General features: G+C 34.3%; 37 protein-coding genes, 4 long non-coding RNA genes and 4 other non-coding genes across 60 annotated transcripts in view; 23 read left to right on the top strand and 22 right to left on the bottom strand.

Moving 5' to 3' along the window:
* Positions 1 to 453: 453 nt before the first annotated feature.
* LOC113494950 (antifungal protein-like) lies at positions 454 to 1,159 on the bottom strand. The gene is made up of 2 exons (XM_026873530.1): positions 1,088 to 1,159; positions 454 to 779 (listed from the first exon to the last, which is right to left on the bottom strand). The coding sequence occupies exons 1-2, from the start codon at positions 1,154 to 1,156 to the stop codon at positions 549 to 551; spliced, it is 300 nt and encodes a 99-aa protein (XP_026729331.1). The 5' UTR covers positions 1,157 to 1,159; the 3' UTR covers positions 454 to 548.
* Positions 1,160 to 14,912: 13,753 nt separating this feature from the next.
* LOC113495118 lies at positions 14,913 to 15,992 on the bottom strand. The gene is made up of 2 exons (XR_003400700.1): positions 15,741 to 15,992; positions 14,913 to 15,193 (listed from the first exon to the last, which is right to left on the bottom strand). It is a non-coding gene; the product is annotated as an uncharacterized LOC113495118 (long non-coding RNA).
* Positions 15,993 to 17,653: 1,661 nt separating this feature from the next.
* On the bottom strand, positions 17,654 to 18,377 carry LOC113500469 (glycine-rich cell wall structural protein-like). Its single transcript, XM_026881285.1, has 2 exons — positions 18,369 to 18,377; positions 17,654 to 17,965 (listed from the first exon to the last, which is right to left on the bottom strand). The coding sequence occupies exons 1-2, from the start codon at positions 18,375 to 18,377 to the stop codon at positions 17,654 to 17,656; spliced, it is 321 nt and encodes a 106-aa protein (XP_026737086.1).
* Positions 18,378 to 33,999: 15,622 nt separating this feature from the next.
* LOC113495165 (glycine-rich cell wall structural protein-like) lies at positions 34,000 to 34,832 on the bottom strand. Its single transcript, XM_026873808.1, has 2 exons — positions 34,819 to 34,832; positions 34,000 to 34,587 (listed from the first exon to the last, which is right to left on the bottom strand). Exons 1-2 carry the CDS (start codon positions 34,825 to 34,827, stop codon positions 34,207 to 34,209), a joined length of 390 nt encoding a protein of 129 aa, XP_026729609.1. The 5' UTR covers positions 34,828 to 34,832; the 3' UTR covers positions 34,000 to 34,206.
* Positions 34,833 to 42,067: 7,235 nt separating this feature from the next.
* On the bottom strand, positions 42,068 to 44,410 carry LOC113495254 (putative uncharacterized protein DDB_G0290521). The gene is made up of 2 exons (XM_026873935.1): positions 44,354 to 44,410; positions 42,068 to 43,655 (listed from the first exon to the last, which is right to left on the bottom strand). The coding sequence occupies exons 1-2, from the start codon at positions 44,369 to 44,371 to the stop codon at positions 42,165 to 42,167; spliced, it is 1,509 nt and encodes a 502-aa protein (XP_026729736.1). The 5' UTR covers positions 44,372 to 44,410; the 3' UTR covers positions 42,068 to 42,164.
* Positions 44,411 to 45,184: 774 nt separating this feature from the next.
* Positions 45,185 to 48,876, top strand: LOC113500476. Its single transcript, XM_026881298.1, has 4 exons — positions 45,185 to 45,486; positions 46,701 to 47,578; positions 47,989 to 47,993; positions 48,101 to 48,876. The coding sequence occupies exons 1-4, from the start codon at positions 45,439 to 45,441 to the stop codon at positions 48,817 to 48,819; spliced, it is 1,650 nt and encodes a 549-aa protein (XP_026737099.1). The 5' UTR covers positions 45,185 to 45,438; the 3' UTR covers positions 48,820 to 48,876.
* Positions 48,877 to 62,099: 13,223 nt separating this feature from the next.
* LOC113500486 (leucine-rich repeat extensin-like protein 3) lies at positions 62,100 to 63,036 on the top strand (the record flags this gene model as incomplete). Its single annotated transcript, XM_026881309.1, has 1 exon — positions 62,100 to 63,036. A coding segment is annotated over one exon (879 nt), but the record flags the coding sequence as incomplete, so codon positions are not given.
* Positions 63,037 to 63,087: 51 nt separating this feature from the next.
* LOC113495331 (keratin, type II cytoskeletal 1-like) lies at positions 63,088 to 64,268 on the bottom strand. The gene is made up of 2 exons (XM_026874051.1): positions 63,837 to 64,268; positions 63,088 to 63,391 (listed from the first exon to the last, which is right to left on the bottom strand). Exons 1-2 carry the CDS (start codon positions 63,849 to 63,851, stop codon positions 63,164 to 63,166), a joined length of 243 nt encoding a protein of 80 aa, XP_026729852.1. The 5' UTR covers positions 63,852 to 64,268; the 3' UTR covers positions 63,088 to 63,163.
* Positions 64,269 to 66,613: 2,345 nt separating this feature from the next.
* Positions 66,614 to 68,186, bottom strand: LOC113495159 (keratin, type II cytoskeletal 2 epidermal-like). Its single transcript, XM_026873770.1, has 2 exons — positions 68,153 to 68,186; positions 66,614 to 67,482 (listed from the first exon to the last, which is right to left on the bottom strand). Exons 1-2 carry the CDS (start codon positions 68,165 to 68,167, stop codon positions 67,132 to 67,134), a joined length of 366 nt encoding a protein of 121 aa, XP_026729571.1. The 5' UTR covers positions 68,168 to 68,186; the 3' UTR covers positions 66,614 to 67,131.
* An 11,962-nt stretch (positions 68,187 to 80,148) lies between these two features.
* On the top strand, positions 80,149 to 82,250 carry LOC113495169. 3 transcript variants are annotated; one of them, XR_003400701.1, is made up of 3 exons: positions 80,149 to 80,810; positions 80,905 to 81,024; positions 81,333 to 82,250. XR_003400701.1 is itself a non-coding variant. In XM_026873779.1 (3 exons), the coding sequence occupies exons 1-3, from the start codon at positions 80,758 to 80,760 to the stop codon at positions 81,621 to 81,623; spliced, it is 453 nt and encodes a 150-aa protein (XP_026729580.1). In that variant the 5' UTR covers positions 80,150 to 80,757; the 3' UTR covers positions 81,624 to 82,250. The 3 variants fall into 3 exon arrangements, 2 of the variants coding, with proteins under 2 accessions (XP_026729580.1, XP_026729587.1); XM_026873779.1 differs by having other exon boundaries at positions 80,150 to 80,790; positions 80,905 to 81,033; XM_026873786.1 differs by having other exon boundaries at positions 80,152 to 80,790; positions 81,333 to 82,248.
* Positions 82,251 to 83,026: 776 nt separating this feature from the next.
* On the top strand, positions 83,027 to 84,264 carry LOC113495417. 2 transcript variants are annotated; one of them, XM_026874163.1, is made up of 3 exons: positions 83,027 to 83,268; positions 83,382 to 83,498; positions 83,811 to 84,263. In XM_026874163.1, the coding sequence occupies exons 1-3, from the start codon at positions 83,236 to 83,238 to the stop codon at positions 84,060 to 84,062; spliced, it is 402 nt and encodes a 133-aa protein (XP_026729964.1). In that variant the 5' UTR covers positions 83,027 to 83,235; the 3' UTR covers positions 84,063 to 84,263. The 2 variants fall into 2 exon arrangements, 1 of the variants encoding a protein (XP_026729964.1); XR_003400721.1 differs by having other exon boundaries at positions 83,030 to 83,289; positions 83,811 to 84,264.
* A 585-nt stretch (positions 84,265 to 84,849) lies between these two features.
* LOC113495512 lies at positions 84,850 to 88,011 on the top strand. Its single transcript, XR_003400741.1, has 3 exons — positions 84,850 to 85,042; positions 86,199 to 86,312; positions 87,413 to 88,011. It is a non-coding gene; the product is annotated as an uncharacterized LOC113495512 (long non-coding RNA).
* A 6,163-nt stretch (positions 88,012 to 94,174) lies between these two features.
* LOC113495578 lies at positions 94,175 to 96,437 on the top strand. The gene is made up of 3 exons (XR_003400743.1): positions 94,175 to 94,343; positions 95,322 to 95,493; positions 96,082 to 96,437. It is a non-coding gene; the product is annotated as an uncharacterized LOC113495578 (long non-coding RNA).
* Positions 96,438 to 106,301: 9,864 nt separating this feature from the next.
* Positions 106,302 to 107,586, top strand: LOC113495615. The gene is made up of 2 exons (XM_026874474.1): positions 106,302 to 106,804; positions 107,140 to 107,586. The coding sequence occupies exons 1-2, from the start codon at positions 106,772 to 106,774 to the stop codon at positions 107,347 to 107,349; spliced, it is 243 nt and encodes an 80-aa protein (XP_026730275.1). The 5' UTR covers positions 106,302 to 106,771; the 3' UTR covers positions 107,350 to 107,586.
* A 47-nt stretch (positions 107,587 to 107,633) lies between these two features.
* LOC113495189 lies at positions 107,634 to 109,735 on the bottom strand. 2 transcript variants are annotated; one of them, XM_026873801.1, is made up of 3 exons: positions 109,272 to 109,735; positions 108,329 to 108,876; positions 107,634 to 108,132 (listed from the first exon to the last, which is right to left on the bottom strand). In XM_026873801.1, the coding sequence occupies exons 2-3, from the start codon at positions 108,368 to 108,370 to the stop codon at positions 107,764 to 107,766; spliced, it is 411 nt and encodes a 136-aa protein (XP_026729602.1). In that variant the 5' UTR covers positions 108,371 to 108,876; positions 109,272 to 109,735; the 3' UTR covers positions 107,634 to 107,763. The 2 variants fall into 2 exon arrangements, with proteins under 2 accessions (XP_026729602.1, XP_026729610.1); XM_026873809.1 differs by lacking the exon at positions 109,272 to 109,735 and having other exon boundaries at positions 108,329 to 109,091.
* A 2,511-nt stretch (positions 109,736 to 112,246) lies between these two features.
* LOC113495200 lies at positions 112,247 to 115,690 on the bottom strand. Its single transcript, XR_003400702.1, has 7 exons — positions 115,620 to 115,690; positions 114,991 to 115,045; positions 113,851 to 113,877; positions 113,613 to 113,639; positions 113,321 to 113,347; positions 112,669 to 112,695; positions 112,247 to 112,419 (listed from the first exon to the last, which is right to left on the bottom strand). It is a non-coding gene; the product is annotated as an uncharacterized LOC113495200 (long non-coding RNA).
* Positions 115,691 to 118,942: 3,252 nt separating this feature from the next.
* LOC113500494 lies at positions 118,943 to 125,084 on the top strand. Its single transcript, XM_026881319.1, has 5 exons — positions 118,943 to 119,006; positions 119,389 to 119,578; positions 119,824 to 120,008; positions 124,311 to 124,497; positions 124,885 to 125,084. Exons 2-5 carry the CDS (start codon positions 119,395 to 119,397, stop codon positions 125,067 to 125,069), a joined length of 741 nt encoding a protein of 246 aa, XP_026737120.1. The 5' UTR covers positions 118,943 to 119,006; positions 119,389 to 119,394; the 3' UTR covers positions 125,070 to 125,084.
* Positions 125,085 to 126,969: 1,885 nt separating this feature from the next.
* Positions 126,970 to 129,617, top strand: LOC113495304 (ejaculatory bulb-specific protein 3-like). The gene is made up of 3 exons (XM_026873976.1): positions 126,970 to 127,046; positions 127,889 to 128,091; positions 129,118 to 129,617. Exons 2-3 carry the CDS (start codon positions 127,905 to 127,907, stop codon positions 129,300 to 129,302), a joined length of 372 nt encoding a protein of 123 aa, XP_026729777.1. The 5' UTR covers positions 126,970 to 127,046; positions 127,889 to 127,904; the 3' UTR covers positions 129,303 to 129,617.
* A 969-nt stretch (positions 129,618 to 130,586) lies between these two features.
* LOC113495233 (ejaculatory bulb-specific protein 3-like) lies at positions 130,587 to 136,612 on the top strand. 5 transcript variants are annotated; one of them, XM_026873893.1, is made up of 3 exons: positions 130,587 to 131,185; positions 132,052 to 132,266; positions 135,438 to 135,516. In XM_026873893.1, exons 1-2 carry the CDS (start codon positions 130,975 to 130,977, stop codon positions 132,231 to 132,233), a joined length of 393 nt encoding a protein of 130 aa, XP_026729694.1. In that variant the 5' UTR covers positions 130,587 to 130,974; the 3' UTR covers positions 132,234 to 132,266; positions 135,438 to 135,516. The 5 variants fall into 5 exon arrangements, with proteins under 5 accessions (XP_026729694.1, XP_026729686.1, XP_026729669.1 ...); XM_026873885.1 differs by lacking the exon at positions 130,587 to 131,185 and adding an exon at positions 136,123 to 136,612 and having other exon boundaries at positions 132,183 to 132,262; positions 135,438 to 135,633; XM_026873868.1 differs by lacking the exon at positions 130,587 to 131,185 and adding an exon at positions 136,123 to 136,612 and having other exon boundaries at positions 132,186 to 132,266; positions 135,438 to 135,633.
* A 1,159-nt stretch (positions 136,613 to 137,771) lies between these two features.
* Positions 137,772 to 140,006, bottom strand: LOC113495270 (ejaculatory bulb-specific protein 3-like). The gene is made up of 4 exons (XM_026873936.1): positions 139,840 to 140,006; positions 139,382 to 139,454; positions 138,473 to 138,665; positions 137,772 to 138,090 (listed from the first exon to the last, which is right to left on the bottom strand). Exons 2-4 carry the CDS (start codon positions 139,433 to 139,435, stop codon positions 137,903 to 137,905), a joined length of 435 nt encoding a protein of 144 aa, XP_026729737.1. The 5' UTR covers positions 139,436 to 139,454; positions 139,840 to 140,006; the 3' UTR covers positions 137,772 to 137,902.
* Positions 140,007 to 140,448: 442 nt separating this feature from the next.
* Positions 140,449 to 142,945, top strand: LOC113495345. Its single transcript, XM_026874035.1, has 3 exons — positions 140,449 to 140,534; positions 141,482 to 141,679; positions 142,699 to 142,945. Exons 2-3 carry the CDS (start codon positions 141,499 to 141,501, stop codon positions 142,845 to 142,847), a joined length of 330 nt encoding a protein of 109 aa, XP_026729836.1. The 5' UTR covers positions 140,449 to 140,534; positions 141,482 to 141,498; the 3' UTR covers positions 142,848 to 142,945.
* A 5,157-nt stretch (positions 142,946 to 148,102) lies between these two features.
* LOC113495330 (ejaculatory bulb-specific protein 3-like) lies at positions 148,103 to 150,935 on the top strand. The gene is made up of 3 exons (XM_026874013.1): positions 148,103 to 148,158; positions 148,917 to 149,106; positions 150,648 to 150,935. The coding sequence occupies exons 2-3, from the start codon at positions 148,929 to 148,931 to the stop codon at positions 150,833 to 150,835; spliced, it is 366 nt and encodes a 121-aa protein (XP_026729814.1). The 5' UTR covers positions 148,103 to 148,158; positions 148,917 to 148,928; the 3' UTR covers positions 150,836 to 150,935.
* Positions 150,936 to 151,299: 364 nt separating this feature from the next.
* LOC113495338 (ejaculatory bulb-specific protein 3-like) lies at positions 151,300 to 154,011 on the top strand. The gene is made up of 2 exons (XM_026874023.1): positions 151,300 to 151,545; positions 153,761 to 154,011. The coding sequence occupies exons 1-2, from the start codon at positions 151,365 to 151,367 to the stop codon at positions 153,940 to 153,942; spliced, it is 363 nt and encodes a 120-aa protein (XP_026729824.1). The 5' UTR covers positions 151,300 to 151,364; the 3' UTR covers positions 153,943 to 154,011.
* LOC113495222 (EF-hand domain-containing family member B-like) lies at positions 151,562 to 153,713 on the bottom strand. Its single transcript, XM_026873848.1, has one exon. The coding sequence runs from the start codon at positions 153,257 to 153,259 to the stop codon at positions 151,700 to 151,702; it is 1,560 nt and encodes a 519-aa protein (XP_026729649.1). The 5' UTR covers positions 153,260 to 153,713; the 3' UTR covers positions 151,562 to 151,699.
* Positions 154,012 to 154,059: 48 nt separating the features above from the next.
* LOC113495206 (EF-hand domain-containing family member B) lies at positions 154,060 to 155,750 on the bottom strand. 2 transcript variants are annotated; one of them, XM_026873837.1, is made up of 2 exons: positions 155,135 to 155,748; positions 154,487 to 154,547 (listed from the first exon to the last, which is right to left on the bottom strand). In XM_026873837.1, exons 1-2 carry the CDS (start codon positions 155,660 to 155,662, stop codon positions 154,524 to 154,526), a joined length of 552 nt encoding a protein of 183 aa, XP_026729638.1. In that variant the 5' UTR covers positions 155,663 to 155,748; the 3' UTR covers positions 154,487 to 154,523. The 2 variants fall into 2 exon arrangements, with proteins under 2 accessions (XP_026729630.1, XP_026729638.1); XM_026873829.1 differs by having other exon boundaries at positions 154,060 to 155,750.
* Positions 155,751 to 155,948: 198 nt separating this feature from the next.
* Positions 155,949 to 157,683, top strand: LOC113495323 (ejaculatory bulb-specific protein 3-like). The gene is made up of 3 exons (XM_026873998.1): positions 155,949 to 156,305; positions 156,793 to 156,976; positions 157,256 to 157,683. Exons 2-3 carry the CDS (start codon positions 156,799 to 156,801, stop codon positions 157,441 to 157,443), a joined length of 366 nt encoding a protein of 121 aa, XP_026729799.1. The 5' UTR covers positions 155,949 to 156,305; positions 156,793 to 156,798; the 3' UTR covers positions 157,444 to 157,683.
* Positions 157,669 to 160,374, bottom strand: LOC113495286 (ejaculatory bulb-specific protein 3-like). 2 transcript variants are annotated; one of them, XM_026873958.1, is made up of 3 exons: positions 160,179 to 160,374; positions 159,652 to 159,695; positions 157,669 to 158,151 (listed from the first exon to the last, which is right to left on the bottom strand). In XM_026873958.1, the coding sequence occupies exon 3, from the start codon at positions 158,142 to 158,144 to the stop codon at positions 157,761 to 157,763; it is 384 nt and encodes a 127-aa protein (XP_026729759.1). In that variant the 5' UTR covers positions 158,145 to 158,151; positions 159,652 to 159,695; positions 160,179 to 160,374; the 3' UTR covers positions 157,669 to 157,760. The 2 variants fall into 2 exon arrangements, with proteins under 2 accessions (XP_026729759.1, XP_026729767.1); XM_026873966.1 differs by lacking the exon at positions 159,652 to 159,695.
* Positions 160,375 to 174,553: 14,179 nt separating this feature from the next.
* Positions 174,554 to 177,890, top strand: LOC113495277 (ejaculatory bulb-specific protein 3-like). Its single transcript, XM_026873946.1, has 3 exons — positions 174,554 to 174,640; positions 175,084 to 175,270; positions 177,652 to 177,890. Exons 2-3 carry the CDS (start codon positions 175,090 to 175,092, stop codon positions 177,852 to 177,854), a joined length of 384 nt encoding a protein of 127 aa, XP_026729747.1. The 5' UTR covers positions 174,554 to 174,640; positions 175,084 to 175,089; the 3' UTR covers positions 177,855 to 177,890.
* A 3,557-nt stretch (positions 177,891 to 181,447) lies between these two features.
* LOC113495262 (ejaculatory bulb-specific protein 3-like) lies at positions 181,448 to 183,470 on the top strand. The gene is made up of 3 exons (XM_026873906.1): positions 181,448 to 181,584; positions 182,001 to 182,185; positions 183,206 to 183,470. The coding sequence occupies exons 1-3, from the start codon at positions 181,463 to 181,465 to the stop codon at positions 183,391 to 183,393; spliced, it is 495 nt and encodes a 164-aa protein (XP_026729707.1). The 5' UTR covers positions 181,448 to 181,462; the 3' UTR covers positions 183,394 to 183,470.
* Positions 183,471 to 185,809: 2,339 nt separating this feature from the next.
* On the bottom strand, positions 185,810 to 186,818 carry LOC113495311 (ejaculatory bulb-specific protein 3-like). The gene is made up of 2 exons (XM_026873987.1): positions 186,620 to 186,818; positions 185,810 to 186,257 (listed from the first exon to the last, which is right to left on the bottom strand). Exons 1-2 carry the CDS (start codon positions 186,801 to 186,803, stop codon positions 186,073 to 186,075), a joined length of 369 nt encoding a protein of 122 aa, XP_026729788.1. The 5' UTR covers positions 186,804 to 186,818; the 3' UTR covers positions 185,810 to 186,072.
* Positions 186,819 to 189,893: 3,075 nt separating this feature from the next.
* On the bottom strand, positions 189,894 to 198,666 carry LOC113500503. The gene is made up of 6 exons (XM_026881332.1): positions 198,603 to 198,666; positions 196,856 to 197,052; positions 196,445 to 196,633; positions 191,278 to 191,350; positions 190,433 to 190,632; positions 189,894 to 190,084 (listed from the first exon to the last, which is right to left on the bottom strand). Exons 2-6 carry the CDS (start codon positions 197,049 to 197,051, stop codon positions 189,894 to 189,896), a joined length of 849 nt encoding a protein of 282 aa, XP_026737133.1. The 5' UTR covers position 197,052; positions 198,603 to 198,666.
* Positions 198,667 to 203,594: 4,928 nt separating this feature from the next.
* LOC113495266 (ejaculatory bulb-specific protein 3-like) lies at positions 203,595 to 205,086 on the top strand. Its single transcript, XM_026873921.1, has 4 exons — positions 203,595 to 203,869; positions 204,080 to 204,283; positions 204,508 to 204,634; positions 204,850 to 205,086. Exons 2-4 carry the CDS (start codon positions 204,085 to 204,087, stop codon positions 204,962 to 204,964), a joined length of 441 nt encoding a protein of 146 aa, XP_026729722.1. The 5' UTR covers positions 203,595 to 203,869; positions 204,080 to 204,084; the 3' UTR covers positions 204,965 to 205,086.
* Positions 205,087 to 205,280: 194 nt separating this feature from the next.
* LOC113495357 lies at positions 205,281 to 206,654 on the bottom strand. Its single transcript, XM_026874045.1, has 3 exons — positions 206,236 to 206,654; positions 205,823 to 205,949; positions 205,281 to 205,555 (listed from the first exon to the last, which is right to left on the bottom strand). The coding sequence occupies exons 1-3, from the start codon at positions 206,528 to 206,530 to the stop codon at positions 205,393 to 205,395; spliced, it is 585 nt and encodes a 194-aa protein (XP_026729846.1). The 5' UTR covers positions 206,531 to 206,654; the 3' UTR covers positions 205,281 to 205,392.
* Positions 206,655 to 208,559: 1,905 nt separating this feature from the next.
* On the bottom strand, positions 208,560 to 213,131 carry LOC113495363 (glutamyl-tRNA(Gln) amidotransferase subunit B, mitochondrial). The gene is made up of 5 exons (XM_026874059.1): positions 212,211 to 213,131; positions 211,883 to 212,059; positions 210,392 to 210,544; positions 209,580 to 209,752; positions 208,560 to 209,242 (listed from the first exon to the last, which is right to left on the bottom strand). Exons 1-5 carry the CDS (start codon positions 212,613 to 212,615, stop codon positions 208,582 to 208,584), a joined length of 1,569 nt encoding a protein of 522 aa, XP_026729860.1. The 5' UTR covers positions 212,616 to 213,131; the 3' UTR covers positions 208,560 to 208,581.
* Positions 213,132 to 231,043: 17,912 nt separating this feature from the next.
* Positions 231,044 to 231,207, top strand: LOC113500637. Its single transcript, XR_003401225.1, has one exon. It is a non-coding gene; the product is annotated as a U1 spliceosomal RNA (small nuclear RNA).
* Positions 231,208 to 233,928: 2,721 nt separating this feature from the next.
* Positions 233,929 to 234,092, top strand: LOC113500654. Its single transcript, XR_003401229.1, has one exon. It is a non-coding gene; the product is annotated as a U1 spliceosomal RNA (small nuclear RNA).
* Positions 234,093 to 236,797: 2,705 nt separating this feature from the next.
* On the top strand, positions 236,798 to 236,961 carry LOC113500642. The gene has a single exon (XR_003401227.1). It is a non-coding gene; the product is annotated as a U1 spliceosomal RNA (small nuclear RNA).
* Positions 236,962 to 239,553: 2,592 nt separating this feature from the next.
* On the top strand, positions 239,554 to 239,717 carry LOC113500647. The gene has a single exon (XR_003401228.1). It is a non-coding gene; the product is annotated as a U1 spliceosomal RNA (small nuclear RNA).
* Positions 239,718 to 245,071: 5,354 nt separating this feature from the next.
* On the bottom strand, positions 245,072 to 246,790 carry LOC113495380. The gene is made up of 2 exons (XM_026874077.1): positions 246,696 to 246,790; positions 245,072 to 246,627 (listed from the first exon to the last, which is right to left on the bottom strand). The coding sequence occupies exons 1-2, from the start codon at positions 246,735 to 246,737 to the stop codon at positions 245,155 to 245,157; spliced, it is 1,515 nt and encodes a 504-aa protein (XP_026729878.1). The 5' UTR covers positions 246,738 to 246,790; the 3' UTR covers positions 245,072 to 245,154.
* A 4,056-nt stretch (positions 246,791 to 250,846) lies between these two features.
* LOC113500511 lies at positions 250,847 to 254,326 on the top strand. Its single transcript, XM_026881344.1, has 4 exons — positions 250,847 to 253,005; positions 253,065 to 253,267; positions 253,491 to 253,649; positions 253,739 to 254,326. Exons 1-4 carry the CDS (start codon positions 251,696 to 251,698, stop codon positions 254,065 to 254,067), a joined length of 2,001 nt encoding a protein of 666 aa, XP_026737145.1. The 5' UTR covers positions 250,847 to 251,695; the 3' UTR covers positions 254,068 to 254,326.
* Positions 254,327 to 254,991: 665 nt separating this feature from the next.
* Positions 254,992 to 257,775, bottom strand: LOC113495688. Its single transcript, XM_026874601.1, has 2 exons — positions 255,876 to 257,775; positions 254,992 to 255,771 (listed from the first exon to the last, which is right to left on the bottom strand). Exon 1 carries the CDS (start codon positions 257,460 to 257,462, stop codon positions 256,152 to 256,154), a length of 1,311 nt encoding a protein of 436 aa, XP_026730402.1. The 5' UTR covers positions 257,463 to 257,775; the 3' UTR covers positions 254,992 to 255,771; positions 255,876 to 256,151.
* Positions 257,776 to 258,945: 1,170 nt separating this feature from the next.
* On the bottom strand, positions 258,946 to 260,584 carry LOC113495762. The gene is made up of 3 exons (XM_026874723.1): positions 260,392 to 260,584; positions 260,000 to 260,158; positions 258,946 to 259,693 (listed from the first exon to the last, which is right to left on the bottom strand). Exons 1-3 carry the CDS (start codon positions 260,411 to 260,413, stop codon positions 259,377 to 259,379), a joined length of 498 nt encoding a protein of 165 aa, XP_026730524.1. The 5' UTR covers positions 260,414 to 260,584; the 3' UTR covers positions 258,946 to 259,376.
* Positions 260,585 to 260,889: 305 nt separating this feature from the next.
* LOC113495831 lies at positions 260,890 to 262,695 on the bottom strand. The gene has a single exon (XM_026874844.1). It carries the CDS (start codon positions 262,413 to 262,415, stop codon positions 261,108 to 261,110), a length of 1,308 nt encoding a protein of 435 aa, XP_026730645.1. The 5' UTR covers positions 262,416 to 262,695; the 3' UTR covers positions 260,890 to 261,107.
* A 3,549-nt stretch (positions 262,696 to 266,244) lies between these two features.
* On the bottom strand, positions 266,245 to 281,309 carry LOC113495387 (putative glycerol kinase 5). Its single transcript, XM_026874089.1, has 11 exons — positions 281,043 to 281,309; positions 280,793 to 280,886; positions 279,084 to 279,253; positions 278,912 to 279,001; positions 275,784 to 275,898; positions 275,278 to 275,480; positions 273,277 to 273,508; positions 271,827 to 271,921; positions 267,885 to 268,048; positions 267,369 to 267,502; positions 266,245 to 266,990 (listed from the first exon to the last, which is right to left on the bottom strand). Exons 1-11 carry the CDS (start codon positions 281,142 to 281,144, stop codon positions 266,734 to 266,736), a joined length of 1,656 nt encoding a protein of 551 aa, XP_026729890.1. The 5' UTR covers positions 281,145 to 281,309; the 3' UTR covers positions 266,245 to 266,733.
* A 575-nt stretch (positions 281,310 to 281,884) lies between these two features.
* Positions 281,885 to 284,048, top strand: part of LOC113495410 (CREB-regulated transcription coactivator 2-like) — a 16,997-nt gene continuing 14,833 nt past the window's right edge. For 4 of the 6 annotated variants that reach the window (XM_026874119.1, XM_026874143.1, XM_026874126.1 and 1 more), the window contains exon 1: positions 281,885 to 282,103. In XM_026874119.1, coding sequence (XP_026729920.1) covers positions 281,990 to 282,103 — 114 coding nt within the window. In that variant the 5' untranslated portion in view covers positions 281,885 to 281,989. The remainder of the gene's footprint in view (positions 282,104 to 284,048) is intronic. The other 2 variants (XM_026874152.1, XM_026874159.1) reach the window with 1 other exon arrangement.

Here is a 284,048-nt window from a genome sequence, read left to right on the forward strand (position 1 = left end):
AAGCTGACTTTTTCTAGCGGGGACTTTATTTGGTTATCCAAACAATACTACAACGTTTTTGCGTAGTTTATCGGGATTCTTCTCAAAGAAATAATTGTGTATCTATTATTTAGTAAATCTATGAAGGCGAATTAAAATTATTTGACAAGTTTTAGGCAACTGTATCCATTTTGCATTTAGATTGCAAATTTAATAATAATTAATTAATTCCTATGATATTTAAGTTCATAATTTGAAAATGCCGGTTTAATCATAACGGGGTTTTCCTTTTTATAAATGATACACATTACACTAGCATATCCATCATGAATTCAAAGAAATCTAATGAAACTAATTCGTCAACTCCTTCAGGGGCTAAAGGCTTTTACTTATTAATCACCAGTATCATTTGCTTCTTAAATCTCATAGTGGATTTAGTACATAGGTACAATGTCGTACAAGAAAAAGATAAACTAAAATTTAAATCTTTTATTTACAGTTCTTATACATTAATCAATCACACAGCAAGTCGTAAACGCGATACAATTCCAAGTGTCATAACTTCAGACTTAACCATAGTATCCGTGTCCGTAGCCGTGTCCGTAACCATGCCCGTAGCCGTGATGTCCATATCCGTGGCCGTATCCGTGACCGTAGCCGTGGCCGTAGCCGTGGCCGTAACCGTGGCCGTAGCCGGCGACGGGGCTGCGGACTAACCTCACGACGGAGTCATGTGGCCGGAACTCTTCGGCACCGACTACAGCCAGGAAGGCGCACACCACCAAGGCGAAGATTGCGAACTGGAAATTAAAAATAGGGGTAAATTGGTTATAAGTCCAAAACAAAATATGAAAACTGGCACATATGTGAAACACTGGGTGTAACAATAAGTGTGAGAGCAAAATTTTTAACTTTTAAATGTTTTTTGTCACTAATTATTTATTTGAAGTATTGAAATCTGATTAATCTGCGATAAAAACCGAGTCCAAACTTTTCCTAAATAATTATGCTTATTGAATTCACTTCTTAAATCTACTATCGCTAATTTAAGATCGAATAAAAACTTTTTTAAGTTTACTTTTTTTTAAGAAACTATTTTCCTACTCACGTATTTCATTTTGTGAATCGTTGTTAGACAATGTTCTAAAATCTTTCCTGCCGACATTTTTATACCCATCTTTGAAGGTCGTTGACTTCCTTACCGAAGCCAAAATTTAACCGCGAATTAATGACAATTTTGTTTAAACAGGTTATAGAGGAAATAAGATCATTTTAATATGTATGAAGGACGCGCAGATTTCGATCAATATGGTTCGGTAGAACACAGGTAGACTATAATGAAATGTATATTTATTTTTTATTGTTTTCCTTTAATCCTTAGTGCTGAGAGCGATTTTAAAAGAAAGAAAGTGTGATGATGTCGAAATCGTGAAGGAAGGCTTGAAATGAGAACGCTATATAATTATTTCATAACTATTCAAGTTTTTATTACCTAATACGTCTTCCCACTCAGGCATTATACTTTGTTGAAGAAGTACGCAGTGGACCCCGAAACTGTTGAGTAAAGAAGTTGTTAGTAATTGACGAAAATGTGGGGGAAACTCTCAAGTCACTTTATGTTTAACTAGTTACTGAGTTTTTTTAATTTCGTTCCAAATTGATCTTAATAAGAGATTGATAGTATGAGTAATCAAAAATCTTCTCAGAGTAATCAAAAACTTCCCTTAAAATAATTAGATACTTAGTGGTTTCTTAGGTTTACGCGAATGTTAGACATTGAAATGAAACGAATTTTACGGATTTTATCGCGGTTTAATTTTTGGTTTTAAGACTGCAGCTCAGTCTGCCCGTGACCATGATACCTGCAAAGGCGTCGAAACGTCGGGAACTAAAACCAAAAATTAAACCGCGATAAAATCCGTAAAATTCGTTTCATTTCAATAATTAGATACTGTTTTTTCATAATCTCATTAAATCAGGACATGAATTTTAAGATTTCAAGATAATGTTTAGTGGTTTCTTAGGTTTACGCGAATGTTAGACATTGAAATGAAACTACATTTACGGTTTTTTTTTTTAATAAATAATCTAAAAGATGATTTCTCCAAAATATTGGATACTTATTTTTATTTTATTAAATCGCATCAAAAGTAGTGGACCGTACGAAATTTTTTTTTATCGCTCGTCTGCAAAAATTTACAGATTCGTGATGTTACACAAAGTTTCAACTTACTGAATCAGCTTTATTTTTTGTATAGGCTCTAGTAAAAAATACAGATTCGATATTTTTGTACATTTTTTTTAAGTTCTTATTGGGATTTTTTTCGTCGATACACAATTTCACATGGAAGGAAGGTAAAACACCATACATATATAAAGATGTTAAAAAAACTCTTTAAAGATAAGGTATACTTTCATAAGTACTGAAAGTTTAATCTTTGGGGCTATACTTACCAAAGAAGGTTCTATGGTAAGTTCGACCTAAAAACACTTAAACACCAAAAATTAAACAATCATAATTTTATGACAAAAGTGAACCAACTTCAAGAAAACAACTATTTACTAATGTGTATAAATAAAAGCGGGTTAAATCTTAAATAAAAAAAAGAAAAATGTTTATAGCGACGCCAGCCTGTTCATTGAAAAACTCTTTTATCATGCAGATTGTTTTTTGCTGGTTTTTTAGCTTTCTTTTAATTTTTTGTTCAAATATTTCCTGTTATTGCACTCGATTATATACGATTATTACCTTATAAGCTATCATACGGGTCCAGTACTGGCAAGTATGGGATTTGTTCAGAGTTTGCTGAAGTCCACAGAGTTTCAACGGTTTGTATTAACAATAGACATACAAAACGATAGTAACACGTTTTTATATCACAGATTTGTAGTTATAATTTGCTGCTGACCCTTGATATATTATATAACGCGATGAATCATTATAATTTTATATCGCCTTATGTCCGTGACTTCACTCGCGAGATAAATAAAATAGCATGAATACGATTTCTTTGATTTCAACCCTTGAAGTATTGATCGTTTAACGTGCTACTGAGTACTAAAACTTGTAACAGAATGTGACAAAAGTGTTCAGCTTTCGTTTCTATCCCTATAAGTATTCTATGTAAGTCTAATTGAAAATAGGCATCGAAAATTGGTATTTTTGTGGTTACTCCTAACTAACATAACAGACGACCAGACAATTTGTAATTTTACGATGTATATTAATGTTTTCCTTATAACAAGTTTAGTAGGTAAGTAAGAACACAACTTGAAACGCTAAGCTAAAGAAGTAAGTAAACCCGTGTATTGATCTTCCAAACACATATATAAGTGTCTTCGTTGTATTAAAACTTGATATTACAACGAATAGCACAATGAAATACGTAAGTAATTATCAAAGGCTAAAACAACTCAATCTCAACTCGCCTTTAATACAATTTCAGCTTGACGTTGCATATCTTTTGTTGTTGTTTTAAAAAGAAACATGTCAGAGTTTAATCCCTTTTTAAATTTATTCTTTTTTTTTTGTTGTATTTGAGTAACCTCTTTGTTATATTAGTAGCAGTAAATACCTTTTGCAGGTCAATCAGATATTCTTTTGTTTCTTTTTTGAAGCGTCGCGGCGGCGGCGGAAAAAATGTTTAAGGATAAATTACTAACCCAAAAATTGTATCCTTAGTGATAATAACCATTGAAACCTTTTCGACCAAACATTTCGGGGGAGAATGAGACATTGTTTCTACAATAATATAACTTGGGTTACTGTACAGGTTTAGAAATTCAGGGTACTGCCGTGCTGTATATTCATAACTAGCTTTTCGCCGGCGGCTTCGCCCGCGTCGAGGTCGATTATATCGCGTTTCCAAGAGAACTCTTCAAAAGTCCGGGATAAAAACTATCCTATGTTCTTTCTCAAGGTCAATTCTATCTTTGTACCAAAATTCATTAAAATAAATTTTCGTTTTATACGTGCTACCCTATAGAATATTATATTCATTTGATCCAATAGTCTTTAATGGTCCTTTGTTTTTCCAGTTTGCAATCTTCGCCTTGCTGTGTTACGTGATACTGGCTCTGGCTGGTGCCGATGAGGCAGCTCCCAGGGTCATCCGCAGAGCAGAAATTCATGTAGCACCAGCTAAGGTGGCCACAACCACCACAACGGCCATGGCTTCGGCCTTGGTTACGGCCAAGGCTAACCTTAAAAATTACTGAAATTAAAGTGTAACTTTAAAACTGTGATCGTGATTAATTTTATTTAATCAATTATATTTAATTATATTAATTTTATTTTATTCGCGCTAAATGACATCTTATTTTTTTAAATTAAGTTGGTACTCATAATAAAGATAATAATAAGTTCTTATTATTGTGAATTGATTGATTGGACCAGTTTTTGAGATGAATTCTTAATGATTGGGTGTGGTGTTAGAACTCGTGAATGAAAAACATAATGCTTTATTGAAAAACTAGCGACGCCTGTCGCCTTGCACGGTTATCTATGACGGGCCACGGGCTTGCGACGTTTGAGTTTAGAGTTAATTAGGAATGTCAGCTACCTGTAGAGGTAGCCGACATTCCTTATCTTTCATATAAGACCAGCCTTAAAATTTTCTAATGCTGGTCTCAAACCGTTTCGTATAGGGTAGAAAGTGCATGCACCACGCTAGCTTACTGCAGGTTGGCGATTTCAGATTCCAATATTTCGAATCTTGGTTTTCTTACGACGTTTAGCTTCGCCGATTCATAGTAATGGTAAAGAATACTTCAGAAACTGCATATAAAATCGTAAAATTGATATCTAAATTCATATTAATATTTCTACTGTGTCCAGAAAGCATCGTACATTTAGAACATCAATATAGCCAATTGTAGTGACTGCGATAATAAACCAGCAGAAAAAATATGACGTAAACTTATCAATATTGGTGTTTCCAGACCGAATATAAAATTCGGCAAATATTCGTAAAACGGTACCTTCATAGACAACTAATTCAAGGTCGCTTGGTAAATATTAAGGACTTGATGGCACCGATAAAAACAACCTACAAAACAGGTTTAATTGGTATAAACATGGTATTGGAATTACAGCAATCCTGTTGTTTTTCTTTAGTTTTTCTCATTAACATATGTTTTTCTTGAATTTATTTTGAAGGGCTTTTGAAAGTTGTATAAATCAAATGAAACGTTAATAATGTTTTCGCGCGCCTATCTGCATTTTTTCTTATTATCAAGTAGATGGCTTCTTCTTCTCCATTTTATGGTTATTGACCCTCTAAGTATATTAAAAAACCCTTGATAATTCTTAAATGTTCAGATTTTCTTTTCTGTTTTTGGCAAGTGATGTTACTGTGCAATAAGTTTATTTATTCAAAAATAAATTCGTACGTGCCTGGATTTAAACCCATAAATTATACTCAAAGTTCATACCACTAGATTATTTCTAATTTCCTTTACGTAAATATGGATTTTCGAGAGCATTCTAGTTCCAGAGATTACTACTAAACTTCTTTAAATTATCTAGAAGTATCTTCAATGGAAAACTAGTCGCCAGATTGATATCAGGTGACATATGTGGACCTAATACTTATGTTTACTTGTCTCCCGGCTCTCTTAGAGGAATTGAGTTGACATTTCTGAAGTGCTCTTTTACCCAGCTGATATTTACCATGTAATAAAATTGAAGTATCTCTGTGATGTCAGCTTTTGACGCTTTATAATATTATTTACGATGTATTTTTATTGAAAATATTTCCTCAACTTTTTCATAAGTGGCGTTTTGTTAATTGCCAAATCGCAATACTGGTGACCTTCAAAGTTTATATAAATATGGTCTGTAACACCATACTCATCACTGTTCTAAGGGAACTCACAAAGATTCAACATGAAATTCGTAAGTCAACTTTTTTGCTACATAGTTTTAGTATGTATACCTACTGGTGCATTTTTTTCAAACAACAGATTCTGCTAAGAACTGGAAAGTCTCTCAAAGTAATACTTATGCAGTAGTGGGAGAGAGCTGTACTGTGTACTGTGTACCGATCTGTCTATTCCATGTAGTGCGCTGTCACGCTCCGCCACCTCAGAAAGTAATATAAACTGCACTTGTGGAGCATACACAAAGCTCTGTAGTGAACCATGTAGTGCGCTGTCAAACTTGTGTAATTGAGAGAAGCGCAGAGGAAAGTATACCTTCATAAGGAAAGATAATAGAAAGAAACCTTTATCTAAACCTTTTATTTTTTCCAGTTCGCATTCTTCGCTATGCTGGTATGCTGCGTGCTGGCGCTGGCAGGTGCGAACCCCACCGCCCCGGCACTGGTGGAAGCCCCCGAACTCGTGAGGGAGGCCCGCAGCGCCCCCAGCTACCACCACCACAGCCACCACCACCACAAGAAGCACGGCGGACACGGATACGGACGCTAAAATAACAACACCACTGATGATATTTACTTTATTTGTAATGCTTGATAATGGATTGATTTTGCTGTATGAATAAATTAGTATTATTTACATTATTTTATTTTATTGATTGTATTTTTATACATTAACAATGCATCTGTTGTTTTAAGTGGGTTTTAGTCAGTAGAAGTCTGACAATCCCTTCCGCTGAACTCAAAAAATAGACATCATAATTAAATAATTAGTTTCGCAGAAGCAATAGGATGTCAAATTACACACATTACCTCATGTTTAGACGATCTGTGGCTGTAATGTACACTCTATCTACACTTGGTCAGGTACCTTTGCTAACAATGGAATAATGGGGTTGCATAAAATGAATACAAGTATAAAATCTTAAAAAGGAAGAGACATTTAGCGAACCCAAAAAAAGTCTCAGGGCGTCACCCATACTTAAAGTAATGAAAATAAAGTTATTTAAGCGTGATGGCATTTTTTAATACTAGTAGCAGCAAGATCTTGTGGTAAACTCATACGTAGCATTGGCACCCACAAATATTTAGTCGTATTATCGAATTATTTTTTTTGCGTTCGAAACGATTGTTTATGTTTTATTATCGCTTGTTTTTATTTATTACCGAATAATTATGGTTATATCATCGGATTCATCTCAATCACGAAGAGCCAGTTTTTTTTGTCATCCAATAAAGGTTCATAACAATTTGGACAAAAAAAACATAATAGTCACGTTCCATTGTAATTGCTATCGATTTTGAGAGCCTTGAGTTAAAGGAATGAATGTTTTTTGGCTGATAGGTGTGTCTCTTTCTTTTATACTTTGATCACGATATGCGTAGAAATAGGTCAGCGACCTTCTAGTTTCTTTTACTTCTTTCGCACTCATCATCTTATCCTTGTGTCGCAGACAAACATATGTGGATCGCTACAACAAATACTAGTCCTAAGTGGGGATCGAACCCACAACACGTGGCGCACAGTGAGTTTGGCATGATGATCACTCGGCTATCCGTGCACTTAAAATGACAGAGAGTGACTCATGAGGTCTAATTTCGACTGATTGTTGTATGAATTTACAGATATGTTTATATGGATAAAACGTGTATAGCTTCATTAACCATAGGCACATGTACGGGTCAAAATGATGCTTATTCTTAACACACAGCCTAAGTGCAGCTTTGTTATTAAGACCAACCTGCTGGTATTCAAAAACGTTTTTATACACATCCATATTATTCAAAACAACAAAATTTGTTTATGCGTAGAATAATTTTATTTCCATAGATAGGAAGACATTTAGGATAACAACGGCTATAGACCTTCAAAACTAACAGTATAAATAGCGTCTACGATGTCAACTCTGCACAGTTTTGCATTAGTCACAAACTAACAACAAGCAACATGAAATTCGTGAGTATTTTACTATGATATAATTTTTTTTTGTAGTTTTATTTAGTAATTATTAAACGTAAAATAAAATTGAAAAAACGGAACGTGTTTAGGGGTCCACATTTGTTTTCCAGAATAATTAACTTGCTACTCTTGCAGAATAATTTTTCGACACCTTTTAATTATTTTGTTACTACAAAATTATAAAGAAAGTCTTTATTATTAAATATACTACAGATAAATGGTGAAGAAAAACATCGCGGAAAAGCCTGGATTCCAAATATTGTAATCTGTTACCCGCAAATCCCGCAATTAGCAAACTTAATAATCTATGCTCGAACCTTCCCCAGAAGAAAAAGGCCTGTGCCCGACACTGGGACTTTTAATTATTATTTAACTTATTTTAATAATTATATGACACAAAATAGCTTTGCGATTCTCCTATTGCTTATTATTTATCTTTCTTTAATTCATTATGTCTCTTCCAGTTTGCACTATTCGCGATGCTGGTGTGCAGCGTGCTTTCGCTGGTGAGCGCGGGCCCCACCGTCCACATACTAGCGGTGCGGGAAACCCGCGGTGCCCCCCGCTTCCACCACAACCATCACCATCATCACCACCACAAGACGCACGGCAGATACGGACGTTAAGATCCATGCATCCGATGACACTCAATGGACCTTGAACTTAACAATATGCGAATATGAATGTGATATTTAGATTAAATTAAGATAGATTTAAAATTCATGATCTTTTTATTGTTTATTTTACATCTTAAGCAGAAGTCTAAGAAATTAGTCTGACTTTTTGAAATCTATTAAGGTGACACGTAGGCTGTCAGTGCGTTCTCTCCGAACGGAGGCACTTAATGAGTTAGAACATCGTTTCACATCAACACGGGTTGGTCCGGGGCCGGACGGGATGTACACAATCATGATTCTGGACTACGTGACCGTGTACGGTCGGCCCTCACGAGTCCCCGGACAGTTGCAAAACTACCCATATACAATTATAGACGTTGTATTAATGAAATGTCGTAAGGTACACAAGAATGCTTTCAGTTCATGGATATCATAGTGTTAACTTTAGAGGATGATTCTGTCTAGTTTTATTATGCCAACAGCCAAGTATGCCTAATGCCAAAAACCACTTATTTAATCCTATTGCCTTCTGGTATTATAAATATGATTTTCTGCGAATGCAGTATTTATCTGAGCTAAAATGCATTAAGATGCTCACGCTATTTGAATTTTAAACATACAAAATAGATTTGTGCTTTGAGTAATAGGTGAGAGAAAATAGAAAAAAAAAAGTTTTGGTTTTTCTTTTTTATAGTGTAAATGGAAGAAAAAGAACCTGCAGAATTAAAACAAATTTATTATGAAAAAAAAAAGATTTGGTCTAAAACAGTTGGTCAAAACCTATGAGAAATATTTCACAAGTAAAAGATTATAATAATCTATCACAATAGGTTTAGAAATGTGTGGTGCTATTAAATAGTTATGTATTTTGTTTATCCATGTTTGTGGTGCTTATGGTGGCTGTGGTGGCTAGGCGCGCTGCGAGCCTCTCGTAAGTTAGCCATTTTCGCCGGCGCGCTCATCGCAGCTTCGACGCAAGGTGGCAGCACCAGCGCCAGCACGGCGCACAAAAACAGCACGAATAAACCAAACTAAAAAGGATTACAAACATACACAAGTTAAACATATGCTTAATGCCTTGACTGGCAACCTGACTAATATGCATAGGGATGCCATCTCTAAAATTTAGAAACCAGTACAACACTCAAAAACTCCGTCTTTTAAACTCCTGATATTACAACGGGTTTATTAAACGTGGTCGATTGCTCGAAAACAGTGCGAGTGTCGCAGGTGGCCTACATTTTTTTTACATTTAGATAAGTCCAGACGCTGATCGCAAGCCATCTAAAATAAGGACAATGTAAATAATTTTGAGTATTCTATGCAGGCAAATAATAGTATTGTACGGGTAGGATTTTTGGAAAGACACATTAAGATGTCGGTAATACTGTGAGTAAATTATAATGACTTACGAATTTCATGGCAGGTACGTATGCCTTGCAACTTAGAACAATGTATGATTAGGTGATGCTAGTGTATTTATACGAAGCATTTTGAAGGTGAGGATAATTACTTAATGTGGTTACAACCTTTTTCTAATTTTATTGTTTCCAAAAATACTGTTGTCAGAGTACCGAACGCAGATAAATCCAAAACTATTTTTAAATCACAAAATAATGTTTTATTTTGTGATTTCAAAATAGTATTTCCTTGTTCAATATAATCAAAGGAAAATAAAAGAGCGACATACGAGACGCATTTTTAGTTCCCAAATTCCATCGCTTGCCTGTCTAGGGGATTTATCTAATACCTACCGTGTTATCTAGTCAGTTGAGAGCTAACGAGTGGGGCGGTCATAAATTTGACAAGTGTGTAAAAAAAATGGTTTCTCAGAAATGTATTTGTCTTCCAACCGATTGGTTTTCCTTTAGCCATCAAATGATGGAACAATCAGCCCCGCGATGTCGACGCGGACTTTTCTAGTTGTCCCTCTTAAATAGTCAACAGGTATAAAAAATATACTCTACAACCCTATTGTAGATGACGTTACTCACGATATTTAAATCTGATTTTAACAGTCGTTAAATATTATACAATTCATAATTTTACATTATTTCGAATGCAGAGGTTTAGGCAGCTCGTACTTACTCTTAATAACAGGGATTATCAATTTTTTGTCGTTTTCCTCCTAAGTAATGTATCCTCTTGATTAAGATCTGGAATAAATTAAGACAATAGTTTTAACCTTCAAATTGGTGTGCATAAATACAGGTCATCGTATGTATCTTCATTATTTTTCGGGCATTTACAAAGATTTTGTGCAAGCAATGAAATTCGTGAGTAAATTTAAAGTTAATAATGATAGTCATAGGAAAAGCGTATTGGTTTTTTTTAAAAGTGTGTAACAGGATCTTTAATTTTTTCAATTTAATATGAAAACGAGAAAAAAATATATGAGGTATATTTTAGAGAAATATTTATTCAAATGCGTTGCAAAAGATTTATTTAGAACATAGTACGTGGTGTGACGCACTGGTAAGTGTAATTGAAGAGCTGAGCTGAAATTGATGTATAACTAGCTGTTGCCCGTGACTTTGTCCGCGTGGTTAGCAGATATAAGTTAGGAATTTTTGAACGGAAGCCATCGAAGATGAATAATTTTCGCTGTTTTTTCCACATTTTCCATTGTATCTTCGCTCCTATTAGTCGCAGCGTGATGGTATATACCTAGCCTAAAACCTTCGTCGATGAATGGTCTATTCAACACAAAAATATTTTTTCAAATCGAACCAGTAGTTCCTGAGATTAGCGCGTTCAAACAAACAAACAAAGAAACAAAGTCTTCAGCTTTATATATGAGTATAGATTAGTATGGATTGAGCTTTGAGCTACTTTAAGCCACTTACTAGAACAATACGTATGAATGTGCACTAGCACCGTATTCTATATAGTGTATAAGTTACAGATAGTACTTTTTTCTTTGTTCAGTTTGTTCACGCTGTTGTTGTGCGCTGTGCTGGCACTGATGGGGTCAGCTGGCTTGGCACCGGTGGCAATGCCAGTTAAAGCTCGGGAGGCTCGCAGTTCGCCCGACCACCACCATCACCATAAGCACCACAAACACGGATACACAATATCCACAACTGTTATTACGGACCCGTGCCATATAATTTTTTACTCTTTCTCTTGTTTTAATTGACGGTGATTATTTATGTTTGGAGAGGTTTTTTTCAATTAATTTATTTGAATTGTAGTCTATTTTTACATCGAATGTTATATTTAAAGTAACATATTTTAATGAGATATTAAAATTCATGTTGTGATCGAGGGCATTTGGAATGTATAAACAGGTACGATTCGCAAGTTAAGTCATTAGATTACAGTAAAGTTTCTAACTCTACCCAATTCAATTTATTAAATTTGAGACGAGAATTAATGACTTACAAAGAAAAAAAACCTTTGTAATAGCAGCAGTGATAGTTAAAATGCATCTAGTTTACAACATATACAACAGAATTAACTAAAATATTAGGCTTTAATACTCGTAAAAGAAAGTAATAGCAACACAGTAAGTTTCAAATTATTTATTGACAACTTATATAAAAAATCATATTTGTATATATAAACAATAGTGCAACACGAATCATACATATTCTTTTCATTGCTCAAATATCTCTAAAGCAATATTATTATTGCTGTGGAAGTGTGATAGAGCACTACACATTGTAGAGCGGCATCTCTTACACACTCGCAGTAAAGGCGGGCTGAGATGAAATAGTTGGTTTTTATCGTATAAAAGTTTTTGATCATATTTCTATTAACCTTAGTAATGGTGATTATAAAAACTGTAATAACTGTACTGAGTTCTTTGTGTGTGCGAGTGTTTCCTTTTATGAGTATTTTTCTGCTTCTTTTTCTGTTTTCGCTCAGTTTTTAACAGCAATTGGTAAATGTTGTCGAATGATATTGTTGGTTGATGGTGTCTTGATTCCGCGGGGATTAAGTCCTCGACGTCACTCGGAAATTGTCGGATTTCAGTAAACGTTTCTAAGTTTGCGGCATTCGCTAAAACGGCGAAAGTGCTAATCGCTATAATGAAGACGTAAAACTGAAAATAAAATGAAAACAGAGAATCAATGTAGATAATAGATGTCGGTGTAGGAGTAAAAGGTAGTAGCAGCATAATTTTGCCAGACAATCTCAGGATCTTAAATCTAGAATAATCATAAAATCTGTTTAAAAAAGAAACGAATCTGCAGATTTGATTTAAAATGATTAATCGGCGTTTTTTGACGCAGTTAAATGAACCAGTATATATTAACTTTGGAAACGAATCACAAAAAACTTTTCACAAATTAGCCGTATTCTAAGACCTTTGCTTGGACCATGTTTTTACAAAAAAAAAAAAAAATTATCTACCGGATGGATCAAATGACCAGAAGATAAAAGCAAAAATAAACAAAAGATGACGCATCACTTTAATAGTCTACAACGTAATTGGGTTGCGTTCAAAAATAATTAGCAGTTTCTTTGATATAATCAAGCACATCGTTAAATGCGATAGGAGACGTTGCGAACTTCTAAACATATAGGTACATTTTTAGGTTAATTTTTGAAATCTGGTTTTTCAAGAAAATAATCTACTGTAGAAGTGTAGATACTGTATACCTACCCTTATTTAAACAGGTAATAAGATGTAATAAGAGGAATAAAGGCATGTACTCACTGTTCTCATGTTGCTATGTTCCAAAAACGATGCCACTTGTACACTAGCCAGCACATTAGTAAGATAATGTGCTGACGTTAGTCTGGTGTTAAGAATGTATTCCAATACAAAATACCTATCTGCATAATGTACTAAATCTTGAATACTGGCTAAACTGGTTAATGAAAACCCACATCAATATAATGTTGTTTAGACATGTTGTTTGGCCTGAACCGTATTATTTTATTTGGGATAACTTAAATGAAGGAGCATTTAAGTGATGTATGACTTGTGTTTTATCAATCCCAAGATACTTTAGATGGTTTCCAGGCTTGATAGATTTAGCTGAGTAACCTAATAGGTGCGATTCGAGATATGGTAATGATTACTATTAAAATGTATTACAGACTACGCCTGACTTCAGGTTGCTCGAGCGAGCTACCATGATTTGAAGTACAATACAGTTGTGACAATGCAAAGTTGCTCTGAATACTTTACGCTGTTTACTTTAAGAGGAAGTGGTAGAAGCTTATCTGGCAAGCGAGACGGATCTTTTGTAGGGATCCGAAAGCAAAGGGTAAAAACAAAACCCTACTGAGACACCTTAATGAAGCACTGCAAGCAAGGCTGTCTCCTCTTTCCGTCCGTCACCAGGCTATATCACAGAAACCGTGATAGACAGTTGAAATTTTACAAGTAATGTATTTGGGTTGCTTGTTGCTTTAATTTAGGCACTTGTACAAAAACATCAGTGTTGTTTAAAACGATACTCACAAGCTGGAGTTGAGTTCATCATCATTTGAGTTGCAATACATTGCGGAGCCACAAACTTCTAGTATCAAGAGCGATACATAATCGCAATGCAATGTATCGAAACTCGCCGGATTTGTAAATGACGCTTACCATACTGTACCACAGCTTAAAACCTTCATGGAATTAGACAGCCTTTTCACAATAATTAAAAGTATGTTTTCTAAATAAACAAAGAATGATTATTCGCATAATTTTGTGTTGTGGTACTTGAATATTAGTTTGATAATGAACAAAATCGGACAACCTTTATAAGGACATCCTCTGCCCGTATTGTGATTAGAAATAATTCATCATTTTTTATGTTACTCATGTGTTTGCATAAAGCTTCTTTTTGTATATAATCAAACAGGTTATAATGTTGCATTAACATTTAAATAAACAAAAAAATGTGTTATTTAGAATAAAACGTTCGTTGCTAAGCCGTAGTGTATATTTTTCTGGAATTAAATAGTATGAATCCAACTGAACTACATATATCGTATAAACCTTCTTTATGTAAATCTTAATCCCTTGTTACGGGGAAAACTGTCAACTGATTTGGAACAACTTTTCTATACATTTTTTTTGGCATAAACAGAGTACAATGATGGGTCTCCAAAACGTTTTAAATTGGAGCATGTTGCTGTGATTTCAAACATTAAGCCTGCTCTTCTTTAATTATAGGAAAACCTTCGTGATGTTGTTTTTATTGTTATTTATTATTTCTCATTAGAGCGCAGCGCAAAGGGTCCTTGAGAAACTGTTGCAGTTTTAGGAGTAAGAAGGTGCTCTACTTTGTGTGATGCGTTATCTCTCTTACACAATAGCTACTTGTCTTTGTTTTACTTTAAAGACGTGGTGGAAGGTTCATATAAAGCGTGCTGGCCTTATCTTGCGATGTTTGAAAGAGCGGGCCATTCCTTTTACGTGCTGATCTGTGACGTAATATTATGTTTATTCATGGCGAAGTATCTATGGAACCAATGCTTGTCCTTTTATTTGAGGATGAGGCTGGGGGAGTTGAGTGATACGAAAAACACAAAAAGTTATTAATGAAAGTATATATTCAACTTAAGCTATATTAAAATTGCACTTGTTTCATCGATCAGATCCATGGGGCAGTATTTAATTAACCGTAGTATCCGTAGCCGTAGCCGTGACCGTAGCCGTGGCCGTAGCCGTGGTGGTGATGGTGGTAGCCTGGGGCTTGGCGGACAGCCCTATATTGTGGAGAGTATAATCCCCCAGGAGGGAAAGCTTGTGGGGGGAATGCTTGTGCAGTTGCCATGGAGATGGCAGCCACCAACAAAGCGATGAATGCGAACTGCAAAAAAACATGATTTAGTTAAAGATTACATTAAAAAGATACTTTGGTAAGTGATGTTGTAGACTGTATATTTATGCAAATTATGTTTGGGATTGATCAAAATTAAAATCAAAAGTTTTTATTTCAAGTAGGCCGTTTTATAGGCACTTTCAAAACGTTAAGGTGATGGCTCTAGTTGCGCGATTCCAAAGTGTCACTCTTATGGAGAAGAACCGGCAAGAAACTCCATAATGAATAATTTATCCAATTAATAAATCCATATAAATATGTAATATGATAAAGAATGATGTAATGACATCTAAGGGTGACATTTGCGATGCGGTAGTTCTTGTACACATCAGTTACTTGCATGAATTCTTTGATAGCATTTTTTACTCTAAATTAAGTACAATTATTAACAGAGGTTTTTGTGGTTTGAGCCAAAAGTTGGAATAGAAAATGAGATCATTCTCTCTTTTCTTTTTAAAGTAACTCTTTTTGTACATACTTTTCATTGATAGGGAAAAAAATAAATTGAACATACATAAATAAAGTTAATACTCACGAATTTCATCTTGACTGGGGTTTGTGTGTTCCAGAGGATTACTATGGACTTTGTAGAAATGTTTGTTATTTTATATCAAATTTTGAAGGTCAATTAGACCGGTGACGTCTTTTTTTTCACAATTTGTTTTTTGTTTAATCTTATAAACGGGTTATGCATTAAACACGCGAATTTCCTTCTATCCTTAGAATTGCGTCAAACGTCGTTGTGTGTTTTGGAAAGAAACTTGTCAGTAAGGCGCTTAATAGAGTAGAATTTAATATTATTTAGTATTTACAAAGTATTAAAAAAATTAAAATTGTTTGTAACGTCGTGTAGTGTAATCGTGGCATTTAATATTTCTCGGATTAAAGTCGCACAGGATTAAGGGAAATTCTTAGAAATATATTGGTTTTTGGTATTAATTGTGTATTCAATTAACAAGGAATCGCTTTGATCTCTATATTTTTTATGATAGCGTAGAGTTACTCAAGCATAAGTCGTACCAGAAAACTGTGTCATTAGGTAATTTAAATTGTATGAATAAAATGGAATGACGTGTTACTTCAAGAAATTTTGACCTTTCGTATGGCGATTAATAACTTATTTGACGGCTTACTCACACGTATTTATCAGGATAGATTCGGTCGGGACAAAATATATTCGGGCTATCTGGATAATCACGCATTCGTCATATATTTAGAAAATGTTAAAATTACATCGAATCAACAGTAGTCGATTATAAGTGTTAGTGTGGATAATCTATAGTTTTATACTAATACATAAACTGAAGAGTTTGTTTGTTTGTTTGAACGCGCTAATCTCAGGAAAGACTGGTTCAAATTGAAAAAATCTTTTTGTGTTTAATAGACCATTCATCGAGGAAGGTTTTAGGCTATATACCATCACGCTGCGACTAATAGGAACGAAGATACAATTTAAAATGTGGAAAAAACAGGGAAAATTCTTCATCTTCGAGGGCTTTCAAAAAATCCTAATTTATATCTTCTAACCACGCGAACGAAGTCGCGGGCAACAGCTAGTAATATAATATAACATACGTAGCGTTTCAGTGCTGGGAACGGGTCTCTCTCATTAACAAATGGCTCAGTATTGATTGCAAGCATTTTAATTTTTTTCATTGTTTTAAAAAGTAGTTGACAGACAGTTCAATTTCTCACAGAAGTATTTCTATTGCCGGTATAACGATAAATAAACATCGAAGTTAAGCAACGTTTTTAATGAGCGACAAAGGAGAGTGTGTACCTACCCAAAAAATAATTGGTACCAAACGTTTTTACTTATCCTATTTTTACGGAACCCTCAGTACCACGAATCCAACTGGTATTTGACCGACTATGTGTACTATTAAATGAATAGTACACAAAGTCGGTTAAGTCGGTATTTGTGCTCAAGTTTTTATTTCCAATTTAGCGACAAGGCTTCCATCGTCACGAAAGTAGGCTATCGTTGTTAGGGCCTATGGATGTCTTCTATTATGATGCTTGGTCCCCAAAGTCAGGTAGAACAAATACATCAAACTCAAGGATTATCAAGCAATTCCGTTGGTTATAACATTGCAGACTATACAAAATAAAAAAATATTACCCAACTTTCAATGCCCTGCAAAAGTCAGGTTTTAAATTTAATTTACACCTCAATCATTCGTTTTTATCATTGCTATCTGCTATCAGTTCGTTGTATTTTCTTTTAGTGCTGCAAATAGTCTACTAGTTTATTTATTTATAATAAATTATCACAGTTTAAGTTAATAGTAAATTTTACTGCAGTCATAAAAATTTAGAACGGATGTGACGGCAAAGTAAGTAGAGAAACAATCAAAAACTAAGTAACATATAAATAATTTATTTGGTGACATTAATGGGAATAATGAAGATGATACAATAAATTGACTATTTAGATGTTGTTCGATTCTATCTTCCAAATCCGAAGTAAATCCCGCCGAGACCGGGGCCGATGCCGTAGCCGTGGCCGCCGTATCCGTAACCACCGTGGCCATAGTTTCCGTAGCCGTGGCCGTAACCGTGTCCGTATCCGCCGAGTCCGTATCCACCGTGCCCGTATCCGCCGTACCCATGGAAATGGTGGCCGCCGTACCCGTGGTAATGATCTTCGGCGGTTTCGAGGTCAGCAGGTGCAGCACTTTGCACTGGTGCAAGGACTCTCTCCAGAGATGCTCCTTTCGCCATCGCGAAGGCGGCGCACACCGTAATCAATAAGATGAACTGGAAAAATTAAATGAAAATCAGTTACGACGAAAACATAAGTAGTAATATAGAGCACAAGTTGTTTTGACGAAGTTTTGGCTGTCGGAAGAACCTGTTAGACGAAGAAGGTCTTGTTTTTGTTAAGTAAATTTTAGAAAAAAATAAATAATGAAAAAGCTGTTTAGTGTGAGGAAAGGTCATCATGATACCTTGCTCATGGCGCAGAAATTATACTACTTTATGCTATAAATTATTATTAATCGGAAATTAAACTTATTAAAGGAAAAAAATACATCTGAATTAAACAACGTGGGTAAAAAATAGTATGTATCCTTAAATACTGTTAAACCTATTTAAATTAAAGCTTAAAAAATAAACTTAATAAGTAACCAAGTAAGTTAAAACAGTTAACAAAACTCACGGTTTTCATTATGGCAGTTTGCTTTCAACAATATTACTACACGGTGTGTCGCCAATATTTATATCAACCCATTGGAGGTCAACATTCAAGTTTCCCCATAAAATCAAAAAACCAACGAAATTTGGGCAATTTAACTGATCGTCTGCCGAACAGGTTATACGGACATAACTGATTAAATTAACTGCCACTTCCTGATTATAATTAAAAGAGTAGAAATCTAAAGGCGGAGACATTGCAATTAATTTCAGCTGTCTTATTTTTATCGTAGTATTGGGTACATGGCCTATTTCCAGCTGTGGACGTCGATAGGCTGAATTTATTAATATTGGAACGATAAACTTTCAGCAATAACGTTTTTAGGAAGTCTTCTGACCTATTTTCCAGAAAATGAAATAATAGTAGAGGTCCCTTTTTATTTGGATTGGAAATCATCAAATTTATTAATCCTTTCTAGGTCAGTCTAAAACCCACCCATTTTCCCTTCTTTGGCCCTCGTGTAAGTCGTGAACCACGGTAGCCCTTTCGGACAATCCCAATGCCCCGGCAGTGTGTTCCCTGAAATGGATCATCGAACTATGTACTACACAACGACACATACAATTCTGGATCCAGCTTCTAGGTCTTTATTAAGGTGTAATGCAAAACAAAAACTTATTATTTTATTCATAAGCATCACAAGTTTAGTCATAACTACTAAAGATGGTAACTACCTACTTAAATTTAGTTTAATTATAAGTTTTAACAGTTTTCCGGTATTCTTATACACATTAATTTACAATTCAATGTGTCATTAAAATAATAGCTAAAAAACGTGTTTTTTTCATCAAATTAGACATCTAGGATTTGCATAACGATGCGTGTTGTGGCTTACGGGTATTTCCCAAGTTTGACCCAAAGGCGACACTGTATAAGATTTTACTGGCAATGGAGAAAATATAATATGAAGGGCAATAAATAAAGGACAATAATAAAAATTATAATTACGACTGCCGAAAGCAGTACGTCAAATCCGGTGGTTTAATTATCAGGTGCTCTTCGATATAAAATTGTACAAGAGTTGATTTTAAATGCTTTACTTTTTTTGGGTGGTTTTTATTTCATCTGCCTAGCATCGAACAAAAAGTATTTTCTTTGCAGTGTACAGTTATTAGAATGAACAATAGGTATTTGTACAGCTTGTTTTAAGGGTTTCTCTAAGGTGAAGACGGGCCGCTGATGGTTCATTTTTTGGATTCTTTTCCGTTGTCGTTCACAAACATTCAAGGTACCTGTACACCTAGACTCAGGACAAGCATTTCTGAATCACACTAGTGATAGTCCTACGCGGGGATCGAACCCGCGACACGTCGCACTCAGTGGTTTTGGCTTGGTGACCTCAACCACTCGGCTGTCGGTGCAGTCACTTATGTCGTCACACTGCATTCTCTATTGTGATGTGTAAGAAAAAGAAGCTGACTTTTGTGAGGATGAAGATATCAAAGGCTGGTTCAACTTTCATAGAAAAAAATATGCTTATCGGTCTCATTTGTGTTTTCCCAAATGTGGGAAAATAGAACACGAATCATACTATTTTTGTTCATCTTATCTTATGAATATATCTTAACGATTAATAGCCTCACCTTAAAATGTGCGTCAACATTCCGCGGGTTTTTGCAAGCGGCCTAAAAATCTGTTTTCTATAAGAAAGTTAGAACCAAATAAAACCTTATTCTGATAAATATTCTAACCGGCGAAAATTAAGAAAGCGAATTTTATTATAATTAATTGGGAATGGCGAAACTGTGGGTTATTAACTGTATTGTGTATAATAAATAGATTTGATACCTTTCTTGCGGAAAAAAAACATGTTTGGCTCGCTGTTGGTCGCCATAAATTGTAACGGTGTGCGGTGACGCGAATTCTCGTAAACAAACAGACGTAGTTTGAACTCTATAAGGAAACGGATTTTATTGATGATCAGTATCTATTATTTACAGGCTAACAGTTAAGTCCATTGAGGTGTGAGTTTGTAGAATGTTTCTGTCTATTGATATTGCAGATTTGGATAGACAAGCGATTTTTTTCTTGTTGACATATAATCATAATGGGGCCTGCTGCTACCTCTAAAGGAGATATTATTTAAGTATCACTATTATTTTGTACGTTTTTATAGTAACTTAAGGTAAATACTTAAGTAATGTATTTATTGTGTTAATATTTTATACGTATCTTTTTTAATTTTTCATATTTTTTTAAGGGCCTGAAATAAAATGAAATAAAGGCAACAAAATAAAAATAAATTAAATTAAATAAGTATCGGAAACATGACAGCGGACTACAAAACTAAACTGTAGAGGTAATAAGTCGCAGTTGTACAATAAGGTTAAATAATAAAACAAGAAAATAAATAAACTAATAATTATATTTTTATTACCAGTCTTCTACAAAAAAATATATTGGGACTCCAATATAAATTCAAAAGTAAATACTAAGAATATTTTAGTCTATCCGTGATGATGATTGTGGTGGCCGTATCCGTGTCCGTAGCCGTGGCCATACCCATGGCCATAGCCGTGGCCGGAGTGGTGACCGGAGTGGTGGCCGGAGTTGTGATGATGGCCGTAGCCGTAGTGCTGGCTGGCTGCGGATTCGAGGTCAGCAGGTGCTGCTTGTACCGACATCAAAGCTGCCAGGATAGCGCACAGGAACACGACAAATGCAAACTGGAAAGAGAAATGTGGTATTATGTTTTATGTTATTCCTATACCAAATATACCAAATGGGTATAGTCGGCGAAGACTTCATAGTGCCCCGACCAACCCACGACAAGGGCACTCTGATTTTGAGGAGGCAACCCAGCGCATATCGTAAAGAATATCAAATAGTGTAAAAAAACGGGCTGGTAAAATACACTTGAAAAAATAAATTGAAATTATTAATTAGTTTAAACAGTTATAATCATAAAGTATATTTTTTTATTTTAGATCAGGATTGCCATTATCATTTTTTCACTTTTTATAATTTAACTATACTTTTCTAACCCAAAATAATTTCGTATCAAATACTAAAAAAAAAATATACTTAAAAAATACAACAATACTCACGGCTTTCATTGTAACGGCTTCGTTGAATTATGCTTTTTGAGCTCCGTCGAGAACATTTTATACTAGTCTCCTAGTCAGAGAACAGTTAAATCCAAAAACGCGAGACTAAGGTCAATCTCCTTTTGTAAATCAATCAAAAATACTTTGGCCAAGCATTAAACTGAGTTTCCAAACTGGTTTTAGTTTTTTCTTGGTTTTCCTTATGTATTCGTCACTTTGTATTGCCTTAGAAGTGCGCAAGGATTTGTGCAAGGTTCAAATTGTGGGAAAACCCAAATCGATGCATAAATTGCATAATTCAACCATTCTAAATTCGGTTTTAGTTAATTTATGACATTAGGTGACACTTATGTTAAGATTTTACGACTTCCGTACAATGGAGTTTAGTTCCTGTGTCACCCAATGTTTACAATTAGAATTAGAATAGACATTTGTGGATGCTACAAACGTTTGTCTTAAAAACAGACGTGAAAAATATAATAGTGGTTATTCAAATGTTAGGATTTGAAGTTATTGCTATAGTTGTGTATACTCATGAGTCTTTAAAGAAAGTAAGTTTAGGTAACATATATAAATGGCACTACGTCTCAAAGAACTATTATTATGGTTGTGGAATCGTGATAGCGCACTACATAGGGTAGAGCATCTCTCTCTGTCATCCTACTACTATTATAAAGGCGAAAGTTTGTAAGTATGGATGTATGGATGTTTGTTACTCTTGCACGTAAAAACTACTGAATGGATTTGAATGAAACTTTACCACAATATAGCTTATACATCAGAATAACACATAGACTACAATTTTTGAGGTTTCTAATGTGAGGTCGTAAAAAACACATTTTTTGCGCTTACATTGCAAACGCTGAGTGAATCCTACAAGATAGATAGAAGGCAGATAGATAGATAGAAGGCAGGTATAAATTATAACTTATATCTTCTAACCACGCGGACGAAGTCGCGGGCAACAGCTAGTCAGCAATAATATTATCTTTGGGTGAGGCGGTAAGCCCTAAGGTCTGTTGGATGTTCTGTGTGACAAATAATTTTGGTGTGGTGTTTCTAATAGTTCTTATGGCCACGTTTAAAAGTGCCTGAAAAATAGCATACTTAAAATAGATATTTTGATACGAAAACCTAAAATCATTGAAATAAGTGATCGTTTTTTTTCGATGAGACCAATTAAAAATTTCACATTTTTATTATCTTGATTGCAGATACATAAAGTTTTTTTTACGAATCAATTAGAAACAACGGAATCTTTATTTGACTAATACAACTCCATCCACAATTATGCAAAGCTTCAATGACAGTTCACAACAATAATTTGTTTCAAAGGCTAATTTATAAGAGATATTTACAAATTGAAGGATTTTAAACATATGGGAATCCCCCTCGTGATGTTTTTATTTCATTATTTTACTACGCCTTAAGTTTTTAAAGAATATACTTATTACTAAAAAACATATTTTTATTTGATTCCAAAAACTCTAAGTTAATAGGCGGTATTTTTTATGTTTGTTCTTTCGGCCATGTATTACATAATATCATCTTATATTTTTCATTTTTTTACCCAAATTTCTATAATATTTTGGAATTAATCTTCATTCTATATAACTGAATCAACTAAAACCTGAATTATTCACACAGCTATCTGTTGTCTCCTGTAAAATTGTGATAAAGTCAAACCAAAAAGCTGATTTCTAAAAATATGATTTATTGAAAATCAAAACATACAATCGAATCATAACAAATATAAAATTTAGAATTCACAATCAATAACCACAAAAATTTCAACATAATTAAACTAAATATTGTATTCAAATTTCGACCAATTCAATCTATAGCCTTAACCACGTCCATAGCCGTGGCCGTGGCCATGGTGATCGTGGTGGTCGTGGTGGTCATGGTGGCCATAGTCCCGGCCGCGACCACGGTTGTAGCCACGAGACTCGGCGGCCTCGAACACTTCGGCCAGCTCAGGAGCCGCTGGAGCCGCTGGTGCCGCTGGTGAGCCGGCGACCAGCGCGAATATCGCGCAAACGAAGAAGGTGATCAAAGCAAACTGGAAAGAAGGTTATATATTTAGGTCTTGTTGATTTTATAAAGCAACAGTGGTAAATGGTAGTTGAAAGAAGTGGCGCCGGTAGCGCCGGTGATGTGGTTTTGATCAACGTTGGCTCCGTGACTGGGTACATCTACGGTTAGGCTCCCTGTCTTCCCCAGGACGGAGAACTTAAGTTAACGTTAAAGTTAAAGTTTAGTTAACTCGGTAAGACAACTTCTCATATCAGAAAGGCATCGTTGACTATTTTTTTCTTAATCGAAGAGAATTTGTTAAACGGTTGATATACTTTTGGTTATAAAAAAGCCTTTCTTGCTTAATTGCGTAATTCGTACAATAATGCAATCATTCTGCTACCCCATGTTTCTTCTTAAGTAAAATGTTAAACTGAATCAATATCTTATCAATTTAAATATCTACGACGTCTAAGATAGTAAGACAATAATACCAAAAGTTTTTTTCTATATAATTATATTATACACTATATATAGTATATAAATTAATAGTAATAGTTATATAAATTAGAAAGCTTACTTGTGAAAAAACGGCTTTACTAGCGTATCACGGTTATGTAAGTTCGGTACTCCGGTATGGGTTTATATTATGGGGTAATTCTACAGAAGTCAGTAGGGCATTCATATCTCAAAAAAAATGTATCCGGGCTATCTGTGGAGCTAGTCCAACAGAGTCGTGCAGACCACTATTTAGAAGATTAAATATATTAACCTTAAGTAGCCTTTATATTTATGAAATCGGAGTATTTGTTAAAAAGCACAGTGAGTTGTTTGAAAAAGTGAATGATAATAAAAGGTACCAATCACGCGACATAACAAAATTAGCTCTGCCGAGAATTCTAACTACTTTGTACAAAAAAAACTGTAGCTGCATGACGATCCATATTTTTAACAAAATTCCTAAATCAATTAGAGAACTCCCATTATCCAAATTCAAAATCAAACTTAAAAAGTGGTTACTAGACAAATGTTTTTATACGGTTTCTGAATTTATTAAACACAAAAACGCATGATACAATGTGTAAGTAGTGTCTAACACACTATGATGATTGTTTGTAAGTAATATTAAAAAGATTATAATTTAATAATGTTTAATTTAATATTTTGTGTTATTTGTAATTAAATAGATTTTAATTGTTATTATCTCGTTTGTTGTAATTTTATTGAATTGTCTGAGATAGCACTTTTGTATGTGTATGACACTGTAATATTTATATTTTATTTTATGTCAATGTAGTATGTACCAGTGTCTACTCGAAATTTGCATACCGATTGAGCGGTGAGATATGCATGTACGTTATGTAATTTACCAAAACACCTGTACCTTATACCGTGTCTCTGCAAATAAAGATTCTTATTCTTCTTATTCTTATTCTTATATAATTCTGTAGGAAATTCGTCAAAGTACTTACAGCGTTCATGGTGTCCGATATAGCAGTACTATGCTACGTACATGCCATGGGCCACTCTTATATACACTTGTCAGGTCAATAAGGTCGCCTATAGTATTACATTTTATACATAAATAGTTTTACACAATTACTTAGAGGGGCTACCAATATCTTTAAACTGTTTTAAGGTATTATCATGGCAGTTGTGGAAGAGAGACGTCGCTCTATATCGTGCAGTATTTTATCTCGCTTGCACACTGCTATGTTACTATTAGGTAGGCCCCAGGTACTTAAAACATTGTCGCTTGAAAGGATTATAGGGAAAATCATTATAAATATGCAAGTCCTATTAAGTGTGCTGTTTTATGTCATTATTGTTTATAAGATGTTAAGTGCTATTAAAGATGCACATTGGGTGTGTGGGATGGTAAAAACACTTGAAAGTTAAGGAAAACTTAAAGCGTATTTATTTAATACCGTTTGCTTGTCCTAAACTAGCCTTGGCTGTCAGTTATATGGCTAAGTAGCCCCTCGATTCATGAGATACATAGTGACACAGATAGAAATGGGGGCCTTATATTAGTAATTGTAATGGTGTCTCATTTTACCTTATAAGTACTGAACCACTCTAGGTAGCGTTTTCCTCAATAGTTTTTCATTGCACACAAAACCGCATTATACACTTCCTATATATAAAAAATCTGTTTACAATTTGAAAATAACAATAAAAATAAAATGTTATATTATAAACGACGTTGTAAATCATAATGCAGTAGGAAAACCGGTTATTCTTGTTAAGTCAAAAGGTATCCTTGATATTTAAAGATAAAAAATAAAATATCAATACAAAACACATTGGGTCATGTCAGTTTGGCAGTTGATTTTAGGGTCCCGGTTTTTTTCTTTTTCCGATATACCCAAATGTTAAAAAACTTCTGTAGTTATTGAACAGTGAAAATGATGTTTTGACGATTGTTAAAATTTCCAAAACCAAACAAAGAGGTCAATCAACCTTTGTTACGGTCATAAATTGGATGGTTGACCAATTTCGTTTTTCTTTGTCCTATTTGTACGAAACCCTTTGTGCCGCAAGTCTGGCTTGCACTTGACCGGTTTTTTTATGTCTGTTTATTCTGAGTGATTTCTTGTAAACATTGCATTGCTTCGTATGATACTTACGAAATGGCGAGACCGATTTTGATGAAATTTGAGTACAGAGTTAGCTAACACTCTTCATTAAAACATAGGCTACTTTTACCTGACGGACCTTTTTTGTAGCTATAACCGAGATCAAGGCGGGCGAAGCCGCGTGCAACAGCTAGTTTCGTTATAAGGGACTTTCTAACTCATATATAAACAGATGAACGTCACATGAATCAGTATTATGATTTGAATATATTATGATCCTGAGCTTGCTCAAAATTCATGTTCAAATAAAAACCAACCTATTTTTATTAAAGAAAGTCTGTTTACCTACATACGACGATGTGCCTGTAAACGTTTATACCGTACTAAGGTTATGGTTATGAGATACAAGTTTGTTGCAGTGCTGGCTTGCTGTTCACTTAGCAGTGTCTGGGATACCAGTTTATCATGTTATTTTTTCCGCGTTTCCAGGGTAATATTTTCAAAAGTTAGACTATGAAATTTATGCGAAATTTGTAGGTTCTTTTTCCGAAAGTAGTTTTGTCGCAGGTCGGGAGGTCGAGGTTTCTTGTGAAATCAGCAGCACTTTTGTACATATTATTGTTTTTTACTAATTTGTGTGTTCATATTAAATAAATAAAATAAAGTTCCTGTAAATCTTATCATTTTACGACAAATGTCCAGTGCTACCCAGATTTCAGAAGTTTTGCTTTACTCGTAAAAGTATGAAAAATATTGCATAGATTATGTCAGCTTTTCGTTGTGACAAATATATTATAGAAACTTGTAATTTTATAGTGTGGCGTCCGCGTCAGTCCAAAAAAATAAGAATTGAAACAATGACTGACAAATGTTCCATCAATCGACCTTACAAATGTATTATTGGACTAAAAAATATCAGTCTAAAAAAATTCAATGTTTTTTTAGGCTTAAGTCACTGCACGAATAAAAATACTAGTCAGCAAAAATGTTACAAATTAATGCGGGTTTAAAGCTTACACTGGCAACACAGTCTGAGATGCATCATAATAATATTACACAATGTCGGTTTATTAATGCGGGCATATGATCATGGCCTTCATTGAAAGCGGTCGCTCAACTTTGAGAAATCGTCTTAACAGCCGGCGTTATTAAGAGATTTCAATGTAATATGAAGGTGAAGTTCAAAGTTTTATAACATAAGCTCACAATGTTATAAACAATTTGATATAAATCGTGGTTAGTGACTGCTGTACAGCTTTACTATTATTATCATTTAATACGACTCTTGCACTCAATTTTAAATATCCTTTAGCGTCACAAATGAAAGAGTAAGTGAGTTCACATGGGCCGCATTTTGTGTTGTAGTTTCATGTTTATAATAATTTATCCGAGTCCTACACTCAACTACACCATTGTATTAGGTTAAGCCTGCGACGATAGCTGTACCCATGTGTGTCTAAATAATCACTATCACTACATATTATACAACAGAAGCGCTTTTTCCGTCCCTATTTCCCCTTGACCACTTAAATCTTTGAAACTATTTGACGGATTTTGATGCGGTTTTCTTTAATAGATAAAGTGATTTATGAGAAAGGTTTTTAAGTATAATCTATGCATATTTTCGTACAGGGACATGGTAATTTTTTGCGATTTCCAAAGTATTTACTATTTTTTTACGCTTTTATTGCAAACGCTGGCGTATCCGCAAGAGATATTTCAAATTAATTTTCTGCAATATTGTACACTATAAAGAAATCTTAAAAAAGTCCGCGAGAGCATATCTCTATCTTTTAAGGTAAACTCACCATAACCATTTTTTTGGCAAATAATTTTATTACAAAACAAAACTTCTTTGCGAAGCTGTTTTTGTTGAGATGGTAACCCTTATCAAAATAAATACGACAAGTATTCAATTTTTCAAATTTCAAACGTTAATTCCAAAGTTTTTTCATTACGATGCAGCGACGATGGTATGAATCCTTATTAAAATAAAGAAATACTGTGGCGTATATTAACACTGCTCCCGTGCGAAGCCGTAAAATAATCTATACTCTATACTAATATATAAACCTGAAGAGTTTGTTTGTTTGTTTGTTTGTTTGTTTGAACGCGCTAATCTCAGGAACTACTGGGCCAAATTGAAAAATTCTTTTTGTGTTGAGTAGACAATTAATCGAGGAAGGCTTTAGGCTATAAACCATCACGCTGCGACTAATAGGAGCGAAGATACAATGGAAAATGTGAAAAAAAAACAGGACGGGTATAAATCATAACTTATATCTTCTACCCACGGGAACGAAGTCGCGGGCAACAGCTAGTATATAAATAATCATTCAAATCGCATGCTCAAAGACACCCAGACTCAGACATACATATAATGTGATACCGATACGTATTTACAAATGATATTTTCTAAACGCTTTTACCATAGACGTCATTGCTTGTGATCCAATGGGACCGGATTCGTGTTGACAAAAAATGGCCGAATATGACGCACGCAGCAGGTATATGTTTTCGTATTTTTGACTAGTTTTGGTCTCAATCTCTCTTATTTATATGCTTACCACGTTGTGAGATCGTAACCTCGGTGACCATATTGCCGTTACTCAACTGGGAAAGGGAAAAAAAAAATCTATGTTTTTTGAGATTTTTGCAACTTTAATATAGTTTATTATAGTTAGCTTACCATCATTTAAATCCTAAATTATAATTCGAGCTCTCAGTCTAATATTTGAATGTAGTTGCGATTTGTATTGATTCGACAATGCTCATCATATAACCTCTAAATTTATGTAGCATAAAGACGTCAAGCAAAGTCTCTAATATTTTTTCTCAGTGATCTGTGACACACACAGCCTTCTAGCATACAATATTTACACAATAATTGATTAAGAAATCTGTGGAAAACCAGACAAAAATCTTTATTATGTATGTATATATCTATCGCTAATAGATTCGTGAATAAGATCCAACGGACTACGTGACGCACTTATTGTTTTTGTTAAAACTTGTTTACTTAAGAAGCTAACTTCGACGTTGCGAGAAATTTCCACAAGTTTGAATACATTGCTGGGTATGATGTGTTACTTGTGACAATAGAGCTGTGTAATCCCGCAATGTATTGCAACTTGAAGAATATTTCTCGTTTCGTCCTTATGAATATTTACTCTTGAACTTGATCTTAGTCATAGAATCAACGACATATTTCATAGCAGGTTTCTTAAGAATATTATGTTGATGTGTTTTGTTTTGAACTTGTGGGACAAACATCATGGTTTTTTTAGCTCTTTTATATTGTTAATTTAGATTGTTGTTTTGTTTCAGGATAGATTGTGTATCACTGTCTTGAAAATGTGATTAGAATGACATGTTTATCTTAAGAGAAGAGTAATTTATTTAAGCGATCCAAACACCGCAAGCGAACTGAAAAGGGATACTTGAAATAAATATTTTTAGAATTTAAACTTTTGATTGAAGCTTGTTTAAAAAACTTATTTTAACACCACTAAGCTTTGAATAAAGTAGTAAGCTCAGCTTAAAAAAAAACAAAAAAGATAGAAATTTTAAAACTCCTTATTTTTAGATATTATAGATACTAATACATTTAATTGTGAAAAATGATATAAACAGTGTGAAACTATGATTAATAACAAGATGAAAGATGTCTAATTTTGGAGGTTTGTTTTTCGTTTTTCATTGCATCATATATATATCATCAAATGTATACAGACATACATGTTTTGCAACGACACTATAATTGTTATTATAATATTTCAAAATATGATGCAACATATTACATAAGTTATGATATCATCTAATCTTTAACAATTGTATTTTTTGTTTAACATAATTTTAGTCATAGAGTGAGTATATATTTTAAATATTGATTCTCCAAATACTGCTTTGCTATATTGACAAAGTTTTGCAGTGAACCACCACCGACATCTTTATGCTCTTTTTAATTGGTTTGTAAAAGTAGTTCTTTTCGCGTCTTTATCCGTTGTCCTAAGGGTCTTGACTTCGAGCTTAAAAAGAAGCTCTATTATATGTTAATACAGAGTTCAATTTCATTAACGCGTATGAGTGTCTTTGCTTTTTTAAATTTAACTTTCGTTTTCAATTTTGTACAATACCTAGGTATAATTTTATTAGCAATTTCATTTTCATTATTCGAATATTTCACTATACTAATTAATATTCTTTCTAGTAACTAAGAGGAGAGCACTTACCTATGTAAACTACTAAGTAAATAAGCGAATAAGTCATTTATTTGCCACATTTTTGGATAAAGCAAGAAGTGTAGAAGAATCAAAGGTTTTTTTAGCAAATACCTATTTTAATTACGATAGTTACATACGTATAAATATTGCCAAAGAACCCAAAAGATTTCCTTAAACATGAACAGACGCGGTTAGGGACACGAAAAAAGTATCGATGCTTTATAGTATCGAGTAGGTTTCCATTTGATACCGATACTTTTGTACTCGATACTTTGTTTTCGATACTTTTACTTAGCAAGTACTTTTGACAAGTTGAGTAGCTGGAAGTACAATTACTAAAACCCGTAACCGCCTATCGCCAAAAAGGCTCGACAAACTTCTTTTCTTGAGCGATTGTACAGAGGAGGAATGGGATTTATAATATTTTAGACTAAAAAATTGTGGCTTTACTTACAGATAGTTTTTATTTATCTTATATTTATGTACCATTTGCTATTTTTTCATTTTAATGAAGGTACGGTACAGACGATACTTACTAACTAACATTGACAAACTAACGTATGGCGTAGGAAGGCCCTGCCTGAGCAAAGAACTCGATACTTTGAGGTATCGATACTTTTGTGTCGATTCTTTTACGAGTACGATACTTTTTTATCGATACTACTCATGAGTACAGTATCGATACTTTCTATTCGATACCGTGTCACTAGACGCGGTGGGATCGGGAGTCGAACTGTAAAGTTGTTTTGCTGAAGCTCCTAAAGCATTTGACTTAGCAATCTAACACTCGTAAGTAACGCAACCAGTAATATTATTTGATTAGTTTTTGGTTGGGGTAAAGACCCGACAGACAGGCGCTCAACGAAAAATATTGATACTCAGAACTGTTTAGCTGCAACAGGAGATAATCGTAACGTGCATCATCAGTACCTGCACCTACTGTTAGTAGATCTCTGTATTATCGTCCTTGCTTTTTCCAACTAAGTTGGCCTAACCGGATGCTGCTAAGTACCAGTGTTTTACAAGGACTATCTGACCTCCCCAACCCAGTTACCTGGGCTCCGCTTAGTTAGACTTGTTATTAAACTTTCTAGCCTCTTACTATGCATAACGACTGTCAAAATAGTAAGAATAACACATGGGACTCGTTAAGATAAAGGTGGACCCTTTCAAGTGTAGCTTATCCTGTGATCGATCAACTTCTGCTTGTTATAGCTTAGCCACGAGCACCTATTATGAGTAGATCTCTTACTCTCCTTTATGAGAACCTAACAATAAGAATATTGAGTTTTACCCATTACTATATTTAGCAGTAGGTAATGTTGCAAAATGTGAGATTTCATTTTTTTTGTCTCTACACACTACGGTCAATGACACTTTACATTAAGTAAGCAAATATAGAAGATGTCAATATGACTACGATTCTTTGGAATTTGGAACTCTTGAATATGATGTTTTGTGAACTTCCGCAGGTAATCTGTCAAATATTTATTAAATAAGCCTTCGTGTGGGAAGTTGGATCTTTCCCACTGCTTGACAATATTATAATGGTGTAGTTAAATTGAAATGAAACTTAGAGTGTGAAAAACTGAAATAAATCAATGATCACATATTACTTATGGAAATATTTTTGATGAATATTCGCAATTAGCATTATGTTTTAGGAGATAATCTGACTTTTTAAGATTTTAGTACGAAAAACAACTTAAGATTAGACGTTCGTAGATTGGTATTTAATATTTAATTACGTTATTTATTTCCGTAATATATATTTGACTTTGTTTTGAAAACATCCATATTTTCCCATACGATACCTATTTACCTACTTAATTATACATGCGTCATACATATCAATGTTCTTATGATTTTTGATGGAAATTTTACAAATTATGTTATTATTTTTATGTAAAAAACAGTTGAAACTTGCGATTAAATGACACTATTTTATAGTGAGTCACTGTTTGGGTTTTCCATTCATATCATGTAATTGCATGGAAAGTATGATGATATGTTCATAAAAAAATGGGCTCTGTTTCCCGCAGAGATCTGATCTGTAAAGCGAGGGATGGGTTTGTATAGAACATAATCGTGCCATTTTCCTGACCAAGGTCAGCACAGATCTAATGGAAACCGCTTAGCTGAGCTAGATTTAATCGAATATGAAATAAGCAGGGAAGGTTTGTGAGGGATGTATGCGATGAATATTTCGGAGAGATTTTTGGTGGGAAGGATGGGGGACTCTGTTGGAAACGCAGCCTATCGCGTTTGTATTGGTGAAAATTTATATTTCCAGTTCAAGTATTTGTATATCATTAACGTTCCTCTTCTTTTCAAAACCGCTGATCAATTTTTGCTTTGCTGTTCACGACTTTGATGGGTTTAAAGAAAGTTTAATGAATAATCATAGTCCTAGACATAAGGCGCGACACCAGCCTATAGATGACTATCTGCTGGGCATAGGCCTCCGCCTTTTTGTCTGCGTTGGAATCGAACCTGCACCTCTGCATAAAAAATCATAAAGATAAAACCGCTAGGTCACCGTGACATCCAGAGGTTAGACAAGTGATCAATTATTTTTTGTGGTATCAGTCTTTCAAACCCAATGTCAGTTTCTAATTCAGGAGTTAATTGAATAAATAAACTCCTGATATATATAAACTATATATAATAACTTAAAAAATATACGTGGGTGTTTGTGTGTAATTAAATATAATAATTGTAAAAATACATGTAGATGAAGAAGGAGGAAACACTCCTTTCGTTCTCCTGGCCATTCTTATACGAGGCAACTAGTCTAATCTCCGATATTTGTCAAATATATTTGTTGATTAGTTTATGTATACACAAATCAGTATAAAAACACGTAGTTACAAGGAGATCTCTACCGGCCGGTGATCGGAGAAATGGCATATATTAAGGGAACTAGTTGTTACTTAAATGCAGTTAACAGTTTAGCAGTTTAGTGTTGTAACATTAGCCTATAAAGTTCTATGAATTTGAATACTGGTAGTCTGGTTCATGGTCAAATACAAAGGGCTTTTTATAATAAGTCATCGATCTCACTTTTTATACAAATAACCTGGCTTATGGCCATTACCAACTGCGTAAATCTAACCGTAATGACTTTTTTGTTTCGGTTGGTATCGCTCGCATGCCAAGGGATTCCCATTCAACAGATCTATAAACTTGACGACTCAGTTATACTAAAAACAGGCAAGTCATCGTGATGATAATGGTCTTGTCTACACATTATTATTCATAACAAATGATCAAGATCAAAAGTAAAATATCTTTTATTATTTTTTGGTCAGGTCTTTTTATTTTTACTTAAATGTTATTGTCTTAATTCAGATTCAAATCTATTTGACCGGCTGGTAAGAAAAGATCAAAACATGCCTGTTTCAAATAAAGAATTGCTGATTAATTAATTTAAAACAATTTGGAATAAACTTCCTATAGTGATGGTTGTCCAAGAGAAATGCATCACAAGTCAATGTTACTGTGAACGTAAAGTCAACAACTACATATGTTTTTTCCCACGAAACGATCATTACCGCGTTTTGTTTTGTTCTAGTTCTTCTACATGTACTGATTACTGAAGAGTCTATATTATGTAAAGATATACTGTATGTATTGTTTTGTATAGTGCTGATATTTTAAATAGAGATTTAATCATTGAGATAAATGAAATTATTATTTTAATTAATGTTATCCAGTGACAAGTCTGATCTGATGAATGACAAAGTCTGTTTATTTCATAGTAATGTTGTTTACCGGTGAGTTAAAATAACGACGAAGCAAGCACTATAGCTAATGAGTGAAGTAAAATACACAAACTTTTGAATACTTAATTTATTATTTTTTCTAATTTGAATGTTATCATCACAGATGTCAATACCGACAAAATTTCATTATAACTTTACACTTCACTAGCGTATCAGCCTCCCCAGCCAAAACCACCGCCAAAACCGCCGCCGAAACCACCACCACCACCGCCGCCAAAGCCGCCGCCATAGCCGCCGCCATAGCCGCCGCCGTAGCCCCCACCGTGGCCGCCGCCGTAGCCACCCCCGTAGCCTCCGCCGTATCCGCCGCCATAGCCGCCGCCGTGCCCGCCGCCGTATCCACCGCCGAAGCCACGTCCTCTCCAGCCGCGGTGCCCACCGAACCGCCGCCAGTGTGTCTCGGCGGGTTCCAGGGTCTCAGCGTCGTCCTGCGGCACCACCGCCACGGCGTCGGCGCTGACCGCCTGCACCTCCACGGGCAGCGCCCAGGCGTACGCCACGCACGTGCATGCCAGGAATCCGATGCATACCAACTGTAGAAGAATACACCAATCAGTTTACACTATATTTCATATACCAAAGCGTGCACTTTTTCGTTGAACATATTAAATTACGCTCCAGATTTACGTAACGGTTAATGCACAACGAGAACACAAAAAGGATTAAATTGTTCATTCATGATTGCAGAAAATTAAATAAGGCAGGATTTTGAGTACTTAACATTTAAGATGGGATTTTAAAATGTATGTCTGGTCTCTACTTACAGTCTTCATTGTCGCGTATTCTGTGAAGCAGTGTAGTTGGTGCACGCCGAGGAGTAGTTTATATACGCGCGAGACGCGAGTCGCTGACTAAGCGCAGGTAAATAACCGCAGCTACGTCCGAGTAATTAGTATATTAAACTTAAAAAATAATAAGAAATTTTGGGTGACCTCTAAACTTTTTTCTTGTGGAGTTCATGTAGCACTCGTTGCCAAGCCATTAGAGAACTGCTCATTCCTTATTAGAATTTGATTGCGCAAATCCGGAACGAATTACATTTCTATTACAGGATGTTCGCGTTAGCCCATGGTTTTGTATGAAAGGTGTATTTGTTTAGTCAAATTGTGAGTCCAGAATGTTTACTCATAAACCTGATCGTAGCCTTGATGTGTAAGGACATTGAATAATGGTTGAATGTGGACATATATTGTCTGCCAACAAGATCGATGATTATAGATTTCACAAGATTGACATGTTATGAATGACGTGTTTTCCGGAATATTTACTTTACTACAATACTAATCAAAGTACGCTTATTATTCCAGTCACATCTATTTGTTAACACATAATAATCATGATTCTATTCCAAGAGTGCGTTATTTCTGGGGTTTCTTCGTTATTCTTGTAAATAGCAGTGATTATGCAGAAGCCACTAATATATTGATGAAGATCATAGGAGGGTTTATGGGAAATATGACTCCTTTGCTTAAATATTTTCATTTGATGGGTAATTTAGCTATTTCGGAACTTTAAGTAACATTTTTAAGAATGAAACAGAGTGTGTATTTGGAAGAAGATTTATTAATGACATTTTATTGTAGTAACGGACAGACCAGCACTTTCACAGATTTTTGAACATTAAGACAGTACGATATAATTATGTTTAGCCGAATTAGATCAGGATCTTCAGATTGAAAATTAAAAATAAGCAAGAGGTACCGCGTTAGTGGTAATCAGTCAAGAAAACCGTTCTTATTCCTTCTTTACATGAAGCATGGTTTTTTTTATGATTGTGCTAGTATACGTGTTTGACAGTCAGAGATTTGATTCCTGTGAAGCACTCAGTAAAATTCTTCAGGCTTTTATTCAGGCTGTCTGCATAAATCTGTTAAAAAAATACCAGCGATTTTGATGTATTTTAGCGAAATTTCCATAAGGGATTTTATTTTTTAGCAAAAAATTAATTGCAAGTTTAGGATGCACATTGTTTTTTTTTAATTAAATCTTCAAAATAATTAGCCAGTTATTAAAATCCAGTTAAACATGATTTGAGTACTAAATAATAATAGTTATTAATTTGGTGTTAAAACTGGTTTGAGGCAAAATTACATTTTGAGAAGATTGTTTTTGTGATTTAGGTTATATTTCTTTATATCGTAATAATTCACAGTGTCGGTCGAGTGATTGAAAACAGATCCTTGTATGAAGTTCAAGGATTCATTTTCATTAATCTAAAGTGTTTTCATAATGAAATACGGAACAGATTAAACTGTTTTAATACTTACTAATAGAGCAGGAATCAATATAAATGTTATATTTTCGAAGCGATTGTTTTTTCAACTGACTTCTGAAGGCGTTTCAATTCGTGTGTATTTTTCATCAAGTTTGGATGAGTACTTTTAATTTAAAGTCGGTTTTATACTTTTGGTGTTTTAGAAACTATAATAGGGGTTCAAAAAAGACATGAAGCTATGATGTGTGTGTGTGACCCTAAACCAGACTCTAGTCTCCTTCAACACTTTTACTATGTAACCAAAATTTCCGATGATTAGAAAAATAAAAAACCCCTGAATAAAAAAAGGTTGCTGTCTTTCCAATTGCCAAAAACAAAAAAATGGATATAACGAGACATTTTCGAACATCACTTCGAACAAATATGGCTTTTATTTCGTCTAACATTACACATTATACTTTTCGGCAATTCTTGATAAATTTATGTGAGATAGTGAGTGTCGTTGTGCACTTCCTTCGCCGTGTAAAAAATTACACACAGCGGCCGGCTCTTTGACCACTGCAGGCGTGGACAAATGAATGTGTAATTACATAAAAACTTAATAAGTACTCCGCATGCTTAATACATGATGACAACAGTTGGATTCACCACCAAGGTAAACTACGTAAAGACGGATATTGTGTAGGTTTACGCCATAAGTATATTTTGTGTATCTTTTCGATTCATTGTATTGTAAGATTTTATTCCTTTTTTATTTTATAGTAGTCATTATTATGTTGGCTTATTACGAAGAGTTTAATGTTCTGGAATGTGTTATAAATGAATATAACAATGCTTTAGAAGTCTGAATGAACATAAAACGAAAGAGAATAAAATTGTGAATACGCAAGAACTTGTATGAATGAAATATTTCAAAGAATCATTACGTTGTAAAGGGTTTTAAAACAAGTAGTTTACTTATGACTTTCAAAAGTAGTTTGATCATTCATTAAGTTACGAGTTGCGTTGTTTTGTGCGTTCACACATTTAATTACAGAAAAATAGTATAGGTATAGGTACATGCAGACAACATTTAACGACTTGTTAACTTTCGTTGAATTGAATTAGCTTTGACGAATAATGATTTAATGTGATGTAAATAAGTGTTGCGATGATGAATAACTAACGCGATCTATAAAAAAAAAATTGTGCCGACCCTAAGTGACTGGGCAGGAAGATGATGACTTTGTACAATTTGAGTTCCTACTATAACGCGGCGTATATGACCATCTGTCAAAAATATATGATTCTTGATTGATTTGTTAAACTGCACGCAGCAACGCAACATTAGGTACATGGCTAATCTGTTAATTTCATGAAACTGCTAGTTGAGGCGGCAAACTTAGTTAGGCTATTAATATATGTAGCTTATTGTTAGATAGAGCTTTATCGACAAGATCTTAAGGGTATAAAAAAGAAACTAGATTTTTCATCCACCAGATATGGATGTATATAAAATTAGTCAAACCGTTTTGGATGAGTTTGACAGCAAAACATTGCAGAACGATTTTTTTTATATCAGACATACGTGGTGCGAATAATAAAGAAAGAGAGAAGTCTGAGAGAAGGCAACTCAACGCTAAGTCCAGGTCTGTGATTGATGAATGATCAGGACTGATCTCCTACAATGCGATTAGAACGCGTTACTAAAATTGCGGACGCCTCTAAACGCTTCAAAAATCATACATTTTGATTTTCACCTACGGTCAGCCTAGAAAAAGGTCGAAATGACAAAAACCCGGGTTCAACAACCTCACATTATCCTCCGCTTTACATTTACGCATCTTGTAGTAGGTAATGGCCGCACCGGTCAACCATATTTACTAGGACCTGACACACGTGACCTTTTTGAAGATCGCTGGCGGATTATTTACATACAAAAGGATGAAAAATATGCTTACAACTTAAAAAGAAATTTACGACCGCGTCGATGTCTTTTACGTGCCTTCGTGGACGTGACATTTGTATGGCGAATTTGTCATTACTGTCGCTGTTCGTAGCAACGAGATAAATATATAGCAATGTGTGTATTACTTTGCCTTAATACATTTTTTAAAAGACTATTTCCGCGTGGCATAGGGATTTACAAACATTTAAGTCACATGCAGTCATAAGTCAAAAGAACACACAAATGCTTGTCTAACGGGGGGAACGGGGGCTTCGAATCCGAGGCTATTCTCGCATAGTGGGTTAGGCGTATTTCATTATTTAAAATTATTACTTGAGAGAAGGTTTTCCTGGACATAATGGTAAAATTTTGGCCTGTTAGTAAGTTTTTAGGTATTAGGACGCAAGTGGACGAGAATTATATCGCAAGTACGATTAGTTTCCTTTTGTATTTAATGTTTGAATTGGATGTGTGGTTGACTTGATTGAAGCACATGTTTACTTTACCGAAGGCAAAAAGTATTGTTACAAATGTACGAAATAAGTTTAGAGTTAGGGAAATACGCTGATGCTTATTTTTTGTGTTAGGTTTGTAACGTAAACCTGGGGTCTGTGCTTAGTACCTATGGCTTGTTCTAGTATTACTGAAAAATTGTGAAAGCAAGAGAGAGCGCGCTCTACACTCAACTGGACTGATGCTATATACATAGGATGGAATTAATACTCTTTTTGTTATTACAGTCACATTTTTTTCGCAGCAATATAATCTTTGTTTTTAAGGACGTAAAGGACATTGTAGAGATCCATTAAGATTTGAATTATATTCGAGGTGAAGCAGTACTAAGAGCTTTTAAACAGGACTTTGTTTATAATCGTAGAAGTGAGACGGCAACATACGCAGCACGTATAGGTGTCTCGCTTACACTTAAAAGTCTACTTTGAGAGAGTATTGCTATAGCACGGGACATGTAACGTTTTTGTTTCTTTTTAAAAACGCCCGCCGGACTAAGGTATTTAATCCTTTGGTTGCAGAGGGATTCACGAACATTTAAGCCACATGCATGATGGCAACCAGACCTAAGACCAGATTCATGGATCAAAAAACGTTTGTCCTACGCGAGGATCGAAGGTCCCACACGTCGCTCATAGTGGGGTTGGCGTTTTGACCTTAACCACTCGGCTATTGGTCAGTATCATGTAAGTGATACTCGCTACATACCTAGCTTTGTTCGTCATGTCATATTAGTTTTTGCTGCTATGCCTCATTTGCTTTGGCATGTCGTTAAATCCGTGAACATTAGGAACAAAAAACTTAGGTTTTTAAGAAACCCATCTTCAGATGTTGCGATAACTGCTGGCTGTTGGTAGAATCTAGAGCATATAGACCGTACTTAATTGTTATTATAACTTTTGACAACAACTTTTGACAGCTGTTAAATTGAAGTACGCGTAGTAATGTGACCATACAAGCTCGGAAATTATCGATTTTAAATCTTCCTTATCGATTAATGCGATCCGAATTCTTGACATCGTTATTAAGTATAGCATACCTGTAAACCTTTTTGGTTTTATTTAATAAATACTTTTTCTCATATAGCAAATAGTTTGAAGAAAAAAACCAAAGCCAGTAGAATTAACCGCTATAACATTGAATTACGTTTATATAATCAAAATTTGAATTACATTATTGTTTTTTATAAAATAAATCATTTTTATAAATAATCTATACTATAATAAAAATGTTAGGCCGCCTGTAAAGAAAAAAAACTATCATCTACGTCAAGTAATAATTTAGATTCGATATTTTTATTATTTAATTTAATTAATAAAAATACTGATTGAAAAAAAACGCTAGCATTACGAAATTGATTGTACGCACGACTTAATTCGATTACCTACTTTTGTAACGCAAATACACACAATTACACTTAGACCGATCGCGATGTAGCAAAAAATACCTTTTAGTTTTACAACTTATTTAAGTTTTACCATTTTGAACCTTTTCAGAATGATAAATCTCAATGGAGGTAGGCAAAGGGCATACCAATTTTTATTAATGATAAGTATTCGTTAATGCTTCTGCCAATATTTTATGCCGGAACACACAACCCTTTCAGAGAGTGTCGTAAAACGTAATGATGGCGATTATTTTTTAATTACAAACCGGGTATCGCAATTTTATTTACAAATTGAGTTATTTTGTAAGGAAACTTGATGTCCTAGTGCAGGGGCAAAGACCTCTTGTTAAATATCTATGGGAGATACTGTGATCGGCATGACAGCCGTTACTGGTTTCTTTTTTGAAAACATGTGTTATCATCCTTAAGTTGAAAAGCTGGAAGTCATTCTAGCATTAAGTTTTTGTTCTACATTTATGCACCTTTTTCCGTGACTACAAATATAGCGTCTCATACATAGTATCAGTTTTTCTCTACCACAATACTTAACAGGGATTGAACCCGCAACCTTGTTCACAAGAATCCGGTTTACAATCCACTTTACTCCCATGCCTCAACATTGTTTTTGTTGCCACCGTAATAGTGCATCTGATGAAAACATTTAATTTGTAATACTTATTTTAAGACTTTAAGATATTATCTTTAAAAGAATCTCCAAAAACTGGGAGTGGTTGAATGGGTAATCAATATTAATCAAGAAGTGTACTTGAGAACGCAGTTAAGAGAAGTGACGTCACACGTGGATGCGGCTGCCTGCATATTGGGTGTATCTAGGTTGTGTGTAGTGTGTTGCCATCTCTAAAATTAAGGAGCTAGGACGAGATGTGTAAAAATTGCGGCTTTTTGAGTCGGAACCTGGACATATCAACAGGTTATTTTTCAGTGTGTTGCTTGCGGCGAATTTTTTTATCGCAGAAGAGAATTATAGAAGAAGCACTTCGGAAGCTCTTTTAAAATAAGACAGGAAAAGGAGATGGATGGCAACCCTAAGCATATCGGTCGATTATTTGTTGGCTAGAGATCTGAGTAAAATTAACCAGCTCGAGTTGACGCATAGAATAAAATAATAAACAGTTTCTAGTTTTAATTTTTTTGCGCAGCATAGATCATAATTGTGTTGATGTTTTGAGTGGAGATTGATGTGCGAAAATGGGTTTTTCACAACTTAATTGAATTTTGAGCTTTTTTAATCAATTTTAAAATCTGCAATTCAATAGACTGGTTTATTCTATTAGTGTTTACAAGTACATTGAATAGTTTAAACACTTGTCGCCACTAACTTGAGCGTCATTGTAACTCGATTGGTAAGAACCATTTTTTATTTATGTTTTTGTGAATATCAATTAACATCGGTTTAGCTCAACCATTTATATTAATTATTTAGGTCGAATCGAGGTTTGTTGACCTAGCGAATATTTTGGCTGAGCGTCGATAAATTAATCAATCATTATTATTTTGCAAGCGCTTGCTCTCATGTTTTTATTGTTTCGTATAAATATTATTATTATATATATTATTATATTTATTTATTATAAATATTAGTATTTGTGTTGTATCCAAAAGTAAATAAGGAAGGAACTCAATTATTGTGCTACTCCGTAACCTCTGATACTCTCCATATATAGACTTCGTCAACGGGTCTCTTGACGAAAATGGTAAGAAGATGGCACCCGTGTAATTGACGACACTTGATCGAAATTAATTTTGACAGACAAGGCGAGAGGTTGCGAGTTAAGCAGTGCTTATTGGAATACAGGGAATAAATATGACACCTCGTGCAAGATGTTGACATCGTAGCTTGATGTTCTAAGATGGTCGCGTTACTCTCTTAATGAATAGTTTCATCAAAGACATTCTCGTCGTATTTGTATCTGATCAGACCTCTGCAACTAGGTTGACTACTCTAGTGAACTCTGCACTGCTGTTAGCTCATCCATCAAGTAAATACGACCTGTGTATAGATATGTATTTATTGTGTACATCTACAGTAACAATTAAAACATTTAAAGTATTACCGGTCTTCATCCAAAACTTCTGTCACATAATTGTAGCACACTACTCGGTCGTCTTGCTCAACACAAGCTGATGAAGTAGTCTCAACGGTGTTTTTGTTAATTCTAGAATCACCATCACTATCAGTTTTATCAGGAATCTCCTGAGGATGTTCATTATTCTTTTTATCATCATAATTTTGTTCACGAGTTTCTTGCGTTAACGATTCAACTGATTCCCCATTCCTCACATCTGGTGTTTCAATATTGTTCTTGTGTAATATTAGAATGTTGTCTTTGGGTTGTGTTTCAGACGATAAGTACTCGGAACTGCTGCTACTATATGTGAGTGATTCAATGTCACTGACTGATAGTGTTGGTGTATCAGTTTCAGATTTTGCAACTGTCGTTTGGTCAATGTTAAGCTTTTCTGCTAAAGGAGCGTCAGTTTCAGAAGCCGGCCGAGTTTGAGATATGTCGTTTCGGAGCTCTAACGGAATTGAATCAATTACCATTTTTGTTGTTGGAAGAGTTTGGTTTGCTTGACCATTTGGGATAGTAAGAGGTAGCTTAGGATCAACTTTGGACGCTGGCTGTAATGGCATTATGTCAGTTTTTGCCACTGCTGATGTTACCTGGGTGAAGATTTTATGCGTTGATGATTGAGGATGTGTGGTTGATTGAGATGGTGTTGGTGATTGAGATGGTGTTGGCGATTGAGAAGGTGTGGTTGATTGAGATTGTGCCGTCGATTGCGATTGTGTTGATGTTGGTAACAGAGTTACATTCAATTTGAATGCTGATGACAAGGTGAACTCCTGGTCATTACATATTTTTGACAGCAATATACTTGAAGCTGATCTAGATGATTCAGTTTTCAGAGTAGTCATCATAATTGTAGTTGATATTTTTCCTTTTCTTGAATGTTTTTTTGTCTTCTTTTTTAATTTATTCTGTTCCATTTCTACTTCACTTAGTGCTGATTTAAGTAAGTTGTTATTTAATAATAATGATCGTATTTCAAGACTAGGAGTCATTGTTGTTGTTGGAACTGTTCTTAGCGATGTTCTCGTTGGTATTTGTCTTCTTGTTGTTTCATGCTTCGCGTCCAACTTTTCATCACTGGCCTTGTCTTTGTGTATAGGTATTCTTAGGAGGTTGTTCAGCGGTTTGTTTCCATACCCACATTCAATTCTATCACCTCGCGAGTAACACCCGTTGCCCATATCAATGAAGCGCTCCTCATCTTCCATTTGACCGTGGTTCTTATCGTAGCCACAAAGTATTCTGCCATTGAGATATTTGCAGTGGTTTGCATCATACAAATAACCTTCATTTTGCCTTCTTGTGTCAGTGTGCAAAAGTTCACTTGGATTCCTTAAGATAGGTACTACTGTCTCTTCAGACGCAAAGCTTTCGGGTGAATCAAATGTTAAGGGATCATAATAGACTTCCCCAAGTTTTGGAGCCGATTCGACAAACACCATTATTTCAATAAATATGCAGTATATCTGAAATATAAGTAGATGGTTATATGTAAGCAAAAGGACGTCACGGATGGTGGGACTAGGGCTATTCCTTTTTTCTTGGCTCTATTAGCGGAAGGTGGACGTAGCCCACAGTTGAACATAAATGTCTCATAAAAGAAGTAAAAGGACATAAGTTTATGCCTAACTACAACTGCTATGTTTGAAGAAAAGAAAATTGAAATTAATTTTCAAAGACAAGATGATGAAACTTTCTGTAATATATGAGTAACTCTGCTACATGCGAGGTAGTGAACAAAACCTATTCGATTACTGATCATGATTTTTTACATGCTATAAAAAATCTCATTCATCGTTTTACACATTACTGCTGACGTTTCTGGGTTTCCTACTGCGATTATATTTTAAAAGTCATGGCGTATCATCAAATTATAGTGATAGTTTGAGGTTTTCCTCCCATTTATAAATTGTTAGTTACAATTATCAGCTTTCAACAATTAACTTTAACTACTTTTTAATAGGTATGCTTCACAAATTTTGGACTAAGTCTAGTACGTAGTGATTTTTTATGTTAAAAATAGTGTTACTAAAATTGTATCGAAAAGTCTTGAAGAATAGTTAGGCTGAAGTAGAGCTGAAGATTTCAAGTTCAATTGGTTAACATGGCTTTATAAAATCATTTTCATCTAATAATAAACAATGTGTACATAAAACATCCTTACCAGTAATGCAATTGACATTGTAAATTCATATATTCGAGAGTTCGTTGATTGATTGGATGTGTTTCATTTGATTTTACTTTCATAATTGTAAACCTTATTATTTTTCATCGCTTGGTACTGTCGGCAAACAAATCAATTTTGTGAAATAATTACGCGTGTGATATTATTTCATGTTTTACATTAGATACAATTGATTGTATTTATGAGGTTATTAAAGAAACAGTCGTGTAAAATGGAAACATTTTCTTATTTTTGTGGTAGCGTTGTCCAGTCTGCTTGTTGTCTTCAGATTCAGGGTTTCTGAAGGTTTATTATTTCCGCTCGTTAGTGGCGAAAAAAAGTGTTTTAAGTAAAGTAAGGTAAATACTTTGTTAAAGATTGATATGAATTTTGCAAATAATGAAATCATCGATAATAGATCGATTAGATCCTAAGTACAGGTAAGTCCACAGTCAGTAACCACAGCTCATTTAAAATTGTTTATGAAGTGTGGACTGCAGCAGATCTCTGTAATCATTGAATTCCATTTAACGCTACAAAGCGATGCAACAATGATCAAGCTTTGTGACGTCACACCTAGGTTTATTTAGTTTTACTTAGTTATTAAATCTCGGCTGGGAATCCCTCATATGCATACAAAAACGAATCAAGAGGCTTACATCATCCATAATGATAGATGGATTGAAGATGCTCTAATCGCCCTGATCGCGAGTTCAAAACTATTAAAATCGAGTTAAAGAGACTCATCGCAATAAGGCGCGTTTACAATCTCACTTTTTAAATAAAAACAATATAATCTGTTGGAATGTCATTGACGTGACAAGCTGACAGTGCTGAATAGCCAGAAGAGGCCAGAAGGGAGAAATACACATAAACCTAGAATAGAAGAAATAATGAATACGTAACACAATTTACAGAACGTCAATATGGATGTGCACAATAATTATACATATGTTACAACAAAATCAAAATGAATAAATATCTACATAAATTACTACTAATGAAAAGCCCCAGCCCTTAACAAAGAAATAGAAATATAAACTACACTCTCTACACATAACTGTAATGTATAAGAAGATTTTAACATGTCTGCAACCATAAAAGGCATAAAATGTGCATCCGCCGCAAAGACAGTAAGTTTTTACTTTTATTTAATGTTTTTAGTAACAGGTACATTTATTTAATTCTTTCCCGATACTGTTAATTACCTTCAGGAAATAAGGAGACTCAATATCCAACTCAAAAGAAAAAGATTTCTTGTAAACGCAGATGCAGGCGATGGTTCTATAGGAAAATGAAAAGGCGCTTCAAGAAAAAAATATTTGGAGACCCGGACCCTAAGTTAGAGGAATATGAATTTATTGGGATGAATCTAGGCAGCATACGAAACAAACTAACAGGACGCAAGAGCTCGGTCTTTGAAAATAAGATAAGACTATCGAAACTGAATAAGAATGATCTGGAGCAGATAAGAGGAATAAAGGCAAAGGACTTGAAGAAACAATACTCGATAACTGAATCTAAACTTAACACACTAGGAGGTATGCTTACAGACTATAAGCAAGACCAGTTATTATTATCGGACGTGCCACGGAAAGAAAAACAGAAGAAACTGGATAAAAAACGATTAAACGAATTGTTGCAGGATTATGAAAAAGCAAAGAAGAGAAGGGACTTGGAAGGTCTCCAACAGAACGTCAAAGAATTAAAAAAGGATGAAAGGAGTAAGTCCCAAAGAGTGGTATTGGATAAAATACTAGACGATTTGGAGAAAGGCAAGGTGTCCAAGCCGGAACTATTGAAAAGCAAACTGAATCCGAAGAATAAGACTGAAGTTGATAAGTTGTTAACACAGTACGGGCACGCACACTCAACACAGAACAGAGGGCTTTCATTCTTTAAATCAAACACTAAATTGGCATTTATTCCTTCAAAACTAAGATTTCAAGAGCTGTTAGAAGATTTTAAGGACTTTCGACTCTCAGATATGTTCAGCTCGATGAAAACTAAAATTAATAATAGAAACTTGTAATTTACGAAACACTGAAATTGATTTTATTTGTAGTGGTTGTTAGAAAAAAGGTTAATACTGCTTACATTTTCGCCACATTTATACACAAAACCTTTAAGAATTTTGAATCGTTCCAAAAATGGCACATATTTGTCCCAAGAACACAAAAACTAAAACATTTAAAGTAAATTAATACATAAATAAATTGAAAATAGTGGTGTTACAGATAGTATTTTATTCGCTGTTTCCATTTAGGCATAAGATGTGTTACAGAAAAATTGTGAAAATTCTCTTGTCTGTTGTGTCTTATTCTATGTCTTTTTTTTTTGTTGACAGATGCCCAACCAACATCGAGAGAAAACACCGCAACCAGAACGGAAAAGCCACCATAAACCCAAGATCATCACACCTGATTTATCAGACATCACACTGAACTCATCGGAATCAGAATTGGTTGCGAAACCAAACAAAATCAAAAGTGGACTAACATTGAAGAAAGTTTACAATGTCGAAGCCCTAGAAATTGACAGACCCAATAGTGCGAAGAAGCTGAAAAAAGACAAATCGAAAATCAATGACAGCAAGATCCAAAAAAAGAGTGAGTTGCTTAATCGAGATAGAGAAAAATTAAAAAATAAAAGCCAAGAAAAGGCTCTGCAAAAGAAAAATCAATACAAATTGACTAAAAAGAAAAGTAAAGAAAAAGTCATAAAATTGAAAAAAAATGATTCAGACAAATCTACTGTTAGTTTAAAACGCGGAAAAGATTCAACTAAAGCATTAACTTGTGACCATGAGGAATATGTTGAAAATCGTCTTAGCTATAAAATCTGGCATATAATGAATCGCGACAGTAAATTCGATAGAATGCATGCATCAGACTCTGAAACGAAAAAGCACATTATATCTGTAATAAAGAAGTATAACGCGAAGGAATTGAAACACTTTAATCGGCCAAGGGAGACTCAGACTAGCCAGGAAAGTTTCAGCAGCGGCAACAAAAGTAATGCAATCAAACGAAGAGTACGGAAACAGCTATGGTACTTGGCTAAAAACGCTATAAAAAATAATGCGCACTGGAGTACATTTTTAGCTGAAAACAATATAATTGTGGACAACATTAATATCGACAAGTTTGATCTTAGCCTCATTGATATCGATGCACTGGGCATTGAAAATAAACTGCTTAAACGTACAATTGTTTGGCTATTTAAGTGATTATAATATTATCAAGCGATTTTTCCAATCACAATGTTTTAATAAACCTTTCAGCCTGTTCACTTTGTTGTTTATTGGATAGTTTTGAACGTACTTTCAAAACTTTAAAACTTTGATTTATGTGTCAAAATGACATTTTGATTCAATTCTCAAACATGAAAAGGTGTTTCAAAATGAGCAATAATAGTAAATTCGTAATACAATATGGATAGAACATATATCTTTAATAACTTCATCAGATCAACATGAGTTGAGATAACAACAAACAACTGCAAACGAACCATCCATCCGTAATGACTTCAGCTACACAACAGCTTCCACAATCTTATTGAAACGCAATAGAACTGAACTCATCACAGTATTATGTTTTCTAATTCTCATATGATGAAATGTTCAAACGTCGCAGAAAAGGTAAATATGCAAAAATTTGTAATTCTTTTTGTAGTTATTCCCCTATTATTTTTGTTTGCCAAATGTGTAATCACGTAATATTTCTCGGCCACATTCGTTTGATCCAGGAACACAAAAGACAGAAATTGTTAAGGAAAAGAAAATTGGTTGGTTCAGAAAATTATTTAAAAAGAAGGTGGTTAGTCCTGAGAATAACGTGAAGCAAAAGAAAAAAGCGCATGGAACATCTGTTATAACTCTTTTTAGAAATAAAATACAGAAATCAAAATTAGTTGTTAAGGATATAGAATTAATTGAAGGAGTCGACACGAATGATTTAAAAAGGAAGTACTCCATACATGGTACTAGGGGTAAACTGCTTGAAGGAATGGTTGCAGATTATAAGCAAGGAAGAATTTCTTTACCAGGGCTATCACACAAATCCAAATTTCATGATAAACCTCTCAATAAAGCGCGATTAAACCAAATGCTCAATGAATACGAAAGAACAAAGAAGCAAAAAACCCTTGCAGAAGTTCAAAATAATGTTAAAGTATTGAAAAAGAAGTTTTCGATGTCTGCAGCTCAGGCAAAGAAGTTAGATAAAGTAGTTCAAGACTTAGGCAAACAAAAAGTTTCCAAACTGGAAATAGCCAACGAACTACTAGATCCTAATAAGCTTACAAAAGAACGTGTCAATAAATTTATAAAGCAATACGAAGAAGCTCAAAAGAAGAAAAGAGGAGTCTCTTACATGATAACGCAAAGTAAACTATTGTTAATGCTGTCAAAACAAAAAATCCACAATTTGATGGAAGACCAAGGGTTTCTGAAGAAATATATGTAACATTAAAATTTGCTGTGTTTCATGTTTGTAATAAATAATTCAATTGCAATTTGTTAATTTTGCTTCTATTTGTTTTCATGGAACAAATGTATTATTGGTTTCATATGAATCGATTTGTTCAGTATAATTACCATCTAAAATATTGTCACCTCATCTGTTTACATAGGACGTCGGAGGAGCATTCAAAATTAAATGGTTTAATTATGTTTTGTTGCTCAAATAATAATTTGATTTGAAGGAAAAAGATGGGTTTGGTAATTTTGACCGAATACTTTGAGTTTGAAATTAAAATAATGAAAACTATATTTTGTTAACAGGTCGTTAAGAATTTTGCACATCTGCAAAAGCCTTATATATCTTTAAGAATCAATAAACGCCATGACGATGAAGAGTTGCCAACAGGAGAAAATTTTTCGTTACCTACTCAGACAAAACGAAAAAAAACACCCGCCACAGTTTATAGCTTGGACAGGGTAGGACTTGAAAAACATAATTCCAATAAAACAAAAGGGCCCAAGTCTCCAATAGCACTTCGCAGAACATCAGAGGAAGATTTTGACGAGGATGTTCGAGAAAAACGTAGTTATGTGAAAAAACTGTTAAAAAAGAAGTGTGTAAAGATCAAACGACGAAAACATGATCTGCCTTCAAATATACAAGAAGAACGTGAAATTAAACCAGTTAGTATACTAAAATTTGGTTTAGAAAATTTAAACCTAAAAAGTACTGGAATACATGGAAAACTTGTGAGAAAAAAAGATCATGATGAAATCTTAGAAAAATACTCTGATAAAAAACCAGACTTGGAACTTAGACTTAGCAAAAAGATATGGCAGTTAATGTCTCGTGATATGTTCCCCAATTTAGATGACGAGAAGCAAGTCGGCAAAATAAAAGTGACCGACGCGGAAATGAGGAAGTATATAATTTCTGTAATTAAAAAGTATAACAAAAAGGATGTTAAACGTTACAACGCTCCGAGAGTAACACAGACTCGAAAAGGAAGTTTGAAAAGCAAATCGTATTACGATTATGGCAATCATAAAGATCAAAGTGATAAAAAGAGAGCTATCAAACGCAAAGTTAGGAGACAAATCTGGCAATGGACGAAAAATGCTATAAAAAATAATGAGCACTGGAGTCAAATCTTAGCCGAAAACCACGTTGCAATAGACAATATCAACATTGATGAAATGGATTTAAGTGTTATTGACGTCGACGCTTTAGGTATTGAAAACAAGTTACTAAAACGCACAATACTTTGGTTGCTGAAATGAAAATAATCAATCAACCGCCAAGCAATTGAGTAGAGTTGTTTTAGTCATGATAAAATTCGCACAATTGATTCCTTATAAAATAAATCTCTCTTATGTAATTCTGATATTTGTATCTAATTTACTTGTAAATTCAAAATGAAGGCCGATGTAACTTTTATGCTGTTAGTACCAGCATTATGTAGGTTTGCAATTTTGATTAAAATGCACATGCGTGCATTAAGATAAGGGTGATGTTTAGACTTTGTGGTAGTCCATACATTTTAATCACGGTTAGTAATTTATTATATTTTTTTCTCTATTTCAATATTTTTCTCCTTTTGCACATTACTTTTTTGTAACTGAACTTGTAGCATATTAATGTAAAGGGAACGTTCTGCAAGCTGTAGAGCTAAATCTAGCTACTATACACACTTGTACATACAGCTTGGGAAGTGATTTCCTTTTATTTCGTGAATTATGTACAAATATGATTATTGGGCATTGGGCGAAGGTTACAAATAGGTCACAACGTTTTTTATCAATACTTGCTACTTAGTGCTACTACTGAGATATGTACGAGAGAGTACATAGATTTAGAGAATGTGCCTCAAGACATAAAGCTACAAAAACATGGTGACGATGTTAAATAAATCCTGTTAACTGCAAATTGACGGCTAATCGCGGTTCCAGATACTAGCGGCTTCAGCAATAGTGGTGATTGAAGGAGGCTGCAATGGAGGCTATCAAGATGCACCTAAACCTAGAAATGAAAGACGGAGTAAATCATCAAATATTAGAGTAAAAACTGATCTAAAACATCCTAATAATACCCAATTCCTTAGGAAAGGTAGATTCCTTAGGAACGGCAACGCGTACGAGTTTAATGCAAATATTTGCAAAATTATAGATGATAGGATGTTATGTGGATATAACAAAAATGTTGGTGTTCCAAGGAGCAAAGATACAGTGGAACAGCAGCATGGTGACTGTAGAACGAAGAATGGAAGAATAGAGTGTGGGTATGAAGGTAGGCCGATAATGAACCCAAGAAGACCACCGGTCTGGGACAACCCACCACACGGTATGGAGACCGTTATACCAAGTAAAGAAAGAGGGATAAACGAACACCCCCATCAGCATACTAGTTCGAGGTCGTGGGTTGTGACCCGATGCCTTGAGATAGACCAACGAATCGTCTGTAACAGAGTCTAAGTTTGCTAGTATTTCTTGGCGCGGCTCAATTGAGGTCGATATTAAATTCTTCAAAGAAATTTCTTATTTAAACTCTCTTTGGTCCTATCATATTTTGCTTTCTCCTTATTCTGAAACTTGTATGTAGAAATATATCGTTACCATCTGTTGTTTGACTTGATTCCCTGAAGTGCTGATTCAATTCAGAATTACCAAATTTACGATAGAAAGAGAATTTGCTAACGCTTGACCTGTTGTCAGTTTAATTATTCCACTACTTACTTAAATTAATACATGTCACAATTTACTTATACTATTCTCGTTTATGGTATTTACTTCTTTTAAACTTTTAATAGGCAGAGGTATTCAGTAATATGACTGATTCATACCATCATAAATACATTTTTATATTTCGGCACTACATGAATGCCTGACAATAAACGAATAGCAAAAACCTACGAAGCGGTAGCTACTGCTTGAACTTTTTATTATACTATTAAAAACAATCTGATAAGGACTTTCCGTGACATATCCTTATACTATTATCAAGTCTTTGCGGTCATTGCATTGCAGTTTCAGCGGGTGCAGTTATAACCAGTTTTTCTGGCTTTTCTTCTCTTATAAATGTACTTATCATTTCATTTCATTGGCCTAGCCTTTTCCCAACTATGTTGGGGTCGGCTACCAGTCCAACCGGTTTCAGCTAAGTACCAGTTGTTTTACAAGGAGCGACTGCCTATCTGACCTCCTCAACCCAGTTACCTGGGCAACACGATACCCCTTGGTTTGACTGGCTGTCAGACTTTTTCAAGCTTCTGACTACCTGTAACGACTGCCAAAGATGTAGGAATAACAGCCGGGACCCACAATTTAACGTGCCTTCCGAAACACGGAGGAACTCGTTATGACAAAGATGGTCACCCATCTACGGACCAACCGCGTCAAGCATAGCTTAACCTGTGATCGAATCACTTACGCAGTTATAGCTTAGCCACGAGCTCCTTTATAAAACTTACTTACTTATATAGATATCTAAATAAACTGAAAGTGGAATCGCAAGTTCTTAAAATGTGTTTCCTCTGCGTTACGTATTATTACTAATCACAAACTTGGCATTATACAAGGATATTTTATTTTAATCTCGAATACATTTAGTTTATCTATTGTAACAGCTTCTGTCGTACAAGAGAGATACACCGGGGTATCCAGCGGAGTATCCAGATATATAGTTAAGGTTTCTATAAAACAAACTGAGATAAAATTCTATTCTCTTATTTTTTTCAAAAATCATATCAGCCTATATACATCCCATATATACATCCCCGGCACCGGGTTGTATAGGGAAGGTTTGAGAATTGGTCACCACGCTTGCTCACTGCGGGCGATTGTTGGCAATTTCAAATTCCTATGTGTGACACCCAGGTACTGTTTTGTCATTGTTGTCTTTTAATAATTAATAAAGTACATATCGCTTCGAAAAACATTAGTACTTTATCTACATCTGTTAGATGCATAGAAGCGTAACGCCACCACGACATTTTTTATATTCTCTTTCCTTATTTACTATTTCACCATCCCTATGCTAATTATCTAAACTTTCACGATCAATATGATTCACTTTCCAGTTTCCGATTGAGCTGGATTTTTGCCGATTTTCTTTATGTTTTATCTGCTAATGTTCTCAATTCATTTAGGTTCGTTTTTGATATTATCTGTATGAAGATTATTTTTTCAGTAACATTATTTCCTTAATAGCTTACTTCTTGAACTTTAGCGATAGGACGACAGATATCTAAATGGTGGTGTTGTCTTAATATTAAGAATTAAACTGTTCTTAATCCGTTTCTTAAAAAATATATAAGAACCTTAATGTTGTTACTTTTAAAACAGAAAAACTATAAGCTTAACAAAAGAACAAAAATAGTCCTAGTAATACCCTCATCCCCATTGAAGCATGTTCTGGATTACAGCTATTCGGGTCAGCAAGACGAGCTTTAAAGACCTATGCCGCCGCAAGACGAAACAATCAGAATGAAAATGAAATTAAGGATACGACGCAGCCTGATATTAGGTCCGAAACGGGATCTTACGTTCTGCCAGTTAATAAACGCAAAACAACGCGTGATAATAATCAGTATCAGACGACCCCACCACAGAATCAACGCACATTTGATCAAAATCCTAATTACAACACGCCTCGACACAAAAACGGGAAATCTAAACGATGTTGCCCATACGACTTCGATAGCAAAATGTGCAAAGTTGTAGACGATCGATTGTTATGCGGTTTTAACAAGAATGTTGGACAACCCAAAAGTAACAATACAGTAAAACATATGCATGGTGATTGTAAATTGAGAGGAGGAAGGATAGAGTGTGGGTATGATTACTGGCCGTATGGAAGGGACCCATCGATTGCGACTCATCCCCCACCCCACTACCACAGCACGGACCCTAACGTTCCAATTCACACCATTCCAACACACGTGCCTGAAACATACTATCCTAAAGAGCCTGAAGTACAAGTTACAACATCCTACCCAGAATTGGTTACTCAATGTGTAGAGGTAGACAACCGTATAGTCTGTCGAAAAATATCTAACTAAGTACAATGTTCTGAAGAAGGTAGAATCAACAACATTTGTTTAATTTATTTCTTGCTAATCTGTCAAGGATTTATAAAACAATACTAATAGTGAAATAAATTGTTTAAGAGTTATTGGACGGTGTGTTATTTTCGTGGTTTTAAGTATACATATCTAGTATAACGCCTTTTAAGATTAATTAGCATATAACATTTAATGATAATGTCACTATTCACAGTGGTCAGTTTGATCAGGTAGCTTAATAAATTAATACAATTATTTTTAGTAGAATTTTTCATCATTTTTCAACAAAAAATGCAGAAAATAAAATAGAAATTGTATCTAATTGGTCTTTTCTTTCTCGCTCTTGCAATTTTCAGATTATTACACAAAGTCCTCTATTAGAAGATATCCTAAAAAACATCTTCACCGATCTCCAATACCGGAGTAGTAAATAAACCATCCAACATGCTATAGTAACGAATGTTCGCGGTTACAGATACTCATGACAGCATTTGCGGTCGAGACAGCAGGATGTAACAACAAATGTAATGACAATAACATCGAAGAATCATCTCTTGATGCAGAGCTCCGGGAGAGGAGGTTACCGAAGTCTCGAACAACTACAAAAAACAGAAGCAGACCTGGGCAACCTAATGACAATGCCAAGGAACCTGACGAACCACTTCCCCCGGTACCCGAGCAAGTGCCACAGATCAATAGACGCCAATGCTGTCCTTACGACTTTGACAGTCGTATTTGTAAAGTTATCGATGATCGCCTGCTTTGTGGCTTTAATAAGAATTTGGGAAGCCCCAAAAGTAACTTTAAGGCGGAGACTTTGTATGGCGGTTGTCGTTTGCGTGGAGGGAGGTTGGAGTGTGGGTATGAACATGGGCCCTTCACAAATGCCAGAAGACCGCCGGTTTGGGAACAAGCTCCCTAAACCGGCCGATATTGTGGAACTAAGATTAGTTAAGGCAAATAACAATGGCCTTTGCTGTCCTGATAACTTTAAAAGGAAATTTAGATTCACACACGTTTCTTGTCGCCCATAGAAGACTAAATCTATATATAGCTTGTGCATTTAAATGTATTTTTTCCTTACAAATCAAACATTAATAATAAAACAACCACTTAATAAATAAAAATAATCTGTGATACATAATCTAAATAAAGTTAGCATCCTCCTCTCTCCTACATTGCCGGTCCCTACAGGGTCCATAGTATACTATACTTATATTATGTAACACCTGTTGAGCATATGGAGTGCAATAAAAATATTGAGTATTGAGTATTAATTGAATATATTAATGACATGGTAATTCATCAACAAGATATTAATGACACTGCATTCAGACTGAACGCCTGCAAAGTAACAATGAGCAATGTATCTTCCAACACTGAAAAAAAACTATTAATTAAATAAAATCCAGACTTAATGAAACTATCGACCTAAATGAAATAAATAATTTATTAATAAATTGAATATTTATGAATCCACACCATGAAAAGCATTATAGCAATGTTTGCTTGCTAGTATCTAAAATTTACAATATTTTTTTAATGTCACAAGTTTCACATCTATTCTTGCCAATAAAGTTTAAGTCCTGTTCATTTTTTCACTTTGGATAAGGTTCTAGATGATTATACTAACTGCATTTATAGGTCTATTGGGATAAAGTAGAAAAAATAAATTTGAATTTCATTTCAAGTCATTATCATAATTATCTTTATTTATTTACAATAAATAACTTAAGTAGTTCTAAATAAATTAAAATACTGAAATAATTGTTCATCACTATGCACACTGTTCGTATTCACTTATTCACTTAATGAACACTGTCTTCTTTCATTATCTGAATTCGAATCGTCAGATATGTGCATGTCATGGCAGACAGGAAACCATGTGGACAGAATCTAACTAAATTTGCAGGCAACATGAGGCAAGTCCCAGAGAAACACTGGCTTTAGAAGATAAAACGTCGTTTATATTGGATATCTACACGCAGCTCTGGACGTCCATCCTTACTTTCACTTCTTAAAGTTGGACTGCTTCAGTTGCGGACGCCACTCTGTTTTCGTGTAGCAATCCGTCATGCTTCCACAGGCTGCAACAGACTTATTTAGGGAGTTGGTAGGTCCTCTAGAATTTCTCTTCTATTCTCCAGACATGAGATCCCCAAAATCGCCCAAAACATCTTCATTATCCGAGAAACTCATAAAAAGCCACTTCAGCATTCTGGACTCCTGATCGTCTTTTGGGAACACGTAGTCTAAGAAGTCCATGACCGCAGACGCCATACTCCTTGACTGTACTGCGTGTGGCTTGTTTTGGAACCAAGAAAATGCTTCGCTTGGTACACATAGAAACGTGATGATGACTATAGCTATTATTCTGGTCTTCATTTTTCTGGAACAAAGAAACAGAGTATTATTTTCGTTTCGCAATAAATTCACATTAAAAATAGGCCTCTAAGATAGGTTTATTCAACAGCCAACTTTAGTCAGCAACCAGGTTCGTCTACACTTCACCACCTCCTAAGTGCTCTGGCTGAAGAAAAGGATAGGCACAACAAACGCTACAAGAGTTATCATGAGCCATCAGTCCGTTTGAGTCCAACAATTTAGGTGCAACAATTTTACACGACCAAAATTGGCATAGATAATTGTAAATGCGAAACATGCGACTCAGACACGCATTGTGTGTTAAATAACTTCCGAAAACACTTATATTATGTAAACGAAATAAAACAAATGAATAAAGTGTGTTTAAAGTTCCAGAAAAAAGACAGCTCGACGTGATTACTGCACTAAGTACTGGTTTTCTTGAGGTATTTAAGAGTTTTATGTGATCTCATATCTAATAGCCATCAGCCATACTAGCGGGGGCAGTCAAACGAGCGGAGAAAAGCAAGCTTACCGTAGTAACCACATCGGACGAGTTATTATGATAACTAACGTAATGTTATAAAGTCAAATGATGTAATATTTAAATTAAAGTATACTGTGACACTGATATTATAAGACCGTAACTGCCCCGAAGTAAGTTTCTGTCTATTGCACATCACAGTCGAACTCCGGATATGATTTTGGTCAAACTATTTAAGGGAAGTGCATGAAACCCTTAAAGGAGAACCGAAAAATCATTTTGCCAGTATAACAAACATCCAGCCACCAGTTTTATATGCTAATGTATATTAATGCTGCATTAATGCCTTAATGCGGAGTATTTTTTTTAACTCATGTTCCTTTATAAAGGCTTTATAATGAATCAAAGTAAGTACTCGTCAATACAAAATCGAATGGACCCCAGCTAGATAGGTTGGTGCCGATATATTGTAGTCTGTCTATGGCCAAGTTGCTGTTCGCGCATTTAATCATCTCAGTGTAAACATAATATTGTATTGTCAGGCACTATGCTTTTAATTTTAAAGTGGGTTCAATTTAACTTGTACTTATTGCTAGATTTGATTACAGTCAAAGGAACGAGAAAAATTAAATCGAAGTTTTTATTACGTGTGATTCAATCCAGTGAGAAGACAAAAGTTGTAAACGAATAGAAACTGTTTAATTAATTCGATACGTATATAATTGAGTCTGCTGTTGGTTACGACAGTAATTGCACTTGTTATATTATACCTTGATCATCGCATAATACTTGCCCATGTTAGCAGTTATGTAACAATATAGGCTAGTTCTAAGAATTTTAGTCCGCATTAAATGACTGGGATTAATATTCCGGTTTGTTATTATTAGCCTATTAGAAAGTTTTTGTTAAGAACTCTCATATGATTAGCATACTGGAATATTTCTTAAATGAAATTATTCCGCGATATCCACTTGAGTCATGAGAAATTTCTTAGGGAATTGGGAACAGAAATGTCTTTTGGACTAAATCTTTAAATTTTTACTTACCGTTTTGTGATAACGTGTTAATCTTTTTAGTTCATACTTTTTGCTAAAAGGTTTTGAAATTTTTGTGAAAGGATGCACAATGTTATGCAACTTCCGTATTACGTCAGTGGTAATGTTAGATAGTGTTTTCGGAAGTTTCTTTCGGCTATCATATAAAGTATCGTATAATAACATACAACTTAACTTGTGTAACATAGCGCTCTGGTATCAGAATATTACCTAAACCCTTAGTACCTAAAATCTATGTATATTCCATTTGCATATGTACATGAAAAAGAAACTACTTTTACGGATTTTATCGCGGTTTAATTTTAGATTTTAGTTCCCGACGTTTCGAAACCTTTGCAGGTATCATGGTCACGGGCAGACTGAGATGACTGATCCGTAAAAGTAGTTTCATTTCAATGTCTAATATTCGCGTAAACCTAAGAAACCACTACATGAAAAAGGTAAACAATCTCAATAACCTCAGTTTCAAAATAAGACTAAAAAAAGTAAAATAACAATAAAGGTTACAAAATCAATAAATTAGTGGGATTATTGTGCGTTTGTATAAAATACACACCAAGATTTTGATTCTCTAATGTAACATTGATTATTTTTTTTAAATACATAACAAATGGAGAACTTAGTTACAGATTTGCTGTTAAGCCGGTTAATACCTAATACAAAAATAGGTGTAGGTCAGTAGAAAGTTAATGATATGTAGAAAATAAAAATGTGCGTAGATTATGCGTAAAATATAAAAACACATTTGAATATTATAATAGATTTCGCATTTAGAAAACAAGTTTAAATTAGGAATTTCCGTTATCGTTATGATGATCTTGACCATCCTCTTTGACAGCGCTTTGCAAGTTATAAAGCGCCGAAGTACTCTATACCCTACGTATGGTAGGTTTCCTAAAGTTCGTCAACTGGGCCCCGATTCTGCTATTTACAATGGCGGGTGAATGAATTTCAATTGAATTAATTTTGGAATTATTCCTATTTTCTTAAGCATTTTGCTAACACAATAATTGGTAGTTAATTGTATTTACCTTGAGTGTACCGTCTCGAATACGAAATATTTTAAGCCAAATTTCATTGATTCATCGGCCATTGTAAATAGCAGAATTGGTGCCCTGATGGTATGATATAACCTATCATCATTAGAGTAACAACTTTCAGGAGACACGAGTGCATCAGCCTCTGTGGATGCAAATGACAGCTCCATTAGGTATCGTCAGCGACAAGAAGTTAGAAATAAATGGTAACTTGTGTATTGTTCTGGTGTTTTACGTAGTTGTCAACTTTTGTTGCCGACAGTACCGAGGTTAATGGATGCAAATAAAACAAATAAAAATGTGCGTTTCTCAGAAGCATGTGGTAATTAAGATATTTTTCCATTACTTTGAGTCAAGATAGATATAATATTTATCGTTTACCGACTTGTAATTAAAGATTGTAGTTTAACAATATTTATCGATATTTATGCGGAACGGAGCATAGGTAGAGAAAAACATAACTTGGATAGATTTTTTTTTCTTGCTCTTTAGAGAGTAGGTACAGCAACATTTTGCCATCATCGTCGGGATAACAATTAAAGGTTGTACTGATGCAAACTGCATAGATATCAACATACAATTTTCCTTCACTTTTTCCATTTCAATAATTGACCCATTATTCCAAGTAAACAAATTACAATCGCCGTTTACGTAAAAATGTCTAATTAACAGCTTTCTATAGGCAACGGGTTTTATTACCTCATAAGACAATGACTTTCATTGACAATAGATTTTGTTGCAAGTCTGGGTATTATACTTGACAGATTTATATCAAAAAATGTACCCACGCGTTGGCTAGTGAAATCAAAGTGTAAAAACTTGATTTAGAACTTGGCTGGTTTTAATTAAGTCTTACATAGGATGTTATCGAGACGGTACCTTTTTAAGGCTTGGGAAACTCCATTTTATCGTTTAGCGATAATTAACTTTCTGATTCAAAGTTTATTCATTTAAAATACGCTGTAGAATATGTTGATATGATTAGACAACAAATGAGATTATGTTTCAGATTTTATTTTTTTAATTTCGCGTGCATATTTTATTTTAAACAGTAATTTGATCAAGATGCTTTTTTCATATTTATTTTTGTAGTCTACATTTCTAGATGAAAGGCAAGTTAGTAATTTCAATTTGCAGCACTTTAAAATTCAAAGTTCTAAATAACTATGACTGACAGTAGCATTTTGTCACTTGTTCATTTTATTAATCGAATACATAATTTGTCTTAGGGTAGGTTACCACTCTTCCACACACAAGCTAAAATTAACAAAAAAATTAAAAATAAAATTTACCTTTCATTGAATCTTGACAATCAATCCTTATAAAACCAATCACTGTACCTTAACACTTTTAGTCCTTTCACATATTAGCATATACTACAGAAAACCCAAAACTCTGAGTGGGTTCTAATATATTGTGAATAGAATAAGTGGTGTGGGGTTACCGGTGAGCAGTCAACTGTCCCAACCGGTGGTCGAGTTGACAGAATCCCTACCACTCTTGAACACTTTCTTGCACACGCTAGCAAGGTTTCTTTATACCCACTGCACATACTAACTATAAAGAAAACTAATTATTATTGTTGTTTTGTTTATATTGTTATTCTGCAACTGTTTTGTAAGCGCTCTCCTGAATGTATTATTTTACTAGGTTAAATAAATGTTAAAAACTTTTTTAAGAATCTCGTTGTGCGTTTTTAGAGTTCCGTAACCAAAGGTACCATATAAGCGGAATTCTAATAATGGTCTTATGTTTTTCAGTTTATCCGTCCAGTTGTAACCTGGATATAAACCCAGATGACAGCTGCACGGATAGACTAATTAACTAACTAACTCATGAATAATTTTATCTAACGTCATCATTGGCCTAGCATTTTCCCAACTATTTTGGGGTTTGCTACCAGTCCAACCGGTTTCAGCTGAGTACCAGTGTTTTACAAGGAGTGACTGCCTATCTGACCTCCTTAACCCAGTTACCTGGGCAACACGATACCCCTTGGTTAGACTGGCTGTCAGACTTTTTCAAGCTTCTGACTACCTGTAACGACTGTCAAAGATGTAGGAATAACAGCCGGGACCCACAATTTAACGTGCCTTCCGAAACACGGAGGAACTCGTTATGACAAAGATGGTCACCCATCTACGGACCAACGGTGTCAAGCATAGCTTAACCTGTGATCGAATCACCTATGCGGTAATAGCTTAGCCACGAGCTCCTCTCTTAGCCACGAGCTCCTCTAATATAACATTTCACAAACAACAATAAAAAAATCGTCGATAGTAAGCCGCAGTACAGCCATAAAAATTATGATTTCTAAAAAAAAAAGTACTTTTTTAAATTTTTCTCTATCCTAATTGACACTGGGCCCTGCAGTGTCGCAAGTAAGACTTACACTTGCCCGCTTTTAAAATTGATTTCTGATTGTATGTGGAGATAAGGCGAGCAGTCTGTTTATTATTCCTTACGTATATACGCTTCGCGCATTTTCTTAAAGGAAGTATCATTGTCCATAAATCATTGCTGTCACAGCGGACACTAAAGTTGAAGTACAATTGAAATGTCCATGCGTGACGCACACACTAGAATAGTTGAACTAATTTATGTTGACTGTGGTTGTCATTACACCGATAAGTTTTGAGCAAATATTTGTTCAACAAATTGGGTTTTTGTAAGCATGTAACTCATGAATAAATTACTATTTATAGTTTGTCCTTGGCTTTTTTTATAAAATCTATACCGATTGAATATTTATTTTTGTATCATATTTTAACATACTTCTCAATATATTTCAGATGATCTTTCCTTTTTCTATTTTAATGAGTTTGCGACACATGTTTGGTATCCTTTGTTTTTGACGGAAACGCTACGATAGGATTTTATTAATATCCATTCCTCTTGGTGACTGATATTACTAATTAATATAATAATATATTTTTGCTCAAGCTACAAGCTACTAAATACAATAGTAATTCCCCGGTATGCGGAAAGTCGAAAACTTATTTTAAACAGTAATTAAACAATCTTAAGCATCATTGAATTATGAATACAATGCTAACCTTGCCAAGTGTAATGTAGTAGCGTGCTGTTGTTTTAAAGGCCGGATTAATTACTAACAATTATTATCAATGGACATTCAATTGTGTTTAAAAGTTATTTAAAACGATCGCTATGATTTTCTTTTGATTTCCATTGTGTTTTCCATCGCAAAACAACGATGTTTCGCCAGGTATAGTTTGAGTGTTGTGCAGTGATCGAAAATTAAAGTGTTCAAAATCTGAAGTTAAAATGTTTCGTTTGGTTCTCAGATTGTGTTGCTCTTCATTGCTGTCCAGTGCTTTGAAGCGGACGGAAAGCCGTTTTTAGAAGGGATTTCTATCCAAAAAGGCCTAGAAATAAAATTTAAACCTTTTCCGCTAAAACCTATAACGTTTATTAAGGAGAAATGGTCACCGTTTGGAGTGTTTGGAAAGAAACGTGCTATAGTGAAGAGGGATACAGAATTTTTGATCCCAGTCTCACCATCTACACTGGAGCCGCAGCCAGCGCCAGTATTTGAAAACTTGGAGGAAATTCAAAATACTCCGCCTTTAAGATTTCTGCCACCACAACCGCCTAGAGCTGTAACACTGGTTCCTGTGTCAGAAGCTCCTACTGTCATCATTACTTCGTCCCCTCTACCAAAAATTTCTCCAACACAACCTCCGGTAGTAACTGATATACCGCCTGTATTTATAAGTTCTACGCCTCTTGCATTTTCCTCTGTAGCTCCTCCACCCATCCCACTATCGATTCCTCCTTCACCACCACCTATGGAATTAGCTAACCCAGTTACCGAGCCGTCAATATCCTCGAATTTTATTGTACCACCGCCGAGAGAAGGGCCACCACCAGGCCTCTTCACAGATATATCACGATCTGAACCAGTTCGAGAATATATGGATGTTGTACCTTCGATTCCACCCACTCCACCTCTAGTAGATAATAATGTAAAACCAGACATCCCAAGAACTGATATTGTTATTAATGACAATGCATTGGTCAGAGGATCGAAGTTAGCACTTTACTTCGGTAGTATTTTCCTGTCACTCATGTCGCAGTTTATGACTAATGCTCGCGCAACTTTTGATCAAATGACGAATCCAACGCCAGTATTCAATAATTAGGCATATCTTGCTTTATGAGATAAATATATCTCACAAATGGATGCGTGACATAAACAATGGCATAACTCGTTGTTTCAGGGCATAGTTAGATGTGAGAAAAAAAAACATCTAATACAAAATATTTTATTATCTTACATTTATATCACAAAAGTTTTATCCGTTTCCATGTCGTCACTATTTATTGATCATCCTCTAGCAAATCCGCCGAAACCACCTCGACGTCCAAAGCCTTGATTTCCAAATCCTCCGAATCCCCGACGGTTGAATCCACCACCGCCGAAGCCGCCACCGCCGAAGCCACCACCGCCGTAACCTCGATTACCGCCGAAACCTCGATTACCGAAGCCACCACGGCCGAACTGGGCGGCGACTGTTGCCATCAACGCGATCAGAACCACGGCAAATAAGATAATCTGAGAGAAATATGACATTGTTATTGCTCTGTTTTACTATAGGAAAATTTTAGGCATGACGTCTTAATATTAAAAAATAATTGATTTTGTAAATAACACAAAAGTTGAAGTAATAAAGGGAGCTTTTTATGATGTTGTAAAATTATATAGAATCTATAAGATTGGAATTAGACATTTTTATAGGTTTTATGTAACAATCAGGCTATCATAAAAATATTTAGGTTTATTGTTTTCATTGACATACAATAAAACAAAACAAGGTTTTCTCTTCTATTATTAATTAGAGAAAAACACATAAATGCAAAATGATTTACGGCTTCTAAGACTTCGAAAGAAAAACCCCTCAATGAATGTAAATTAAGAGTTATTTATTTTAAGTTATTAATTATTTTCTAACATTATAGTTAAAAATAAAATTATGAATAACAATCTGGGTTTCACTCACTTTGGATACTGCCATTTTGCGATGTTCTATGTTGGTCTACTAAACAAACACTGGCCAGTACTTGAACAAAACGCCTTAATATATTGTTCTTATGGGTTTGGGAAAACACCGTAGATGTCATGACGCAGCAAGCCAGGCATTAACGCCGTGGATCTCAACATTGTATTACTATGATAATTAATTAATAGTATCGCACTCACGCTGGAATGGAATGCAAGATCTAGGTAGGCAAGACATTGACAAAATCAATGGTGTCTTTTTTGGTTGGATATCCAAGACATCTACGAATTAATTCATTAATTAAACTCTGGTGTAAAGTAGCTCAGGATAGCAGGCTTCAATCCTTTACAGACTTAAAAAACTTTGCTTCTGAAGTTTTATATTTTCTACTATAAATAGATTACATTACAAGAGATAGTTTAAGGCAAGAAGTGTATCCAATACCTTTGAACTACAAAAATAACTAAATCAATTCAACAGTTGCATTAAGTTGCAGACAAGAATTAACTGATCTATACAAGGCTATGTAAGGACCCTGGCTTTTCCAGCCAACTAATTAACACTGACCAGTGAAGAAAACCTAATGACATTTGATCCCATTGAAAAGCAAATCTAAGCAAGGATATAAACAATTAACATGAATAGATTAAAATCTTCCAACATTTATTAAAATCTTCAACAACAACACACAGGCAACGCTTTAATAGTTGTGCCTTTTAACACGGAAACTACCGTTTACCATGATCCGTAACAAATTCTTTGTTTTTAATTCATAAATTGATATTAAAAACAATTAAAGACTGTATTGATTGCTTAGTTTTACGTATTTTATATAATGCCACTTTGTTAACCACTGGCCAAGTTGAAAGTAAACAACAAAAGTCTTCCAATTTTACCATCAGTTTGTAATGACGTAATTGTAAATTGCTATGAATAGGAAAAAAATAGGTATAAGTAAGTATTGTAAGTGATTAACACTTTTCTATTATTATTGACTTTTTGTCCGAAAGTAAGAAAAGCAAGATTGAACGCAGATTGGTTTTTGTTAGGGTTTTTAGTTAAATACCAAAGACCATTTGAACTTGACCTCTCTCACACCTTCATAACATGATTCATTGTATTGCTTTGGTAGATACATATATAGTGTAAACTTCTCTTGAGAGAGAGTTATTTGAGGGCAGACGCTCGTTCAAGCCATACAGAGCAAGCGCAAATGATTCCATTAAGGACGGGAAAGGACAGGGCTAGCTCATATAGTTAAGTGACTATTTGACAATTGTTAGCATTGATTAAAATCACTCCAATGTATGGACGTGATAAAAATCATGTGTCTTATCAAAACAAAATGATAATTCCATACGTTTAAGCAGTTTTTAGTGACGCTTACGTTTGTCACTTGAAGAGAACTGCAGGTTGTTTTGAGACAGTGTAAGTTTGATAATTCGTTTCTACTCGTAATTCCCAAAGCCTCGTAATTTGCGCGTCCGGCGAAGAGCATTGTACCATTTCCACCATTAATTTTAAAAACAAGGTTACTGTGATTGGATTTTTTAGTGGTCATAATTAAAAAATACTACGTAATAAGGTCTAAACGCAAGTAGATAAACAACATTAGCATTCATAGAAGAGGAATAATTAGGAAAAACAAATGACTTACTATTCTGCGAAGCATTTAATTATTTAATATAGTTCTCGAGTTTCAATGAAACTGAACAAGATCAATGCTATTGTTAGAGCAAGACACTGCAAAAGCATGCGCGCCTCGGTCTCTCTCTTCCATAGAAACAACACAACATTAAGGGTATTTCATGCATTAACATATATTTTTTTATTTGTTTGTATACCAATAACCCGCCTTGCTGACGGAGGCTGGCAAATATAACAAAACCGCAACCGTGTTAATTTGTCATGTCTGTCATCATCTGTCTTTTTGTCAACCATCATAAACTTGGTATCGGTTAAGAGCCAGACCTTAGGGACACGCGAATTGGTGTCTTGTTGTCAGTTCTGTTTGCTCAAAGGAAAAAAACTGCATTGTCTGGACTTGAAAACAGGCTATCACCCATTTCGTTTAAGTATCTTCCCAGAGTAGCCAGATAGGAAAGGACGACTTCAGCTAGTTTAAGAACTCATTTGACATGGAAGAACACATTTTTTATATATTATTTGCAAAACAAACCGTTTCATTAAATTATAAGTATATTATTTTGCCAAAAAGCAACTCACTTTTATTTGATTAAGTGCAGATGCTAAGAAAATCTCATCGTTTTAAACGACTGCTGTAGTGGTCTGCTTGTTATAAAGCCAATATATTAAAAGGAATATCACCACTGCAACATTATTGATATTTTAGGACGTATAAATCCACTTTTATAGCAAAAGGAAATATAAACAATATAAATCTTTGAAAAGTAAAGTAATGGTTAACCATTCATTTGTGTTTACTTAACTCTTGACTAGCTACAGATAAGAAAAAATAGAAGTTTTGATGTGTAAAAATTTAATAATATTATTGACTTTTTGCCTTAAATAACAAAAAAAAACGTAATGGAACGCTTTCATGTTTTTATTGTGGTTTAAACTTTACTTAATAGCCAAAGCAATGACCCCTACACTCCGCAATGAAATGGGAGTTTTTCTTATACTTATATCAGTAAAAAACGAAGGAGTAGAAACATGTACAAGATGGATCATTAACGATGTTTTTTGTTTGCTTGGATGGTGCCATTCTTTTATACCAACATATATAAAATGTTAGGAAAGCGAATAAAAACATCTTAGTTTGATCTTTTTATACTTATTCTATAGCGGATGATGATTTTGGGCAACAAGAAAATATTCAAATTATTGGTGTCGTAAATCGTAGTATCAACATTTTTTTTAAATTTGATTTTAGTACTTACTTAGCTGCTAACCCTTAAATTTGAATGTAAAGTAATAAACACGCGATTGGGTACAAATTACAAGAATTTTCGTCTACAATATAGAGGGTCAGAATTTCAGCACCAAATATAAAACAACGTCATAAACATACAGGTAACATTTTATTTTCATCAGGTACGATATTGTATTGTTTTAATAAATTAGCCGAAACATTTATGTATAATCAAATTAAGAACATAAATGCTTATAACAAAAAATAACCACACTTATGGAGAATCACAAACACAGAGGATAGGAATGAAATCACAAGAACTTTGAACACATTGTTTTAAGGAAATATTCTGGTAGCCTGTTGCGTTCAAGTTGCACAGTACTTCGGTCATTTTAATTAGCATCCAATTCAGGTTTCTTCTTAGCGACCGAATCCTGGGCGGCCGAAACCACCCGGACCGCCGAAACCTCCCGGACCGCCGAATCCACCAGGACGGTTTCCACCGAATCCTCCTTGGCCAAAACCGTTGTTGCCACCGCCAAAACCGCCCGGACCGAAGCCGTTGTTGCCACCGCCGAAACCACCCTGGCCAAAGCCGCCCTGGCCAAAACCGTTGTTACCACCGCCAAATCCACCTCCAGGGCGATTGCCTCCCGGGCGGTTGCCTCCTGGTCCACCGAATCCTCCCGGACCTCCAAAGCCACCTCGGCCTCTATTCTGCGCGAAGGTTGTCGCGACGAGGGCCAACAAAACTCCAAGGATAAACAATGTCTGTGAACACAATTTTCACGTTATCATGTAATTAAGTTATAGTCTTATTCCTCAAGAAATTTCAACAAGCATTCTGCTATGCTTGTCTTTAAAACCCAGGGATTATTAAAATTAGTGACCACATAACAGATAGTAAGAATCGTTACTTAATTAGTTCGATATTATTGACAAGGATACTTGTTGTTTAGAGTAATAATTTGATTTGATTAGACGCTATCGATGTTGCTAATTGTAGTTTGCGGTGTTATACGAGTCCCACTATGTTTTATAAAAATACAAAAAATGGACAACAAATTTCCATGAACACTATCGATTCACAAGGCTCTTCATAATTACTGTGACTGGAAAAAACAAAGTAGCTAAAATACCAGAAATAAATTTTACTTAAAGATCAGTATTATAATTATATTTTTTTATTTATGCAAATGTTCGTAAATCCCCGATTGAACATTAAATTTCTTTGTTATTCTTTTTTAATTAAATACGTTTCAGATATTTCAGGATATTTCAATGCTAGACTTAGGTAGCTACAGTAAACCGAACATCAGCGGCAACACTCTCTTTTGAATTAGGTATATTTCAATGGAGTAAGGTTGATATTGGTATTTCGCTATTCTCACTGAAGTATGGTCCACAGCACGCTAACCCATATATTATAAAACCACTTTACCTTAGATGATGCCATGGTTGCGAATAATAACACTTGACTGAGGTAATCCTTGTGCCTCTTGCTATATATATCTTCTTTACAGATCGTACACTAATTCGTATATCAAATGAGTGTGTTTCCCAACATTTTTTTTAGGACATTTTATTTCTGTTTTTTTTCGCCTAAAGTAAAGACCTGACTTGATGAATGCGTGTTCAATTGTAATTAAAATCTATATTTTTCTAATTGTAAACTTCGTTGGTTTGTTTATAATGTAGGTTTCTAAATTTGTAGAAAATAAAGCGAGTATTAACGTCGTTAATGATCGGTTGTATAAAGAGAAAGGAACCTTAGGGCAATAAAGTAGGTGAAATTGATCCTTTCCCTAGATTAAGTAGTCACGTCAAAACTTTTCTCGTAGGTAAGGATAGACTTATGGCAAGTTTTGTATTGAGTCAGATCAAAACATCGATGAATTCTATCTCTACTAGACGAACTAGTAGCGATAGAATTCATCGATGTTTTTTGTTGGTCTAGGATCAGAATTACTGTCAATAAAAATAATAATAAATGAATGCGACCATAAAGGAATGAAAAATCTTCTCTAGAACTACAAGTAGGTATGTTTTAGAAAATATTTTTTTATTTGTAATTATATAATATACATTATACAATTATATAATAAGATTTTATTTTTGTCTTGTAATTGTATCTTTAAAGATTGTTAACTCTTAAGATTGACCAAAACTTTGGAAACCATTATGTCATAGATAGCATTGAAGTGCAAATTAATTCAGTGAGGACAATATTTGGTCACAGTAGATCCCCGGAATATTAGACTATGTTATTGTAAATGGAAATATTTGCCAGCGCAATTATTGACGGTTCTCTGAAACGGACAGGTGATGGGTTTTTGTTGTGTTTAGGGATTTTTAAGTTTCAACTATATTGATATAGTGATGGCAATTTTTGACAAAAAATTTACTATTCTTCCTACCCCTTTATTAGTTCAAAGTAAATTACGGGTCATTTTGTTGGACCGCGGCGGGTTTTCAAACTACTATACCGATTGGAATCAAATTTAAATGAAGTGTGCAGTTTTTAATGTAACTTGAAAAATATGATAGACTTAGGTACATCTCAGTTTATAGTCGTAATATTAATTCATTGCAAATAATTTGACGATCACAACTGATTTTCAAGGTTGTTTCAATTAAATGTTATTTTTAAAACTTCCTAATCAATATTACATTTATAAAAAATATTGTACAGGCGCAGGCATCAGGCTAGTTTAGTATATAATACTAATGTCATTGCAAAAATATTAGAAAAGAAAAGGTGTTTATGTTCTAATTTGTCACATCCTCATTGTCATATATTTTTTGCAAATTAGTCAAGGTTTCTGAGACGGGTAGCGAATCACAAGAGGAAAGCAAAACAAAACCTTCTCGGCATGGGTATTTCCATTCAAATAAAAACTATTTTTGCAATTACTTTTAGAAATAACATCTTATGATCATAACGTAATTTAATGCTGGCCGGAGTTGTATAATTACTAATACTAAAAAAAATAATTGTGTACTTGTATAGGTAGGTATGTAATTATAAAGGTGTTATTTGCTAGGAAGCGAGAATCTTTGTAGCAAGCTGATGTAGGCGTTGAATCTTCGGTGCGAATATAGTTACCGAAAGATGTTGTGTGTTTGATTAGTAAAACAGGGCAAAGTCCAGGCACTTGAAGGTTCGAATATGAACCATTTATTGTCATAGGCGAGCTGCGAATAGCGAAAGAAGGGAAGTTTCATTTCGTTAACATCGTATTATTATAGTCTGTATAGGCAAATAAAATAACTGAAAAGACTATATGAATAGTTTATTTTTGTTATATTTAAATATTAAAAATGGTCAAAAAAACTTATACCTTAGTAAATAAAAGGGGGGGGCCTATCTTCAGCGCCTGACGTCATCAATTTCAAGTTTTTTTCTTCATTAACAATTAATTAGAAACCTCAGCTTTACCCGACTCTTTTCTTATAAAATAATTCGCATTGTAATATGGATATGGGTTCATAATCAAGGTAGGATTATGTTCACTATTAGCATAAACTGGAAAAGTGTAGACACCAGGTACTATAGGGAGGTACGGAGATAAAACCGGCTTTTCCATATTTCCAAGAACACCGTTAATTAAAAACTTATCTTCAGTCTTCGAGTTCCCTTTTGTAGGCTTCGATCGTTCCATGAAATGGTCCAGCACTGGGCCGTCGACGTCTTTCTCAGGTTCAGAATGTTCTGCGTCATTATTACTGTGAACTAACTTATTTGTTAGAACTACAATAATCACGGCTACTACCTTAGAATGCATTGCTTCAAAGTGAACTGATATGGGTGGTATGAGAATACGAAGTATTTAAATATGTTTAGACTATAATTAAAGTTATCAGTTGACGATTATAAGTTGGGATTTTTTTTTAAGTCTTTTTTTATAAAAGGTAGTATACACAGTATGTAGTGCAGTAATAAATGTATAGCCAATGGTTTCCATCCATTTTTTCATCTCTTTACCCGATTCAAAATGGAGATGATTGAACAGCGTATTTTCACTTAAATCTCTGTTACACGTCACCAAAACCATCGACCCATGTTTCTAAAGTAGTATTGTTAATTATAAGAACTGCTTTAAATTTATAAGTTTATTAGCCTGTAACGGCGAACGTCTCCTGTAAGGCCTCTTTTATTCTGCTACAATGTCACATCTATGCTATTTCCTTCTAATTCGCAAGCAAAACATACAACGATTTGAGACCAAAATGTTTTAGGGGAAAAATGTGCAACATTTATGGTTACTCAATAATTAGATTAAAAAAAAGAAACATTAAAGTTGACTTTAAAATTAGAAATACTTCATGGATTAATTAAATATAAAATATTACCTACTCAACGAATCAATTATATCAGTTGCAGTTTTAAGTAAAATTCTACTAAAACAAAGATTTATATAACAACTTTAGTCGGTGTTTAAAATATTTGAATAAATCATCGGGGTGACATTTTCACAGAGAAAACCCCGCTAATAAAATAATTAAAAAAAAACATTACTTGAAAGAAATTTAGCAATAAGTATACCACGGCCTTAACGGATATTGGCCCTTTGGCAAACAATAAACTGTTACGTTCTCAGAGTTATTTAAAAGCCAATGTTTTTTTATTTATGTGATAAAGGTGCGGTTTTTACTTTCACCGGATTTCGACGATTACGGCACTTTACACGCCCTTTAGAATCTCTACTGATTTGCATAAACTGCGTGGTTTAACATAAACCGTGTGGTTTAGTAATACCAATGTAAAATAACCTTATGTTGAATAGTTATTGATAAGTTATAATTGCTTTTGCTCATGTCCGATTCATAGCGAAAATGTTTATTCTTCTTAATTGCTAGAAAACCCATATCAACGTATATGTATGACTGACGAGCCCGTTTTTTAATTAAGTACCTGTAATAATTATTTAAAATTATCCTATGCAATTATTCTTGCTTGTTAGAAAAAGTATAAACGCTATTATAATGGGCGTTTTAATTTATGGTGTTGTCTTCTTATCGCTTAAGTATTTTAATGAGCTTCACTTTTTTTGTTGTTCCTGATCAAACGAAATCCTTAAAGAAGCAGTTAGCGGGTTTTGGGGAACGCATTTGCCCAGCAGTGGTACAAAATATATATATATAGTCCTCCTTATCGTTTTCGATAACGGCGACCATTGGCAATTCACCTCCTAGCGTGAGCCCTGATGTGACTGGCTAGACCGAGTTTGGATCTAAACACTCGGTCGCAAGCGCTGCAGTAAAGTTGACCCGCAGAATTGAGAGTATAGGTGTACGACGGCTTAGGCTTCTCTTTTTGGGCTTGGCGCTTTTCGTCTAGCTTCTGGAGTCGTTTTACATCGAACGACTTGACGTTTTCAAAAACAGTTTTGCGCCAAGAGGATCTATTTAATGCAAGCCTCTCCCAGTCCTTAGGATCAATAGCGCAAGCCTTCAGATGTCTTTTGAACACGTCCTTGTAGCGCAGATATTGTCCTCCAAGCTTCCGTTTACCTTCAGCCATCTCGGAATAGAAGATCGCTTTGGGTAGACGGTGGTCGTCCATACGAAGGACGTGTCCACACCACCTGAGCTGTCGCTGCATAAGTAGTGCCTCCATTCCATACATATTCGAGCGTCGAAGAACCTCTGTATTGGGAATGTGATCCTGCCACTTAATCCCCAAGATGGACCTAAGACACCGCAGATGAAACGTGTCAAGCTTCCTTACGTCTGATTTATAGAGGCACCAAGTCTCTGCGCCGTACATAAGCACAGGCATGACTAGCGCTTTGTAGACATTAATTTTGGTCTGTAACTTTATGTCATGAGATCTCCAGACACGGTCGTTGAGCCGGCCAAAGGTTGCAGCAGCACTTGCAACGCGTAATGGTATCTCCGAAGCTAAGGTGTTATCAGATCTTATACAGCTACCTAGATATTTAAAATGAGATACTTCCTGTAGTGGCTTTCTATCAACTTTTACAGTTTCTTTGTTTGACTCTTGTCCACGTAGAGGTTGCTTGAGAATTTGTGTTTTAGAGATGCTAATGACTAAGCGAAACCTTTGACATGACTGATGAAGTGCATCCACATATAATTGCAGATGTGTCATGCTGTTAGACATAAGGCACACATCATCAGCATACAGAATCTCCAGAATGGAGATCTTCGTCAATTTTTTTTTTTTTTTTTTTTTTTGGTACAAAATAGGCTACATAAAAAGGGAAACTATTGAGAAGATACCTTTGGCTGTACAACGCCTACTGAAAAAGAAAAGAAATAAGTACCATAAACACGCAACATGCACTGTGTTGCATTTTATGTTATGGACTTACGATGGTAATGTTAGGTAAGGTAAAATAAGATCTATTACGGTCTATTTTTTTATTTGGCCATCATTTATATAAAATGAAAGAAACATATCATTTATTTTTCATGGAAAATCAGGCGCTCTTGCGAACCAGTCCGTTGCATTTTGCACCCAATTCCTACCATTGTTAAGATTGAATATTCGAACCATGTTGTTCAGGAAGGTTTCCACGTTTATGTCTGGGTCCTCAACTTGTGTTGGAGTTTCTGTAGAAGACGAGGCATCGGCTTGACGTTTTTCGCGGGCTTGGAATGCCGAATGAAGGGTCTCGAAGAGGCATAGGAATAAGAGGATGCTTAGTATCTTTACCTGTAACCAGAATAATATACATACTTTTAGAAGATCCGGCTAAATAGTGGTGTTGGGAAGTGGAAAAATACGAAAATGGTTTGGACGAAAGTTACACTATTATTTTTCCGCAAGATATTTTTTCAATTACGGTTATTGTAAAGCTAGTCTTTCCCAGAGCTTCCAAGTTTCATTGTTTATATGATCACGGCATACTCAAACTGTTGCAACAATAGAGAAACAAATAGTAGTTCCTCGGGTACAGAATATGACCTTTTTCTGGTTCCATCTGAGTGTGATAAATAAAAGACTTATTCCTTACATGTCTTACTTACGGAAAGAGGCCTGTGCAAAGCAGAGGGACATTTATAGGCTCGTATTATATTCATATTAAATAATACATTACTTACCTTCAAAGCCATGACAGAAATTTTGGAAAATTTAATTGTTTACGAAGTTTATATACAAGTCATATCTATATTCTTAAACATAACAATAACTTAAACTTAATTGGCAAGTTCGATAACAACATGACATAATTTTTAGAGATAAACTAAGGTTAATTGAGGTCCTTATTTTTTTTAGGAATTTGATTTTTCACTTTCAGGAATTTGATTTTCTTGTCGCTTTTGCTTTGTGAACATTCAAGGAACATGCACAAAGACCAACAGATTCAGGTCAAGAATGTTTATAACAATCGTGGGGTATAATACCTGCAAATGATTGTTCTATACCGGGATTGCACCCGCGACCGTTGTATTTAATGGTTATGGTCACATTTAACACTCGGCTATTCACGTAGTTATGCCATAAAATATATTCTTTATTATTTAGACATTTGGACATCAATTCAGAATCAGGGTCAGGTCAGGAAATCAAACAAGGTCTTGAAAAAATGTATTTAAAACAAAAATAATTACCTACGTTGAGAATGTTTAACATAAACTAAGATCATTGAATCTCTAACCTCTTTGGTTTACACCTCAAACCTTGTTTATATGTACAAAATATGCTTAGCATCAACTTACAGCAATCCGAGTCTTGTAATTTTTATGAAAGGCGTTTAAATAAGAATATTCAATCTTTAAATCTTAGATACAAAAGTCTACGTTAGTTAAGTAGCTTGTTCATAGTCTTCCTAGTCTTTCCACTAGGTAAACTAATCTACATAGACTTAAAACTATCCATTTAAACTGGTCTAAAAGAAGGGAAAATTAAATAGTGTTGATCAATCGTTTGACTTTGTAAATGTACATTCTATGTTATAAAAGTCAAGTTGTGAAACTTTATTTAACAAGTTTTATGCCCTCTTTCCCTTTATCTGTTTTTAACTACTGTGTTTACTTTATTTTTATATATTTAATTCATCGATAAGATTATCGCTTGTTGTGAATGTTACCAACTTGTCACTATTTGACCATATTTATTTTGCATTAAATAAACAATTGTTAATTAAAATGTAATTGTAGAATCTACCTATGTATGTTTGTATCATATCTCAAATATTTATGGCAGGATGCAACGGTTTTAATTACAGAATTCGGTTATCAATTATGTTAATATTGTGCGCAATAAAAGTTATGAACAGCGTATAAATTGACAGTCAACGAGGGTTACATACAAACATTTTAACCATGGCTTTCAAGGTAAAAATTATATTTCTTCTTCACCTAATTGTCAGAATTTCTTTTTAGACGTATATTTTTTGGCTGTAGTCAAATCAAGCATTTTGCAGGTTTAATTTGACCTTCTTCCCAGTCAGCGATTGGGCTGAATAGCACGTGTATGGATATTGCATGAGAATGCAATATAATAATGTAGACGCAGAGGTGATACTAGTTGAAAGATAGCCTCTTAGCTCCGCTATAAAACGAGTTTTATATCAATTGCTTTTTTTGTTACACCCCTTCTGTCGCTACAGAATCAGATATATATACAATTCACATACTTGTAGGCAATGCACAAAACGACCATTTACATAAATTCAGCATTTTGTATTTTTACAGGTGAACCTTTTCAGTGTTTTCCTCTTCATCTTTCTCTTCAGTTTCATTCACGCGGGGATTGTGAAGCGCCAGGCTACAACGGAGTCTCCTTCCGAAGCTCGCTCTGGTGATGATGAGGATCTTAATGTACAAAGCTCGCTCGACAATATAGCACAAATATTCAATCTAAACAATGCAGCGAATTGGCTGCAAAATGCCCGCGGTTGGTTCACGAATAGACCAGATTTTGACAATAATGAATAATTATTAATTATTATCATTGTAATATGTAGAACTTATTGTAATGTAATATGATAATAAATATATACTAAAGAAATTACTTTTCATTTATAGGAAGATGATAAATTTCAGAAAACAGCTTTAGATGGTTAGTGACAAATATTGGTCTTACTTGGCAAATCGGATGGGATTGCTTTTTTCCTAAGGGTCAACACAGATCTGACATACCTGCAAGCGTCGATTTTACTACAAATATGTATATGTCAAATCTTTCAACTTTTTACACTTTAGTAAGCTGCGTAACTGGTAATTGGCAACCTAGGTACGCAGGTGGGTTCAGTAGGGTAGGTCAGTAGGTTCTATGATAATTTTCGACCGAATATGTTTAGCCAAACAAGTTCAAAATATGGAAAATTTGTACTAAATATTTTTACTAAATTCTTATTCGCTGTGCGCATTAGGCGAATACAGTAAAATTTATAAAGCCAATTGCTGGAATTACTGGTCATAGGATTCGAAAAAGGTATGCAAGTATGATCACTTGGCCGCTGCATAAGCTCATAATTTAGAATTACGGTTGCAGCCGTTGAATCCGCATTCATTGGGATTGCGCATAAGAAAACCGTTATAAAATATTTACCTATGCTTCAAAGTACATCCATCGTTTTCATTAAATATGTGTTAAAACAAATTCCAGAATATCAATCAAGCATTGGAATTTATCAAGAACTGTGTGTATATTATTAAATACCAATACCATGAATCACGAATTTACACCACTTTTTACGTATTATTAAAGTAAAACCATACAAGTTAATACTAAACATAGCCCTTCAGTATTACAGTGGCATTCTTTTAATAATTCTACTGTGCGTATGACTGTCGAGAACTCCTTCTAAACGGCTGGACTGATTCGTTTCTTTTTCGATGCTTTTTGTGGCATCCAGGATGATTCCGATTGATATATCACCTAGTTATGTTAGAGATAGATACTGGGATGGGTTTATACCAATGATGCCTGGCTACTGGGCTTAGAAAGATATGTATGTATTTCTTCTTTTGTCTCCCACTTGCAATGGTGGGCAATATAAATTATTTTTTTTTGTTTTTTCTGTGGTTTTCGTTTATGTCATTGTTAATTTTGGCAATGAGGAAATGTGTAGCTTGCTAGACCCAATAATAGGGCTACATCGTCATAGTGACTATAAATCATCATAATTAAATTTATAGACACTATTTGTGCCAAAACAGAACAGATTCTTTGAGGTTAAGGTTTTTTACCTGCAGTTATGAAAACCAGACGCCGTGTAAGGCGCTGTGTCCCTTCTACCTACTACTGTAAAGATAATCTGAAGTACATCTGTTCTAAGGAGAATCTTTTTCACGAACTGGCTGGGATTTTGCTCCGTATTTCTCTTTAAATCGAGTTGGTATTCTTGGAGAAAAGACATTAAATTACATAAGTTTACGAGCAAAATTGGATCATGATGAATCTTTGAAAATTTCCACTGAACAAACAAGGAAACCATGAACAAAACAATTTAGTTCCATACGTAGATATTTATTATCATACTTCAACCGAAAACCTTCTCGATACAATATGATCATTTACCATCATCATCAAAATCTGGTGTGTTGGTGAACCAGCTGTCAGCAAATTGTTGCCATCCTGGGGCATTGTTAAGGTTGAATATTTGTGCCATGTTCCTGAGCATGCCTCGGATGTCTGGTTCGGGTTGAGAGAAACCTTCTTGAGGGGTCTCAGTGGTAGCCTGGCGCTTCACAATCCCCGCGTGGATGAAACTGAACAGGTAGATGAAGAGGAACACAGCAAAAGGGTTTACCTGTAATAAAAGAAGTATGAATAAGTCAATAAATTGTTGTAAATATTCGTGATCTGATATATTCCCGTATGACAACTTAGATCATCAAATATTGAGTTAGTCTTGTAATTAAATAAAATTGCCAGTCAGAAATCTCTAAAGGACAAGGGTTCCTTTTTTAGACATTAACAAAATTTAAGTTAGATTACAAAATCCTAATGAGTATTGAATTAGGTTTTAAATTGATTGATATAAACTTTTTTAACTTTAAATTTGTTTTGGACCGTTAAATTAAAAAATGGCGTACACTTTTTGTCTGTTCAAATTTAACTTTACCAATATTAAATATTAAAAATTAAGAGCCAGTTTATAGTTAACACTATATCCTTATATGTATAGTGATAAAAAAGCTTAGATTGAATTGCAGAACACAAACAACATAATTCTTACCTGGGATGCCATTGTTATAAATGTTTGTTTGTTAGACTCCCTGCCTTCCAATATATATGGTATCCATATCTCTTGTCGTGAACATATCACAGCATTTTTAACTTAATTGCCTTAATTGATTAAGGTAGACGACAATTAAAAGGATACATCCTGTCATAAATATTTGAAGCTCTGATAATAAAACGCAACGCCCTAAGAATTTTCATTTTCTTGTGAGATAACAAAAGGCATACCACTAGCAAAAATACTGTTGTAGTGCTACCACATTTTTTTTGTTAGTAGTTCAGTACCGTGTTACTTACGTATAGACATGATTTTTTCCTAAGCCCGATTCCCTCTGCAAGGAGTTGGAGAAAACAGGAATCTGTGTGTGTTGCGAGAGGTTTTACAATTATTCAAGGCATCCAGACTCAGACAAGTATTCGTGGATTGCAGAAATGAACCTGTGGCACGTCGCTCATATTGGGTTTGGTGTAGTGACCCTATACGAGATGCTAATCCTAATAAATATTTAAAGTCGAAAAGATTTACTCATCATCTAATAATAAATCATCACTATCAAAGTTAGGTACTAAGACAATCGATCAAAGTATTAAAAATAATACTAATACGTTCTAAGTCCATTTCAGCATCGTTTTTGCATCCATGTGTTCATAATTGCATAATACATCTTTAAGAAGATTACATTGAAATAGCCATAAATTATCAATATATCTTGTATCGGTTTACTTCATATTTCGTAATTACTAATACAAGATATGAATCTGTTGTGAACTGATTCATGCCGTATCAGTTTTTCGAGTAGTGAGACGTGATATTTATAATATTCAAATCACTTAAATGCGCTGTCATCAGTCATGTTTATTATTAAGTTATATAGTTTTATTCTGAACGAATGATGCAGCGGAAATTCGTGACCTTGCTGGCATTGGTATTTAAATATTATAATTTACACACTTCTTGATAAATTCCATTGTTTTTACGTGTATTAAGGCAAATGTAAATGTTTGATTTCAAGAGAATTGTTAAAAAAAACATTATTATGTCACGGTTTTATTTTATTATTGATATTATTTTTTTTACTTTAATTGAAATTTTATGCTGTGTCCTAAATTAATTTTAGGAGATTTCTTTTTCACTTCTCCTTTTTAAAAGGAGTTAAATAACGACTAAGCGATACTTCTGCGTCTTCGAATAGTATTATTGTCTGAGGACTGCACGAAAAAGGGGTGTACCTTTCTTCCACGATTGCTATACTTACAATTACTTCAAAACCTGATATCATACCCTTAGAACCAAAAATAATGATAATTACCCTTTTTTAAGGCGAACCAAGATTTCATTTTTGTTAACAAAAATAATTATGTCCATTTTCTTTTCAGACATTAATTCTCCAACTGCTAACTCCAGCGGAGTCAGCAAAAACTCATTGGAAGCGACAAACGTGGTCAGGCTTTATGGATACGATGAAAGACTTTGGTTACAAAGTGAAGTCCACCGCACAGGATGCCGGATACAGCTTAAAATCGTTTTGTAATAAGGCGGGAAAGTGGTTCCAGAATTTATCGTTTTAGACTCTACATAGAGAAACGCTGATCTTAAAACTCGCTCTATAAATATAACAGTCGTGTTTGGAAGTACAGCAAACGCACATAATAGTGTAGTTGTTATGTTTCATGCTGTCTTTGTAACGTCTTAGTGAGTTGTTGAGACTAATGGACATCTTGAAACGTCATTTAGCTAAGCGTCGTTCATGTATCTTCTTTTTGCCTTCATATGACAGAGACGGTGAAAGTTGAGTGTGTTTTCAGTATGTATCAAGATTAACATGTAAGATCAAAAGTGGGACTGATAATAATATGGTGTGTTTAATTAAATAAGTAGCGATGTTGGGTGCATTGAACTGCAAAGAGTGTTAGCACTTTAAAATATGAACTAGATACTCGTTGAAAGAGGGGGAAGAGAAGTGCATGCTTTAATTTATGCTATTCAATTTTTGCCACACAAAGGGCTGTGCTTTTTCTAATTATTTCGTACTGATGTAGATATTTATAAGCAACATTAAACCATGAAGTCACGTACAGCGTTTGGTGTGGCAGAGTGTTAACCGCCTTAAACAACGATATGATAATGGAAAATAAGTAGGAATTTGTGTTTTGTATTAAACTCTATGAAGTAAACTGTTTTTGTTGTTGTGTATACTCTTCTCTTATGCCTAGGCTTTCTGCCATCAAATCCGAGATCTGATCCTATTTGCAATTAATATTAACACGCTTTTTTTTGAAATTACGTTAGTTTATATCACTTTCCTGCTGAGTGTTATTTAACATAATAGCTTGATTGAAATTAATTAATTTGCCTACTACACAAATCACTTGAGAAAATTAAATAGACTACATGATTTGTAGTCTATTTAATTATTATTTTTTTGTATATGAGTGATATTAAATTGGTAATTTGAGACATTGCGTAACAAAAAAGAGATCTTGAGACCAGAATACAAAGCATTAGAACGTTCCTATAAGAACCTATTGCGTAGTATGGAGATAATCCTTACTTACTCTGTAATTAAATCGGATGTCATAAAATGAAATTGACGTGAAATCGAAATCGTTATCTAACTACTACTAAGCTCATTTCGAATCGTATTTATTTTCTTGAGGAAGGCAAAACTGAATTTATTGTGTTATTTTACAAAAATCTGAATTCACAAGTTAATGTATAGCAAAGAAAGACGAGATAAATATCAAGGTGTTTCAACACGCTTGCTTTGATATGGAGATGAAGTAAAATCGAAATGATAGCAAGTGATTACGACCTCAGCAGCTAAACACCAAAAAAATAAATAAGGTTATATCGAATATGAATGCCTGCATGCATGTAAATTATGAGTCGAATATTTGTGATCCAGTTAGCATTGGTAATGACCTATATTAATAGGTACATGTATGAACAGATACTTGTAATTCTTCTTCACCGCTGGCGAGGCATTTATTTTTACAAAAATCTTTTAATGTCATCAATTTAATTTCAGGTTTTAATTCTCCAAATAATCTCTACATATAATCTGCGATATACACCAATACCACCCTTTATCGATCCTAGCATCAAGCTTGGTGCAGATTACTCGGATGATATTTTATTTAAAAAATCGGTAAATAAAGTAAATATTGATTTTTTTTGTAAATATTTTGTAAATAAAGTAAATATTATATTACATAGTAGAAATTTCAGGCACAGTCAACCGGTTTGTTAAATAAATTTTCTGAATTTGAATGGTTGGTCTGTTGGTAAACTAAAGGCTGAAGAAAAATATATCTTTAGATACTTCTAAATAGATATTATGAACTAAAATAACTTTGGCTTTATAAAACTGTCATAACAATGGAATTCCAAAAAAACGAAAATCAAAGTAATCAAAGTTTGTAAGCACCTATTCTCATTAAGATTATCAAATTTCAGGTGTTTTTTATAAACCTTGGGAAAAATGTAACAATTTCACATCAAAAGTCAACCAAGCATCCTCCCAGGACAGTGGATGAAGTTGCGCATGACGTAGTTGACTCAGTTAAAGACTTCGGGCACAAAGTAGGGGATGGAGTACAAGATTTCGGGCACAGAGTAGGGGATGGAGTACAAGATTTTGGTCACAAAGTAGGGGATGAAATGTACGAGATTGGAAGCAAAGTAGGTGACGGGGTACAACATGCGTGGCACCAAACAGTCGATTGGTTTAAAGGCGTATTTGGTTAGGTCGTAGATGAGTCCCATTAATTTCCGGTTACCGTGACATGTTTCAATGAAGTTTAATGTTTGTGCCTATTTTTATATAGTGTTTTCTTTGTCTAATCCTAAAATGTCTATTATGGGCCAACCGCCACATTTTGAAGTATACAGTGTTGCAACAGTTGTGTGAGTGTACGACATAGAATGTGTACACTCTCTTCCATACGTCGATAATATTACGTTATATTATATAGGTACGTATTATGTGGTGGTTGCAAAATGCTTGTAATAAATACTGGGTCTGCATAAACAAGTCGGTTAACATCTTGAAAATGGAAAGGAAACGAACTAAACTAAACTGCGTTACACTTTATTTTATTTATGCTATTACACTCCTTGTTACTCCTACTAGGTATGATTTAAAATCCCTTTTGATTTTTAGATCAATTAAACTGTAAAATATATTTATACACATTGAATTCAGTAGTGTATTATTTATCTTAAAATTAGTTTAGATAGTCAGATAAATTAATAGCTAGGCCCGCTTCTTCGTTTGTATGGTTTAAATAGGCATAATTTCATTGGTTTTGGGTATGTGGTACTGTTAATAGCACAACACACTAATTTATATTTTACCTGCAATACCTAATGTTGTTGAAAAGCCTCAAGCCTCAATTATAAATCTCCACAATAAAATAAAATACTTTCAAAAGCTCAATTTGGGTTGAGACAAAAATAAATCAACTGAGGATGTGGTTTTTGCATTAGATTAGCAGAACGAAGAGCTTAGTTTTCTTTCTTGATCAAATAAAGCTTTTGACACTGTTACTTTCCTCATTCTTGGGAATAGTTTTGAAGATATATTTGAATAAAAGAAATTCCATAAAAATTATGATCAAACTATCTTAGGGATCTTAGAAAAAAGTAAGAGTAAGAAATTATTTCAGTGAGGAGCCAAACGCGACTTATGTTGTTCCTCAGGGTAGCGTTTTGGGTCCGACTCTATTTTCCATACAACAACGTGTCTTAACGGGTAATAGACCAAGTCCTGGGGGCTGAAATATCAGAAATATGTAAATAAGTAGTCTTTGATATTTCTTAAGACATAAAATCAATACGTTTTGTAAATCGTTATCGATGTCTCATGAAATTTTTAATCTACAAGGAAAAGTCGGATAAGTAGCAGACTAAGATTTTTTTTAATAGTTATAACCCTAGTACCTCTGCCAATACAAGTAAACAAACTTAAATGAAAATACTCGTTGGAATATGAAATTAATTCGTGTGCAGGTTTCATGAGAACTTAATATGCAACTAGCTAGAAAAGCGTAAGTATATGACCAGCTCATTAAGTTGTTATGTAATTAATTCGCATGTCATAAAATTGAAATTGATTTGAAATCGAAATCGTTATCTTGTCTATCTAACTAATCAAATCATTTTTTTTGATTAAGGCAAGACTGGATTTATTTCGGTTTTTACAAAGATCTGAACTGAAAAACTTAATGAAGAGGAAGGATACAAGATATTAATATCAAAGCCTGGCTAGAGAAAAAGATAAAGTAAAATGAAAATGTTAGCAAGTTTCTACATCCCTACCTTCAATTATAAAATATGCGGGCCTGCATGCATGTAGATTATGAATCGAATATTTGTGATCCAGTTGACTTTGGTAATGACGTTTTCTTAATAGGTACATATTTACAAAGATACTTATTAGCATATCAGATCCCATTTCATGTGTAAGCAACTGCGTATACTATAGAAATGCGTAAATTCTTTCAGATACCAATTCTTCAAATAACATCGACATATAATCTGCCATACACACCAGCACCACCCTTTATCGACTTCCCCGTCAGACCTGGTGCAGAGTACCCGCAAAACTATTATCAAAACAAAGTGAGTAAGGGTATAAGAGAGATAAAAATATTTAAATAAACAATCGGCCAAAATTTGGTCATCTTAAAGAACAATAAACTTAGGTCGTTTTGTGGCTAAATACATGCAATTGAATCATTAAAGCCTAGTTTAAAAATGTAAGTTTCCAACAAAGCTTATATAGCTTATTGGACAAAAAATTGGGTCGAAACTGAACTGTTGTAAACCCCGTTTGTGGATAATTACAAAATAATTGTGACTTTCATAAAGCTGTGGTAACAATAGAGTTAAACTTTTATTTTACTAGCTGAATTTAATTGATTTAATTTCCAGATATTTTTTATGCATCTTGGGAGAAATGCAACACGTCCGCCCCAAAAGAAGAAACCTTCGAAGACAGCGCAAGATGTAGCACATGACGTAATGGACTCAGTTAAAGGTTTTGGAATCAAAGTAGGTGATGGTGTACATAACCTTCGTACTAAAGTTGGGGATGGAGTCCATGAAATTGGAAGCAAAGTAGGTAGTAAAGTACAACATGCGTGGCATAACACAGTCGACTGGTTTAAACACGTTTTTGGTTAGGACTTCGTGAAGCCAGACTTCTTTACTGTTTTCGTATTATATTCCAATTGAATTGGAATTTGTCCCAGATTAGATATATGTACTGTTGACCTGGACTGGTGCCATTGTGAAAACGACACGTCACTAAACTGCTTGTTTTGATGCGTTTTACTGCAGATTTTTCTTTAATCATAAATGTCTTTTTTAAATTTCATTAAAACTCGTTTAATTTAACCTTTGGCACGTAATAAAGTGATTTTAAAATAGAATTCGTTTTTTTTATGATTGTATTTTATTTCACCCAAACCTTTGTCATAATAGTTAAATTGAATTATTAAAGTTACATTTTAGCCGCATTTTCGTGCTTATTTTGCAATGCAATATTGTGGTTGAACAGATCTGATGCTGGAGCTAGATAGTAGCTATAGCAGCTCCACAATTAAAAAAACGATCTCATTGAGTAAAGAGAGTTGGGTTTTTATCCTAGAAAGCTTGTTGTATTCTTATTACATTTTTAAATAAATAATGCGTGCTATTGAGCACTCTGCCAGTTTATTTCTTGATACATATAAGATGCCTTAAATCTCCAAATTTTAAAGTCCTTAGAAAGACAACATTTTATCTCTGATATAACAAACATCTTGATCGTTGCTAATAAAAAACGTATGAGACAGAGAGGGCAATATTTTGCAGCTCTGTAAGAAAGTGACAAGTCCAAAATAGTAGGTAGGTAGGTTCTAAATTAAAAACTAAAATTACTATTTGTAATGCCATCGTTCCAATTGATTTAAAATTAATTAGGCAGGATATTGGCAATGGCAACCAAATGACATTTATTAAATTAAACGACTATCTAAGCGTTAACGGAATAATTGATTCTGAGGATTCATGCATACGTGAACGCAGGTGTATAAGTTTCTGTTACATCGACATCTGAAATGTATTTCATATTAATTAATTTATTTGAAATTGCATAAGTTTCACAAACTAAAAAAGTGTAGGTATGTACTTTAAAATTATCCTGCCTAAGTAGATAGATAACTGGGCCCCAATTCTGCTATTTACAATGGCGGATAAATGAATGAAAATTTGCTTAAAATAACATTTTTTGTATTTTTTCCTGCAAAATAATTGGAAATTCAGTACGGAACGGTACACCCAATGTCAATAAAATTAACTCCCAATTATTGTATTAGCAAAAAGCTTAAGAGAATAGGAATAATTTCAAATTGAAACCAATTGAAATTTATTCATCGGCCATTGTAAAATAGCAGAATCGAGGCACTGGAGTGTCGTCTTATTTGATATGATTACAGTTTTGTTAATCATCAACTTTGGGATTTATTATTTTTATACTTATTCCAGATACTAAGTATTAAGCTTTTTCTTCTACAAATGATGTAACATTGCCACCGTGATAGAGGCCCATAGTGTTCAAGTGAGACAGACTCAATTAGAAATTTCAAACATTATTTGTCCAAAGTTATAACTACATTGATACTCAAGAATCCTGAGCTATGTTGACCAAGTGATAATAATCGTCCAAATATTATAGCATTTGGCTACAATGATGAGCGACGTGCTAGTCGTTTATACCTATATTTATGTACGGCTATGTCTAATACGGTCCAGTGTTTCAAAGATATTTTCAATATTTTAGTGTTCTCTTTTGGGACATAACATTCCCTTGTGTTACCCCTGAATGTACGTGGATCTCAGATCTGATTTGACTTGTGGCTACTGATCTGAACTGGAATGTATCTTTGTTAAAATATCTCAGTATCGAATACTTCTGCATGAAAAATTAAGACGTTCCTATTCCTAAACATAAGAAAAGACCTGTCGATTTGGTTGTCATTAGCTAGCTTTGAACATAATATCTTAAAGTTGCTAGCTGCCTGTTCTTTATTACCAGATTCAGTAATAAAATGGTTGAATCGATTCTGGAAATGTAGCCTATTTGTTTGTAATCTAATACGTGGTTTTACGACACAATAAAACTGGCCTGAAATGGAAATAGCTCGAGTTATATAATATAACGGCCAGAAACTTTATCCAAAGTTATTTTAATCCCTGAGGTAGATAGACATCGATACGCTTGGTTTACTGAGTATTTGGATAACTCACTATCATGTATATCTTCCATCAAAATTTCAGTTACAAAACAATAAAATATAGCTGACAAGACAACTGTGTGAGCGGCGTTCTAATAAATGTGGCGTGATCAGAATGCCAGCTAGCCGGCGAATAATTGTGGCATTACTGACATTGGTAAAGTATTTATTCCTTACTTTAACTACTTGCAAATCCTTCCATAGTCATTCCTTCTAGAGTCCTCTGTAGTAGTAAGTTTAGGTCGTTCACACAACAGTTCATGACCTTACGATGCTTAAGCACTTAAAACTCGATTCCCATACTTCACTGTTTTTACAGTTCTTTTCCGCGCTCTATAAAAACATACAAATAAAAATCGCAAAATAACAAGAAACGTTTCTCTTCTGGAACTACCTAAATACTTTTCTTAAAGTTCATACTTTCAAACTCAATACTAGATTAATTATACTTAAGTAAAAATGGAAAAAAATAATTGAGATGGCACCTATTGGTTGAGATGAAACAATTTCTGCAAATAGGACAGACATCATTATTTTGACATGCCATTTTTTAGCTAGCTACTGTCGACATTTCTTAACTGGCTACCATTATGTCAAAACAAACATAGGGGTTATCACCTCAATATAGTTTGCCATATAGTCTGGACTTCAAAAGAGACTGTGACCCCTTGAGTTTGTTTCAACATTTCTTCTCAGGGTAGTCAGATAGGAAATGTCGAATCCGGCGTTCTCAAAAAAATAAGACATGTAAAAGTGATGATATATCCTACTTACAAAATAAATGATTTCATTTCATAAAGAGTAAATAAATTCAGTGCACTTCCTGGACTGGCTTTTGGAAGAAAGAGTCAGACCAAACTAAACATCAAGCCTGTGCCATCAAGCGGCTTTGTACTCCGAATACCTCATGCTCAACCATTTTAAGGGAACCCCACAACTCGTTGGAGTTTTCGCTGGAGCTGATAAGTCAAGCATGAACTCTTCTTCAGTCTGAAATTTTTCGAGAGGAGGATACCAAGGTTCTGAAAATAATGTTGTCCTTGCACTTCCATGGCGAAACAACCTCATCCTGACAAGTTTGAGTTCGTTATAAGAGGCTATTTTTTGTTGTTATTCAATTCCGAAGAAGACAAAAGGAGAGTGGAAACTTACAAAATGATTGAAGTCCGATCGTGTTTGCGCTTTATTAAATTGTTTAAACTTTCTGGAGTAGTTAACTGCATCCTTTTTTAAAAGTGTATTTCATATTCGTTTTAGATACTAAGTCTTCAGGTCGTGTCTGCAAACGAGCTAACACCAACGCACTATGACAGAGGCCCGACGTGGGTTGAAGTGGCTGATTCAGTTGCGGAATTGGGACACCAAATCGGCGAAGGAATGCAAACTGTATGGAACGCTGCTTTGTCCTGGCTCCAAGGATAAAACTACATGGCTAAACATAAACTGTATATATATTTTTAACTGGAGTCCTCCTTAGATTAGAGATACTAAGCAATAGAAGCTTCTTACAATGCTATGGAACCGGGAAAACTCTCCTACCTTCCAGAATTATTTTTTTCGTTACTAAGCAACAAAAGCCTCGTTCAAATGAATGGTTATTAAATTAAACATTCCTTGTAAAATAATATCTAAGTATTCTTGTGATTACTATACGTAGTAATATGTTTTTGTTACGGAATAAAATGACTATAAACATCGCTGTTTTATTTATGTCGTCCACCATGAGTCCAGGTACTCAGATAAGCGTTATGTTTGGGGATGAAAGTGATTAATAGCATAATATGATGGCGCTGGCACCCATGTAAATGCAGGTTTGTATTTAACGTAAGATGTAAAAACTATGTTATAGAAATGCTTGCCACATCAAGAAAGAAATAATACATATACCTATGACAAAAATAATACGAAACAAGTCAAATATAGAATTTAGACAAATTCTGGTAAACATGTGAAGTCACGTCATTTGTCGAAATGGAATGTCACACACACTTCCACAGATTTGCTGTTATCTATCTAACGCTGTGTGAGATAGTCTAAAGCCCTCAGACAGTGACACAATAATACTCGGTTTCTTCAGGAATATACATATATACTTTATGTATTTTCTTCCTTTCCACAGCGCCATCTAGTCTCGAACTAAGTTCAGCTTGTATTATGAGTACTAGACAACTGATAATCATACTTAGAAATTTCTACATACATACATAATATAGATGAATTACGCCCATACACAGAAAAAATGATCGCGCTAATCACACAAACATTTGCCCCGTGTGGGAATTGAACCCACGACCTCCGGAATAACAATCAGGGCCACAATCCACTAGACTAACAGCGGCTATATGTCAGTCACAGTAATGTATATTCCTATGTTTTAGATAATAAGTCTTCACTTCGCGTCTGCATATGAAAAAACACACTATGACAGGGGACCATCGTGGAGTCAAGTGGCAGATACGGTCTACAACATTGGAGACAAAATCGGCGATGGATTAAATTCTATATGGAATACTGCACACAGTTGGTTGAGAAGAAGCTAAAGTTATGATACACGGGATATGACGAATACAGGATCGTGTAATTTAATGTTGACTGTAGAATCCTTTGGAAAAGCATAAAGTAAATAATATAGTACAAACAGAGCGTTATGTCTTGATCATATTTTTTTTAACCTTGAACCACAGTGACATTTGGTCATTTTCGATAAAAATATCTTTTTTTTGGAAACATACATAAAATACTTAAAAAATACGTAAAATACATAAAATTATATCGATGACAAAAATACGGGACCAACATATTTTTTTGTACATGTAATTTATATCGTAAATACGTAATTAATGTGTAAGTATTGTGATTGACTTTGACAAATCAGTTAATATGATCGAATAATTTTAAGAGTATTTAATTTAAAAAAGATCGTCACTGTAATTATCAATAATGCTTACAAACAAAATTACTCGGTATTTCTTATGGGACCCAATAGTACCTATTCTAGATAGAAAAAAAACAATTGGATCAGAAATCTAGGAGTATTCGTTGTAGATACCTCCTCTTTTGAGTCGTTAAAAACCGACTTGATACGAAACAAAAGTTTTATTGTGAGGCTATAATATGGGCTAATCTCTTCATCTACGAAAGAATCACAATGAATTAATCTCCTCTTTGCATGTACTCAGTACTAAGTAGTTATCGAAACCCACTCATAACTTCGTCAGAACTAAAAATATTTACTGTCTGATATCCGGTTTTGGAAAGTAAACATATTTAGTGCTGAAATCAACCTGTATAGCTGTATGTAATAAATAACAATTTGTTTGCTGCTTGCGGTTTCGCCCGCCTAGAGGTGAAGAGGTAAGAAGCATACACACATACACACACTATTAAAATTTAAAGAGAACAAACTATTCCCTCTCAAAGTTTTATGCAGAAGACCTTCTGACAGACATATTCTGGTTAGAATTTTGGCACGAAATGCACCGATGTAGCATTTTTACCTCTTTAGCATTTAACAATCATTGCAATCGAAAATCGGAGGTGAGAATCAATTTTTTAAACTTTCCTCGTATGAGAGAAGACCTGTATCCTGCAGTAGCACATAAAAAATACTATGATAAGTCACTTTTCCACGTGGACGCTATTGATCTGTCCTTTGAAATGTAGGCAAATATATTATCATGCATCAGAGAAATAAAGGAGTTTACAAAATGCTGCCTTGTTTATTCGTTTTGTCGTTCACTCTTTTTCCGGCAATAAACAAACGGTATGAAATCAATAAATTGGTAAATTATTCATGTTGATAAAATTTATTACTTTTAAATCAGGCAAATACCTGAGACTTGCATTACTGATGTGGTTCTGATAAAAACAATACTAGGTTTATTGAAGGGTATTTCTGCTGAACAGCTAATTATAAATTATTCTTCATTCACCAAAAATATTATCAAAGCCCCTCTGTGACTGAAGTTGGCAATTGCTCTACAAACACTTACGTTTAATTTATATGTTTGTGATAAACCAAATTCATATCTAAGGACTCTTCCTCCAAAGATATGTCCAGCTCCAGGAAACGGGGCGAAACCAAACATATGCCGACTATTTTACAAATAGTTGCGGCATTATATACCGTGGTAAAGTATTAAAATTGTACATTTTAGTCTTAAATAAACTATCGTAAATGAGGATTATATGTTCTTTCTCCTTTAAAAAGTTACAGTAGCTCATATTACGACCAGGTCGTAATATGAGCTACTTATTACGAACATATTACGACCAGGTCGTAATATGAGCTACTTCAAACAAACTTCGTTTTCTTAAATTCTGAATTGAATCGGTTTCTAGTTATTTAATACTTCCATGCTATGCTATCCTTCTAAACCGCCTTACGTCACCAGCTAATGCGTTATGATACTATTTTTAGATAATAAGTCTTCAGTTCGTGTCTGCAAACGATCCAATGTTACCACCAGATCGTGAGAAAGGGTTGACGTGGTCGCAGTTAGCAGAGAAAGCCAAATATTTTGGACGCCAAGTCAGCTCTGGACTGGACACGATGATGAAAGCTGCGTACCGCTGGAGCCAAAGGGGCTAATACAATAAAACTTCTCAATTCCCATTGAATAATAAAGAATGGGTCGATTTCGTCATAAATATAGCAACTAAGAGAAACCTTCTGGAATAAACTTGTACTACCGGATACTGTCGCACGTCTTTGAAATATATTGCGAGCCGTGGGACAAGCTGTGTGGCGAGGCGAGAGATCAACAAATACACACACATGACGTTGCTGTCAGATCTTGCCTCAGAACTACGTTCTCTTTGTAATGACCAATTAGGGCTTAGACCAGCTTGTTCTGTGGCAGTAAAACAGTGTCTTCATTTTAATTTTAGTTATTGTGTACTTTAATTAGAATTAAAAATAATAAATAAATTGATATTAGACAATGATATGTTACTTGTGTTTTGGCAATTTTGCTCCTTTTTAACATCGCGCTCCAACATAATACTTATCTTAGACAAATAAGGCGGTTTTTCTGCGCCACATTAGGTCACCAATAACTATGTCCGGTTGGATTTGGGAAAACTTACTTTATAAGTGTCAAAAATACAAAACATTGATTATTTCCATGATATTGATTTTGAGGGGGCGCGGTATTATTGCTATCGGCTGCCCAGGATAGTAATTGAGAGAATAGCTTGCAACTCTTTGGGGAAGACTCGCTACTTGTGGGCAGAGACGATGATGACTTCATACTTTTGTGGAATGTAGAGTTAACAAGAATAATTTTCAGAAATTATAACCTTAAACTCAAAATAGTTTACATTAAAGAATCTGGACATTGCAATATGGGAAACTCTCTCCAGGTTCACCACTGACCCTTGATGGAAAAATCGGAGGCGGACTGATTGAAACCTCTAACATTAGTACCGCCTCTGCTACCTTATGTGGCGATTACTTTGGCCAGTCATCCGGTGCACCGACGAGTCCACTTAAATCAAGTTTCCATAATTAGATCCGTAGGTGGCATGATTTTCCTGAAATTTTAATCATCTATCCCACTTAACACGTAAAAAAATATTTGAACAGAATAATTATTTTTCATCCGTAAAATGATGACATATTTTTGACTGTTTTTGCCCGATGTTGGACGCAGTGAGAGTGGATGGTTTTTATAATTCTCAATAGGACTTATGTGAGGAAGAACTATAAGTGTATGAGACATAAAGCGGTTTACATTCCAATTAAAAAATGTTCCGTTGACACGACGAAATGCTAGTAATGGTCTTCCTTATCAGAGTTAGAGAGAAACTTGGTATGTAATTTAATTTAGCCAATCAGTCACTTTACGACACAATTAATCTGCTGCGATAAAACGCTGCCCATTGCTCTATTATTTTGACATATGCTGAAGTAAATATTCCACCGACTCGTATTCCGAAGCTGGGTCAAATTTTATTAAATGTGGCGAGATCAGAAATATGCTCACTAGTCGGGAAGTGCTTGTGGGATTATTAACATTGGTAATGTTTATTTTATAACTTTAGACCCAACAAATCCGGCACATGCCTTCTCATCTGGTACCTATATTATGAAGCCTTTTAAACAAATAAGTGATCATTCATAATTCAATTTTACAAAACACTCCAAACTAGCTGTTTTTTCTATAAGATTATGTAATTACTATGCAAAAAAAAAGTTGTCACCAGTTCGACTCGAACTAGATCAGGTTTTTGTTTTATCATATATGTTAATACGAAGTGGTATTTTAGATAATAGGTCTGCACCTCGTATCGGGAAATGAAAAACCACTCACACACCATTACAAGGGACCGACGTGGGCTGAAGTGGCGGATAAAGTCAAAGATTTCGGAAACCAGTTCGGCGATGGATTTAATAAGATGATGGATGCTGCGTACCGCTGGAGCCAAAGGGGCTAAGACAGTAAGGAATATGGAAAAGATTGTCTAAATATTAGCCCCGTTAAAATCATCTTACACGCATCGTACAAGTTATGCTGTGATGTGTTTTCCTACGTTTTGAACATTTTGTGTGCTATAAATTTTCTTAAATAAACTCGTATTACCTATTCGATTTTTGTTTGATTAGATAGATGAACAGCCTAGCTCAGCTTAGTCTGGAAAAGAATGACAGAACCTAATCAGAACTATTTTTCTGCAATAATATCTGTGCGCGTGACTTTGACAACATGTAAATGTGTGTTTCACCTAAACAGTCTTCGTGCAAGGGAAGGTAGACTCGATCGAAACCTTAAATCAATTACCAAAACATAAAAATATTGATTTTGAGTCGACTACATATATCTGAAAAATTATGGATTATTGAGAATTTCGTTAAATTCCGATGGCACTGACAAAATAACCGCTGCCGTCGCCATCTTTACCTCTGACGTTTCGCGAAAATTATATATAGTTCAAATGTCATTTAGTTTCGCATAGTGATTTTTTTGTCTTAAATAATGCGGTTCATGTAGATTCTCTCTCTTTTTAAAGTTGCAGAGTGCCGTTGCTTTCATAACTGTAGTGGCACTTGAAGTTCTATTGACAGGTCTGCTGGAGGTCATGAGAACATTTCTGTTGTATTCATTGATAACATGGAGTAGGCATTAGGTATTCGTCAACCTCATTCATAAATAGAAATTTATTTCTCACGAACGATTGATGACCGGAAAGCGGTGTCGTGGGTACCTAGGAATGGTTACATGGCGCTACTTTGGGGAGGACTAATTCTTGCGGTTGATCGCGAAAGGTTTGTTGAGTTGTTTGATTGACTGAGGCATGTACCGATAAACTATGCAGATTGTATAAGCCTCTATAAACGCTACCTCCTCTTTCATACTACTTTTTTATCCTCTCCCTTACAACCTTCCTTCCTATCCATTTTCTCAGGCTCTTGACTATCCGTGTACCAGATTTCATTTCAGCGGGAAATGAAATGAAATGAAATTATTTATTCTGAAAATAGGATATTTTTTATCACTTTTGCATGTCTTTTTTGAGAACGATGGAGCCGACATTTCCTAGCTGACTACCCTAAGAAGAAATGTCGAAACAAACTCAGGGGTTGCAGTCTCTTTTAAAGTCCAGACAATTTTCAAATTCGAGTGTATAAACGAATGCAGAGTATTTCAATAAATTGATAATATACCTGCATAAGGTTTATACTAACAAAAACAAAAATGTATAAAAAAAGATTTAAAAAATAATAACGCAAATGAGTTGCATGTTATTAAATCAAATACGGGTTCACTATTTTAAGCGTGAAAGAGCGACACACAGAGTTACTTTCGCAATAACACATTAGTAAAGAGACATGATATGTAAACTGTTGTAGATGGCATTCAAAACAGTGCCTTTATTCTATTTCCTATCCTATTGTAAATTGTAAATTTACCTGGTCTTATAAAAATATAAATGTGTCATCATTTTTATTTTGAGAAACAAATGAGTGTTCTCAAGTTTGTTTCGATTGTTACTGTCCTTTTGTTCAACCCTTCCATCTAAACCTGTCATTTTCCCAACCAGTCCGTACTTAGGTTGACGCGTTATCGTGAGGATAAAATAGTGTTGTGACTAAGTGCTGGAGTTAAAGTAGTTCTAAGACCAGAAGCAGAGTAAGACTCATAAAATAGTAGAAAAAGAAAAAAGAAAATCGCTGTTACTTAAATCGGTAAGATATATACTAATTTTATACTTCAAGTACATTAATGAAAACAATGAGCAAAATTATAAATTCAATGAAGATTTATATTTCGATCGTGTAATCGTTAAATACGATGATTAAAGAGTTGTTGAATTAATAATTATTTTTCCCGTATTAGCCTTATACATACAGTATAAGGTTTTCCGGATAAAAAGAAGTTGTTTTTGCGCTGTTTGTAAAAATTTCAAGTGTCCAAAAAAATTTCGAAGCATCTAATAGCCTTTTAAACGGTGGAAACATATTCCAATATTTGTATTTTGTTAATTTTTGTGATGAACTAATGATTTAAACACCCCGTGGGTTACGGCGTAGAAATATGTCGACTCTCGCCAACTTAAAAACATCCCTACAAGTTTAGTAGCCAGAGCAGACAACCTTCAGTGTCTTTGGACTCCTTCTTGAGGTGTAAAGAACCCACCCTTCACTCCTCGTAAGAAAGACGCTTGACGCCTTGCGACCACCACAGGTCGAGCCTGCCGAAATATTGTAGTCGCAGGTCAATGATAGAACAGCCTAGCTTTCTGTCTACAACGTTTTGGTATCTACAAGATGGCAGCCAAACGCAATATATTAGCAGAACATGCTTAGTACTAAAACATTATTTAGGTCGCTGTTCATTACCTAGACTGAAAGAAAGACTATTAGGTTTTCAGTATATGTGTTTTTGATGCCAATTAGTCACTTTACGACGCAATAAAATTGCTTTTAACTTTGAATATTTAACACCAGCGTTTTTAGAATTACAACAAATTTTATCCAAAGTCACTTTTATATCTAAGAAGAATTTTGATATAAAGAATTGATAAACTGAGAAAAATCTTCGGTGAACTTTTAAAGATATTTTGGATACAACATTTTAGTAACACCTTCTTTTGCATACAGGCAAAAATATTGTCGACAAGACAACTCTGTCGCTGTCATTTTAGTTATTGCTCCATTTGACAGATGCTGAAGTTTGTGATCCAGCATCAAGCAAAATATCCACCAGCACCACAGAGTACATTCTGATATACTGTAAACCAGCACGTTCTCAACAGCTGAGCGAAGCCTGATTAAATGTGACGTCATCAGCAACATGCTGACCAGCCAGCGGATATTTGTGACATTACTTACCATGGTAAAGAATTTCAATTTTATTTCTGTCGTAGCATACATTAGTAGATGAAACGATCTGGTTCATATTGTAGAGCCGTAGTTAAAGGATCATTTTTTTTCTACAAAACCCTGTACCGATATTAGCAGACGTTTTGTCATAGTTATTCTTTGTAAATACCACGTAAGAAAAGATAAGTGACATTTATGAAGCACAAGACGACTTATTGCACAGAGCGCCTACCATCCCAAGCGGCAGGCAATACCACATTATTATTTCAGCTGTGGAGAGAAGACGCCCCTCTACGCCGTTTTGTGCGCTATCACGATTCCACAGCTGAAATTATTTTTCTCTAAGGAGGTGAAATAAATTTCCCTTCGAGCAGTTTTGAAGGCATAACGCATAATTTACTTTTGGATGATGCAATGGTTTACTCACGCGTATTTATCGGGATTGCTCGAATAGTTTCGGACGCAACCTTTAATTATGTATCATTCTCACAATAGTTAATATCGAAGTATAATTTCCTTGTTCTCGCTGGCTCATATTATGTTTTTAAATTTATTTGTTTATCGGAATATGCCTACTAATATGTAATTATACTATTTTTAGATGACATTTCTTCAGCTCCTATCAGCAAATGAACTTACACCAACACACCTTGACAGAGGTCCTTCGTGGCAAGATGTGGCTAATTCCTTCAAGGGTTTTGGTCAAGGTGTAAGTAATACATGGAATTCAATTTTCAATTGGTTTGAAAAACATTCAAACACACAAAAATACACATTTGGGGCACCATAAATTCAAAATATCTCGTTTCAAATAAGTATTGATCATCGATTTGGTCGATACCTCGGAGAATAATACTTATTAAATCTGTGAAAGTACTAAATAGCCTCTTTTTAATCTTATTGTAAATTGTACCTTATACACGAATTTTTTGTATTAAAGTATTATGTTTTAAGATATGTAAAGTGTTTTTTTTTTCATTTTCCTTTAATAAATATTTGTGACGTGTACCTTTTGTGTAAGGCTTTTGCCAAATCGAGCAGATGTATAGCCGTAGCTTAAAGCTTTCGAAGCTATTCAGGACATATGTGATACAATGTAACCTAGCTTACAGTGACATTAGGGTTAAAGAACGGTCTCTGCGTTGTTTTGTGCTATGTCGGCTTCCACTACAGCAAATATATTATTGAAAAACAGGGTACCTATATAGTGACCTAGCGCTCTGATATTGTTATTTCCATTAAATAGTTACTATGTTAACTTGGCTAAGGCCCTCAGTGCCTAATACCTACTATTTCAAAAGTGAACTTGATTTAGATTCGTAGTTTAAACATGTTGCAAAGTAGCATTTTGTAAATGTGTCCTGTATCACGTCGAACAGCACACGCATACGAACCAGTGAAAGGGAGACCTCTTTGAACTGGCTGTGAAACGTTAAGTGATTTAAATATAATAACTTTTAACTAGAGTAGAGGCATGAAACTAACTACTAAAAGATAAGTACACTAGACATTCTGATAATCCTCTCGTCTAGCAGCTAGCACACGCACATACGTCGGTGGAGGTGAGGATTGAGGGACCAGTTTTAATCATCGTTATTTTCAAAGTGCTTTGTTATTTTTGGCTCATTTCTTTTTTACAAATTGTTTTAAGACTTCTACTAAATCTTTATGCAGAAAAAGAACGGTTTTATTAAGTTATATTTTTCGTACTAATGTGGACTGAGGGACCACAGTTTGGTAGTTATGTTTTTTTTTTATCTTGAATCCCTTGTGGTCTACTATTTATAAAATATCTTTACAAATTCTTTACTAAAAATTTGAACACACAAAACCTTATTTTTAAAGACGCTTTCTGAAATCTGGCTGATCGTCTGTGAGAACTGAGGGACCACACTTTTTGGGTCGTAGTTTTTAATATATTTGTTTACAAATTCCCAGGTTCGTTCTACAATTATTTCAAATCTACTACTAAATCCTAGGATTCTTATTTCGCGAATTCCCAGTGTGGTCCCTCAGTTCACACGCACATCTTGAAAAAACGTATATTTTAAGCGTATACAGAACACATTTTTCTTATAAACCTGCCAATAGATTCAGTTAATGACAAGACCTTGCTGAACTAGAAATGTAATTATTGATATAAAAGTATTACCACGTTCTTCATTAGCTTGGAGTCGACAGACGAAAAAATACCTTTTTAAAATGTTATGCCCATTAGTAGCGTAATAACATAATAAAATTGGCGTGAAAAGGACAAATGATTGTGATAATATACTTCCAAAGGCACATTGAAATCAGAGGAAGTACATTATAAAATAATACTCGGTTCACTGGGGAAGCCCTTTGTTGCATACAACATACTTCATTTAATGTTTCAATTGTAAATACTTTCGCAGTGAAATATTGTTAAGAAAGTCTGCCAAGACGTACTCGGCAGCTGGTTCAAGTTGTACTTTAATGTGGCGTGATCATGAATATGCCGACTAATTGGCAAGTTCTTGTGGCATTATTTATATTAGTAAGTTTTCATATTTTTAAGCCCCGACACAAGAAAGGGAATAAGTTTGACATGTTAGTCTGTTTGTGTGTCTGTCTGTCTGTCCGTCTGTAGCTTCCTAGCTCGGGAACGGATTGAATAATTTCAATTTAGTTTGTGCTTCTTGCGAGTGTTCTGGGACATATTTGATAAAAATCGAATCGAAATTTGTGGGGGTGAAACGTTTTAATACACGGTTGTATTTCTAATTTTTAGTTTTTTTTTGTGTTTTTATATAGGTTCTGTTTTAATCATATAAAACCTAATAATTTCTTTTGGGCTCTCTGTTTTAGTTAGCACACTAAATGTGACATGTTTGTTTTCTTATTTATCTTTTAGTTATGTTTTTTTTTTATAAGAAGGAACCCTAAACTGTGACGGTACTATTTTTAGATATTAAGTCTACAGCTCGTGTCTGCCAAGGAATTAACACCAACACACTATGACAGAGGGCCGACTTGGCATCAAATCGCAGATACATTGAAGGGTTTTGGGCAAAACGTCAACAACGGATTAAATAATGTGTGGAACGCTGCCTTCAATTGGATGAGTAAAGGGAAGGAAGGTTAAAAGTAAAAGAGGTTCCCGCAACGGAGGTCTGATTAAAAAAATAACTTATACCCTCTTTGGAAATATACTATCAAATATTGAAGCAAAGTATCTTAGGGCCGATTTTTCAATCGCCAGATAACTTTTATCTGACGAATATGTTTGACGTTTTGACAGCTTTTGTATGGGAAATATGTCAAATGGCCATGCTGATGATTGAAAAATCGGCCCTTAGTTATTAATTCGGAAGACATCTTTTCACACAGGTTTAGATCTAAGTTACAATTTAAAGGACTTCAGCCAAAGCACAGTACGAACAAATATAATGTACATTGATTTTGTAAACTCATATTATGTAAATTAATCTATCTGACTCAGGAAACTTTTTTTAAGATGTTATTTATCTTCAAGCAATTTGGGGCAGAACAACAGACAAATTAAAAAAAAATGTGTTAGGGTTGGACCAGATTCTCTGACTTAGCTGTCCAGTAAGACAAAAAATATAAAATGTATTGGTCTACGATAGTGGTCTGTATGTTAAGTATATACTAAATCTTGGATCTGGTATAAAACAGGTACAAAAACAAATCTGTTTCTGCGTTTTAACTTATGCTAAAATTCTTATAATCAATGTTTTACACAAATTATGTAATGTCTTGATCAAGTTTATATTTAAAAGAATTAGTCGTATTAGAGCATTTAATAAAGGGTATTTTTTTCATAGTCTTTTTATATTTTGTTTTTATTTGTTAAGATAATACACATTGTAAAGAAATTAAAAACATTGAACGTCACAGCCTTAATAGAATCATCTCATTAATAAAATAAATAAAATTTGTAATGATTCCTCTTCCTCTAAATCCTTATTATAGCATATACAACGTTGCGGTACATTGGCGACATTAATTTGACACACGTTTAGGGTTAGTCACCGTTAATCATAGGAGTCATGATAGCAAATTGTAAGATTTATTTTTTTAAATAAACTAGATTCAAAAAACCTCAAATTGCGAATACGAAAGTTCTTTCAAGGAATTACTTACCTACAAAAAGAATAGGCAAAGCGCCTTGTACTCATGTCTCATGTTCGGTCCTTTGGCGGCATAATAATATCACAAATATAAAACGCACGCACAGGTTGTTCCGTAAATATATGCATTTATTAAAATTTAAATTAATTTATTGAATGTCCACATAGAACATTCTACGCGTGACAAATTAATATTAACAATGTGGCGCCACAACTGTATAGAATTATCAATTTTCAAAGAAAACATAATGATGGCATTACAAATTTAATCAGTGTATCTAGCTTTCTAGAGTTGTAATGGTCAACTTACTGTTCTATGAACGGCTTTGTATTCTGGAAGCTTGGATGTAATTTATTAAAATACACTTAGCAACATAAGTCAGCAGTTCTATTCAAAACAATTGTTCACTGTGTAATTCAATGGGTTCTACTGTTTTCTAACAGCACAACAGCTTTTAGAAAACAGTGCGGGCTTTACGAATAGAATAGTTAAAACAGTCTACACAAATTATTACGTATGACGAGAAACATTTTGGCCTTTTCAATCGGATTATATTAACCAGCTTTCATTGCTGACTGATTATTGAAAGGCACCACTGACAAATGGTAAAGCAATGGCAATTTTAGATCCTAACATCTAGGATCTAAATTTGCCAATCCGCAATGAGCTAGCATGGAAGCCAGTACTTCTACCATATGGAGATGATATTTGCTTTCTTCTAGATCTTTATCTTCGACATCCAGTTGATCTTCATTTTATGACAGAATTAGTACTTTTCTAGAATATTGCTCATAACTTGTTTGCGATGCTAATTAGTAGATTAACACCACAATAAAATTAGCGTGAAGATGAAATTACTCTGGTAATTGTGACAGACTTCATCCGAAGTCGCATAGATAACGAAGGCAGTCTTTAATACTTGGTTTTGTCAGAAAGATCTTTGCTGAGATACTAAGTTTTCTTCAGTAAAGATTAGAGTTACACATTATTTTGCAGTTAATATCATTTATCATTAGATAGCTCCGTGACAGATACTACAAAATATGCCAACTGGTCGGTTAATATTTCTGGCTCTACTTGCATTGGTAAAGTATTCTTATTTTATTTCTTAAAGGTTGTGGATCCCTTTGATTAATTTACAGTACAATACACGAAGTTTAATTGCATTACAGCCTTCTTTCGGTTCTCTCAGTTACAAATTATTGTTACTTTCACGTAACTTTTAAATATTATTAGTATCAAGAACTTTTCAATTAAAAAAAAAAATAGAAATGAGACAATATTTTCTATCTCGTTAAATAATATAAACGCACATTTTTTTTCATATTCAAAATTGGCTTGTTAGTACTTAATATTTAAAACTCAAGGGCCCCGATTCTGCTATATTACAATGGCCGACGAATGAATGGCAATTGGATTAAATTTGAAATTATTCCTATTCTCTTAAGCATTTTGCCAATACAATAATTGGAAGTTAATTGTATTGACCTTGGATGTACCGTCCCATACTAAATTTTCAATTATTTTGCAAGAAAAAATACAAAAATGACATTTTAAGCCAATTTTCATTCATTCATCGACCATTGTAAATACCAGAATTGGGGCCCAAGCGGTATATTATTCTAAACCATAACCTACTATTATATAATGTATCTTTTCAGTTATTAGTTTTTCATCTCGTGTCAGCGGAGGGTGATTCGGCGGTCGATAAGCCACGCCACAGAGGGCCAGCGTGGCAAGTAATAGTGAGCAAAATCAAGAGCTTAGGAATGGATGCCTACAATTGGATTAATGAAAATGCCTTCAAAAAATACACAAGTCAGCCATCGAAAACACATAAAAAAAAATGCTGAACTACAACGGGTCGTCTTTAAAAAAGTTTTAGCAGATACGATTGTGCTAAGAAATATGTATATCAGCTATAAGACCTTCACAAGTATCAGAATATGTTCCTGGTATATTTAGCCTGTTCAAGTGGTTTTGGAAATGGGACAAAGTTTTTGAATGCACTACCTCTGGCGAAAAGGATACATTCGTGGAAGCGAGACGTCAATCTAGGCCTTGCAGGGGGCCATCTCCTTCTACAACTGCAATAATACTGATTTGGAAAGTCCATAGCTTTAAGAGCTCATATTAATGCTATCACACAAGTTTTTACTAAGCTCGAGGTATGACTGCTTCTTCGGACTATTTCGCCAAACTTTATTAGCCCGTAGCCGAAGCAATGATAAAAATAAACATTTAAGTTAACATTATGGACCTTTTTGTTTTGGCGGGGTTGCTTGGACAACCACTTCCTCGGCGAGTGAAAAAGCGGACAGTGTCAGACTCTTACTGAATGTTTCTTGATGAGGCATTGTCATTGGAATACTTAATAGCTTATGGGATGTATAAATAATTCACTGTATTTATAATGATTACTGAAATCAGAAATGAACTGTTGTCATTAGTCGACAGAGTTATTTTAATTCGATTTTTTAAGTAATAAACATTTAGGTGGATATTTTAAAAGTGTCAAGTGAAAAGTTTCTGTTTTATTTTAGTCTTCCGTATCAGACAAACACGTTTTATTTACTAACTAACACTGAGTAAAACATAAAGCAAGCCTTTTCATATTGTGTTTAATGATTATAAAACATTTTTTTTAAAGTACTAGTAGGGCCATCTTTAATTTATTGACAGGTTAAACAAAGTGTTAACCGAGAGTGCGTGTATGATTATGATAGGTCTAGATTTCAGTAGGAACTGTAGTTTAACTAAATTAAAACAACAGCTTACTAGAGCCTTTATATCAGGATTGGCCAACTATTTTCGAAGCATCCGAGTCCAAGAGACCGACGCGCAACTCCACTTGGGTCCGGAACTAGTCAGGCAATCTTGATAGATACGCGTAAGTAAATCGTTGTTACGTCTAAGTATATGCCTATCATCTAAACGGTGGCTAAGTTACAACTACACAATTTGATAGACTACAGGTTAAGCTACGTTTGATACGGTGATATCACAACGAGTTTCTCTGTGTTTCGGAAAGCATGTTAAATTGTGAGTCCTGCCTACTATCTAACATCTTTTACAGCAGTCAGAAGCTAGAAAATCTGACAACAGTCTCACTAAGGGATATCGTGTTGCTCCTTGTAAAACTTAAAAAAGGCTATGCCTAGAATTTTGAAGAGTTGGTGATAAGCCACCAGGAACTCGAGCTCTTAGCACTTTTGCAACTTTATTTATGAAATATAGCCGTTTATTCGTTACACGACCCAATCATTTTACGCTATAAAATAAATTGGATATGAAATTGATGTAGTTATAATTTAATGATTTTGATAAAAGAAAATTCTTGAAGGCGTCCAGATGTTGTTTTGATATAGACTTGCGTTTAGTCGTTAGTTATAAACACAATTGCTTACAATGCACAAGTTATAACGTAATTGAAAAACAAAAGACGATAGTCAATATGTACGTGATCGCACCGCTGAATTAAGCTGATACTGTCGTCATCTAATGTATTCATTTTGGACCTTGTTAACAGTGGTAATGTACCTTTGTTTTTAATCCTTGAAAAGGTTTTGACTGAAAAAGTTATTTCTAAAGCTAATTGTACCCGCGACTTCGTTGCGTGGAATTCATCGAAAAATATCTACATTATTTTTCTAAAATTATATTTACCTTATAAGATCAGCTACCTGCCAATAACAGCCCGGTCAAAATCGGTACAATCATTTCAGAGATTAGCCTGAATAAACAGAGCGGAAAGAATGCTATTTTTACAATATATATATTCATATGTGTGTATTAAACAAAGGTAATATCAATATTACAAGCATACACTTCAATTATATATGTTTGTATAGATTTAGAATATCTAATTTGTAAATGAAGATCAACTCTATATTCTATTATTTCCAGATTTTTAGTCTTCAGCTTCTATGTTCGAGCGATGTTAGTGTCGATCTGCCATCGTATAATAAGGGACCATGGGATACTGTGATGGACTCAATAAAGGGTTTTGGAAATAGTGTGGGTAGGTTTTTTAAAAATGCGTGGGATAGCACCGTCGACTTTTTCAAGAATTTATTTTAAAGAGATCGAGATTTTCGCTGTTGGTATACATCATAATATCAAACATAATGGATCATAACACCGGTCGTAATTAAAATGTATTTAAAACATACTTGCCTGGTCTGCTCCTCTTCTGGTTTGTGAGCCTAACTCCTATATCGGAGGTTGTGGGTTCAATTCCTACCTATGACAATTTTTTGTGTGATGAGTACTATTATCTTTATCTGGATAATTTAAATCTAATATGTATGTGTTTAGAAACATGTGTCTTTGTTGATCAGTGTTCCAGTGCTCTTTAGACAAGCTTTGTTTAGTTTAACACTAGATGGCGTTGTTAAAAACCATCGAAATCTTTACTTGACATTTACATAATTTCCAGACCAAGGCTTTCTCAACTCAATTGAAAAGTTAGTCGAGAAATGCTGTATTTATAACTTTTAATTACGTACCCTGTTAAGATTTATTTGATTGCATGATTAGACCATTTGACAATATCATGAAATAAATGTAGCTGATTTTTTTTTTACATCAATTGTTTTTTTTTACTAAATTAAGTATGGTGATGGCTTAATTTGATATTTTCTTTAAGGCTTCATCAGGCTAACGAGATAAAAACACATAATGTGTTTACCGGATCGGGGTCGGGAATGTACTTCTATGTAAATATTTTATTCTATATTTATCCGTCTATACTTAAGGAAAACTGTAAAATCCTTACTGATATTATAAATGCGAAAGTAACTCTCTCTGTCTGTCTGTTACGCTTTCACGTCTAAACCACTGAACTGATTTTAATGAAATTTGGTATAGAGATAGAGTTGACCTTGAGGAAGAACATAGGATAGTTATTATCCCGGACTTTTGAAGAGTTCTCTTGGAAACGCGATATGATCGACCTCGACGCGGGCGAAGCCGCGGCCTAAAGGCTAGTAAGACATACAAACGGAAATGAGTTTTACTGAACATCATGTTACCATGACAGTCTTTATTTAACTTATTTTATAAACTTAAACCAATAATTCCAGATTAATAACATATCATTCCAGACTGGTAAGTGCGACTGTAGAGAAACACGCCTCTTTTAGAGTAAGGAACGTTTGTTCATTGCAACCACGTGATATTATTAGTTTGTGCTGTGTTTTATAATAATCAAGAATATACATATAATTTTAGAAAATCTTTTCTTCAATAGGATCACCTACGCTAGGCATTGAACCGTCGTACTTAAAAACCTATTCATATGTATAACCTCTTAAGGTTATAGACCACAGGGACAGTGGGTGGATAGCCCTAATAGGTAGTATGTACAAAAATGTTTTTTCTCTCGAATTAAAGAGTCACTGGCATAACTACTCGTAATAAATACATAAAACATTATTTTCAACGAACAGCTGATATTATATCACTTTAAGGCCCGACTTTTCAATCGTCAGATAACTTTTATCCGAGGAATAAATATGGCCGTTTGACATATTTTCTATACAAAAACTGTCAAAACGTCATTCATATTCGTCAAATAAAAGTTACCTGGCGATTGAAAAATCGGCCCTTAATTGATTTAAAGGTTGTAATTCATTTCACACGGTGTATTGTTAACTGAAATGATGACGTCACGAGTTGTTTGTACATACCTTATTGTTTGATTGTTGTATTATTTGGGTGTGATTCAGTGAGATCGGCGACTCACCTCCGGTTAGCATCTATTACTCAATTTAGATCGTGATCAGGGTGGTCAAGATACCTTTAAATTTTATTTATTTATTATTGTTATAAGCCCATATCGTCTTACTGCTGAGTAAAGGCCTTCTTCTCTTCCTTCCATTTTTCTAGGTCTAAGTAGAGTCAAAAGAATCAAACTCATCCCGTTACCTTCTTCTGGGCCTTTCGCGAAGTCTTTTCTTGTTATCTACCACCCAATATGTAGTTGCCTATACCCAAAATGAATCCTGCCTCCAGAAAATGTAACGAGCTCAATTACATTATAGTTTGTTTTTATTTCATTGAAAAATGGAACTAAATATATGCTCATAAGATACAAGATTCCATTAAAGTTCACTGAAAAGACGTTCGTATGTATACAAGTACACATGTACGTCAATACGATGTATAATCGAATTAGCGTATAACGATAATCAGTTCATTGTACAATCGTGATATTATTCTCTATAGAACTAGCTTGTTGGAAGTCATTTTATAAGTACGGAAATGATAAGAAGTTACATTTGTAAACTACTTTTAAAACAGAGGCCGTTTATCTTTTACTGGTGTTTATATTCTTCATAATATCTTGGTTTGCCGTGAGGTGAGCCGATTTTCGATATTTTTTTTCCGAATTGCTATTGACTTGAAAGTCAGTGGGAATTATTATCTAATCCTAAAAACATTTTCTCGTATACGTATTTTTGTACACGACAATCGAAGTAATCTTAAAGTCCTTACAGTCAATGTGAATTGGTAAAAAGAAAAAGTTTGTTAAACAATATTTTCACACAAAATTATATGTTTTTAATATGTTTATATTAAAATTATAATTTATCAGAAAATATTATTTTTATAAATCGAATAAAAATATTATGAACTTGATATATTTTTAACGAAACACTACAATTCCTTTTAAATCATAATAACATAATTTGTAACTAATTTTTAATTCGTTATACTTATTCCACCGTGGTCAAATGCGATAAAATTTCAATTCAATCAAAATAATATCAACATTTGGTACGAGACCAGTGTATAAGTAATGGTGTATTAGATCGGACTTGAGTACCTTACTAAAGTACAAAAGCGTATGTGTTTAAATCGACTATTAATAAGGAAATAAGTAAAAGAAAATTGCAAAAATAATAGAAAAGTTTGTCCTAAGGCACGGCCCTTGTGCACTGATTCATTGCCCGCGTAATTTCGTCGGCTCGCCTGATTATACTGACACACGTGCGTGCGAAAGCAAATTTAGAGCATCCTGTTAATCCTTTGTGGTCAGTAGGAGTTAGTACGGCAAGCGGTCAGCACATCCATTGTTGTGCCCTTCATAACAAAAGACAGTCTACTCTGGTTCCGAACAGCTATTGATACTGATTTGGGTCAAACTTGAATAACAAGGTTACAACGCTACTATGGATTTCAGACTGACAATGCTCTTCTGTTTCGTAAGTACAATTTGTTTATCTTTTGGCCTTAAACCTCTTTCATAGCAATTGTGGAATCTCTAAATTTGTATTGTGCTGTAAGTGAAGTGGGTCAAACTTTACGAAAAGTTAGGATCTCCAGCATTTGGAGAAATACTGAAACATAATCAGTCGATGCCGAGCGTGCAAGAACGAATCTTTTTTTTTGTGTTAATAGGTAGTGGCCATTTTCCGGTTAGCTACTTGTAAAATAAAACGATTTTTTGGAGAAATCCTGTAAATTTTGTCCTGAATTCGCCCAATAATTCTGTCAAGACAGTTTACGATTCTCAGTCACAAAACTTTGGTCGTTACAGTTTGTGATCGCGATCGTGTCAGCGCTTCCCACAGAACACGACTCAGGGCTTCGGGAAAAGCGTGACGTCATGGATTCCATGAAAAATGCCTGGGGTGAGGTGGTGAAGACCCTGAGCGATGCAGGCGACGCGGTAGTACATGTCTTCAAGCCCACAGAGAAGAGCGTCATTGACAAAATGGCAGACGGCATCAAGGGTCTCGCGCAATAACCAGTTCCCGCCGACATCTAGACGTTACGTAAAAACGAGTATTGGTTAATATAGTGGCATAAGTTGGTCGTAAATACTCCCGTCTGCATCTAACGATTTAAAATAAATTAAGATAATTGTTTCTTCAACTAAATTAATTGTTTGGAAACCTTTGTAGGTATGTTCCATCCTATACTAATGGACATTAATTAACCAACTTATTTCTATAATATTCAACTGTGTATTTAATTATTTTTTAAGATAAATATCACAAGTAAAATTAAGTTGTTAAATAAAATAAAACAAACAATTTAATATATTTTATTTTAACATATTCGTAAAATTGGTATAAAGAAAGTACAATGTATAAGTGCAACGTAATATGTCAGTGTGAACGTCTTACAGGGCAAGATATAATGTTGTGCAATAACATGACTAAACATCACTGCAAGCCTGGTGCGAGACGACCTCACATATGCCGTCGGAGTAGTGCGCGGTGTGGCAGCCATGGTCTTCTCCATCAAGTATATTAATTAATCTGTCAGTGCTGGGATGTGACATCGGGGGGGGACTTTCTGGATAATCGGGTCTATTGTAGTACCCCTCATTCTTTGGTTTCCGTAAAGATGGCAAGATAAATACACCAGCTGTTATCTCTTTCTTAGTTTCTGTGGGCGCTTCGTTAACTGCGCTCAATATTTCGCGCCTTCGTTCTAAATCTGCAATGTTGTATTGATAGCATTCTGATTTGTGTCGTTCCCGGACAAACATACAGTATGCTATCCAAATGAGGACCAACGCTGCCTGTAAACAAACATTAGGTACGTATAAATATTCAATACAGAATGACGTCGAACCTCGCCTCCATAAGCAGTATACGAAGTTATATGATAATTGACAAGAGAGATAAAACGTAAATAAACATGACATGTATTCAGTGTGTATCTAACTATAGTGGTAAACAAGACTGTTTTCTAATAGAAAAACAAGTGAAACTCACCAAGACCAGAGCGATGATGAAACCAGTGATGTAGACGCTCATTTTTTCGAAAATATATAATGTATTTAGCGTCGATATGAGACGAGTGCTGCAAACGAGGTTAGATTGGAACAGTCGCGACGGCGAGCGGTCCCGACGTCGCACTCAATTAGTGTCAGTTGTAACTTGTGGCTCTTTTAGAACGTGATGTCATCGGGATTGATTGGAGTCCACAATGAACGAACAGGATTTATTAAAATCAAACACGACTTTATCAAAGAAAGGATAAAAACGGAATACGTCTTGTGTTTCGTATTACGCGGTGACTCGGTTCGGATTTACCTGTGCGACGTTTTCCTGTAACTGTTGACTCAGTTTTACATATTCGATGACCATATTCTGACTATGTTGACGTCATGCTTTCTCTTTCATTCAAACTTGTTCTAATGACATATGAGCATCTCTAACTGTTCAGAGTGCATTCAATGTCATTGAGCATCACTGGAAAAACTTGTTAAGTCGTAAAGGTCACGGTACACAAAGAGGTTGTATCGTAATTAGCACTGCACCTGTGAATGTTAAGTGGTATTGAAATCGGTGGATCACTCGATATCGAGTAAACATTATATGTTTATTTTTTCATACGTTCTTTGACATATTTAAGATTCCGGATTGCAAATGCAGTAGAGTAGATTGTTTGTGATATATCAGTAGTTATTTTTCTACGGTCAAGATTTTTATCTGCAAAATCCTATTCGTAAACAGACTGGTTAAATCTATGTTAGATATCAAATATATACGAAGCCGACTAGCTCAAGACACGTGTCGATACCGATCTTGAGACAGCTTGTGAAAGTGCTTTCGAAACTTACTGGGTCTACCTAGATACGATAGATTGTTCTAGGTACCGATTCATTTAACTAAATCCAAAACTTTTCTGACCTAAAATCGCAAACTTACTCACCATAAAATAATGTTAGAAAGCCTTTGGTTTCTTTAACAATATATCACAACCTTTGAAAAAATATTTTTGAAGTGAGTTGTAATTACGAAAACGGTCTTCAGTCTATCCTTTTTCAATGTTTAGGTCAGCATCCATTATCACCGAATCCAAGCATTAACAAAATATAATCACAATGCACCCACAGGTCCTCAACATAAATCAAGACTAACATGTAAAATGATTCAATGAAGCGAACAATCAACAATTTTCTCTTTCATCATTATTGCGTAGTATTTGTTAAGGTGAGTCACCATCATGAGCATCTCGATGTTCGCGTGGGGTGTCCCGGCCCGACTTGCAAGCGTAAATGTTTATTTATAAAGTCATTATTTATCATCACCTATGTTGACGTTGACTTCCAGTCCGGATGCAGCTAAGTACCAGTAGTTTACAAGGAGTGACTGATCTTACCTCCTCAACACTGGGCCATACCTCTTCTATAGTCTGGTTGCCCGATTTTCTACCTCCTGATTACCATTAACATCTGTCAAAGATGTGTTGAAAATAGCCGAAACCCACAAGGTGCCTCCCGATAAGCAGAAGAAATCCTAACGACATCGAAGGTTACCCATCCACGGACCGACCGAATTAAGCGTGGCTGAATCTATATATGATCGATGAACTTGTGCAGTTGTAGCTTAACTATTCGCTTGTTTTTTTTTAAAACGATGTCTCAGAAAGCCTTTTTTTGTTTAGGCGGGGGAATCCTCGTGGACGTCCACTCCCCCGGGGGAGGAAGTGGGTAGTGTCAGACTTTTACTGACTAAACCTGAACCACCGTGCTACGTCATCCGCGTTTTTGTATCGGTGTATGGCAATGCGTTGCAATCCTTCCTACATGTCTCAGAAAGCCGTCTGGAATTGTTTGTAGGATACGCTACTTTGAGGAGTGCATGAATGTATTCCAAACAAAAATATAATCCAATCAAAACAGTAGTAAAAGCCTAGAGAGTGTTAATGTAGATTTCAAAAGAAATAACAAATAGGTGTGCTGCATTTTATTTATTTAAGTTACGCAAAGGAACATAGTAAGACAATACTTATACAGTTTTTTAATATTAGCAATGTCAGTCTAAGTAACATTGCTATTAAAACTTAATCAGTAACTGTTTTCTTGTATTTTTTTTCCTCTTTCAATAAGTATAAATCCTTCGTATTTTATTTAGTAAAACAACATAGCTAAACAAATAAAAAGAATGCGATGAGTAAAAAGTACCTGTATAAAATAAATCATTGTCTAATTACGTCTTCTATTACGTAACATTATTATTTATCAATAGTCAACTGTTAGCTTGTCATCCCATAGTGATATCAGTGGTACCAACACAGTCTTATTTTTTAATTATCGTTTTAATAACTTTGTCACTACATCTGATTGGACATACCCTTGTGTCAGATTTTAAATATGTGGCATAGTAGTTCACACACCCTTACATATTTCTTTTTGTTGTACCGCTTTCCTCACATTGTTTTCCTACTTCGCTATTAGCAAATTACGATAGCATCGTATTACGAAAAATTATTTGAAAAGACATTGGTACGTGCCGGGATGTGAACCTACGACCGTATACTTGACAGGCCCATAATCCCGTTACTGTCAAGTAAAAAAAATTTGATTGTTTGATTTAAATATTTATAAGTGGTTACATCATGTAATATTTTCAGGTATAAGGCGAAGTCATTCAGATAATATAGATAATAAGATTCTATAAATAAAAAAGGTTAATACGACATTGAAGAGTCACTTTAGTATTTGCATTGAACTCCTAACCTTGTGTCAGAGCATACATCAGTTGCAGCATTAAGAAATTATAGCGCCTTAAGTCCAGATCATTAAGGTTGCTTTTCGCACATTTTTGATCCTTCTGGCTTGAGAAGGAGTGTACCAGAATGACCAGATGTCTAGTGTCGACTATCATTTAAAACTCCAAGACGACAATGAGGTCAATTAGGACTTCATACTCTTATAACTAAGGAGGTTCAATAGCTTGATACTTCTATCACGCGATTATGAAGAGTCGAAATTTCTGGAATGATTGTTTATTTAACAGTTTCATTCAGTATTTTAATAATGGTCTATTTATATTTATTTCTTGGATCTTCTGTCACATAATTGAAGGTTTTATAATGTAACATATGAGAAAATTTTATATTATGTTGCAAGATTGCTCTGTCTTTTCTACTAAATTGTATAATAACTGTCGCTTAAACAAATGCCAACACATACACAAAGTACAGCGACATTTATCAACATTATTATTACATCCCCTTACGGCAAGTCTGAGATTCTATTATTTGTAATACTAAATTTTGTTTAACACATCAATACATTTGACAGTTTTGGTATTGACCTCACGATCCACCATCTGGTCAGACAGTCAGCTAAGTCAGTTTATTATTATAATATGAATATGTTTATTGACAAGATCTCACAAACTTGACCTGGTTAAGAATCGAAGAGGTCAGCAGGATCTTACACAACCACTTATCTTAAAAATATATTATCATCATTATTTTAAGGTTTTGTAAATGCAAACTCTATGGGTAGACGGATAAACTGCGAAAGCGAAATGGTGCGCTACTTACTGTAGAACGCTGTCTTTTTTCTACAACTGCTTTCGTCTTACTTTACAGAGTGTTAGTTGGATTTCAGAAAGTGGGAAGTCAGAGTCCAAAAGGGTTTCTGTGGCTCCGGTAGACGAAGGGCAGAGGAAGGAACATAAGTGGGTTTTAGTCAATAGGAGTCTGACACTTCTTTCCGCTCAACCCAGAGCGGCATGAGTCATTTGATGCTTTGCCATCCGAAAAATAAGTCCTTCAGAACACGGTGGTGGGTTACGCCAACCAAAGGCATAGCGCGAGGTGAAATTTTATAGGGAATAGTGAAAGGGTTGGGGAAATTTAAGCAGTTTTAAAATGAGTAGAAAAATAACATATAGTGTATTGAATATGTTTATATTGTCATTAGATCTTACAAGATTGTTTGTGTTATTTGAATTGAATTATACTGTAGAGTTTGTGGTATTGAATTATTTATTTGAAATTTTGCTTATTCTAATTAAACTTATACTAGGTTTTACTAATTACTTCGACCCGTCCCGTGCTTGACCTGGAAATAAAATATTTCTTTTAGTTACGTATTTTGCCTACCAACTGTAGAGAAGGAAGAGTTGTTAGACTAGAAAACATGCCAGAGTTTTGTAAGACAAAAAATGAAAATAAATGATTGCTGTTAAACCAAAGACTGAGAAACCTTTCCTTTCCAGTAGTATAATACCTAATAATATTTTAGAATGGAGATATAAACGAAAAAATCCGAAATAATTGATTTAGTTTTATACTGTTTTTGAATTCTTACCTCCTGACGGACCATCGACGACGTTCACTGTAAATAATAAATAAAAGATTCCTTTAGTTGCCTTGCATTCAACAAAAATAATGTACTAAATTATGACGACGATATGAAAAACATTGCTGATATTAATTAAAAAGGCGCATGATTTACCAAAGAATTTATTTGTGGGATATAGAAATAAGGCACAAAAACACGCTAAAGTTAGCCAGTCCTGCAAACTTACTGCTGAAACAAGTTGGGTTCTGTTTTTCATTCTGACCTCAAACACGCTAAAATTAGCAAGTTAGCAGTTACGCTTGAAAGCAGGTTGTTTTTTATTCTCTCATTTACTTAATTTCGAATATGTACAAAAAAGAGTGAAATCCAGTATTATCAGAGATTAATTCCAACTTGTACCACGGCTGGAATTAGCGCTAGACTTGGGTTCCAGAGTATGAACTCGATCTGAATACGTTCGAAATAGAACTTAGTATTTTCATGAGAAGCCTAATGCTTTATCACTGATAGTACAGAGGACAGACACAGGTGTATTTTACTGCAGCATGAAGATGACTGTCTTTTTATAAGTAAGTCTTAATATTACATTCAATTTATAACAGTGTATGAGAATGGTATAATATAGAATGCTTTCATAATAATTGAAGTTAATAATTACCTTGTTCCTCACCGTTGACGAAGTTTACTGAAAAACATAGATAAGATTTAATAGTTAATACTTTTTCTAAACCTGGGAGAAGGTTGTACTCAATAGTTGGACATGTTTTGGCTATTATTGTAATAATTACTAATTATAATATAGAGTACGTAGCTAATTAAATTTTTCATCTGGAGATCAGAGAGTGAGTAAGAAATAGAACTTTATCCTACATTATTAAACATTTAAAGTTTTACAAAGTCTTAACAATTATTAAATACAATTAAAAAAACCTAAAACAAATTTATACTACCTTGGCTCTCTCCATTTACGAAGTCAACTGCAAAGAAAGAAAACAAATATTATATTTTTGCCAACATAATTGTTTAACCTTAAATAAAAAGAGCAAAATAATTTAATAAGTGCTAAAGAATAAACATTTGATAATAGACCTCTATCCTTTAAAGAAACCAATTTTACCAAAGTGCAAGTGAGATAAAGCATTCATAACGCAAGTTTCCTTTTTTAAACTTAATTTCCAGATTACTTACTTTGGTGTTGTCCGTCAACGACGTTAACTGAAAACAAAAACATAAACAAGTTTAAATCTATTTCTATTTTAGTCTATTTTATTAATAAACACACCTATATCTGATATTAAAACATTTATGACGCAGCGTCATAAACCATCGACTGATGGAATAACTCCAACGTTAATGGTAGGTTATTTAATTAAGATTTTGATTGATTCTTAAAAGGTTTGACGTAAGGAAATTATAATAATTCAGAACATAGGTAGTTGTTATATGTGGGGATTCCCTACAATTTGCTTTTTCTATGTTTATTGTAATGCCAAAGATATTATTAAAATTATATTATAATATTTGGGATAGAAAAATTCAGTTGGGAGAGCTTAGGGGTAAATGTTCGTGAGTTCCTACTAAATTTGTTTTGAATTCACTAAATTTATTGATATTGACCCAAAATTTTAATGTGTATCGCAATTGATTTTGCATGGTCCAACCGTTAGAACCAGGGTAGGAAATTAGATGATGGGTTTTTCCATTACATTGTTATAATAATAGCAACAAACAATCGCTCGGTAGATATATTTTGCCTACTACAGTGTTACAGTTGTAAACATGTATTTGTTTTTTTAAATCAAGGTTAGTGGTTAAAATAAACTTTACCCAAAAGATTAGAATATTTAATAGTCGCCGGTTCTATTTTTGGCAGCAATAGACTGTGGCAATAGGTACATGTTTATTTTGATTATCATGTTTTTTTGACAGGCTTAATGTTCTTTTCACGTAAAACTCTGGGTCAGATGGGAATTTTTGTCGTAATAAATATTTATATTCATAATCAACTTTTAAACTCGTTTTACGTACTCAGGTATTTTCCAAACATCAGCAAAAAACAAAACGTGTTAAAAACAATAATACTTTATCCCTATATTGGAATTCCATATCTGATCGGGTTTTATATATTTATTAATACTGTTAAAGATTTATTGAAAATTATAAAAGTCTACGCATTAGAAGCCAAAAAATAAAGATTTTTTTCAAGATAGTTTTACGCTTGATCTGTGCCTATAAGATTTAAGAAGAGATCAACAATGAGAAAATTATGAGATTAATGTAATTAATTGTCAGAGATGTAATAAATAAGCTTGTTGCTAATCAACTCACCACCTTGAGGCTTGGCCATGGTGATGGTAACCATAGCGACCAACAAAAGAACAACCTGAAAAAGAAAACCTCATTCAAATTACGAACCATTACAAATATGACGTAATGCATCAAGCATTTCTTATTTAATTAGCAAATGTTTAAATGTGAATTAATTATTTCTGCGAATAATCATTACTTAGGTATACCATTACGTCATAATTGCTGAACTTGAATCATAATTATGTTAAATGGACTTAAATGAGAACATTTTAAATATAATTTCTAATGAGATGAAAATTTGTTTTAATTAACCTTAACTGGCTTTAATATAAATTTTAGTTACAAATATCACATTGTCCCAAGTGGAGCTAATAGTTTGTGAATAACAGCTTTTGAGTGAAGTCTTGGAATTTCTTCGTTATTTTTTGCGAAAACGGTAAGCAATTTTGGAAATTTAATATTTTTACTTTATTTTGAGGAGGATGCTTTCATTACACTCATCAAATTTTAAGATCCTAAATTCGGTTATCTTTGGATTTAGTAACAGCTTGATTGAAGCAACATAATTGAAGAAGATTAACCAGTTACACCATTTACACGCACAATATAAAAACAATAAGGAAAAAATGATCTTTTGGAATACGCACCGTGAATTTCATGATTATATTTTAACTCTTTACTTCCAAAAGTTTGAGATAAAACTGCCTCGCATGACTTATTCGAAATCTTTTATACGCGGACATAACAAATATTGATATTTATATTGAAAACAAGACGATAACCTTTGACAAGTGTGTCTTGGATCTAAATTTTTAATCTAACGGGCAATGTCTGTTCCGAGAATTCATCTCATAATATAGGTATGGTATGGTACTGATAAACGTCTTGAATATCATTCCTGGACATAGATAGTCAGCATTTTGTGCGTAGCTTTTGATGGGTATTAGTGCACGGTTCGGGAAGTTTTTTTTTGAAAATTCTGAAAGGTTTGGTTACATCTGAGAATTGAAATAAGGGTAAAAAACGTTTAATTGTTCACACTGACAAATCTTGTTCTGTATGTATTTGAATTGTAATTAGTTTATATCTTATATGTGTTGACAAGAATGCAAACAAAAAAATATAGTAGGAAAATAGACAATAAGTTACGCTAATAGCGTTATGATAAATAAAACCAAATAAACCAAGAGTGCAATCAATGTTTATTATTGACTAATTAAGATACGTTTCCGTGCCAAGAATCGTCTGAACAATTAAGTTATTTGCGTGTAATAACACGTTAATGTTTTGATGTCTTGTTCCTAGAATATTTTTTGTGGGGCATTGAATGTGCAAGATTTAAATAGTTGAGTACAAAGTGTAAAGTTCTAAAGTGCAAAGTTTTAATCCTAAACACAATTTAGGTTTAATGATCACTGATCGTTTGCATAAAATTATTGAAAATACCAGTTTGGTCTTATTGTCAGTGATGTTAATGCAAAATCTTAGTTCGAACCACAAAATTCACAGGTAATGATATAAATGACCATATTGCTTTAATGATTTTTTTATAAAGATAGGTACAGCTAGTCAGCAGCATATTGAGTACCAATTAAATGCAAAGCCACATAAAAACCAATCTACATAAAAAGTAAACTAAGAAACTAGCAATTTATTTACTTATTAATAATTTATTTAAAGCACTTAAATATTACGGGTTGGCGTACTCAATATCTCCAGAAAACCTACTAGCTCCAACTTAAAATAAGAAAATTGAAATCGTGGAAGCGAAACGGTGCAATAAACAACGTAGATTTTTAGCATCTTTGTTCTAACAACAACACCAACTATCTTAAAAAAAAATACAGGAACACCGCCTAGCAACAAGGAAACGTTTGCATAAACATTTGCTGCTTCAAATTATAAACTACTCAACAGCGCTGAAGTCGTAATATAAAGTAATGATATTTAAGGTCAAACGACCTCACAAATCTTGAAGGTTGGTGCGCTTTTGATGAAGATTAGACAAACAATACAATCGTCAAACAGTGATATTTGCTTTACCAAGTTTATATAGGATAGTGACCTAGGATATACAGTATGCTGAGAAAAGCTATCGCGATTCTATATAACACTAGCTGTTGCCCGCGACTTCGTCCACGTGGTTAGAATTTTCCCCGTTTTTTCTACATTTTCCATTATATCTTCGCTCCTATTAGTCGCAGCGTGATCACGTGATGTTATATAGCCTATAGCCTTCCGTGATAAATGGCAACACAAAAAGAATCGTTCAAGTCGAACTAGTAGTTCCTGAGATTAGCGCGTTCAAACAAACAAACAAACTCTTCAGCTTTATATATTAGTATAGAAGTATAGATATGGGAAGCAAACTTAGGTATACAATTAGCCAAGACCTTGTATTTGGGGACTTATTGGATTTAGTTTATTTATAAACAAAATTAAACTCACGATAAATGTTGTTTACGACATCGAACGTTGATTATGAGGATTTTGTGAAAAAAACCTTAATTGTTGAAGTTATGGCATGCATTTAAAGAACTTCCTAATTCTTCACGTTTTGTGTCCTCGCTAAAAAATGATTGAGGTAGTGATTTTATCTACATCCTGTATGTTGTTCTGGTTGCGGATCTTTTTTGTACGTTTTAAACAATTTTCAAAGAAAGTGTAGATTTTAGTCAAATATTAAACTATTTATGAGAGGGAATAATAATAGAGTCTGATAATCTAGCCTGCTTCTTTAGCATTCTCAAATAATTTAATAAATTAGTAAGAAACACTCGTAGATATCAAAATTGTTTAAGATACGATTAAAATTCTAATGAAATTTAGGTCACGTATATTCGACACCGACTTAGTAAAAATAAATACTCACTCAATCTCTAAAGAATGCTATGTAGGTACTTATAATATAGCTTTATCTATTAAAGTTTATATGTTTAGGGTGGTGTAAACACATCGTATATGTATAAACTATAAGGTCAGTTACAATTCTTGAAAAAGACTTGTGTACCTAGGTAGCTCGGAAACTGGATCCACAGCAGATCATATCTTAATAATTATGAAATGTTATTACTTCGGCAGTAATGACAACTCTTCAAAATTTTGGCACATGTAATCAAAACAAAATATTGATACAAACAACTAAAAATAAATCATGATTTTCCTTTTGTTTTACAATCTCATATTTATCACTGTTATATTTATTTGTTAGTAAAGTTCAAACTTATCTACATTTGTATCGTTTTTTTAATTGTCTTTATAATTATGTATCCAGAGATAAACGAATTTGTTGTACCTACTTATTCTTAAACTTTATCTTAAAAGGAATATTATAATTAGAACACAAACATCAATAATAGTCTCAGTCAGTATGATGTATTGAAGCGAACTGAACGTCAAAAAATTAATCGTCCCCTAGATTTTTTCGAACGAAAGAAATCATTCTTATCGTCTATATTTAAAAAGAAACCTCGATCAAGAGACTTTTGACTTATACGTAGAGCGATATTCAAAATATTTACGCTAAAATAATTTATTATAAAGTCCTTCACGAATACTCGATGCTATCGCATTCGTAAAAAGTATTTCACTCTTTTTCGATGAAAAAAAAATTTAACATTTAAATAAAAACGAGATGCTTCTTAGATTTTTAGACTACACCAACATATAAGATAACAGTGACTGCAGTTCCACAAGACGACAATATCTGCAAACAAATCTGTACAACTATGTGCCTTTTCAAATCGTACACAAATAAGTCATAGTGTTACATTAAAACAAGGATATGTGAATTGTTAGATCACAAATTATCACGTCTGTGAATAATACAACACAGCGACAATATTGTACAGTGGAAGGTTTACACGTTTTACTGTGCGAATGACTGCGTTCGATACGTCAGCAGTTTTGTTCCTTCAAATCTACATGTTTACACGATCTGTTTAGGTTTTCCTCGTCTCAAATCCTTATATATAAGAAGGCTGCCTGTTACAAAACCACAGTTCAGCCAAGACACTGAAGACAGACACTTCAATGTAAGGCCTTTTAATTAATTCATTATCTTGTTATCAAAAGTAAACTTGAATTTTTAGTCGGCCAATTCGGTGATTCATATTTTTTTATATCAATTGCATTTTATTTTTTCATTTAGTTTTAAATAAATCTTTAATTTATATGTCGTTACGGTTTTTCCAGAATATAGATATTAATTTTCTAAAACTGGTTTCGTTAATAGTTTCAATTAGGTTGATGAGTGAATACTAGTACTGATTCACCCATGGCTTATAAAAACGATTTCTGTAATTTCCAATTAAACACCACCATAGCCCGGGCTCTGTACAAGTGGCACATATTTTTCCGTCCCTTGGAAACCTTTGTATTTCTCGTTGATTAATTATTCTTTTATTAATTTTCTAGATCAAAATGAAGACCTTCGTAGTATTGTGTGTATTTCTCGCCGTGGCCTACTCCCGGCCCGAAACATATGACAGTCGTTACGACGACTTCGACGCCAAGACTTTGGTTGAGAACACTCGTCTTCTGAAGGGCTACCTCAACTGCTTCCTCAACAAGGGACCTTGTACTTCTGAAGGACATGACTTCAAGAGTAAGTAGTCTTATAAACCTTATCGTATGATTAAAGTCTTAGCTTTTTAGATTGGCCGAAAATGATACTAATGCCGGATACTGCAGTCGAATCAAAAAGTGCATCAAAACTGTAGTTTTTACACCTACATATTTAGTTTTAGAATAATAAATAAATGCATAGCCTCTAATTTTTGACGTCATCAATTTTGCCACTGGACTGTTCAAATAAATCATTTACTAATACTTCTTCATTGATTTTTGCAGAGACCATTCCTGAAGCTCTTAGAACCAGCTGCGCGAAATGCACACCCAAACAGCGTTCGCTGATCCGTGAAGTCGTCAAGGCTTTCCAGACCAAGACCCCTGACCTATGGAACGACCTTGCCAAGCAGGAGGACCCCAACGGCCAGTACAAGGACTCCTTCCAGAAGTTCCTTGACGCTTCCGACTAAGATGCCAAAGTGAAACTGAAAGACCAGTGCTTGTACTGAGAGCTCTAAAACCAGGATTTCTGTCATTGCTAAAATGGGATGACACTACATCCTAGTGCTGTCTCGTTTTAACAATTTCAACAGTCTTGATTTTAAAGTTCATAGGAAGCACGCAGGGATGTCTAGCCTAATTGAGCAAATACGGAGTCTACGGACATAGATTTAAGGATACAACTATTATTATAGAAGCAATACATTCGTGCATCTGAAGTTTACTATACAATTATCGTAAATGTGAGAATCAGGTATTTTCGTACTTGGTTCCATATTTTCGTGTTAATAGTGTAAATAGTTCAGCTTACCTTGACTAACAAACTAAGATATGTTTACCGATGTATTGTTTCTTGTTACAGCATCACACGAATTGTTAACTTATAAATTTAGTGTATTTATGAAAATAAATTATGTTTTTTAATATTATATTTTTTATTTTTGTTGTCATCGAAATATGTCATAAGATAGATAATTACTTAATATTATTTGAAATAAGTATAACAGAATAGAACTGACACTTGTAAAAACGACTCTCGCATGAGGAATTCTAACCACCTTGCCGCTGGGGGTTTTAAAAACATTAATTTTAAATGCACAAAGACACACTGAATCACAAAGTTCCCTTCGCCTTCCCTTCGTCTAAGAAACCTCTTCTTATTTTTGAGAAGTTTTATGACGAAGAGTACCTAAATCAGATAAACTGTCGAATTGAAAACGACTCAAGAATACATTACTTTTGAAGTCGTTTTTTGATTTACTTGAATGTGAACTTGATATAAATAGGTAATAACTAGTAACTTTAATCAGTCAAATAATTATAATTAAAATTTAATGATCGGTTTCATTACATTGATGTCTTGCATAAGATTGATTTGGCAACTTATTTATATCTTCTCAAGCCGTGCTTCGACAGTAAGTCAAATTACGACAGTACTTATTATAAACTGTTTATTTAGGGTATCTGAGGACTAATCTCTGCCTTTTAAACCAGTACTGTTATAATACATCTTATATGTACTGATATGATATACTTTATGATATACTTTTTTCCGAAGCTAAAATCATCAAATGACTCCTTAGATTGAGCGGAAGGGAGTGGCAATCTCCTGCTGAATAAAACCCACCCATGTTTCTTCCTTTGCCCTTCGGACAATCCCGCTGCCTAGGCAGGCATGAGCCCTAAAGGGCCTCACAGAGTACGTGGAGGGCGGATGCTCTTACTGATTTTTTTTAAATTAAATGTTGACAGATCCCCTTTTTCATCTTGCTACAAAATCACTGGCTTTTGATCCAGGTAACGCGGAAAAGTATCCTACGAGGTAAATACCAGAGTTCTATAGATACGCTTCCCTTGTACAAGGACCATGGCAACGTGATGCAAAACAACCGAGATTGCCTAGTAAGTTAGCCACCAAAGTTTCGAACATTGCGAAAGCTAATTTTAAAGGCGCACTTTAGTTAATAACATAGCAATGCTGAAAGTATTTAGGGTGTTGTTACAAAATCGCAGGCGTTTCTTGCTTAATTTTACTTACTTAAAAATATGCAAAATTAATAAGGTTCAATGTGGACAGAAAAAATATTAACATAAACCAATTTTCATAAGTTTAGTTTTTACGACTAATCATATAATTTTGAGTCTATGTTGAATTGATAAAACTTTACATCTAAGGCAGTGGCAGTTTTTCTATAGTGTTTATCCACGGATAACACAGTGCAGCAATTTAGGACTATAAATTTTAATGTACTATAAATTTACATCATTTAGGTGGTACCTAAATATAAAGAATAAGTAAAAACGTTAATAGCACAGACGTAGTTGGAAAGTCCCAGTCCGATACTTAAGTAGAATGTTGTAGAGTCCTTAACATGTAAAAAACTGAGAAGATATTTTAATATCAATTAAAGTAACCTTCTAGTAAAATACTAATATTTAGCATACTCTTTATGTAAATTATTTGTGAATTATAACTGTTTTCAATTTTAATTAGCTACAGAAAATATTGGCAGACAAGCATGTGCTCAAAATCGAATAATTTCACAATTGCAATATATCAACTTATTCAATTTTAATTAACAAATTCACATTTTCATTAACGTCGATAGCTACTAGTTAAAAGAAATTTTAAAAAATTGATTATAACATAGTCGTCTATGAAGAAGAAAGTTCATATGTAAGCCTAATAATATAATTTCGTACAAACTCGAAATTGTACCGAGATAAAGCTAGACTGGTAGTCTGAGCAACTTCTAGACAACCTTGCATAAATAATAAATAAAAAAAACTTTGAATAATAATATCTGTAAGGAAATTATTTATTTTTGATCGCTTTAGTTTTAGTCTGCATATATCCTGTTTGAAGCCAGACGACTCCATGTAAGTGAATCTTTAGTTCTTTTAGAAATTAATTTTGGTTTCGTTTCGTCGTGTTTAGAAATGTTTTCTGAATATTTGGTTAACTTATTGAGAGTCTTAGAATTTAAATAGTTAGCAGAACTGTTTTTTTTTTGTTGTAAATTGTAGTAGAAAATCAATTAAGCTTATATAATTAGTCGTTTGAAGTATTTGAAAACTGTAATTTTGGTGCTTAATGGATATTTTACAACTTGTTACAAGTTATTCTTTGTAATTAAACTTTTATAACTAAAATGTGAAGATAAATACGCCATATTATTTAATCAGATTTGATCCTGCCATCCGTCAGGCATTTTGATTAGGTGTAGACGTGACTGCTCATATTTGTAATGGGAAAAACCTACGTTTTAAACCTAATATCTTACATGTTTAAATCATAAACGATTATCACAATATTATTGAATCACCTCAGAGATTAGTTCATTTTTTTACGACTCCGGCTCATAAGTATTTAATCCTTGTGTAGGGAATTATAAATATATTCAAATCACATGCAATTAAATTTAGATCAAGCTTTTGAAACGTTATAGTTAAATATTCCACAGACAAGTAACTTTGGGTAAACCATTAAACCACTGTGTTCTGCTAAAAATTACGTTTTAAGTAAGAAAACTTCTTTTATTAACACAATTTTTTTAAATACAAGTCTCATAAAAACCCTAATCTTTCATAAGTACTTATTACCAGCCAATCGTAGTTGATAGTGTTGCTACCCAGAGGCCAGCGCAGACAAGTTGTCTAGAGGCGAAACTAGAAATTGCTAAAAACATGCTATAAGCAATTAACATATTTTTAAACTGATTATAATAATTTTATACAAAAACTATTATTATTTATTTAATCGTCCAGATGTTTAGAAGCTGTAGATATATCAAATGACGTGTCACCAAGGTTACTAGAGGATATTAAAATATCAGGGAGTGACCTCATTTAAATAATTTGGATTAACTTGTTTTGAATATTACATTTTTGCCTTGGATTTACGTAAACAAATAAATTGAAAAAGCTTAAGCAATATTGGAGGCTAAAGGACGAATTTAATGAATCAGTTTTATTAAACTTTGAAAAAGACCTTTTACCTAAAATTTGACTTGCATTGTGGGATCAAACAGCTCTTTTTAGCACGACGTAGAGCGTAGGTATATTTACACCTGCGACAGTTTTACTATATAAAATGGTGGAACGCATCCGAAACATTATCACTAAGGACTCATAAGATAATTCTGTCTGTAAGGCAGTGCGTTGCAAACCTTCATACTGGGGATATAGTGCCTAGTGCTATTTAGCGTTTCGGTCTTGACTACATTACGATAATATCGTATGATCAGGCGTTGGTTAGTCTACAATACCAAAAGATCAAAGCTTCCGGCGACTGCGACCGCAATAAACTTGGACCGCGGTCCCAGTCGTCGGACTCGTAACAATTAAATAGATTTTCTTCTGGCGACTGGGACCACTCATAAATGATAACTGAAATTAAAACTATTTCAACCACAAATAATTTTTCTTCTGGCTACTCATGAATGATAACTGAAATTAAAACTATGTAAATGCAGAGTCAAACGAAAAAAAAAATGTGATACTTTTTACTTGAACTTGACCAATTTTTTTATCCCTACCTTAAAGAAATAATATTTCATTTTGCGTGTTTTTCCATTTTGGCCCGTTAACAAAGTTCATTTCCCTAATGCTAGCAAAAAGTTTAAATATACTATTAAACTAAAATGTCAAAGTCACGTCACTTGACATTCATTCACATATCATTCCCGTACCTCAGAAGCGTCAGTTCAGAAGTTTTCAAGACCCTGTCAACTGTCAATACTGATTCTGTCTTTATATTTTAGAGCTGAGCTCCAAAAATGAAGTGCATCGTGGTTCTGATGGCGTTAGCAGTGATGGCGCTTGGAGAGACGTATGATACAGTACATGATGATCTGGATGTAGAGGCTCTGGTGGCCGACGAAACTCAATTCAAGCCTTTCGTCGGCTGTTTCATAGACACAGCCCCCTGCAACGACGTGTCTTCTACTTTTAAAAGTATTTTATTAACCTTTTAATGATCCATCCTAATTAAGATTTTTTCTTTGGCATCTTGTCTATCGTTAATCGTTTAATCAATTTGCAATTCTTTTACCAAAAAATCTGGATAAAAGTCCAAATTTTTTGGTAAAAGAATTGCATCGAATCGGTTTATCGTCAAGTATCTTACAGTTTCTATCGTAATTAAGAATGGCGTTCCTTCTCTCTCCTAAACCTTGCAGTGCCCTACAGGGTCCACACTTTTCTCAATTAGAACATACCATCTGTTAACATGCACATATATATATACCATGGATAAAATAGAGTATTGAGAAAAAGCAATAAATTTTTAAACACCACAACTTCTTCAACTGTTCCTATATTCATTTCATTTTAACGTTACAGATGATGCCCCTGAGGTAATAGCCCAAGCTTGTGCCAAATGCACGACAGCACAGAAGCACATTGTCAGAGTGCTCACCCAGTCCTTCAAGAACAAGTGGCCTCAGGACTACGAGGTCTTCAAGAAGAAATACGACCCTGAAGGGATATACTTCGAGAAGTTAGAAGCTGCTGTAGCGGACTTCTAGAACAAAAGTCAGAAATTGAAAATTTTGTTCAACATAGCTTCTAACTACTTTTAATTATTAAGAGCATTCTTAGAATATAAATTAAGTACTCACATAAACAGTTTTTTTATTTTAATGCTGAAAATCGTGGTTATTATATGAGTAAAACTACTTGTATTAACAGTAAAATGATTAACCATGATTTAAGTTAAATGACTTACATTTTTCCACAAGAAAACATGTTACTTTTGTCACGGAAATTTATTCATGTAGGTCACGGTCTATTAATGATTTTTTATCAGTATTTAAGATTTAAATTTAATGTCTTCCAATATATAAAATTCCCGAGTCACGATGTTAGTTACCGTACTCCTCCAAAACGGCTTTAGCGATTTTTACCAAATTTTATATGCGTATTTAGTAGGTCTGAGAATCGGCTACTATCTATTTTTCATAAACCTAAGTGAAAAGGGTTGTCCACCCTTAATATTTTGCCTCCACTGTGATCATCGACTGTTAGGCGGCACGTAGTTCGCCGGGACAGCTAGTATTATGTACCTATATATAGGCCGTGTATCGTGTTTTTGGAGTGACGACTGTATTTAAAGAATTTTAGAATTCAATATTGGTATTTATACATAGTAAGTACATACCGTAGAATCTGGTTCTGTTTCATAGGATAACGATCTTCTTCATTTTGTATAGCTGAAGTAACGAGGTTGCACACACCTTTGAAAATATAAAGACTACTTACTTATAATATACGATAGGTATGAAAATAAAAATAAGGTCTAAACAGCTTTTGGCACGTAGTGTGATTTTCCATTAAAGTAGAATTTGACTCTACCTGTCAAGAATACAAAATTATAAAATTAAGCCGTTCATGTGCGAGTCGAACTCGCCACTCAGGGTTCTGTATAAATAGATAAAGGAATAACAAATCGACCAATACATTTTAGGACCCCATCCACGAAGGTATTTGTCCGATATGACTTTTTTTGGTAAGGTGCAGGATTATTCATGGACACCCGAAAAACAAGTAGGTAGAGTCTAACCCTTACTGACTAAGCCTTAACCACCGTGCAATGTTGAAAAAAAAATTATGTCTGTTGCTTAACCCCACTCTTAATTGACATTATTAATTGTACTTATACAAGCAACCGAAATATATTATCTGGGAATTTCAAATATCGACCTATCACGCTTCTTAAGATGTACCCTGGTGATAGACGAACAGCGGTGTCTCAAAATTAGGGATCCGTTTTAACCTTTTTGTTCCGAAACCATAACAAGTAATATAAATAAGAGATATGTATGAAATTAACAACCTAAACACGTATTTGTCCACTCTATATGGGATAGGTCACCTTAAAGCTTGTGTTTTGAACACAAAACATGATTTGGACCTATTTGTCAGTATAAATAAAATAATGTTAATGTAAAATACTTTGTGTCTGTCTAGGTATCATACATTTTATTTATCTTTTCATTGTTTACTTTTTGTGAATGTAAGCTGCAGATAATTTTGACGTTTTAATTAAGTACCTAACTTATGCTGCAAGTTGTATGTGAAGTAAATAGCTAGGGATTCTTTTGTGTTTGCAAAAATAATGCCTAAAAACCCGGCAGATGCAAGGTTTCACTTCAACCCATCTATATTGTAATCATAAATTAAATACAGACAACAATAATAGAGTTTGGAAGTTAAAACCAGTGATGTTATATGATTAAAATTCTAGTATGTATGTGCTATCTTAACACTCGTAGTAACATCACTCTAACAATACTATTGCGTTCATTGATCTCAGCTTAAAAAAAAAGTCATGTCAAAACAAAAACGGGAGTCAATCTAGTCGCAAAGTAAATTGATACTCGAAGCTTTATCAAGTCACATCCAGTAATACCCGATATACATAATATACATACAATAAAGGAAGAGCAAGTATAAAAGAATCGGACGACAGCCGCGCACTTTACTTGTGCACTGGACTTTAAAATGTAAGTAATTCTTATTTTTAATGTTGTTTACATATTATAATGTAGTATGTATCATTAAGTAGGTATTGTTGTAACAAGGAGATTGGAGTGTTGTTAAGAGGTGTTTGTCGGTTTGAAAAGGTCGCGGGATTCGTTAGTGAGTTGATATTTTAGTTCAATTCTAGTAACTGGTCTTAAAAGTATTCTGTGATTTTTGAAGGAATTGCTTTGGTAAATATTCTCTACCTTATTAAGCTCATTGTAAAATTTATTGTTCAATTTAAGATACACTTTCTCGCGGCATTGTACGTCTTTTTAATCGTCTAGCGTACATCTATTTTGAATAAAGTCCTTATTCCAATCCTTTTCCAATTAACTTACTTACTTAATTTCCTGATATTTTTATTGACTAAAACAATTTGCCGCCTTAGATCTCGTAACGTTATAAAATAATGGTTTTTATGCAAAGTTTACAAAATCTTGTTTTAGGACGATCTTTACCTTGTTTTGTTGTTTAACACATCATAGTTTACCTAAAGGCAGTTCATGCAATTAAGTTCAAAAAAGATGAAGTGAGCGAGTATAATAAATTATTCCGGTATTTTCAAGGTTACACGTTTTGTTAACATGCCAGTAATTTTTGCTTCAAAAATTTAAAAAACACTTCACACGTGCTTTTTGGTACGTTTATTACTTAGATATTGTTATTAAAATTTCCACCATTGTGTTATTAGTAAAAATGGGCTGTATTTCCCAACACAATATGTTTACTTTTAATTTAATTTTGATTCGGCTTATACTAGACCGGTTTATTTTAACTTTTAAATAGGGGCTACTATCTATATTGTTACTATTTATTCCAGAAACCGAGAATCAATCATGAAGGGTTTCTACGTGCTGTCAGTACTCCTGGTGTTCGCCGCGGTCCAAGCTGAAGAGACATACAGTACAGAGAACGATGACCTTGACATCGACGCCGTGGTCGCTGACCTTGACACCCTCAGAGGCTTCGTAGGATGTTTCATGGACACCACACCTTGCCACACAGTCGCCGCCGATTTCAAAAGTACGTGCTCCTTTTGAATTATAATATTTTGTAATCATATTTCGTTTGAAGTCTGGTTTCTGCAGTCTGCTCTGATTTTAGTTAAGAATTTATTTACATATTGCATTTTAAATGTTTATTAATTAGCCGTTGTGTCTATGCATATGATTATGTTGAACTTTGTAAGCACATGTTGCACAAAATTTTGAATAAGTCACTTATCGGCAGCGACTCTTGTTTTATACTAGACTCAAAACATTAAAATCATTTTAACCACGGTTTAATCCACATTCTATTTTATTAGTGTCTTAAATGTTAGCCCTAGTAGGGGTATCTAACATTAATAGTAACTGCAATCGCAAAGAAAGTACAACGAATTCTAGACTAAAATATCGAATTATTAACAATTATTTACGTTAAAAAATGTAATACTCTTGACGTCCGACATTGTGAAACCTTGAAGTAAATTCGTTTATTTAAAGTTCATTACCAAGTAAAATTTGTTTATGATAATGACATAACAATAACAAAACAAACTTTGTTTTATCTAAATGTAACTATAAACACTGTTTGATAAAGTATGGCTATCGACTTTTGAAAGTCACATGACTGTTTATATTTTGTTTTCATCGAACTTCAGGGTAAAACCGAAATTGTAATAATTGTAATTAATTAACACATTAATCTATACTCTAAAATGGTAATGGCGTAGTTGAAAAGGTAATAAAATAACTTCCGGATTAATATTATGATGACTAAGGAAAATTTAGTGAATATTCTGAAACCATAAATTTGAACACATTAATAAATCAAATAGAACGCTTACTTATCTCCTTAATTTCACCGCTCGCCCTGTAAGCTCTTGTACCCGAACTGTTTCTATGTTCAAAGAGAAACATTATCTCATCATTGTACATATTCCAATGTGCTGTCTTACTACCACAATATAGCATAAGGTTGAGCAAGGCTGCTTGAGCGAATAGTACCGGTAATATGTACCTAATGACTGATTTTTCTATTTAATTATTCCAAAAATATTATTTACAGAGGACATTCCGGAAGCCATCAAGACGAACTGCTTAAAATGCACACAAGCGCAAAAGCACATCTTCCACAAATTCTTACTCGGACTTAAGGAGAAGCTTCCCACAGAATACGAAGCCTTTAAGGCGAAGTTTGATCCTGAAGGAAAACATTTTACCGCTTTGGAAACTGCAGTCGCTAACGCTTAAGAATTTAAGGAGTTAAGGAGCAATTCTTAAGGAATTGCTAATGCACAACAATGCATCTTAATGATCAACATTTTAAAATGACTTGCGAATCCTTGAATTAATCCTATTTCTTTGTTAGTCTTGGATGCGTTTGGTTATTTCGTAGTGAGGTCATTATTTTGTGCTGTAACATTAATGATGTCTACTTTTTGCTGTGTCAGAATATGGAAAATGATAACTAACTCAGTTACTATTTGCTTTTTGTTATCTTAATTACAACGGAAGTTGCGGTTCTTTGTTTTGTGTGATTGATATCTTCAAATATACTTTTTGTACTAAACTTATTGAATTATTTCAAAAGAAGGAGACAGTGGGGTAAGATGATTGTATTTTTGTTAACTGCAAGAAAATAGAACATTTCCCTGACAGTTGAGCTTTTTTCGAATAGATAACCATCACATAATTTCGCTTTTGCAACACACGTCAATATTCCTTCCCTTGCCCTCTGTGTACCGGAGCCGCGGTACCCTTCTCGGACAATCCTGATGGCCAGGCAGTTATCAGCCTAAATGGACTCTAAAGAGAATGCTGACAACTTTTTGAGGGGCGCGTGGAACGTAAATGTGCCGTGAGCTTCTCATCACTCAAAGCCCGTAGTCGAGAGCTATTAAGTACCAAGGCTGGGCCACTAGACTGTCTGCCTCAGCAGTGTGAGCCTAGTACAAAGATTGACCATGTTAAAAAAGCAATGAAAATAACTATTAATAAGAAAATAGCCATGTCATACACAAAGAGCATGGGCAAACCAGTGTAATTTCAAGTGAATTATGAATGGTAAAGTAATTAAAGCCTATTTACGATTACGAGTTAAATAGTAGTGTCCTAATTTTTAGCTGCCGCAAAGCGGCTGTCAATTGAACTCGATTGAATAAGAAAACTGTTATTTTGCGCCATAATTATTCAAAGCAACAATAATTATACAAATACACATTATTAGTATGCATAAAATATTTATTAAGTAGATAATAGTCAAACGTAGAGCTAAAATTTAATCATCTATTTAATGACTTCATTTTCACATCTTTTCTTTTCAAAATTTGTAATTAACTTGAAGATAACTACTTTTGTTATTGTTTAACATAGTTTTGCATTAAATGAAATAATGCAATCTTATCGTACTTTTGTGAAACTTTAAAAACAACGTATTTACAATTTTATGTAAACAAAATCTAGTCACCATTGATTTCTCAGTCAGTAACTAATAAGTATTGGTGGTTAAAATATTGAAATAAGGTGGAGGAAGACTTGCATGCGCTGTGAAACATAAAAGTCCCTAAAAAAATAAAAAAGGTGGAATTAGTTCCAATTTTAAGAAGAGGTAAGACATCAAGTCATGTTTATCAGGACTATGTAACAATGTTCGTAATTAGCAGCAATGTGGTCTGAAATTGCATTGCATTTTAAGATTAAGCCCGATAAAGACAATAATAACTGTTCCCATACTATGGCTGACTACTAATTATATCATTTTAATATAGCACTAAACTTTTTGTCAGTCTCATCTTCACGAATGTTCTGTTATTGAAGGCCACACAAGAGAGTCTTATATACAAGCATTTGAGATGTGCACGCCATTTGCTATGGACATAACACCAATTTCGTAACGATTGGCACACAATTAAAATTCGACGTAATGTGTGGTCCAAATAAAACCCATTTTAAAGTGACATTATTTTTTATGTATGTATTTATTGCATCCGTGTTTGCTCAAGAGAAGTTTTATGATCGGAGATACGATTATTACGATATTGATAATTTGATACAGAATGTTAGGTTATTGAAGAAGTATTTGGATTGTTTTCTTGAGAAAGGGCCCTGCACACCCATTGGCAGAGTGTTCAGACGTAAGTACTTGTATTTAAATTTTATGTAACGATATTATGACTGTTTCCAATTATCGGTTGAATAAGGAAACTTTCTTTAGACATTTAAAGTTGTCTTACACATTACACAATACTTGCAATTAACATTCATTTAAGTAGATTGTAAGAGTACAAAATTATATCATTTGTTCACTCGAATATTCGATTATTGTGATACTTAGAAAAAATACTGTTGGATGTATTTAGTATTTTTTTTGGATTTAAGCTGTTCAACAAGTAGATACTATAAGTATGTATATTATCACAGACTACTGTGAAAAGTTAAAAAAAATATTGTTTGAATGGTCTCTGAACAATACTGACTTAGTAACTACACTCTATCTTCTCTATAAATTGCGGATAACACTTGGAGCTTGTTTCATGATTAATTTACGTCTTTTTTAATTATAATTGTATATTAATTGTACGTTACACATAATTGTGTTTTTTTATAACATGTCACTGTTCCCCGAAAAGAGTCTTAATTTTATTTTCATAATAATAAATTAGAGAACCGATGATGTACAGCTCTGTACCCATGGATGGCTGTTTTAATTATAAATCCTTTTAATATGAGAAAACGAAGTTGAAATACATTTCAAAAACAACCATAATTGCAATCACTTTTGGGTTCAGTTCCCCTGTGCTCAATATATGGGAACGGAGAAATATGTGACTTACTTCCATTCACCAACCACGAACAAAAATAATTATTTCTTTCATGTTACCTCGCACCTCTAACTATTTGTCGCAAAATGTCATATTTCTTATTAATAATGCTGTCAGGATCTTTAATAGGGTGTTAAGGTAGAGAGTTTAATACTAAGTCAATTACCCTCATTCCACAGAACTCCTCCCAGAAGCGATAGCGACTGCTTGCAAGAAGTGCTCTCCATCACAACGAAGGCTTGCTCGGAAGACTTTTAACGCATTGAGAAATCATTTTCCCGAAGGACACGACGAATTAATAAAGAAACTCGATCCCAAAACCAAATACTATGCAGCTTTCCAAAAAGCAATCGCAAATTGAACAACAGTCCACGCAAGTCATTTTGAAAAGTAAGTGCGTATCTTGTGCGATTTAATGACAAGCAAATGTCAATACTGTTAATGCACGAACGAGTTATCGTCTCGTTTTGTAATGCTGTTATTACTTGGTGTTATGAAATAATCCCGCATAATCATTCCCAAATTAATTGTTTATTTTTAAGTAGGTAAACACTGCTAGCAAACATTCTATTAATGTATTTATTTTCGTCTCTAGCACTTCCTACGAAGCGCCAACTTATCTTATTTGTTTGATAGATTACCACGGAAAACTCCACTTATTAAACGAATGAACGTATTAAGATATATTAAAATTTATTGTTTTGAATGTTTTACGTTCAAAAGATCGAATTATGAGTAATTCGGCATTCAAGCATGTTATGGTGACTCAGCATGTTTCTCGATTAAAAGTTCAAAAATGCATTTAATGCCTTTGATTTTAAAGTGCTTATTTAAGGCCATGTTATTGACCTACTGCTGCAAAAGCGTCTCATTGCAAGGAAGAAAGTAATAATTATCGGGTTGACAATTAAAGATAAATAAAATTCACATTTTCGAATTGATTCCTTCACCTTTAACCAGATGAAAGGTCGTTAAGGTTGTTATATAGTCATTGGTCATTGGATAAACCGAATACCTAACTTTATTTTAAAACATTAATGTCTACATAAATAGCTGAATACTCACCTACGATGAAATTATGGACTATGGAATTCACGTTTCGGAGAACTTAATAATCGGTTCATCCATGCATGAGCCATGGAAGTTTCCGTATTGTTATGGTAATAAAACAAACCTATAATTTGATTGGTTATGTTCCTATTGGGTTGTTCAAAACATAAGAAAAAAAGGTGAAGTTGAAAAACAAAAGAAATACGAGTAATTAGTTGAATGACGTAGGAATTACGTGTCATGGAGTTCTTACGAAATATATTACAATTACAACGTTCAAATTACATTATAAATGGGGTCAGATTACATATTATTGTTTTTATTACTTGATGCAGTAAAGCTGCAAAAAGCTCGTTTTGTTGCGGTTACTTAGGTAAAATATCGCTACTATGAAAGTTGTGTGTGCGTCAAATTTAATTCTTCTTGTTGTCATCTTGACGCCTAGTCTTTAACTAGCTTGTAACTTTTGATCGTCAATAAATGATAGGCTGTAGTTATACCTAATCTATATTAAAGCTAATTTAGTGTTACGTAATTTAAGGCCGTTGTCCTGTGGGACATTTACTAACAATCATTATAATTATGATACAAATTTATACATTTTCGAAAGTTGCAACTTTTTCTATCTATTTGTGACCATTTTAATAATCTTTCATTTTGATTTGTAATCTCTTGTAGGTGTTAAAGGTAATGGCTCTCCTTGTACCTACTTTTTATCATCTACGCATCACCCTATGGTTGACTGGTGAAGGATACCTAAAGAATTAAGTCCCAAATTGCCCATCAGGTATAAGAAGTAGTTTATTAACAAAACAATATTCATGTTATCTCATACGCTACTTCAACTGTTACGTGATCACTGCAGAAGCTAAGATTTTATTGTCATGTTGAAAGCGTCACTAGATATTCTGTAAATTTCCCCGAACTGTTATGACATCACCATAAGCTGCAATAGACTCGGTCTACTTCACAGCCATGTCACCACACTGTTTTGGTTCACTGGAGATGGTCACGTGACACCTCTCCTGCTTCTACTGCTTTTGAAGTATGAGGTTCTGTCTGCTATTTGCCCTTGAGAAAATGATCGGTATTGCTTTTGAAAAAAAAAAAATGAATTTGGAAAACTAAAGATGTAACTTTATCTTTTTCGTTGATATGTTGTTGTTGTATATGTTTCTTTTTAAATATTTTCAACAAAAAAGATTTGATGACCCATTTAAGCGCGTAATAATGCTGTGCGGGAACCGGTGCAAAAGCTTAACAGTGTAGGTAGGCTTTGTGAGTCGTTAGGAACATATTTCTTATCTCTCCTTTACGACTATAAACCCATGCGTTCGTTCTCTTGTAATAGGACGTCACATACTTAATTTGATGACGAATGTTTTCTTTGTTCCTCTTTATGGTCATGACTCATAAAATTGGCACCTTTTCAATATTAAGTACTCACGCAATGATTCATCAATCAAAAATATCATTAAATTCAAATTATAGTACCACGTAGGGTACTAAATTTGGTGATACATCGTTGTACATCAACGAAAGATACCTGAGCAATGTAGGTAGGTACGCAGGTTATTGATATATTCATACTATCTAACGATTGTGTAGACTGACAGACTCACTGAACTCTTTTTGACGTGAATTCTATTAAGCTCGTAATAATATATTCCTGCTAATTTTTATGTTTGGCAATTCTTTTTGGGATAATTTACCTAAAGAAGCAAGAAATTCGTAAATCTTTGGAAATACATGGCGCCAATGTGGAACTAAGATTTACTTTAGTGTATTATTTTTGTTTTCCTCATACGAACCGGCAAAACCTTAATATTACTTGTTTTCTCGGTATCACACTGCAACATATGAAATATTTTGTTTATGAACTCAAGTTGCTGTAACATTTACATTTCACTAACAATACCGGGAGGGAATTACCAAAAGCAGCCTATAGTCCAAAAGGAACCCGTATTTGTTTTGGTAAAAGGTTCAAATTTGTTTGCGACGGAGGTGTAAACGTTGACCCATGTGCCAATGAAGGTAGTGGGTATACCGTCGTCAATATAAACCACTGTCGCTTTCTGCCAACGCTAGTTCTTTAGGTTGATTATAGAGAGTAAAAGGTGGGTGAATGAACTGCATTCTGAAATCAGTGGCAAATTATTTTGTGACTTGTGATACGAAAACTGTGAATTTGCTTTGTGACGTATAAAAAATGCGATACCAAAAATGATTAATAAAAAAAATAAGTCTGAAATTCTGCACCTTAAGCAGTGTACTAGTTTTTTTTTTTATATTCAACGTAATCGTAACGTTAAATAAAAGTTTTATGAATCTAAACTTGCTTCAGACAAAAAAACCAATACGTATTCTACAAGCGTTTTCCGTTTGCCCATGGAAACGGATCGCTAAACAGATTACATCGCTTAATATTCGGGACAAGTCACATTCTTTGTTCCATTGTGATCGCACGGGGTTCATTAATTGGAAGAAAGGAATTAAATTGAACTGTTATTTCCAGAATCCATCCGACAAAATGAGGGTCCTGATTGTGTTGTCGTGTCTGGTCGTGGTGGCGTTTGCCGCTGATAAATACAACGCAAAATATGATAACTTCGATGTCGACACACTGATCTCCAATGACAGACTTCTCAAAGCCTACATCAACTGCTTCTTGGAAAAAGGACGGTGCACGCCTGAAGGATCAGATTTCAAAAGTAAGTGGACTTTAAAACAATATTTTTCAACTTTATGTTTCGGTGTTAGTGATAAATTTTCCAGAAATACTTTTATGCTTTCTTTCTTCATTTTAAGGCATAGCAAAAAAATTGTGCTTAAGGAAAGAACAGTTAAATCGAGACATTATAAACTTTTTGTAACTTAAATCCATTAGTATATGTTTAAATGGACACATCCAACCGGCGATATGTCGAATCAAGAAACGGATGTGTTGACATAGGCTTTGTAACATTAATTACATATTTACGTAAGTCAGGATAAACCCAGTACTGGACGCTGGAACTCTTTGCAAAAAGCGTGCCAAGGTCAAGGACCACTAGAAGGAAAACGGTTTAGTTAGCATGTCCACATATAAACTTGCAGCAATTTTCATATCCTTGGATTATTTTCCTTTGTCAAACAAAATGATATCAGCAGATATATGCTTCCTTTATTTTTTTTGCTAATAATCATTCTCATATTTCCAGAGACCCTGCCTGAGGCGATTGAGACCACTTGTGCCAAATGCACAGAGAAGCAGAAGGGTAACATCAGGAAGGTGATCAAGGCTATCCAACAGAAGCACCCCAAGGAATGGGAAGACCTCGTCAAGAAGAACGACCCCAGCGGCAAAAACCGCGCCAACTTCGACAAATTCATCCAGGGAAGCTAAACATTCTCATAGTACCCCAACAAGTGATTTTAGATTTAAAATTTTAGGTTCTAAGATTTCACATACAATTTGCCGGAGTTTTAACAGTTAAGTTAGCTCTCTACTAAATTTAAAAATGATAATTATTTCCTTCGACCCTTAGGATTTCTCCCGATGCTCTCTTTAACTCCATTTTCCGGGATCAAGATCCAAGTGATTTAATTTATGTGTAGGTTTTTAGATAATCATCGGATGACAAACTGTTGTGTTATTTATTTGAATATCACGATGTTGACTGATATTGTAATAAAAAATAATAATTGAAATCTTGTTTTCCTTAAACCTCTCAATTAACCATAGTTATACTCAAATTAGAAGTAATCCAATATTCACGTTTCCACAAATTGGTTTTAGTCAAAATTGACCAAAAGACACCACGTGACGGCGACTTAGGAGTTAGGACAACTTCTTCAATAAACATTCTACGATAGTTTTTGACAACGATAATGCAGCGAGTGATACATAAGTAACATAGTTAGGTCGAATAATAAAATTATTAATTATGAAACTATTAAAACGTGAGCAATTGAACTGGTTGCATGTAGGTTTATGTGTCAGGCAGGGCCGGCACTGCCGTTGCGCCAGACAGCCCACTCCGGCGCACTGATGTAACTTCATAGATTGTGTAAGCCCGTCACATAATCTTCGGCAGTGCGCAATCGTTCCGCATCATAAGCCGCAGATTTAACTTTGTTGGGATAATACGGGATGCCTTTTAATTATTGCTAATGATTCGATTTGTAATGCTATTCTCCGTATCATTTCTTGTGGGTCATATCTTTATAAACATTGCTGACTTTATTTCTAAACTTAAGTGTGTGTTTTGAAGAATATGGGACTTGACGAAATAGAGAGTACTTTTTTTGTAAATTAGCGACATTAATTATTTTGTATACTTATTTATTATTGTGTCTTGAAGTAGTAACTTAATTAACTAAGCAAATAAAGCAAGTTGAACTTATTAAACGTTGGAAGTCACGATATTATTAGATCAATGCTATTATCTAAGTCGCGTGCAGAATCGGTTTGTTAGTATCTCTTAATTACTGCCTTGATTGATTATCATGCGTAATAAAGGAAACAGGTTTTTGAATAGTTTCAAAGACGTAAACAAGCTTTTCTTAGTTAAAAATATAGATTTTTAATAGCAGTCACGCATATAAAACCAAAACAAGTTTTAAACTCTTAAAAAGTTGAGAAGGGATCGGGAAAAACGTAGGAACTTAGTTTTTATGACTGTAACATTTCCAAGACTAGAGAGGGCCTGCTACTAAGATTTTCTTCACACATCGGTCTATGGGACAAAAGGAAAAACCTAAATTACAACTGGACAAGGTGATCGATCGCAGTTTAGGCTATGCTTGACACGATCGGTCCCTGGATGAGTGACCATCTATGTCACCTTAAATTGATAGCCTTAAATCTAATCAAAAGGTTTAAAAACAAACAAAGGTATAAAATTGCAACTTATATTACTGTAATGCTCCACATAATTCAAAGTGTCCGTTTACTTATACTGCCGTTTCGTGGACAAAGTTTTTCTTTTACAGGTGGCCTTAATCGGATCCCATGACGAAAGCGGTGAAGTCCTTCTCGTATTTGCTGTCTGGGTCGTATTTAGCACGGAACTCTTTGAAGTCATCAGGTCGCTTCTCAGTCAAAGCCGTCACCGTCTTACGTACATTCTTCTTCTGGATGGGCGTACATTTAGCGCAGCAAGTCGCTATCACTTCAGGAAGTAGTTCTAAAATATAAGATATGGTTATCAGACACCGATTTCTTTTTATGTAAGTAATTTGCCCAAAACCAGAATTCAAATTCTGATAATGAGAAATGCTAGAGGATCAAGCTTCTCTGTTTGATTTAATAGTCTTGGTTTCGATTACAGAACATTACCAAAAGATTCGCATTTTTTTAATGGTATAGACACAATATACTAAAAACACTATTCACCTTGATCACAAAGAAACATAAATACATCTAGAAGAGGGTAAAGCATCCTTCGTATAATGACAATGTGCGTCAGTTTTAGACTAAGTAATAATAATTATATGCGTAGAAGACTGTAACACGTTCCAAGGGTTTTTAACGTCCTATCCCTGAAGCATCGTAAGAAAGGTACTTACTTCTGAAGTCAGCAGAATGCTCTACGGAGCACGGTCCCTTATCCAGCATGCAGTTGATATAAGAGGTGAACAAGGCGTCATCACCGATGATCTTGTCTACATCTATTTTATCGTAGATTTCATCGTAGCCAAGCACACAAGCCGCAAGGGCCAATACAACCACCAAGTAGGTATTCATGGTAATAAGGTGGTTCTGGAAATACGAATATTAATTAGGATCATGTTTGCGTTCTTTTCAATTGCTTGGTAAGATATTACTCTCGAAAAAAGCTAGAGTGCAAAGAGAACAAATCTAACGAAGTTTATCAAAAACATGGGTGTGACATTCACTTGATTAGCTTTCTCAGGACTCAGCTTGTTTAATATTCTACGGGTTAACGCAAGAGACTATACATTGACGCAGCTGACATATTAATAAGAAAGAGTTACTAAGCCATTATTACTAAAAATATACTTGTACGGCTTATAAGTATCAAGCTTTAGGTTGACACAAGGAATGTGGATAAAGGTATGCGAAAAGACTAGCAAAAATTAAATTCACGTAAGAACGTATAGCCAGTTTGAACTTTTCATAGTATTAAATGGCTGCTTATGAAAAAAATTAAGAAAGAAGAAGAGCCATATAACCAGGGTTGCCATATAAGGTAGCCATATAACTAGTTGTTGAAAGAGACGATGCCGTACATCATACAGAACATTGCTTTTCTTGTGCAATAGCAACACTCCTGGATTTGAAATCGTTGGTAAGGCTGCTATATGAGTATTTAAATATGCTGCAAATTGCCTAGGAATAATCCTAACAGATCTTATCATGATAATGGGAGAATTATTGCAGGCCTTTAATAGGACAAGGATAACCAAAAACGAAATAAAGGCGTTTACAAAATATGTTATGACAAAAATCCTTACCCGAATTCTTCCACTATTGCTAACAGCTGACTTGATGCCTGAAGCTTGTCCCATCACATTTTATATGATACCACTGCGGATACTCACAATTATTATAATTCCTAATAATATAAAAAAGAAATTATTTTGTTTAATGTCATTATAACATAATTTGGCGAGGTTCAATTGTTTGATATGTCAAATTTTACATTGGCCTTGACTGATGTTGACATGGATCGTGGATTTGTATGGGATCATATAGTTTTGATCCTTATCAGTAAAAGGCTCATGGCTATTTTTAATATTAAACGATCAAAATAGGTCAATGTATACTCTTTTGCACATCATTAACAATAATCGTTGTTCCGATTATGGCATGATTTGCTGTTTAACTTCCGATGGTATTCATGAGGTTGTATTTTTGGAAAAGTTCCACTGAAACCAATCTACGTAATTAAGATTGTTGTTGGAAAGCTTACCTATTTTTGATGTAACAGATAGTAAAACAGCCTTCCTGCCAAGATCCATGCCATCTTCTCCTCGCTGCCAGAGAAATATATGTATTTCAGTGATGAAACATTTTCAACCGTTGTAAGGCTTCCTACTACAAGAAATAAATCTGAAGTAAAGGGCATAATAATTTACTTGTGAAACAATCACGCGATTTCACATTATTCAAAATTCCGCCGGTCACGATTCCCATATTTCCAAATGTCAATTTATTTTTTGGACACGAAATTTTAGAAGTAGTGCTATGAAAAACATCGCGGAAAAGAAGAGAGTCACGCAAGAGCAAGACGTTTATCGTTACGTTTCTATCAAGTTTGCAACGAGTATGTCAGCTGTTGCTGAAAAAAGCTGCCTTTTAAACATCACGAAAACCTTCACCGCTTTATGCAAGTCATAGTAAAATATGCATTAACATAAATCCAAATGTAAAAAAAGAGGAAATCGTGTCACGATGACAATAATGTATTCAAATCGGTCATCATTGAACTTGTAATCAGGAACTCTAATATTCTTATAATGCTGGCTAAGTGGCTTAATTACGTTTCCATTATTTTCTTTAGGAATTTTCCGGTCTTTAGAAATATTGTTGCGGGTCCCACGCTCAGCTATATAACATAGGATATCAAGAAAAGTTTATTGTCAGTCATCTGTGCTCCTTCGTAAGGTAAGATGAAAAGCTCCTTTTATCAACTTCAAAAAGGAGAAGATTCTCTCTCTTTCTCCTTTTTCATTTATCGTGGAATAGCTGTCATTTGGTCGCATTAAAATTGCATCAATTTTCGCATTGTAGATTTAATTTGATATCTGATGTACGTTTCTTTTGTAAAGATATAGATTATTTCAATGTAGACCGAAACTAATGTTTAGACAAATACAAACAGCAAGTCATTAATTTCAGTTTGTGTATAATAAAGAACTTTAAACTTAACCTTCCAAAAAGAACTTTAGACGTAACCTTGCATTTAAATCCTTATCTCAATCAAATTTTGCTTATATTAATTATACAGTATGCAGTTTTTCACGTTTTTTATTTGACTGATGCTTGAAGCATATTTTCGCTTGTCATGCTCGGTCATCTACACTCATTGAGTTAACTTAACTATAAAATAGGTTCAGTGCTCAGTCCATCAAAACACCAGCATTCAGCAACATCCACTGTATTTGGAACTGGTAATCACAGCTTTGAACCGACAAAGAAGAACTTCTGCCATCAATATTAAAAAAGTAAGACAGCAAATTGTAAGAGCAAAGCCCAATCTACATCGTGTAGTGCGACGCCTTGCTTGCACTGTTCAGGAGTACTCTTCTTCCATTAAGAAATATCTCCCTGAATAAAGTGCAAGAAGTAGTTCCATAAAGGATCTCAACGGATAGCCGAGTGAACAGCAAAACCCACTGAGTGGGAAGTGTTCGAGTGTTCGAACCCCGCGTAGATACAGTATTTTTGTGATTCAGGAATGCTTAATCTTAGCCCAGGTGTCCAAGTGTCTGTAACGTTCGTTTCGTTTAAATGTTCGTGAAACTCTCTCCCTCTTCACAAGGACCAAATACACATCAAAACCATGCTGCGGGAAAAGTTTAAAAAAATACTTGAATTTATTTGTTTTTCAGATTCAATTATCTTCATCATGAAACTCTTGGTAGTACTGTCCGTGGTGGTGGCCCTCGCGGTTGCAGCGCCATCAGGGGATCATGACTATCTCCTAGCGTATGACTTCGATGCTGTCTTCGCCAATGACGAGAAGAGGAAGGTGGTGATGGATTGTTTACTGGACAAAGCACCCTGTGGAGAGTACGAGAAGCTGAAAGGTGAGTTTTAATGAGTCTTTACTGTAACAATGAATTGGGAATGGTTTTGTTATTATCCTTGCATATTAACGAAATACTGTTACTAGAAGATATTATTTAAGTTGAAGCGTCGATAAATCATGTTTACAGAGCAAAGTCCTTTATCATGAAATGTTTATATTTTTTACGTCTTTTAATAAACTGTTTCATGTAAGCTTGTAAATATATAATAATGTTACACCAGAAGATGATTCGGATGCTTAAAATTTTATGAGATACTAAATGGTGTGTTGTTAGAAATAATGGGGTAATTTATCTTATTACGTGAATTGGGTACAAAGTTGTATGATTTCAATAGAGATCAAAAGATTCAAGTCTATGAAATGCATCGTTATTACTATCCCATTATTTCAACCAGAATAGAACATAGGTCACTAAACGTGCGTGTTTTTAACCTTGATTAATAATTGGGCTTTTATTCTCTTCATCATTGTTCTCTAATCAAGGAACATCGAACAATATCCAACTATGAAAAGCAATACCCATACATTAAAAATATTACTTACATCTCCAGATAAATACAAATCAAGCTTTTCGCCTTTCAATTTGCGAGAAGACCTATTACGTGCTTTGTAGGAATTGCTCTTATGAAATAATTACAAAAATTACTGTTAAAAAAATCTATTTGATGACTTGATGTAGGAACTGTCTAGTTATGACATGAATGCTTCAATTATTATTTTTGCTTATCCATTTTTTTTTAATGGAAAATCATCAAATGACTCCTTCCGCGTTGGGTTAAGCGAAAAGCAATGTCATGTCGACTTCTTTGACTGAAACCGAAACATGTTCCTTCCTTTGCCTTTCTTGCACCGTGCCATGGTAACCCTTTCGGACAATCAATCAAATACAGACAGGCATCACCTGCCGGGACGGGATTATAGCCCTAATGGGCTCCACAGAGCTATCTGACATTTTCGCATATTTATCCTAAGCCGGTAATGTGTACCTAACTTATCCTTGTTAATTTATTGTTACAGAAAGCGTGATGAAGGTTGCGCAGACCCAATGTGCTGACTGTACTCCGGAGCAAAAAGCGAAGTATGATAGCGTTATGAAGACATTCCATGATAAATTCGAACCCGAGTACAATGAGTTTGTGCACAAAATGACCACTAAGAAACAGTAAATGTTTGTACAGAACAGTGTGATTGTCTGCATTAGTAAATAATCATTTGAGTAATGCAATTAAGTATATATTTTGTGAAATTAAACTTATCTATTTGAGTCATTTGTTTTAATTTGTAACCAAAATAAAAGGAGCTGAACCTTTGTCTCTCGTCCTTTGCCTAATATTTATCTCATTCTTAACATACTACGATTTTGCCGTTCAAGTCTTTTCCATCTTTTGGACATTGATTATTTATCTATCTCCAACTACTATCATCAGACAGCGCCTGCCAAAATTGTTATTGCAACCCGCTCTAATGAATTTTGCAATACAAGTTTAGAAGGGGAATTTATTATTTAATTTCTTCTTATTCTACTTTTTTGTTGTCATTCCGCTATTTTATATAATGCTATTTTCAAAAGACACGTTTCATATAGGTCCTGTGTTCGTGCCGCATCCCTCTTTCTCTCTTATAATACTCAAACATCTGGCACATCTGGCTAGAGTTCTGCGAAATTGATCAAAACACATTATTATTATTTTATTTACAGAGTTTTATGAGCCATTCCACACAAGACCCAGTACAATAAAAATATCGTGTGGTTACAAACTTGGGCTTTTATTTCACTCCTTTGTTACCTATTTGTCTCTTTTACCTAAAAAAATACCACATAGGATATTCAACAATACGATACATGCCATGCGTAGTGTAATTGCAAAGTATTGTCATATTCCGTGACTCTAGCTTAAGCAGTAGGGCTCGGGGTATTGTTAGTGTAGGTAATGGACGTCCGACGTATCCATATGCTGTGGTTTGAAGTCATTAGCCTTGTATCCCGAAAAATAAAAAGGTATATCTCTTCAAATATCTTCGAAGGATCAAGAACAGCTGGCAACTTGCTATTTCCATTTTAATTACCATAGGCATATATGCACAAGAATTTCCTACCATAACGGGATTAACTTAACGACTTAATAGCGCTTTTAATAAATCATCAGCTGTGTCTCATCATGTAATAATTTCTAGCAATTTATTGACAATAACTTATAGGTAATTAGAAAAGGACGATTTAAATCGTAGCGTAAGAACTTGCGTACGTCATAATCCTATAAAATGTTCATCGATTGCCGGTGTTAGGTAGCAAACAACTTTCATTGCGATTGAAACAGTGAATGTCAGGTACATTCACAGCATAAATACTTACTGTTATAGGTGCCAAGACTATACTAGTTAGCTCGTAGCGAATTTACCGTTTTTGGACCGCGAACTAACCTATAGACCCACTTAAGACGCGACATTGAAACAAATGAGCATCATACATATCTGCTGTTATACGATTATATTAATGGGTTCTGATGAGGCCTTAGACTATCTATACTGATGTTATAGAGGTATATTTGATGAGGTTGTGGCGCATTAGTGGGTTTCTCAGGGTTCAAAGAAACATTATTTTAGTATTGAGTATGTAGACATGTTATGACGACATGAGTATCTATATTTATCCGTATAAAACGCGACTTCTGAAGTGGGCACGGGACTGCTAAAACATAATATGTCAACTTTACTCTTTTTCTAAATGCGACGCACGTCAATATGAAGCAGTGCGTTTGTGGACAAGAGGTGTCGTTCTACACAATATGGCACCCTTCCACAACTATGTGTTGATCGACCTCCTGATTTAACAACATAATTCATACCTCATTAATTTTGTATTTTAAACACACAACTGCTAACTTAAATCTAGACTTAATTCGATCGTATAACTTAAAAGAAAGAAAAAAAAACGTAATATATTCCCATAGTATGTTATAAATACAAATAAAATTGAATTGCTACAAATGTAAAGTCACGCCGAATCACCAAATTACATGATGCTAAGCACAGAACAAAACAATGCCTAAAAAAGGCAATTTTGTGCAATTTTAGTCTCACCATCAAATTGTTTTGTTATTGAATGCTATTTTCCCCGTATCAACAGTGAGACATTTTTTGTCAAACGCACAGAATTAGAAACTTGAAGCAATTTTGTAATGCTTCCTGGACAGTCCAGTGGCTATATCTAGACCTACGGAACTACGGAACTGCTCAAACATTGAACGAGAACGAAGCCTTCCGCTTAGCGTGGTTCTCGTGCCTCTATCATAGACTGTGTAGCTGCAGACAACTTTATTAATGAGAAACACACACAGAGAAATGTATTAATAATTTAATTTTATAGCATACAGTAGTGAGTACGTAATACATGTATTTATTAGACGCATTTTATTTATTTATCATTTATGTACACAGACCAATAAAAGAAGCACAAATATAGAAAGACGTGTACAAAGGTACTGCTTATTTCTTTAAGAAATCTCTTCCAGCAGACCTGCGAAAGCATAAATAAGTTAGAAAAATAGACAATAGTGTACATGCATTGGAAAAACAGAAAGAGGTGAATATGAAAAATACAATTTTAAAAAAAGATGAAAAGATAACAAAAAGAGACAAACTATAATAAGATTACAATTACATAAATAAATATATACAATATAGATATAACACAACAGAAATTAAGATGACAGGTAGAGATCCTTTACTCGTCTCTTAAATATGGAAATAGATGAGGAATTCCGTATGTCAGGCGGCAGAGAATTCCATAATCGGACTGCGTGCACGGTGAAGGAGCAAGAGTAGAAGTCCGTGCTGTGGGGATGACTTATCGGCTGCGGATCCTCATACTTCATCACATTTTGTAAGTAAGTATTTAGAAATGTAATCGTAAACCAGGGTTCTAAATTTGTAACAAATAGTGAGAAATCCGAGTGTAGACACTTTTTGTTGTTTTACCCGATCTATAAGTGATGATAGAATTTCATGCAAGAGAAATAAAAATTGCACAAAAAAAAAAAAAGGCCTAAAATACAAGCTGGTTTGATTTCCAATAGATATTACATTGAAATGCAAAACTTGTTACCAAGGAAAGTACCGGTAACGGATGTAGGAAATGTCTCGAACAGGATGAAGCAGTAATAGTGAAACTTATAATTACAGTTTATTTACCTACTATATATACCTACAATGTAGTATTTATAGCAATTCTATATAATTTCCTATTTTACCGGATTCGACTTTAGATCTCTGTATGGGTCACTAATGTAGAGTCGAGTTGAGAAAAACAAGGAATAAGAGACAAAATTATTTTCGCCTATTGAGGATCAGTCGTTTCAACCACTTTGAACACAATTACACACCACTATCAAAACAAAGCTTTATTCAAGGAAACTCATATTTACATTTATAACACCATATTACTAAACGAATACGGTCATTTGCGGTCGTGTATTTTCAAGGATCGCTTTGCTGGAGGTTAACGTTCTAAGCTTAAAGCGATTTGGCTTATAAGTGTCCATAAATGTACCATGTTGTGTGTAATAATGCGATACAGAACGGTCCTCCTGACACGAACGCCTGTATTTCTTATGATTCATAAAAATCCCGAGAAGAACGTGTTGAACTCGCTCGCACGTTCGGTACCGTCGGCGTCATATAGGCCATCTGGGTAAAAATGACGAGAATCTGCTAACAAACAGATGCACGGACTGATTTTTACTACTACTGACTTTTAGGTAAATGTAGGATCCTTATAAACCTATTCACTTTTAAAATTTTATAAAACATCGAAAAAATCTAAATGTCGGGATCGTTTAATAGGCTCGAACGTCCTTTTCATTCAGTGAGCAGTATCTACAAAATCCAAAAGTCATCAGTGGTAACCAAAGCAATCAAAACTTATTTCCGTAATTATCCTTAAATTCAGTTCAATAACAAAATGGTATAAAAAAAAATTTGTTGTTATACAGGTTTGGGAAGCAAAGCAACCTTTTTTTAATTACGGTACCCCGAACAGGGATAACGAAATGTTATTGACTTTAAACGTTTATTTTTAGAATTGAAGTATTTCATAAATACCTTTTGGCACTTATCTTTAAAACGACTGCATGACGAAAACATCAGGACATTGAGATTGTCGAAATTACAACTCCACTTATGCAGTCCGTCTCTGCATGGGCAGGAGTCATTAGCTTTTAACCCGAGGGCAACAAAAAGCTGCTTTAAAAACAAGAATATCATCAGAATGGGAACAATCGGCTTAGCCTTAGGGATTCTCCCTTATAAGGAACTTACTATCGTATAAGCTTCTAAACAAAGCGTAGAACCAATAAGGGCATAAATAAACCTCTAGCCGTTTTAGTGTCAGACTACACTGGCGGTACTATTATTAAGCGTTGTAAATTGTACAGGAGGTGTGTACTGAGCATTACCTACATGTTTTACATACTTTCGCACACGACTTTGCCTGGGTTACAATGCAGTTTTTGGTTTGCGAACTATTTTAATTTGAAACTAAAGCAAACAATTTTAATCTTATTCGTAACATTTTGGAATCCTACAACCATAAACCTTGGTAGTTCAATGTTCAAACTCATCCCTAGAAAAAATATTGTATCCATCAGGAACATAAATTAAAACCAAGCTGTTTCTAATACCTTCATCAAAATCTTGATAAAGATAAACAGTTTTAATGGATGAAATATGGGTTGAAACGACATATACGGCATATATTTAATGTTTTTGCTCGTGAATAAAATGATTTGTAGGAATCTGAACTTAACAATTATCTTGTACATTTTAATACTGCGTATAATCGATTTTATTTCCCTCGACTGATGTAGTTATTATAACACATTATGATTTATTTTATGTTGGTACTTTGAACTTATCATTAATATAATTGCACAATTGCCGTCACAAACGAGATTAACAAGCATATTTTCCTTTAAAGATTATATCTTTTTTACGTTAAAATGTTTAAATGCTATATCAACTGTCAGCTGTCAGATTTTCAAAAGCTTTCCAACTCCTACTTCAAGGAAAATAAGCTTTTGATGTCATCGGTAAAGTACTCGTAGATGAAATTATGAACATGATCATGCAAACGAGAATCGTTTGCATGATAATGTTCATAATTTCATTAACCCTTTGAAATATAAAATTCCGTACGATTTACACATAAAATTCCGGCTACTAATAGGGCAGCGAAAGGGGTAATAAAAAAACAACTTAAACAAACGAACAAAACAAAACAAGATCAAAGCCGCGCAATGAATACCATTAGCAGAGATATAGTGCTTTCTTGTGTCGTTTTGTATGCGGCCCGTTACTTCGGCCTCATATCGACAGGTTTGAGTTTGCACCCCGCTGTGGGGTCCATGGACCAAAGCCAGGCCACCAAGACGCCATACCGCCGGTGAACGCCGCTCTGGAAACACCTGCACAACTTTCTTCGTGAGTATTTTTCTATTAGTAGTAGTCTCTTAGAAAGTGCCTGTGAAAGTGATTGTTGTTTAAACAGTTTAGTTGTTTCTTTTTGTGTTCGTTGTTTGGAATTTTACTGATCGATTAATGTATTTGTAACTGTATTGATAGATACAAAAGTTGTTAAGAAAAGTTGTAAATTTTAAGGATACGCATATGCATATTTCCATCCCCACATATTATCCCCGATATTCTCAACTGTGTTTATTATACTTCCAAAATGCACAAAGCTCAATACTTTTCACTATCTACATAAGCTACTTTATTAGTCTTAAATTAACTTCGATATTTACGCGATATAAAAAGGCTAAAAGCGGTATAAATTGAACAACTGTTCACTGACCTTGACACTGTCTGTTTTTGTTTCCTTGAACGTGCGTTGAACTTTCTTTGGCCCGGTTATGTTCGTGTTTACTCAAACAAATGAAAGTTTTAAGCTTCTTTTAAATATTTTTGAGAGCTTTTTTGTATAAAAAATATATGTTTAACTTTGTCTTTTCACCTTTCTATGATCTATTTTATTTAAATTGTAATGTTGCCGTTTCTTTGACGATAGAAAGCTTATATTAATGTTTTTGATCATATTTTGCTTGACCTCCAAAACTACTCAAAATTTTTAAACGAACCAATTGGCAACTTCAAGGATAAACATATTGGAGCCGTTATTTGCAGCAAAAAAATCTTATTTAAAAAATTCTATAACTTATTGAAACCTTTTTTGATACCAGGGACCAATAAAAATGAGGAGTTGGCTGCTATGTCTGTGCGTGCTGACGGTGGTGGTGTCATGCTACTCCCAGAACCGCTACGAGAACTTCAATGCTGATGCGATCATTCAGAACGACAGGATCCTGCTCGCCTACTACAAATGCGTTATGGACAAGGGGCCCTGCACCAGAGACGGGAAGAACTTCAAGCGTAAGTAACATTTTCTAGTCTTAAAAGTTAGAGAGAGAGGGATTATTAAAGCAGCTAAATTCCAAGATATCCTATCTTTGTCTCAGTTTTACAAGTCTAAACGGCTTATTAGTGCATAACATGAACTCTCTTTTTCAAGGCAATTATCTGCGTAGGAAAAACATAAATGTATTAAGCCTATCGATATGCTGTAAGAGTTGAGCTAGCCCCCAACTGATATAGATCCACGAGGTCGAATTAATTAATCAATCACGGGAAAGAAAGTCGACTTCTATCCAAAGCTTCAATGGGTCGAATGGACTATCAGCGCTTAAAAACAATAGCCCGTTGCCGTTGCCTCGTTTTCCAAAACATGATGGGTCATCATCACCACACCAGTCTTTGCGGTGTCGTGCCACAAAGGCTGGTGCATGAATGAATAGCGGGATGACATGAATCATGAAATCATGAATCTACATTGGGACCCGTCCGAGAAGGTGCAGAATAGGGTGTTATGGAAAGATTTGGAGGAAGCCCTACAGAGAAAATATGCGAATAGCCGAGTGGTAGAGGTCAACAAACCAACTGCGCGACCTGTTTGAACCCCACGTATGACAAGTATTTGTATGATCCTCCGATTCCTGTTCCGAGTCTGGGAGACTCAGCATGTGATATTTTTGTGAGTCTCAGCGACTCAAAAATTAGACTCCTAAACGCGGGACTTGCTTTTTTACAAATAAAAAAAAATGTTTATGTAAAAAAACAGGACGGTCTACATAAAAATGTATCGTGGGAATATTAATCATTTATACCTAAACTATGGTTTACAACTGTGAGAGCTTGTATCGATACGTTTAAAATGTAACCTCTCGATTGATCGATTGAAATAATCGATATGACTACGATAATTGTTGATCTACAAATGACTGCTCTTAAGGTTAGCTCTACTTATATAAGCTTTATAAAACCAGGCAATGTGGATGTTACCTTTTAATTTATGTAGGAAAACTTCTTACGTGTAATTTATGGCGTACACGATACTATGAGCATTAAACAATTCACCAGAAACATGTAATTAAATAAACTACGTTGGGTCTAACTGATGACTTTTGTACCTATTTTGATTATTTAACATTGCATATAAGATCTATTAGTTTAGTATATTTTTCTCACCTTTGCTCCATAATGATTCTTTGTGCTTACACTTATAAATGCTAATTCTAAAAATTGCGGATTACATCTTTGGAATGAAAGTAATAAGCTCAATATTTAAAAAAACCGCTCCATAAAGTGGCCATGGCTATTATTTATACATCTTTGACATTCGTCATGGGTAGTCAAAAAACAGAAAGTCTGGCAATCATACTATGGGTATCGTTATTGCCCGGGTAAGGCTTGAGGAGGTTACACAGTTAGTCGCTCCCTGTAAAACACAGCTGCATCAAATTAAACTGGAAGCCGTCCGATATTTGGAAAAGGGCTTAGATGATGATGAAATTATTATTCATCTTATATGTTTCATTCAAAAAGTTTACTCATAATAAATCTCCATCTTGTTTCAGGTGTCCTCCCAGAAACGTTAGCTACAGCGTGTGGTCGCTGTAATACGAAACAGAAGACGATCGTTCGCAAGCTGCTCCTCGGCATCAGATCAAAGAGCGAGCCAAGATTCTTGGAGCTCCTTGACAAATACAACCCTGACCGCTCCAACAGAGATGCCCTCTACACGTTCTTAGTCACTGGAAATTAATTTCGCGATTCGCTGTGGAGCTAAAGCATATCAGTTATAATTTAAACTATTTATTTCCCTTTTCGAAGGATCGTTAGAAACTGCAGTTTTTGGATTGCACTATTTATTTAAATTTGAGATGTTGAGATTTATTCTTAAAGTATGATTGATGATTAGTACGAGATGAAATAAGACTATTTTTATACCTAGGCATAAGTTAGCTTATCGATAAGTTTATTATTAAAGATATTTGACAACTTTTGTCTTGTTTTATTTCCGTTTACAAAAAATATAATCCTTTGCTTACGTACACGAGGATTAAATAAAATGCCTACCTGTTTAGTAATTAAATATGCGGTAAAACAATCTTCATTAAACCGATAATCACCAGGTAATATGCCCATGCATAATAAGTGGTGACATATTTGTAATACTGTTGTCTGTTCTTGGAAATAAAATACCTATCGGCACTATAAATATAGGAATTAACTCCTTGGAAGTCACAGTTCTTTGAGAGTGCTCGTATAACACCAGTGTAATACCAGTTACAATGAAGGCTGTACTATTGACCCTCTGCTTCGCGGTAGCCGTTCTAGCGCAGGACCAATACGAGTCCGCTAACGATAACTTCGACATCTCCGAAGTCCTGACAAATGAGAGGCTCCTTCACGCGTACGCAAACTGCTTACTCAACAAAGGACCCTGCACTCCAGAAGTTAAACAAGTAAAAGGTAAGAAAACCAACAATTAAAGTAAATCTTAACAACATTTATTCTAAAACTAAGTACATTATACACAAATCACATAAATTAAGAGTACAACTTATAATGGAAGCTATAAATAATTGTAAACTTGACTCCTACCTCATGTCTTTGATTGCTTTTACTATACTTCGTTACCATACTTATGGTCATATACTCTTTTGAATGTTTCAAAACAAACCCATCCTTGGGAGTGGTGTTTCTTGGCCTCTTCCCAAATCCCATTGAATTCTTCATCGGTCAAGTGTACACCCGCCTTATCGTACACGCTTCTCACAAGTTCTGGTGACCGTTTGGCGTACATATCACGATGAGTGATTCCAAGTATTGATAACGCACTTGGATTTATACAACATTTTGCGTCAGTTTCTTGTGGAAGACTAATTCTGTCTGCCTTACAGTAATCATCAGGCGTTACAGGGTAGTCTTCATCGAAATATCTCCCAGATGGCAGACCTGCCATTGGCCTTGTGTCTAATTCTTGTCCGGGCTTTATCATTTCTCTATACGTTGTAGTAAAATCTACACAGTCGGGCAGCATATCTATAATCTTCGGCAATTTAGGTGATGGTTCTCTAAAATTAATGATATGAACGAACTTCTTATATTCAATTAGAGAGCCATCGAGAGCCCCCCATAGTTCAAGAAGAGGCTCAATGGTAGCAGGTTTGAATCGTATGAATGCAGCTGTACATTTTTCATAAACAACTTCTTTGGGAAGCCATCCTGACTTCTCTTTATCCAAATATTTTAATTTTAAATAGAAATTTGCAAAAAAATTTGAATCGAAGCGTCTAGATAAAAATTTGCGCAAAGTGTTTAAATCGGCAAGACATTCCAAGTAAAAAGGTCTTCCAGCATTTAATCCACAAGTTGTAAAACATCCAAAAATTCCGTCCCTGGGTTCTAATTTTCCAAAAGAATGCCCTGGAGGTACGCATTCGATATTAGCGTTTGGCATTCTTGGAAGCCCAACTTTAGCATGTTTATAATCTTTCATATCTGCATCTAAAGATGATACTCGAGTATAACCAGTACCTCCTCCCAGTACGCTCTTATCAGATAAGCAACATTTAACGTATATTCCTCTTTTATCTGCTTTACAATTTACGCCAAATCTTTGTTGAGGATCATATGGTGGCTTACAATAATTACGATCAGTTTTATAACCCACCTGTTTTTTTGGTGAGGTGTTATCGGGTGGTTTTACTTTTGGCATTATTAGATCATATAGATTTTCACTACCTTTCGTTTTAATACCCAATCTTCTGTCATCAGCACGAGCTCCCTCAGGTAATAAGGGTGTTTGATCACGTGTTTGTCCAACGCACTTGTTCCAATAAGAATTATATGTCGTATTTCTCAATTCCACTACTAAAGTTGTAAATTTAGTTGGAATTGGAGGGTTTATGAGATCACGAGCTTCTGTAAACGGTCCGGCGTTTCGCATGTCAACAGTTTTCTGGCGCCTAGGCAGGTCTTTTGGTTCGGGTATTATGGCATCATGAATAAGTGCGTCTACATGGTCTTTTAGCAAATAATGTTGAAGATGATCGCTAACTTTTTCCGTACCTTGTTCCGTGACTTTGCCTGCGGCAATTATTCTATGTGGATCTCTTTCAATAAACATACCCCGATTGCCTTTGCCGCCTTGTGTTCGTGGAATGCAGACCTTTGACATCATTTTATTCTATTTTAACTAGGTATTTGTGATTGTATATTATTTTATAACTATAGCTATCAAAGAACAATGAAATGAACTAATAGCGTCACACACTTTGTATGTTTCTTTTTCTTGACAGCCAAAAAAGCCATAGACTACAATTAATATGACTTGGGGTGTTACGCCCTTTTATATCCGATTTATTTTTTATTTTTAATACTTCGGGCAGTAAGTAGTCTGTTAGTTTTGAATATATTTAAATAGCATATCACATTTTTTAAATACAGACCTCTGATTCAAACGCTTTGCATTTTGAATTAGTCCTGAAGCATTACTTTGTAAAGCATAGCTAATATAGTAGAAATACCTTATTTGGCTAAATAAATAAATTTAATAAAATAATAAGGGAATATACCCACTAAACCAAAGATTCATTTTATGTAAAAGTAAAATTGAAGTTAATTTTGTTAAAAATGTCAGTAGTTGAGGGAATATTACATATTTTTGTTAATGCTTTTACAGATAAATTGCCCGAAGCTCTGGCTACTCGATGCGCGAAATGCACTGACAAACAAAAGCAGACTGGTAAGGCGCTCGCTCAAGAAGTCAAGAAGAACCACCCCGAGACTTGGAAACAATTGGTAGCGATGTACGACCCTGAGGGCAAATACCAACAGGCTTGGCAAGACTTCTTGAAAGAATAAGGAAAACATACAATTAAACGTTTTATTAATTACTTCTCAAACAGAAAATAACAATTTTCAACTACAAATTATTTATAAAAAAATCTAAATTGACACAATATATATACCAAATAAATGTAAATCATTATGCATTCAAATCGATTTCTTCTTCTTTTATTTCATAAAGCTCCGGATGATTTTCTAATGTTTGTCTGAATGTTTCATAACAAACCCAACCTTGTGAATGAAGTTTCTTGGCTGCTTCCCAAACAGCGTTGAATTTTTCGTCGGTAAACTTTTCTCCAGCTGCCTCGAATACTCTTCTAACAGTGTGAGGCTCTCTTTTCTCGAACAAATCTCGATGACTAACAAAGAGCAATGTTAGGACACTTGGACTAATGCAACACCTAACGTCAGACTCCTGCGGAAGACAAATCGTGTCTGCTTTAGACAATCTCTCAGGAATGATAGGATAAGGCCGATCAAAATATCTTCCCGACGGCAATCCAGCTCTGAGCCCATTATCTACTTCCTGTCCAGGTTTAACCATTTCAGTATAAGTTGTGCGAAAATCAAGACAATCTTCCGGTAGGTCATGTATTTTAGGTATTTCTGGAGAAGGTATTCTGTAATTAAGAACGAGTACAAAAGTTTTATATTTAATTCTCTGTCCGTCGAAAGCTTCCCACATCGACAAAAGGGGCTCAATTAACGAATGGTCAAATCTTATGAGTTTCGTTGCACAATACTCATAAACGAAATCTTTTGGGAGCCAACCAGTTCTCTCTTTGTCGTAATATTTTAGATTCATGTAAAACTTATGGAAAAATGAAGGTAAAAATCGCCTGGAAAATCCCTTCCTCAAGGTGTTAAGATGATTCAAACATTTTCTAAAGAACGCAACCCCTGGATTGATTTCACAAAATGTTAGACACTCAGGTAAATTATCTGGAGCCTTGAGTCTACCAAAAGTATATCCATGTGGCACATCTTTAATGTTATTATTAGGTGCTAAAACTTTACTGATTCTTGGTTGAGTGGCATCCAAAAAGTTGGACTGTACGGAACTTATTATTGCTCTATCTGCGGTGCCAAGTATAGTCCTATCATCAGTGATACAACACCGGCCATATGTGCCTCGCTTGTCAACAAACGTACGGTATCCATAAGTGAAATCCTTAGAAAATGCTGGTGCACAATAGTTGCGGTTTACCTGCACGCCAGGTCCTTCAGAGTAAGGTGTTTTATCCGGTAGAGGAATTTTGGGCGTTATCACTTCATACAAGTCACAACTGTATTCAGTAGGTTTGCCGAAAGTTGTTCCAGTAGCGTCAAAACCTTCTGGAAGCATAGGTACAGGATCTCTAACTCTTCCGAGAGGTTTCTTCCAATATGATGTGTATGCCGTATCCATAAAGTCATCAACAAGACATTTAAATTTGGATTTAGTAGGAGGATTGATGAGATCAGCCACCTGATTAAAAGGACCTGAATTTCGTGTATCTTGGGGTATGGGCTTACGTAAAGGTGGGAGGGGTCGAGGTTTTGGTTCAGGGATTATAGCGTCACTTAAAAGAGCATCTGCAGCGTCTTTCAGTAGATAATGTTGCAGTGCTAGCGCAACAGTTTCCTGTGCCTGAGCTGAAGGCTTACCAGCTGCACAGACGTTTGGGTCTCGTTCTATGAATTTCCCAAGGTTCCCCTTCCCCCCAGAGGTTAATTTCATGCAGTTCTTAGGCATATTTTTGACTATAATTATTCATAAAAGTAATTAAAAATATTTTTGTATGTTACACAAAAATGAAAACTTGACTTATGTCATGATTTTTGTCGACATTTAAACTTTTTTCAATTAAAAATAAAGAAGTTTTCATATTAAAAAGAGTTTCTAAGTATATTTAAAGACCGTTGTTAGTTTTGAAGACTAATATGCCTATAACTAAGAGCAGCAATGAAAAGGTGTGTACAGGAAACTATTAAGGCTACTTATACAAGTCATGTCATTAAAATCAAGGGTCATCCGGCAGTAGGCATGATTCACAAACGTATCAGTAGCGACGTATCGATAATGCACACTTTACGATCGTACTCACGTCTTGTAGACCGTAATAATCACTTGTATTTGCTCTGTGCGCACTGGACAATGACAAACAAGGCTTTATATACAACTAGGTATTTGTCTTACACGCAGTCGTGTGTTATGGTATCCTGACTTGACACAGTTCATTCGTTAAATGATTGGATAATTGCTCGTCAATGGAGTTTCCGCAAAGTTTTTAGAAGTTTTCTTGAACCTCAGTGCGAATACAATACAACTAAATACGAACAGAGATACTATCAGAACGACTCTCATCATTAAAGCGTCGTTAGATGAATCTGATGAGGTATGTCTACATTGTCTATTCTACACTATTTACACAATCTTTTATTTATAAAGTAATTTGAATAAGTCTTCTTTAAGCTACACACTACTTAAATTTTTCGCTAAATGACAATCGACTAATTTTTTAAGTAAATTATGGAGTAATAGAGACAGCATAACGTAGGCAGATACCTCTGCACCTAAATTTTCCAATTAGCATTTTTCTGTACTCTTATTTGTACAAGAAAAAACACTATCTATACTTTGGTTCTCAGGTTCCTGAAAAGCTGATCAATTAGTATGTCATTTGCATAACCATCTTTGAATTCTAAGACAAGCCAATCAATCATACCAAAAGACTGCAAAATCTATTTCCTTCTTGCAATCACAGCGCTCGAAATAATTGTGGTGGTAGATGACTATAATCGACCTCTGTTAACTGGGATTATGTCTACTGTCATGTCTATCTATACTGTCTGTCTATACTGTCTTTCAATTGTTCATTTCAGGTTACAATGAAAACCGTCTGCATAATCTTGGCATTAACAACTATTGTAACAGCTGACTTTTATAACCCCAAGTATGACAGTTTTGACGTACAGCCTCTGATTGAGAATGACAGGATATTGATCAGTTACACCAGGTGTTTCTTAGACCAGGGGCCTTGTACCCCTGAAGCGAAGGACTTTAAAAGTAAGTCGAATTTTGAAGAACTTTTTCATTTCTACAAGCTGATTTATTCACAATTCAAATATTGTAGGTACCTACCGACGAACGGGATCAGATAATTATATATTCATCAAAATCCCCGTGAAGATAAGCTACGTTTTTTAGTAATATCTATGGCAGAAGATAAGACTAACTCTGTTTTCGATAGGCATTTTGCTTTTTTCTTGGTTCAAGTAGGTGGAAACATGAACTGAACACAATCAAACCACATAAAAGTTACATCATTCATTTATTTCTTTACAGAAGTAATACCTGAAGCTTTGGCGACCACGTGTGGGAAATGCAGTCCAAAACAAAAACAATTGATAAAGAAAGTGATTCAAGCGGTCATTGACCGCCATCCAGAGGCGTGGGAGCAGCTCAGCCAGAAATATGACAAGGAAAGAAAGTTCAAAGAGTCCTTCGATAAATTCTTAGCAGAGAAAGACTAATTTAAGTATTGCTATTAAGGTATCATCAGGCGCTTTGTATATACTATGCAAAATTGGATGTGTAATGTCAGATTTATTATAAGGATGTATGATACAAATGATTTAAATAATTATAATAAAATAACTCTAATTTTATTGAACTCAGTAATCTTTATAATATAAATGATACATAAATAAATTCGATAATTAGAATGGATACAAATAATTTATTGAAATAAACTCCAATTAAAGCTTTGGTAACTGCGTTTTTAATCACAATTTACACTTCCATCACCTATTCACTAGCTGTGGAACGTTCACAGCTAAGTCTTGCCACGTTACTGGCCCTTGGCAGCTTGGATCTTGTCCTTGTATCTGTCTTGGTAGATGTTGTCAGGGTCATACTTGGTCGCCAGCTCCTTCCACAAGTCCGGACGCCTGTTTACCAAGTGTCTGATCACCTTCTCTGAGCCAGACTTCTGTTTCTCCGTACACTTGACGCACTCGTGTTCGAGAGCATCGGGAAGAGTTTCCTTGAGGGCTTTGCCATCAGGAGTGCAGCGACCTCTATCGAGCAGGCAGTCAACGTAAGCTTTAAGAAGGCGTTGTGACTCTAGTATCTCATCCACATTAATGTTGTCCCATTTGTCAGTGTAGGTGGAGGCAGGCTTGGCCCAAGAGACCGCCACGCATAGTAACGCTACTGCTATAAGAAGTTTCATGTTGAATCTGTAAGAGAAAAATAAATTCTTTACTCATCGTACAGGAGATAATCACTACACTGAGAGTGTCAGTCTGAGAATTTCGTTTATATGATTTTAATACGCTGACTGTACAACGTCACATGTACACTAGCACTCATAACAGTCTACAATACCTATAGTATAAGGTACTATGCTCATTATCAACTGAACGTCCCAATTATGACTTCCTACAATTGACAGTTGCATTGCACCCGCTATTTGCTCTTTGACAGCGTGCCACAGCAATTACCTAATAGGTATCAATCAGTAGGTCCAGTCATGCATTCATTACAACTACATCTACATCTACATCTAGAATCAATAATTTTTCCACCAGTTTATTATAAAACTATACGACAATGGTTGGGAACCAGCTACGGATAATTGTTTAGTGGTGGTTCACGGACATGCAGTGTTGATATTAATTACTATGATTACCTATTGTCTCATTGTCAGGAGTGTGATAATGAACGATTGTTGCATTGCTCTTGGGCTTTACGAACAGATGTTTTATCCACGTCTTATTGGAGATATTTCCGATTATTTAATCGAAGCTAAAGTCATAGGAATCGTTTTGTAAAAAAAGAAATGGTTATTATTTAATCCTATAAAAGGACAACAAAAGAACCGGCGTTTGTTATGATAACTTAACCGACTTATTTTATAATAACGCGAACTATAACATGTTCTACGTTACATAACCTATGTTTATATTTAGGTAAGAGTGACACACCTGAGGAATGGCTGTACGATTAAATGTATAACACACGATGTAAGATTAGGTGTTACAGGGATATCAGTAAAAATAGTCATTAATGTGTAGATAACAGATCAGATGTGATACGTAGTCAGATACGTCATGCGTGATACGTAGGTAGGTACACTGATGGGATTCTAATTCGGTTTTAAGTGAAAATGTTCCGAAAACATCTGAGTCACTTTCACTTTATCCATCTAAATTCATCGATACGTTTAATAAGTATGAAAATGTAAAGAAAAAAAACCTTTAAAAGTTGTCTAATTGGCTTATTAAATTATTTTTATGTAGGTATCCTATAATTAGGATTTGTAAGATTTGAACTATTGCACAAGATAAGGTGAAAAAAAATTGTCTCCAGTTAAATTTCAAAAATAAAAAAAATGTCATTTAACACCAAAACGAAACAATTATTTTGAACAATTGAAATATTTACGGAAAATCCATTATTTTCTATACAAAAACGTTCATTAGTTTTGAATTAAATTATTAAAAAGGGACTCAAAAATACTACCCAAATGTGAAACGTCATAAAAGCTACAAAAATTGATTTATCGATCAATAACCTAATCAATCAAAAACTAAACCAAATTTACCGTTAACACTACACGCACACAGCAAATTTATTGGGTTATTATTTACGATTAGGGGTGTTATACTGTTATTTTATTTTATTATTAAATGGTATAAATAATTGAAAAGAAAGGTTTAAAGGGTAGTCCCACTCACCGGTCGTCGTGAGCTCTGTTCGACCCTTCGCTGGGCTGTGACGCCTGCATCTCGACAAAACACAATTTATACTGCATTCACCACTTGAATTAATCAAGCATTGTGACGACATTTTGCATATAATAACCATCGGGATATCATAAACAATGGTGTTGCATTACGAGGTAGTTTTAATTAGAAGAACAAGTACGTATCGGTCAGCGATCGAGATGATTTGTCGAGTTGCGTGTTACTTACAAGTTTAATCTCGATATAGGACACGGATTATGATGACTCAATTGTTCTTGTCCGACTTCAAAAAGGAGGGATTCTTTTTTCATAACGACGTAATAGATGAACCAGTTATTTTTTTTTTAGGTATTTAAGGTGAAATGATGAAGCTGTCATTTCAGCAAGTTTGTCTCAAATAGTTTTTATTTGAAGTCGGTTTTATTCATAAATTTTAAATAATTTATATGGTTCATGTTTTTTTTTCTTATAAACTTAATGATTAGTAACATTGCGTATTAATAACAAAAAGCACATACCGTAAATGCTCCTTAGGAGCTTTTCTTCGGTCTGGATCTTGAATTATTTTCTCTTCATATAAAATTATTTAAATGATTAACACAATACAGTAAAGCAGATAATTATGGACTGCATTTACAATTAATATTTAAAGGAAGTGACAATCACACGTCCGATTGTTTTCAGGGTGTAATGTGCCACTGATATCAAAGGCACATGTAGGAACTCAAACAATAGATTGATTTAATAATATTGTCCAAGTACGTCTTTATTTTGAGTCAAGCAATGCCTTCTCATCTACATATTTCTGATGTTTAAAGAAATGTGCAATCGTTGCGATCACGCCCTACAGTCACTTTACAATCCCATTTTGAGCTCAATCATAACAATTAAGTAAGCTAAGTATTCCTACAAACTGATTAAATCAATATTATAAAAAGATTTTTACCAGTGACAAGGTAAAATTTAAAATTTCCCTACAAAAAAAAACCGCATCCAAATCGGTTCATTCGTTTAGCAGCTACGGTGCCACAGACACACATCTTACACCTTTCTTATAAAAGAGCTTATAATCCTAAAAAGCTTCAAACTACCTATACTAACCTCATGGTCTGTCTTTTTGTAAATCTATGTAAATAATACGATAGCATTAACTTAAAATAAGATAGAGATAGATAGAGACAATTTTTTTTCTCATTTAGCTACAAAGTTAATTTGCATTGTACATTTTAACATTGAATATGACATTCAAAGTTTAGTTCCTTTGTTTTCTAGTTCACTTCCTCTTGTCCATAACGATTATATTTGCGATAGTTCCTTGAATCACGCAAAGGAAGACTTTACCTGCTAGACAAATGAAAGACAATACTTTGTAATAACTAGATCAAATTATACGTAGGTAATTAGTTGTTAATAACGTCCCTCGTTTGAAATTCGATGATATTTGAAATTCGAAAGTTTGTGTTTGTAGGTGTACCTATAATGTTTATTACCACTTAACTCTCGAAATTTAGTATGGAGGTACCTGGCATCTTGTGTTGTCAAAGACTGGATGTCTTTGACAACACAAGATGCCAGGTGGGCGAAGACGTATAATAATGCTACACAACTGATTTTATTAGTATGAACGATAACCTAGGATTACAGCTCTATTTTAAATTATATCAAATGTGTATGTGTAATTTAACTGTGATGGGGTTATAGTCAAATAGACGACGAGGGCTGCATTCATAAAATATCCATAGTTAAGATCCCATCGCTGAACTTTAAGTAAATAAATTTTCCTACAAACAAGTCCAAATGTTAAAATATGACAAGCAATGAGTCAGAGAGACTACGTGACCGAGACTCGAAGGAAACAGGATAATATTTAACACAAGGGCGGCAACTTAGTTGTAACTAGAAAACATCTTGAATGTGTAATTGACCTCATAAATGCAAATCAAAGGAGGGGACGAAAAATGCTTAAGGTAAATTATGAAAGGAAAATTAGTGGTTATATTTCGGGTGAAAAGAAAAACAGAGCAATGGATTTCCTAAATACTTAATACTAAACTAATACAGTCTTTATATTGATGGAATGAACCAGGACAACTTTTAACATGCGACCAGAAAATGTAAGGTCGTAAGGTCTTGCCTGCAGGCAGCCCTGTCATCCGATCAGCCAGGAAGGAGAGGGGCATGTCTTTCTGCACGTCTGTTCCTGCAAGGAGTAGGTAGGGTCTAAACACAAACCCTTTGAAAAGAAATCCTTACCAGGATTGAGGACAGCCAGAGACATGGAGAGCAAGTGCGAGCCATCCCGTGGCTCTTGCTCTGAAAGTTTAAGCTGTACCAAAGCTCAACGTGTATTTAGTTTTCGAAAGTCCGACATTTCCCCACGTAGTTGGATAATACCCCCACGTCGTGAATTGATGCTTTCAACCCCGAAGAAAAGGAAGGTTTATTATCTGGGTGGATTGGAGATATTACCCAAGATACACTGTTACTAACCTACATCAACACACTGATTTTAGTCTTCTGTACAATTCATAATTACGTTTCGGTGGGAAACAAAATTTTGAAATAATCTTCATGTTAACAAAATTTGTAAATAAAAATCTCAATTTTAATCACATACTGTATCTGCTAGTTTTAGCCGGAGATTTGCACAAACGGCATTGAATGGAACAAAAACATTTTTCATTAGTACTTACCGAATAGGTACTGGGAATAAATATTTTGCTTGATTCGCGTTAACAATTAGCAATTTTAGCTATTGTTCAAATTAGGAAATACCTATTATTATTTTAAAATGTTCTGTTCTCTAAACATTATATGTAATACTAATATTTTACATTTTGTACCTAAACTAGCCGACCCGATGGACTGGTCCGCAAAAACCCAAAATTGCAAGCCTTTTGGAATAGTCCATTGAACAAGTAACGTAAAAAAAGTGTATATCAATATTAAGTTACACACAAACAATAAACCAGCCTTTTGATCACAGGTAGAGTCGACTAAGCGCTTGCGATGCCATCTTAAATTTCACTTTAGTGCACCTTCCATACTTCCGTGCTATCATCTTACAAAGCATTTGTTTTATGTCAATAGAACCAAAATCGATTTAGAGTTGAAAGTTTCAAAGAAATTACAAGACAAAAAGTCGTAATTCATCAACGAAATTAATTTCCTTAAATGATATATTTTATAAACTATAAAATTGTTATTTCACTTTAAATAAATTTATGCACTATTTTTAATTACAATAACACTTGTAAGTTTAATAAATGGCGTGTCGTTACTTTACACGAGATTACCATAAAAAAACTCATTGACAATTAAAGTTATTAGCCAATTGCCTGCAAATTGCTTAACTTAAACTACGGCTTAAATTGCAACAAAAGAGGATTTAATTTGATGTAAATTTAAATTGTTCTTGTCAGTAGATACGTTAAACATTGTTTACTACTAATTAAGAATTTGTTAGATAATGTTATTGTTGTTTGAATTTCAATTTACCTTTTCTTGAAGTCGCGACATCGTAATATACAAAGAAACTGTTGTACAATTATATTAGATACTGTAATGTATTGTTGTCTTTTGTATTTTGATAAATAAATAAACTATTAAGACCAATTTCAAGTAAAAAATAATTTGATAATAGTTTTAGAAAAAAAATATCTGTTTCATCATCAAACATATCGATTTATCATTGATCAGTGATCAATACAAATTATAAATGTTTTATTCTAAAACTTAGAATGCTAACTACATATGTCTAAAAGGTTTTTCTTTATTTAAGACTTGCTAAAAAGATATATAAGACTTGCTAATCAATTTATAATAAACTGCTAGGTAGCACCTTAACGTCAAATGCATTTGCTGTTGAGATGGGTGTAACATTAAAAAAAAAAAACAGAAAAAACACTAGGATTGTTGTTCCACTAGACGTCTTTATTCATTATAATTTATTATGTTTAAAGATAAACAATAAAAACTTGTAGTGAGGTAATTATACATCTATTAGCGATATCGCAACTATATATACAAATAGAAAAATCTAATAAATTCCTTTGTTTGTCTGTACACACAATGAGTACCTACTGTGTTGGTTTTTGCATGCAAGGAAACGCTGAACGTAGGCGAAGTCGTGGAAGATTCAAGTAGAAATGGAAGTGCCCATGAAATGTAGGTATTACGAAAACCGGTGTCAAACATACACATAATTAAATTTATAGATCCCATAAGAGTTTAGATTAATGATTACACCTATATATTTTAGACAAAATTTTAAACTGTTAGCTACTATATAAATATTTTACATAACTTACGACATATTGGTGAAAATCTGTCCAGAATAAACTAAGGTTAATCATCATCTCATAACAGTGACACACGTATACACTTCCTTCCACTTCTATTTTCCAGGGTCGATTGCATAAGTTGTCATGAAATCTGTCACATTGTACGAACATATCATATTCTGGCGTTATGTAAACCAGGAATTGAATTCTTAATGATCCTAGACGCTTGACAATGGTGGATGGTGATTGCGCATGCGCGAGCCTCCATGTTGGATGCGCGGGCGCAGCCTGAATAACCGTCGCGTGTTCGAAGCTTGTATTGAGAAGCACGATTTTGTATTGGAAAACGTAATTTTAATTATGATTTGTGATTAATTAATAATCGGTTGATTGGTTAATCAGAAATTATTAAATTAAGCTTAATTAATACAATGAAAAGTATATATTTGTTAACTTGTTTAACAGAAGCATCTGACAGTAACAAGTGACAGTCAATTTATTTTACTCCTTTGGTATGTTTTTATTGTTATGATTTTAAATGTGTTTATTTTGATATATAGTTCAACAGCTTAAAAAAGCCTCCTCCCACAAAGCAAGATGACGTCTAAGGCACCGTTTACCTTCTGCAACATCAACATCCTAAAATTTAATGGTAGAAGTCATTTGATGATTTCCCGTCGAAAAAAGGCCTTCTCATCCATTCGCAATGTTTTTTGGCGAAGACTCTTACCACCTAAAACACACTGTAGTAACCCTTCCCTAAACTTTGATCATCTGTTTTCATACTACATTTTTTTTTTAATTCATCTTGAAAAGTTTGGGAAGTCTATCGAACATTCGCCGTTTCATTTAATGTTCAACTAAAAGAACAAAAAGCCTTGATTTACACCAATGTTTATGTAGCAATTAAAGTTATACAGATGAACTATTCGTGATACAGAATAAAAATGGCGTCGATATTCCCAGAACGAAGCCAAAGGTGAGACAATAATAACAAGATATTAATATGCTAATTGACAATACATAAGTTAGTTAGTTGCGACCTTGTGTACATGTCGCTCGAAAAGGCGCCAAGTAGACTGTGAGTCATAGAATACAGGGTATCTAGTGACCCTTTAAACCAGGTCTTAAATAATGATAGACAATAAAATTATTAAATGCAATTTTTTGATAATAATTATGAGATATCAAGCACACGACACGTTGTTTATCTGCGATAGAGTCCTAAGCTATATAACCAATTTCACTCATATTTGCTAACCGTGTGCAGATTGATGAAAACTGAAAGTAAGTGCGTACATATTTTTTTTATGTTAGTATTATTATTTTTGCTTCCAAACGGAACAAAGTTCGCCGAGGCAGCCAGTGCTTTTGTATATTTCACGAACCTGCATTTGTTTTAACTGTCTTTGGGAAAGGAGTTGTCTTTTTAGTAAATTGATTGATATATTAATTGCAACTTGTGCTGGAAAGTTTAATATAAATTCTTTTTAAACTTAACCCGTCCTTTCTACAACATTAGTATTTATTTTTGTCATCTTGCACCAACGACTAACTTCATACCAAATGTTTCGCTCTGTTTTGGCTCGATTACATAATCGTGAACAAGCAACTAACAGAGTTTCAGTTATTTCCCAATGGATAGATCTAGGGATTCAGGATTTAAATGCATAAAAACTATTCGACCATTAAAACCATCTCTTCCTAACGTCAGTTGTGAAGGTACCCAACACATTACCACCAACCATCCAATTATGACACGTTACTGTTAATGCAACAATGTAAAATTTCCGCAAACTCAATATCGTAATCAGTTCATCTACACGTCTTGTAAATTACATGCAAATCATACGTTAAGGCTTGCCTATTAATTAACCTAACTTAGAAGAGCACGTAACTTATAGGTCGAACTTGCTCCAATATACGTATTGTAAACAAGTTATGGACTTTCAACATCATCTGCAAAGTATCCGAGCAAAACGATACTCCTTAAGACTTTCTGGCTTTTGCCTACCCAAAATAACTGTAACTTCTTTTTCTCTTGTATAGCATATAAGGTGTACCTATTCTTCGTTGATGATCTATATAAATAAATAAATAAATAATCTACAATGGACAGCCGAAATCGAAAAAAAAATTACGACATCACCATGGTCACCCATCCATGGACCGAGCGAGCCAAGTTCTACATGACTTACGTGACCACGAGGTTTTTCATTAATTGCCCGGACATATTTTTATAGCTTCTGAAAAATTAACAACTTTGTCTAGAAATAAGTTTATCATGTCAAAAAAAGTTTAATCTCCAATACAATTTACCGAACCATTAAAATTTTGTAGAACTTAATTTTTGCTTTGATAATTAAGTTTCCTCCTGTGATGCTTTTGGAGGAAGCGGTTCACTTTTATAGGTACAGGAGTTAAAAATAACATTAAATAGAAACGCGTTGTTCAGCGTCCTCTATCGCGTGTGGAAAAATACACGAGAACCATTGAAAATGATCGAACAAGGCACATAAAGAATGCTGCAATAGTTCCTATGAAACCCACTTGTAGATGGCGTTAACAGAAACGATTAGCAAGATTATTAAGACAAGTGATAAAACAGTATCAATTGATTTTATAGTGACTGCATTATTTATAAGATTTCCTTTTAAAGTCAACGTTGTAGTGACTGTTTTAATGTTATAAGAGTCAATATTTCCGCTTGATGTATGATTAAGGACTGCCTTTGAATCTAGAACTATTGGGCAAATATGGAACCTAAGCGCGGAAAGGGTTTCTAAAAATCTTGTCTTTAAAAATCCTTCTAAAATTAATATTCTCAGCGTACTGAACTAAAGCATCCCCCAAATTGCACCGTAACACCTTCTTGATGATCCGATCTCAAAGGGCTCGAAAAGTGAAGGACATCTTTTATATTTAGATTATTCATTCCTTCAATCAATACAGCTTCTAGAAATTTCACTTACTGCATACACATAAAACTCGATGAAACATTATATCGTGCATATTTTTCCTTATAAAATAATATCTTATGACGAAAATGACCTAGATGAGTTGTTTGTAACATTTTTTATTTATGAATTATGACGTTATAATGGACCGTGAACTTATAATTATGTTCGGATAAACAAGATCAAGTTATATGAACAAGGTAAGTTGCGGTTGGATTTCCCTCAAGTGTTCAAATAATTAAAGTGCATGTTTATTTATAACTTTGTGGCAAGAAAATAGGGCGAGTTTTAATGTGTTTATTAGTCATCTGTTATCGCGAGAAGAATGGAAGCTAAGCACGTTACAGTAGGTCAGTTTCGCCTCATTAATTTAAAGTTAGGTCATTTATTTCAAATTGTCGCCCATACGTATTTTTTTATTTTATACTTTACTGGTCTTATTTTATACTAAGGCCCCGCTGTCTGTCACCAAGCTGTACCTCTTGATCTAAGATTGCTAGACAGTTGAACCTTTACATATAAAAAGCCTTTCGTAGCTACTACTTACTGTTATAACAACAAGTAATCGAAATAAAAATCGAGATTCAGTAACAGTGAACATTCGCACTTGAAGTGATTTTAGTCACTACTTTTTATTCTTGAATGAGTTAGGCCATTGCCATGAATTAAAAATAAATAATATCACAGTTTCGAGGTACATTTCAAGATTTTCCCAGCATACAGCTGATCTTGAAAAAGTAGGTCAACCAACACAAAACACCATCGTTTGTATTGTGGAAAACTCCAAACCAGGGCTATGATTTGTACAATTATTCTGAGGTAAGTCCAAGTAAAGTTTATGTCCGTCACAGAACGATGAGATTCGTCAGCAAGTAAGGGACAGGTCGTGTAATTTTGATAAATACATGTTTACCTAACGTCGGGCTGGTTAGCAACGTCAGTGTCATGCGTAAAAGGGAGTTAATGGGGTTTTTAATTGTAGGCGCAGAAGCGTAGATTGACAAACTGTTTTACTGATTGGCGATAATTAGTTTTTTTGTAAGATTTTTTAATTTGGATAATAAATAAGTAGCTCTCCTTTTTTATAATACTCGTATCAACAATACTTTTAATTGTATTTGTAAAAGAGTGTATCTGCAAATATACCTCGAAAATTCATGATGTTTGTTATTATTTTACTCAAAATCTACTGAACATATTTGGACCAAATACGGTACATAGATTCCTTCATCCCCAGTTACTTTATCAATTTTATGTTAACGTAGTATCATTTTTGATGTAGCAGTTGGAACCGTTGGCAACCACTAGTTATCCATACATAGGTACGAGAGGCTGACCTTATTTTATTACAGTATAAAGTATGAATGTAAAACCTAAGACGTTTTGTTTCAGTAATGTTTTTTGACGTAATTAGAGGAGCGCCTGAGCAATTTGAGCATTTTAATTTTAATTCCTATATGTACCAATTTTTTCACTTTCTCAGAGGCTACACAACTTTTAGTCGCGCTGAATTCAGATTAATGCCTATTCACTAAGAATTAGGTTTATATCGAGCAGTTGATTCTCGGGAATCACCAATCATAAGTCACGCTTATAATTTCGATCAAGTGTAATTAAATTGCTCATTTTAACAGCGAATAATACTTGTTATGGCGCCTAATTAGAGTCTTGTTACAACATGCTACTCCCAATTAACTATTTCTTACTAAGATTCAACGAAATATCCGTTTCACACTGATTTAAAAAACAATGTTTATCAACTGAAAATCATTTCTGAAGTAAGAACAAAATTACTTAGTTCCTGTCAAAATTGATTTTTTTTAGTGTTGCGTTTAAATGTAGAGTTCTTACAAAATGATTATATTTGTTTATAATGGAATGGCTAGTAAAATCTTTGAATGAGATGTGGATACAACAGTGCCTACTCTGTGAACCCTAGAAATCAATAAAACAGGACTGTTATTAAAGCGAGACAGCATACGGTCCGACGCATAGCTCCATCTCGTTTCTACACGAGCAATAGTCCAGCTATCTATCCTGCTTCAAATCTCATAATAGGTAGGTGTAGACAATCGGTAAAGAATATCCTAGAGAATAAAGGTTAAAGGTCTGTAATTTATTGATCTTTGAATATCCATTAATATTAGATGCAATTGTATTTGATTGGGTCAAGCGTCATAAGATTTTATTGCAACATGCAGTCGTACAAATAAATAAAAGACAATTTAATTATTTTCTTAAATTATTTTTCTGTTTTACTATTTCTAGCATTGAAATAATTCTAAAATTCTTGCGCATTTTAAGTTTTAAGCATCAATTTTAAACCTATTATGTAGATATTTCTGATTATTAAATATAATATTTCTTTAACAAGACTAACTCCCTGCGAGAACTGATACTTTCCAGATCTCTAAACAACTATAATTTGGATCGAATATCATAACTCAACTTATCGTAACTTACCAACATGTTTTGTAAACAATTCTCTTTATATAATAATTGTTTATCCCCTTAAGGTGATATTTACGTCATAGCAGCCAAAGATTTAAATACAAATAGGTTGATCCTTGAAAAACTCTTTTTATTTCACTTTTTGATTCAATTCTAACATGTTTTGTACCTAAACGTAACGCATTGCTGCGCGAAATAATTAAAGTCTCATTAAAATTATACGAAAACACAAACTTTGTTGTGACTGCAGTTTTATTATTTTTGTGAGTGGCCTTCCCACGTAATCGTCTCATTCTAAATATAACCTAGATCATATTTGACCTACAATTAATTTGTTTAATGTTTAAAGACTATCCTAAAATAATCCTAATAAAAAATAGAATAAAAAATTTTGGTTCGACGTCTCTTGAGAATGTAACTAAAATAGAACTGTTTTTGTTATAATTTAATTGTAAATTTAGTTTATAGCTAATATTAGAGTATAGCTTACGCTTTATTAAGTTTATTGAAATTAGTCATCGAGAATCTTTTATACAAAGCGAATAGGCATGACGTCTATACGATATTTTTTTAAGTACTGAATAACAACAACTTCGGAGCCTTTTGGATAATCCCACATTTTTTTTGCTAATTATGAAAATGTTTTGGGGAAAAAATTACAATACCTAATTTAAAAGCGTTTTTTAACTTTAAACCTTTTTATATTAAATTGTTCTGAAAAACATTTAATTAAATTTTATATGCATATTCTCATTCCTACAATTATTATGCAACTAATGCGTCACACCTAGATCTTCCAGGTAATTTGTTAATACATTGATCTAATATAAGTCGACGTATTAAACAGATGAGCACGTTACACAATGTGATGCATGAAGGTCGCTACACCCTGTTGCGTACAAACAGCTGTCACTCTCTATACACCAGCTGATTGAAACGAGCTACAGTGGAACTAGCTTACTAAGAGTTTTTACATGCAAACGTTTCAGGCTTCATATTTTAGTTGGGAAGTCAAAGCTTGGGTGCGAAAAGTGGATAGGCGAATTCTTTTTTTTTTTAAGTGGATTCCTCGTGTACAGCCACTTCCTCGGGGGAAGAAAGCGCATGGTGTCAGACTCTTACTGACTTAACCTGTACCGTTGGTCGGTGTATGAAATGCATAGCAATTTATCATACACCGGCTGCTGATAACTAAATAGGCAAAACCAGTGTTACATTACATTAGAATTTAGAAGAGAGTACGAATGTTATCGTATAACATTTCTTTTTGACAAATGTAATAGACATATTTTGAGCGATTCTCGTCTTATATCACCAGTGATCACAGAAAAATATGACTTTTCTAGATGTCTTGATTTGCTAGAAAAGGTTGAGGCGTCAAGTGGTATGCCTACGACAAACGGTATGTGTTGATCTCTTCTTCCTGAATAAAGTCAAGAAGCCGAGGTGTGTAATTAAGTTACAAATAGCTACTTATTACTGGAGCCTATAACTGCGCCTGGATACTCAACTGGAAAAAGCAAGGGGCTGAGATTATTTCATGATTTATTCATCATCATAATACATAAGCTTGAGGTTATTACAAAAAAGATTTTAAAATCTTCTTCAATAACACAGTCGTCTTTTACATTGAAATATGTAATACCTTAGAATAGTTTGATTGTTCTTCCTCTCAAAGTTTGTAAATAAAGATCTTTGCTAATGATAATACACTAGCAAATGAAATATATACATCTATTGTTGTTAATTATTCAAATTATTAATTAACAACATTAGAATATTTTCTTCTTAATTTAAATTCGAGTTGCTTTATATACATTTACCTACACTTTATATAGCAACTTGTACTTAACCTAAAAAAGCTGTTATTTCAATATGCATAATTTGTTAAAACACAGTACAGATACATTTTATGACGACCTCCGTGGTCGAGTGGCATACGCACCGGTTTCAAGGTGTCGCTAGCTCTGAGGTCCCGGGTTCGATCCCCGGTCGGGTCAATGTAAAAATTCACATTTCTACATTGTCTCGGGTCTGGGTGTTTGTGGTACCTTCGTTGTATCTGAATTCCATAACACAAGTGCTTCAGCAACTTACTTTGGGTTCAGAACAATGTATGTGATGTTGTCCGCATTTATTTATTTATTATTATTTATTTTATGTTTTTGATACTTGATGATTAGGTATATGTTATTTTATTTTAGTAACTTTTCATTGTTACAAAATTAAATTTGACGTATGACGAAAAATAAAATATCCGAGTACTTATTTCATTTCTAATGAACTGTACACTACAATTAATAAAAAGTGCATTTATGAAAAGCAAAAATACAAGATGTCAGGTTATGTAGGTAATAACTGCGATGGTAAACAAGTGCATTAATATCTAATGATAAAAATCGTAAATCATTTTGTAAACACGTTAAACTTTGAATTACTTATAGTTAAAATTGAATAAACTTCATGTTATTTAGAATTTATATCAAACTTAGAGATGCATTTATGGTCATAATGTTAACCTATTACTTCTAACTTTACATGACTTATAGCACCTAACTTAGGTACTATGAAACACAAGTTTTCCCAAGTCATTTTGGAAAAACTTTCCAAAAGGGAAATTCTTACCCAAAAACAAATCGGCTTCTTTGCTTATTTTACAACAATGGATTCAAATGTCAAGCCTAGATATTGGAATGTATTAAAAATGTGTTCAGTATCGTCTAAACACCAATTGAACTTAAATAAGTAAATCAAAATAATATGATTATATTTAAGGCCATATTAAAAACTTCATTAGATAGTATAGTAAGGACTCATTTGCAAAAGCACAGGCGGCCTACCACTGTGTTGCAAAATTATGTTATTGCTGTTGTTGAAGTATTGTGTCGCGGGGGGTTACACAAACATACAAATCACCTGCACAAAGACACCCAGACACGGAACAAGCATTCGTGGATCAGACAAATGCTTGTCCGACGCGCGACGCGCGACGCGTGTCGCAGGTTCCATCCCCGCGTAAGTGTTTGTATTATTCACGAATACTTACTCAGAGTAACCCTCCTGATACAAGGATTAAAGCGAACATGGGAGCCGTTAAATAAAAAGAAAAACAAAATCTCAGAAAAATAATTATGTCAATTAAAATAAATTTAATAACTGGATAGATGTGTAGCTAATCATGTTTATTAATAAGTAATGAGAATAATACAATAAAACAAACAATACACACGTCAAGGGTACCTAACGTTTGTGTTAACGGAAGACCCTGTGAGTTTTTCCCCTTAATATAATTTCCATACAAAGCGTGTTCACGAAAACCACTTTTTTCGAGTTCATTGTCTGAATTGATTTTTTTCTTTAATTAATTTATTATTTATCTATATTACTTATTTTTATGGGTTGAACTAAGGGTTTCCGATTTAAACACTATGACAAATCTATAACCTCGCGCACAAAGTCGCGGGATACAGCTATGCTAAAAATAGTAGAAAACTTAATTAATAGACAAAAGTATTTAAATTAACAAAAGTGCTGAATATGTAATCGAGAAATAATATTTGGAAGAAGCGTAATATTTATCAAATTAGATAATAAAAAAAATGTTTTAATTATAACCTGTAAGTGCAATAATGATATCATTATCTGTATCGACTCCTAATCGAATTACGATGCACACAATATAGGTACATGAGTAAAATATTTAAAAAGCTTAGCTTATTACGACTCTGCACACGTTAAGACGGTTCCTTACTGAATAGGTAAATAGGCAATGTTATTTTCTTTGTATGGGGATTTTTCTTTGTATAATAACAAAGTTAGTTATCTATTATGTACCTTATTTCCATGCTTTAGGTACCTTTTTATTTATAATTCCAATAAGGAAATCGCACAGTATGTTATCAAGTGAAGAAACTTCGTAAGTTTACCATCAAAATTTTATGTCTGCCTTTCCTTCTGGCCAAAGTGCTAAATTTATTGGTAATTTGAGGAAATACACCACAATATAAAATTATTCACCCAAAAATGTTTTTATGGATAAGATCGGAAAGTATAGGCACGAATATTTCTGTAAAATATAGCCAAAGCTTCAGATAATTACTGACTTAAAGAGCTTTAAAGCTGTTATACTGCACAATTGTTTTTTAAACAATCCATCCTTCCTAGGAAGTCAATTTGATTGCATCACAAAGTAACTTCATTATTCTGCCATAAACTAAACTCATGTTTACAAATAAGATATAAAATGTAATATATCATAAAATATAAATTCGTATTTGTTTACAGTTTCAGTAATATTATGACATAGCATTAATACATGTTAGGTTTAAAGGTCTAAAATCTAGATATAGCAAAGTCTATTTTAGGCCATCAAAAGAGCTAAGATACATCAAAAGAACTACCAAAAACACTTATATTCGGACTTTTGTAGTTGTAGAAATGAGATGGTGAAATACTCGGTATAGAGTGCTATCTCTCTCCCACACTTGTAATCCTTTTACTTTAAGAGGAGCTGGTAGACCCCAGATACAAATGTTTCGAAATTGGTTCAGTCTCGTTTCTCTTGACATTTGTTTATGGATGTGCTCAATGCCTTTAAATGCATCATATGATCATTGTTCATAAAGCAAAAATAAGTTTCTAAATTGCTAGTGTTTATTCTTGTCGTTTCAAAAAACGTAGTCTTATTATGCAATACTAAAGAGTGATTCAATGCACAGTGTTTGGTTTAGTCTAAGTAATAGATTGTGTACTTTACCTGGTTTTTTGCATGTAATCGTGACCATTTGAGATTCAAAATCACAATCTAAGTTATTATTTGTTTAGGTGACATAAAACCAGTAAAAGTTGACCTTGTTGAACGCGAAAAACGTCAAAGGAAATGATAATTGATACTAATTGTTGCACTGAAGTCATATTGCATATCTGCGGCAAAGTAAAATGACAAAAAAGCCTGTTTTTCTTATATTTTCATAGTACTATTTACTCTTAGTTATTGTTATTACTCTTAGTTTTTCTTGTATCTCCAAAAATCCAAATAAAAACAAATTAAAAGTTATAAAAAAATAACATTACTTAAAAAAATAATTCGACAGATAAAATCAAAACAATGAAACACCCTGTAGAAGACCACGGGTTATGCATCGAAGACAGATAAAATAATGAACCAACCAGGGGCAAATTAGATGTTTTAAGCACACCGGCTGGCAGTATATATAGAGGCATATCATTACCAGACGCATCATAAGTCACTCGACGACTTGCGATTACTGTACTCTTGAAGAACATACGGTAGGTGATACAAATATATAGTTTGATTCAAATATTTAATAAGATTAAGAAAATATTGGAACTGTGATTTAATTTGTTAGTGTTTGGAATAAATTTTGGGGAAAAGTGCTCAAGTTCAATGCAACTAGATTTCATTTTTGTGAGAGGGATTTTTGAGGGTATATTTTCTGTGTGTCATTTTTTAAGTAAAGGAGTGAAATTATTTTTCTACTTGAAATTCACCCCATATATGTTGCTGTTGTTTCGTCTTCTGTACATCTATTCTAATCCTCTTCCAAAAAAAATCCAATGGTTTATAATAATAAAATCTTCTTTTTTTCTTTACATTACTAATACCCTGCAAATATTTGTTTCCGTAACAAAATCGAAACCACTTCAAGAACCGCGGCTGGCTTCCCGAATCATCTTACTGAAAACTCAAACTTCTCCTACTCCAATTACAGGTCACCATGAAATACGTTCTCGTGTTGTGCGCCCTCGCCGTTGTGGCGTTGGCTGAAGACAAATATACTGACAAGTACGACAACATCAACCTGGATGAAATCCTGGAGAACAAACGTCTGCTCCTAGCGTACGTCAACTGCATCATGGAGAGGGGAAAGTGCAGCCCTGAGGGCAAGGAACTTAAAGGTAAACATTACCATCACCTATATAATAATATAAACCTAGTTAAGTGTTCGTGAGACATGTGTCTATGTTTTGGTGAGTTTATTAGTATCCATTTGAAGCTTGACCTATCCAACTGTCGTGCAAAACTTTTCTTCCTTTGCAGTTTCCATCTATTTGTCGTTAGATGGATTTTTGATATCATCTTATCGTTGTGACTTTGCAAAAGGTGTGAGCGATTCATTAGAATTATTAGCTAGAATTTCTTCATTTAGCGCAAGCTACATGCAGGGTATTTCTCTACATCTCTATTTTTGGGAGTCAAAACCATAACAAGTTGCTCGCCTTTACAATTACTGTAAGGATCTTAGGATTTTCTGCTCTCAAATCCACTCGATCAGCGTACAGATACTTTACTTCTATAGAAACTAATCAGGACAACCTCCTTTGCCAAGTCTATTACTGGCTTCTACTGTAGCATATCTTCAATATGAGAATCCACTCTAAGCTTTACATTTCAGTATCATATCATAGAATAAGGTAGCGCTAGTTATACACTTAAGCCGCTTGTTAAACAAAACAGTAACATTTGATAACTAGATATAACTTGAAATTTGGCTCCATTCTAATAAATAATTTTGTTAAAAGGTTAAAAGTAATATTTGTTTCTCAAAATGAAAATGACATTCATAATGTTGTTTATTAATATGAGAATTGCTATTGTTACAAAAACTAAAATTTAATTAACTAACTCACCAACCATACAGTAAGAAATAGAAAAATACCTCTTATCTCAGAATCTTAACGATAATAGAAGGATGATGTTTTGTAATGTTGTTAAAATCTTAGCAATTTTCAATGATTCACTTTCAAAAACATGAAATTACAAAACTATTCATACCACGGCCAAAACTTATTGAAATCATTACTGAAACATTTTTTAACACCAAGGTAACTCCAAAACAAAATAAGGCCTGAAAATAATTAAAACATTTCATTAATTACCGAACAAAAGCAAAAAATAAAAAATTTACCCTAAAACGTGCGAGAATAACAATTTACTGGTACATTATTTTATTGCCTTGAAACGTTTTCATAATTTAATACATCACGTGTATGGTTAGAATAATTGACATCCAACCTCAGAGTCGTTATTAGCTAAATACAGTCTTTAAGACATATACTCAACAACTAAAACGTTATACAAGTCTCAATTTAAAAGGAAGCAGCTAAGATACTGTTACTGTTGGCCCCTGAATTCAGGTAAAGGGTGTTTTTTTTATAACATCTGCCGCAGTACAGACGTTTATACTTGTGTCGCAAAGGGGGTTCACAAGACGCGACACGACGCGCACCACTGTGGGTTCGGCGTGGTAGCCTCAACCTCTCGGCTATCCGTTGTCCTGCTTCTGAGCAAAGATCTCTACCATTTTACTAGACAGACTGGCTTGAGTCTTTAAGCGCTTATTCTCTTTATTGAACAACTTCACACCAAACTTAAAAAGAGATAGCTTATTTTAACTTGATAAACTAGATACGTTTTCGCTTCTTTATCATCCACACACAAAAATAGAGACATCCACTTCTGAGTTTGTTTCGAAATCTCTTCTCGGGTGGTCAGATAGGAAATGTAGTCGACATTATGTCAAAGTTGTTCTTTCAGAATAAATGTCTTCATTTCGTTTTACCAGGCCTTTGCCTGTTAAATACATTACCTCAAATTTTGGGTACTTCTGCGGTATAGGTCCTCAAAATAGACGTATTATATATTGTACTTCCTAGCTAGTTAAACTAAAAGGAAACATGAAGGAACAGACATCAATGAACTTAGGCAAGTCACGTATTTGAACGAGCCATTTCCTATTTGAGACACAAGGAAAATTATATGATTGTTCTTATGTACTGTACGTAGCACATCATAATTATCATTGTTGTTTGTATTCATAGTGAATTATCAAACTTTGCTCGTTGATATGTAGAAATAATACAAGTAAAAAAGGAAATCTGCTATTAACATTGTTCCCAAAGTGTGTTTATAAAACTGAATCTGATATTAATGTTTAATTTTGAAAGACGGTAAAATTATGTTTATGTTTTTGAAGTCAAAACAAGAAATTACCCTGAACTTTTCTCACAGTATTTTATCAATTTAACACAATAGGTCATTAACTGTCTTAAATACAACAGATAACATTAAACCGTACACAAATGGTATCCGTTTCATCAGATGCGTTTACAGAGTTTGTTTAAGCTTCATATTTGACACAGTGTTTAGCATACAGTAAAAAGGTATACGATAGAAGATAGAGTATGTGTGAAGGAGCTGTTACTTCTCCAGTTGGCTCAGCGACTGAATATATAATATAGCCTCTGATCGATTCATAAATGAAATCTTTTTATTTCAGAACATTTGCAAGACGCCATTGAGACTGGTTGCAAGAAATGCACGGAGGCTCAGGAGAAGGGAGCTTACAGGGTCATTGAGCACCTCATCAAGAATGAACTGGACATCTGGCGCGAACTGGCTGCCAAGTACGACAAAGACGGCTCATGGAGGAAGAAGTACGAGGACCGCGCAAGGGCCAACGGCATCCAGATCCCTGAATAAAACAACCTAACTTGACCTCACCCTCAAGGCCGAAAACTCAGACATCACTCAAAAAGCCTCATACCGTCTCTATCACTACAAAGTGAAATGTAGAGATAGATAGTCTTTTCGTACTGTCGTCTGAGGATAAGGCAAGCTCAAACTCTACTCAGTACTCTTTTATGAAATCTCGTATTTTCTTTTTTATTAACGTTTGTTAATCTTTTGTAATGTTTTAGCTTTATTTATAAATACTTGATATTTGTGTTTAAATAAACCAAAGAAATTCATTTTTTTGTTTAACTCTATAGATATGCTCTCTGTAAATTGAATTAAACTTACTTTTGAATTTTTGACGTAATAAAAGTAGTTCGAGAATAAGACATAACCGAAATGACAGGAAAAAGATTACATATTCAACCTCACCGTTGAAAATAGTATAAGCGAATTGAGACCTATGACAGTAAAGGGCTAAGCAGTATTTCAAGCAATGCTGTTACACGGTTCTCTGAGAAAATATTGACACAATGTCAGACTGTTACATAACACATTAAAGGTTGACCATGCTCTGTACCATAAACAAGGTCCGACTTAAAGATATTGTCTATGTATATACCGTGTTCCGGTAAAGATCATGTAACTTTACAATAAAATCTGACTAACAGAATAATAGACTATGCTAAAAAAAATTACATTATCTTCTAATATATCAAATTCCCGTGTCATGATGTTAGTTACCGTAATCCTCAGAAACGGTTCGACTAATTTTTATGAAATTTTGTACACATATTGGATATCTGAAGGTTGGTCTGAAGAGGTCTGAAACTAGAACAACATCTATTTTTCAAACCCCTAAGTGATAAGGGTTGCCCAATCTAAAAAAAATATTTTGTATTTTGGACGAAATTGTTTGTTATAATGAGGCATTAAAAATACATACAACTAGAAAAAAAAATATTCGGTAAAACAACGTTTGCTGGGTCAGCTAGTGTAACCATAAAATCAATTCAGCATTGGGAATCATGCAAAATCACGTCGAAATAAAGAAATTTTTGACTCGGATCAGACGTACAAGTGGCGGGAAGAGCAACCTATCTCCCGCTCAGCTAACAACAGCTCAGCTAAGGTCCAGAAAAGGCCTGCGTGTCTTTCTTCAAAACAGAAGGGGGTAGGCACTTAGCACCCACCCATCGAGACTTAATCCTCACCCAGACAGGCCAGCAAGAGTTGCGCAAGCATTCGTAAGGTTCTCGCTGGGTGTTGTACCCGGCGAGAAACGGACATAAAGGTTTTCCTTGGGTTAAAGTCATTATTACAGTTTATGACCGCTTTTTTTTTTTTTTTTTAATTTTTTAATTTTCTTACATCTTTTGTTAGACAAACCCAGCTGTTCTCAATGTTGGTACGGCAAGCAAGAACGAAAGGTTTTTTTAATGAACAACTTACCTCATGGGCCATGTAATTTTGTTTTTGTCAAAGTAAATTATTAATCAATATATAAAAGCAAAAATCATATCGCAAACAATAAGATGCTCGAATTGTAGCTAAGATTTTTTAAAAAGGAGTGACACAACGCCTTTCCAATTCACAAGGATTTTCCCAACAAGAGACTTTGATAGGTTTTCTCTCTCCATGGTCGTACTTCCATCATTCATTTAAAAGTTTGTAACATAAAGTTAAAATGTTTATTTTAACTTCATTTGCAAATCGCCAGTTACCTTATTATGCGGACATGAATCAGACAAAACAACTTTACTTTTCTTGGAGAATTAGACATCAACGCGCTCTTGGTTATTTGCGATTGTATTTTCCGCAGGCATTTTTATAATTGCAGTGAGTTATACATTGTCTTCTAATTCTATAGTGGAGAATGTGGTCACAGGCCACAATTATAATCTAAATCTGTCTAAACTTAAATTAATGAGTTTAAATTTTACTTACAACAACTTCTAAATAACTGTTCTGTTTTACATGTAGCAACGAAAGATTGAAACTGTTCTATTGCTCGTCTAATTAATACATCAGGCGTTAAATAAACCATGCGCAGATTATGATACCTAGTCAATTTACCTTTCTATGAATAGCAAACAACTTGGATAATTATCTCTGCCTGGGTTGCCTCGCTGACATTTAGCATCTATATTCAGCTCAGGCTTTAATTCCGTAACTTACCTATTATACGGAATTAACTATATTTTAGCAAACCAAGATATAATCCTACCATAAATGTTGCTAATCTTGAAAAAGATTTTAATAGAAAACATCAGAACATGACAAAGATTCGAGGATCTAATCAGAAAAGACCTTGTCAAACACTACTACCTTTACAGAATTATGTTTATCTGCACATGCACAAACAAGATTAGACACAGGAGTATTAGCAATAGTTCCTTAGGAGTCAAGATCATTTATTCAGGCTTTTTTTAAATACATAAACAATTAAACAATCCTTGTATATCTGACTATTTCTCAAATAATTTTACTTAAGGATATTCAAAGCCACAGAACAATCCACAAAAATAACAACAAATTACCATTTGTAACTCTTTCACTCCGCTTTTGAAGAACATGGAAAGAAAAACTCCTAAAAATAAACATACACTTCGTATCCTGCTATTGTCGTCCTTTCAGACACGTCTTGGAGTTTCTCGTCTTTCCAAATAAATAAATTTATGAAATAACATTATAGTACGTGCACAATACCAAACACCAATTCAATTATGTGCCGATGCACATCACATCTTAAATGAAGACCGCTTTGTATTTATGACAGCTATAAAATTTAATGAACGTTATGATGATTATGACAAATGTTTTGACTTAGTACAGCTTCTTGTTAGATATGGGCCTTAAAATACGATAAAACCTGGCCGTTGAATGATTAAAAAAGGAGAGGATTCCTTTTCTTTTGTTTTTCCGGGGTGACACGCTTATGACTTCAATCCACGTCGAACTTCACGTCCCACATCGTGGGGATATGTCGGACTTCCACCAACTCAAAACACCCTGTGCCCCTTCTACTGCCTAAGCCAGAGTCACGGGATCGCTCGCGCATGCTCTGCGTGACTCTGACTGGAAGGAGTGGAGTCCTAAAGAATTTGGGTTTTTAGTAGCGTTAGCGCCGATTGAAATACTCAAATTTATACGAATGATATTTTTCTTCGACAAATAAGGTGACTGCTGAAGGGATCATGCGAGCAATGTAATTTTCCCTAGGGCTTGGAACAGAACAGTCTTTAAATAAGATCTTTGCCCAAAATTAGGACACAAAAAGTGAAATAGAAAAAAAACAGTATAGCCAAATTTAAATCCACATGAATGGCATAGAAAATATTATGTATTGTTGAGTTAAATTTCGATTTTTTTAATGCCCTAAAGCGGATCTCGTTTATAAAAGAATATCTCATAAAAAACAACTACAATGGGAACATAAAGTTGTTTTAATTATAGAATAGATACATATTTACCAACGTAACAGTATCTCATCAATGAATCAACCCTGGGAAACGTCGCTTGAGTCATACTAAGTACCTATTTTTTCTACCTACATCTGTTCATCTTCTTAAGGCTACATCGAGACAATAACAGGGTTGTCTACTGATTACGCATTTAGCATAATTGTTGTAACAATGGATGGCGAGTTTCCGCGATTAATTGTGTTCATCATTCCTATAAATGATATCCATTTTCATCGATTGATCAGTGTATCCCAATACTCTTCCATAGAACTCTGTGTAGAAGAAGTTGAGAGGTATATCTATTTTTCCATTCGTCCTAATAATTGATTAATAGATTTTATTATTTAAAATATTAATTATTTTATCGATGTTTTTTCCGAGTCTATTTGTGTTGTTATTGTGATTTATATTGCGATTGCCTATTTTTATTTTTATGACGTTTGCGTACTGCGAGTACTATTGTAATGACTATTGCATAAATATGAATACATACAGTCGGAAATACGTATATATTATATTATGTAAAAGAAAAAATATGAAAAATAGTGTGTAATATTGTACCGTCTTTTCATAAATCATTTATTTCATGAATGTCAACTTAACATTAAATTGAGTAATAAAAAAGGATATAAAATGCTGAAAGTGTTGGTTGCCTTACCATTGTTGCGTCTGCAATCAAAAAGTGTCTAAGTGTTGTTTTTCTTTTAAGGATGAATTTTCTGGTGTTGTCTTGTGTGATCGCCCTCGCCGGGTTCGCGGCGGCCGAGACGTACACGGATCGGTACGACCACATCAACATTGACGAGATCATTGAGAACAGGAAGCTGCTTGTGCCCTACATCAAGTGTACCTTGGAGCAAGGAAGATGTACTCCTGAAGGAAGGGAACTTAAAGGTCAGTGAAACTTTGATGATTGAGGATCAACCTTTTGGCTTCTTTTAACTTCAAAAATTAACCAAAAATGAGTGGTGGCTTCTACAACGCAGAAATTCGAGAACGTCGAAACTTTCATTCGATTTGCCTCTGATTAAAGTACAGACTAAACATTGTTAAATCAACCAGCTTTTTTAAAAAATACAATTTTTATGTCACTTGAAGATTTCACTTTCTGTTTCAAATTACTCAATCCACTCAATTTGCATCACGTTCATAACTTTAGATACCTAAAGACGTTAGATGTTTGACCGTACGATTATGTATGTATGTGTGAGCTATGGAAAAACAATAATTATGGAATTATTTTCATCAATTAGGCACCAATCATTCAAACTGAGTTAACGTGCATGGAAAGTTACCCAGTACATGTACAAGCAATGTTATTGTTTATTTATTAATTTCCGTAAACTGCGGAGATCACGCAAATCACAATCATGCCAGGTTTGACGTGGGATATCATGACGTCAGCCTTTTAATTGTGCATATCGAATGGAAGGCTTTGTAGAATTTAATGTTGATGATCATAAATGTACGGTAAAAAAACAAAACTTAATTTTTTTCTTGGAATTACTTTGGTAATTAAAGCTACTATTTTGACATGGTTTTTCTATCATGTTCAAAATTCCTCTAACAAAGAATTTGTCTGTTAATGTGTCTCTTAATTTTACCCATAGGAGATTAAAGGAGGGACATGGCGCTTACAACGAAAGTAAAGATGTCATAGTCAATATTTTAATAAAATTTACTTTCTGTCTGTCATCAGATTCGAATGACTGAAACTCGAATCATTATTTTGACTGCCAAATTGACGCAGTTGCTCATTACATTACACACACCATATGGCACATTGTGTACATGCACAAAAAAAAATCCTTCTGAAATGTATTTTTTAAGGAGTTAAAAAATTTAGAAAAAAAAACTTCTATTTCCAACCCTATTTCTTTCAACAAAAACTTATACCAAAAACTTGCATTACAGCTCACATCAAGGACGCTATGCAGACTTCGTGCTCGAAATGCACTGAGAAACAGAAGAAGGGCGCCAGGAAGGTTGTCAAGCACATTAAGGAGAAGGAACTTGACTACTGGAAACAGATCGTAGCCAAGTACGACCCCGAAGACCAGTACAGGGAGAACTATGAAGCTTTCCTTAAATCAGAAGATTAAGGAAGAAACTGTTAAAGATTTTGATTAGTTGGGATTTAAAGCATTCGTATTGATGTTAATAAAAGATCCATTTTAAATTATTGTTCTTTTTTTTATAATATCGATAGTAAAAACAACACCCCATCAGTTGTTTATAGCATGGAATTCTTTAAAGATACATTTATACAAAAACATAGGCATCATCATCAGCCCTCGCAGCCAACTGCTGGACAATTAGCCACAGGAGTCTCAAAAGATATGATCCAGTAAACGAAAATTAAAATAGCTAGGTTATCTAAAAATTGGAAGTTACGTAACAAGTTTTTCACCATACAAAAACGAAAAAAAATTGATAACGTAAAAACTGAGCGATTATTTGAAAACCTGCACAATATACTAAAGCCATCATTTTTTGTAAGACTATTTGTGTGTGCACATAAATTATTAAAAAAAAAACAGCTAAATTATTAATTCAATAAAATATTTCTTGATTACGGAAATAAAATCCTAAGTACATTGTATAATATGATATTGACAAAAAAATGTGTGCATACAGTACTTATAATTTTAAGAATACTCTTGTTAGCTTGTCCGTGAGGCAATGTTTATCGACAAAAGCGTTTCTATAAATGTTTGAGCAACTCAAGAACTTACTACATAATATGCTTCTGACTGAGTTTTGTTATTCTATTTTTAGATATATCACTATGTTTTCTGAATAATTCAGATTTCAACTTTTTACCCTCTATCATGAACACTAAAAACTAGTAATTTAGATTTTATTAACTGCTCACGACACGACAAATACACTGAACGCGACGTTTAGGTTCGATGCCTGCGTAGCTCAAGTGTTTGTGTGTTCCACGCATGCTTGTCTAGAATCTAGGTGTCTTTGTAGATGTGACTTTATTTTTTGTCAAACCACCGAGATACAAGAATTAAAATTCCTTGATGTGGGATGCGTTTAAAAAAAATACATTTCCTATTTCAATCCGTAACAGTTTGTTTCGTATAGGTGATGAATCTAAAACCTAGAGGCTTATCAAACACTTCTTGACAGAAAAACAGCGCACTACATGTCGTCGTAACTACAACTTTTTTGGAAGTTTATTAATCATTCATCATCATCATTCAATTAACCTGTACACTATTGTCTTAACGTCAATGGATCCTCGCGTGCGTCACATAAACAAAATAAGATCGACAAAACAGGCTCCCACTTGTATACCTTTTTTTGGAACCTACATAAAAGAAAAAATACGAACATCGAAACGGTTTTGTGATAGTCTATAAATACATATTCTCGAATGGTTGCAAGAAACCTTGTGTGAACTACGAGCATATTAAAATATTTTGGAATAAAAGTGAGATGGAGAGCATGAACATTTACGAGTATAACTAACTGGATTATCACTGGCTTCTTATTATTTTGCATTTGAAAAGTTTTAGCTTCATCCGATAAAAATCCCGCGAACCACACTGTGAGAGCGGGACAACGTTCTACGCAGTACATCGCGCTGTTTCACTTCCACAGTCGCAATATATTATTATGGTGGAGGTAGTCTCGCAACACACAACATTGTTCAAAAACACATAATTTTAACTTTATTTTATTAGTTACATAGAATAAATAATTTAATTATTCTCTGTAAAATATATTATAAAGCAAAGTTAAACTATGGATCCGTTGTAAAAAACATCTATTGTTTAATCTAAGAATAACTAACGAAGGCGCAGTGTGACAGAGGTCAAGTTGACAGCCATTAAGATTTGCCTTCAAATTTATTACGTTATAACATTAGCATTTACAGCAAACATAGATTTTTAAGGAAAATATTTTTTTATGTGTTTGACAAAAAAAATCCAAAGACCATCGTATGCCATTTAAAGTAACACGATTCATATTAGGGTTTAGTTGGCTTGAGCTAATCTATTTTATTCCAATTTCTCCCCTTCTATCTCTTCTGCTAGTCTTACGTATTTCTTATCCAGTAGTTTCAGTTTACTAAGTTGGTGCCAAATAATCACACAGTAAAAACACAATTATACCTAAAAAGCCGGAATAATAAAACGTTTCGGTACCCCTTAACAGTTGATGAATACAACGCAAACAAAAATACAAACTAAAGTTTCCCAAGATATCCTTTAAGTTGATCTACACAGGTGTGCAAATTTTATTACAATGGGTTTAGTTGTTTAGCAATCTATCTCGATACATAATTTATATGTTTTTAGTTATTTTAAAGTGAAGTGTCAAGCGCCAAGTCATCTAGTCAAGGATTATATAAGGCAAAAAAACAATACTCGTATCCTTAACATTTTTATAAGGAAGTATAGCTGTATGAAGGCGAACGATGTGAAGGTAAACACTAATACTAGGGCTGGAATATAGTCGATACTAGTAAAAACCGGTTTATAAGAAGAAAAAAGACCAAAGAGTATTTTATCACATTTATTTTCACAACCCTTTAGGTTGATTGCTACACACAAGTTCAGTTCAAAATGATGTTAAAAAATTAGACCCTCTTTCAACAATTCAAGCATTCTGTCAAGCTACAGACAGCTATGAATTTCTAAGGAGGTTTGGGACGCTACTATATGTAGTTCATGTTTCAATTGGAAGACCAATTTAATGGTTATCGTAGCAATTTGAATATTGAACGCTGTGGTTCCTACATAGTTAAGTAAACCAGTCTTTTCTTAAAGAGATCTAAGTTCCCTCTCGTATTTGGACGCGTATTTTCCTTGAGGGTCGTATTTCTTGGAGAGCTGCTTCCAGTAGTCAGGTTCGTTGTGGATCAAATAGGATATGACCCGACGGGTTCCGTCACGCTGGGAGTTCGTGCATTTTGCGCAGTAGTTCTCCAATGCCTCCTTTATGTGGGCTGCAAACAAAAATATTCTGCATGAGGACAGTAATAATTTAATATTATAATAAGACATGTCTTTGGGAAGAAATCCATGATCACATTGATAGTCAACTTGAAACTACTTGGAGTTTAAAGCCTCAGCAGGATAACTGCACAAACCTGCTAAAATATTATTCAAATAAAGAAAGTAATAAAAGACAAGCTCAGTAATTAATATCGGTAAGTTTTTCAACAAATTAAAAAAATGGCAGGCAGTTTTTATATATTTTGGAGCCTATACCTGTTAAATATAGATATCTTAAATCTTTAGAACGTTAAATCTAAGGAACAAGGACTTGCTCCAAAATATCTCTTAAACTTTTAGTAAAACTACTAACATTTAAGCTCCTTGCCATCAGGCGAGCACTTGCCCTGGTCAAGTGTACACTTGACATAAGGGATCAGCAGTCTTTTGTTCGAGAGGATCTCGGACAAGTTCACATTATCGTACTTGTTGGTGTACTGCTGTGGACGAGCGCTGACGGCTGCGACAACCAGGCACAAAAGAAATATGGCCTTCATGTTAATATCTGTCGAAAAAAAATCTACAATTAAGAAAAAAGTTTCATTTGTAGAAACGAGACGCTTTACACGGTATACTAAGGACTCTTTAACGAATGCATTAGTCTAGTTTAACTTTCAGAGTTTATGAGCAGAGGTGGTCATTCTGTATATCTACGAAAGTTTCACTCTTAAAATCTAAAGCCCAATAGCTATGTTTATGTCATCAATGAAAACCAAAAAGGTTTACGCTTCATCTAAAGTCAAATAGCTATATTAATATCATCTTTGGCCTTAGGTCTCAGCGCTTGTAAATATTTCGTTGCGCGTCAAGGTTCTGAAACAATTAGTATAACAAACCAAAGGCAAAAAAAATCTCTATCGGATAACATGCATGGATACATAACTTGTTTATAAACAAGCTATGTTTAGATTGAGATTATTAACGTTTTCTTTAGCGGCGTCTATTTTTAACATTCGAAAAACCCAGTGTATTTATATACAAAGAGGAATTATCGTCTTTAATTCATACTGACATTTGGTAAAGTGAAGCAGTGGACGCAACACTATGTAGATACAAAGAAATTCAATATAACTTTAAAGGAGGTTCAAACAAAATGTGAATAATAGGCTTCCTTTGAAGTTCCCGCTAAACATTGATAGACAGAAAAGGAAACATTGAAACAAAGAGAGCACTTCTCTAACAAAGGGTTGTTCCGAATGATAAGTGCACCTGACATTTAAAAAAGCACAATTTATAAAGATCCAACTTACTGTTTAAAACCAGAATAGTATTCACAAGTGCACCCACTGACGGACACGGTACGTTTAAGGGCTATTATAGGGCCCATGTTTTATATAGCATCTAGGACATTGGCAGCCATCCTGACTGAGAAACAAGTTCCAAGTCCTTAGTATGCATGCGTAAAACATAAACATCACGATTTCGCACAAAGTGGAACATTTCGCCTCACTTACGCATTGAATTTAATTAAAACTGGTTTCCAGGGATTTTCTGCTAATATGGATCCATAAATAAACATAATCTAGAATGAGAATAAATTGCCTGGTTTCATTCCGTTGTTCCGAGAAATGGTCTGAGCAAAGGCTTTATTTTGATGGACTTGTTGTTTATCTTGCACACAAGGTAAGTTTCTTATGGCCTTCAACATTTGGAAACAAAATATCTGGAAATAGGTCAGCAAATCTTGTTGTGAATGTCCTTGAACCTTCAAGTTCCACAAGGCATCTCACTCGCTTACCCTGATCTGGTTAGAGGAAGCGAGATGCCGAACACGTGAGATGATGCATCGCACCTTGCGATGCACTATCTTGCTTCCACATTCGAACTTCTACTTCAAGACTGGTAGTGTTGTTTCAGAATACGGGAACATGTCCTACTGTTACTACTACATGTGTTGCAGAACAAGTCAAGTAAGAAGCGGGTTACCCTGTTTCCAAAAGCAAAACATTGACAACTAGTTTTATGGCCTTCCATCTGTGTTCGTTGACGTTGTGTCTGTGTGTCTTCAACAGTTTGTTTGTTGTTTACAAGCATGTTTAATTAATCCTACACAACTCTATTAAATACAACAATTATAACCAAATGTTGCTTCCTAATGTTGGTCGTAAAATACAATTAAAATATTTTTTACATCTGTTGCCTCGTCAATCGTTATCGCGTCATTAAAACAAAAACGGTATGGTATGTAGATCGTCAAATGTTTTTGTCCGTATGACTAGTATGAAAAGCAATAAAAAATGCCGGCTTGTTTTGTTTTGATTTGGTAGAGAAGGCTTATAATACTAAAAACAAAGACCTACGAGTTCTGCTTCTGCTTAATCCTATTTACTACTCAAAAAATTGAAACAATGAAAAAAAACACAAAAATAAATATGTGATTGTCACATGTGATTGTTTTTATATATGCTGTGACTGGCAGAAAGAAAATAACAAAGCTAACAAAAACTAATAATTTTACCTTGCGTTTCTACATGTCTTGAATTATAAATAGCATAATAATATGAATGTTTGGAGCATTTTTTTAGAAGTTCTTATTTATGCTCTGCTGAGTTTTGTTGTTATAGAATAATTCTTTAATATAATTAGGCCTGTTAGGTCCGGGCAGATTTTAATTTTAATTGATTTTTAGCTATCAATAAACTCAACAAAATTTAGCATGGTTTTAAATGAAATATAGCTGTGAATGAAATAAAATTAGTAGTTAAGTGGAATAAGTGGAGGTATTTTTTTGGTATCTTGATGATTGATGTAACTACTTGGCTTTGGAAATAAATAAATTGACAATAGGTACTCACGCAAAAGGAAGACAGTACCTGAATTATTTCGGTACGTATTTCACCGTCGTTACTCCCCGGTATTAGTTCAAACTATTGATGATTCCTTATAGTTTTCTACAAAAAAGTATACTAATACACGGAATCCTCGTTTTTCAATGGAAAATATTGCATAACATACATATGTATAAGAAACAAGTCCAAATTAAATAAACTAAAAAAAACAATGTTTAAACTTTTTCACTAACCTAATTAATTATTTTATGAAGATAAATTAATTATGCTATTGTTCAATTTTAAGTCGCATTCGAAAAAATATTTAAAATGGTAGTATCATATAATTTTCATTGTGTTACCTCGCTAGCATAAAAAGCGAGTGTCTAAAATACAATAATGTAAACTCATCAAACTATTTTTTGCGCTTCAGTCTCGAGAGATAATTTGTTTCAAATTGTTTGTGTTTTGGAGATGTCATGTACAAGTGTTCAGAAATACTATACTTTGGCTACAATGCTATAGCATTCCCATGGGCAATTTTTAGATATTGAATGTTCCCAAAAAAAATGTGGAAAAAGCTTGCCTTGGAAACCTGCCACAGTAAAAAAATATCGTATAGTTATAATCCTTTTGTTTATGTTGATGTTGACGAGTATATGCATGTTCATTATGCTAATGAACAGAACTTAATAGTAAATATCAGCCATTATTCTCATACAAGCAATACACCAAAAGAAGAAAGTAATTTCAATAATAAACTTTATTTACAAACTAAAATCACATCACAAGGTAGCTTTACAATAAGTTATGTATAATTTAAGCCTTGATTTCTCGGAGTTCCTTCTCGTATTTAGCGGTGAATTTGTTCTCGGGGTCGTACTTGGCGGTGAGCTCCTTCCAGTAGGCATCCTCGTTGTTGATGAGGTGGCCGATCACCTTCCTGGTGCCGTTCTTCTGGGTCTCAGTGCACTTGGCGCATTCGTTCTCGAGAGCTTCCTTGATGTGGTCTGTAATTGGAATGAAGGAATTAGTATTTTGGAGAACTGCTAGCTTAATCTTATTAGCATGATGACAACAAATCAAGTAATTAATTTCGACGATGCCTTTGACAACATGTCCTTACTCCTCATTCTTTGCAATAATAATAAGCTTAGGCATTTTTAAATTGTCTTGCTACCGATATAATCTTTAAATCTATATAAATATTATAAAGTTTGGTCGGTTAAAAGTGATTTTGTATTATTACATCTATAGTAGTAGCTTTCGTCGGCTTTGACCACTGTGCTCAATATATCCAGAAACACTCGTTACATCACCATTTTCATACTGTCTATTATATTTTGAACTATATGTACCTTTGAGTTCCTTAGCATCGGGGGCGCACTTGCCCTGGTCGAGCACACACTTGACGTAAGGCACCAGCAGACGGCGGTTGCTCAGGATCTCATCCAGGTCCAGGTTGTCGTAGCGGTCGGTGTAGTGCTCCTCAGGGCGGGCGAACGCCATGACAGCGACGGACAGGACGACAAATACGATAGCGGACTTCATTTTGATTCTGGAAGGAGAATTTTTAAATTGTATTTTTTGTCGGCAGGCCCTGGGAGGAACAGGATTGATTCTCATAGAGTAGTCACAGTTACTGTTAGACATAGACATAGACCGGAATATGATGAAAGCAATATAGGAATATAAGAGGAATTTAAGGTCACAATATTTGTAAACACATATACACATATTGATAAACACTTAGATAGAATGTCAATTTCATAAAAGGTTATGATGTTGGAGGCTCTATTTAAAAAAAGATTAATTGAATCCATTTTTACGGACAGACTTATGTATAGACATCGTAGACTTAGCAATAGAGTTCCGTATTTGCACTTTGGGGACGGAACCCTAAAAAAGGAACACAATTTTTTTGTAAATAAAATATAATTCTTCTTAGACAACGGTCCCTTTAAAAGAAAAGTGCCCTTAATAAAGATCAAAATGAATATTTTTCTAATAGTAAATGTAATAGTAAATCTTTCTAAAATTAGAATTTCCCGCCAGAAATATCTTAAATCGATTTATGTGACCCAAGATCCCTAAGGGTATCATACTATGCGTTATACACCAAAACCAGAAAGATAAACAAATCCAACAAATAAAAATAAAATATAATATTTCTTGGATTAAAATAAATATTAAATTATAATACCTGATTGTTTGCGAGTTGTTTAACCACGGATCAAGTGCTGAGCGATCTACTACAGCTTGGAGCTTTGACTGTTCTTATATACCATTAAAGTGGCGAGGCAAAAACTTCGGACGTACTTAGATGTATGACTAATAATATTATGTATTAATAAGTGTTTTCACCTGGTGACTCGGTAGGAAATGTTTTTATTTAAATACTCATGGACATTTTGGGGGCTTCCGATGTTTTAAATTTTTAATTTAAAATTATTAATTACTTTTTAAAATAATATAATTGGTAACTTCCGTCATATAGCCTCGGTTTTTTAGTACGGTTATGAGTTTAAGCGTTGTTGCCATAGCAACAAAGCTTGTTATTAAAAAAAAATAACCAAAAATCCCTGTATGGAAATTTACCTTTTAAGAAAGTTATCATGCATTGTTTATCAACATATATTTAATGAAATTGTCTTAGTGTTAAGGGAAACGAATCAAAAATTCTGTTTCAGAGTGATCCTTGCTGTGTGAATTTCTCAATGAAATTTCTTATCAGTGATACTCTTAAAATGGTTACTATTTTGCAGTGTACCTATCTAAAAACTTTTTACCTTTAGAACTATTTAGAACCTGGCAAACAATCATTTATGTATAGGTATACAAAGGAAGCAAAATACAAACCAAACCTCCATGTTTATTTTGGGAACACGATATTGTTGACTTAGCACGGGTTCAAGAGCCAGTAGGCTAATTCAACAACCCAAATATGGTAGTAGCTTTCAAACTGCTTAGAATTATTGCAACAAAAGTTATGTGCAAGTTCTCGATAAAGCAAAATTTGCTGGTTCAAGGTGGTTCTTTGGCAAGCCATGGAAAGCTATAGGGTTGAAAAAATAATTGAAGAGGATTCTGAGGTAAAAAATTAAAGAGAATGGCTACAATATCTGGAAATGAAAAGGTCTTGTATAGACATTTTATTACGCCATTCCAATTTCGAAAATCTAAAAGAGACATTTTTTCTTTATTTTTCAGTTGTGTTTTCACTATTCCGTCCATAAGAAACGACTTCAGGATTGAAAATGTTCCGTGTAACAGATACCTATCTGAGAGATGAAAATTAATTTACATGGACCAAGTGATTACCTAATCATTGAATTAATTTGCATGTCTGCATCGATAAATCAATAAACCTACTGAATATCAACAACACAGTCAACACTTACCTTTAACTTTATGAATTCTAAGAGATCGTTTACGTCATTCGTTTTTGCCGCAACTAGCCTATCTTGATGTCAAACAACATGTATAAAGAACTAGTTGTTTATAACTATCAACAAATAATAATTCATTTATTCGTACGTTAAGAGTAAGATGGACGTCGAGTCGGTTGTGAAGACGAATTATATAAATCGATAGAATCTTGTTAGGAATTAAATGTATCATTATTAGTCTTGCTAATGAAATAGTTGAAGATGGATTTAATAAATGTAAGTGTGTTTTTCAAATAGTGAATTTAAAGCGTACAAAACAAGGTATCTACCTAATATAGTTTAAACTTGTGACACATGATATTTATTTTTAGAATTGCCCCAAGATCTGGTTGATCTTTTTGCACCTCCCAAAAAGGTTATAATTTGTTTTTATTTAAATTACAGTGCTATCGATTCCACAAAGCTGTCCCTCCTTATTATTTATTGGGTTCGTTGTTTTAATTAAATAAGATATCCATTTTTTATTTGTTTTTGGATTTAATTTTGTTTACTATTCATGTACTGGATGGATACTGGATTAACATCAATCACATATAAAATGAATAGAAGTATCCACACTCTAACGACCAAATTTTCCGGAATAATTTTCGCTGTTCCCGTATTAGGTATTTTGCGGTGAAAAGCTATGGAGGTCATTGTCATCCGTTCTTTAGTAAGAGTGCACTTCAAAAGGGTTATTGCACATTCTCATGTTATTTAATTATAAATTCTTGTTTTAAATGCGTAAAACATTTTCTTTCTGTTGATGTATAAATTCTAATAAAACGCACTCTATAATAATCTAATTCTATTTTAGCATGTCTGCTGGATTTTACGCCCCATCGCGACAATCGTAGCAACTGGTTTTTGATAACTTTTTTTTGACGTCACAATACCTGTAGTCTCTGTCGGCAAAAAAACCTTTGTTTTTCATTTTACATTTAGGCATCTGACGTCATTGGAAACCTGTGAGATTTTTGCAGAAAAAAAACTGTAACATTTTTTTGGTAAGCACGCAAAAGTTATTTATAAATCATGTCTTTAACAAAACAACTGCTTCATTGATGTGATCTAAAAGTTGCGAAGAATATTGTATTTGGCCACATTAAGATAGGTAAAAGAAACGATTGTCGTCCTGAGCACCCGTTCTTATAAGGAGTGAGGGGTAGGCTTTTTACACGCTACAGACACTTTTTACAGACTAGAGCCAGCCAGAGTCGCGCAGAGTATGCGCGAGCGATCCCGTGACTCTGGCTAAAGCAGTAGAAGGGGCCCTGGGTCATTTTAATCACGCCGTGCCCTCGACGTGGGTTGAAGTCATTAGCATTTCACCCCGGAAAAAAAGGGCAGTGCGCTCTAGAAACCTAAGCTGATCAAACTATCGGCCAACTAAAAGTCTGTAGTCTGAGGATAATTTTTTTCCTATGCAAACGTGTCTTTGTTTACGATAACAAAATCAAATCCAAACCAACCAACTCAAAAGACTTTATAAGAATTTAAAATTGTTTGTCTTTATAATAATTAAAAATCTGAAAAAACATTTATTTAATTTTATAATAATGATACAACTATAGACAATTATTCATTGTACATATTGACAAAAAAAAACTTTAAGTTCTTAAATTACTTATTGTTTTAATAGTTAGGTAAAGTTTTTGTGACTCATTTTTAATTCGACATAAAATTATTAATTTCCAGATATGAACATTTTTATGTACCAAAATGACCACTTATAATGTTTTATCAATTGATAAATTTTGATGAGCCAAGATCGGCTTTTTGCCTCCCTGTTTTGTACTACTGTTTGTCGGTCAGTTCAATGTGTTAACATATCAAACAACTAAGTACATGTGCATTTCCGCTTGTGCACTTCACACTACAAATTCCTTCTTAAAATTAGAGTATTGTGAAAGAGAGAGTGCAATACACAGCGTAGAGTGGCATCTCTCTTCCACAGCTGTATGAGAGTAAAGTAATAGACTCTTTCAATTATGTTATTTTCAGCACAATTCTTTTTAATTTTGAATTGTATGGAATGTTAGACTATTGAAAGAATTATAATATACCATATTTGTGCTGAAGATTATACTTAATTGCGGAAATCAATCATACTGCGTTGCAAGTACTGCCATCTACCAAAACATGTCGGAACTACTCGGCTGTATAACTGGAGTAGGTACAGTAGGTATTTAGTAGAGGTACAGTGCCGAATTTTACGTAATGGTATAGATATAGAGACTTATTTCATTTTGACCAGAGATGATCATACATAACATAGATAACAGACATCATAGGGAAAATATTTAACCACCTGTTAAGTGGGCTTTGAAAAAAAAATATACTGCGGTTATATGGACATTTGTCAAAAGTAACATTTTCAATGTTATATTATTATTTTTTTAGTTAATCTAAATCACCATCGTCGTAATGTCAAGTAACGAAAGTCATTTGAAACCTTGATTCCAAACAGTGGAAACTGGAATCGCCAAACTGTGGTCACCAAGGGTGGTGATCAATGCTCAAGCCTTGCAAATTTTATTTTGATGTTTCCTTGTGGTCTATCTTTTCAAAGACACAAACAGATAGACAACAACGTGATATTATCAGGATTCAGTTTTTTCGTTTCGTGTTACGGAAGCCTAAAAACGTGTGAAGGCCGTAAAAAATTTAACGATTAACTGGAAGTTAAGGTTTAAAAGGAAAATTCCTTTTTTAAGTACTTGGTGTAATTAACTCGTCAGTGACGCAAGTATCAAAGTTTATTTAGTGACAATAATGAAATCTGCACATAACATGATTACTCACTCAGTCATTATTAATTAGCATGCGTTAGCGACAGATCAGAATAGAGTCGTTAGTAGGTAATTGCCAATCGAGTTATAATGTTATATTTTTTATAGTTTAAGCCATATGTTCTTTTATTTTAACCATATTTTTAAACAACATCTCCCGCACTAAGAATGTGAATCCTTGTGTTGCGGGGGCTTGCATAAAGTCAACCAGACTCAACAAAAATTGTGGATTACAAAAACCTTTTTACTCGTCATTTCATTGCTAATTCTATTTAGACTGAAGTTCAAAGAGAACCAGCAACGTGTTGACCTGTCAAAGATTATTTTTTATAAACGGATTAAATATGATTAACTTTGTCGTACACGAAGTGACAGTCTATCTGGCATCCTCATCATCAGCAAGCAGCAGGCAGCTCGGTACCCCTTCATCCTTATTTAAGGTCAAAACTATTTAACAGATAGAAGAGCTACAGCTGAGATATCCTATCGTTATTAACGTGATAAAGGACGGTGGCAAAATATATCAACCATAGGTTGTAGTGACTAATATTAATAAAATCAAGTTTTACTAACAACCCAAGTAATATTCAGAAAACAAGTTTTGCAGAATATAGAGCCTACAACTGTGACATTAATCTCTCAATTCAACTTGTGTCAATGGACTCTCATCATCTAAACATCATTGTTTTAGGAACGGATTATAATGTGACTGATTGTCATAAGATTATATAATAAAACAAAAACAATTTATCATTAATAAATTTCTTTATTATGGTAAAGTCGACTGTAAATCAGTGGCAATCTAACATCGATAAAACCTTGTTATATAACGTCAAGGTTTATTCTTGTCAGTCTTATTACCACAGATGAATAATCCACTATTAAACTATTTCATGTAATTCACAAGCCTTGATACGGTATATCACATCTCAATTTTATCAAATTAAATTAAATAAGAAAGAAATTAACATCACTGGGGAATGCTACAAAAGAGGTAATCAAAACGTGTGGCTGCAAAAACAAATATCAAAAGAAACGAAATTCGAATGCAATTAAAAACAAAAGAGCCACTCTATTTTGAAACTGAAAACTTCACAACTCCGGATCTATTTTGACGATATTCTTAATTTGAATCCTGGGTATATTTAATGGATCTGTATCTTCCTGAGTTCGGCTTCATGTTTAGTAGAGTACTTGTTTTGTGGGTCATATTTAGCCTTGAGCTGGTTCCAGTAGTCCTGTTCGTAGTTGATGAGGTGACCCATCACCTGGCGAGTTCCATCGCGCTGGGCTGTCGTGCATTTAGCGCAGTCTTCTTCTAACGCTTCCCTGATGTGAGCTGGAATTTAGAATAATAAATAATGAGTAAATAAGTCCTTAAGGTGTGTCATATCATTGAAGTCTTAAGTACAAGCGTTGGTGGTTGAGAAAATAGTAAGATACATTTCTTCTTCATGTCATATTTCTTTAAATAAGAAAAGGATAGATTAATTTTATTGGTATTCACACTTTTAAATTCTAATTATCTTGCAATCAATAGATAGTGCAGTACTCTACTTACATTTGAGCTCTTTGCCGTCGGGAGTGCACTTTCCTTCGTCGAGGATACACTTGAGGTAGGGTAGCAGCAGCCGACGGTTGTTCAGAATCTCAGTCAAGTTGATGTTGTCATATCTGTCAGTGTACCGGCTCTCATTAGGCCTGGCCACCGCCACAGCCGCCAACGCAAACAGGCAAAAAATAATAACGCTCTTCATTCTGAAATAAAAAAACAAACTTGCTGGTAATGGTAAAAATACTGGCTGGTAAAGCTTTATAAAAATAAGTCTTATGTTTTAAAAAAGGAATTAGCGTTAATCACAGAGCTTCTGTTGATAAAGAACTGGTTCCACGATTTCTTGTTGATACACAGTTTTATTTAAAAAAAAACGGCCAACTGTGAGTGGGACTCGAGCTTCGAATGTCCGTACGAAGCTATGTAGGTTTATGAGTTACGCTAGTTTACTGAAAAAAAATATATTTTAAGCTGTGACAAAAATTAAAGGGCTTTCTTCACATCAAATTTCAAAGTTCTGAGTACACGGAAAATGCCCTGTAAATGTTTGTTCCAGTGCGAGGTTCGAAACCACGTGTTCCTCAGTAAAACGCTCTTGACATAATGACAGACTAATCGTCATCAAAGTTATCCTATAAGGTTTCTATTTTTTTCCTTCCAAAGTACAAAACCCAAAAAATATGTATATGCTTATTTTTATTACGAGCCGTAAATATTGTATAAGTTAAGTTATATTGCTAAATACTGTAAAAGCTAAATAAAAACGACATCCTAAACGATTTTCTCAGTCAAGAGTTACGGTGCCCCAGACAGACAGGAAACCCTCACAAAAATAGATCCCGAACTTAAATCACGTATCACAGCGGCTGGGATTTGAAAACACTGATATGAGTAAAAAGTATACGCACTTATTTCAGTTCACAAAATGACCACGACAGAAATAGACGTATGATTGTTGTTTAAGTAACAGCGATTGTTGAAACTGCACGTATGAAGACCTTTTTCGATAAATATACTTCGTAATATTTGTTCCCCTTCCTCTTGGTCATGAGGAAAATGCTAGAAAATATGTTAAACCTTAACTGAGCAATGTACTTAAGGGTTTACTTGGGTACTCGGAACCTTTCGTATAATAGAAATCGAATCATCTAGTGAAGAGAAAAACGCACTATGTTTATGCACAATAATAATAATCTTATAAAAATTAAATCGTCTGTCATTTAAACATTTACTTAACAAAATAACAATTTGTTCTTAACTATTATGTAAGAGCGAATCCCGAACTTGACTTTGTAAAGGATTTTTTGTGACTGTCAATTAAGACACTGATATTATTAAATAATCGTTTTTAACATCTGTATCTCACTAATATTCTTAACCTTGACCGCTAATAAATGACAACAACCCGATTAATATCACAAAAAAAAACTTAATAAGACATCTAATTATAAAACCTTAAGACGAGCAAAAAGTTATTTTATGACTATCTATGGCATATCAAAGTCATCAAACAAGAAACAGTACTTATCTTTACGTGGTAAAAATCATAATAAAAATAAAGAGTCAAAGTATTATTCAAAGGACTATGAAAGCTTATGAAAAAAACAAAAGAAAGTTTTCGAAACAAATTTTAACAAAAAGGTGTTAAAATATCGTTATATATAGTATCATTGTTTTTTTAATCTGTCTCGAAATTAACTGTTTTTTTTTTTCAAAATATTATTGAACAGTGATGGTTGGTAGAAAAACTGACCTTAGATTTGGTGCAAGGCAGTACTGTCGAAGAGCTCAGTGACACGACTAGTAATTCGTTGATCGGTCACCAACCACTTTTTATACGAAACGCAAACGTTTTGAATTTAGAAAACGAAACTAGTTCTGTCAATTTCTTGAGCCTACAATCCGCAGAATCGTATTAGTCATAGCACTCATAGTGATTATGAAAATTGTAAATGTTTGTTTAAATTATCAGAAATCAAAACATAGATTTTTAGACCTGAATTCGAATTGTCTTCAATTCAATACTATTGTCACAAATATTTTTATAATTAATGGATGAGTGGAATTACTCATTGCATTCCATTTAATTCGGTACTCCAGTTAGCAACGCAATATACCAATACAATTCAATTAGTCATGGAGTTTAGATAGCCACATAGCAAATCCTTTAATATTATTCCAGGAAACGCAAGCCATAAAAAAAGCAAGCAGAAAACGCATGTGGAAACGGTAGGTAGTAAAATTTGAAAGCGAAGGATTATGTATTAGTGTGATCCACGAATGCTTGCCCTGAGTATAGTTTCTGTGCTTGTGACTTAAATGTTTGTAAAACCCCTGAAGATAGGTTCATACAATTCCTTAGTGCAGGAGTTGTTTTTATTAAAAAAAGTAAGCAAAAAATCGCCTTTAAACATCATAGCAAATGAAAACCCACAGAATTTGAGTTAATTTTAAATCTTCAAAAAGCTTATAACTGTAAAACATCGATATTTCATATTCCTTTACATTATCGATTACATATAGAAACAGGTTATGCCTGTTCCTAATGCTAAAGTAAAGACAAACACTCATACGCAAGCGTTTATTGATCCTGAGAATACATCGTCGAAGAAAACAGTTCTTGGAATAGTTCGTTTATACCTATGACAGATGACCGCATGTTTTGCTAAGACGATGTACTAATAAGAGGTGTTAGTACACCACGGTGTCATTCTTCAAGGACTTTGTGAGAAAAAGAAAACTTTTATTTAGTTAATAGAGAATTTGGAGTGTTTTGGAGTAAACTAAGTATTCCAATTCGTATTATTGTCGAACTCTCAATAGAAAAGCGTGTTAAAAAAATTGCAGCTATAGTATTTTTAGTTACAATCCAATCTAAACAAAAGCTTAATTAGACTGAGTTATTATAACTCCAAATAAACTTTTTTAACAAGGTCAAGGATACCTAGATATTAAAAGTTTTTTAGCTTTAATCATATAAGGTAAGGACGATTTAAAAACTTATAGATAAAATAACGTAAACAAGTAAATAATTATTTATGGTGGAGATGTAAGTAAATCCTCCCACTGCTTCTTAAAGTAATATTATTGCAATGAAAAGTGGCGTCTACCTAAAAAATGAAAAACACTGTCTCGGCTCTACAACTGCATTTAAGAGTTAAGACATGGGAATGTACTTACTATGTACTTAGATATACGAGAATTATGGTAGGTACTGATATACCAGTTTAGCTCTATCATAATTATCTCACAATCGGTGAAAAAATTGTTATTAATCTATAAACGTTAATACGACTACCGAGTATTGCTGACGTCTATTGAATTAGCATTTAACTGTCAAACGTGTTTCAGCATAAATCTTACGAGTGAGCCAATAATATTTACATTTGGATTGTAAATAAGAAAATAGAAGTCAACTACCTACTGCTCAGTGCTACCTAGATGATATTTTTTTAATAAAACTCTTTGCTGTGTGTCCCGTGGTATACTAATTATTCTAATTAATCTTTTGATTGAATCTAACTCCGTAGTCTTAATAAATAATTTTGATGTCGTAATCGAAAAGGTGAACAACCTTTAAACTGTCTGTCTGTCTGTTCATGATTAAAGTAAATGTCTATTAAATATGTGGTTCAAAATATTAACCAAAACTTTGCAAAATAGTCCAGCATTGACTAAATAGCTCTAAACGGCTACTTAAAAGTATTTTTTTTAAATTTGAATTTGGAAAAGAAAGTTTTGACTTCTGACGTATCCACTCTCCGCTGACGTAGACAAGTAAATTAAACCTTGTAAACAAAGCAGGGTTTTTACCTGTAACCTGCTCGTGCAGATACAGTTTGCCGTTATAAATAACAAGATATACGTAAGCTTGGGAAATTTAAAGAGCGAATATTGAGACCAAAACATTAAGATATAAATATAAATGTTGTAAATCCCCGAGCCAGCCCGGTGCATAGTAACGACCTCGTTAATATACAAAATGTTGTGTATTACGTTTATTTCCATCAGCTGTTAAGAATACAAATAAGTGAGTCATTTAATTTCTTCCCACAAGCTCGCTGGGATATTTCCATTCGAGTTATAAATGCAGCATCTCAAGAAATAAATAAATTACAAACACTACAATATAAGGAGAGCTCGTCCAAGAAGTCTAAGAATGAGTAGTCGTTTTTAGAATGCCGTACCCAAGAGTTAAAAGCAGTACGTTATTAAGACTCAGATGTATACTATGGAACGGATTAATAAAATTATAAAAAAAATCAGTGTAGAACAATTTATTAGTGATATTAAATGCCTTAGTGATCAGCGATTCTGAAACATCTATGCTTTTAAAGGTCCGATATCTGTCCGTTTCATCGTTCGTCTGTCACAAAGCTATATCTCTCAAACAATGTCAGCTAGGCAGTTGAAATTGACATAGAAGATTTATGACTGATCTTGGTATACTAAATACTAATCAAAACAAAAATCGACGATAGCTTCGTTGATTCGTTGTTTATTTTTTATTGTCGTGGTTTTGTTGTAAACAGACATTGAAAAATATACTACTATCATCTAGAGATAAACGCAACTCGCTCTATTACCGGGTAATACGCTGCTACGCTTCTAATTGCACACACACTACTTATATTAGTTAAAGACATAGCAGTAGACACCGGGCCTGTCATTGTCATCAAAAACTTTAAACAGTTTTTTTAACTATACATAAACACTCTAACAATAACCACTGAGATAAACGGAAAATGGTTAAATTAAATTGATAGCAATAGAGATAGGGACTCTCTTCTTGTACATACACATCAAAATGACAATAAAAAAACGACTGAAATGTGTTCTGACTTACCTAATAGCAAACTGTTTGGTTCCCTGACTTGGGTTAAACTGTGCTTATAAGAGTTAGTTAATCGTTTTCAATAGGCTAGTGATCTACCATTAGTTTGCACCTTGGAGTCTGACTGAGAACCATGCAATTTTCTGCACACGTGGCTGCACAGTGTATCACAACGTGCCAACAATGTGGTTAAACAACCTAGGACAACAAGTAAATTTCCGTTCTCCGTTCTATCATTAGTCTATTCCATACAGATTCCATGGAACAAAACTATCAAACAGATTCATTTATTTGATCATTGAAGTATAATAAAGAAATTATTGGAATCTTTAGAAGAAATGGGCTCAATAACAATAACACTCGAAATTATATAAAAACACAAATGTGGTATTCTCCAGCAAGTGAGATCAAATCAAAGACTATTTAAAAATACTTTTACTTTCTCCCTTATAACCTCATATGACTGATTGCTTTGATTCCCTTCTAGAATTTCAGTGAAACTGAAAGTTGATTCCATAATATACAACTATATACTACGTTATACCTAAACTAATTAATTATACGATTGCGTGTTAAAGTCACTTCTTCAACATAAATAGTCCGTCAAAGATAACTATCTAGATCTGAAAAACCCCAGTTCTATTCATATAAAACTGGGCTACATGCCAAGTAAGAAATAAAGGTTTTTATACCATTTGTTATAAACTTGTTTTTGTCTATCTTAAGCATGTTCAAGTAGTGAAATACGAACTATATCCTTAAAGTCGTCGAGTCACGCAAAAGATCGCAGAGTTCGCCTTGAAAATAGACGTATGAGGCTCTGAAAACAGAATATGCTCTCCCTGTTAACACCAACTGAAGTATAATATAAGAAGAATACCTCTCACAAAGTTGATTATATGCGCAATCTCCACTTTAAGACTAAATACATTTACGAGATTTGGGATAAGTGATAGCAAAAAAGGTTTTTCATACCACTTAAAAAAAATAAGCAGTTATTTTGGAACCAACTTTTGTAACCTCAAAAGAGGTTTTATGTGCGGTTTGACAAATGACACTCGCGTTTCCCATTTCTCCTAAACATGGTAATCATGGAAACATGTGGCCTTAGATATATAGATATTTATAAATACACAAGAGATGTTAAGATTTATGTAGAGCTATAAACATTGAGATCCAAGAACTAAATTTGCATGGCTGATTGCTATTACTCAGTATTGTTGAACTAGTATAAATAAAGTCATAATAATCAAAATTGCAAATTGTTTATTAAATGGAATTGTGCATGCTTGAGATTCGAGGAATCTCCTTCGACAATAGCTGTATGTCATTCCTTATGAGTCTAACATGACATTTATGCTTTTATTTAATTATTAGTCTGTGAATAGATGCTTACGAGATTGTTAAAACAATATTTTGCATTGTATTGTCTGCAACCTGGAAAAAAGTAGTTGGCAGTCTTATATACTCGTATTCTAAGGTCCAACACTTAGGGGTCCGACCCCAAATGTACCAGACATTATAATGAGCATCAGAAATGTCGGATGCTCGTTATAGGTATTGTCTCATGTGTATTTCGGGCTAGTCTTCATTTATAGCCTAAGTAAGACTAATCAATTAGAAGTTAATATGGACGAAACTGAAATAGCTTATCATCATCGGCCTAGCCTTTTCCCAACTATATTGAGGTCGGCTACCAGTCTAACCGGTTTCAGCTAAGTACTAGTGTTTTACAAGGAGCGACTGCCTATCTGACCTCCTCAACCCAGTTCCCTGGGCAACACCTTGGTTAGACTGGTCGTCAGACCTTTCAAGCTTCTGACCATCTGAAACCACTGTCAAAGATGTAAGAATAACAGCTGGGACCCACAGATCAACGTGCCTTCCGAAAAACTGAAGTAGCTTATCAATAGCTGTTAAATTTATTCAGTTATGTTTCTTCGACGAATCTAACTAGCAGTCAATCGTGCCTGAATGTCGAAATAACATTGGCATATTTGCATCCTTCACTTAGACATCAATTGAGTTGTTAAACTGAGTTTATTCAACAATTTGTAATAACAATGCCTCATTGACTATCGTTAAGTTATTTACTTTGAACATATAAAAGGATGTATTCCTGTTAACACGCAAGCAGTATTCTATTGTTTTTGCAGCCGTAGTGCACCCATATGAAACTTATTCTGGTAAGTTAGATAAAATATTTTTTTCAATTTATCTTTTGCTTAATTGTTTAACTAAGCGCCTTGTGAAGTAGCACGAGACAGTTCAGCATCTAAAGCTCTTAGTGCCTTAAATTTATATCATTTGATTCTCATAAACGCTTTGCTATAAGTATTTTCCCTTTACGCACTAGGTTTGGAAGCAGAAAATGTATTGCTATTTTTATCTTCCAGGCACGATGAGGTATCTGCTACTGATAATGGTTCTACTGGTATACCTCACGGTTCAGAACAATGCCATTGAGACTTCAACGTATACCACGAAGTATGACGGCATAGATCTGGACGAGGTTATATCCAACGACCGCCTGCTAACCGGCTATATCAAGTGTCTTCTAGAAGAAGGGCCTTGTACCGCTGATGGCAAAGAATTGAAAGGTAACATTTTTTTTGCCTTTGGATCCTGGAGTAGTTTAGTTTAGTAGACTTCGTTGATTTCGTTTGAGTTAAAGTTGGAATTAAACGAGCTTGTCTAAAATATTTGAATGAATTGGTTTTTTCGTTACAAAATATTCAGTTATCAAAAGATCTCTTCTATATTAGTTTCCAAGTTCATTAGTCTAACTAATAACTATGTATTCGTGTCTTTTTTGCATTTACAGAAAATCTCCCTGATGCTATTGAAAATAATTGCAAAAGGTGCAGTCAGAGGCAACGCGAGGGCGCCAATAAGGTCATGCATTACATCATCGACCATAGACCAGATGACTGGGTCACTCTTGAGAAAAAGTAAGTAACTTCACGACCAAAATATTGATCATGATCGTACTAATTGTTTATATAATATTATCTAACGACGAAAAATTCCTTTTAAATTTCTTTAGAAGTTGCGTTTTACCCTTCTAGGAGTTATTTTCCAGAACTGGAGTAAGAAGTATTTACCCCTTTACATAAGAGGCGTCACTTCAGGATAAATCATTCATCCCTACAAATTATGATTTCAGGTACGACCCGGAGGGCAATTACAAAACAAAGTATCTAGCAAGCAAAGAGTCGGAAGGTAAACAAGCAGATGCCGCGAAATCTGAAGAGGATGCTAAGAATGCATCGAGGGAATAAATAACACAGGAATGAACAACAAACAATCGATGTTTACACGAAAATGAAAATAAATATTTACTATGGAAGCCGTTAAGCCTGGTGTTGTTTTTAATGTGAGAAATAAAACAAACAATTTTACTAAATATTTTATTGAAGTGGCAAATCCATACAATGTACAAGGTTTCAACTTTTTAGTCTACTTTTCCACCGGAGATGTGCGAGGATGTCCGCTGAGCCGTTTCCACTAGAGCTGTACTGACCGAGAGGATAGTTAAATGAAATAAAAAATCTATTGGTTCTCTATAAACACATCCTTCGCTAATGCGACGGATGCTCACATCTCTGCTGGAAACGCAGTCTGACAGATCTATGAAATGAGTCTAAAAGCAGTTTTGACAGCTTCACCAAAAGCATTGAAAGGTTTCAGTTAAAAAATGTTGCTAGAACTAGGGTAGTTTCTCAGCCATATATCTTTTGACCCTAACTTTGACCCCAGGCATGGTGTATCTATTCTTAGGTGATCTTATTACTTCCTCTGGCTCCCCTATAAGCTTCAAACGAAGCTCTTCTCGTTTCTCAGCCTCTCTCGGCTTCGTCTGAAGCGCAGATCTACAACAACATTATTGGATTGTGTTTCTCGAACGAAATGAATGGGTTTTCGTTTACCTAATAAAGAATCATTGACTATTTGGTAGCCACTTAACAAATAAATAAACATTTTATACAATAATCTCTACTGGACAACAAGCTGAAATAACAATCAACAATTCACAACACACTGTTTACTGCATTCGAGTACCTACGTTGATGCTCAACTCTATGTCGAACCTTGTTGTTTACCCTAGGATCCTCTGGACCTTATGGAGGCCGTCGTACCTGGTCAGGAACAGCTTCCAGGCGACAGGATCGTGAGCCATCATCGCTGCAATCACCTTTCCAGCGTCGTCCTTCTGTTTCGTTGAGCATTTCGCGCAGTCCTCCTTGATTGCTTGGATGAGAACACCTAAAGATAATGAGGCAAATTAGAAAACCGTTAACCCCTCAAGCTTTAAGTAGCTACTTACATATTAACCCACAACATACGCTATTCACCCATAGAGTTCGTTAATATAATATATCGTTTATTTGAAAACCACTACGTTAATTTATAAAGAAAAAAACATTTTAGCGCCCTTTATTACGTGAGGATTTGGACTAGCTTGACTTAATGTGATTTTTTACAGCAATAATTCAATATTGCTGTAAAAAACACTGAAAAAATACATATCATTGTCGTTTACACCACTTACTTTTCAAAGCACCCATCTCCTTTGTACAATATCGGTCCACGGACATCAAGCATTTCACATCAACCGCTGGCAACGGTTTAATGGCTTCGTTTACCCTATATTTGCTCTTGAGTGCATCATTTTTCTCTGCTTCAGATACAACTTGGTTTATAACAGTTAAATCTTCATCGCCGTAGATCACTTTGAATCCCAAACTTTGTGCCTCATTGCTGACTTCTCGGTGTAGGCCGGGAGCTACCTCAGTTCCCAAAGCGACTGTTAGAAGAGCGGTGACAGTGGTAGCTAACTTCCACATTGTGATTGATCGAAGATGTTGATTGCTCTGAGCTCAATGAAGTTCTCGTAGCCAATGGCACAGTGGACGTGAGGCCGATGTTTTGCAACGTATTGTGCCTAATTGTTGCGATAGATTTATGCCTTTAACAATATAATTAGGGTTGTCAATTTTCATGAATTGACTTAACTTAAAGATTTAAAAGGAGACTATAAAGTGCGTACATACTCATATCTATATATTATAGAAAAGAATTGTTTGTTTGTAATGAAATGGTCCTATAATAACTGACACATTTTTAGGAATACTTTCTTCTACACACATTTTCAATGACAGCTAGTAAATTACGATAGCACAGACCAGTATCTATACACAAACTTGTTATATCGCTCGGCTATTTCGGCAAATAGTCAATTGACCGCCACCTCTCGAAAGATGGCGCTGTACATCGTCATCTGAATCGCGCTATGGTTGTGTTACGCGGACTCAACATCAACCTTACGTGTTTCAACTAATAACATGACTAGAATCTTAATGCAATTTTTGAAAGAATCTCCCTTAGGAGATTTTATAATACCTATTTACATATTTTTAATTGGTCTCCTGCTGTAGTAGCAGTTATAGGTACAATAATAATATTATTTATCGACATTATAATAACAATCGATATATAAATAAATCGATTAATAAAACTGTTACGTTGTTATTTTTCATATTTAATACTAGGTACCATTGTATTAGTAAGTTTTCATGGCTAAACAGCTCAACTGATTTTGATGCAAAATTGTGAGGATACCTGAACTTAAGGCTTTTTTTCCACGATAACTGTTAACCACGCGACTAAACCGCATGCAAAACCTACTTAATGAAGACAGAACAAGAAGACATTAGATAACTATAACTAAAAGAAAAAAAATACAAACGCTGATATCTTAATGCTCCTTTATAAAGAAGCGTAGCACCCCTGTCTCCTTGCTTGTTGTATGCTGGACGCATCAACAAGCACCGTCAACAAACAACCTTCGCCCGCAGCGCATACCAAGTGCGAATGTAAATAAATACTTACCCGATGTTGTCATTGTAAGGCCCGCAGTGAAACATTTCACCGGCCTCTGACATAACAGTGTTATTTATTTACTAGCTACTGACCACGAGTCCATCCGCTACAAAACGAAAATGATCCCAGCATGGAAACATAAAATTGGTTTAAAAAGTATCCTATGTGTTAATCCTGCTTATAAACTATATGTGTACCACGTTTTGTCTAAATCCGTTCAGTGGTTTTTACGTGAAAGAGGAACAAACAACCATACGTACAAACGTTCGCGTTTATAAAATGTAAGACTTCTGAAAAGATTCACACTTATGTAGATCAAACCTTTAAGCTGTAATAGGTAGGTATGTACTTGGTTACTTACGTTATAATGCCTCATAGAATCAAATCAGCATGGGTAAACAAGGGTCCAAATTGATAGATATTATTATAAAATAGGTACCAGAAGCTACCAGTGTTGATGTATCACTATCGAAGCGGAACCTTCAGGATTTTGAAATGTATCTATACTATAAACGTACTATGCAAGTAGGTAAACTACTATTGTAATTCGACAGCTACGTGTATGGCATTGAATCTGCTGTTAAAGGTTGAAACCTTCATTTAATTTAAATATTTATTATGACCCCGCAGTGAAAATGATATAAATAAAAGTCCATTTTAAAATAGATCCAAGTAACATTTCATAAACTGAACAATTTTCTTAAATGCCTATGAAATTGAACAGCTTCGTTTAAGATCTGTAATTGACCATCAGTGGGGCTCCGGGAGACGCCAAATTTCCTGTTGTGATGGTATTTTACTTTTCGTAGATATCTTTTTATTTTCAATTCGGATATTTAAGAAGAAACGACTTTATCCAAGGAGACTATAATAGCACTATCATTATCACTCACCCTCTTTTGGACGATAATGAAGTATCATCAAAATCAAACGCTTTAGTATGTTCTTCTATGACGGTTTAAGTAAATTACATAAATAAAAATAAAACATTGGTAAATTATTTATAAATTTATTATCACTTTTTTAATAACCCTTCCATTATCTTAGACGCTATAGACATATCAATCTTATTATTGGATTCCTTATACAATTTTCCCAAAAGTGCTTTGAATACTTTAGTTTTTCCATTTTTGTATTGTTGTACCATCTTTGGATTCTCGGCTATGACAGCCATGCATACATTCGTTACTTCTTCTTCATTACTTGTTAATTTCCAACCTTTTTCTTCTATTACTTGTAGTGGGGACAAACTCATGTCAGCTAAAACAATCAGTTCTTCTAAAACAGTCCTAGAAATTTCTAAGTTAATGTCTCTATTCAATAGCAGATCAGTCAGTTCTTGTAGTTGCTTAATTGTAATGGGTGAGTTAACGGTGTCTAATTTCTTCCTATTAAGTACAGTTAGTAGATCATTGATCAAGAAATTCGCAACCTTTGCTGGATTTCTGCGTTTATTTGACATTAGGTCATGGAAGTAGTTAAGCAAGATGGGCTCGTTGACTAATTGGATAGCGGTTTCGGGGCGCAGATTAAAGTTTTCTATGAGCTTCCTTCTTGATTCTTCTGGAAGCTCGGGTATCTTTTCCTTGATAAGAGGTACGCTGAGTACGTCATTGTGGTCTTCCTTGGATGTTAAGTTTACGCGCAGCGGTGGCAGGTTTGGTTCCGGCATGTATCTAAAAGGAGAAATATTATAATTAGAAAGTTGTTTTTTTTCCTTCGATAAAATGCTAATGTATACTAGTTTAAAACTAGTTATGTAAAACTATCCTGTGTTAATCCTGTTTATGAATTGTGTATCAATTTTCTTCTAAATTGGTTGAGTGGTTTTTGCTTAAAAAACCAACAACAATCAATACATTCATACATAAAAATTTTCGCGATTATAATATTAGTAGGATGTTATACATATAAAAGATTATAACTATATCTTTTTGTATAATCGGTCATCAGCATAGCCTTTTCCCTACTAAATTGACAACTGGATTAAGTTAGTATTGGATTATAATTTACCTGTAATCCTGTACGACCTCCTTGTCCCTCATAGGTATGGTGACTCTGGAGGTCGCGTCCCAGGCTCTCGTCTCGTTGATGATCTCCCCTCCGTCGTTGAGTATGGCGCGCTGGCGTTCGATCTCGTGTCGAATCGCACCCGCCACACCCCGCACTGAGCCTATGTTTTTAATCTGTAAGTAAGTGAGTAGGTATTTAGTTACTGAGTTAATTATGCATTATTGAGTGAGTGGATTTGTCTGAAATTGCTGTTGTCAAGCAGAGTTACAATTGTCATTATATAAAATTTCTACGCATTGTCATTGTGAAGACAGGTGCAGGTAATCAAGTAGGCATTACATTTCAGTAACAATATGGCAAATAAATCTTAATTTTAAAACAGTTTTTTAAACTTCTAGCGTCTAATTAGAGACCATTCTATAGAACAGAACAGGAAGAGTTCAAAACCTGATTCACAGAATTTCAATTTTTACTTCTTGTTGCACCCGAGTTTATGTTACAATATCGCGTATCGGAATATTGTAAGGTAATTATTTTACGGTTAATAGCAGTGCACACAAATAATGATACTAAATTACGTTACTAATTTATCAGTAAATGGGTGAATTAATGGAAATTTGATTACAATTGAAATTATTTCAAATTCACTGTATTGACTGTGATTTGGAAAAATGCTAAAAATAATATGGATGGTGAAAATTTAATCAAATTTCTCTTCATTCAGTCAGTTCATTCGGCCCGCAATGGCCGAATCGGGGCCCTGCACCTAATCTAATTTCTCAGTAAAAGACTGCAAGTACAATATAACTTACCTCAGTACGAGTAGACAGTGGTGCGCCAGGTTCCCTCAGGGAGACGTTGGCGTCGACCCTGAGAGCCCCCTCTTCCATACGGCCGGTACATGAACCAAGCCGCTGCACAATCAACACCAACTCCTTAACGAGCGCCGCTGCTTCCTCGCCATCCTGAAAATAATGAATATTAAGGGTTATTTTACTTTTCTAAATTAATTAAGTTTCTTACGCTTTCAAGCGTCAACCACTTCACTTATTTGAAAAAAATTCTGCTTTAATTCTGAAAATAATAAATCTTGCGTATTTTCGTGGTTTCCGACATCCTATCCTAGTCACGGATAAAAGTCACATAAATATGTATCAAATAAAATCTTAAATTATTCAGAAAGTAAACAACACTGTCAGTTCAAAATACGATAATAGACAAAAAGATAGTTTAAAGATACATAAGCTGAGCATGACAAGAATTCATTATTTAATTAACTTAATAAAACCATTATCATCATACCTATCATAATTAAACAGCATAGATAAACAGTGTTCTACATCATTTCCAAATATTAGCTCACCCAACAATAACATTTATAAAAGCCTATCAATGTTAACCCTACAATTATATACTCTTTCATATTTTTTGGTTCGCAAAACAGTTTATTTTTAAGTCAGAAGCAATGTCACAAAAAATAGTATCCTACAATGTTAACATAATTATCTAGTCTCAAACGAAGAATAGCTTGAATCCACTAAATAAAACAGGCCAGTAAATCAGTATGTAGTTGTGTAGGCACACTGACCAATTAAAATATTGTATACATTCAGCAAATCAACAAAACAATATTATTGAATAATGTAGGCAAATGAATTTTGATTAATTGAATTTTAATCATTGTAAAAATTTTGCAATATACAGTGTGTTTCAATTGAATCAAAGGTCATAAAGCAAATTCATGCTAATTTAATACAATATTACATAGAACAGGTTTCAAAATGTGTTATCATATTTATTAAGTTTAGTTATTATAATAATCCAAACTTAAGATGTACATTTTATAACTATACATTTTTTGCCCATATTATGGCCATTATTATAAAATAATAATTACTTATGGTTTTTCCTGAACTTATGAATTATAATTGATAAGTAAGAAAGAAGAACCAAAGAGAAATTATTGTGTATGTTGTGCTAATGTAACATAACAACTATGGATAAGAAACAATAAGTTATTAGTCAAGATAACATGGAAAGTGTTTGATGTAACACCTATTGAAACAATATTCTTCAAATATATGTACATATTAACATTCTATTCTATACTATTCAAAGAGTTTTTGAAGGCTGTTCAACAGTCAATATTGGCTGATTAAATCAAATGATTGGCTTGCTAACTGGTTGGTTGACACCAAGGCTTACATCCAATCAGTTCTAAACTCGACTTTGACAGTCAATTAATTAAATTTTGGGTACCAACTGTCACGGATTAAACTAGTCATATATTATGAGAAACAAACCTCTAAGTCCGGCTCAAACACAAGTTCCATGAGTGGAGCCCCCGCTCTATTGAGGTCAATGAGACTGCGTCGAAGTTCTGCATCGTGAAGTGACTTGCCGCTGTCTTGTTCCAGTTGAATTTGCTTGATCTTTGAACTTTTTCTGTAAGGTGCTTTGTGGATTCCCGGAGTATATACCTGGAATTAATGGAAATCTTATTTATAGTTTACAACTTGATAAGGGGCCGCTTATCACATCAATTAAGCTGGTTGCTACAAAGATTAGTGCTATTCACTGTTTACTTAGTATTGGTGTTCATAGAGGTTACCTAACAAACGACATTTTTACCTGAAAACTTAAGATACCGTCCGTGGCTAGTGGAGCTCTTTGCTGCGTGATTTGATACCCAGCTGGTAGATCAGCGTAAAAATAATGTTTTCTGTCAAAACTCGACACTTCGTTGATTTTACATGACAGCGCTAATGCGGTCATTATACCCAATTCCACGCATTTTCTGTTTAGCACTGGCAGCGTACCAGGGATAGCAGCGTCGAATAAAGCTACACAGTTATTCACTAAACCACCAAAAGTATTCTGAGCACCCGAAAATAGTTTTGATTTTGTATTTAGCTGAGCGTGAACTTCAAGACCAACTACACTTTCCCACTGCTTTTCCGTACTGTGAGAAAGGCGGCGTGCCAATGTGGTCATACACTTGTAATTTAATGGACGGCATATTTTGATTAGTTTCATCTTGAAATTCTTGTTTTTTTATTCATTTATTGCAAGTTAACGATTTTTATGCAAAGGGAAGACGATTTACAGCTGTTTTTGACATGGTCCATTTTTGACGTTATTTTTATGTAAATGTCAAAAATTTCATTGACTCAACAAATCTAAAAAATAAAAGTTAAAGACCTGTCAACGAATTCACAGAATAGTTTTCAAAAGTTTATTAAAATGTATCTCAATTAATATAACAGCAAAATTATTGAATGCGTAACCTAAAAATCTGAAACGTGCTTCCAGTATTTATTGCTGAACTGTAAACTTATCAAATCTAGTTGTTCTGATCGGTAAATAGACGTCACCATCCTCAGAATATTTTATATTTCTGAACGAATCCGGCCAGGAGTTCGCAATGCGACACTGACGTCACACTGTAAAATTACAATATGGCCGCGGCGCGAAAATTTAAAGGTTTCGAATAAATCATAACAATAATCAATTGAAGGGTAAGCACAGTTTAGAATTAAAACATTCGTATCTCTAAAGTATTAAAACAAAAATATTTATAACTTTGAAAAAAATACTGACTTACCTAAGTGCTTCACTTGTATTGGTCCTGTTGTCTATTCAGATTTTCAGCATATTTGATATTTATTAACAACGTACACAAATAAATAATACCTAATTTATTACATCTAAATTGCATTGATATTTTGACTTAACAACTTACGAACTAAACGAGCTTATTTAAACTAAAATTATCACATTTTTGGAAGGTAGGAGTTCAGAAATCCATTTAATTTAAACAACTAATCCTGCTACGACTTCAAATAAGAAAGAAAATACGTAGAGGACAACGAAAGCCAATGTGACTTCAGCGATGGAGTACATTTTTATTGGCCTTTTTTTAGAAAAAAGTAAAATGTATATTTCTCGAGAAAACGCGGTGAACGTACAGCCGATTGCGCGTCGTTGCGAGATATGACCGCGACTCAAAACAAAGCGGTGCTATACGCACAGCCTTGGCGCTCGAGATATAATACGATCGAATTGTAACGATTCTAAAATCATCGATAGCCGTAAACAACTGCTTCATAATTTATCCGTATAACCTACCGCCGATGTATGTCTTGTGTTGAATAGTCTCTACACATGCTGACTGTTTGATTCTAATATAAGAAATTATAATTGTAAATAGTCAGCCTATAAGGTAATTGCGTACACAACGCATTGCATTATTTCGATAGGTCGAGGGTAGAGTAAAACTAGAATGTGAAGGACACATTGTAATTTAAAGATATTCCGTGAATCTTAGATAGGATTGAACTTATCAAACATTATAATTTATTGTAATTAAACATTTATCTACGTTTCGGGAGGCATTATAAGAGCATATTCATTAAAGTTGCATTGTCTTTCTATCTAATGGCATTCATCAACCATCGTCAAACCACCTAAACCTACACAGAAGAGACCTAAACATTACCTGAAATAGGCTTTGGCCTTTCTGGGTCCTAAATGGCATGACCTCAAGCAAGGTAGATAGAGGAACTGAACGAGAAAACATTGAAATTGTTTCAGTTCGGATAAAGAATATCGGAAAAAGTTAAAAACTGAATCAGAAGCCAATTATTAATATTTAACCAAATAGGTTTTAGTTTTTTACATTCTTAATAAAACAAAAAAAATATAAGTACCCACTTATATCGGAACGTAAAGTTTTCTTTATCATCAGGTAGGTGTATTAACATTAGTAGGCCTTATGTGGTAATGCGTGCTAGTAACCATTTCAAAGTTCACATCGCCAGCTATTGTTTAAAACAGGTACATAGTTAATTGTGGAATCATGGATTAAACGAACGTTGCACTTGCTACAAAATAAATCTAAAGATATTATAAGACATTGCAAACAGTTTCTTTAATAACATTTATTTTTGTGATTTCTTAATGTTAAAACTAATTATTCAAAAAACCGTTTTCCACTTTGTTTTTAATCAATTGTTTTAAGAGATACAATTTTGATTAATTTTTTATATGGGTATTGTAGTTAAAACTGAAAACCCTAACTTAGGCCCAATCTATTAACCTCTTGATACCTGTGAAAACAAATGAATTTAATGAGAAAAGAGCATATTTACCTCGAGAAAAGTATTGAATACCCCGTTACAACATTTACGTATTTGAATTTATTTTTTAAAAGTCGCATAAACAAACCAGTGTTATTACAATTAGGTAATGTATCGTGTACCTACCTATAAAGCTTTATCTATATCCGTGTAAACATCTTCATAAAATTATCAGAAATCGATAAACAAAGGGGTGTGATAACAGATAGGCATTTTAATATCTCAACGATAAGATATAATTTATTGTGATTAGACGCCTCTGGAAAAAGTTTGATCCTCTAATTATCCATAATCTTGAAGAATTATTTATGTAAGTATTAATATTATCAAGGGATTGATGTAATTAATGAGTAGCTTGGTACAATCTATACCATTTGGTACATTTGCTTTCTACTAAAATGTAGGTCAATATGGTAAACTTGGCCCATGGCCGTTGACCATCTTTTTTTAATGACATTTTGACGTATCTGACTAGGGACATTGCTTAATCAATATTTATCTACGATTCCGCGTACACTTGTTTTTTATTTCAACGAATATGAACGCATTTAGGTACCTAAATACCTGCATTTATAACGTATGTCAACGAGGATTTGCTGTATTTCATCGGTTGTTAAATGTTATTACGACCAATGTACAACATATGCATGCTAGTAAATTAAACCCTGCACACTGGGGTGAATCCCCGGATCTTGTTTCTCTATGCAGGTAATCGCAATTATGGTGCAACTACAGATTGTGATTTTTTAATTAGGATATGGATAATATATAATTCTAAATATTTTAAATTTATTACATTTAGAAAGTCTTCCCAAAAATATAGGTTAGTGTTTCTCTCAACACCTTTGATTTGAATTCATATACCCTATTCCTACAGTCAAAACTAAAAAAACGGTTACCAACTCAAATCGGCTATTGTTCAATAGGATAATTGATTTTTTACATTTTATTTATTTTAGCCTTTAGTTAGAAGAAAAATAATTTTGTAGAAGAAAAAACTATGAAGCACACAGCTATATAAAATAGTTTATACAAACTGGCTGGTGCTAGGCAAAAACAAAAGCCACAAAAAAAGCGTAAATGTACCTATATTAGGCTGACCTCTGGAAACCTCGAATTAGGTGCATCAGAAATAACTTATAGATAATTAACTAAGTAGGTCCTATGTGTTCACTGTGCCCAAAGATACGTAAAAAGTATATATTATTAATTTAATTAAGATTTCGTCTGCATGATTGAATTTTTTTTCACAAACTCCGTAATTGGTTGCATACTTTTTTTAACTCTACACCATTCATGTTATTTTCTTTGATGCTTTCATATACAAAACTTCTTCAATAACAATATCCCAAAAATATTATTTTATTGCATGACTGATGTAATCTTAATCTGAAAAACTAAAATAAATAAGGTTTTGTGTCTTGATTACCTTTATTTATTCCGTTTCCAGTTAACAGCTTGTAAATAATGTAATAAATAAACACTTTACACACGTATGATGTAATTATCTAAATAGGTTTTCTATTGGTTAAAAATCTACTCTTACATACCTACCTACCTGCATTTTCATTAATAAAATTGATTCATTAATAAAATATATGAACATGCAAGGATCAATGAAAAATGAATCGATTTATTCAGAACTATCAATTCAATACTCATGGCAACCTTGCAGTCCTATGCATAAGTTCATATTCACGAGGTTCAAGTTCAATTCCAACGCAGAACACAACAATGTGACTCTTTAAAGTGAAATATACTTTCTCAATTATTCTAAGACACCAGAATAAAACGTTGAAAGAAAACGTCCCAATAATCGGTTATGATAAATACTCAAACCTTCCTTGCGATTAACAAAACATAATCAATCTTTATCACAACGATTTTCGATTCGAAATATTCCAGGATTCAACACGGGTGCTAAAAAAACAATAGGTAATATCTAAGAATGAATTTCAATCATTATAATGACGAACACGCCGATATTTTTTCTACAATATCATCAATATTTATCAAGAACTCTTGTACTCAGATTTGAAAATTAAAGTGCTATAATGACTTGTACCTTTTTATCGATTTTAACAAAAGATAATTATGACTAACACACAAATAAGCATCAGTTAAGGAGATATGACACGATTCAATACCACCAGTATCGGAAAAATATGACATTGCGAAAAAACCCTACAGTTTTATCAATTAGAACCTCGTGACGCAAATGTTTAGGTAATGGAAACTTGTTTACCTGATGGATATTAACTTATACAGCACCTGTACATACCTACTAATCATTCCGGTGATTTTCCCATTAATAAACGAGCCAAACCAGCGTTCTAGAATGTACTTGTGGCACTGTCTAGTTAATGACTATTGGTAACGTAAATGTATTTGGTTATTATTTTATTGGATGAGAAAATAGGGAACCATTTCTGCTATTAACAATTGCCGATGATTGAATGACAATTTCATTAAATTTGATACTATTCATACTGAAAGGTAGTTTAGAATGGTTCTTCTAATGTTACTAAGAAAACACCACCTTATAAATTTTCCCCTGCTATGAAATGGCCTGTCCCCAAAAATACTTTGTCTGCCTATTATAAAGGCTAGTTTTTTTCTATAAAGTATGTTTGTAAGCCTTCAGTCAAACTTAAAATTTTGCCGGATAGCTCATTCATGCCTGTTTAATTTGAAATACATTTCAAAGGGTTGCTGAAGATCCCATAAATATGTTCAAAATGGGGTAAGTATTATAGCATAACCTCCAAAGAACTAACGGACCTACGTAAGAAGATAATTTATATTATCCTTAATGAACTTGACTTAATACTCGTATAATAGGTTGGTAAATAATGACAACCAGTTTTTATATCCCATTGTCTGCACACTGAATCTATTTTCTAAATCGGATGCTTGTCAGTAGTAAATAATGAAGTCTGTCAAAAATAAGTATATATAGAATCACATGATAATTATGTAAGGAGATTTCTTTAACATCACAAAACATAGAATTAAATGCTTTGTTTGTTAAACTAGAAAAAAGAATTACGTATTTCTTCTTTATTTGAGTATGTAGGCACCTACTCGCACTTCACGTGAGCAAACAGTCAATATATGAGTGGAATAATAACAAATTCGCGACTGTAAAGTATTAGTAAACAATTCGAGTGTGTACTTAGCACGACCAGCAGTAGGTATACCGACACATACCTACCTATAGATATCTGGAAAAATATCTAATACGTAGGTATTAACACTATTAACTGAACAGGTCCAAGAAATGTTTGGTTTGTTTCAGTTTACTTACCCAGGTAGGCGCCTCCGTTTTTTTATTTCCCACTGCTAGGCAAAAACCTCCATTTTATCCTTACAGATATTATTCCAGTATTAAGGATCCAATTTGTGCTTCACAGCAAAAAAAAATTGCTTTCCAAATCTTTAAAAAAAAATCGAGGCAGAAATTCTAGTAGTTGCCCAAAACTGAGGACAGTAAGTGTAGTTGAACAGGTTGGTCAAAAACATAATTTTACAAACTTAAATCAGACGAGTTATTGAACTTAGAAGCCAAGATATCTTTGGACTTTGGAACGTCCCAATTATCTCTACCTAATTTATTCGAGGGCAGACAGTGACTGATCAATATAAACAACTTTCCTCTCTAGATAAATTATGCAAATGTATTATTTCGTGGTTTACGGCTGTATATTTCATTTCCGATAGGAAGTTATTTTTTAAGTGGCAGGGGCCCCTAGGCACTGGCCTAAAGTGCCTTATGTGGGTAATACGGCACTGGTCGCGAAATGGTTTTCTTTTTTCTCCCGGTAGTGTAAAACAAAGAAGTACACCGGTTATTATACCAGGCAGGAGTCGTGCATACGGTAACCGCTAGTCAAAAGAAAATATGAGAATTTTCACCGGGTCACCAAGAAATATTATTTTATAAATCCAAAAAAATAAACGTGCATATGCTTAACAATACGTATGCAAATGGATAATTAGACATAATTATGAATTAACAAGTTACACACGTTTACTTCGTATTGCAAAATAAAATATTCACTTCTAATTAAAACTCAATACCGGTAATAGTGTAATACAACAATTAAATGTAGAGTTCATTGTGTATGTATGTATGTGTTGAATTGGCATTGCATGTAAAACAGTGTATGCCAGCGATGCCAGCATTTGCTATTGTCCATTATGTTCACAGCCGCGTCTTATTTCAACTGATTTATTCAACGTAATCAATATCGAATTCATAATAATCCTATTTTAATTTAGTTCTTGTGACGCAGTTTATAAAATTGTTTGTTATAAATTCCGTGTCACGGAACTAGTCTTAAATGGTAATTCGTATCAATAATAGCTAAACAAAGACAACTAGTATAGGAATAACTATTTATGATTCAAAAACAGGTATTTAGTTATAAAAGATAAACATTTGAATTCATATATTATTTTAATCCTTAGCCGAGCTATATCTACGACAAATAGTAGCAGTATTATACGATAATTAATTTGATAAACGTAGCTTATTACTATATTATTATTTTCATTAATAACCGTGCTTACACACTTACGTCAAAACCGACCAATTACAGTAATTTACACATAATATATTATGTAGGTTATTAAGTAAAAACGACTTCAGCAGAATACACAGTAAATTGGTGTTTAATGAGTAGAATACAATGAGGTAAAACCTAGCGAGTGTTTACTCAATCATTGACTTGTTAAAAACGGCTCATTGTGAACTATATAAACAGCACTTTATATGCCTCCTATACTACACCTACTAGAGTTGAATAGATGTGAATAAATACAAAACACTTTAAATCGGACTTTGAGCTTCCGGATCATCGGGACAAATACTGCTATTCAAACCAGTAATACTTGAATGTGTTTATACGTATTTAAACACTAGCTGTTGCCCGCGACTTCGTCCCCGTGGGTAGAAGATATAAGTTATGATTTATACCTGCCCTGTTGTTTTCACGTTTTCCATTGTATCTTCGCTCCTATTAGTCGCAGCGTGATGGTTTATAGCCTAAAACCTTCCTCGGTGACTGGTCTATTCAACACAAAAATAAATTTTCAATTTGGACAGCCCCTGAGATTAGCGCGTTCAAACAAACAAACAAACTCTTCAGCTTTATATATTAGTATAGATTTACCAAACACCGTTTTTACAACGGCTGTGGAAATGAGAAGGTGATTAGAGTGTTGTCTCCCTTCCGCGACGGTACTTAATGCGCTATAGAAAAAGGGTTAGAGAAAAACCACCAATTCAAAACAAGAAAACTTTTAAATTTTCTTTAAAATGACTGAAACACAATTATGTGCATTTTTTATTATGATGCTTGCATACTGATTCTGCTAGTAACACTTTAAATCGGATTAAATATATATCATAAAACTAAACTTTTTATAAAAACCTTGTTAGACATCTAGGTTCTAATGTCTGACTAATGACGGAGGCACGTATCGGATTCTTTCTTACTATGGCATTTATAACTTACGTCATATTGCGCAATAATTATTTTGCCACACCTCCAATATAAATTAGTATGCGACTTTATATTTCTCCCTGAGTCAAACAAATGCAATCTAAACTATTTCAAAGTAACAACATACGATGAATTTGTGTATACGAAAACCTTTATTCATGTAATATTCATTAATTAGCTGCAAACAAACTTAAGTGTATTATAATATGGACATCAACATATGAAAGTACATGGTTAGTCTACAATGTCATAGCCTGTCAATGACCCAACTGACGGGTAAACATGGGTCGTTTTGTCACAAAGGGCAGAAAAGGAAAAGCGAGGAGAAAACTAGAAAGTGCAAGTGCAGTTAGATGACTATAGAGTACCTACTCATAATCTTTATGAAAGCATTCTTGCCTTGACGGAGAACTAACACGTAAGACAGAACAAGATAACAAATAGACATTAAACAACTAACGTAACCTAGCCCTCTGCAAAAGGAAAGTCCTTTTATGAACTTTTCCCATTCAGAGAAGAATTATGAATTAAATAGAGGATATCCATAACAGCTGAGTTAATTTATCTTTTAAGTACTTGGCCATCAATTAACTCGCCCTTGGATATTGCACGATAGTAATTAGGAACCACACACATGATTGTTATCAACAAAAAGCTTTCATTAGATTACAAGTAGGTACATGGCACTCACTGTTATCAATTCTGTATCCTTGTTACACATAGCTGGTCTAGACTCTTATCTGCTGCCTATTATAATATGATTAATCGACGGAATCGACCTCCCACCGTTGTAAAGTCAAGAAACTGCGCCACTGCACAGTATCGTAACTGCGTAGCGCTAAATTAAACTAATTGGAAATTATGATCATTTTCAATTGGGGTAGGAAATACGTTGGTAATAATAAGATAAAGAGTTTAAACTGGAAGAATTATAGTTTTTACCGAAGAAGTTCATTTTAGAATCTCTACTTTGTCCGTGACAGGTGGCAAAAGAGTAAAGAGACTTTGTCTGGAATATGGTTGGCAAAAGTAGTCAGCTTAATACTTTCTTGTGCTTGCCCAAAATTAAATAAGTCGTATGTTGTCTATAATACTGAGGATACCATGTAAAAAGAGGAAAAAAATAGAACTATTCTCTATTCTACACACAGATTTACGAAATTTCCGAAGTACATATTTTAAGTTTGCCCTGTGCAAAAAACACAACCTTTTTAGGAATGGATTCAATACTTCAAGAGCTAATTAATTGTTTTTTTTTTCATATATCATGAGATCCACTGCATGCCAGTCGTTGACCCTACCTCGACGTGCACAATGTTAACGTATGTAACTGCTGAGTGCATACTAACGGCCTACCATCACTTCCTAAAGTACCTGTTACAGTTGCGGAAGAGAGATATCACTACACACATTGTAGAGCGCCGTCTTTCTTCTACAGCAGTTTTAGTAAAGTAGGTAGCTCGGACAGCGGGTTACCGGGGAGCCGGTACAGAAAGGGCAAAAGAAGGAAAATGGGTGGGCATTAGTCAGTTTAGTCATAAGTCTGACTCTCCCTCCCATTCGTCGTCGTTTCTTAGTCATTTGTTAAGTTCCTATCCGGAAAAAATACCTTAGTAACTGCAAAAAGAATGTACCCCTTCACATATTTTTTTATTTCAAGTAACCTTGCGTTTTGCCGGCCTCATGTTCTAGATTTTTCTACTCATAGTATCAACAAACTTGTAATCATATAATACTTTGTATTAATCGATTCATTTACATTATAATAGTCAACCCATAACAAAAAACCGTCAATAGGAGGTGTTCTTTTTTTATTTATTTAGTATTTGGGTATATTTGAATTTTAAAAGTAAACCACATTTAATGATTAAAAGATACACGTCTTTGATTCAATATGTATTGTTTGTTATTCTGTTTACCTGAAAACTGTTAGTAAACATGTAGATTAAATATATTTTATCTCATTTCCTAATAACTCATGCTTATACCTACAATGTGGTTATCTTTTAAGGTGGGTATATATGCACTTAAAAAGGCACCTAAGACCTTGAAAATTTTGGTCATAAGAGCGGTGTGGATTTTTTTGCTGGAAACACTAAGGAGTTTTTGTATTTGTCTACTTATAATTCCGAGCGAGGTTCAGAAGTCTTTCCGTTCTGTTTTCAACCCCTAATCATTCTTTCCCAGGAAAAACAAAAGGCTAGCATAGTAAAAACACTCATTTACAACAAATAATTATAAATCTTTCAAACGTTTCCCGATTTTGCACTCTAGCTATGCGTATAGTATTAACGGGAGTCTAAAAGCCACTTCAAATACTAAAACTTAACGAGGACTTTGTCCCATTTGACGGTTTTGCTTTTGGCTGGCTCTTGCTTGCTAGTGAGACAGAGCCGTTGACGCCGTTGTATCTCAACTCGGTGTTCAAAGTCCTGGCGGTCTAAGGCCAAGGCCAGGAATAATAATTTATTTATTTATATATTATAGCTTGTTGTGGAAAAGAGATTCCAATCTATACGATCCAATCCAATTTAATTTTATAACAACATTATTTACGATATTTAAAGGTTACTTCATCGCCCGTAGAATGTTCCAGATAATGGAATTAATTGACTACTGAATATGGGCAATGTAAAGTATAATATTTCGCGAGTTTCTATTTACATGTTTAAAATTCATATCGTATTTGCGCAGCTTATTCACACACTGAGAAACACTTGTTTTAAATACAAACTGGTGTATTAGACTTAAACAGAGCATCAGGATCTGTCTCGTTGGAGTTTTGCCGTCGTGGGAGCGGGATGGAGCATAACACGTCATAGAGCGACGTCTCACTCATACCAATGCGAACTGCCTTTGTAAAAATGTTTTGGTAGTTCCCAAGTTTTGTTGAACACAAAAACGTTGTACCCGGCTTTGCAAACCAGTATTACTTTGGACTCCTAGCTATTGCAACTTTCAACTGCGCACTTCGATAAATTAATTTTATGCATTAAATAATTGTAATAATAGCTCATAATTATTATTATTCCATAATTGTAATCATTTCACTCTTAGTTACGAGGTCGTTCACTCAATGTTCTTTTCAGATTGTTCTGTCAGCTCTTTGTGCAACAAGTAGACTATGTTATTGTTTTGCTTTCAAATTTAAAGTACTTTTGACTGGTCGTGGGTTCGATTCCCACCCAGGGCAAGTAAACCAACAACCAAATAATTAAAATTTGGTCCTACGGACATATTTTACCTGTATAGTTTAAAGATTTATTTGTGTAATTAAACGCAAAAAAACATGATTATAAACAATTAAACATCAATCATATGATATCAAATATCTAAATGCAGGTTTATCATTGCTCGCCTTAGATATGATAGAATAGAAATTGCTGACTGCATATCTAGCTATCTGCCAAATGTCTTAACACCTACGCATGAAATTTTGCAATAATTAATGCACGTTTTTAAATTAATTTCTAGATAGGTACTTAACATTTTCATAACACCTGTTAAGCCCCGGAAAAGCCGTTTTTATGTGTATTACGTACGTTATTATGCTTTTAGAGACGGCACATTAAATATTTAAACTATATATTCGGGCTTTGAGTTTTTTTTAGGTTAATGTAATCAGTTCTAAACGATCTTACATTTAAATTACATATAACAATAGCTGATCCAGCGAACGTTGTTTTGCCTTATAAATTATTTCTAGTTGTATGTATTTTTTATGCTACATTATAAAGAAATAAAAACAAAAAATTTCGTCCATAAAACAAAAATAAATTGTAGTGTGAGCAAACCTTAGGGGTATGAAAAATAGATGTTAGCCGATTCTCAGACCTAATAAATACGCATATAAAATTTGGTAAAAATCGGTGAAGCCGTTTCGGAGGAGTACGGTAACTAACATCGTGACACGGGAATTTTATATATTAGAAGATATTCCTATGGTAGTCAGTAGTCTTGAAAGCGACTCGTTTAGCGATTTAATCCCTCTACAATCAACGTGCAAAAGCAGTGCAAAAATGCGGTTTGCATTAAAAAATATCTACGGCGTAGGTAGCACTCGCTCTCACAGCGCACGAGTTCATGCAAGGTCGATCAAAGTCCAATTTCGGTTTGCGTCGTACTGTCAGCCAATACAGAAATCTACTTTAAGGTTGAAAATCATTCACTGGTCATAGAACAACAAGGTTCGTTTTCCTGTGCGAAAGTATACTTACAACGACGATTGTCGATCTTATTGCTAGTTCGGTTACACACGAAATTTTCTTTAACTGGTAGACCAATTTCAGTTTGCGACGTACATATTCGTACAATCGCCTCCCGCATTGCTACCGGTTGTCTGCGTAATCAACATCTCAAACATTTACCTGTGTACGTATAACACTTGATAGATAATGATGGGTTTCTATTAATACATCAGCGTTCAAAATAACGTAGTCTATAGTGTTATATCCGTTTCTTGTACGTGACGTTAGAGATCTAAGCATCATCTTGCAGTTTTTTAGTTGGACTAGATGTGCTTCACGACTTTGTCCGTGTGTAATTTGAAGGAAATATTCCCATAAGTGTAGTATTATTTTGATAGTAACTGTCGTGAGAATGATTCATTATTAAATGATGTAACGGTTTACTCACGCGTATTTATCGGGGTAGCCCGACTAGTTTCGGACCCAACCGGAGTCCTTAATCATGAGCAGACGCGGCGGGATCGCGAGTCGAACTCGAGTCAGTTCATTCAACATTCAACTCGAGTTCGACTCGCGATCCCGCCGCGTCTGCTCATGATTAAGGACTCCGGTTGGGTCCGAAACTAGTCGGGCTACCCCGATAAATACGCGTGAGTAAACCGTTACATCATTTAATAGTATAGTATTAGACAGCAAAGAGAGAAGCCCGTTTGAACAAACAAACTAACGCTTCATTATTAAATTAATATATAGAGCGTCCACTTTAATTGATCACAATTAATCTCTGTTAACAGATTGTATTTTGTCTGGAGTCCTAATGTAAAGCATGTAAAGGTCGCTGAACTTTAGATTTTTCCTTAGAGTCATGCTTTAGTAATTTGAACGGTAAGAACACGGGGTTGCTGACATTTTCACATGTAAAATTAACTCACACGTCTCAAATATCTTGAGTGACAGGCATAATGGTCTGAAACAAAAAACTATCATTGAATGGACTACAGTATTTATAAAGATGATTGTTAAACAATTGAATATGAACAGTGTAAGTTATTGCATAGCATTGGTCATGTCGTTCAATGCTTTCATATCTATCACCTAGATCTATTTGAGTTTTGGCTTTTCAAGATACTTCAACAATGAGGTTATCGATTCGATAAGTTTGTATGTCATATTGCATTATTCATCTACGATTTGTCTATGTCTAGATTAACGTCTAATATCAATAACGCTATAAAGAACGCATGTTTAATTATTTTTGTTATAAGTACAAAATTCGTTGTTATTTATTTAAAGCATATACATAAAGCAAATGCAAAGAGTAGAGTTCTAAAATGTATTTATTTTCTAAAGTACGTAAAAGTATTTCTTTACTAGGATAGTTATTACGCTAAACACGTAACATACGTTAGGTACTTTAAAACTTTTATAAACATAAGGTTCCCAAATGTTTTTTTTTAATTTTACGTGTAGCGGTAAAAAGGATTAAATCACTTTAAAGTTAAAAGAAAATCTTCAGTCAATAACCACCTATTGATTATTTTATATATCTTTAAATATTATTTACATATTATGAGAGAGAGTAGATGGATTCTTAACCTTTGGACTGCCAAAAAAAAGTAAAAGTGAGTATCATCGGTTCATCGACTTTGGCTGTTTGCCACACGTCAATCTGTACCTACTAATAATATTTTGCAGCACAAAATTGCTACATTGAGATTATTAAAACTACTATATGCACTAAAACGTACATAGTTTTTAACATTCAACAAATTTATTACTTAATTAATTACAGAATTTAAGACATCTTTTGGGCTCCACCTTTTAATCTGCTAAACTAAATGCATGAGAATTGCAATATTGATTAATGCAAAGATACATTTTTGACAGTCGTGACGGGTAGTCAGAAGCTAGAAAGTCTGACAGCCAGTCTAACATCTTGGCATCGTGTTGCCTAGGTAACTGGGTTGAGGAGGTCAGATAGTCAAGCGCTTCTTCTAAAACATTGGTACTGAGCTAAATCCGGTTGGAGTGGAAGACGATGACGACGATTATTACAAAGGTTACCACGTCTCAAAGTTATATTATTGCGATTGTGGGAGCATGACAGCACACTTACCGTAAAGAACCGCGTCTCTTTTCCACAACTGCCATCATATTATTTTACAACTTGATGGTAGGTACTTTGAACAAAGGGTCTGGCAATGAATCAGCTAACAGGCCAAAAGGAGGCGCAACGTAATGCGCGTCTATTCATATGAGGAGTGAGGGCTGGGCTCTTTACAATTACACCCATCCCTTAAAAAAGGAGTCTAAAGGACTAGGCAAAACCAGACGCGCAGAAAATGTATGAGCGATCCCGTGACTCTGACTTAAGCAGTAGAAAGGGCCCGGGGTGTTTTTAGTCGGTGGAAGTCCGACATATCCACGCCATGCTCTCGACATGGGCTGAAATCATTAGCGTTGTACTCCGGAAAACAAAAAAAGGTACTCTGAATAAGACACAATAACGTAAATGATGAACTGACTTTATTGTATAAGACTTTTCTAATGTAATGAGTAAAATATATGAACAGAATTCTGAGTCCGTGACATTTCCTTTGTTAAGTAAAGAAGAGTCGTGGACAATTAAATAATCATTATTATTTTCGATTGTTTCAAAAACAATGTCTTTTTTATCATACCATTAACTTACTTAAAATTAATTGAATACATACTTATAAATGAATTCTTGAGGTTTAAAATGAATTTTACCCATTGGATTTTTAATACCCATGCATACTAATTTTGTAAAGTGGTAATTTTTGAGATATTGTGATGTTTCATTAGCAATTTCAGATTTCTGAATTGATTTTAAGAAGGTTTTTAAGTGGTAAATATAAGCCACATATTTTTGGATATTCTAGGCTATGTAGTTATACCTTATAGGTATACAAGGGCAAAGAAAACGGGTGGGTTTTAGTCAGAAAAAGTCTGATACTCCCTTCCGCTCAACCCAAAGCGGGCGTCGCGTCGTCATTTGATTTCCCATCCAAAAAAAAAGAGTTAGAGTACATTAACCCAAATTGTGTAGCTAGTTTTATATATATCAAGTAGAGCATTTTGATAATAATGCACACTCAACATACTGTAGATTAGTCTAGTAGATATAATTTGCGACAAAATAGAAACCGACCTCATTTTTTATTTCGGTCTACGCGACACTAATGCGGTACGCCAGATGATGCATATTTATCGTATGTACTCTAATGCTTACATAACACCGTACACGTGTACATTGTTCATGCAAAATAAACTAACATAAACCCTCATAAATAAACAAGGGAACCACAACAACAATGAAAGTTGTAATTCTTATTAAAATAATCTTGTAGCTAATAACTTTAAAATGAATATTCGATTGTTTTTTTAACCGTTTACAGTATTCGTAATCAACCAGTTATGTATTCACACTAATATCTGTTCATCCGTTCGATGTTGTACTTTAAAATTTGGAGCGGAAAACGAAGTAACCTTGGCCGAAATTAATCGAGAATTAATTACTGTTTTAATATGAACGGTCAAAGTATTACAAAACTGGCAGAACGCAGTGATAGAGAAGGCGGGCAATGACCCTGTAGATACGTCTAGAATGTTCTTTTACTAACCTGCTGCATTAAAATGGCTGTGACGTCACGAATGCACTGAGAAAACAGCTCTACATTAACAAAAGTTTAACTTCGAGTTTTAATGAGTCCTTGAAACTTATTGTGAATTTCAAGCTCTGTTGATTTAACAGAACGTATTTACCATAGCTTGTTTGCATTTTAAATCTTCTTGATATAACATTGCAAACACGTTTGACTGACAGTTTTACCGGTGAGCGGAGTACGTCTTGCCAATTTCGACCTCGTTGTGTAGAGTCGCTTACGATCTTTTATATGGCTAACATGTTTTGGTCATTCTCATTTTCGCTTATCTTTGTTAGTCGAGCCAAGTAATAATGGCTTAACCGACTAACGTTTGGTAGAGTCACTGTACGTCGGAAAAATCATGTTCCGGGTTATCTTTATATTTGCCATTGTTGGACACAGCCGATCATTAAATATTTTTGAATAATGTTTATTTTGTTTTTGTCTGTTGGATTAATTTGAGCTTTGAAAAATGGATCTCTTGATTTCAATGGATTTCGTAAAAGTGACACGGTTGGTTGATAAAGCCGTTCGTCTTCCGTATCCATTTTTTATCTTTTTAACGCCAGCTTTATCAAAATATTCTTTAACTACTTATCTTACTTTAATCTCTACCAATAGCTTATCCCTCTACATTGTATTTCTGCAACGAAGTAACCTAAACTGTTATCAGATAGATTCACATATTGAGTGCATACATAGCGATGCCAGAGTTTCTAAGCAGGGCAACGACCCATGCCGATAGGAGTTCTGACCTCCTCCCCTCAAAAGGCAAAAGAATTACAGAATGCGCACAAGGACGCCGGCAAAATGCCACCTTGTAGTTGCGTAGACGTCGAGACTGACACACCCATTGATTACACAAGACGCAGTACTTATTCAAACACACTTGTCTTAACGACTCTACCTTCCATCCTCAAAAACATACTTCATGTTCTACGTAAAAGTATGTATTCAAAATTGTACAGGAAAAACCAAAATTGGTATTAATTAATATAAAACGAAAAACGCATTAAATAAAGGCCACGCGTCGCATTATCAGTTTGAGGCGTTGCAACACACCTCTTTAATTGGCCACACATTCAACCGATAAGCACGTACAAAGATTGTATTGTGTTGAAGTCACGGCTATATGACGTCGTTTTGACGAAGCATTCGTATATATATCAATATACATATATGCGTATAGTCCGGCATCGCTTGAGTAAAGGTGGACTTTGGCCAGCCAAGCTGTTACCTCGTGTTGTGACCTGCTTTAGGAGGCCAGTATGAGGAGATATTTTATTTATTCTAAACCACTAAGCCGCATCTAACGACCTACACGAAATCACTTCGTAAATGTCTTTGACTTTAATTGTTAAGCTATGATAAAATAATAGCAAATTGCAGAATTTAAATCCACGAATATATTGCTCTATCTTTATTAAATTAGGGTGTAAATTGAATTGCATTAATATCAAAAAACTGTTGACTGTAGCGATTACTAAATTCATCAAAATACGCGTAAACAGTACCATTAGGGCTTTGTGTGGGCTTGCCCCGCTGCCTTGTTTTCACAATACATAACAAACATTTGAACGGTCTACAGATATTATATTTGATGTGTGGGTTTGTTGCATCACAGAAACCTCACAATTGAAAACCTTGATTTTTGGTAAAACGGGAAATGGATTTATGATAGAGTCATTCTCTTAACCATATAAAACTTAATCTACTGAATAGGAACACTAGTGGCATCACTCTTGCTCTAGAACAAGCAAGCCTTTTTATCGATTAACAGATAGGTAAGTAAGATTGGTCGATATCAAACCAACATTAAACTTTACTTATCAAATTTTAATTTGAAAAATCATGACAATTTTCTTTAATGTTTATCAGCAGTACTATATTCCGATTACCTTGCATTTAAATATCTATGCAGTTCACGTGTAACCAGGATACACATGTTTCTCTACATAATTGCTAGTCATTTATTACGTAAAATATTGTCCATATGACTGTATGGTACTCACCTTCGCAAGCCTTTGGTCTATTGGTTTAACACTTACCTATGAGTGATAGATTAAATCTTACACACAGTGAGTCTTAACAAATATGTAAAAATACTTTTGAGAAAAGCAGATTGTAGAGACGACGGCATACTATGTGTGAGTAGGTTGATGAATACTTTTCTTGAAGAGTATCTTTAAATATTACCGAAAGCATGTTCCAAACATCTGAGACTTAACAATTTCAAACATATACTTAGGATATAAAACCGACTAGTAAAGTCCGCCTGATAATTGTACAGCATAAATTGATCGTTGATCGTTGCTGCGTAGAAAACTTTAAATGGAAAACTTAAAACTCTACTTGTTACACAAAACACAGACAGATATAAAAAACTGTTTGTGAGATACATTAAAAAAATCCATGAAGTATTTCGACTGGGATTACTGCGAAACCACTCTACATCACGTGCGAAACTAGCGCCATCTTATGGACAATTATGGAAGCTGAGCAGGACGTGTTAAGATCCATTGTAGTGTATATAAAATAATTGTAAAGTAGGTACCTACTTAAGGGTCTTGATTGCATGAATATGAGACCTGAACTCTACAGCAAATCTCCAACATTTCATCTTAAAGCGCTATATTCATCACTTGAGTAAATCCAACTTATGGACTGTAACGAAACTCATGCGACTAAGTTTAAATTATATAGTTATCTAGTATTTTTTATGAGTTTAGATAAGTTTTGGTGTAAATAATAGAACACAAGCAAAGCTCTACATTAATCACTACATTATACACAAAACATCAATCTCTCAGACAGAGCCATCTCGTAGCAAATGTACACAACGAATGATGATTTAGTTCTTAGCTCCCTGATAGATGGCGCTGTGCTAGTGACGTCATCTTTCTGAATGGCGGTGTTAAGATTTTCCGCGTCTGAATGACTACCCGAGGCGGCGTTTGTGAAATCATACTTACCTGGCGTAGGAGAAACCGTGATCATGAAGGCGGTTCTCCCAGGGCGAGGCCTTCCCATTGCACTGCGGGCGGGTTGACCCTTGCGATTATCCCTAATGTGGATAACTCGGACGCGTAATTTTTGGTAGTGAGGGACTGCGTACGCGCTGTCCCTCTCAGAATTCTGCTTAATATACAAGTTCTTTGTTATGTTTCTTGTCGTGGCTTTATGCACTCGTATAAGTAGTATTCGAGCATGATGTGCTTTTAATACGCGCTACTTAATTTAATATCATGGATAGAAATTGAAGCCTTTTCATGATATCAATAAGACGTGAGTATCATTTCCGTCCTAATACTCTAATAAAGCTGCTTCATTAAAATAAAAGTATCAAGCCCGGTTATTTATTACATAACAATTTAGATCTGAATAAAATAACGATGACACTATAAAGCCATTTGGTACTGGACAATTTTAACAAGAAAAAAACATTTGTTTTACATTGTATTTCTTACTACACCTGGATAGTCGTACGTATTATATTTATCCATTTGTTTAAGTTAACCCATGTATTCTTGACAGTATCTCGAAACTCGTGAATCGCGTCTGTGAAGCAAGAATATGGTGCTTCTTGAATATGCTCGAGTGATGCTTCGTATGCGGACACAAGCTGAGCACTTAAGACCTTAAAAAAAAAAGACACGCTTTTATAAATAATCGCAACTAAAAGGTAGAAAATAATTCAAATTATGGATAAGAGTGATAAGTAGTCCAGCGGGGCATTACTGTCGATGTGTGCACTGTGGTTAATTGTTTTTTTTTTAACTAATTTATTTTCCATTTTCAGTGCAAATTCTTGTATTGTCATCGGTCCTCAATAAGTCTACAAAGTTTGAATGAAAACTGACCGTTCGAAGTGGGTATAAATCAAGTACAAAGGAGTCGGTTACAAACAAACAAGCACAGGTGACGCTATTAAAAGCGTTATAATAATTTGTCTTTAATAATATAATCAATAGCCTTTCCGATGTCTTGAGCGTTGACAAAACAATGCTCAATTACCTTTTTAAACATTTCTGATTGATGTCAATTTTTTGTGATAGACAATAGGGATGATGGCAATTTTATTTTTAAAATTATAGTTTAATGCATAATAATGGCTACTTTTTTTAATCTTTCCCGTAAACATATTTTTTGCACATGACATTGAATGGAACTTACTCTTGATTTCATGATTGTGTAAATAGATGTTATGAAATCGTAACGTCACAAACCCTTCTCCTAAACTTTGAAGCAGTTTATTCGTGTTTCGGAAGGCACGTTAAATTGTGGGTCCCGGCTGTTATTCCTACATCTTTGACAGTCGTTACAGGTAGTCAGAAGCTTGAAAAGTCTGACAGCCAGTCTAACCAAGGGGTGCGTGTTGCCCACGTAACTGGGTTGAGGAGGTCAGATAGGCAGTCACTCCATGTAAAACACTGGTACTTAGCTGAAACCGGTTGGACTGGTAGCCGACCCCAACATAGTTGGGAAAAGGCTAGGCCAATGATGAGATAAAGGCAGTACTTGTGTAACATTTTTTAATAATGTATCCAACCTATTTACCAGATTTCTAATTTTAATACTAAGTCATAATTTCTATTAAGAGTAGTATATTACCAATATCATCAGGATCAAAAATGTTCGTTCCATAGTCAGGACACATTTGATGCAATGTGCTGGAGAGGTTCTACTGCCAGTTTTGGGTGCCGATCTACCTCTAAGAAATAAATTTAAAGCAATAACTTTATCGATTTAAAATCTAGTTTATTTTATGGCGTGATACAATTGGATGGTATTACGAGTAAATGGCGATAAGCTTGAAATAAAAATCGGGGTAGGACAAGTCGGATTTGCGACTCTCAAGGTTTCGTATAAATCATCACCCTTCAAATTTTTGTTCGTACTACCGTTGCTTAACCTCAATTTAAATATTTTGCGAAAGGAATAATAAAAAAGCTTTTGTGTCAATTTCAAATATTTAGAAATCGGGGTTTTTGAGATACAGCCTGGCGATAGACGACGGACAGCGAAGCTGTGGTAATAGACTTCCGTTTCGCCTGTTAGCAGTAGCTTAAGAAATTACTAAACAGTGTGTTCAGACATGGCGCCCGTTCATCAGAATCTGAAAATTCTTACCGAACAGAATCATCGGCCTAGCCTTTTCCCATCTATGTTGGGGTCGGCTTCCAGTCTAACCGGATCCAACTAAGTACCACTGATTTACAAGGAGCGACTGCCTATCTGACCTCCTCAACCCAGTTACATGGGCAACACGAAACCCCTTGGTTATATTGCCTTTCGACTTGTTGACTTTGTGGCAAGGGTGGCAACCCCACAAAATTGGTTTTAGCTTTACACTGACCCCCGCCCCTCTAGACATCAGAAAAATAAAATTTTATGCTCAAAAATGCAATGCAAAACTTAAACATTTCAATGGACTAACCAGAATATAAGCCATTATCATCAAAGACATTATAAAATCGTCTGTTATAAAATAAAGTTGGAACTTTAAAAAACTTAGTAGAGTAATGTAGAGTCTTGGAGTAGCGTAGTGTGTATGAAGAGCATAATATACAGCTCTACATTGAACGTTAAGATAGAGCCATCTCGTGGAAAAATATCAAACTCGTAAATAATTGTAGACTTCTGAAGTGTTTTAAGAATTGGTAAAAAGAAAAGTAACACGACTCTACAATCCTTAGAGAGCGCCATCTCAAGCAGATAACGAAACAAGGAATGATTTGGTACCGAGTATCCTTGATAGATGGCGCTGTGCTAGTGACGTCATCTTTCTGAATGGCGGTGTTAAGATTTTCCGCGTCTGAATGACTACCCGAGGCGGCGTTTGTGAAATCATACTTACCTGGCGTAGGAGAAACCGTGATCATGAAGGCGGTTCTCCCAGGGCGAGGCCTTCCCATTGCACTGCGGGCGGGTTGACCCTTGCGATTATCCCTAATGTGGATAACTCGGACGCGTAATTTTTGGTAGTAAGGGACTGCGTACGCGCTGTCCCTCTCAGAATTCCCTGAAAACGTAACTTAATTGTGCACCTAGTTCAAATGTCATTCAGACGTTCGCATGGTAGATATTGGCTTATTATCTTGACTTGATTAAGTTAAGCCTTGAGTACAGGGTACCTTCTCAAATAAATAATAATACGTTTGCCAATTACTAAAAAATAAGTCTTTAACGTTATAATTTCAACAGATAAACAACTGTTTTTGAGAGGATAAACATTTTTTCGAATTAACTCGATCTCTTCGAGCCACTAACTGATTTATTACCAGAAGAGAGAAGAGTAACTGAAGTTAAAGAACAAAATTGTATTATGCCACAGCAAAAATATACCTTTTTTTTTTTCTCTAGCCCACTGTGTCCCACTGCTGGGCAAAGGCATCCCCCAAATCCTTCCACGACTCTCTATTCTGGGCCGCACGGAACCAGCCTGCGCGGCAAGCGTTAAGGTCGTCTCGCCACCGCTTCCTAGGTCGCCCACGACGACAAAATATACCTACTTGAGAAAAACCTTTTGCAGATGGTTTTGAGTGAACTCTACTGTGCCTTTCCACCGCATCAAAAAATATTTAAGATTATTTGTTGTTGTTTGTATTAAAGTGGGAGTTAGAAGTGAAACTGTGTGAACAATCCTTTCCAAACAAATAATATAAACCGAAATGGTTTATGAAATGCCATTTATTATTAAATTATAATTTTAAAGTAGAGTTTGGATGAAAATTTTATAATAATGAAAGTCAGTGACCGAATGAAATATAACACTGTTTTGAGACCAAATATTGGTCCTTTACTATATGTGTGTATTTATACCGCAGTGGCTGAAATTGGTCATAGGTCTCACCTAAGATGTGCCACAATATACACAATCCGTTCTGTGCTGTACAGATCCAACGTCCAATAAGAAGGGTACTTTCTTACCCGACTACTCAAATTGCACTCAGGTTAAAATAACGTTATTGTCTTTTGTTTCAGAACGAATTCATAGTTCAGTTAGGTTTTCAATCTCTTTCACATCTTTGATTTTTTGCGCCTCGACATTAATAGCCTCAATTGAATTTCTGAAACTTCTAATCTTCAAATCAACCTTTAAAAAAATTGACTATGTCTTTCCATGTACTCTTGATAGAATCCTTAAGTTCGTTAAACGAGTCACTCAAACAAGTTCCAATTGATTGTCCCCTATCGAGCGGATCTTTTGTTTTATTTGTAGTCAGAAGGTGAACACTTAAAACCTGTAAATGGTTTAATACTACTAAACAAGATACAACAAAAATTATAAAATTACTCGACAGTAAAAACTTTCATCTTTCAAAACTTTTAAGTCGCATGCATTATAGAGTACATTACCAATGTCAACAAGGCGAAATATATTCTTCTAATCATCGAATGACCTTGTTTGTATGAGTTTAATTCAGCTGCACAGTTCCAATGCTAGTGCGTCTTTGTTTGCCTTAGCAAACATTCATTAAAATCATCGAACCGGAGCTATATCGATTTCACACCCTGACGAAAACGATACGATGGCATTATGAATAAATGGCAATGTGTGGCAAATAAGAAGGGTTCACATTAAGTGTCCGTCCACCTGTCATTTTTTTTAACGTTTCGCAACAAACAGTAAAATCCCTAAACCCTATCCCTGACGCTCCGCTCTTTGTTGTCAGCTCTTCTGTTGCCGGTTAAAGAAAGTGAATTACTTGTAACGGGGCATTTATTATTGTCTTCTAAATACTTATTATTGTCTTATTATATCATTATTGTCTTCGGGATATATTTATAAAGAAACATGGAACTATATGACGGAAACACTACTAGCATACATTGAGCTGCGAAACGAACTCGAAATGCGAGTGTAAGTGTTGCACTCGCAACTTCAAAATCACGCTATTTCACCATACAGCGCTATATTAATCATTTCAGTAGAGCCATTTTGTAAACAAAAGCTGTTTCTTTTATTTAAATAATCCAGTATACTTAATCATAAAGTTACCAATGTGGTTTTTTAAAGAAAGCTTTACATATATAATCTATACTCTATTCTAATATATAAAGATCGAAGAGTTTGTTTGTTTGAATCTCAAGAACTACTGGTTCGAATTGAAAATTTATTTTTGTGTTGAATAGAACATTTATCAAGGGCTATATTATATCACGCTGCGACTGCTAGGAGCGAAGATACAATGGGAAATGTGGAAAAAACGGGGAAAATTATTTATCTTTGAGAGCTCCCGTTGCGTGCGCTGTGAAAACGGTTCAAGATCTTCAAACCACGTGGACGTCGCGACGCGACGCGACACGAGTCGCGGGCAACATTTGATTGAATAAAACCTAAAAAACTAAAATATCATTCCAGCTCTACATAACTGGCAGAATCAGACACTTCAGTGAAGAAAAACATTAAAATTGTACTTGTTTTTTGAAATAATGCTCTGTATTGCTTTCCAGAGCTTTCTGCGTATTGAAGAATAAACCCACAGACTCTTGTTTTTGTAACTTGACAAAGCTCAGCAGTCAAGGAACACATTAAGCACAGCTCTACATTAATCACTCAGACAGAGCCATCTCGTAGCAAATGCACCCAACAAATGATGATTTAGTTCTTAGCTCCCTGATAGATGGCGCTGTGCTAGTGACGTCATCTTTCTGAATGGCGGTGTTAAGATTTTCCGCGTCTGAATGACTACCCGAGGCGGCGTTTGTGAAATCATACTTACCTGGCGTAGGAGAAACCGTGATCATGAAGGCGGTTCTCCCAGGGCGAGGCCTTCCCATTGCACTGCGGGCGGGTTGACCCTTGCGATTATCCCTAATGTGGATAACTCGGACGCGTAATTTTTGGTAGTGAGGGACTGCGTACGCGCTGTCCCTCTCAGAATTCACTTGTATAACAATGTAATAGTTTACTAAACATTTTAAGTAAATCTCATACTTCCTATAGATAAAGTTATAGGATTATATGCTCCCGGCACGGCACTATCTGTCTGATCGTTTTTCTGTAACCGGACTTTATCTCAAGAACTGAATTTACATAATACACAAAAAAATACCGGGCCTTTAGTGTAAAATACCCTTGCAGAATAGATTCGATGGACTCTTCAGCTTTCGTTATAAAATTTAAGAACTTTTGGACTAAACTTAATTAAAGCTTTACGTTAAGTTGTAGAAAATAAAATATACCCTCTTATCCAAACAAATCAGACCCTTTTATTACCGTAGTCGTGTAAATTACTATGCATAAAAATAAGGTAGATACTTTAATAATTAGCTATAAAATGTCAATGATGTAAAAACACCACGACTGCCAGCTCTAGGTAACACAAGATAGGGTTAAAGGATTAAAAGAAAGGATTTTACCCAGCACCTGGACTACATAGGCTAGGTAAAAAAAGATTTCACTGTTAATCCAAAACTCACAAACAAAGTTAACAAAACATTGTCTCACTTAGCCACTACATAAATCCAAACATAAACTTTTTATATACTTAGGCACTTCTTACACTCTACTACTCAAATTACCTTAATTTCTCGCAACATTAGGATCTCTTGTAGTCATTTTGTCTTAAAAAGAGTGTAGCGACAAAATGTAGAGTTCTAAAGTATTAACTTCGACTAACAATTTTTTTCTTACGTTTAGCACACAGCCTTTAAACATAAATTTAAATGTATAAAGAAATGTCGAAATTTTGCTAATCAATTAACCATGAATCCATTTCACTACGTTAATCCATGTGTTTTCGATAGAATTACCAAGATCTTTAAGTGAGTCTTTCAAACAAGTCTCGATGGAGGATCCTCTGTCGAGAGGGTCTCTTGCGTCATTTGCGGACAGAAGTTGAAGGCTTAAAACCTGAAAACAATTTGATGGCAATAACAAAGACGTTGATCAGAACCTAATTGTATGGTTTAACAGGGATGATGTCAAATTGTTTTTCTATCTTCGTTATATAGTTTTAATGCGCTTTAAATTGTACGAAATCTGTACGTCATAAGCCCCCTCTCTTAAACTTTAAAGCAGTTTCTTGTCAATTTGTATCGTTCCAAAAAAAGATAAATAATGTGTGTCTAATTTTTTTTAACTATCGTGGCATTGAATTAATTGTAGTGAAAGAAATACGTTTCGCCATCTCGTGAGGTCCACTGTAACATTTTAATCGTTTCATAAAAAAATATGTTTGGTAAAAACTTCTCCTGGATCTATTTTTAAATAAAAATTCATTCAATTTCGAACGACTAACCTATGCAAATCAAGAAATGTACAATTTAAACATTACCAAAGTCAACATGGTCAAAAATATAGTTTGCATAGTCTGCACACATTTGATGACCTGGTGAGCACTGATACCAGTCTCATTCAGCTGCAAAATACTAATGCTAGGTTTTGTGTCCACCTGCCTCTAAATATGCGTTATCAAAATAATAAAAGTACAGTTTATTTTATAGCTTTAAAGTATTGAATGGCGTTACGAATAAATGGTAATAATATTTTGTGAATAAGAAGGTTATAAGCATGAACTAAAAGGTTTACTTAACACGTTATGAATGACATCAGACACGGAAGGGAAGTTTTTTGTTCGTCCCCATGTGTTTAGAAACTCCCTTGCCTTGCTTATTTGAATGGGAATAGAAAGGTACGGGTTGAGCGTGATAGCTCCTTTCTACAACTGGAGCACTTACGAAGCGGTGACGGGAGCAGTGAAATTGATTCTGACATTGCAAAAGTAAGGGTACTTAAAATAAGTTTTACATAAAATTGCAATTATCGCCTGTATTGGCAACTTGAAAAGGAATTAACGATAAAAAATGCATTGGTAGGTTTAATTTCTAAATATTGTCTAATCTAAGAACTTGAAGAATTGTGTTGTTATTAAGTAGAGTTTAAATGTCCATGAATAGATATGAAATATGAACTCTACTCTACAAATTACTTAGTTTGAATTCCCTAACTAAAATGTTCATTAAACAGTGCTTCTTGGAAAGTATGCCTTCACTAAAAAGACAGTTCACCAAAGTACTTCTTAAAATACGAAATGGATATCCAAGAGCCATCTGGTGACCAGTTCATAATCTGTAAAGTTGTATACAGTAATAGGTCTCGTTTTTATGACTAATCAAATAAAGCTTGAATGAAATCAATCTTAAAAAAAATTTACAGCTCTACACTAATTTTTCAAGTAGAGCTTTTTTGCGGTAAAGATATTTAACTAATAGGTATTGACATTTATAGTATCGTTTTTATGATTTTAACTATAAACTACACAAAGGTAAATAAATACATTCCATGTCAATGGCTCTACATGAAATGCCTGGACAGAGCTATCTGGAGGAAAAATTAAGAAACGAGAAAGCTTTTATTTATATAACTTTTCGGTAGATGGCGCTGTGCTAGTGACGTCATCTTTGTGAATGGCGGTGTTAAGATTTTCCGCGTCTGAATGACTACCCGAGGCGGCGTTTGTGAAATCATACTTACCTGGCGTAGGAGAAACCGTGATCATGAAGGCGGTTCTCCCAGGGCGAGGCCTTCCCATTGCACTGCGGGCGGGTTGACCCTTGCGATTATCCCTAATGTGGATAACTCGGACGCGTAATTTTTGGTAGTGAGGGACTGCGTACGCGCTGTCCCTCTCAGAATTCTTGTACTATTTAGTTTTCAACTTGGGCAGCAATGGTAATATACAGTACCTGGATAGGTACTCTACATGTATTGTGCTCTCTCATTAGGTAGGGTCATACTATTGCTGAATCCTCAAACAGACTGATACTATATCCATTGAATACATGGTATTGACCAATGTAATAATCATTACTCGAATATGTTATTATAGTCCCATATTAATAAGGTTAGCCAACCTCTTCGAAAGTAAAATAGACCGGATTATACATTTAAAAATTAATAATAAAATCTGGTTTAGACCACACTTAAATTCATTAAATTATAATTTAGATCCTTAAATATGGCGGAGCCTTCTATAACCATTTGCAATAAAATGACGATGACCCAATAAAATATAAAACTCATTTGATACTAAAAAGCTTAGCAAGAGGTGGTTTTGACACAAAATATTTTTATGGAGTAATTAGATACGCGATGGGCCATACCATGAAGGCTGGTTTGAGGTGACGCGGTATAATATAGAATCGTGGAAGGATTAAGGGATACCTTTGCCCAACAGTGGATATTTCCACAGTGGTGATGGGGAAAAATGAAGATTGAAATCACTCTCATCTTTTTTAAGCTAGTTAAATAGAACATGTCTAATGTTTATGTTACAATCAAACATTCAATATTTTATTATTAGCTACCGCTTATATTCGATAACTCAAGTTGCTGTCTTTTGACGGAGTCTTAGTTTTAAAATTAATAGAAAGCGTCTATGAATAGAAAAATACGAAGATAAAACATAAAAATCATGAGAAACGTACGGATTTGGTCGCCCACAATATTGTCGATTGACTCTAACAAATGTACTGAGATGACAATATTTCAATTTACTGTATCAACTTTAAGTTTGGATTTCGCACCAAAAAAAAACTATTTTTTTTATAATCGACCTTCAGAACTTAGTATCCCAATTACCAAGATCCTTATTGTCTATTCTTTAACAGAGTATAAGTGAGCCTTTTGTATACATTTGATTCCGTATTTTGCTTATTAACGAAAATGTAGGTGTATAAAAAACTAACAACACCGCGGCTTTAAATGACACGGATTAAAAAAAGAAACTATTGATCTGAAGAAGGGTACCATTTAGAGAAGCTCTTAAATAATCTAAACTACATTAAAATGCAATGAATCAGATGGCATTTAGATTACAATTATCACCTAAACTGCCTACACTAAAAGGAACCAGTTAACACAAAACATTCAAGGCATTAGTTTTATTACATTCGCAGTTTTTATTTTGCAAAAGAGCCACATAAAGACATTGCCTAAAGTATAAAACCATTTTATAAATAAGAAGACCGGATGGTTATTTCTTTAGGTCACTTGTCTGAATTTAAAATTCTCATTAAAGGAGTATTTTGTTATTAAATTTAAATCCCCACATAAAAACTATATTCAATAAAACAAAAGTTATTTCATCAACTTTATATAAACTATACATGAAAAAATATATTAATTCCTGTAAATGGCAGTTAAATAATTCTTTTTGCAAAATATATTGACAGTTTGTCACATGTGGATTCGACCCTACATTTTGCGACTTTTTTCTAGCAATTTCACCCGAAACGGATCAGAAATATAACAGTTATTAGTAAAGCTATTTCATTTTCACATTTTAGGGCTGCCGCTTCTACATTTTAATAACGTCTTTGTGTCTCTACACCGTGAGTTCAATTTAACACCGTGTAAATTTAAATGTATTTAAATTCTCCGATAGTTTTTAAGTAGATTTTCAACGATTTAAAACTACATTACTGACTTGAACTGTAGCTTGGTAAACTGTAAATCCCCTGTAACATAATTATCCTTAGCATCACTGCGGATTACCAAGAATAAACTATGCTTCACTCTTGTGAATCTTTGAACAAATATTTTATTTAAATAATTGTATTGTTGTGTCGAGTTTTTCCTTTTATTAACTTATGTAGTTAGCACTTTGCACTTGCAAATAATGTTATGCGATTCACAAATAAAGAGATGATCTGTGTAGCATATGATTATGATATTGAGTAAACCCAAAAACCTAAGTCTTAAAGAATTAAAGCTATATAAAAAGAGAGTTCTCCGTCCAGAGCCTTTATCTTAACTGTATATGCATATACGTTGTCTATTGTGCGTGTGTGTTACTGAACTCCTTATAAACAACTGGACTGATTTAAATAGTATTTTTTTCAATAAATCAGACCGGTTTGGTATCATAATAATAAATAGCAAATAGATACTAAGAAATAACCAATTTTTAAAGGATTTGATTTCATGACTCGAATCTAAAATACCAATGTGTTGTTTTGTGCAATAAAAATACCTTATACGATCTGAAATTGCATGGCAACAACTAGTCCACTAAAATACTTTATTTAATTGACAAAAATATTTTACAACCTGACTTGACATTCGAGTTCACAAAACTGGTCAAGTGCGAGTTGGATTCTAGAGAAAAACAAAATAGCAACAAAAATGTGATTAAATTATAACCGTACGAATCATCGCCTATAACCTCGTTGTTTTTTTTTTGCTATAGCATCAACAAGCATATTTCATTTGTAAAAAATCAAGTATCTGGCTATCACGGTTCATGAGATTCTTGGAGACGCGAACAGATACTCAGTAGAGCCTACATATTATTATATGTAGGTTCCGTTTTTGTTCCGTTTGTTTGCGGAACCCAAAAAATAAATGAAACTTTATTACTCAGCCGTGCGATATCGATTCTTTATTAATTAACATGCAACGATAATTCGCAGATCAGTAATAAATTCCATTTAAGTTTTATAACATAATGTTATGCCTTGTGTTAAATTTATTTGTTTTTGATGGCATTTTTGCGAGGGTTGATTAGACCTTAAAATGGTAAAAAAAATTATATCGAATGAGTAATGTTCTTAATTTAAATGCTAAGATAGTAGACATGCAACGCCTGGAATCAAATAAGTTAACGACCGAATGATCGCCGTTTAATCCATTAAGACCTTACTCCTGATCCAAGATATCATTTTTAGGGTTAGCTCGGACCGTAACCTCTAAAGCTCCAGCCCTGCTAGGGTTGTCGGTTCATCTGTTCGTCTGTCTATTACGAAGCTGTATATCATAAACTTTGACAGCTAGGCAGTTGAAATGTTGACAGATGCTATATGTATATTATCTATTGATGATTTTTTCAATTTTAATGGAAACTCGAACTTGCCTAGGTTTTTAATAGTAAATGTTTAAAACAACAAGATTATGGATTAGAACTTATTAAATGATGCGTTCTTCGATCTTTTTAAAACAACGGAAAGAGACTCACAGATCACTATATTACTTTGACGTACTTTTAGCGGCTAACAATTCGAGTTTGGGAATAAATAGGTATTCTTAGGGAACAAATCCTAAAATATTGACAGCCCGCAATAACAATACAGTTTTATTTATTTACACCAACCTTTCAAAAACTCATAAAAAGATTTTGATAAGTCTAATATCATCAAAGGAACATAATTTACGACCACGTTTAGTGCCCATAACAAAGCTGATGACAAATAGAGGTGACCAGGAATGTTAGAGGGAGATGAAGCATGTTCTTTCCTTGTCCTTCGTCAAAAATGAAGGATATAAATGTCGTGATCCCGATTTGGAAATCAACAGAATCCGATCTTAGCCGTAACCGCACCCTACAGCTAACAGGACGGGAGATAATTTTATTTTCATCAAAATGGTAAGTGATTTCAATCTTTACAGATTTCTTCTAATTTAACAGTAACAATAAAATTTTAATTGGATTTTAATAATTGATAAATGAATATTATTAATTGATAATGACTAAAATAATATTATAATTATTAAATCTTAGTAAATTCTTTACTGAAGTAAAGAATTATTTAAATTTCAAATTGAATTTTTCAAATTCAATTAAAGGATTTAATTGAATTTTACTTTTGAAGTGGTACCGTGGTACCTAACAAAAATGATCAAGACCGAGATCAAATTTATCACATTTCATATTTCACGACATTTAAAGTTACTAGTATGTCGTCTAAACATTAAGTTCACTGTACAAAACTATCTAACCACTATTGTATTAGCAACTGGTTATTTGCAAATTACTTAAAAAAAAGTGTGCACGCCTTTTATTATCACCTTTGTCTTCAATCCTGTATAAAAACGTGACTTATAAAATAACTTAGAGTAAATAAATCAACATACTTTAGCTAACTTATGTAAGCAGTTAGCATTCGTTATCAGTGTAACGCTTAACCATTTAAAGAACATATTCTAATTGAAAAGTAGTTGTTTTTTGTCATTGTGTCGTTGACCAAGCTATATCGGTAAAGAGTATTCAGATTGTATCTACCATCACGCCTAATATTAATGTTTTTCGGATGTGAAAAAATGAAATGAATTGCGCCGTCACGCTTCCACAACCCATATTATATGATTTTATGGCGTGGTGGTGAACCCTCAGGTCAGTCCACTCTCCACCGGTAACAGTGTACATTATAATCATTAGTAATCATTAACTTCGACTCATTTTATTCTGACGGCATCCGAAAATGGTTATTACCAGGCACACTGCATCGACTCTTTTAGAAAGGGAAAATGTGCCAGTTTTATAGGGGAGTTAAAAATAATTATACTGAATTCTGGTAGGCACAGTATTCTTCATGGGTCCAATTCTACAGATATTGCAATAAGTATTATCCTTTGCGACGATAAATACGGAATAACTCATCCAGGATATAAGAATCTACTAAGTCTTTCATAAAACGTTTTAAATAGACATCTCTTTAAATCCTCAGATCGTGAAAACCGCATTAATCTTCGTGTTGCTTGGGGTATGCTGGGCCCTTCCCGTGGATGACAACAAACCTGATGCAGTTCCACCTGTTCCTAATGCGGCTTCCGTACCTTTGGAGCTTACGCAAGTCAAGCCCGGCTTACCTCAGCCACTGAAGGATGGCAATCCTGATCTGAACACCGACGCAAGTACTTGGTGGCACAGTTGGTGGCACCACGACTATCCAGCTTACCACCCAGTCGTTCAAAGGTATAAATGATGTTGCATTTATTTCAAATAATGATACAAATCTGATTAGTAAGGTAAACTAAAGTTGCATATTGAGATGTTTACTTTAAGTTCACTTCAACTCTTTACAGACTTGTAATTTTAACATGATTTGTTTCAGCGTTCCAACCTACACTTACTGGCATACACGCTGGTAAATTGATGAAAAATAAACCACTTCTTTACATATTTTTCCATGTCTATGAAAGGATTTTATTGATTCACGTAAAAAGATTACTAAATAAATAAAACATTTTTCATAAACCTGTTGTTTTTATTCTAAAACTGCCATTACAATGTTATTAACATTTAGAGGAGAATAAGAACTATAACAGCAAGCAATCATGTGCACTCTACTTACTTCTTAGTTGGTTGTTTCACGTCCGTCGCTTGATACAAGGAGTTAATTGCTATATCTGAAGACACGAACGCCATAGATTTTGCCAATGTTGCTAAAGACAGCGTGTCCATCACAATCCTGTTAGCTACATGGTTCAAATTGGCTCCATGAGACTGAGCTGTGTACTTAAGTGCCAGTTTAATTACTCGCTCACATGCTAAAGATTTTGAAGTAGCGCTCTTAGCTTCCTTCCCTGCTTGTTGTGCAGCTGTCTTTGCTAGATTCATCATCAGGTCCTGGTGATTTGACATGCCATTTTTGGCGTATCTTACAGACATTTGGACTTCAATGGAAGCAGTTAGAGCACGTCTTAAGGCAACAACGCTTGCTGCAGTCAAATAAGCCACATCTCCGGCATACAGAATAGCTTTTTTCGCCTTTACTTCCAACCTCTCTAGTTTTTGTTTAGTTCTCTTTTCATTACCAGTTTCCTCTTCAAATTCGGGCTGGTCTATCTCTATATCGGCTACAATGTCAGGGTTTAATGAAGGCTTATAAATATTTTCTTTAGAGTCTATCCAATCATCTATTAGACCAGGTGCAGTTAGTTCTTGGGTGTCCAATGTTTGTGTATCTCTCGTGTAATGAGTTGCATTTATTGATTTGTCTAAAACTATTGGGTCCGTTTCATTAGTTTCTTGCTCCTTATTTTCCATATCCAAAACTGTTTGATTTAAGAACCCTTTCGTTTGTCCCTGCGATTGTTTGTTGTTAGAGATGACATGAACAGGCTTTTTCTCATTTCTGGATATAACGGAGAATGGCGAAGGAAAAACTGAAGAAGATGGCGTGTTGTTTACAACCTTTAGGGGAGATGTTTTGTTTAGTATTGCGTTATACACAGTTGTCACTGAGACATCAGGAGATGGAGTAACCAAGGCATTGTTTGATGAAGATGCGACTGACCGCTTTTTACGTAAATTTAGATCAACTGATTGCTTCTTAGAAAGTGCTGCTGCATAAGTAGTATCTTTTAAAGCTGATACAATTGACACTTCTGCTGCAATTTGAGCTAGACCATATACCAATCGATGAAGTTCTGGTTCAGTTGATGCCCTTGTTATGCTAAGTATATGCCCAGATAGCGTCCTGGAAATATAATCCAAAATGCGTCTGGTCTCAATGGCTGTGATCCCCTTGTTTCGGCCAGGAGCCTCCAATGCTTCTCTAGTAACTCTCGTTATTTTGTCTTGAATTTCCAATTTTGATAGAATTGCTGAAACCATATCCTTTGAAATCTGATAAAGATTGTCGTCCATCTCCGGATTTTGAGTAACATTTTTAGTATTCTTTGAAATAGCATTATCTAAATGTTTCAATGCATTATGAGGCGAGGTTAGTAAAAGTCTTTCACCTGCGTTTTTTGAGCCAATAATTAGTTTTTCTTTAAAATCATGAACTGGTGAAATTCCTCCATACGATTCCGGAACCTGCAAAAGTAATATTTTAGCAAATGCAAATATTTAAAGGAGTCTTACAATACAGTTAACACACTTACAAAGAGTAATACAACCACTGCCCAAAAGCGAAATAACGCCATTTTTTCTTGATATCGCGACTGTTCTGGTTGAAGTAAATTGCAAAATACTCCTAACCATTATACTCGTAGTATCGTAAAAGTTTTAACAGTTCGTTAGTTAATTGTAGCGTTAATTGGGGTTGTTTTATTGTTGTTCAGAACAATATAAAATATGATAGTTTTTAATTACCTTGTAGTACTATATTATCCAGCAAAAGAATTAAACATAGTTATTCTTTTTTTACTATGGTGTATTCTTCTATATACAAAAAGTGGTCGATACACGAGGTTGCTGTCTTCTGCTACGGCCATTTCTTCGTTATTTTCATTTTGCACACTTCCTATGACATCATCGATCGTGTTTCTTTTGTTTATTGGATCAGATTCACTAACAATCTCTTCTGTAGTATTAGTCATACCTAACAGCTTTGTATTTGAAGTATTCGGTACATTAAATGTAGATACTAGATTAAGGGTTCCTATGACAAGCGCAACTATCAATAACATTGTACAAGTTTTTTCCTAAACATTATGCATGCGTTTTATACTCATGCATTCTTCATTAACATTGTGTCAATTGTAATAATTAACTTAACAAAACACATTAACATGTCATTATAGGCCAGAAGCCAAGCAGGTGTTGAATAAAATACATCAAGTCATTCTTAACTAATCTTTATTATTTTAACTAAACAAAAATGTACAAATTATTATATGTACATTTTAAACGAAAACTTACATAAAACGAAAATAAAATCTCAATTTATTACATAAACGGTTCCTGTGTGGTGTTAAAGCTGGGGTCGTTAGGTGGTGGTTTAGCCGAGGTAAGCGGGCAACACGCGGATGCGGCCGCGGCCCTCCAGGTTGGAGACTTCACCGAAGGGCGAGACTTCGACGTCATTTCCGGACGGCAGCAGGTCGCTCTCCTGGCCGGCCACCTCACGGCGAGCCCTGCTCTGGTGCTCAGCTGATCCAACAGCCTTTCCCGAAGCACCAGATACCGCACCTTCGCTTCCTATAGCTGATGGTGTTTGCTCGGCTTTTGTCGGGATGTGCTGGATCACGTCTTGCTCCGCGGGTGCGCACACGCAGAATGCTAGCAGCGCCAACGACGCGACGATAAAGAATGTCGAATGCATTTCCGAAAGATCCAATTTTGCTCTAGCTATTGCTGATGAAACTGTGCCTTTGGAGAGTTTAACACACCTTATATGTAAAACCATTGATGGTACAAATTATTAAGTTTTATTGGAAGGGCAAACGTAGATAATGCGATGTATTATTTTTAGAATGAACAGACGCACGAACCAAGATCAGCTTTGAAAACACACGCAAGTGATTCTTTCATTATGAGCCTTGGCTATAGGCAAGATGCTAACAAGACGTCAAATGCTCTTGATAACTGATAAAATAAAGAGCAACAAAACATGTTATCACGTAGCCAAGTTACAAAAAATAAATACGTTATTTCAAAATTGTTGATCTATCAGAAATAGATGGGTACTGCGTGGCCGCCATGACACATATCTTATATGTATCCCAAAGCCATGGTGTTGTTATTGAATCAGCTATTAACAGTAACACTATATTTCGTAAAAGGAAAAAAAAATCGGAACTAGCTCTCATACTTTAGTACTACTAACAATATTACGTTAAATCGTATTACCTGACATAGCTTACAGTAATATCATCATGTTATGTTCACATTAATTCTCCTTTGTACCTAGATATTGAATTACAAGAGATTAGTGCTAGAACTTGTATCGCGGGGAGTTTCACAAACACTCAAGTCACATGCACAAGACTCTCATACCATTTAACTGTGAGGATAGCCTAGTGGTTGAGGTCGCCAAGCCAAACCCACTGAGCGCGACGGGTCGCGGACCCGAAGCATTTGTGTGATCCACGAATGCAAGTACTGAGTCTGGGTGTATATGTGCCTGTATTTGAATAATTGTGAAACCCCCTGCGACGCAAGGATTAGCTATTCGTGCAGTCGTTTTAAGAGTCGTCTCTTACTGACTAAACCTTTCTACTGGTTCTTGTATGTCGATCTCGATCAGACCAAATCAAGAATAAAATCAAATTCGAATCAAAATAAAAAACAGACCAAAATCATTTTCGTACGGAAGTAAGTCTGTAGGCTAACTAAAACATCCGCACAAATAAAACCATTATAGGAAGGAAAATAGAGTTTCAGTAGAATGATGCCACATACACCCAGATCTCAGTAAATAAATATATGAGTCAAGGATTACCTAGAATCGAACTTATTAATCTTTAAAGTAAGTACTTATTAGTCACAAATCCTTATGAAATACCATCTAAACCAGTCATTGACCAGTCATCAGTTATCGGAAGGATGCGACCGTCACGCCACAAACTGCGTTTTTACACAATCACGATAACTAGTAACACCAGATAAATATTTGTCATCGTTTTTCATTATAATGCACAACAATAGGTATTCATGGTCATTATGTTATTGAGAATATTTGCCTACTCTATTAGCGACAGATACAAAGCGCGTCAATGATGTCCATTTCTGGATAATTTTCATTTAGCACAATAATTTTGTTAGTATATAACCCCTAAATGAACGTTCAAGAATCATAATACAGTTCGGTATCGGAAGACGTCTAACGTATACAAGTTTCTGGGAAGAGTTCCCATTTTATCGCGGAGAAGTTACTAAGAGGCTCCCAAGATCATGGCTTCAAAATTGATTGTCCTTCTCTCGCTCGCAGTTCTCAGCTGCACTTTAGCAGCACCTGTGGATCACCCAGCTGCGAAACCTGATCCTACGAAAGCTAGTGACGGAGAAATCCCCTTGTCGGTGAATGAGGAGAACCAAGCAGTGGTTAGCCTCATTGACGCGGCTTCAGCGGACTCTGACAGCAAGGAACCCGCTCATTTGGTGGTAAGGAGATCAGCTCTACGTGGAGATAACCCTAGCAACGACCTGCTGGCGAATTACGACGGCCTCCTCATCGACAACTCTCAGTTCGGTCTTGACGGACGCAGGATCAAGTTCCTCCCAACCTGGGTCGGTTAATCACCATCGGAAGACAATATTTTTAAACATTATACAGTATTTAATAAGTTGTGATATACAAGGTGTTTCTATCTCGTATATTTTGCTCATTCTTTCAAAGTGACATGGCTATATTTAAAGGATCATGTGTAGTTTATAATTATGCATGTGATATTTGTTAAATAAATATATTTTGTATTATTGAATGTATGTGTTTTAATGGTGTAAAACCTTCAATGTAACTTTAAAAGGCATTTTTGGTATTAGTTTCAGTTTTTTGAACAAATGTCTTGAACAGTGCTGATGAGTCGTATATAAAAACCTCATAATAAAACTAACCACAAACCTTTTCCAATCAATTTCTAAAAAGTATGTTTCCTCACTCTTCAAGTAGGTACTCAAGTCAGAATTCATCTTCACTTTGTCTCTGTTAATAAAAACTGTGAATCGTTGCTTCAAAAAAAGCACCAACGAAAGGGCCAAACCATAACTCCTGTTATCCATATTCCTATTAGTAGACATAATTTATCGATGCCTTCTGATGGTACCTTTTCTTGGCCTAAACTGTCCCTGATTTTTGCATAGTTGCCCTAAATTCTTTCCGCCTTCTTCTACCTTCGATCCTATGCCTTTTTCTCTGCTGTTACTCTCTAAAGAATACTACTAACATTTCAATTTTATTTTAATCTAAAGGTTCTCTAATCTAAAATTTTAAAAAAGTTGACGATTATTTTAATTAGCTATATATTTACAATTTTACAGAGTTAAATATTTACAAGTTAAAAAATAAAAAATAATTAAATTTATTAAATCAAAGCATCAAAAAATTCATCGGCATCGCTGCCGGCTGGGAGTGTGGATTATTTGAATCAGATAAAACACTACGTATAATAATTTGAGTCATAACAGAACATAGAACTCTCAACCAGTTCAATCTATAAATAGATGTTGTATTTTGACATCCAAAGCCCTAAAATCGCAATGAAACTTAATTGAACCAAGAAATTGAAGTAATCTATTTGATTCCGCCAGCTCCAAAAAAAAATACTTATACATAAACTGGTCAAGTAAAATTAAAAAAACTTGGTACACGTATTATCAATTTATTAAGATTTATACAATATTTTATATATACAACAACTCTTCATGTCTTTGCTTCGCTTCTCCCATCTTAACACCACTTATTACTCTACGGATATACCAGCAATTTCTAAAATATTTGGAGAAGGTACAGCAGCCACTTCATCCATTTCTCTGAACATCAAAGTGTACTCCGGGTTGTAATCCATGTAATCATTACCAATATGTAATTCTATCGTCGTCTTCAATACTTCTGGATGCAAATGCAAGCCGTGACGTGCAGTGGTAAAAGCAATAATTATTGTAAGAATCAGAAATATAAGGAGCCTTGCCATTCCCAAGTACTTCGAGAACAATAGATATAAACTAGTGTAAATCTCTTTTATACTACGACTCCAACTGTTGATATAACAATGTGTTAATTTGTGAATGTATATGGCGTGCAAACTTTAAGCTATAACATGAAAGACAAATGTTTGCCACTTACAGCGGAAGAATTCTGAAATCAGATAGTACATATGTACGCATTTGTTCAAGTACAATAAAATGATTGAACTGTTTACAGCCGACCAATCTAAACACATAGTTACTGAAATTTATTTACCTTGCATTAATGTTTTATGATAACCAAACCAATGCAACCTTCATTAAATGTCGATGAAGAAATCTTTGATGGTATTTGTTTAACAAAGTTGACAAACGATCCACCTAAACGTTTTAGTTTGATTATTGTTGACGGTTGTGTTATCAAACATCAACTAGCGCTTTGAAGAAGGGGCTTCAGTGAGAAGTCCGTAGCTAGATGGTGTTGCAACTTGATGTGCTACTTCACTAACATATCGTCATTAAGTGCGATTAAAATATGAAGATTTTTACATTACTACTCTTGACTTCTCTCGTAGTGAATTCAATGGCTGGAGAGATACTCAACGATGAACCGATTATAACAAATTGTTCAGCATTGCTGTCTTTTGTCACGTACATACAAACGATATTTATCGATTTGGGTGAAGATACCGATTTTTCATTAAAAACTTGTCTGCTAAAAAATATTCAGTATGATCAAGCCGTTACAATCATCAAAACACAAGAAAAGCAAAAGGATTTCCAGATTGATTTTACCAAACCACTGTTTCTAACCAGTGACTTTCCTGCTACCACAATTGTAATAGAAAGATTGTCATTCGACTTAATTGACGCCCCTTTTTTTCAGACCTTGTTCGTATCGCATTGGTCTATAGTGTATATTTTAGTAACCAGTGACAAACGATTCAAGTGTGATGAAGGAACGATGAATTCCCAAGACTTAACGTTTTTGGAAAAGTTCATGAACAAACTTTGGCTGAAATTTCGATTCATGCTTGTTGGCGTGGGATTTCCTTTTGCTTGCCAAAACATCTATGCTGGGTATTATGGTAAAAAACAATCTAACACAAGTTTATATGATAGAGGGATTACATTTTATGATACTTATCGTCCTATTGACGTTATCAAAACTTTCATGTTCTCTGGAAAGGACCTAGCTGAGCACTATCCTATACGAGCGAGTTTATTTTTTAGATATCCAACATCTATAACTACTTGTAAAGACACGCTTTACATTCGGCGGTTTGATCGAGACCTCACATACGGTTTCTGCGGACTAGATGGTATGGTAATGCATGACGTACTGAAATACTTCAAGTTTAATTTAACATTTTCTGAAGACGAGAGCTGCATCAATTACGGCTATGTAGATTCTGGAAACGTCAGCGGCAGTTTGGGCTGCATCGCACGGAAAGAACTCGACGTATCCTTTAATTCGAGGTTTATGACTTCTTACTCCCACGACAACATTCATTATCTCTATTATGTGACCACAGATTCACTCTGTGCCCTGGTGAAGCAAGCTGATATAATACCAATATGGATCGCTTTTTACAATATCTCTAAATTCTCAGTGTTATGCTTTGTATTTTCGTTGATAGTGAGTTTGGGACTACTAATGTGGATAAAAGCATTAATTGAAAAAATGCTAACCGGCAGAAAGCCCATGTCTCTTTGGTTCTATGTTCATGATGCGACCAAATCCAGTATACTGGGATATACACTGCGGAACAAAAAAACAGTTTTGAGAGGGACATGCTTATTTCTCTCTATTTTAATAAATGCAATATTTCAGGTCAGTGTTATGTAAAACGTCATTCCTCACGAAGATGTTTTAAATTTATGTAAAAAAATGTAATTTTTAAATTGCAGAGTCACATAAACCGAACGTACACAACTCTTCAGCGATACAAAAATATTGAAACTCTTCAAGACCTTTATAGTTGTGGAGCAACACTGTATACTTCACCTAACATTAAAGAGCTGTTGAGGGAAGTTATAGATCCTAATGACAAATCACAAGTGAATTTCTTAAATCGAGCCCAAATGTCAACGGGAATGAAACTGGGTGAGTGATAAGCTGGTATTAAAACCTTTGTAGATTTGAAATATAAAACAAATTCCTCTGTACTCTAAAACCTCCTTGCTGGATTGGGATTGCTTAATCAAATTACTTTGTAGGAATACTCGACAATTATCTCGGGATTTTGTTCCGAGAAAGATGTCGAGTGTTCCAAGCTAACACGTATTCTTGCCAATCGTCACATTGCCAAAATATTTTGTTTCTTCAGATTTCCTTATAAAGAACCCTAAAGTGACGACGCTTGACAGAAAAAACGATATTGCAATGCAAATACTGGAACACTACAAGGACATTCATGGGAAACCTATGATTAATATCGTTGAAGAATGTTTTAGTAACTACTTCTTATCTTACATCGCCAGATCAGGTAAATGAAAATTATAACTTTAAGCACTTCAGTCTAAAACGTAATGGTATTAAATAATGCCTGATAATACATACTCGTATATTTTTTAGATTTTCCATTTTTCGAGAACGTTCGTGAATTTATGGAGCGAATGCAGGGGGCTGGATTACCCACAATGTACTATACTTGGACTCAACGTATGCTGGGGATACCAGAGGTGACCTTCAAAAACCCCCAAGAAGCGCGTCCTTTTGCTGAAACATCATTGGATAACCTTCGGATCTCTTATGCAATACTGTTCTGCGGTTATTTTTTGTCGACCATGTTGTTTGTCGTTGAACTATGGAAAGGTAGGCGTGATCGTCTTCAAAATGAGAATGGGATGGGACCGGTGTCAAATCGCAAGCTCAAGAAGAAACACGTGCGTGGTGCACTATAAGTACCGATATGATTACTAGCTGTACCTATTTTGTTCATTACCAAAGCTGTCAATAGATAACGGTAAATTGTTTGCCGAAATATTTACATCCTTTTTTCCATCAATAAAAATTATTTTTGTCAAATATTATTGATTTTTCTTTCATGATCCTAAACCAGTTGTTGTTTGTTTTTTCCTTCAATTAAATTATCGGCAAAAATACATTTGCCTCATTCATTGCCATGCCAACACATGTTTTTGAAGTAATTTTGCTTTTTCCTTTTTTATCAGATAGTTACACATTCCGTACTTCGGGAAAATTTGAGTGGTCTCAGGATGACTTACAAATAAAAGCCAACTGTACAGTAGTAGTAGTTTAAGTACGATTCATGATTTATTTTTGTAATGATTTTTATTTTTAACGATTGTCAAAAATGCGTCTCTGCCAATTGTTAAGGAAAAGGTAGAGGGACAGGTTTAGGAGCTATAAATTAAAACTAAAACAGTACTTTCACACAAGCTAAGTTTTATTCATAACGTTATTAGTCTAAACTACTTGCAATTTTTGTTTTTACATTACTAATTTCTAAATTACCTACAGCTTACTGGAGGAACCTACCTGAAAACTACCTGCTTTTTCAGAGTTCCGTTACAGCAAAATAGTTAAAAAAAACTCAGAAGGTGTTTTTTGTTGCCGCAACCGCTATAAAAACAAAAAGACGAGGTAAAGCAACCGTTGGAACAGTCATTCAAATTTTCCTTTAAAAAAAGGTTTTATATTTAGTCAATGTGTTCAGAACTCTCAGTGCAACAGTGGCACGAGTTAGATGTCCAGTCTCGCAATGGACTGTTTATGTCTGTTACATAAAAATAATAGATGCAGTAGGTCAGAGTGCTAGCTTTGAGTGCCATACTATCACAAAGTACGTACCTACTCATGCCAGTTATACCATATATGTTATTTTGTCAATGTTTAAAATGAGCCACGCACGTTTCTCCTTCCGTGATTCCGTCTTGAAATCCTTTCAATTGGAATATTTTGACGTTTGCCTTTCCACAGTTCAATTACAAATGATATGGTAGACAAAACATATCCGCAGAACAGTATTGCATAAGATATCCGAAGGTGATCCAATGATGTCTCAGCAAAAGGTCGCGCTTCTTGATGATATTTGAAGGTCAATTCTGGTACCCCGAGCATACGTTGGGTCCAAGTAGAATACATTGTGGGTAATCCAGCCCCCTGTAATCGTTCTATAAACTGACGAACGTTCTCGAAGAATGGAAAACCTGGAGCAGATAATCAACAAATTACTCTAGAATTATCATGTCGGTGTAGGATTAATCTCCTGAACGCAATGTTACAAAGCTTTTGTTATTTATAAAAATCATTTTGAGCAGCATGGATGAGAAATTTGTGTAGCGTCACACAATGGCGATAACGTCTAACACTAGCCTCATATTTTAGTCAAAAACAACCGAAATTCAGGAGAATTTAGACAATTAATAGGTTAAATATGCGTGTTCAAATATTGCGTGTACCTGCATACGAGTGAAAGCATATACCTGATCTGGCGGTGTAGGATAGGAAGTAGGTTTTAAAACAGTCATCAACTATATTGACCATAGGTATCCCTTGGTCGTCCGTGTAGTATTCCAGTATTTTCAACGTAACATCATTTTTTCGATCAAGAGTCGTCACTGTAGCATCGTTTATGACGCAATCTGAGGAAATTAGTAATAAATTAAATAACATTAAAAAATAACAAAATGTAGAAAACAAAGGACGATAGAATGGCTCATTACATCTTTGAGAGTATTTAACTCACCAAGTGTTATTCCCGATGTAATTTTGGCTTTGTTTATGAAATCCATTTGTAAATGGTCGTGCGGGTCAGTAACTTGCCTCAACAGCTCTTTGATATTAGGTGAAGTATACAACGTTACTCCATAGTTATAAAGATCTTGGAGAGTCTCGATATTTTTGTATCGTTGAAGAGTAGTGTGTGTCCGGTTAATGTGACTCTGGAATTGTATTTGTGAAAAAAAGTTGTTACTACTAGTATCGCCTGAATTGGTAAGAACTTGTTAATAGAATGATTCAATTATAAACTGACCTGAAATACCGCATTTATAATAACGGAGAGAATCAAGCACGTGCCTCTTAAAACAGTTCTTTTGTTCAGCAGTGTATATCCAAATATACTGGAATTTGTCGCATCATGAACATAGAACCAAAGAGTCATGGGCTTTCTGCCGGTAACCTTCTTTTCAATGAAAGCTTTTGCCCACATGAGTACTCCCATACCCACTACAAACGAAATAAGAAAGCAGAACACTGAGAATTTTAAGATGTGGTAAAACGCGATCCATATCGGTATTATCTCAGCTTGCTTTACCACGGCACAGAGTGAATCTGTTGTCACATAATACAGGTAATAAATGTTTTCATCGGCATATAAAGTCATAAACCTTGAATTGAACGATACGTCGAGTTCTTTCCGGGCGATGCAGCCCAAACTGCCGCTGACGTTTATAGGACCCGCATAGCCATAATTAATGCAATCCTTGTCTTCAGAAAATGTCAAGTTAAATTTGAGGTACCTTAAGACGTCGTGCATTACCATTCCATCTAGTCCGCAGAAGCCATATGTGAGGTCCAGATTAAAGCGGCGAATGTAAAGTGTGTCTTTGCAAGTAGTTATTGAAGTGAAATTTCTGAAAAATATGCTTGCCCGCAACGGATAGTTCTCTGCTAGTTGCTTTCCTAATTGCGTGAAAATTTTGTTTATGTCCATGAGATGATTTGTATCTTGCAATTTGATCGATCTATCGTACAAACTTGTATTAGATGGTTTTTTACCATGATATCCAGCAAACTTATTTTTGCAAGCCATTGGAAATGTCACGCCAACGAGCATGAATCGGAATTTTAACCAAAGTTGGTGCATTATTTCTTCCAAAAAGTTTAGATCTTCAGAATTCATAGTCCCTCCGTCACACTTGAACCGCTTGTCGCTAGTTACTATGATATGCAACATAGACCAATGAGATTTAAAAATGGTTTTCATAAAAGGAGCATCAACTAAGTCTCTTGACAATGTCTCTATTACAATCGCGATAGCAGGCATGTCACTAGTCTGAAACAATGGTTTCGTAAAATCGATCTGGAAATCCTTGTCTTTTTCGTCTATTTTGATTATCGTAACGGCCTGGTCATCTTCAATGTCTTTTAGCAGACAAGTTTTTAACGAAGAATCGGTATCTTCACCCACCTCGATAAATATTGTTTGTATGTATGGGACAAACGAGAATAAATCTGAACAGTTCGTTCTTATCGGTTCATCGTTTTGGATCCCTATAGCCATTGAATTCACTATGTGAGAAATCAAGAGTGCTATTGTAAGAATCTTCATATTTTAAACGCAAATAATGACAGTTATGTTAGAGAACTAGCCCATGAAGTTGCGTCACCACGTTGTGTAGTTACGGACTCCTCGCTGAAATCGTTTCTTCAAAGTACTATTTGATGTTTGATAACACAACAGTCAACAGTAATCATACTAAAACGTTTAGGTCTTTCAGTTGTCACCTGTAAAGCAAATATACCATCAAAGATTTCTTCGTTGACATTTAATGAACTTTGCATTGGTTTGGTTAACAAATAACTTTATCAAAAATGTTTCATTATTAATGGAAGAAAAAAACCTTCAATAATAATGAGTTCAGATTATTCCGCTGTAATCAGATCAATCATTTTGTATTAATACACTTAAACATATAGACGAGGAGCTCGTGGCTAAGCCATAACCGCAGAAGTGAAACGATCACAGGTTAAGCTATGCTTGACGCGGTTGGTCCGTAGATGGGTGACCATCTTTGTCATAAGGAGTTCCTCCGTGTTTCGGAAGGCACGTTAAATTGTGGGCCCCGGCTGTTATTCTTACATCTTTGACAGTCGTTACAGGTAGTCAGAAGCTTGAAAAGTCTGACAACCAGTCTAACCAAGGGGTATCGTGTCGCCCAGGTAACTGGGTTGAGGAGGTCAGATAGGAAGTCGCTCCTTGTAAAACACTGGTACTTAGCTGAAACCGGTTAGACTGGTAGCCGACCCCAACATAGTTGGGAAAAAGCTAGGCGAATGATGACACTTAAACATATAGCCTTATATACATCTTCTTCAAGCTTTTATTTGGATTTATCTCTCTCATTGTCTGTAACTTTCCCGCTATCCGATTATACAGAAATTCGATTGGAACAACATAGGGCTGATCTGCTACAGGAAATGGAAGGTGGCTTTAGAAGCTCAGCAATCCCTTCAAAATTTAACTTCTTTGGACGTCTCGACTTAGTACTTTGAAGCCACATCGTAACCTGATTCTGTTTAAGCTGGAGGGTAGCCATTGAAGCTTCTTAATGAAACGTCGCAACCCCATCGAGTAGTATTTTAGCATTTCTAGAATTTTAAACAGAGCCTGTCTGACAGGTCTTGTTGAATAGCTAAGTCCACTGTAACAGACAAATCTATCTCGAGACTAACTGCGGCAGATCTACTCAAAAATGACACGGTAAGCCTAGAAGAACCTCGGATTATATTCTGAAATGTATTTGATAAAACTGCTCCAATGTGTTTCATGGGCAGAAGTAACATAAAACAGTAATAGTTTCTATGAGATTGTATCTCGTAATCTTGCCACAATCGACTTTTATTAAGTTCCTCCAGAGGTCGCAGGCCTCTCCTGTCCAGCCTCTACCACCTAGCACCTCTATCATTAAGAAAGGTCTCCACTCCAGAACGTGTCTGCTCAAACGATTGTCCATTTTACGACAAAACCACGTGACAATTCATTTACCCACTCCTTAATCCTTTGGAAAATATATATGATTAAATCCCTTAGTAAGATAGTAAGTTTTATCCACGGGTCACTAAGCGACTTATAACTGGTGGGAAGTACTGATTGAACGTTACCTTAGTGGTCAGGTATTGTGGAAAGAGCAGGTTGTGTAAAGTTCGCTTTAAGTTTGTGGGAATGAAAGATTTATCTGAGAAGACAGAATGGGCAAGGTCACTTCTAATAGTAAAAAATTAAAAACCTTTTGCTCTATCATATAGTGTTTAGCAATCATTAGCGCAAATGTATTATGTATTTCGCGTTTTGCAGGTTGATTAATGTTGTATGAAAAGAAAATTAAACACATTATACACACAAATAAGTTTTATTCATAGTAAATGGCTAGATGCTGGAAAACATTTTTCACAATAAGTAATTTATCTTCATCGTACCTAAAAAAGTGCTAGAGCCGTTAGGTGCTGGTGACAATATTGATGCCTAAAATGCGTTACGCAAATGTTTCCTCGCAAGTTTACGTTTTAAGACCTTTCTTCTTTGAATACGTGCTCGCCTGCCTTTCCATAGTTCAACGATAAACAATATGGTCGACAAAAAATAACCGCAGAACAGTATTGCATAAGAGATCCGAAGGTTATCCAATGATGTTTCAGCGAAAGGACGCGCTTCCTGGGGGTTTTTCATACTCCATCCTGGTATCCCAAGCATGCGTTGGGTCCAAGTATAGTACATTGCGGGCAATCCTGCCCCTTGCATTCGTTCTATAAATTCACGAACGTTCTCGAAGAATGGAAATCCTAAAATGAAATTAATGTTTTCGTTGAATTAAATACATATATTTTTTTATAAGGCTTGCTTATTAAAGAATGGAAACCTTGTGTCGTGAGGGTTTTCTCTAACATCCAAGACACATGCTCAAGATAACTAGAGTAATTACTCGTTAATCAAGCCATGCTTGTTCTTACGCGAAGATCGGACCCGTCGCGGTTTAGCGTGGTGATCATAAATCACGTATCGTCGGGCTCGTAGGATCTTGAAGCCTTGAATTGCCCTCGAGAACGTATATGCCCATGGCCATGTTAATAGGCATAAGATACATTTACCTGATCTGGCGATGTAAGATACGAAGTAGGTTCTAAAACATTCTTCAACGATATTAATCATAGGTTTTCCCTGACTGTCCTTGTAGTGTTCGAGTATTTGCATTGCAACATCGTTTTTTCTGTCAAGCGTCGTCACTTTAGGGTTGTCTATTAGGAAATCTGTGAAAATAATATTATCTAGAAATATTATGAGTATTTTTGTGAAATCCTGTGTGATAGCTTTGGACACTCAACGCATTTCCCTCAACGGATTTTGCTCAGAAGGTTTTGATCACCAATTTTTTATAAACAATACCTCCAAATAGATAACCAAAGGGGAGACTCTCACCTTGTTAATATGAATGTGTTTACTGTACCATTAAACATTATTTAATTACCAGCATTTGGCTCACCTAGTTTCATTCCCGTTGACATCTGGGCTCGGTTCAAGAAATCTACTTGTAATTTCTCTTTGGGGTCAATAACTTGCCTTATCAGCTCTTTAACATTAGGTGAAGTATGCAACGTTGTTCCACTACTATAAAGTTCTTGGAGAGTTTCGATATTTTTGTATCGTTGAAGTGTTGTGTAAGTTCGGTTTACGTGACTCTGGTAAAAATAAAGTAATTAGTGTTGGACATACGAAAAAATGAACAGATATTTCAAGAGGTCGCAAAAATAAACCGATTGATGCCAAAAGCATAACAAGTCTTATCAAGATGTGTGGCAGTGAGACTCAGACAGTAAGACTAATAACAATAAAGCAGTAGATTTAGAGAGAAGAGTAGATTAGAGAACTATAAAGGACTGCACAGAGAGCCAAGAGGTTGAGGTCACCACGCCAAAGCCACTAAGCGCGACTTGTCGTGGGGTTGATCCCCGCTAAGAAGAGGCATTTATGTGATCTGCGAATGCTTGTCTTGAGTATTTATGCATGAGACCTGATGTTTGTAAAACCCCGCAAACCAAGAATTAAGTCCCTTAGTACAGAAGTCGTTTTTTTTTAACAATTACCCTACTGTGGTTCAAGTATGGCTTCAGATATTCGTATGAAATGTATCTTGCGCAGAAAGCCTTATTTATATAGGTAAGGAGAAACTGATAGCATTTTCTTATCTATCTATGTATCTCAACTGACCTGAAATATCGCATTTATAATTATGGAGAGAAACAAACACGTGCTTCTTAAAACTGTTTTTTTATTCCGCAGCGTATATCCCAGTGTACTGGATTTGATCGCATCTTGAACGTAGAAACATAAGGTCATTGGCTTTCTGCCAGTTAGCATTTTTTCAATGAACCCTTTTAACCACATAAGTAGTCCTATGCCAACTATCAAAGAAGATAGAAAGCAAAATACTGAGAATTTAGAGAAATTGTAAGCTGCGATCCATATTGGAATTGCCTCAGATTCCTTCACCAGGGCACACAGAGAATCTGTTGTAACATAATACAGATAATGAACATTTTCATTGGAATAAAAAGTCATAAACCTTGAATTAAAGGATACGTCAAGTTCTTTCCGTGCGATGCAGCCCAAACTGCCACTGACGTTTCCAGAATTTACATAGCCGTAATTGATGCAGCTCTCGTCTTCAGAAAATGTTAAATTAAACTTGAGGTATTTCAGTACGTCATGCATTACCATACCATCTAGTCCGCAGAAGCCGTATGTGAGGTCTCGATCAAACCGCCGAATGTAAAGCGTGTCTTTACAAGTAGTTATAGATGTTGGATATCTAAAAAATATGCTTGCTCGTATCGGATACTGCTCAGCTAGTAGCCTTCCTGCTTTCATAAAAACTCCGCGGACGTCAATGGGACGTTCGGCGTAAAACAATTTGATGGGTCTATTGTACAAACTTGTATTAGATTGTGTTTTTCCATGATATCCAGCATACGTATTTTGGCACGCAAAGGGAAATGCCACGCCAACAAGCATGAATCGGAATTTCAACCAAATTTTGTTCATAAACTCTTCCAAAAGCGTCCGATCTTCTGAATTCATAATTAATCCATCACACTTAAACTGTTCTTCACTGGTTACTACGAAAGAGATTATCGACCAATAGGATATAAACATGCTCTGAATAAAGGGAGCGTCGATTAAGTCTAATGATAATCTATCTATCAAAATCGTGATGGCAGGCATGTCGCTGGTCAGAAACAATGGTTTGGTGAAATCGATCATGAAATCCTTTTCTTTCTCTTTTATTTTGATAACCGTAACGGCTTGGTCGTCTTGAATATTTTTTAGCAGACAAGTTTTTAACGAAGAATCGGTAGCTTCACCCGTGTCGATAAATATTGTTTGTATGTATGAGACAAACGAGAGGAGATCGGAACAATTCGTGATTATCGGTTCATCGTTTTGTATCCCTCCAGCAATTGAATTCAGAACGAGAGAAATAAAGAGTAGTATTGTGAGAATTTTCATGATTATAAACACACTTAATGGCAGCTGTGTTAGGATAGTAGCTCTACCTACTGAAACCGCTTTTCTTTCTTACAAACGTTTAGTTCTTTCGTTTTTCTACCTTGCAAAGCAAAGATTTCTTCATTGACGTTAAATAAACATGGATTAGTTTGTTTAACAAATAACTTTTTCAAAAAGGTTTCATTATTAATGCAAAGAAAACAAATTTCAGTAATGATGTGTTCAGATTTGTAGGCTGTAAACGGTTTAGTCATTTTTATTATTCTTGAACAAATACGCATATTTACTATCCTCCTTGTCACTCCTCGTGTGCTTGATGTCCTGCAATATGACACTATCATTTGATTAAATTTGAATCTAGTATGTAGCTGGTAAAACAAATCGGTCAAGTGCGAGTCGGAATTTTCATTTTACTTTTAAAAGATGCGCTACTACAAGTAATACGATAAATCCGGATATATTCTTCGAAAGTTATATGTGTTTGAGTATATTTGATATTCTTAAACTGGGCCTATAGATAATAAGAACGGGGTGAGGCAACTCGACGCTGGGAATAGAATTGGACCAAAATCGAAGCCTCGAGATTCGATGAACAAATCCTTTCATTCTGCTAGGAATATGTTTATGGACACATTCCAAAATACTTCTATCTCTTTAAAAGTGACTTTTAAAAAATATTGAATTTGGATTATGTCCTACTATCTTAATCTCAATTCAGCAGCATTGACATGCACGGTCGTATGAAAAACATCACGAGAATTTGGTAAGGTGCGAGAAAAACAAGAAAGTCAGCACTTTTTGAATTTTATTATTCCTTTTACATTTTCATGTCAATGTCAAATGAAATTATCTAGCTACAGACACATTTCGATGTTGAAAAAAGCGTATGGGAGAATATTTTGCGGATTATTGCTTAAAGTTAAACTTATAGTGTATTGTAACGAATGTTATGGGATACTAAATGATAGAAATGATAACGCACTTATTCTACTTGTGCCCATGCCCCATAATGAAACCTAGTTTAAAAATAAAATGTATAGAAATAAAACATTATTTGAATGGATTCTATAGCGGTTTATTTTAACGCTTTTGCATGATATCGCATGTGTCACAGGTGGCCTACCCATGATTTTCGTGCCCTGTCTTATATTAATATTCTAAGAACTGCTTGCTTCGCAATATGCGCAGTACTTTGGTATCCAGACACCTTGATAAACTGCAACAAAATCCATGAAAATAATTTTATTCCTGCGTCTAGCATCAATGGTCAATCATGAATACAATTTGTTGATCGACTTGAATGACAATATTTTTTTATGATTTGAAAGCTTTCCGTCACAGCCATATTTTCTATTATATAATATTTTAAAGTATTGCTGAAATATTCTCACGAGGAGTTTCAGTATGAAAAAGAAAAATATATAAAGGACAATGTAAGGTAGAACTATATCAAAACAATTACACACAAGAGAAGTGACACAATCATAACCTCCTATTGAAGTCGATTAAAAACAAAGGTAAAAACAATTTGCAGTTATAACTGAGGTATTATTTAATTCCTATCTATCTACATGTCATTAAACAATTATATATATATTGTCTTTATATTTTAATAGTATGTTTCATAATTAGAAGATGAATTAACAGAACCTTTTTTATCGTAACACATTTCTACAAGCACAAGCATTGCTTCAACTGAAATAGAATTATTTCGATACATTTGAGTGATTCCATTACTTGTAATGCTTGTTAAATATGATTTATCTACGGGATTGAGCAGAACACAATGCAGCAAAAACTATTGCTCTTTAATAAGCCAATTAAGTCATATTAGTGTGAGTATTAAAGTAAAGCTGCCAAAATGAATTACAATCACAAGAAGAATAAAAAAACAAATTGAATTAAAATCTAAGAGTCAAGCTTGATTGAGTATTTAACGGCTGAAAAGCCAAGTATCAAAAGTTGAAGTTAGATATCTATATTCAACCTAATATTTACAGCCATTTTAACTAGAAAGGTAATATGTACAATTGTTCTATATTAATTTTATCAATGGATATCACAAGTATGGGTTGCCCGCATGTTAGTACACGCCAGTCTTACATTGAGCTTTTATGTACATTATTTACACAGAATTAATTGAAATATTAAAATAATATTGACTTATTTATATCTAGAAATAAATTCACTTAATTTAACACAGGTTGTGTTCACACATTGCCTTTGAAAAAAACTTAATATTATTAAGAAAAAGAACCTCTACAAAAAGAATAAACGAAAGAAAGTGTGTTTGAAATCATAGACAAACAATAATTAAGGTAGAGACTGAGCAAAGATAAGGATGTTGTTTCTATGTTTACGATTTAGTAACTTAAACATAATTAAATTTTGATAGCCTCATATTAAGATACAAATTAATTAACTAATGAATAATTCAATAAACATGCTTCCGATATTTTTTGCAATGATAACGATATTTTTATTGCTCGGTATTTATGACTAGTACATACGCATAATAAAAATCAACCACGAGGTGAAAAATGAAAACGAAATGTCAATACTTAAAAAATTCTATACATCCAGTTTATAACAAATAATATTGCAATTTGTAATAGAAATCAATAAGTAAACATATACCAAAAAAAACCAATACAGTTATTATTATTATTTAGTCATTGCACAAGTCTCAGACCTGTAATATTAGACAACGTTAGTGTCCAAGCAACTACCGCCAAACAAACCCAGAGATTCGTACATGCGTACGCGCAGTAGAAGACATAGTTGCTATCGGGTATATTACGTAGTGGGAAAGAAAGGGTCATAAGCATAGACATTTCAATGAACTAATAAACTAGACAGATACATAATTAATTATTTAATAACAGTATTAACACGCGTTTTTATCGAACTCAGCTCAACTTGCGATCACGCCACTGCTCTCGAGTGTATCTTGATATACCCGTTATTAAATAAATATTTAAGAATCTGCCTCACGAAAGTTATTTTATCAATAGAAATAGATATAGACAGACGCCTTAATATCTTAGCATTAACATGCACCCATAATTATTCACCAACCATTGAGCAAGGATATCGTACATTGTCACACGCCACGCGAAACTAGGATAAGACTAAGCGTATCCGCATATGATATATTAAATTGTATTTACTTAACATAATAAATCTCTTATATAGCTTAACAGTAGTAGTATATAACAGGCACTAAATTTAAACACTGTCTTGATATAAACAGTATTTAAGGCTTTGTTTGGTTGTTTTATGTCTAATACGCTGATTAAAAGTCGTGTTGTACCGGCGCTGAATATTGAAGAATTAATCGATTACGTTAATACATAAAGACGAAAGTTTGTGAGTCTGGGGCTTTGATCAAGTTGAATATAGAGGTGACTGAGAGCCGGGACTTACATAGTTACCGCTGTTTACTATGTAGCCCAGTTAGGTCTATAATAGTAAATTTAATTCTCATATTTATTTCAAAAAAGACGCGTTAAATACCAGACGATTTGGTTTAATAGATCTATGCAGTTATTTTGGGCTCCTAAAGAGTTTACGAAGCTCATTATCAAACTACTAGCTGTTGTCCGCGACTTCGTCCACGTGGTTAGAATTTTCCCCATTTTCCATTGTATCTTCGCTCCTATTAGTCGCAGCGTGATGTTATATAGCCTATAGCCTTCCTCGATAAATGGTCTATTCAACACAAAAAGAATTTTTCAAATCGAAACAGTGGTTCCCGAGATTAGCGCGTTCAAACAAACAAACAAACAAACTCTTCAGCTTTATATATTAGTATAGAAGTATAGATAAGATTTACACTTCAATAAGTCTACGCCAATACAAATTGACTCGGATTAATCGACGCATTAGTCATAAGTATAACAAACCTCCAAACTATACGGACGTGTATGTCGAACTATATACAGATGTAACTACATTAAACTTTCAGTCACGCTGTACGCGTTTACACAACACTTGAATCAAATTCCGACTAAATTAAGACTATGATCATCACATTCTAGGACATTTGATACCAGGGGGCACCACCATTTAGAGTTTGCTGTTATAGACGCGAGATGGCGCTCTACAGGGTACATAACGGTGTCTCACTCCCACAACAGCATCTTAACTGAAAGATATGGTTGTCCACATTTCGACAGACTAACAGCACAATAAAAGTTCAATAACCTACAAATGTACCAACAACTGAGCACGTTCGAATAGTCCTTGGTGTATGTGTATATCACCTGCAGAGGGGCAAGTACGCGGCGAACATTGCTAGCAGGTAGAAAAGCCACCGCTATTTGGATATACTGCCGTTTTTCTTCCTCGACCCGGTGACCTTGAAGCTGTTCTGTGGAGTGACGGTGTTGCTGCTGGAGTCTGATATCGTGGCCTGTGACGTCATCTCGGCTGAGTACCACCCGCACATGCGTTTGACAGCGTCCTGCCATCTTAGGAACGTCACCTCGTAAGCTTTCTTCATTTGAGGACGAGGGTTGAATACGCAGTCGATTTTTCTTAATGTTTTTAATTCTTCTTTTGATTTCCAAATGCCTGTAAATGCACATAATGTACAAAGTTAACAACTGTAAAAATATATACTGTATAAAGTAATATTTTCTCCGTAATCGCTTTAGCGTTACCGATACTTTGATAGCTTCGTATGTTACTGAATCATACTTCATATGCATAGAAAATCTAATGCCCCATACATGAACCATGAACCAATATCCAAATCACGTCCGCAAAGACACCTAATACCTAGGTGTCTTTGCGGACGTGATTTGTATGTTTGTAAAACTCCCGAGACACCAAGATTACAATCCTTACTGCGGTAGCAGTTTTTTAAAGGAAAAGAAAACCTGTTTAATGTACTCCCAAAGGAGCTAAATTAGAGAGGTTAAAACAAATATTTTGTTTATCGGGTCATACCTAAGGTGTACCCGATGATGTGCGCGCAGCCCTGCGAGGACATCTCGACGTGCACGGGCCGCTCCACGCGCAGCCCCGTCAGGTCCGCCACCAGCTGCGCTATGAAGTCGTTGTTGGACACGCCGCCGTCCAGTCTGTACATGTGTAGGTAAGTACGTTAATATACAATACCTACGTATAATACAATACCTACGTATAGAGCTCTGCCTTATCTTCTAAGCTATGTTGGGGCCTTATCGGTGAATGAAACTTTTACATTGAGCAATAATATTAGCAATTATTTCGGGTTCTAACCCCAAAGGGTTAAAACAAAACTCTTATTGATTAGGCTTCGATTTCTGTCTTTCCGTCAGTCCGTCTGTTACCAGGCAGCTAGAGAAATGATTTTTTCAAAGATGCTTGTCGATGCTATATCGTCAAATAAGATAAATAAAATCAAGTAAGTATTTTTATTCATTTTGTAAGGAAAGGGAAATCACAGATCACAGATTAAAAACAAGATTAACAAGATCTTACCTAATCGTATTAAATGTGTAATTAGTCTCGTTACACACACAGCCGTAGAGCTGCGCGGTCCGGAACGCGAGCGACTCGAGCACCGCGCGGACGAGGTGCGCCTTCGTCGTCGACGGCTTCATGCCCACGAAGCCCGAGGCCGCTGTGCCGTCGTTGTAGGGAGGCTGGAATTAATAACAGAATCTTTGAGAATCATTTTTATAGTAACTATCGTGAGACTGATTGATTATTAAAAGATGCAAGGGTTTGCTCACACGTATTTATCGGTATTGCTCGACTAGTTTTGGACCCAAACGGAGTTCTTAATCATGAGTAGACACGAAGTAGTCGCGGGTCGAGTTTGGTTGTCTCCGAAACTAATCGGGCATCATTTGAAGAACCAATAGACTCTGGTTATTTATCGAAAACGCTAATTATTACGCTATCTGTAGGACCCAATCATATAAGAAAATGACTAATAATGTATAGGTGAAAATAAGACGAATTGCATACATATTTTAATCACCAGATTGCCATAAGAAAAACAGATCGATTAAAATTGTATCACGCTGTTCATTTAGGTAAGGTAAGCAATTAAACCTCATTAATATTCAAATTTATTCATCACTGCCCATACATAGGCAGCATTAGGATTTAAGTATTTAATGGACCAAATTAATGAGCATATTTATAAATAAGTGGAGTGCATTAAGAAACAAATATAAATGTTTAAAAATAAACCAGTAAATCTACTACTGGTTTATTCAGGTACTAATATAATCTGTCCAATTATCGCAATTTCGGAAAACATTTCTCAGTTGCGCAGGACATATTATAGTGTAATATGTGTGCTTAAATACAGAAGCTCTGTTCCTTTTATCTCATATCACGGTTGGACGACAATCCGACATTATTTATTGGAGAAAGATTAGGAAACGAAATATGAAACGTGTCTTGGGATTGAACTTGAAACCTTTTATTCGCCAGTCATGCAGTCTTACTACGAAAATATCACGTTAATATACTGTTCTACTGTTAAGGGACATTATTTTAAATCTCTGTAATCAAAATCAAATGTCTAAGTAACCATTAAACAATTATAGGTCAAAGATACACCGTATAATTTACATGATAATGGCGCCTAATTGCGGGAAAAACGATCCGAGAATCATCTTGAAGCTCTATAATTATTGACGTCATCATAGTAGCCGCTATTATTTTTTTACAGGCAGTACGTACGGGTGTATATTGAACATACGCATATATCTAACCTTGATTTTTGATATAAACAAAGACAAAACAAATCATAAATAAAAAAAATCCTCAAAGTAAACAAAAAACCTCAAGGACACGAAGAGTCAAACGGAAACTTTGAACGCAAATTTGGATTTAAAAAGAAACAACACAAAAAAGGGATTCATCCAATAATTTTAATCTTTTGCGTCATCCTATTTTTTTTTAATCTTTGATGAACACAAAGCAACAGGTAGTAAGTATGTTTAAATAATTAACTAGCTAGCCTTGCAGCTTCGCCCGCGTGGATTGTAGCTGAAAACATAGTCCACCCATGCTCCCTCTATTCCAAATTTCATCGACATCGATCAATAGGTTTAAGCGTGAAGAGATAACAAACATACACAAAAACACACATTATGTACTTTCGCGTTTATAATAGAATTAAAGATATAAGATAATTAGAATATCGTTTTGAACCTCAACGAGCAGGAGGAGGAGTTGTTATTGAGATTTTAAATAATTAAATACTTTAACAATTTCTTTGACAAATTGGAATAATTTTTAACGGAAGTTTGTTTAACTTCTCATTTATGTAGCGACCGTAACTTGTCAGTTACTAGTGACCGGTTCACATCATAAGTCATTTTATTTCACCTTGATTTTTTTTAACATCATGCATTTATATCGATAAAATAATAATATAAATGATTTCCGGATGTTTAATAAAAAATGACAAGAAAATTTAAATAAACAGAACATCAATTATAATAAGGTTTTGGATGAGTTATGCTTGATATATGTCGTGATATGGTTTGTGACGTTTTAGGAGGTAACCTTTTGGTAGATTGAGAGGTTTTCTGACAATTTTATGTCTCAGAATATAAAATTTACCTTCAAATTATATCTCATTAGGGTTCCGATTCTGCTATTTACAATAGCCGATGAATGAATGGCAATTGGATTAAATTCGAAACTATTAAAATTCTCTTAAGCATTTTGCCAACACAATAATTAGAAATTTATTATTTTGTCCATGAATGTTCTGCCCCGCACTAAATTTCCATTAATTTATCGGCCACAGTAAATAGCAAAAGCAAGTAAGGGCCTACCTTAAATTATTCTATGCTGATATTATGACGGACTATGACAGTATAAGTTTGTTGTATCTCTGTAACTACTGAACCGAATTTGAAGAGGCCTTAAATTTTTTTTTAATATTATCATCCAACATAGCCAACTAGTGAAAATAGAGTTCTATACTACTATATACGTTATAATTTTAATTCAGGCATAGTTTAATGTCGGATTACGGAATGATTGCGAGCCTTTACCGTAGCATGACGTGAGGAAATGCAATTAACTTAAGCGTAATTGCAAATTCATTCAAGGCTGATGCTTGCATGTTTTGAAATGTATAAATTTTGTCGTGTGCCGCTTTTAAAACCTGTGCCGGTCATCGACCTCTTACGAGATAGAGCAAATATAAAAACGTACGAAATAACAGGGATACTGAATCATGTCACTGTTACATAATATCTTTATAGACTAAGATTTATGCTTTAATTTAGTAATTAAAAGTGGGGGAAATAGTTAATTATCACAACGATTCCAAAAATATGAGGAACATAACATTTTTATCTTCGACGAACTTCCTTTGTGAATCTAGTAAAAAATCAGCTGATCACATTATAATGTATCAACAAACCTTTTTGCCATATCGATCCGAACCACAACACATCTAGACTATTCATAAACATGACACAAAAGGTTAGGGAGACAAATATCCAGTTTTTAATGACCTTCTAACCGTTTCCGCGAAATATGATGGACCTCCGGATTTCCCATACACAAATACATCGTATGAATATAAATAGCTGATTAAACTAATATAAAAAAAAACTCTTGATACATTGTTACGACACGTTCCTTACTTATACCTAAGTATATGAAATAAGTCGTAATAGTCCAATAAACATTGAAGTGAAAGTGATGCATACTTTAACAGTTGGCGCGTTATCAGGTTGCGACATGAACTGTGTACTGATGCGTATTATTTTAAAGTAATATAATGTAATTGATAATATAAAAATAATATAAATAATCCCAAAAAAAAACTGACATAAATCTTTCTTGTTGCTGTCAATTGATTACACACCAATACGGTTAACTAAAATATTCTCAAGGGATGTCGCTCCTACAAGTAGGTCTTTTTTCAAATTTCAAACATATAATATGAAATATGGTATATATGAGGTAAAAACATACAGTCGAATTAACAACCTTCGTTTTTTGAGGTGGTTAAAAAGAGCATTTTGTTACCTTATTACGTCAATGAGGTACAGGAAGAATACACGCTTGAATCCCAAGGATTTTAAGATTCGGAATTTGTGCGAAGTATAAAATTATAAACAGTCGCAACAATTAACACATAATAAAAAAGTTACAATATCTTTATTTAAAAATCTTCCGGTTCCGCATTCATAGTTCTTAATTCAACTGACTCTTATCCACATTGAAAAAATGCCAACCAGTTTTAATTATTACTTTGATTGCTTTTTTAAAGTAATTAACTTGAATTAAATTAAAATTATATACTTTTTAATCGTGTTTTTTTAAAATTTCGCCATTTTATTACCTAATAATCTGCGTGCACTACTTTTTAATCGTTGAGTGTTTGCTAACTTAGGTATTAAACTACTTGAATAGGTCTATGAATAGTATATTTACCCCGAGCCCGCTGAAAGCAGGTATGAAGTAGACGCCATCGGTGTCTGGCACTGACGTCGCGATGTCGGCTGTGTCTTCAGGGTTGTTGAACAGCCCTAATAAGATGAAACAACTTACTTTAATTCAACACTTGGTGGAATAAATCGATAAAAAGATAATTTAACTCAAATGCAATTTCAACGCATATTGTATAGTGAACAGTGATTGCTGGTAAAATCAGCAACAAAAGTTGGTTAAAAAAAATTCCATAAAAACCGTATGCAATCAAATTCAATGAGTTGTTGTTCTGCTATAAGGTAACAAAATCTCAACTTAAAGAGAAGTTACTGAAAAATACTGGCACTTTGTAAATGGGTTTGGGTTAATCAACTTCTGTTGCTGACTGTACCTAGGCTAATACAAGGGTAGCCCATTAAAAGAACTTTTTTTATATATACTCATTTATAATTAGCCATTTATTAAATATAATTCTTAAAATAAACTTAAAACAAAAAAAAATATCCTTTAACTAATTTAGCCAAAAAACTTTTTAAGACGGATGCGAACCTCATGTCAGCTGTCAGACATAAATGTTTACACTCGTCATTACCTGTGCAAAGATTTGCATAAAAAACATTAAATACTTACGAGGACATATTTTTCAGCGTCTTTATTTTTAGTTTCGAATACTTATTGCTGATTTATTTGTTAAAGCAAACTTGGGAAAATACTTTTACATACTGATCGACCTTAATGAATGGACATTACGTAATTTGTTAAATAATTATAATATTATCTTGTGTTATGCTTTCTTTATAAATGTTAACCCGTTAACCCTAAAATGAACATTGATTGTAGGTTATTTTTTAAGGTAGCAGACCTTAAAAGCGTAAACTTCTTTGAAATCAGTTAATAATCCAAAACATCAATTATATGATTATCGTAATCTTTGCGTAATTTAATCGGAAACCGGTAAGTACGTATACCGTGCGAAACTTTTAAGCCTTTAACTTCAATTAATTTTAAGTGATACATAGCCATATACTTTTATTGCCACGCTCACCTACCATGCGCTTAAATGACCTTACATTGTTCGTGTCAAAATCAAAATCAAAAGTTTTTAAGTAACTCTAATCTACAATTATAAAAAATGTATTGGTCTATCCAAGTGTGCAATAAACCTATGCAAAAGGGTGAACAAACTGAAGTTAATGGTTACACCAAACTTCTTGTGTTAATTGAGTCATAGTTTTAGCTTGTAACTAGTTTTTGCTGACCGAAATACCGTGGGAAAACACAGTGGCAAAATAAAAAATCTTCACACATCTCATAAACAACTTCCAGTCAAAGCAAAAAAAAACTTTGTAATAAAATAAAAGGTATGAGTCCTGCAATGGGAGAGACCTAGGATCAGAACTGGACTAAGACCGGCTGATGAAGAAGAAAAATGCCAAAGTAGCCAAGTAATTACCTAAATTTTGTGCCCATTTAATAATGGACGCCGTATCATTGTTTGCTCCTTCAGCCGAGTACACCAGTTCGTTGCCAAGCCGCCACCCCACAATGGGGTACAGACCAGACACACTGGCGTGGGGCTCACCACCTGTGTTTATGTTGAAGAAGGTCCCGGTACCCATCGTGAGCTTGACGTCACCGACGTCGAAGCAACATGATCCCCACATTGAAGCTGTTTGGTCCGCCATCTGGGGATGACAAAAGGGTTTTATGAAGGCCGACCTACTAAACACTTTTTGTATAAAAATTAATGTATGTATCAATACTTGGCTGGTAAAAACTGATATATATGTACATTTGTACACACTGTTGGGCACAGCGTACTTCATAGTTGACTGATTGTGTAAAACCATTTAACCATGCACATTTCACATGAATTATGTTAGAGATCACTAAAATGGCACAAAGCCCATTCGAACTGTTGGAAAGTATTTCCGAAATTCTTGACCTGTACAAGGTATTTCTTTATAGCAACTAAAGAAGAGTAAAGCAGTCCTTTACTAAAAAAGATAAGTAATATGATATGAAATTGTTTTTATGTTACACTGAATTTATCATCGTGTTGATATAGTTGCTTGGAGAAATGCGTAACACTAGCCTATATCTTGTGCCAAGCGAAGCCGATAACACGCAACATAGCATACAGTACATTGATCGTGTTTTCTCTAGCGTTCGGTCGGACTTGTGCCAGGATTCTACTGACATACATGAATGAACAACATTGTAAAAAGCCCGCAAAATTATTGGTAATGAAGCGATTTCAAGTTTAATAAAAAATAGAATGCAATTTGAGCATTCATTTTATCACGGTGAAAGTTTATATGTACATATGTTAATGCTTCCTCTACGCTTAAACAGTTAAACAAAGTTTGATAAAATTTAATATGGCGGTATAGTTACCGCCATCTTAGATAAGGACAAATACTTTAATCGCAGAGTTTAGCAGGCAAAATTGAGGGCAAACCTTATTGGCATAAAACCAAGCTATAATTTAATCATACAAATATATGCATATAGACAGTAGTTAATCATTTACTCGACTCGAAATGTCAATGTTATATGTTTTACATAAATTTGTTTAAAATCAAAACATTAAGAACTTTAATCTGTACAGTTCTTGCACCAATTTAATAAGGATTATTAAAAAAAATGCCTTAAAATACAAAATTTACATTTCTGATTTCTAGGCTAGACTTGTAACTTTTTGTCATGTTTACCTACATAATATTTAACGTCTAGTCTGTTTACTGTGCAAAATTTAAACTGTCTACATAGCCAATGTCATGACACTGAACATTAAACTTAGAAGCTCCTATATAATTAACATACAATAATAAATTAACATGAGGATGTAGTCCGCGTTTAAACTATATAAATAATCTGCCGCTGACCGTGAGCATAGACAGTTTCTAGATTATTTTTTTAAGACTCCCGCTTCTTGGTTTTTAATCCTTGTTTCGCGGGAGGTGTCACAAATATTCCAGTCAGATGCTCAAATACACCCAACCTCAGGTCAAACAGTCGTGGATTACACAAACGCTTGTTAAAAGAAGTGTCGCGGGGATCGAACCCGCGACACGTCGCGATTAGTGAGTTTGGCTTTGTGATCTCAACCACTCGGCTATCCGTGCCGATATACATTCGTTTCTGAGTTCATATACAACCGACGATACGTTAACGACGATTACGTCCTGCCGTCTAGTTTAAACTAAGACTCACAGAACCTCTTTGCATTCTTCAACTGGGTGTACGCTTAGTCTGAATACAGCCTTACCACAAGACATAAGGCACAACCTTAAAATACGCAAAACAATTATGTAAAAACGTGACAAAATTTACATTTCCTTTTGCAAAAAAAAAAAATACTATCAAGGTCAAACGAAAAAAATACATTATTCATTCGAGTTCATAAAACAATAAATTGGGGACAGTGTTAAAGACGAAATAAATAACTTACGCAACTGATAATTCGTATCGGATGTCCCCATATTGAGGGCAGCGTGCTAGTGAAGTGGTCCCCCGCGGTATCGACTACCTCGGGCAGCGCAGCCCTGGGTATCTTGAGCATAGTGATGCCCCAGCCGGCCCACTGCATGGTAAACGGGTCGTAGAATCCGGTCGCCGAGGCCGACGACACATCAGTCATGTGAACTTTACCACCTGAGTTAAATAATCGATTTAATTATGTATGCGCAATGCGGTACTGCATTTTTTTTATAATTCACAATGTTGTATTTTTTTGTTTGATATGTTACTAAACGCAAATGTTTGGAGTAAAGAAATATATTTTGGACTTAATTTATTATGAGGTGAGGAAATACCATTACTCAATGAAATATTGTTTGACTACAAAAAATAGAATCAGCTAAAATTATTACAAATTCAATAAAAAAAAACATTTCAAAACTACATATTAATAAAAACGTGTGAAAACCTACAGCTATACATACGTCCTTGGCTTACCTGTTAATTTATATAATAACCATGTGTCTAAAGTTCCAAAGAGAGCGTCTTCGTCTTGTATTGCCGTTTTCAATGCGGGAACGTTTTGGAAGGCCCAATATAACCTGAGGCAGGTCTATAAAAACAATGACAGGTAAAAAACGTGTTAATCAATAACTTGCGCTAGATTTACAAGGTACAATCTTACATGTATTTTTTATTTTATTAAGACGTTAAGTTCGAGCCTTCGATGGCTTGTCACTATGGGATAAGCTCGGAATCTTCTTAACTTTCTTTCTTCTACGAATAGGAAGCTACGTGAGTGTCATGGGCTATTTATGAAGTTCAAATGCCACCCAGTTGAGTGAGATTATGTGAGATGGTAATCAATAACTTTATACCGTACACATCTGTGGGTAAAACCTTACATATCAAATATTTAGCATAATAACATATTCAGTATTGAATTCGTGTGCGTGGTTAAGGTATTCTTAATCATATTTATAGCTGTGCACGCACCTTCGTTGCGTGCACTCTAAAATTATTAGTCTATCTTGTCTCTATCTTCTCTACCTTGTATCTATCTATCTCATCCATCTTTGTCACATATTTAATTACTGATCCGCAATAAATGGGCTATCTAACATTGAAAGATTTTTGAATTAATAATAGTATAGATTTTAGCTTCCTACAACTTCATTACGGCATAGTGCTATTCGCGCTACAAAGTATCTATCAGATACCTAACAGAGTAAGCGGAATGTTTGATTTTACCAGAAATGTAACAACATTTTGCAGTAGGTATATGTATTATGTAATGTATATAGAAAATTACACTGAACTCGAAAACCAATTAAAATTTATTATTACGTAGAAAAACGGCCTACACATTCAGTTACAGGAAAATTTCAATAGGTGGTTTTCGCGAAACAAACCAATGAGTAGAATAAAACGTTACAAGGTACCACAGCATGTAAACTGCACATTCCCCCAAATTCTAAAGAAGTAGGAATATCGACCAAGAAAAGATAATATCTCAAACTATATATATTTTTTCATAAAACCACTGTACAAAAGAATACCTAAGGCCAAAACGAAAGGGCTTTCGTATCTCTTTTAAGCTACTGAACCCTAAATACACTTGCTTATGATTAAATGTAAAGGAAGCTTGGACAGTGCCAACAACTGTGGCGCTAGCTACAAAAATAGCAAACATTCGACAGTGACAGAAAGACGGACAGATGATGGAGTGCTGCCAACGACTCCTTTATTTCTTATTAAGGGGTCCTTTTATTCACAATCAAACAATATACATATTGTTTATAGAGGAATTTTGGTAAGCAAGTATTTCTACGAAAAAGGTTTAAACCTTCGGCCAGACGAATAAGGCTAGGCTCGATTTCTTTATACAACAAACACTGCAAATTACTACTAAGTATCATTTTCCATTAACTATCCGTTAAACTAGCATTTAGATTAATGATTAATCTTGCACTAGCAAAAATATAAAATCCTAAACATTCTAATGAAGTTAATTCGTATTTTATTGCTAATTTAATTTAATTCAGATAAATTAATTAAGTATTTTTTTATATTTCTATTCATATCTAGAATAATTAATCGGCTTTAGACAACATCCTTCCTGTTCGTCAGCACAGATTGCATTAAGCAGCTAGCTTCCGTGCTCGACCGGCCAAGAAAAGGTCAAAGGTCAAATCACTAGTACGACATTATTTATAGTCCTTCGTATTTTTACTCGCAAGTAACGACAGCAACAAAAGCCCATCAAAACTATTAGATTATCAAGACACCTGAATGGAATCAAATACAATAACTTGGTATTGGGGGTGAGAAAGAAAATTGGCTTAAATACCAGAATTCTTCCGAACACAAGCTGAAAATCTATTCTTTCTAACATTTTCGTCAGTTCGCAAATACACGTTTGTTTATCGACTCCCGTTGCTGACCGTACCTACTTATTCAAATCTCGTATGTTGACCTTTGACGTTTCAGATTGAGAACTTATGCCCATATGCCACTCATTGTTCTATTTACCGACTGTTCGTATCTTGTTTCCGTAAACAACAATGCTTTACGTGTATGATCTATGACTTTTTATTAATTATGTAGACTTTGCACTTTGTAACATTGAAAAGTAAGTTCTGGTTATTAATTCCTAAGCAGTAACTTCCAAAAGGTGAAAAGTATAAAAAATTAACGTTGGATAAGTAATTTGACATTAAGACATTTATTGTCCTTGTAATACATGTTGGGAATAAAAAAATGGATTATACAAGTCCTAAAAGTCGTACTACTTGTACGAAAATGGATATGGAATGGATATGAACCATAGTTAAAAATGGATGGGTAATTTCGGGATTTTTTTTTGTCTGATATTTTAAGGGACGGTAACAGAACGGGGGATCATGGCTATGTGTATTTTATCTCGGCTGCCACACGTTAACGGAACCACCAGTGGCGGACGGGGTCGCGGGCAACAGCTAGTTCTACATAAAAATATAGGCTGTGTAAAATGTTTAAAATCCATCTATGTAAAATCGTAGTTAGCTTTGTGGAATTGATAAAGGACACATTATTGACTGCATAATTATTATCCATCTACCAGTTCTTCACTTTGTTGTTACACGCTCTTCTGTACCGAAAATAACCGTCTATTTTTAAGTCGCCTTTTATAGCTAAGATTGTAACTATGTAAACAAGACGCAAATGCGACTTCTTGCATGTGTACTGTAAGTATCGATTTCTTTATTGGACTTACTCGATACGTTTTTGATAACTTTTATACTCCTTTTTAGGCGAATCGTGTAGAATAGTTTAGTCAATAAATACAATAAGTAGCGAAATTAAACAAACACTATCGTCAGAGAACAGTTGTTTAAAAAAACATTCATTGCTTCAAGACATGGTGTTAACTACCTACTTCTGGGTTCAGTGAACTGAGAAGGTAAAATAACTTGCATCCAACGTAAACAGTAACTACTTTTAGTCGATCGCGCGTCATAGTAACAATGGATATCCAAAGTCGTCCATACTGGTTTGAAATTAAGTTGTCACTGCTATAATTTTCCTATAGACGTGAAGTGACAAAAAACTTTTAAAAATTAAAAAATAACTTTAAATTGACTCACCTGAGTGTTCATGAATTTGAATACACTTCCTGCCTTAAACCGTTTGTTTCGTAAAATTAAATATAATACGTAGGCACTTGCTTTAAAGAGCTGAAAAATTAAATACAATAAGACCAAAAAATCAGATACATAATTTTAATACTTATTCCCAAGGCAATAAGGGTTATTTTACCTTCCACGTATAAGATGTATTCCATTGTTTAACTAATTTATCAGCTCTCAAATCCTTCCATGTTATGAACTTGTGGAATGGTTTGCCAGTTTTTCGTGACCAGTTCAGGAATGTGCCCCTTTGTGTTGATATGCCCATAGCAGTCATCTGCCCAGCTGATAGACTGGCATCTAGTTGATAGAAAGATCAATTTGTTCTTAAATAATTAGTCAACACTAGTCGGGCAATCCCGATAAATACGGGTGAGTAAACTGTTGCGTCATTGCTAATTGGTCAAGATCAATTGTTTTAAGCAACTGAAGCTTAGCTCTTCGAAATAAAGAGTATAACTTTTTCAGAACGCCTTCCGCGTGTATTTCGAGATCGCCCGACTAGTCCATACAAAATCAGAGTCGCGTACCTACATACGAGTGAGAATCCATACTAAAATGATTATAAATCCGACTGACAGTTTTTTTTTTATAATGAGTGAATAGATTTGCTTACGTTTGTTAAAACCAGTACATTATTATCCATCAAAACTTGATTTTTAGTTTAGTAAAGATTTCAACCCCTATCTCCCTGAATACTATAACAACTTTATATTAAAATTTTTAGTTACATATTGAACTAAACTGAAATTAACCAACTGTAACTCAAGTCTTCATGTAAGAGTGAAGATTTGCACATCACACCGCCTATGCCTTTTCATAATTTCATACTGGAAAATAAAAAAGAACTACCTCTGACCATTGTAATTTCCTGAAAAAACAAGATCTTGTATGTAATATTGACCTATACTCTAGTTCTTTAATCTTTAAAAAAAATTAAGTTACAAGTGGCCTTATAAGATAATAATTAACAACACCTCCCGTAATGACTTATCTATATGCAAGTAAATTATCTTTTGGAATAATATCTTATCATACTCATAACTTCCACTCATTCAGTATTAATACTATGACAAATACCAATTCTTTGGGTAAACAATTGCTTCATTATTTCTATTTTATAACTCATGCTTTGAATTGCCTATTATTTTAATCATAGCATTCAATATAATATTATTGTATTGTTAATAAATTTAGTTTAGATCTATAGAAATCTTATAAGTAACAGAAACGATCTTAACTCATTTCTTATTGGCTTATAGGAATCTAATTCTTAAAGCAGAATGAAAATCTATAGTCCATCAGTAAAGGTACTTAAAAAAGGTAAACAATATTTTTGTGTATTTTTATACAAACAAAAAGAAATACTAAATTTTATTTCGAATCCTTATTGTTGTTTTGAATTTGGTTTAAGTCGCTTTGTAGATTTAAAGTTTAATAAAAAAAAGAGTTTCTATTCATAAATAACACCAAGATTGTTTCCTTTGCCTAAATACCTAAACAGATGGAGTAGAGTTGATTGCCTAGAACATTATTGTAAACAACATGAATATAATTACATATTAGTTTATTAATATTCATATAGTACTGTAAATTAATATTTAATTGTTTATGAGAAGCAAAGCAAGATTAGCCACTTTCAGATTAATTTATTTATCTATTGCCTCAATTGTTCTAAATTCAAATTAATTTTAGTTTTCTTCACAGATAAGAAAAACAGAGATGGATTGATAAGGTTAAAAATTTACAGAATAATATTATTATTATGAATACTGTCCAGCATTGGCACAATAAATTAAATGAAATAAATATATGGTGTTTAAATTTAAATGAACTTACCCTTTAAAGATTTGTTTACTACACTGACTACAGATGCCCAAAGTTCATCAGGATCTATTTCAACAAACCCAGGCTGCGGGTAATGAAGTATCACCTAAAAAAAAAATATTCTTATAGCTCTTTCTAATTAATTAAATTTAGATAAGAAAGCTGCGATTTGTCAGTTTGATAATTCAGCTTACTCAGAAAATAGCCTATATCTTGTATTTGAAAACAAAAATATGATAAATTTAAAAATAAACTTTAATACCTGGTCAACCGCTTTTCCAACAGTTTCGGCTCTAGAATTATAAATAAAAGACCGAATAGTACTTGTGCCTATATCTAGAGTTAATATGTATTTTTCTTCCATGGTTCGTCACTTAATTTAAATCAATATGTACAAATTATTTACAAGAAAATGCTTTTATGAATCAGTAGTGTATTGTATTCGTCCACACTCATTTCTCCACGATAAAATACAATACACAATTGGCTCAAATTGACTTACAAGAAGTCGGTCAACATTAACCTGCCAAAGTCAAATAGACGTCAAAATAATCAAGTGTCACAGCGTTTAGTTTTCCGCCATATTATGTATATCGATTATTTTGAGGTTTCACAAGTAAACTTAAATTATAAATTGGTGGGTTATTTATTGTAATATATATTATAATTTGACCTGTCAACTAGTTTCTACTCTTGTAATATTTCATTCTGGAACTTTATAGTACATGATATAGGTACAATATGGCCAACAATTCCTCAATTTATATTTAGGACATAAGCACATATAGTAGCATTAAAAATTAAAATTAAAAAAATATTTTATAAGCACTTAAGCAAGACATTGAATAAAAATGATCGGTTACCACGAAAAATGTAATTTACAACACATTATTTATTATTTTAAAGAATTATTAGTTTTAAACGTAGTCCCATTTATGAAACGATAAAAATCTTTTTTAAATTCTCGTGATAATAATTATGGTAAAGATTCTGTTATAACATTTTCAAAACTTTTATGATTTAGTGTTACTATACGTAAACTTGTCTTTCGCAAAATCGCCTTAATTTTTTATCAAATGATAGTTCCACCACTACATTTTTCTAAATTGGCAACTCATTATCTGTGCCTGACAGTCAAGCGCGTTTTGGATCTTTGAACGCTAAAAATTGTGATGTAAAAACGAGAAAAATAAATGTTTACTGGCCATCATGGCGAATCCAAGAAAATTTAGTGAAAAAATTGCCTTACATCATCAAAAGCAGGCAGAGGAAACAGCTGCTTTTGAGAAAATTATGCGCGAAGTTTCCGACGCAACCCAAAAGGTATGTCGCCTATTTACTCAGGCAGTCGCTTCCTGGCCGTCAAATGTGCCCGCCGACGTAAACAATAATGCATTACCATAAACTTATTGCGCTTAAACAATAAAGTGATCATTTTTTATAAAAATCACTTGCAAAATACTACTCAGTTCTGTGTGTATAGTTCACAATTGTCATTGTCAAAATGAATTGTAAGTCTATTTGGTATCCTACACAATAGCTAGTTAGAATATTATGAGTGATACATCTCCTAATGAAACTAAGGAAATATAAATTCTTATTCTTCAATCATAACTGATAACAATAGTAACATGTCAATGAAGATAATTTTATTACACATCTAGTCAGACATATTGTTGGTCTAGACTTCATACAATGTTTTGTGCTGTAAACAGAGTGTATATAGGGTTATAATTTTAGTTTAATTCATAAAATATGTGTTTTGTTTTTGATATTTATATAGTAAACATTGTGAAAGTAAAAACAAGTACATTCTGTATCAGAGTACAGTCAAGAGATGTTCAGGCATCATGATTGCAGGTTAATTCAAGTAAGGTAGCAAGAGTCAAACCACCTCCAGAGCCTAGTGATAATGTTGAGTCGTCACTCCGGCCCGCACAGCAAGGCTTGGGCACATTCCGCAGTGGCTCCCTGCCAAATGTGGCTGCACCACAGGCTACCGCCAATGAGCAGGAAACAATTAAGGTTCCTTTGTCTTGGAATCTTATCTTTTTAAACCCTTATAGCATAAATCTACCAATTTATGACCTTGCAGGTAGTATAAACTATAAGTACTAACCTGAAAATTGTATTAACATTAGTAACCAATGAATAAAAATAGTTAATTATGCCTGTTATTTAATTATTACCTGCAAGATCATGGTTGATCACACAATTTATGGTAGAACTTGCTATATACCTCTTTATTTTCGGTAGTGGTGCAGTTGTAGATGGCTGAAATGTATTTACATTATTTTTAATTCCTTTGTTTTATTAGGTGTGTAATATTGTGTTTTGATCCATTCAAAATTCAATTTATTTGCTAATCAATAGGCAAGAGAAAAAATTCTGCAAAATATTAAAAAAAAAACAAACAATTGCATTATTTATGTGTTAAGTGTTGAATAATATATGATTATTGTAACTATGAGGGTGCTAATTGCGTTGTCACCTGCAAAACATATTGAACATTGCTAAATAGGATCAAATGCTTGTAACAATAAACATGCTGTATTTCTAGTTTAACAGAAAACTGTGTCAAACTTTTATTTACATTATAACATGTGTTCTAATATCTTTTCTTGTTCAGTAAAGTTAACTCCGTCATCTGTTCATTTTAATATTATAAACAGATCAGGTTCAGATATTAATGTTTAGTAATTTATAAGTGTTGTATTCAAGCATTTATGAAGTAAAATATTACTTGTTTGCTTTTACTGTATGCAACATATGTTTATTGGGTATTGTTTAGTGGCAAACATAATTTATTAGTCATTTTTGTTGGATTTTTATTAGGATGCTTAGATAGATGAATGGCATGTTGCATCCTCATTCCAATTATATTAAGTAGTGGCTAGTATATTTTGTAAGAGGTGATATAGATATTTCCATGCACTTTTTAGGAATAGAATTATAAGCATCCCTGTCATGCCAGTTTATTCTATTAGAAAACATAAACCCTAAATTAAAGTATGCATAATGTTTGTATTTAAATTTTACTTTACACCATCAGTGTTTCATTACATGTAATTTATTTTAGTTTAATTGAATAGTACTTTTTAAAATTTAAGGTTATTCAATTAATCTATAAATATGCTAATAGAATCTCAATATAATTTATTTGTAAGTCCCTTGTAAATAGCATCACTTTTTCTCATATAACCGTTTCCCGCCAAAACTCAAATTCGTAATTTGAAAGATAAATAAGCAAATGTTATCTGTAATAGGT

The sequence above is a fragment of the Trichoplusia ni genome, chromosome 1 (genome assembly GCF_003590095.1).
Source record: "Trichoplusia ni isolate ovarian cell line Hi5 chromosome 1, tn1, whole genome shotgun sequence".
NCBI classification, from domain to species: Eukaryota; Metazoa; Arthropoda; class Insecta; order Lepidoptera; family Noctuidae; genus Trichoplusia; species Trichoplusia ni.

What these genes read in the sequence shown, in the direction of transcription:
- LOC113494950 (XM_026873530.1), bottom strand. Translation starts at nt 1,156, where the DNA reads ATGGGTATAAAAATGTCGGCAGGAAAGATTTTAGAACATTGTCTAACA. An exon ending in CGATTCACAAAATGAAATAC is followed by an intron (nt 780 to 1,087) that starts GTGAGTAGGAAA and finishes TTTAATTTCCAG; the next exon opens with TTCGCAATCTTCGCCTTGGT.
- LOC113500476 (XM_026881298.1), top strand. Translation starts at nt 45,439, where the DNA reads ATGTCTGCAACCATAAAAGGCATAAAATGTGCATCCGCCGCAAAGACA. An exon ending in GTGCATCCGCCGCAAAGACA is followed by an intron (nt 45,487 to 46,700) that starts GTAAGTTTTTAC and finishes TTTTGTTGACAG; the next exon opens with ATGCCCAACCAACATCGAGA.
- LOC113495169 (XM_026873779.1), top strand. Translation starts at nt 80,758, where the DNA reads ATGAGTCGAATATTTGTGATCCAGTTAGCATTG. An exon ending in TTGTGATCCAGTTAGCATTG is followed by an intron (nt 80,791 to 80,904) that starts GTAATGACCTAT and finishes ATTTAATTTCAG; the next exon opens with GTTTTAATTCTCCAAATAAT. An exon ending in TTAAAAAATCGGTAAATAAA is followed by an intron (nt 81,034 to 81,332) that starts GTAAATATTGAT and finishes ATCAAATTTCAG; the next exon opens with GTGTTTTTTATAAACCTTGG.
- LOC113495417 (XM_026874163.1), top strand. Translation starts at nt 83,236, where the DNA reads ATGAATCGAATATTTGTGATCCAGTTGACTTTG. An exon ending in TTGTGATCCAGTTGACTTTG is followed by an intron (nt 83,269 to 83,381) that starts GTAATGACGTTT and finishes AAATTCTTTCAG; the next exon opens with ATACCAATTCTTCAAATAAC. An exon ending in AAAACTATTATCAAAACAAA is followed by an intron (nt 83,499 to 83,810) that starts GTGAGTAAGGGT and finishes TTTAATTTCCAG; the next exon opens with ATATTTTTTATGCATCTTGG.
- LOC113495615 (XM_026874474.1), top strand. Translation starts at nt 106,772, where the DNA reads ATGGATTTCAGACTGACAATGCTCTTCTGTTTC. An exon ending in TGACAATGCTCTTCTGTTTC is followed by an intron (nt 106,805 to 107,139) that starts GTAAGTACAATT and finishes TGGTCGTTACAG; the next exon opens with TTTGTGATCGCGATCGTGTC.
- LOC113495189 (XM_026873801.1), bottom strand. Translation starts at nt 108,370, where the DNA reads ATGAGCGTCTACATCACTGGTTTCATCATCGCTCTGGTCTTG. An exon ending in TCATCATCGCTCTGGTCTTG is followed by an intron (nt 108,133 to 108,328) that starts GTGAGTTTCACT and finishes GTTTGTTTACAG; the next exon opens with GCAGCGTTGGTCCTCATTTG.
- LOC113500494 (XM_026881319.1), top strand. Translation starts at nt 119,395, where the DNA reads ATGAAGACCTTCGTAGTATTGTGTGTATTTCTCGCCGTGGCCTACTCC. An exon ending in AGTTCCTTGACGCTTCCGAC is followed by an intron (nt 120,009 to 124,310) that starts TAAGATGCCAAA and finishes TTTTAGAGCTGA; the next exon opens with GCTCCAAAAATGAAGTGCAT. An exon ending in CGTGTCTTCTACTTTTAAAA is followed by an intron (nt 124,498 to 124,884) that starts GTATTTTATTAA and finishes TTAACGTTACAG; the next exon opens with ATGATGCCCCTGAGGTAATA.
- LOC113495304 (XM_026873976.1), top strand. Translation starts at nt 127,905, where the DNA reads ATGAAGGGTTTCTACGTGCTGTCAGTACTCCTGGTGTTCGCCGCGGTC. An exon ending in AGTCGCCGCCGATTTCAAAA is followed by an intron (nt 128,092 to 129,117) that starts GTACGTGCTCCT and finishes TATTATTTACAG; the next exon opens with AGGACATTCCGGAAGCCATC.
- LOC113495233 (XM_026873860.1), top strand. Translation starts at nt 135,246, where the DNA reads ATGAATCTAAACTTGCTTCAGACAAAAAAACCAATACGTATTCTACAA. An exon ending in TGAAGGATCAGATTTCAAAA is followed by an intron (nt 135,634 to 136,122) that starts GTAAGTGGACTT and finishes TCATATTTCCAG; the next exon opens with AGACCCTGCCTGAGGCGATT.
- LOC113495270 (XM_026873936.1), bottom strand. Translation starts at nt 139,435, where the DNA reads ATGGGACAAGCTTCAGGCATCAAGTCAGCTGTTAGCAATAGTGGAAGA. An exon ending in GCAATAGTGGAAGAATTCGG is followed by an intron (nt 138,666 to 139,381) that starts GTAAGGATTTTT and finishes TCGTATTTCCAG; the next exon opens with AACCACCTTATTACCATGAA. An exon ending in GCATTCTGCTGACTTCAGAA is followed by an intron (nt 138,091 to 138,472) that starts GTAAGTACCTTT and finishes CTTATATTTTAG; the next exon opens with AACTACTTCCTGAAGTGATA.
- LOC113495345 (XM_026874035.1), top strand. Translation starts at nt 141,499, where the DNA reads ATGAAACTCTTGGTAGTACTGTCCGTGGTGGTGGCCCTCGCGGTTGCA. An exon ending in AGAGTACGAGAAGCTGAAAG is followed by an intron (nt 141,680 to 142,698) that starts GTGAGTTTTAAT and finishes TTATTGTTACAG; the next exon opens with AAAGCGTGATGAAGGTTGCG.
- LOC113495330 (XM_026874013.1), top strand. Translation starts at nt 148,929, where the DNA reads ATGAGGAGTTGGCTGCTATGTCTGTGCGTGCTGACGGTGGTGGTGTCA. An exon ending in AGACGGGAAGAACTTCAAGC is followed by an intron (nt 149,107 to 150,647) that starts GTAAGTAACATT and finishes ATCTTGTTTCAG; the next exon opens with GTGTCCTCCCAGAAACGTTA.
- LOC113495338 (XM_026874023.1), top strand. Translation starts at nt 151,365, where the DNA reads ATGAAGGCTGTACTATTGACCCTCTGCTTCGCGGTAGCCGTTCTAGCG. An exon ending in AGAAGTTAAACAAGTAAAAG is followed by an intron (nt 151,546 to 153,760) that starts GTAAGAAAACCA and finishes ATGCTTTTACAG; the next exon opens with ATAAATTGCCCGAAGCTCTG.
- LOC113495222 (XM_026873848.1), bottom strand. Translation starts at nt 153,259, where the DNA reads ATGATGTCAAAGGTCTGCATTCCACGAACACAAGGCGGCAAAGGCAAT.
- LOC113495206 (XM_026873829.1), bottom strand. Translation starts at nt 155,662, where the DNA reads ATGCCTAAGAACTGCATGAAATTAACCTCTGGGGGGAAGGGGAACCTT.
- LOC113495323 (XM_026873998.1), top strand. Translation starts at nt 156,799, where the DNA reads ATGAAAACCGTCTGCATAATCTTGGCATTAACAACTATTGTAACAGCT. An exon ending in TGAAGCGAAGGACTTTAAAA is followed by an intron (nt 156,977 to 157,255) that starts GTAAGTCGAATT and finishes ATTTCTTTACAG; the next exon opens with AAGTAATACCTGAAGCTTTG.
- LOC113495286 (XM_026873966.1), bottom strand. Translation starts at nt 158,144, where the DNA reads ATGAAACTTCTTATAGCAGTAGCGTTACTATGCGTGGCGGTCTCTTGG.
- LOC113495277 (XM_026873946.1), top strand. Translation starts at nt 175,090, where the DNA reads ATGAAATACGTTCTCGTGTTGTGCGCCCTCGCCGTTGTGGCGTTGGCT. An exon ending in TGAGGGCAAGGAACTTAAAG is followed by an intron (nt 175,271 to 177,651) that starts GTAAACATTACC and finishes TTTTTATTTCAG; the next exon opens with AACATTTGCAAGACGCCATT.
- LOC113495262 (XM_026873906.1), top strand. Translation starts at nt 181,463, where the DNA reads ATGGATGGCGAGTTTCCGCGATTAATTGTGTTCATCATTCCTATAAAT. An exon ending in TGTGTAGAAGAAGTTGAGAG is followed by an intron (nt 181,585 to 182,000) that starts GTATATCTATTT and finishes TTTTCTTTTAAG; the next exon opens with GATGAATTTTCTGGTGTTGT. An exon ending in TGAAGGAAGGGAACTTAAAG is followed by an intron (nt 182,186 to 183,205) that starts GTCAGTGAAACT and finishes CTTGCATTACAG; the next exon opens with CTCACATCAAGGACGCTATG.
- LOC113495311 (XM_026873987.1), bottom strand. Translation starts at nt 186,803, where the DNA reads ATGAAGGCCATATTTCTTTTGTGCCTGGTTGTCGCAGCCGTCAGCGCT. An exon ending in TGATGGCAAGGAGCTTAAAT is followed by an intron (nt 186,258 to 186,619) that starts GTTAGTAGTTTT and finishes TTTTGTTTGCAG; the next exon opens with CCCACATAAAGGAGGCATTG.
- LOC113500503 (XM_026881332.1), bottom strand. Translation starts at nt 197,051, where the DNA reads ATGAAGAGCGTTATTATTTTTTGCCTGTTTGCGTTGGCGGCTGTGGCG. An exon ending in ACTCAGGAAGATACAGATCC is followed by an intron (nt 191,351 to 196,444) that starts ATTAAATATACC and finishes ATGGTATATAAG; the next exon opens with AACAGTCAAAGCTCCAAGCT. An exon ending in CGATGCTAAGGAACTCAAAG is followed by an intron (nt 190,085 to 190,432) that starts GTACATATAGTT and finishes TTCCAATTACAG; the next exon opens with ACCACATCAAGGAAGCTCTC.
- LOC113495266 (XM_026873921.1), top strand. Translation starts at nt 204,085, where the DNA reads ATGAGGTATCTGCTACTGATAATGGTTCTACTGGTATACCTCACGGTT. An exon ending in TGATGGCAAAGAATTGAAAG is followed by an intron (nt 204,284 to 204,507) that starts GTAACATTTTTT and finishes TTGCATTTACAG; the next exon opens with AAAATCTCCCTGATGCTATT. An exon ending in TGGGTCACTCTTGAGAAAAA is followed by an intron (nt 204,635 to 204,849) that starts GTAAGTAACTTC and finishes TTATGATTTCAG; the next exon opens with GTACGACCCGGAGGGCAATT.
- LOC113495357 (XM_026874045.1), bottom strand. Translation starts at nt 206,530, where the DNA reads ATGTGGAAGTTAGCTACCACTGTCACCGCTCTTCTAACAGTCGCTTTG. An exon ending in GGAGATGGGTGCTTTGAAAA is followed by an intron (nt 205,950 to 206,235) that starts GTAAGTGGTGTA and finishes CATTATCTTTAG; the next exon opens with GTGTTCTCATCCAAGCAATC. An exon ending in TGGAAGCTGTTCCTGACCAG is followed by an intron (nt 205,556 to 205,822) that starts GTACGACGGCCT and finishes ATGTTGTTGTAG; the next exon opens with ATCTGCGCTTCAGACGAAGC.
- LOC113495363 (XM_026874059.1), bottom strand. Translation starts at nt 212,615, where the DNA reads ATGAAACTAATCAAAATATGCCGTCCATTAAATTACAAGTGTATGACC. An exon ending in ACGGTATCTTAAGTTTTCAG is followed by an intron (nt 212,060 to 212,210) that starts GTAAAAATGTCG and finishes CATTAATTCCAG; the next exon opens with GTATATACTCCGGGAATCCA. An exon ending in GAGGTCGTACAGGATTACAG is followed by an intron (nt 209,243 to 209,579) that starts GTAAATTATAAT and finishes TTCTCCTTTTAG; the next exon opens with ATACATGCCGGAACCAAACC.
- LOC113495380 (XM_026874077.1), bottom strand. Translation starts at nt 246,737, where the DNA reads ATGGCGTTATTTCGCTTTTGGGCAGTGGTTGTATTACTCTTT. An exon ending in CAGTGGTTGTATTACTCTTT is followed by an intron (nt 246,628 to 246,695) that starts GTAAGTGTGTTA and finishes TTACTTTTGCAG; the next exon opens with GTTCCGGAATCGTATGGAGG.
- LOC113500511 (XM_026881344.1), top strand. Translation starts at nt 251,696, where the DNA reads ATGAAGATTTTTACATTACTACTCTTGACTTCTCTCGTAGTGAATTCA. An exon ending in ATATTTCAGGTCAGTGTTAT is followed by an intron (nt 253,006 to 253,064) that starts GTAAAACGTCAT and finishes TGTAATTTTTAA; the next exon opens with ATTGCAGAGTCACATAAACC. An exon ending in ATCTTACATCGCCAGATCAG is followed by an intron (nt 253,650 to 253,738) that starts GTAAATGAAAAT and finishes TATATTTTTTAG; the next exon opens with ATTTTCCATTTTTCGAGAAC.
- LOC113495688 (XM_026874601.1), bottom strand. Translation starts at nt 257,462, where the DNA reads ATGAAGATTCTTACAATAGCACTCTTGATTTCTCACATAGTGAATTCA.
- LOC113495762 (XM_026874723.1), bottom strand. Translation starts at nt 260,413, where the DNA reads ATGTCAACGGGAATGAAACTAG. An exon ending in GTCAACGGGAATGAAACTAG is followed by an intron (nt 260,159 to 260,391) that starts GTGAGCCAAATG and finishes TTATTTTCACAG; the next exon opens with ATTTCCTAATAGACAACCCT. An exon ending in ATCTTACATCGCCAGATCAG is followed by an intron (nt 259,694 to 259,999) that starts GTAAATGTATCT and finishes ATTTCATTTTAG; the next exon opens with GATTTCCATTCTTCGAGAAC.
- LOC113495831 (XM_026874844.1), bottom strand. Translation starts at nt 262,415, where the DNA reads ATGAAAATTCTCACAATACTACTCTTTATTTCTCTCGTTCTGAATTCA.
- LOC113495387 (XM_026874089.1), bottom strand. Translation starts at nt 281,144, where the DNA reads ATGGAAGAAAAATACATATTAACTCTAGATATAGGCACAAGTACTATT. An exon ending in CGATACGAATTATCAGTTGC is followed by an intron (nt 273,509 to 275,277) that starts GTAAGTTATTTA and finishes TGTCATCCCCAG; the next exon opens with ATGGCGGACCAAACAGCTTC. An exon ending in TAAATGGGCACAAAATTTAG is followed by an intron (nt 271,922 to 273,276) that starts GTAATTACTTGG and finishes TCATCTTATTAG; the next exon opens with GGCTGTTCAACAACCCTGAA.